The sequence below is a fragment of the Pristiophorus japonicus genome, chromosome 14 (genome assembly GCF_044704955.1).
Source record: "Pristiophorus japonicus isolate sPriJap1 chromosome 14, sPriJap1.hap1, whole genome shotgun sequence".
In the NCBI taxonomy this organism is placed as follows: domain Eukaryota; kingdom Metazoa; phylum Chordata; class Chondrichthyes; family Pristiophoridae; genus Pristiophorus; species Pristiophorus japonicus.
In genome coordinates this window covers 21,102,645-21,391,002 of record NC_091990.1, presented here as the reverse complement: position 1 = coordinate 21,391,002, position 288,358 = coordinate 21,102,645, and the positions used below count along the sequence as shown (strand labels likewise).

Below are 288,358 nucleotides of genomic sequence, written 5' to 3'. Positions count from 1 at the left end.
CTGCGCAGCTCTGTAGGAATGTACTCAGCACCTGGCCCAGCGGCACTGCTTCACCACTGCTCTTTGTATCGATGGTGATCTCATTTTCTCTCAGAGGTTATTGCCAGGCCCTGTGGGAACAGCCTGCAGGTGTTGATGGGTTGACTCTGTGCATGTTTTACGACCTCAGTTACAGAAAGGAACAAAGCAGACTGCGGCTAACTGCAAATAAAGTGGCAGCGAAAAAAGAAAGCCTTTCATGACCTCAGGCCGTCCCAAAGCGCTTTACACCAATGAAATACATTCGAAGTGAGGTCACTGTTGTCATGTGGCAAACACAGCAGCCAATTTGCGCACAGCAAGCTCCCACAAACAGCAATGAGGTAATAACCAGATAATCTGTTTTAGTGATGTTGGTTAAGGGATAAATATTTGCCCGGATGCCGAGGAGACATCACCTGCTCCTCTTCGAAATAGTGCCACGGGACTTTTTACGTCCACCTGAGTTTAATGACTCATCTGAAAGACGGCATCTCTGACAGTGCAGCACTCCCACAGTACTGCACTGGAGTGTCAGCCTAGATTTTGTGCTCAAGTCTCTGGAGTGGGGCTTGAACCCACAACCTTCTGACTCAGAGGCGAGAGTGCTACCATGGCAACAGACAGGAGTAAGCAGGAGATAGAGGATAAAGTGTACTTAGTATGACAATAACTAGACTTCAAAAAAGTACTTCATTGTCTGTAAACCACTTTGGGGTGTCCTGAGGTTGTGAAAGGCGCTATATAAATGTAACCTGCCTACTCACCACAGGTACAGCAGGAGCGGCGAGAGATTGCAAAGCGATGTGATTGGGGCCCAGAAGAGGCGAGGGCCCAGGGGCAGCACGGGCCAGCCCACACTGCGATATGTGCGCGCACTAGGTCCGTGCAGCAGAGCAGGTCTCCAGTCATTTTGGTCAATCCTTGTCACTGGATAAAGGCCTAGCTCTGTCAAGCCTGTGTGGTGGCTAATGTGCAACGGCCACCACATGTTAAAAAAATCCACCTTCCATCCTTCAATATGCAGTTCGCGATCTGGAATATTACGTCCTTCATTGAAACACCTGTGAACTCATCCCTTTTTGGCGTGGAAGCAAGTCATCCTCGATACGACGGACCGCCTATGATGGTGATGATAAATGCAAGTTTTTTTCTTCTTTTTTGTAATACCTCAAGTACTAGGCCGGCCTTTGTTAATTTTACAAGAGGATTAGAAAAGTTTGTCACAATTCAGTTTGAAGCTGTCTGGAGCTGAAGCTTATCCCACCTCAGCGAAGGCAAGATCCCATCTCGACATTTAATACGATAGGTGCAGGGGCACTTTAATGGACAAATAGGCCCATAGAAACCAACCATCGCTAGCCTTGTCTCCACTTCAGACTCTCCTCAATTACTAGCATGTCCTGGGGTTAAATGACCGGTTCCAATCGCAGCCAAGCCGACTGCGCCACTCAATAAGAGTCCCCTGGAGAGCTGAAATGAAATCCTTCATGGAGTCAGATTTATGGCCCTGTAACAGGAACCAGCTTGAAAATGCCCCCCTTCAGAAAGAAACCCTATCCATAAATCCCGGGCTGCTGATTTTTCCAGGCTCACCTTTGGCCTTTCACCTCGAGGGCATCGTCCCACATAATCATCCTCGGCCTGTTATCTCTGATTAGTTGCAGTCTTTAGCTGCAAAGAGTCGCACTGAGTTAATGGGAGTTAAGGGGCGGGAGACACTTTACCACGAATAGCCTGTGAACTTTCACCATCCCCCCCTGGATTTAACTGGTTTCTACATGCTCCCATTCCCTTGACAGGTTGAGGATATACAATGAACACATCTCCTGTTTTCTGTCGGGTAAACGAACACTCCATTTATATTAACCCTGAGCCATCTTTCCTCCGACTGACACACTACATAGCTTTGGCATTTTTCTGTCTTCGTTTCAGCCCCATATAAGTTTGCAGGATGGGAGTTACATTTAGGCCAGACTGGGTAAGGACGGCAGGTTTCCATCGCTAAAGGATATCAGTGAACCAGTTACATTACATATTACATTACATCGCATGTACAGCACAGAAACAGGCCATTCGGTACAACAGTTCCATGCAGTGTTTATACTACACACGGGCCTCCTCCCACCCCTCTTCATCTCACACTATCAGCCTATCCTACCATTCCTGTCTCCCTTGCTTACTTATCTAGCTTCCCCTTAAATGCATCTATACTATTCGCCTCAACCCCTCCCTGTGGTAGCAAGTTCCACATTCTCACCACTCTCTGGGTAAAGAAGTTTCTCCTGAATTCCCTGTTGGATTTATTACCGACTACCTTATATTTATGCCCACCAGTTCTGGACTCTTCCACAAGTGGAAACACCTTCTCTACGTCTACTCTATCAAACCCTTTCATAATTTAAAATAATTTATTGTCAGGATTGTCATTTTATTCAGACCACCGGTGGGCTTGATGGACAGCTTGGGGCACCGTAGTGTGGTTATATTACTGGACTCATAATCCAGAGAGCGTGAGTTCAAACTCGATCAGAGCGAAGGCGTTTCCACTTGTATGTGGGGGGGGGGGGGAGACTAAAACTAGGGGTCATGAATAGGGGTCATCAACAATGATCCCTGTAATTTATTTGGCCCAGAGAGTGGTTTGAATGTGGAACTCGCTATCACGGGGAGTAGTTGAGGTGACTAGCATAGATGCCTTTAAGGGGAAGTTAGATATGTGCATGAGGGGGAAAGGAAGAGAAGGTTGTGTTGATGGGGTGAGTTGAAAAGGGGTGGGAGCACAAACACCAGCACAGACTAGTTGGGCTGAATGGCCTGTTTCTGTGCTGTAACGTATATGTACGACTCCCAATGGGTCAGTCTCAGAAACCCAATAGCAAACCCAATGTAAAATTGCTAGATTTGGGGTTGCGTGCAACCTGTACATCAGAAACCGGCAGTGCAAGAACCCCTATAAGCAGCGTGGTCGCTGTTGTAATGTGGGAAACATAGCGGCCAATTTGCGCACAGCTATGTCTCACAAACAGCAATGTGATAATGACCAGATATTGGTTGAGGGATAAAAATTGGCCAGAACTCCCCTACTCTTCTTCGAAATAGTGTTGTGGGATGTTTTATGTCCACCTGAGAAGGCAGACGGGGCCTCGGTTTAACGTCTCACCTCCGACAGTACTGGCGTGGTGTGTCAGTCTAGATCATATGCTTAAGTCTCTGGAGTGGGACTTAAACCCACAACTTTGTGAGGTGGAGGCAAAAGCGCCCCTCGGAAATGGATCCAAGAGTCAATTTTTCACCCAAAGGGTTGTGAGATCGTACTGGGCCAGAAAGCCATAGATATAGAATCAATTGGGATGTTTAAAATGTAGATGAAGCCTTACTGAACAAGTAACGGTTTTAAGGATATGGAGAAAGGGCAACAAATTGGGATTACAAGGTTAAGAGTTGCCATGGCAGGCAAAATGGGGAGGGCAGATGTTAATGTTTGGGAGGGGGTGGGGTGGGGGTTGAATGAATGACTCCTGTTTCTGGACCCTCTATGGAATTCCTCTCTTGCAATGAACTATTTTCCCCACAGAATAATAGAGACAGGGGAATAGACGCACAGCCAAAACAGTGAACATTGCGTCAATCAAACCTTTTAAACAAAAGAATTGGATATAGGTTGTGGTCAAGAATGGACAGAAATAATCCGACATTCCATGGACTGACCTGCTGCTGGGACCATAGGGATGTCATTGTTGGAATGCAATCAGTCAGGGCTGATTAATGTTAGATTGCTAATGTTAGATTGATAATCTTGGAGTTTCACTGGGTTGCCTCAAGGAGTAAGAACACAGAGCTCCCTCTCTTTAAAACAGGAGTCTCCAAACCTATGACCTGTGACCCCCTGGTAATCCAGACCATGCAAGCCCGAGCAGCTCAGGCCTATTTGCCCTATATTTCTTATTCACTGCTTTGTCCTGTTACGGGCCCCAGTGTTTTTTTGGAAAGGGCTCTTCCAAGTGTTGTTGTCTCATTGGTGGATTAATCCTAAATCAGAGCACCAGTATGAGATCACATAATCATAGAACCCTGATAAAGTGTAACATCCCCACTGATACCTGGAGTCCCTGGCCAAAGACCGCCCTAAGTGGAGGAAGTGCATCTGGGAGGGCGCTGAGCACCTCGAGTCTCATCGCCGGGTGCAGGCAGCGGAAGGAGCGTGCAGCAAACCAGCCCCACCCACCCTTTCCTTCAAAGACTATCTGTCCCATCTGCGACAGGGACTATGGCTCTCGTATTGGACTGTTCAACCACCTAAGGACTCATTTTAAGAGCGGAAGCAAGTCTTCCTCGATTCCGAGGGACTGCCTATGATGATGATACGTCGGGGGTTTTGCTGGACTTCTCCAGCTCCATCCTTGTAACTTCGACAGAAATCCCAGTTACACTGAAGCTGGAGAGGTCAGAGGAAATCGCTGGTGGTAGAAACTGTTATGGGCTCAAGTCTCACTCCAGGGAGTTGAGCACGAAAATCTAGGCTGACACTCCCAGTGCCAGTACTTAGGGGGCGCTGCACCGTGGGAGGTGACATCTTTCGGATGAGATGTTAAACCGAGGTCCCGTCTGCCCTCTCAGGTGGAAGTAAAAGATCCCGCGGCACTATTTCAAATAAGAGCAGGGGTGTTCTCCTCAGTGCCCTGGCCAATATTCACCCCTCACTCAACATCACCAAAAAACAGATTATCCAGTTATTATCAGATTGCTGTTTGGGGGAGCGTGCTGTGCGCAAATTGGCCGCCACATTTCCAACAGTGATTACACTTCAAAAAGTATTTCATTGGCTGTAGAGCGCTTTGGAACCTCCTGAGGTTATGAAAGGCCTTATATAAATGCATGTTTGTCTTTCTTTCATTGGTCTCAACCCACCTGCGCCAGTTCTGTCTCATCATCACATCATGACAGAGAAACAAGAAATTGCATTTATATAGCACCTTTCAGGACCTCAGGATGTCCCAAAGCGCTTTACAGCCAAATAAGTACTTTTAAACTCTAGTCACTGTTGTAATGTAGGGAAATATAGAATCCAATTTGCGCAGAGCAAGCTCCCACAAACAGCAATGAGATAAATGGCCATATAATCTGTTTGATCATTTTGGTTGAGAAATAAATATTGTCCCGGACACTTGAATAACTATCTTGTTCGTTTTCCAATGGTGCTGTGGGAATTTTTACGCCAATTTGAGAGGGCAGACATCTTGGTTTAATATCTCATCTAAAAGACAGCACTGTTGACAGAGCAGTATTCTCTCTGGAGTGTCAGCCTAGATTATGAGCTCAATTCATCCAGTGGGGCTTGAAGCAATGACCTCCTGCCCCACAGGCTCGAGTGCTATCCTGTGAGCCAATGCTGACACAAGGTTGATAAGGCCCTTTCTGTCAGCAGAACTGAAAGGCACTTACATATGAATCTGTGAGCAATGATAGACAGGAAAAGACCGTCTGGACCATCCAGCCTGTCCCACACAATTTGTGATACCTTGTGTATCATAATATAGACACACTCCCACCTCACCCGAAACCATATCATCTGGAAGTGGCGAAAATCCAGATAAAAAAACCCAGACCAATTTGGTGGGAAAAAAATCAGGAGAATTCCTCTCCCACTCCATTAGGATAGCACAACTCGTCCAGGGGATCAATCTGGCCCTATCAGAGGATCGGACCAGGCTGAGCTCTAATGTCCATCTATCCACTGGCCACTGACTTGATGTCTTGACTCACGCATCACGGGCGGGATTTTCGTTTTTTGGCAAAAACGGTAGTTTTACGGCAAAATAAATTTTTTTTGTTGCGCTACCGTTTTTAGGCCGAACTTTCGGCATTTATTTTGGTAAAGTCGGCATTGCACGAGGATTCGCGGCGCAAACCGCATGTTTCGGCAACTTTAGTCTGGGGCCGGCAGCGCTGCGAGAGAGGCCTTGGGAGGGAGGAAAAACAAACAGAAAAAAAAGGCAAAAAAACATGCACACAACATTCACAAAACCTTTATCTACTAAATCGCTGAAAAAGAATTAGAAAATAAAAATTTTAGCTTACCTTTTTTGCAGGCCTTCATACTTAGCGCTGCTGGCAGGGCTGCACCGGCAGGTTTGACCCTGTCGGTATTCTGGGCGCGGCGTACGGGTCAGAAGCGTGCCGGAAGTCCGACGCAAACGCAATCCGCATCGTTGCACGTCGGCGCACATCTCCCCAGCGGTACGTGGAAGCGCTGCTGCAACCAGGTACCCGAGGATCCCGCCAACTGGAGGGTCAAATCGCGACGATAACCCGATCGCAAAGTCGCCCAAAATCCCAGCCCCATAGAATTGCGATTCAGATATGGTGCAGTGGGGGGGATGGGTTGAAAGGTACCTTCGGAGGTGCCCACAGACCTGTACCCATGTGTCAGCACTGTCGGGGAGGGGAGAGCAACTGGAATTTAAAAAAAAATAACATAGATTTTCCTCACCTTCCTGAACAACGCCTCTCCAGCCTGCTTGGTTCATGAGGCTATCCCACCCTCCTGGAGAAACAGAAGCGAGGGAGCCAGAGAGCACGGATAAGTAGGTAAAGGGGGAAAATAGCACCATTTTATAACAGAATAAAATATGTTACTCCTTTTTCAAGCAAAGTATTCCCATGGGGATTCGGGTGTAAGTTTCATTCACTGTTACAAGTGATTAAGTTGAAATGTTGCCCTTTAATGATAGCAGAGCTATGTCATCGAAAAGCACTCCACATTCCTACTGGTTCATAATAAATTCTCCAAACAGCTGTAAAATATTGTAAATAGATAAACAAAGAAAGCCTTGCATTTATATAGCAGCCAATCTGTGCGTAGCAAGGTCCCACAATGCGATAATGGACGGATAGTTTGTTTTTAGTGATGTTGGTTGAGGGATAAATTATCATCATAGGCAGTCCCTCGAAACGAGGATGACTTGCTTCCACGCCAAAAAAGGATGAGTTCACATGTGTGTCAATGAAGGACCTAATATTCCAGGTCCCGAACTACATCCTGAAGGGTGGAAGATGCCTGTGCGTGGATTTTTTTAACGTGTGGTGGCCGTTGCACACCAGCCACCACACGGGCTCGTCAGAGCGAGGTCTTGGTCCAGTGGCAAGGGTTACCCAAGACGACTGGAGACCTGCTCTGCTGCACGGGCCTAGTGCGCACACATATCGTAGTGTGGGCTGGCCCGTGCTGCACCTGGGCCCCTGGCCCCGAACTCAAGCCTCTCCTGGGCCCCGGTCACATCCCTCCACAGTCTCTCGCCGCTCCTACTGTATCTGCCCACGCTCCAATCATCGACCTGGACCTTGATGATGTCACTCTTCGCTGCGGTCGCCCGCTTGCACCAGCTCGCGCTGCTCCCTGAAATGGCATGCCTGCACGCTGCTCCCAGACCGCCGCACCTCCGCTCCTTTTATGGCCCCGACCTGTCGCTGGTGTTCTCACGCAGGTCGGGGCCTCCACGCTGCTCATAAGAGGGATACATATTGGCCCCAGGTCAGCAGAGGAGAACTCCCCTGCTCTCCTTCGAAATAATGGCATGGGATTTTATATACGCACCTGAAAGGGCAGCCGGGGCCCTCAGTTTACCGTCTCATCCGAAAGAAGGATAACACGTTAAAATGTTTCATCGTTTTTTGTAAAGGCTGACAAAACGCAGCGCAGAGTAGAAAGATACACAATGCACACAGAAAGTAATTTCGATCAGACAAACAGTGGTGCTGAAGTGCGCGGCCTGGTTGGAGTCAGTCCAGAAGGTTACAGGTTCACTCCCCTGGTCTGCTCTCAGCCAAGGCACCAGTTAGGGTGCTACGAGTGACCTCAGTACCCAGGCCCAGACAGGGGGAAATCAGTTAGAACTCTGGCTAAAGATTGCTTTCCACTGACCCCCTCGGGTGAGGGTCGGATCGTGTCCGGCAGTTTATTATTCACTGCCAACTTTCCCCATGAGCGACCTACGAGCCATTCAAACTGAATGACCTTCTCCACGGTTTCCCCAGTGGCTATGGTGGTTGGAGGACACACCTTATCGTGGCAGAACATCCCACCTTGGATATCACCTTGGAGACCAATGCCATCCTGCAATGTGAATCTCCTGCTGCTCACTGTGGGATGCCATTGACTGCGGGGAGGTGGGGGGGGGCGGGGGGCAGGGGGGGGAATTGCAAATGTAACGCCCTATTTAAAAAAGGATGCAGACAAAAAGCAAGAAACTATAGACTAGTTAGCCTAACATCTGTGGTTGAGAAAATGTTGGAGTCCATTGTTAAAGAAGCAGTAGCACGACATTTGGATAAGCAAAATTTGGTCAGGCAGAGTCAGCATGGATTTATGAAAGGGAAGTCATGTTTGACAAATTTGCTGGAGTTCTTTGAGGATGTTACAAACAGGGTGGATAAAGGGGAACCAGTGGATGTGGTGTATTTGGACTTCCAGAAGGCATTTGACAAGGTGCCACATAAAAGGTTACTGCACAAGATAAAAGTTGATGGGGTTGGGGGTAATATATTAGCATGGATAGAGGATTAGCTAACTAACAGAGAACAGAGAGTCGGGATAAATGGTTCATTCTCTGGTTGGCAACCAGTAACTAGTGTGGTGCCGCAGGGATCAGTGCTGGGACCCCAACTATTTACAATCTATATTAACGACTTGGAGGAAGGGACTGAGTGTAATGTAGCCAAGTTTGCTGACGATACAAAAATGGGAGGAAAAGGACAATGTGTTAGGAGGACACAAAAAATCTGCAAAAGGACATAGATAGGCTAAGTGAGTGGGCAAAAATTTGGCAGATGGAGTATAATGTTGGAAAGTGTGAGATCATGTACTTTAGCAGAAAAAAATCGAAGAGAAAGTTATTATTTAAATGGAGAAAGATTGCAATGAGCCGCAGTACAGCGGGACCTGGGGGTACTTGTGCATGAAACACAAAAGGTTAGTATGCAGATACAGCAAGTGATCAGGAAGGCCAATGGTATCTTGGCCTTTATTGCAAAGAGGATGGAGTATAAAAGCAGGGAAGTCTTGCTACAGCTATATAAGGTTATTGGTGAGGCCACACCTGGAATACTGTGTGCAGTTTTGGTTTCCATTTTTACGAAAGGATATACTTGTTTTGGAGGCAGTTCAGAGAAGGTTCACTAGGTTGATTCCGGGGATGAGGGGGTTGACTTATGAGGAAAGGTTGAGTAGGTTGGGCCTCTACTCATTGGAATTCAAAAGAATGAGAAGTGATCTTATCATAACATACAAGATTATGGGGGCTTGACAAGGTGGATGCAGAGAGGATGTTTCCACTGATAGGGGAGACTAGAACTAGAGGACACAATCTTAGAATAAGGGGCCGTCCATTTAAAACAGAGATGAGGAGAAATTTCTTCTCTCAGAGGGTTGTAAATCTGTGGAATTCACTGCCTCAGAGAGCTGTGGAAGCTGAGACATTGAATAAATTTAAGACAGAAATAGACAGTTTCTTAAACGATAAGGGGATAAGGGGCTATGGAGAGCGGGCGGGGAAGTGGAGCTGAGTCCATGATCAGATCAGCCATGATCTTATTGAATGGCGGAGCAGGCTCGAGGGGCCGTATGGCCTACTCCTGTTCCTATTTCTTATGTCCTTATGTAGGGTGCTGTGGAAAAAAATAAAACGTAAGAAAGACTTGCATTTATATAGTGCCTTTCACGATCATTGGACGTCACAAAGCGCTTTAGAGCCAATTAAGTTTTTTTTGGCGTGTAGTCACTGTTGTAATGTGGGAAACGCAGCAACCAACTTGTGCACAGCAAGCTCCCACAAACAGCAATGTGATAATGACCAGATAATCTGTTTTTGTTATGTTGATTGAGGGATAAATATTGGCCAGGACACCGGGGATAACTCCCCTACTCTTCTTCGAAACAGTGCCAAGATATCTTTTACATCCATTTGAGGGAGCAGACGGGGCCTCGGTTTAATGTCTTATCCGAAAGACGGCACCTCCGACAGTGCAGCTCTCCCTCAGCACTGCACTGGAGCTTCAGCCTAGATTTTTGTGCTCAAGTCCCTGAACCAAGAAGCATTGTAATCAGACAAAAAACTGACACTGAGCAAAAGATGGAGACATTAGGACAGGTGACCAAAAGCTTGATGCAGGAGATAGATTTTAAGCAGCATCTTAAAGGAGGAGAGGGAATGGGAGTGACAAAGAGGCTTGGGGCTTAGGTGGCTGAAGGCACGACCACCAATGGTGGAGCCAGAGGCAGACAAGAGGCCAGCGTTGATGGAACGCAGAGATCTCGGAGGGTTGTAGGGCTGGAGGAGGTTACAGAGATAGGGAGTGGGCGAGGCCCTGGAGGGATTTGAACAGGAGGATAAGAGTGTTTAAACTGAGGCATTGGTGGACTGGGAGCCAATGAAGGCCAGCGAGCACAGCGGGTGATGGGTGAACAGGACTTGGTGTGAGTTAGGGTACGGGCAGCAGGATGGATGAGCTCCAGTTTATCAGTGAAACCATCGAACTCTGGAGCAGAAGATTTACCAACTGCACCAAGCAAAACTCGGGGGACATCGAGCGCGCTTTACGGTTTCTGACATGACATTGAGAGATTCACGTCACTGAAATCTGAGGTGCATTTCTGTAAAAGCCATTGAGTTTAAAACTTGAAATAAATGCTTTCTTGGCAGAGTCGGTGCTTACAAAGTGGAAGATTAATCGTTGCTGTTACCTATTAGTCCAATTTTGACGAAAACTTGGAACGTTTCAAAAGTCTGGAATGAAAATAAAGGTGAATTGGTCTGTTAATTATCAAACCCTGGAGAATAACCCCCAGTGTTATTAAAACAGGAGCAGGTGGAAACCCTTGCTGTTTGAGAAAAATGTCAAAGAATAGACAGAGTTAATGTGACACTATCCGGCAGGGAGGTTAGTTCCTGAAACATTATTATGGGAAACTGCAGCTCAGAGGAACAGTCTATGTTCAACAGAAGCAATCTGTGCCCAGCAGTGACGGCCATCCATCACTGGGTTAGTGGTTGGAAGTGCTTTAAAGATGAAATCATCAAGACTCTTTTTAATGAGGAAATCCTGTCAGTGAGACCACTTTAGCTTTGTTCCATTTTTTTGTGTTCATGAAGGTGATGGATGTCACTTTTGGAGAATGAGAACATGCTCCATTTCAGGCACCCAACAACTATCATCAAACACTCTCAGGGCCGGTACAGAATGGGTTAGATACAGAGTAAAGCTCCCTCCACACTGCCCCATCAAACACTCCCAGGGAAAGTACAGTAAGGGTTAGATACAGAGTAAAACTCCTTCTGCACTGGCCCATCAAACACTCCCAGGGAAGGTACAGCACGCGTTAAATACAGATTAAAACTCCCTCTGCACTGGCCCATCAAATACTCCCAGGGAATGTAGAGCACGGGCTAGATACAGAGTAAAACTCCATCTACATTGTCCCATCAAACAATGGCCCTGAAATTCTGATGTTCCCGGGCCCGTACGAAGTTTCTACGGACCCGGGAAGGTATTGGAAAAGCCGGTTTTCAGCGCACAATGCGCATGGTGCTGAAAACCGGCTTTTCCGATCTGTCGAGCTTGACAGATGATCCGCAGATCGGGTGTGAGGATATTTGTACGTGGAAGTTTGGGCTTCTTACCCATATCTTGCACGGCAAATGTCCTCAAAACTCTTGTGCCTGAAAAAGCAGGCGTATAGCCTACTTTTATAGGCCTAAGAGTTTAAAAACATAGAAAAAATATGATTAAAATGAAAATTTAAAAAACACATTTATGTTAAAACCCTGCCTACTCAGATAATGTTATTTTAAACCCTAACCCCAACTTTTTTTTAAAAATCGGGACTTTTTTTTTCTTTAACAAACATGTTTAACATTTTTAATTTCTATCAGTTTATTGTGTGAGGTGGTTTTGAAATGTTTTATGTAGTGTTTGTGCATTTTGGGCTTTTTCTCATTCATTGTAATAGGAGTTTCGTAACTTACGAAACTCCTATTACAATGAATGAGAAAATACTTAGCTGTGATTGGGTGTCCAGGCACACGTGACTCCTGCAGTCATCCCGACGTGCACACGCTACACGTAGCAAGCAGGGGAGGCCTGTGGACAGGAAGTCCCAACGTGCACAGAAGCTTCAGGTAAGTGCACATTTTATTTCTATTTTTTCTGGATTTACCCGTGGGAAGCCCTCCTCGGAATTTCTGCCCCAATGATTCACTGTGGCCACCCCTACCCAGGCACCAGGTATCTCTCTTTAATCCCAACTTCAGTCTCTGTTCTCTGGTCAACATCAGACATAAGAAGCTTTAGAACTGACAAAGGCCAGTACATCGAATTACATGTAGGGATTTACATAGAAATGAAAGAAAGAAGGACTTGCGTTTACAAAGTACCTTTCACAACCACAAGATGATCCAAAGTGCTTTGCAACCAATGAAGTACTTTTGGAGTGTTGTACTGTTGCAATTTGGCGAAACACGGCAGCCAATTTTTGCACAGCAAACTCCTATGTGATAATGACCGGATAATCTGTTTTAGTGATGTTGATTGGGGGATAAATATTGGCCAGGACACCGGGGATAACTCTCCTGCTCTTCTTCAAAATAGTGCCATGGGATCTTTTTACATCCATTTGAGAGGACAGAAACAACATGGAATGTTTGTCCCAATCAGTCCGTGACCAAATGAGCAGTGGTCTTAAACGCATGTGGCCCCTCTGATCCCATATCACTTTATTCCCCTTTCCTTCAACCACCTTGCCGTCCTATTATTAAATGTTGGCATGGTCTTTGCTCCAATCAGTAACTCCGGTTCTACATCCCACAGCTTCAGAGTGTTTCCTCTGCACGCTGTCCTGAACCTGATGTTTTTAATCTTATACCTACGACCCCTCACTCGAGACTTCACAATCAGCGAAAACAGTTAGGTCTATAAATTCGAGAAAACCCGAAAGCGGACGGTGCCGCCGCGGGCCGAGGTTAACTCGCGCCCGTAACAGGAGCGCAGACAGCAGCATTATTTCGGTGCTGCCTGCGGATTTAAATGAGTGCAGCGCAGAACCTAACATACTGAGGCGATATGTCAGCAGGAGGCCGAAGGTCGGGTCTGAACTATCTGTGCGGCGTTCTCAGGAAATCGCGATTTCTGAAAGTGAATTGCAATGTTACTGCTTCTGTTTCTCGTGTGTGGTAAGTTGACAGAGAGGATATGCAAGATAAATCAAAGCCTAAAAATACACTAAGCTGTCAGAATTTAAAGAATGCAACCTGCTGCTTTGCTGAATTCTATGTTTAATTCAACTGCTGACACTCTCAAATATTTAGCCGGCTAATTTGTCATGTACCATCATTAATCAGAAAAAGTCACCCTTAACTGATTAAATGACGGCAATTTGGGTGGAATCATTCCATCACTTGAGGTTCCAAATGCTTGATTAGGAAAACTCATGTTACATGTGTCATCAAAGTGAGGATTGCACCATCTCGTGCAAACAATGTCAAAATTATTTGAAACGGTGATCAGTGAGGAATGCACGCCTGTCACAGAGCCTGAGTTCGGTGGGGCTGCACGTACTCTGCACGGTTACTGAAGACTCAGAGAGCTATAGAACTCCGCCGCTTTCTCCCGTGACTACGCGCTGGCAATGGGCTGCACGTGTGGGCGTGCTTTGGAGAGGGCGCTAAAAGGAGCGGCGGCGTCCAAAAATCGCTCGTCGTTTATCAATCCGGCATTGCACGCCGATTGACGTCACGCTCCTGATCATTCAAATATTTGAGCTGAGTGCAGGCCGCGGTAGTGCTGACCACCTCCCCAATATGACAGCCACCGCGCTTCGCTCTGGAAGTGGGTGGAAGCGAGGCAGCCGCCATTTCTTCTTCAAAACCGGCCTTAACGGCCGCCGCTGAAAGTTCTAATTTCTAGGCCTGTATTTCTATCTGGAATTCCCTCCCCCAAAAGGCTGTGGATGCTGGGGGTACAATTGGAGCTTTCAAGTCTGAGAGTTCTGTTGATTTCTGTTGGCTAAGGGTATCAAGGGTTATGGAGCAAAGGTGGGAAAATGGAGTTAAGATACAGATCAGCCATGCAATATTTGAATGACCGAGCAGGCTCGAGGGGCTAAATGACCTGCTCCTGTTCCTATGTTCCTACTTACTCAGTGCCATCTCTTAATAATTTTAAACACCACACTCAAGGCACCCTGTAAAATCCATTCTAACTTATACAGTCTCACTCGTGCATTTGGGGTGTTCTTGAATCTTAATTGAAGAGTAAGGACTAAGAATGACTCATTAAATACATCATTGTGATCATTTCCTCTTTCAGACGCTGATTGACCTGTCGTGTGCTCATGGAATCATAGAACAGTACAGCACAGAAGGAGGCCATTCGGCCCATCGAGTCTGCGCCGGCTCTTTCAAAGAGCAATCCAGTTAGTCCCACTCCCCCCGCTCTTTCCCCATATCCCTGCAATTCTTTTCTCCCCCAAATATTTATCCAATTTCCTTTTGAAGGCTAGTATTGAATCTGTTTCCACACCTTATCGGGCAAAGCATTCCAAATCCTAACCACTCTTTTCATCATTCCCAGCCTTTCCTATCTTTATTTCAGATTCCCAGCTCGCCAAGTATATGTTCTAATCTCCTGATGGAAACATGCTTGGTGAAATCTTTTTTTGTTTTTCATCAATCACTTGACGCAATTCATGTCAAAGCACGTCACTGAATGGAGATAATGGCATTATATCCACATTTCCAGGGGGCGAGGTGGGGATGCCTAGGGGGCTGTTAGGTTATGACCTGTCTTAATATCTCCTTATGTGGCTCGGTGTCGATTTTTTGTTTCATGACAGTCCTGTGAAGGGTCTTGGGATGTTTTATAATGTTAAAGGCGCTAAAAAAATGCAAGTTGTTGTTCTCCCGCTCCAGGCTTCAAGCCAATTCCTCTTTCAAACAGAAAAGAGATCATAGTTTACAAAGTTGCTAAAAGCTGAGGATTTCTCTTGCAGAATAGAAGGGGTCAACATACCAGCAATTCCCATGTCTTACAAAGGCATTAGTTAGGCTGCATATTCAGCATACAACTTCTTTAACAGTTATTCCTTTGAGCCTCCAACTTGCTCATCCCAAGGAAACTGCACATGGGATCTCTCTGTGGATATAAACCAAGCACTCTATTCCTTTTTGCTTTCATCTTTATACTGCCAAGGCCTTTGGTATGTCTGCGGTCTAAACTGTGCCTAATGCCTTTTATGCCTGTGGTCCCTCATCCTTTGTGTCACACTCCCTAACAACATCAGCGAGGAAATTAAGTCACTTAATGAAAGGGTCCAAGTGTCTCTGGCCCTTGCAGACAATGAGACAGACACGGTGCAACTGACTGTCACATGTGCAGGCGTTCCAATCTTTCAGCTATTTTGAGAGGGTATAGCTGAGATCAGACAAGCACAACGTTACGAGGTTCAGTTAATTAAGTGCCATCTACAAAATACTGCAATGTTGCACTGACCACACTCGACCAGCTCCGTTGGGCGGGCCACATCGTCCACATGCTCGACACGAGACTCCCTAAGCAAGTGCTCTACTCGGAACTCCTACATGGCAAGCGAACCCCCAGTGAGCAGAGGAAACGCTTCAAGGACACCCTCAAAGCCTCCTTGATAAAATGCAACATCCCCACCGGCATCTGAGAATCCCTGGCCCAAGACTGCCCAAAGTGGAAGAAGAGCATCCGGGAGGGCGCTGAGCACCTCGAGTCTCGTCGCCAACAGCGGAAGGAGCGTGCAGCAAACCAGATTCCCCACCCACCCTTTCCTTCAACCACTGTCTGTCCCACCTGTTACAGAGACTGTAATTCCTGCATTGGACTGTACAGTCACCTGAGAACTCACTTTTAGAGTGGAAGCAAGTCTTCCTCAATTTCGAGGGACTGCCTATGATGATGATGACTGCAATGTGTAGAATAATCATCATTAATAAACTAAATCGATTTGCAACATCCCAAAGATGTTACTATCTGCAATCAGCTATTTAAATTCAGGTTAAAGTAACTCAACAATTGAATGTCCCTTCATGGGATTTTGATGAATACATAATTGTGATCCTAAACTGTAAGAAGAAAGACTTGCATTTCTATAGCACCACAGGATGTCCCGAAGTGCTTCACAGCCAATGATTTGCTTTGGAAGTGTAGTCACTGTTGTAATGTAGGAAATGTGGCGGCCAATTTGTATACAAGATCTCACAAACAGCAATGTGATAATGACCAGATAATCTGTTTTATTGCTGTTGGTTGAGGGATATTGGTTGATGGATAAATATTGACCAGGACACTAGGGGGAACTCCCCTGCTCTTCAAAATAATATGTCCACCTGAGAGGGCAGATGGGGCCTCAGTTTAACGTCTTATCCGAAAGACGGAACCTCCAACAGAGAGCAGACGAAACAGAGTTAACATTTCAGGCCTTTCGTCAGAATTGGAAAATGTTAGAGGGATGAAAGTTCATCGACCTGAACTGTTAACTCTGTTCCTCTCTCCAGATGCTGTCTGACCCGCTGAGTGTTTCCAGCGATTTCTGATTTTATTTCATATTTCCAGCATCCGCAGTGTTTTGCTTTAGTTTCAGTGATAAGCCGAGTTAGCAACATTTTGTCTTCGAGCTTCACACCAAATCAGCAAGTTGGTCAGGTCTCTGAGCTAAAAGGTCACATGAAAAGGTCACATGTGTTGTGTAAATATGCTGCAGTAATAATCCCCCTTTCAATGATTATGATAGCCAACAATAGTTAGGTGCTTATTAATGGCTGGAGAGAAGTGAACAGGGCTACAGGGCTGATAAACCCCAGGGCTTGTAATGGTGTTAATGGCTGTACAAAGTTCCCAGCATTACTGTTATTATCTGCATTTTTTGAGAGGAGGTTATTGATGATGTCATTTGTAGTTTTTAACTGCGCAATTTACTCATGTCTTAACAGAGGACAGAGAGGTAGAGAGGCGGAGAGGTTTAAGGAGCAAATTCCAGAGCTCAGGGCCGAGGCAGCTGAAGGCACAGCCTCCAATGGTGGGGCGATGCAAATCGCAGATGTACAAGAGGGCAGAATTGGAGGAGCGTAGAGATCTCGGAGGGGAGTGGGGCTGGAGGAGGCTACAGAGATAGCACAGAGCAGAAATGCAACTTGGGACCTTCTGGGAGTGGGTCTCATTGGAAAGCACTTTTCAAATAGCCGGTGCAGGCACGACGGGCCGAATAGCCTCCTCCTGTGCTGCAAGATTCCCTGATTCAATGACTTTGCATAACATCACCTGCTGCATTGACTGACTGGGGCCCTGGATCTTGCAGTTTTTAGCTCTGCATGCTTTCGTTGGGATATCATGGCGGACAGCGACGTACAGCAAGTGTACGCATCAGATGTTGGGACTGGATGCTGCTGTCGATTTGACAGGCTGCGATAGATTTTTATTCTTCCTGCATGTGACGATTGAAAGTACGGTTTGGAGTGCACTACTTGATAAGCTGGTGGAAACAGATCCAATAGTTGCTTTCAAAAGGGAATTGGATAAATGTTTGAAGGAGAAAAAAAATCGCATGGAAGTGGGGCAAGAGCAGGGGAGTGGGACTAACTGGATCGCTCTTTGAAAGAGCCGGCGCAGACTTGATGGGCCAAATGGCCTCCTTTGGTGCTGTACTATTCTATGATGCTCTTGGGCCTGCACATTATAATATTTATTAACTAGTGATCCAAAACTCAGCTGCCCGTGTCCTTACTCGCACTAAGTCATGGTACATCAGTCATTGAAGGTTGGCATGCAGGTACAGCAGGCGGTTAAGAAAGCAAATGGCATGTTGGCCTTCATAGCGAGGGGATTTGAGTACAGGGGCAGGGAGGTGTTGCTACAGTTGTATAGGGCCTTGGTGAGGCCACACCTGGAGTATTGTGTACAGTTTTGGCCTCCTAACTTGAGGAAGGACGTTCTTGCTATTGAGGGAGTGCAGCGAAGATTCACCAGACTGATTCCCGGGATGGTGGGACTGACCTATCAAGAAAGACTGGATCAACTGGGCTTGTATTCACTGGAGTTCAGAAGAGTGAGAGAGGACCTCATAGAAATGTTTAAAATTCTGACGGGTTTGGACAGGTTGGATGCAGGAAGAATGTTCCCAATGTTGGGGAAGTCCAGAACCAGGGGTCACAGTCTAAGGATAAGGGGTAAGCCATTTAGGACCGAGATGAGGAGAAACTTCTTCACCCAGAGAGTGGTGAACCTGTGGAATTCTCTAACACAGAAAGTAGTTGAGGCCAATTCACTAAATATATTCAAAAGGGAGTTAGATGAAGTCCTTACTACTCGAGGGATCAAGGGGTATGGCGAGAAAACAGGAAGGGGGTACTGAAGTTTCATGTTCAGCCATGAACTCATTGAATGGCGGTGCAGGCTAGAAGGGCTGAATGGCCTGCTCCTGCACCTATTTTCTATGTTTCTATGTTTCTAAGTCCCACTCACCCATCACCCCGGTGCTCGCTGACCTTCATTGGCTCCAGCTCCACAAACCCCCGAGATGCCTGCGCTCCTCTAATTCTGCCCTCTTGAACATCCCTGATTATAATCGCTCAACCATTGGTGGCCGTGCCTTCTGTTGCCTAGGCCTCAAGCTCTGGAACTCCCTCCCTAAACCTCTCCATCCCTCTACCTCTGTTTCCTCCTTCAAGATGCTCTGTAAAACCTACGTCTTTGACCAAGCTTTTGGTCACCTGCCCTGATTTCTCCTTATGTGGCTCGGTGTCAATTTTTAAAATCTCATAACACTCCTATGAAGCGCCTTGGAACGTTTCACTACGTTAAAGGCGCTTTATAAATACAAGTTGTTGTTGTCACTTACCTCTCAGATTAATTGCCCTCAACTGAAGTTACTGAGTCCTGGCCTGGACTGTTACAAGTAGCTGTAAAGTTGAGAAACACCTGGCGAAAACCAGTTGGCATGGTGACAAAATGTCGTAATGCCTTGGCAAATCCACACTACATAATGTGTGCACTTACAGTGCCTCCCGCAGCAACAGAGTCCCAGCTATTTGGTTTCAAGTTGATGCAGGAAGTCCTCGATGGTCAAATATCTCCAGTTGCAGGCTTAAAATTCCACTTGTCATTTATTTCTTCAAATTAATGTATCACAGAATACACGATACAGAAAAAACCTTTGCTTCTGGACCGTGCCCCCCAGTCCTAACTGTTATGTATTTAACCCCTTGCAACCTGTATTACACTACCACCAGAGGGCCTACCTGTTGGAGTCCCAAGGAATCCCAGCATCCCTTGGGAGCACGGTATATAAGCAGGCCACCCACGAGGTACCTGCACTCTGGAGTCTCAATCTTCCAACGGAACATGGAGAGCCTGCTAAAGTCGGTTCCTCGCACCGTGGTTTTCCAGGACGACATACTGGTTACAGGTCCGTACACCATCGAACACTTGCAGAACCTGGAAGAGGTTCTTAGTCGGTTGGATCACGTGGGGCTCAGGTTAAAAGGCTCGAAGTGTGTTTTCCTGGTGCAGGAGGTCGGGTTCTTGGGAAGAAGAAAAGCAGCAGATGGCATCAGACCCACCGACGCCAAGATGGAGGCTATCAAGAACTCGCCGAGACCACAGAATGTGACGGAGCTGCGGTCGTTCCTGGGACTCCTTAACTATTTCGGTAATTTCCTACCTGGGTTAAGCACCCTGCTAGAACCCCTACATGCGCTACTGCACAAGGGAGACGACTGAGTATGGGGGAATTCACAAGAGGCTGCCTTTAAGAAAGCCAGAAATCTGTTGTGTTCAAACAAACTGCTTGTCCCGTATAATGCTTGTAAAAGATTAGTGCTAGCTTGCAATGCGTCGTCATACGGGGTCGGGTGTGTGTTACAACAGGCTAACGAATCGAGGATTTTGCGTCCAGGAGTTTGTCCAAGGCCGAAAGGGCCTACAGCATGATTGAAAAAGAGGCTCTGGCGTGCGTTTACGGGGTAAAGAAAATGCACCAGTACTTATTTGGCCTCAAGTTTGAGCTTGAAACTGACCACAAGCCACTCATATCGCTGTTCTGAGAGCAAAGGGATTAACATCAATGCCTCTGCCCGCATCCAAAGATGGGTGCTCACTCTGTCTGCATACAACTATGTCATTCGCCACAGATCGGGCACAGAGAACTGCGCAGATGCTCTCAGTCGCCTGCCGTTGCCCACCACTGGGGTGGAAATGGCACAGCCAGCAGACTTGTTCATGGTAATGGAAGCATTCGAGAACAAGAAGACCCCCGTCACGGTCCGCCAGATCAGCACCTGGGCCAGCCAGGATCCTTTACTGTCCTTGGTAAAATACTGTGTCCTCCATGGGAGCTGGTCCAGTGTCCCAGCAGAGATGCAGGTGGCGATTAAGCCGTTCCACAAGCGCATAGACGAAATGTCCCTGCAGGCGGACTGTCTGTTGTGGGGCAATCGCGTGGTCTTGCCCAAGAAAGGCAGAAATACGTTCATATGTGAACTGCACAGCACCCACCCAGGCATCGTAATGATGAAAACCATAGCCAGATCCCATGTGTGGTGGCCTGGCATCGACTCAGATTTGGATTCATGCATGCACCACTTGCTCTCAGCTGAGCAATGCACCCAGAGAGACATCGCTAAGTTTGTGGTCGTGGCTCTCCAAACCGTGGTCGAGGATCCACGTGGACTATGTGGGCCCATTTCTAGGCAAAATGTCCTTGGTTGTCATGGACGCTTACTCAAAATGGATTGAATGTGCAATAATGTCTGTAAGCAGGTCGACGGCCACTATCGAAAACCTACGAGTCATGTTTGCCACGCACGGTCTGCCTGATGTCCTGGTCAGCAAAAATGGGCCGTGTTTCACCAGTGCTGAATTCAAGGAATTCATGACCCGCAATGGGATCAAGAACATCACATCTGCCCTGTTCAAGCCCGCATCCAACGGCCAGGCAAAACGGGCAGTTCAGACCATCAAGCAAAGCTTGAAACGCGTGTCGGAAGGCTCCCTGCAGATCCGGTTGTCCCGAGTGCTGCTCAGCTACTGCACCAGACCCCAGCCGAGCTGTTCATGAAAAGGGCACTCAAAACAAGGTTCTCCCTTGTCCACCCTGATCTCTATGATCACGTGGAGGGCAGGCGGCATCAACAAACTGTGTACCATGACCGCGTAAATTTGTCACACGATATTGAGATCAATGATTCTGTGTTTGTACTCAATTATGGAAATGGTCCCAAATGGCTCGCTGGCATGGTCACAGCCAAAGAGGGGAATAAGGTGTTTCAGGTCAAATTGGTAAATGGACTAATGTGCAGAAAACATTTGGACCAAATCAAATTGCGGTTCATCAACAGCTACGAACAAACCGAAGAAAACACCACCAACTTTGACCCTCCAACACACACACAAGTGGCAACTGACATCATGGTTGACCACGAAGCCGAGCTCACCATCTCCAGCAGCCCGGCAAGGCCAGCTGCCCAACAGCCCAGTGAAGAACTAACCAACTCACCCACACCTGCATTTGTACCGAGACGATCGACAAGGAAGCGAAAAGATACCCCAGATCGTCTCACCTTGCAAATAAGTGTACGATTGACTTCACGGGGGAGTGATGTTATGTATTTAACCCCTTGCAACCTGTATTACACTACCACCAGAGGGCCTACTTGTTGGAGTCCCAAGGGATCCCAGCATCCCTTGGGAGCACGGTATATAAGCAGGTCACCCACGAGGTACCGGCACTCTGGAGTCTCATTAAAGGAGCTAAGGTCACACTTGCTCATTGTACGCAGTGCTCAGTTTCATCCTTTATTATGAGCTTATCACTAACGAGGGTTGAATTAACGGAATAAGTGAAGATTTTTTCTTTACTTTTTAGCAGCATAAGATGAGAAAGCTACATGAAGGTACTAGGGAGCGAAATTGCCCTTTTTTATAGCCCCATTAGCGCCTCCTGTACATTATGAAATTTGAAGCCCGGATTTCCCCGGCGAGGAATCACAGACTTGCCATGGTTGGTTAAAATGCTGGTCAGATGCCCTGCACCGTGTTCATTAAAGGCAGTGATCTGACCAGCAACCCCCCCCCACCCCCCTCCCCTTCTCTAATTAATTGCCGGGCCCTGGAACATTGTGGGCCACCCTGACCCGTGTGAGAACATCACCGCAGGTCGGGGCTATAAATGGAGCTGGAGCGCCGGGCCCTGGAACATTGAGGACGGAGGTGCGGCGAATGAGGGTATGGGGTCCCCAGCAGAGGCGAGGGCCCACGGCAACACGGGCCAGCCCACACTGCGATATGTGTGCGCAATAGGTCCGTGCAGCAGAGCTGGTCTCCAGCCGCCTTGGATAATCCTTGCCACTGGACCAAGGGCCTAGCTCTGTCGAGCCCGTGTGGTGGCTGATGGGCAACCGCCACCACACATTAAAAAAATCCACGATCAGGCATGTTCCACCCTCTCAACTGGAGTCCAGGACTGGAACACCGGGTCCTTCGTTGAAGCATCTGCGAACTCTCGTGGAAGCAAGTCATCCTCGTTCGAGGGACCGCCTATGTGATGACATTATTATCTGATCGGCCAACAGTGTTAATCCTTCAATTATCCTGATTGTTAAAGCTGCCATTACTTGACTTTCATATTTAACAATATTCAATAAATACTTTTGCGCCTAATATTTACATCAGCCTCTATTCAATCTCCATAATTTTGCTGGTCCCAGATCGCAAGGTGCCTTTCTGCCGGAGGAAGATCGGAATTTCCTTCGTGCTGTGCAGCTTGTCCAATATTTGCTCTGCATTTCGTGGCTGAATTTCTTTTTGTCCTTCGCTGTCTGGTCACTTAAGTGAAAGCAGAGTGTGGAAGGTCTGAGAATGCATGAAGGGGGCCCTGGACAGAACATGCTATTTAGCTGAGAAGGTCTCCCGACTTCTTTAAGACTGATATTTGGCTCCCCCTATTGGTTGAGCAGATAATTTCAGTGCCTGACGTGGTACTGAGCCCAATTGTCCCGGAAAGCCCCAGGCTCCGTCGCTGGTCTGTGCTGAACAAGCTGATCTCAGGGGGGCCTTTGCTATCAGCATCTCTGAGGAAAAAGGCAATATTAGTCAGGGCTCCTGCTCCCGTTCGCCACCTAGTGAACCCTGCTGGAATTGCGTGCGGTTGTCAACGTCGGGTGAGGAGCGGGCTGGCTTTCAATCGTGATGCCCTCGATAGTCGAACAGCCCACCTACGCACACTAGGGGATGGATAATGGCCACTTGGGTAAGGTACGGCACGGCAACCAGCGCCCAAGGAACCGAACCACGGCAAGGGAGCTGAGACCTGCAGGAGAGCAGGGGAAATGGGGCTGAGTTTGGGTCGAAACTCAATGGAGCATAAAATCAGGTGGCATGTAAGTCAGGTGCTCTATAATTCTAAAGGGGGTGCATGGACAGACCTGGGGGTATATGTGCATAAATCATTGAAGGTGGCAAGGCAAGTTGAGAAAGCGGTTAAAAAGCATACAGGATCCTGGGCTTCATAAATAGAGGCATAGTACAAAAGCAAGGAAGTTATGATGAAAGAAAGAAAGAAAGACTTGGATTTATATAACGCCTTTCACGACCACTGGATGTCTCAAAGTGCTTTGCAGCCAATGAAGTACTTTTGGAGTGTAGTCACTGTTGTAATGTGGGAAACGCAGCAGCCAATTTGTGCACAAGCTAGCTCCCACAAACAGCAATGTGATAATGACCATGAACCTTTATAAAACACTGGTTCGGCCTCAACTGGAGTATTGTGTCCAATTCTGGGCCCCGCACTTTAGGAAGGATATGAAGGCCTTAGAGAGAGTGCAGAAAAGATTTACGAGAATGGTTCCAAGGATTTGGGAATTCAGTTACGTGGATAGACTGGAGAAGCTGGGGTTGTTCTCATGAGAGCAGAGAAGGTTGAGATTTGATAGAGGTGTTCAGAATCATAAGGAGTCTAGACAGTGCAGATAGAGAAAAACTGTTCCCATTGGCAGTGGGGGCGAGAACTAGAGGACACAGATTTAAGGTGATTGGCAGATGAACCAAAGGCGTGTGAGGAAAATCTTTTTCTATGCAGGGAGTGGTTAGGATCTGGAATGCACTGCCTGAAAGGGTGGGGGAGGCAGACTCAATCATGGCTTTCAAAAGGGAGTTGAATAAGTACCTGAAGGAAAATAATTTGCAGGGCTACGGGGAAAGGGCGGGGGAGTGGGACTAGCTGAAGTGTCCTTGCAGAAAGCTGGCATGGGCTCGATGGGCCGAATGAGCACCTTCTGTGCTGTAACCATTCTATCATTCTAGGATTCCATGTAACCATTCTCTGATTCTAGTCTCACCAGGCCAGTTTAGCTAAAATCAGGCCATATATCATTTTAAATGATTGCTGTCTAATCCATTAGACAGTGTGTTTGTTTTCTGAAGCTGGCCATGGGTTGCAGCCTGGGCTGCTTGGCTTCCCTCCCGCTCCTCACCTAACACTGTCTGGAATGTATTGTGAAGCTGGGGCCTCTGTGAACTCCGACTACTGGCTCCTACGATGCCCTGTACAATCAATCCAAGGAGCTTGGATGGAGTTAGCGGTGTCGGGTCTCAGGGCCTCTGTGACCTTCGCACCTATGGGCACTGAGAGAGATCCAAGATCAGACACATTGCAGCAGTTGAGACAGAAACCAGGCAGTGCTACACTGTAAATGCCAAATGGTTGGCTCTTGGCCAATGAATTGTCCTGAATGGATAATGGCTCATTTCCCAGAGTCTCCTTCCTCTCCGCCCCGTCTCTGCTGCTCAACAGCGAGGGCTGCCAAAACAAACATTCAGTTCACCTGAGACATTCTACTCAGAACTGTGGTTGGGGGGAGTCTGAGTCTGTGTAATCCACTACAACAACTTGCATTTATATAGCTCCTTTCACGACCGCAGGACGTCCCAAAGAGCTTTACAGACAATTAAGTATATTTTTGACATGGAGTCACTGTTGCAAAGTACACGGTAGCCAATTTACGCACAGCAAGCACCCACAATCAGATAATGACCAGATAATTTGTTTTAGTGATGTTGATTGAGGGATAAATATTGGCCAGGTTGCCAGCGAGAACTCCCCAGCTTTTCTTCAAAATAGCGCCGTGGGATCTTTTACGTCCACCCGAGAGCAGACGGGGCCTCGGTTTAATGTCTCATCCAAAAGACGGCGCCTTTAACATAGTAAAACATCCCAAGGCGCTTCATAGGAGCGTTATCAAACAAAACTTGATACCGAGCCACATAAGGAGATATTCGGACATGTGGCCAAAAGCTTAGTCAAAGAGGTAGGTTTTAAGGAGCGACTTAAGGGAGGAGAGAGAGGTAGAGAGGCGGAGAGGTTTAGAGAGGGAATCACAGAGCTCAGGGCCCAGGCAGCTGAAGGCACGGTCGCCAATGGTGGAGCAATGGAAATCAGGGATGTGCAAGAGGCCAGAGAATTGGAGGAGCGCAGAGATCTCGGAGGGTATTGGGGCTGGAAGAGGTTTCAGCGGTAGTGAGAGGCGAGGCACTGAAGGGATTTGAAAACAAGGATGAGAATTTTAAAATCGAGGCGTAGCTGGGCCGGGAGCAAATGCAGGTCAGTGAATACAGTGGTGATGGGTGAACGGGACTTGGTGCGAAAATTTACCCCTGTTCTTTATTATCACTTGCCTAGGCATCAACGGTGATAACGTTTCATTGGCTGTGAATGCTTTGGGACATCCTGTTGCCATGAAAGGCCCTGTATAAATCCTTCAGTTGGAGCGTGTGTAGATTATGTTGGGATGTGGAATGGCCAGTTGGTTTATTTTAATTGGAATGATCCCATAGTAATTGGTTTAATTGGTACTTTGGCCATTCTGTGGTTCTGCATCATGGCCATGTTTAATCTTCATTATTATACCAAAAGGGTTGATAATGAAAGTGTCAGCTGGGAGGTGCAAAAAGCAGAGTGACCAATTCTACCAACAGAGAAGCTACAGTGCAGAAATAGGCCATTCGGCCCAACTTGTCCATGCCAGTGTTTATACGCCACACGCGCCTCCTCCCATTCGAATGACCTCTTCCCGCCCTGCCCCATTAATCCCGTTTTCCTCGTGTATGCATCACGCCTCCCTTTCAATGCACCATTGCTCTGTGCTTCAACCATCCCATGTGGCAGCGAGTTCCACATTCTCACCTCTCTCTGCATAAAGAAATTCCAACTACGTTGTTCATTTGATCTGTAAGTGACTATCGCATATTTAGGCCTCGTGTTCTATTTAACAGAGGAACTAAACAAATTGACTCTTCCCTTTTGTTCTCCTTCCCTCCATCAATGCTTTATTCTTTTTCATTTCTTTTCCTTCATTCTCAGATCTTAACATAATTCCCAAAACTGACGGGGGAAGGTATGTGGGGATGATTTCCAGCCCCCCCCCCCCCCCCATCCACCCCCGTTCCCAAGTCTTTTTATGTTTGGAGCAGTGTGGAGACAGTGCCTGTCCTGACTAAATTATTACTTTCATCTTCATTTAAAGCTGAGAATTTAAACCAGAACATTGGAAAAGCTGCTACCTGCTGAATCCCAAAATCAGCACAGAGTCCAGAAAAGGGGAATTTGCGATGCATGGAATGAACTGGCTTTGCCCAAGAGCTCCCTCTTAAGGTGAGAAAAAAAAAATCTGAGAAAAAAAAATCTGCATTTATATAGCAACCTCTGGACATCCCTTAGCACTTCACCATCAATGAAGGGCTTTTTGAAGTGTAGTCACTGTTGTAATGCAGGAAACACAGCAGCCAATTTGTGCACAGCAAGCTCCCACAGCAATGTGACAATGACCAGATAATCTCTTTTTCATAGAATCCTAGAAATTTACAGCACAGAAGGAGGACATTCAGCCCATCATCTCCATGCCGGCCGACAAAGAGCTATCCAGCCTAATCCCACTTTCCAGCTCTTGGTCCGTAGCCTTGTAGTTTCCAACATTTCAAGTGTATATCCAAGTACTTTTTAAATGCTATGAGGGTTTCTGACTCTACCACCCTTTCAGGCAGTGAGTTCCAGACCCCACCACTCTCTAGATTTTAGTGATGGTTAAGGGATAAATATTGGTCAGGACACCAGGGAGAACCATCGGGACCTTTTACATCCACCTGAAGGGCAGACAGGGTCTCATTTTAATGTTCCATCTAAAAGACAGCACCTGTGACAGTGCAGCACTCCCTCAGCACTGCACTGGGAGAGTCGGCCTGGATCAGTATTCAAGCTTGAACTTACAACCTTCTGAGGCAAGACTGCTACCCACGGGCCTTGAGCTCAGTGAAAGTTAGGCACCACACAGGGAAGGAGGAGAAACATACACGGATCTCAGGGACTGCGTTGACACCAGTGTCTTGTGTATAAGGTGTGGCGAATGTTTGTGGCGGAGGAGCGGCGAGAGATCGTGGTGGAGGTGCGGTGAATGTTTGTGGCGGAGGAGCGGCAAGAGATCGTGGCGGAGGTGCGGCGAACAAGGGTACGAAGCCCAGAAGAGACGAGGGCCCGGGGCAGCACGAGCCAGCTCACACTGCGATATGTGTGCGCACTAGGTCCGTGCAGCAGAGCAGGTCTCCAGTCGTCCTGGTTAATCCTTGCCACTAGACCAAGACCTAGCTCTGTCATAAGAACATAAGAACATAAGAATTTAGAACAGAAGTAGGTCATCTAGCCCCTCGAGCCTGCTCTGCCACTCAACAAGATCATGGCTGATCTGGCTGTGGACTCAGCTCCACTTACCCGCCCGCTCCCCATAACCCTTAATTACCTTATTGGTTAAAAATCTATCTATCTGTGATTTGAATACATTCAATGAGCTAGCCTCAACTGCTTCCCTGGGCAGAGAATTCCACAGATTCACAACTCTCTGGGAGAAGAAATTCCTTCTCAACTCGGTTTTAAATTGGCTCCCCCGTATTTTAAGGCTGTGCCCCCTAGTTCTAGTCTCCCCGACCAGTGGAAACAACCTCTCTGCCTCTATCTTGTCTATCCCTTTCATTATTTTAAATGTTTCTATAAGATCACCCCTCATCCTTCTGAACTCCAACGAATAAAGACCCAGTCTACTCAATCTACCATCATAAGGTAACCCCCTCATCTCCGGAATCAGCCTAGTGAATCGTCTCTGTACCCCCTCCAAAGCTAGTATATCCTTCCTTAAGAAAGGTGACCAAAACTGCACGCAGTACTCCAGGTGCGGCCTCACCAATACCCTGTACAGTTGCAGCAGGACCTCCCTGCTTTTGTACTCCATCCCTCTCGCAATAAAGGCCAACATTCCATTTGCCTTCCTGATTACCTGCTGCACCTGCAAACTAACTTTTTGGGATTCATGCACAAGGACCCCCAGGTCCCTCTGCACCGCAGCATGTTGTAATTTCTCCCCATTCAAATAATATTCCCTTTTTTTTTCCAAGGTGGAAACCTCACATTTTCCGACATTGTATTCCATCTGCCAAACCTTAGCCGATTCGCTTAACCTATCTAAATCTCTTTGCAGCCTCTCTGTGTCCTCTACACAAACCGCTTTCCCACTAATCTTTGTGTCATCTGCAAATTTTGTTACACTACACTCTGTCCCCTCTTCCAGGTCATCTATGTATATTGTAAACAGTTGTGGTCCCAGCACCGATCCCTGTGGCACACCACTAACCACCAATTTCCAACCCGAAAAGGACCCATTTATCCCGACTCTCTGCTTTCTGTTAGCCAGCCAATTCTCTATCCATGCTAATACATTTCCTCTGACTCTGCGTACCTTTATCTTCTGCAGTAACCTTTTGTGTGGCACCTTATCGAATGGCTTTTGGAAATCTAAATACACCACATCCATCGGTACACCTCTATCCACCATGCTCGTTATATCCTCAAAGAATTCCAGTAAATTAGTTAAACATGATTTCCCCTTCATGAATCCATGTTGCGTATGTTTGATTGCACTATTCCTATCTAGATGTCCCGCTATTTCTTCCTTAATGATAGCTTCAAGCATTTTCCCCACTACAGATGTTAAACTAACCGGCCTATAGTTATCTGCCTTTTGTCTGTCCCCTTTTTTAAACAGAGGCGTTACATTAGCTGCTTTCCAATCCAATGGTATCTCCCCAGAGTCCAGAGAATTTTGGTAGATTATAACGAATGCATCTGCTATAAATTCCGCCATCTCTTTTAATACCCTGGGATGCATTTCATCAGGACCAGGGGACATTATCTACCTTGAGATCCATTAGCCTGTCCAGCACTACCCCCCTGGTGATAGTGATTGTCTCAAGGTCCTCCCTTCCCACATTCCCGTGACCAGCAATTTTTGGCATGGTTTTTATGTCTTCCACTGTGAAGACCGAAGCAAAATAATTGTTTAAGGTCTCAGCCATTTCCACATTTCCCATTATTAAATCCCCCTTCTCATCTTCTAAGGGACCAACATTTACTTTAATCACTCTTTTCCGTTTTATATATCGGTAAAAGCTTTTACTATCTGTTTTTATGTTTTGGCAAGTTTACTTTCGTAATCTATCTTTCCTTTCTTTATTGCTTTCTTAGTCATTCTTTGCTGTCGTTTAAAATTTTCCCAATCTTCTAGTTTCCCACTAACCTTGGCCACCTTAGACGCATTGGTTTTTAATTTGATACTCTCCTTTATTTCCTTGGTTATCCACGGCTGGTTATTCCTTCTCTTACTGCCCTTCTTTTTCACTGGAATATATTTTTGTTGAGCACTATGAAAGAGCTCCTTAAAAGTTTTCCACTGTTCCTCAATTGTGCCACTGTTTAGTCTGTGTTCCCAGTCTACTTTAGCCAACTCTGCTCTCATCCCACTGTAGTCCCCTTTGTTTAAGCATAGTACGCTCGTTTGAGACACTACTTCCTCACCCTCAATCTGTATTACAAATGTCAAGCCCGTGTGGTGGCTGGTGTGCAACGGCCACCACACGTTAAAAAAATCCATGCACAGGCATCTTCCACCTCTTCAATTGGAGTTCAGGACTGGAATATCAGGTCCTTCATTGAAACATCTAAGAACCCATGTGGAAGCAAGTCATCCTCATTCGAGGGACCGCCTATGATGATGTTTGAGGACACACATCCTGACCTGTGGGAGTAGTTCACTTGACCTCTGTCTCATTTGGGGATATTTTGTGATGGGTATGTGATGAGATCTGAGATACCAGGGGCTAGACTTTCCATTATTATCGCTATCGCCCAAAAATGGATGATATTTACGGCGTTAGTGGTTGTTTTATTTTTCAGGATCACCGGAATATCGGCCATTTTAAAAACCGCTAGTTTCGCCTTTTTAATTTAGGCGATAGCCTTAGTGATGTGAAATGGGTGATAGCGATGTATTAAGTCATTCAAGGCCGGCGTCCAAAGCAACGGCCGTTCTGCGCATGCGCATTTTTAAAAATCAGTCAATTAACTTTTCCCATGATTCGGCAGGTCAGGGGTCATCAGGGAGGGAGAGAGAGAAAGAAGGTTATGTTGAGGCAATGGAGATGGAATACTTAAACTGAATTGACAGTATTATTATTTAAATGCTTTGATCGAAAATTGGGGCCAAATGACTGGAAACAGACAGACCACAAACACTTGGCATTTCTACCACTTTAGTTTAGAAGGAGAATTATTAAATTATATCGCTGCTTGTGTGCTGGAATAGATAGGCGTTTCTGCCGCAACCGAGACTCCAGGATGGTATGTTGCCTCCCTGGTGCAAGTGTCAAGGATGTCTCGGAGCGGGTACAGGACATTCTGAAAAGGGAGGGTGAACAGCCAGTTGTCGTGGTGCGTATAGGTACCAATGATATAGGTAAAAAACGGGATGAGGTCCTACGAGATGAATTTAGGGAGCTAGAATCTAAATTAAAAAGTGGGACCTCAAAAGTAGTAATCTCAGGATTGCTACCAGTGCCACGTGCTAGTCAGAGTAGGAATTGCAGGATAGCTCAGATGAATACGTGGCTTGAAGAGTGGTGCAGAAGGGAGGGATTCAAATTCCTGGGGCATTGGAACCGGTTCTGGGGGAGGTGGGACCTGTACAAACCGAACGGTCTGCACCTGGGCAGGACCGGAACCAATGTCCTCAGGGGAGTGTTAACTAGTGCTGTTGGGGAGGAGTTAAACTAATATGGCAGGGGGATGGGAACCTATGCAGAGAGGCAGAGGGAAATAAAAGGAAGACAGAGGCAAAAGATAGAAAGGAGAATAATAAAAGTGGAGGGCAGAGAAACCCCAAGGCAAAAAACAAAAAGGGCCACAATACAGCAAAATTCTAAAGGGACAAAGTGTGTTAAAAAGACAAGCCTGAAGGCTCTGTGCCTCAATGCGAGGAGTATTCGGAATAAGGTGGATGAATTAACTGCGCAGATAGCAGTTAATGGATATGATGTAATTGGCATCACAGAGACATGGCTCCAGGGTGACCAAGGCTGGGAACTCAACATCCAGGGGTATTCAACATTCAGGAAGGAAAAGGAGGCGGGGTGGCGTTGCTGGTTAAAAAGGAAATTAATGCAATAGTAAAGAAGGACATTAGCTTGGATGATGTGGAATCAGTATGGGTGGAGCTACGGAATACCAAAGGGCAGAAAATGCTGGTGGGAGTTGTGTACAGACCACCAAACAGTAGTAGTGAGGTTGGGGACAGCATCAAACAAGAAATAAGGGATGTGCGCAACAAAGGTACAGCAGTTATCATGGGCGACTTTAATTTACATATAGATTGGGCTAACCAAACTGGTAACAATGCAGTGGAGGAGGATTTCCTGGAGTGTATTAGGGATGGTTTTCTTGACCACTATGTCGAGGAATCAACTAGAGAGCTGGCCATCCTAGACTGGGTGATGTGTAATGAGAAGGGACTAATTAACAATCTTGTTGTGCGAGGCCCCTTAGGGAAGAGTGACCATAATATGGTAGAATTCTTTATTAAGGTGGAGAGTGACACAGTTAATTAAGAAACTAGGGTCCTGAACTTAAGGAAAGCTAACTTCGATGGCAGGAGGCGTGAATTGGCTAGAATAGACTGGCAAATGATACTTAAAGGGTTGACGATGGATAGGCAATGGCAAACATTTATAGATCACATGGATGAACTTCAGCAATTGCACATCCTTGTCTGGAGTCAAAATAAAACAGGGAAGGTGGCTCAACCGTGGCTAACAAGGGAAATTAAGGATAGTGTTAGATCCAAGGAAGAGGCATATAAATTGGCCAGAAAAAGCAGCAAACCTGAGGACTGGGAGAAATTTAGAATTCAGCAGAGGAGGACAAAGGGTTTAATTAGGAGGGGGAAAATAAAGTAAGAGAGGAAGCTTGCAGTCATAAAAACTGACTGCAAAAGCTTCTATAGATATGTGAAGAGAAAAAGATTAGTGAAGACAAACATAGGTCCCTTGCAGTCGGACTCAGGTGAATTTATAATGGGAAACAAAGAAATGGCAGACCAATTGAACAAATACTTTGGTTCTGTCTTCACGAAGGAAGACACAAAAAACCTTCCGGATGTACTCGGGGACCGAGGGTCTAGTGAGAAGGAGGAACTGAAGGATATCCTTATTAGGTGGAAAATTGTGTTGGGGAAATTGATAGGATCGAAGGCCGATAAATCTCCGGGGCCTGATTGTCTGCATCCCAGAGTACTTAAGGAAGTGGCCATAGAAATAGTGGATGCATTGGTGATCATTTTCCAACAGTCTATCAACTCGGGATCAGTTCCTATGGACTGGAGGGTAGCTAATGTAACACGACTTTTTAAAAAAGGAGGGAGAGAGAAAACGGGTAATTATAGACCGGTTAGCCTGACATCAGTAGTGGGGAAAATGTTGGAATCAATTATTAAGGATGAAATAGCAGCGCATTTGGAAAGCAGTGACAGGATCGGTCCAAGTCAGCATGGATTTATGAAAGGGAAATCATGCTTGACAAATCTTCTCGAATTTTTTGAGGATGTAACTAGTAGAGTGGACAAGGGAGAACCAGTGGATGTGGTGTATTTGGACTTTCAAAAGGCCTTTGACAAGGTCCCAAACAAGAGATTGGTGTACAAAATCAAAGCACATGGTATTGGGGGTAATGTACTGGCGTGGATAGAGAATTGGTTGGCAGACAGGAAGTAGAGAGTCGGGATAAACGGGTCCTTTTCGGAATGGGAGGCAGTGACTAGTGGAGTGCTGCAGGGCTCAGTGCTGGGACTCCAGCTCTTTACAATATACATTAATGATTTGGATGAAGGAATTGAGTGTAATATCTCCAAGTTTGCAGATGACACTAAACTGGGTGGTGGTGTGAGCTGTGAGGAGGATGCTAAGAGGCTGCAGGGTGACTTGGACAGGTTAGGTGAGTGGGCAAATACATGGCAGATGCAGTATAATGTGGATAAATGTGAGGTTATCCACTTTGGTGGCAAAAACACGAAGGCAGAATATTATCTGAATGGCGGCAGATTAGGAAAAGCTGAGGTGCAACGAGACCTGGGACATGGTTCATCAGTCATTGAAAATTGGCATGCAGGTACAGCAGGTGGTGAAGAAGGCAAATGACATGTTGGCCTTCATAACTAGGGGATTTGTGTATAGGAGCAGGGAGGTCTTACTGCAATTGTACAGGGCCTTGGTGAGGCCTTACCTGGAATATTGTGTTCAGTTTTGATCTCCTAATCTGAGGAAGGATGTTCTTGAGGGAGTGCAGCAAAGATTCACCAGACTGATTCCAGAGATGGCTGGACTGACATATGAGGAGAGACTGGATCAACTGGGCCTTTATTCACTGGAGTTTAGAAGGGTGAGAGGGGATCTCATAGAAACATATAAGATTCTGACGGGACTGGACAGGTTAGATGCGGGAAGAATGTTCCCGATGTTGGGTAAGTCCAGAACCAGGGGACACAGTCTTAGGATAAGGAGTAGGCTATTTAGGACTGAGGCGAGGAGAAACTTCTTCACTCAGAAAGTTGTTAACCTGTGGAATTCTCTGCTGCAGAGAGTTGTTGAGGCCAGTTCATTGGATATATTCAATAGGGAGTTAGATATGGCCCTTACGGCTAAAGGGATCAAGGGGTATGGAGAGAAAGCAGGAAAGGGGTACTGAGGTGAATGATCAGCCATGATCTTATTGAATGGTGGTGCAGGTTCGAAGGGCCGAATGGCCTACTCCTACACTTATTTTCTATGTTTCTATGTTTCTATGTGAGCAACTCTTTAACTTGGGCACCATCTACTTTTTGGTTAGGTTGGTGGATGAGGGCACGACTGAGCACTGAGGGGGCTGCTCAGCTTTGCCCAGACTGTGAATCTCTCCGGCTGCTGTCAGTCACACAGTGACCCAGCCTGGACGGGGGTAGAGCTGCCCTGGCTCACTGACTGCCCTGGGACACTTGGGACATTAGCTCCGGCCACACTGAGGTCTCTGAGCACAGTCCATGGACACGGTGCCCCCTCCCCTCATGTTCCTGTCATTACCGAGCTCACCAGTGGTCCTGGTTTCCCCCCCCCCCTTTGGGGACCTCCATCGATTGTAATAACCCGGCTCCCTCCTCTCAGGTGGTAAATGGCACGGCCCGTGGATGGGGCCTTTCCTGGGATTGTAAGCGAGGGGGTTGGTGTCCTAACCACGATCTTATTAAATTTATTTTCCGAACGTAGATGTTATAACCATGCAGCAATTGCATACAAACCGTATTAGCATATATCATTAACAATGAATAGCATGTGCGATGACTAATTGTGGATTACAATATCTATGTTTCCCTAATAGTACCTCGGCAATTAGCTTATGCTATGCTCTTGTCACATTTGCAGAAGAAGATATCTAAGAATTGGGCAGAGCAAAGGTGGACCCGAGGAGGGCTTGTGGATCTTTTTCAGTCAACCGACCTGGAGGAGCGAGCCTCAGCCCTTGTAGGGGCACATAATCATCCTGCCACCCGTGGTGGTGCAGATCCCATTGTTGCACCATGTGAGTCATGTGTAAACCAGTGGTAATTTAAAGTAATTTAATGGTATTTGATTACAATATATGAATGATGTAATGTTATGCATGCAGCTTCTGTACTCTTCTGTACGCTCATGTTAATTACATGTAATGTCTCTCGTTCACATTTATTGCAGTAGTGTTGTTCCTCCACGCTGCTCTTGGACTGTCGCACCTCCGCTCCTTTTATGGCCACGACCTGCGGCTGGTGGTTTACAGTTCCTGGCGTATAGAGTTTGCAGCCAGAACTGCAATTATTAATACATGAGGTTTATAAATACTGTCAAGACAGAAATACACAAAACACTAGTGAGGGTTGAGGTATTATTTGCGATGCCTGTGATCCATAAACGCAAACATTCAAAATAAGCTGAAAATGTTCAACACACAAAAAACAATGTGTGAGGTGTGAAATCCAGAACAAGAAGCATTCAGAAATAAATCGCTGCATAAATGCGATTAAAAATTAAACCAAGCAACAACGACAACAACAATTTATGAAGTGCCTTTAATGTAGGTCGGTTTTAAGGAGCGTCTTAAAGGAGGAGAGCGAGGTGGAGGGGTTTAGGCAGGGAATTCCAGATCTTGGGGCCTCGGCAACAGAAGGCACGGCCACCAATGATTGAGTGATTATAATCAGGGATGCTCAAGAAGGCAGAATTAGAGGAGCGCAGAAATCTCAGGGAGGTTGTGGGGCTGCAGGAGATTGCAGAGATAGGGAGGGGCGAGGCCATGGAGGGATTTGAAAAGAAGGATGAGAATTTTTAAATGGAGGCGTGGAGCAGCGTGGGGCCATGCCACTTCAGCGAGCAGCGCGAGCTGGTGCAGGAGGGCGACGACTTGGAGAGGGGCGAGTGGATTGGACAGCACCACAATCCAGATCGGTGATTGGAGCGTGGGCAGGTACAGCAGGAGCGGCGAGGTCGGGGCGAAGGAGCGGCGAGAGATTGTAGAGCAACGTGATCGGGGCTCAGGAGAGGCGTGCGTTCGGGGCCCAGAAGAATCGAGGGCCCAGGGGCAGCACGGGCCAGCCCACACTGCGATTATGTGTGTGCACTAGGTTCGTGCAGCAGAGCTGGTCTCCAGTCATCTTGGTTAATCCTTGCCACAGGACCAAGACCTCGCTGTGTCGAGCCCGTGTGGTGGCTGGTGTGCCACAGCCACCACACGTTAAAAAAATCCACGCACAGGCATCTTCCACCCTTCAATATATAGTTCAGGACCTGGAATGTCAGGTTCTTCATTGAAACACCTGTGAACTTTTTTGGTGTGGAAACAAGTCATCCTCATTATGAGGGACTGCCTAAGAAGAAGACATATGCCTGCACAGTGCAAGCATTCTCATGTCTTCCCTTCTCTTCTATTAACCTCAATTATGTTTTCCAGCTCCCCAGGCTCCCCAGGTGTAATGGGAGGCCCCTGGAGCATCACCCCAATCGCTGAAGGTCGTGCTAACCACGGGGGAAGAAGAAGATACAATCGAGGAGGGTGAGCCTCAAGAGTGGTCTGCAGTACCTCAACGGAGGTAGCGGGGCCAAGCGGCTTGTCGCATGGCACTCCGAGTGGGCCAGTGCCCACGCCGACCCTGCGGAGGTTGGGTCAGCGAGGTAGACACACGCAGCGACGGGCAGATGTGAACGTGACATGGTGTCTCTGTCGAGGGCGAACATTGACATTGGTTGCGAGCTCCTCCAATCGCTTGTTGACCGGCAACATTGCCACACTATCTGCGTGAATCTCGGAGGACATGAGGCAGATGGCGAACGGCTGACTCCGTCAATGCCATGCGGCAGGCGATAGTTTCGGGATACTGCACCTCAAGGTGCCGTACTACCATTAACTTCGACAGATGCGAGTCAGGAGGAAGTAGTTGCTTCTGACTCGGGAGACATTTCTTCGGAAACATCTTCTCCTCGGCCCCCTGAATTGAATCTGCCAACGTCACTCCCCCCACCCCCAACACCGCCCCTCCCCACCTCACAGCAGCAGCCCTTGAGGTGCTCTACTGCAAGACAACTTGGCCCCATTAATAGGGGCATAAGTGTGAAAGGAGGGGTTATGATGAGGGGGGGGATAAATGTAGAGGAGGGAAGCGTGGCTGCAGGTAGAGAGGGAGGACCCTAAACTATTTTCATTAAAATTGTTGCCTGTTCTTATTGTTATTAAAAATTTGTTGAATGTTGGGGCTGGTGGGAGGGTGTTTTTGTCATGTTTTCGTTATTTAAAATTCATTGTTGGGTGAAAAATTTGTTGATCGTTGGGGATGGGAGGGAGAGATGGGTGTTATGGTTTGTTTATACATTTTTTTACATCAATTGTTAAATTATTAAATTTTTTTATTGAACTTTACAATTGTTGTGCAGAGTCTAATAACGTAAGGTTATACATCAATACAGTGGTTGCAAACAAAGGCCAGGCCAGGCCAAGCAAGGATGAAACATAACGCGACTGTAACTGATACCTGATACGTCCTTACTACACAGTATAAATGCACACGAGGCCCATGCTTGAGAGAAGGTCAGTCTGTGACCTGTCCTTTATTCCTTAGCACTCAAGTGATGAAGGTGGGTGGAGCTTCCCCTTTTATATCTGAAGGTCCAGGTTAGGAGTGTCTCCCACCTAGTGGTCAGTGTTCTCACAGTGTACAACTTAGGTCAGTTTATACATGGGCTACAATGCTGGTTGAATACATGACATCACCTCCCCCCCAAAGTCTTATTGGGATCACAGGTTGAGTCTCTCTGGTGGTTTACGCTCCCTTGTAGAGCGCCTGAGTTGGGGCTCCGGTTGTTGGGCGCTGGCCTGAGTGTCTGCTGTTTGCAGTGCCTCAGGCCTGTCTGGACTGCCCACAGTGACTGGTCTCTCCCTTTGGTTCCGGTGTTCGGTCACCTGTGGTGGAGTGAACTCTATATCGTGTTCTTCCTCTGCTTCTTCTATGGGGTTGCTGAAACTCCTTTTTGTTTGATCCACATGTTTGCGGCAGATTTGTCCATTGGTAAGTTTAACTACCAGAATCCTATTTCCCTCTTTGGCAACCACAGTGCCTGCGAGCCATTTGGGCCCTGCAGCATAGTTGAGGACAAAATCAGGATCATTTACATCAATACATCGCGCCCTCGCATTCCTGTCATGATAGTGATATTGTGACTGGCGCCTGCTCTCGACAATTTCTTTCATGGTGGGGTGTATAAGGGATAATCGGGTTTTGAGCGTCCTTTTCATTCGTGCTCTGCGGGTGGAACCCCTGTGAGCGAGTGTGGTCGGGATCTATATGCCAACAGGAGGCGTGATAAGCTGGTTTGTAGGGAACCCCCTTGGAATCTGAGCATCCCCTGTTTGATTATCTGCACTGCTCGTTCTGCCTGGCCGTTTGAGGCCGGCTTGAACGGTGCCGTTCTAACATGGTTAATTCCATTGCCTGCCATGAAGTCCTGGAATTCAGTGCTTGTGAAGCACGGGCCATTGTCGCTGACCAAGATGTCCGGTAGACCGTGGGTGGCGAACATTGCCCGTAGACTTTCTACCGTGGTAGAGGATGTGCTTGAATTTAAAATGTCACACTCGATCCATTTGGAGTAGGCGTCTACTACAACCAAAAACATTTTCCCCATGAAAGGACCTGCGTAGTCCACATGGATGCGTGACCAAGGCTTGGTGGGCCATGGCCAGGGGCCAAAGGGGGCTTCCCTGGGCGCATGGCCCAGCTGGGCACACGTGTTGCACCTGCGAACACAAAGTTCCAGATCTGCGTCTATCCCTGGCCACCAAACGTGTGACCTGGCAATTGCCTTCATCGTGACAATGCCCGGGTGCCCATTGTGGAGTTCTCTGATGAACACCTCTCTGCCCATCTGGGGCATGACTACGCGGTTTCCCCACAGTAGGCAATCGGCCTGAATCGAGAGTTCATCCTTGCGCCTGTGAAATGGTTTAAATTTCTCAGGGCATGCCCTGTACGTGGCTACCCAGTCCCCATTCAGGACACATTTCTTGACCAGAGACAATAGCGGGTCTCTATTTGTCCAGACTTTAATCTGACGGGCTGTCACGGGTGAGCCTTCGCTTCCGAAAGCTTCAACAGCCATGACCATCTCAGCACCATGCTCGGTAGCCCCCTCAGTGGTGGCTAGTGGGAGCCTGCTGAGTGCATCGGCGCAGTTTTCGGTGCCCGGTCTGTGCCAAATTGTGTAGTCATAGGCAGCTAACGTGAGTGCCCACCTCTGTATGTGGGCCGATGCGTTTGCATTTATGGCCTTGTTGTCAGCCAAAAGGGACGTTAGGGGTTTGTGATCTGTCTCCAGCTCAAATTTCCTGCCAAACAGGTACTGGTGCATTTTCTTTACCGCATATACACATGCGAGCGCCTCCTTTTCTACCATCCCGTAGCCCCTTTCTGCCTGGGACATACTCCTGGAGGCATAAGCTACCGGCTGTAACTGACCCTTGGCATTGACATGCTGCAACACACACCCGACACCATAGGACGACGCATCGCACGTTAACACAAGTTTCTTACATGGGTCATATAGCGTTAACAGATTGTTGGAACATAACAAATTGCTTGCTCTATTAAAAGCCCTTTCCTGGCTGTCCCCCCAGACCCATTCGCGACCTTTGCGTAAGCGCACGTGTAGCGGCTCTAGCAGCGTGCTCAATTTGGGAAGAAAGTTACCAAAATAGTTCAGGAGCCCCAGGAACGAACGCAGCTCCATCGTGTTACGGGGTCTGGGTGCTCTCTGGATCGCTTCCGTCTTGGATGCAGTAGGGCTGATCCCGTCTGCTGCTACCCTCATCCCCAGGAATTCTACCTCTGGAGCTAGGAAGACGCACTTCGCCTTTTTCAGTCGCAGACCTACCCGGTCCAGTCTGCGTATCACCTCCTCCAGGTTGTGGAGGTGTTCTTCAGTATCGTAACCCATAATGAGGATGTCGTCCTGAAAAACCACCGTCCCTGGAATCGACTTGAGGAGGCTTTCCATATTTCATTGGAAGATCGCGGCGGCCGAGCGAATCCCGAACGGACATCTGTTGTACTCAAACAACCCCTTGTGTGTTGTGATGGTGGTCAGCTTCTTCGACTCACTCGCCAGCTCCTGGGTCATGTAAGCTGAGGTCAGGTCCAATTTTGAAAAAAGTTTGCCACCGGATAGCGTCGCAAAGAGGTCCTCCACTCTCGGTAGCGGGTACTGGTCTTGGAGTGACACCCGATTGATGGCCTTGTAATCGCCACATATCCTGACCGACCCATCCGCCTTGAGCACCGGCACAATCGGGCTCGCCCAGTCACTGAATTCGACTGGCGAGATGATGCCTTCCCTCAACAGGCGGTCCAATTCGCCTTCTATCTTTTCCTGCATCACGTACGGCACCGCTCTGGCCTTGTGGTGTACTGGCCTGGCATCCGGGTTTATGTGAATCACTACCTTGGCCCCCATGAAAGTGCCAATGCCGGGTTGAAATAATGAGTCAAATTTGTCCAGGACCTGTGAGCATGATACTCGCTCCACAGAGGAAATTGCATTGACATCACCCCATTTCCAGTTCATGACAGCAAGCCAACTCCTCCCCAGTAGTGCAGGACCGTCCCCTGGGACAATCCAGAGTGGCAGTCTGTTCTCTGAATCTTTGTGGGACACGACTACCGTGGTGCTGCCTAGCACCGGAATGATCTGCTTTGTGTAAGTCCGTAGCTGTGCGTCAATCGCCGATAATTTTGGCCTCCTGGCCTTGGATGCCCACAACTTTTCGAACTGTTTGATACCCATCAGGGACTGGCTGGCACCCGTGTCTAACTCCATTGATACTGGGATGCCATTGAGGAGCACTTTCATCATTATCGGTGGCGTCCTGGTGTATGAACTGTATACGTGCTCCACATGAACTCGCTGAACTTCAGCTTCCAGCGATTTCCCCCAGTGTCCATTTCTGCAATTTCTGCAGGCATTTTGCTCATCTCTGCAAACTCCGGCTGAATGTATGCCTCCACGCCCGCAGCATGAGTTGCGGTTTGAAACAAAAGGTCCCTTGCCAGTCGATCGTCCCTGACTGCCCCTGTTATTGTCCTTGAGTGCACCATTAACAGGTGTTGATGGCCCCATTACTGGCCGCATTGTCCCTTGCAATGGCGTGAATTGCTGTTCAGCTTGCCATTGTCTCTGTCGAACTCCCCCTCTGGGTTCGACTACATGTTGGGGCATGCCTGACAGCCCTTGTCTGCCTGGAGAACTGTGTGCTGCTTTAACTATGTTGAATCTCTGTCCCAACCATTCCTTAACACAGTACCTCTCGTCTGTTCTGCTAGTGGCCATGCTCACGTGGTTTAAATCCCAGTTTCTTGTCGCCATTGATACGTCCTTACTACACAGTATAAATGCACATGAGGCCCATGCTTGAGAGAAGGTCAGTCTGTGACCTGTCCTTTATTCCTTAGCACTCAAGTGATGAAGGTGGGTGGAGCTTCCCCTTTTATACCTGAAGGTCCAGGTTAGGAGTGTCTCCCACCTAGGGGTCAGTGTTCTCACGGTGTACAACTTAGGTCAGTTTATACATGGGTTACGATGCTGGTTGAATACATGACAACCAACATAACTTCATGCAAAGCGTTCATTTATGAGCTGCTGATGCAACAATCTTGCAGCTGTATAACTACCACGGGGCTTTTCCAGTGATATGGGGTGGGGGGCGGGGGGAGGATGGAGGCATGGGTTCATCACCAGGCTGGTTGTCCTCCCCGAGGTCCTCGTCCTCCTCATCCTCCTCGTCCTCCTCTTCCGCCTCCCCTCTCTCCTGAGGTGGACCGACAGTCCCACCTGGCAATTGTTGTCCTCTCCTAATAGCTAGGTTATGCAACATGCAGCACACCACAATGAACTCAGCGACCTGCTCAGGCTGGTATTGTAGGTTGCCTCCTGAGTGGTCCAGGCCTCTGAAGTGCTGCTTCAGGACTCCAATTGTCTTTTCGACGATATTGTGTGTGGCTATATGGCTTTCGTTGTAATGCTTCTCGGCTTGTGTCTGTGGCTTATGCAGGGGGGTCATGAGCCAGCTGGCAAGGCCATATCCTTTATCCCCCAGCATCAACCGTGACCTTGTGGCTGACTCTTAAACAGGTCAGAGACAATGCTCTCACGCAAGATGTGCACATCATGGATGCTCCCTGGAAAATTTGCATTTACTGCCATGATTATTTGCTTCTGGTCGACAACGAGCTGCACATTCAGGGAGTGGAATCCCTTTTGGTTCCGAAACACCTCTGCATCCTGTAGAGGTGCTCGCAGGGCCATGTGCGTGCAGTCTATTGCTCCCTGCAACTTGGCGAAGTTTGCTATTCTCGAGAACCCCAAAGCCCTCTCACTCTGTGCCTCCCTGGTCATAGGGAAGTTTATGAAGTCCATCCTGTATGCGTAAACGGCTTCAGTCACCAGTTGAATGCAGCAATGTGTGGCGTGCTGAGAGATGCAGCAAATGTCGCCAGCTGAAGTCTGAAAGGAGCCTGATGCATAGAAGGAAGGCGCTGCAGTAATCTTAACCTCAACGGGCAGTGAGGTCCTGATGGTGCTGTTAGGCTGCAGATCTCCCTTAATTAGCTGGCATATATCACTGATGACCTCCCTTTGGAAGTGCAGCCTTCTAACACACGTGTTATCAGACAAGTCAAGGTATGATCGCTTATTCCTGTAAATGCGTTGGGTGTAAGGTCTCCTCCTCCTCAGCAGTCTGCCACCTCTTTGATTGAGAATGTTCTTTAATGAACCTTCTCCCATCTCTATTCTGCAGCTTGTGAGTAGTCATCAATACTGGTTGAGAAATTCCAGGCCCCATCACTATAAATGCCCTAATCTGAGTTCAATATTCTTAAATTGTCCTCAACAAATACAATATAAACTCAAAATTGACCACAATGTGATTAGATGATTGGCAAGATTCTAAAACGCCCTTAAAATCACTCACCAATTACTTCAATGCTCCCATCCACTTCAAGCTCCCTTTTATTAAACTTCCTCCCATTTACAAAATGGCGTCCAGGCCGCTGGGTTAAGGTCAGGTGAGTGTAGCTTTTCTTGAGCGTCTTTTTGGGCGGGCGATCATTTGCGCGCCATATGGGCGAAATGCCGAAAGTAGCGCTCGGCAATAATCTGGTTGATATTTGGGTGCTAGTTTCCATTATAAACAGTGTTCTGAGCCTTGCACGAGTGATGACATCAGATTTTATAAAATAAAACAGGCCGGGCGATTCAGCTCATTCCTGTAAGCCGAAAGTTACACCGGCGATAAATGGGCGCTAATCGGACGCTAGTTTCCATTTATCATCAAATATGTATGATAAACTGAATCTCGGCGTTTATATGGGCACTAAATGGGCGAATATTGGATATCCACCCCATCCACGGGGGAGGCAGCGTGGAGATGCTGCCAGACCAACACTCGCACGTCGCCAGCTCATAATGGACCGGTTCCTAAATGGTGAATACTGGATACGCTATGTGCCCCCATAAAGGCACATCTCCGGTGATCGTTGGAATGATACACAAGACACCAATGGCAAAGGATCAAACAGACATTTTACTGCTACAAAGTAACAAAAACTCCCGCCACCAATAGAAAACCATAGACAACGTTACGTTGCAGGGCACTGAACAACAACGAAGTGCATTAAATCAAAGAAACTATTTACAAGCGTAATTAACAAAAATCAGTGCTTCTGCACAACCTTGTCCTGCACATTATTCTGACTTATTTAACGGTACGATTTTTTGGCTGGGGCGCAAAAACTTCCTTGTGTAATGCCTGATTTTGCGCCCCCGATCATGGAACCTCATCTTTTGCCAAATTTTGCAGACGGGGGCACAAATTTTTTCCAGGCGGTAAGACTACCCCGCCGCCATTACCGCCCCAAAAATCCAGCCCATAGGTTTTAAGCAGCGTCTTAAAGGTGGAAAGTGAGGTAGCGAGGCGCAGAGATTTAGGCAGGGAATTCCAGAGCTTTTAGGACGTAGGCAGCTTTGGTACTACAGTTGCCATGGTGAAATCACCTTCAGAAGGTTGTGGGTTCAAGTCCCACTCCAGGAACTTGAGCACAAAAAAACTAGGCTGACACGCCAGTGCAGTACTGAGGGAGTGCAGTACTGAGGGAGGTACTGTCTTTCGGATGAGACATTAAACCGAGGCCCTGTCTGCTCTCTCAAGTGGACCTAAAAGATCCCATGGCACTATTTCGAAGAAGAGCAGAGGAGTTATCCCCCGTGTCCTGGTCAATACTTATCCCTCAATCAACATAACTAAAACAGATTATCTGATCATTATCACGTTGCTGTTGGTGGGTGCTTGCTGTGCGCAAATTGGCTGCCGCATTTCCCACATTACAACAGTGATTACACTCCAAAAGTACTTGATTAGCTGTAAAGCGCTTTGAGACATCCAGTGGTTGTGAAAGGCACTATTTAAATCCAAGGCCTAGAACCTTCACTTTTGTGGTTATTGCCCAAAAGTGGGTGATATTTCCGGCGTGGGCGGTAAAAGAGGGTTTTCAGATCGCCGGCTTCTCGCCCATTCTCAAACCACCGAGTCTCCACTTTTGAAAATGGGCCTTACCGCGAGCGATATAAAATGGGCGGTAGAGTTAAATTTTTCTGACCTTCTGCCGTAAAGTGTGGCCATCCTTAGCAACGGCATGGCAACGCTCGATTCCTGCGATTCTGGAGGTCAAGGGTCACCATGACATGCACAGAAGAGGAGACGGAGAGAGAGGGAACTCAGCGGAACTGAAAGAGTGGCTGGGTGTGATGTGGCTGCTTTGGGAGGAAGGAGGGAGACTTTAGAGTTTCACAGCAAGTAGGCAAACAAAAAGTAGGTGTTACCAGCCACATATTTGACCGAATTTGCCCTATAATGGAGAGAGAGGAGGAGGCATCACAGCACGCTGTGGAGACTGACGCTGGAGAGAGCAGTGAGGTGGGAGAGGAGCACATTGGAGGGTGCAAAAGAGTCAGGAGGTTCTCGGACGAGTCAAATGTCTCCCTCCTGCAGGAGGTCGAGTTATGCTGGGGTGATTTGACCCAGGGAGGGCGTGGGAAGCCCACCCAAAGGCCTACCAGAGGGTGTGGGCTGAGAAAGCAGAGGTGGTCTCGTCGGCGACGAACGAGGTTGTGAGGGCAACCAATGCCGCAAACGATGGAACGACCTTGTGGGATCAGCAAGAGTAAGTATTACATTGATTTACATATACTTATGTATTTATATAATTTGACTTGTAACTGTCATGAGTGACTATTAGCAGATGTGAGGTCTTTCACTTTTACCGGGAATGTTCTACTCAAAGCCTGCGGTCATGGTGTACGTCTTTAGGTAAAGAATGATAATAATCATAATAATCATGATTACATCTGTCGGTTATGTGTTGTATCAGTGTCTGTGACAGTACCTAGCAATGATATCACGCAATGATCTCATGCCATTTCGTCCTGTCACCTTTTACAGAAGAAGCTATCGACGATGAGGTCCATGCAGAGGCGAATGGGTGGGGGGCCACCAGTCCCCAGCGACATCACTGAGATGGACAGCCACGGACTCATCTGCAGACCCTGAAGTGATGTCACGTGAGTAAAGCTTACACCATTGCGTCATGTAAAGTCTATAGATGCCACACCCACTCATATTCGAACAATCATATATGATAGATGATTTCTAAAAGTGTCATAGAAATAATGCTGTCCTAATGAAAATCATTGCAATGCACAATGTGTTGATGGTCATGAAATGTGATGTCTGTGATGATTTTGATAGCAGTGGTGCTTTTGTCGTGCATATGCTGTGTGTCACCCTGGCACCCCCTTCTCCTCCAATAACCTCATTTGTGTTTTGCAGCTCAGTCAGCAGCACAGCCTGAGGCAAGACCACAGAGGCCAGAAGGTGGGGGTGCAGGGCAGGAGTCGGCAGATGATCCTATTACATCTGATGCTGAGAAGCTCTGATTCTTGCCTGTCAATCCGTTGGATCTGTTCTCCACGGATGAGAGCGCGGATTTCGGAGAACCTGCATCACCACGCTCCAGAAGCCATTCCACCCCAAGGCCATCAGTGGTCCTCCGGTCATTCCCGCCTCCGCTCTGGAGGTACCGGCCCCAAACACCTCGCCACAGGACACCCCATTTGTCCCCAGGAGGGGCGTCGACCCTGCGGAGGCCTTGTGGACGCGGCAGGTCTGTTCCACGAGCACGACATGACAACGGAGAGATGGTACAGTTGTCCAGGAGGGCTGTAGACATTGGTGACCAGCTCATGGAAGCATTGGGGGGGCATATCCCGACAGCTGGCCACCATGACCTAGTACATTTCGCGCATGGCGGAGGCCCTGGATGCGATAGCCAGGAACACTGCTGCCACAGGCCTCCCAGAGGTCCCCGAACGCAGCCCTCCACCCCTAGGTTCCGCACCACCACTGCGATCAATAGATGAGAGCAAGGACCAAGATCCTGCTTCTGCATCAGAGAATGTTGCCCCCTCGGCACCCCCTGCTCCCACATCTGCCTTCATCCCCCCCAATGAGGCACCGCCTGAGGAGCTCCTCGGCCAGCTGCCATGGAGTGAGGAGGGGAAGGGGTAGAGGTGGGGAGAAGAAAAATAGGGGGGAAGGAAAATGAGGTGCATGTGTGCAGGTGATGGTTGTGTTATATCTCCATCTGGGTGTATGCAATGTGTTGCAATGTATGGGGGCTGGGGACCATGCTCCTGCTTTGCCTTTGTATTCTGTGTTGCTGGACATGTTGAACATGTGATTTATGTCAATGGTGGAAAAAGTGGGATGTGGGTGGGGGTTGGGTGTTATTGCCTGTGACACTTATAATTTCAGACCAATGTTGATATTAAATTTTTGTTATTGAACATGACCTTGTAGCGCATTGTCTCAGATAGCTGCACCGTTACACACTGGTGATTCCTTACCATGAAAGGGTTAAATACAACTTAACATCAATCAAAGTAAACTTTAACTGGCACCAAGATGATGGGCACCATTGATATCTGAGCTGCACACACACAGCAGTGTGTCAACGTTGTCATTCACATCAACGCTCTTTCAGGCAAACCTTTCAGATATCAGCTCCTCACGTAAGAGTGGGATTTAACAAATGCCAGCCACACCGTTGGCGTCTGTCCCGGTTAGTTCCACTTTTTGTGGGCGGTTTTTTGAGCAGGCGATATTCTGGGTGATATATGGTGGTGAAATTAACGGTGGGCGATCTCCATGGCCGCTAGTTTGGGTAAATATGCTCTTTAGGATAAAAAACAGTGGACGGGTGTTAATATTGAATCTTGGCGTTAATTCCGTGCGGAAAGTAACACTGGGCGAAATTATGGGCATTGAAATCGTCCATTCTACTGATTCCGCCCCAAAAAAGTGGGCAGGCGGTAATATTTTTTCCCGGCATTAAGCACATGGGGAAAGTAACACTCGCCGATAAGTCTCCTAAAAATGCCCATCAGTTTCCATTTTGTGCCAAAATAGGCGATACATGGGCGTTATACGTCTTTTCAGCGGTTAAATGGTTGTTAAGTGGGCATTAAGCATGCAAATAAAGTGGAGGCTCTAGCCCCAAGTCTTTCTTTCAAATTGGGGCAAAAGTGTCGCTCGCTGCCACCTACTGGTGATTATTGGAAATGGTTCTATTTTTAAGCAAAGATGAAATGAACTGTAATTCTGCAGAATGGCTCTGTTTACATAGTCAAAAATTGGTTTTCTTTCACCAGATTACATCCATAACCAATCAATAGGGCAAACCACTGCTACAGTCCATCGCCTTTGTGACTGTCACTTATCTTCTAGATTTGTGCCAAAAAATGGTTAGTTAATACATTTTGGAATATGACTTGTTCTGGAATGTTCCAATCTCCGTGGGCGGGGGAGCGTGAATCGTTCTGGTTGCTGTACGTAGCGAGATTGTATTATGTTCAGGAACAGTTTCTCTGGTCACTGTTGCCAGAGAAATTGTAAACACAATTAAAAGGAAATACCAACCAGAGGCAGTCGAGGCGAGTACATATAAGATGTCGCTGTCGATCGTGCCCAGTGCTATTCACCCCCTCAATGTGAAACAATTAAAGATCCCTGCATGGCCATACCCTTCCCTAGCTCTGTAACCTCCTCCAATCCTATGACCCTCCGAGATCTCTGCGCTCCTCCAGTTCTAGTGCATCCACGATTTCCTTCACTCGAGCATTGGTGGCCCTGCCTTCAGCAGCCTAGACCCTAAGCTCTGGAACTCCCTCCCTCTCCTCCATTAAGTCGCTTTATGAAACCTAGCTCTTTGACCAAGCTTTTGGTCACCTGTCCTAATATCTCCTTTGTGGCTTGGTGCCAAATTTTGTCTGATACAGACCTGTGAAGCACCTTGGGATGTTTTACTACATTAAATGCGTTGTTACTGTCATTGTGTCTCACAAGGAACATCTGAGAATTGATTTAATGACTGGTTTCCAGCATCTTCTGTCACTTAAATAATGCAAATGACTAGTTTTTCCAATTTTGTTGGCAAATTCATTATATTGATGAATAACCAATGATTAAACCAATATTGGATTCCCAACTGTAGAAATGTTAAAGCAAGTTGACAGAAAATTTGTGGATAAGCCAATTTGTATGTGAAAGAAGAAAGAAAAGGAAAAACTAATATTTATATAGCGCCTTTCATGACCACCGGACGTCTCAAAGCACTTTATAGCCAATGAAGTACTTTTGAAACGTAGTCACTGTTGTAATGTAGGAAACGCGGCAGCCAATTTTCGCACAGCAAGCTCCCACAAACAGCAATGTGATAATACCAGATAAACTGCTTTTGTTATGTTGATTGAGGGATAAATATTGGCCAGGATGCCCCTGTTAATACTGATCAGCAAAGGTCAGGGGTCAATCCCCAGCTGTGCTCAGTAGGTTGACCTCAGCCAGATTGGCAGTGGGGACACATCAGCTGGCCCCCATTATTCCAGGGTTAGGGGATGAGACAATCTGTTTGGGTTTGCCTCTGATTGCTGTGCAGGGATTCCTGCAGGTCGGGTGCACATCTGGACGTTGGGTGAGAATGCGATGGGGCTCAATTGTGACGGCCCTCTCTGGTCGAATAGCTGGTCTGCAGTCACTATCAAGACTTTTACACGAGGAACGGCCATCTGTATGAGGTACAAGGAGGCATCCATTAGATCGTGCGCAAGCAAGGGTCACAGGGGCAGAATTTCCACAGGGGTCCTCCGATCACCCGGCCCAACTTTACCAGAATGGTACCAAGGGGTGAGGAACTTCAGCTACGTGGAGAGACTAGAGAAGCTGCGGTTGTTCTCCTTAGAGCAGAGAAGGTTAAGGGAGACGTGTTCAAATTTACGAGTGGTTATGATAGCGTAGCTAGGGAGAAACTGTTTCCACTGGCAGGAGGGTTGGAAACCAGAGGACCCAGATTTAAGGCAGTGAGTTGTTATGATCTGGAATGCACTGCCCGAAAGAGTGGTGTAAGCAAATTCAATAACAATTTTCAAAAGAGAATTGGATAAATACTTGAAGGGGAAAAATGGCAGGGCTATGGGGAAGGAGCAGGGGACTGGGACTAATTGGATAGCTCTTTCAACAAGATGGCACAGGCTCAATGGGCCAATTGGCCTCCTATTGTGCTGTATCATTCTATGATTCTATGAGGAAAATGTTACAGGAAGTAAGTGTGATACCGACAGGAAGTGTGTGTTATATATAAGACTGCAAATATCAGCCGTAGCTCAGTGGATTACACACTCGTCCCGCACCAGTAGATTGTGCGGCTGAAATTCAGGCTCGCAAGAAAGCTGCCACACCTACCTTTTTTTTGATGTTTTCACTGTCGGGTGCGATGAGGTGGGCTTTCGATCGATTTTCTCCTCTTTGCTGTTTTTTCCGGATCAGACCAGAAGCCGGTCTTAATGGGGGGGGGGGGTGGTGGGGGGGTGGGAAGTGCGGTGATAAGTGCTGGTGAGGGGCTGAAGTGTGGGCGGGATAGAATCTCCGCCGCGGTCACTCAGCGGTGGTGACGTCAGTGTGCGTGTGCGACGCCTCCCCTCATTTAAAGGGGAGAGAAGCATTGTTTTTAGGTTCGGCCACTGGGCCACCAGGGAGGGTTTTGGCCGGGCCAGCGGCCTGGCACCCAAGAGGGGCCATAATAGTCCGGCTGATCGGGAAGTCAGTCGGCAAAAAAAAACATGGCGACCGCAGCAGTGCACCCTCCCCTTGAAGGGCCGCGCTGCCGTGACTCACACACCGAAAACAAGGTGCACCCACAGAAAAAGCTGTCGGGGAGGCCGCGCGGCGGATCATGGATTTTTTCAGGTAAATTTGGCGCGGAGTGGGACGGAGGTGCGGGAGATCGGCGGTGTGTGCTTTGATGACACGCTTGGGGCGGTCGGCAGCAGCGGGCCGGAAGTGGGGACCGCCCGAAAAATCCCCGGGCTGAATTTGGATCGTGGCGGTCAATGGACTGCAACGCAGCGGCCACTCGATTCCGCCGCATGGCCGCTGCAAAACGGCGGTAACGGGCCTTATCCGGACCCTGCATTTCGGCCCCTGTGTGTTCAAGTCACACTCCAAAGCACAAAATCTAACTGACACTGCAGTGCAGTACTGAGGTCTTATGGATGAGATGTTAAACCAAGGCTCCATCTGCCATCTCAGGTGAACAGAAAATAATCCATGGCACTATTTTGAAGAAGAGCAGCTGATTTCTTCCCTGTGTCCTTGTGCCAATATTTATCCGTCAAACAAGATCACTAAAAAAACAGATTATCTGGTCATTATCACATTGCTGATTGTGGGAGCTTGCTGTGCACAAATTGGCTGCTGTGTTTCCTATATTACAACAGGGCTATCAAAAGTACTTCATTGGCTGTAAAGTGCTTTGGGACATCCTGAGGTCGTGAAAGGGGCTATATAAGTGCAAGTCTTTCTTTGTTTTATTATATTATTATAAATACAGTATCTTAACAAAACACTGATTATAAAAAGGAAAAAGTTGCTGTGGATGCCTAGTCTGTTTACCTGTCACTTTTGAAAGGCAGAAAAATCACATGCAATCAGACCTAGATAAACAGGCTAAAACTACTTGGTCAAATTTATTTGCAGAAGAAATAATATACAGAAGCGGAAAGATAACAAAGATGCAATAACCAGACTTCAACAACAACTTACATTTCTAAAGCTCTCATTACATACCGAGAGATATCTCTTTGAGTGTTTTACAGGATATGGAGTAGACATCTGGTAGGAAGGGTAAAAAGGATAGTCAAAGAGAAGAGTCTTAAGGAAGTTTTTTGAAAGCAGGGAGGAAGGTGACAAGGCAGAGATACAACAACAACTTGCATTTATATAGCGCCTGTAACATAGAAAAACATTCCAGGCGTTTCACAGAAACATAACCAGGCAAAAATCAACACCAATCCAAGAAGGAACTATTTGGGAGTGGTGACTAAAAGATGCGGAGGTGCGGGAGTTCCAGAAGACTGGGGGGGGGGGGGAGGGGGGGATAGGTATTTAAGGAGCAATTACAATGATAGTGCAGAGGGGGCCAGAGGAAATCCTTGTTCTTTTCAGTGACTCCTGAGTAATAATCTCTGATGGAACATATATGCGCGGGATGGCTGACAACGCTCCGCTTAGCCCCTCACATGGTGCAGATGAGCAAAGGCAGGGAACCTATGACCCTGAGTCTGTCCCGAGATGGTATGTGGACTTTCCCTTTGATGTGCAAGTGATTTCTTCTCAATGGGTTGGTGTCTTTCAACACTTGGGTAAACCAGGCATCAACCAAAATCGCCTGAACATGTAATAGTCAATTAATAGCTGTATCCTAAATCGCACCAAGTCCCGTTCACCCATCTCCCCTGTGCTCGCTGACTTCCATTGGCTCTCAGTCCAGCAACTCTTCGATATTAAAATTCTCATCATTGTGTTCAAATGCCTCCATGGCCTCGCCCCTCCTTAACTCTGCAACCTGCTCCAGCCCCACAACCAATGTCCCCGTTAAGCTGCGTTCGTCTGGAAGATCTACACTGGCTTTTGCATGGCTGAAATGACAAATTCGAGAAAATTTGAATGGGCCACACAGCCACTTAAAGGGGCTGCACACCCCCCAAAATATTACAGGGAAGATTGCCGACAACCTTCCGAGATCTTTGCGCTCCTCCAAATCTGGCCCCTTGTGCATCATTCCCAATTTCCATCACTACACCATAGGCGACCGTGCCTTCAGCTGCCTGGGCTCTAAGCTCTGAAATTCCCTCCATGAACATGTCCGCCTCTTTACTTCGCTCTCCTCCTTTAAGACATTCCTTACAACCTACCTCTGTTACCAAGCTTTTGGTCACCTGTTCTAATATCTCCTAACGTGGGCTTGGTGTCAAATGTTGTTTGATTGCGCTCCTGTGAAACGCCTTGGGATATTTTACTACGTTTAAGGTGCTGCGTAAATACAATTTGTTGTTGTGGTTTGTTAACAATCCCAGCCTGAATCAGTGCCTTCAGGAGAAAACTGGCTGGATAAGAAAGATGATGTGAAGAGCAGCAAAGTTTTGGCCTGCCTTGATAAACGCTATGGTGGCTGAGCATCTCTGTTCCTGGTGTATTCCTGGATACACGTTTGGAAAAATGCGGTGGTGTTGTGCTGTGATTTAAAGAGAATGATATAGCATTTTGGAAAGAAGTATCCCACAGTGATGGAGTATGAATTGACAAGGATGAGAGCTGCTACAATGGCAGGTATGTAACTGTTAGAGCTGGAGAGAATAACCAGGATTAGGAAAGTCCAAGAAATCAGGACCAACGCCATGCTGAAGGCTATATATTTAGCCTCGTTGTAGTTTTTGGGCAGATTTTTACCCAGGTAGGCAAACACAAAGCAAAGCAAGCTGTGAGAAATAAGTCCAATGAGAGATAGGAAATCGAAAAGAAGATTTTCAAAGCCACACATCAGAATAACTTCAGTTTTGGAAATATTATAGTTCCTTTCGAAAACTGGAACCTCAGAGAATATCCATATGCTGCATATAAAGAGCTCAAAAACAGTGTTTATGAACACAAAAACATACTGCCCGTTGTATTTAACCCAATAATCATAAGCCTTAGGCAACTTGGTGGCCATTTTGAATATGACCACGAGCTGAAAGGACCTCACCAGCACACATGCCAGGCAGGTTGTGTAGCTGACCATGAATATTAGCTTCCTGGCGATACAGATCCCGTTGTTTGGCTCCCCAATGTAGAAGTACACGCTGCCACAGCTAAAGGCTAATGCCAACAAAAGGACAAAGCACAGCTTCCCTCCCGCAGCCTTGACCACGGGAGTGTTGAGATAAATGACAAAGATGGCGCTGATTAGCACCTTCAGTAGGAGTCCAATTCCCGCTATCAAGGCCAACACTATCGAGACGCTCTCATCCCACTTCAGATACACTGCAGATCTGTCATGGCAAACAGTGCTCTTTGATGGTGACCACTGGCTTAGGTTGCAAGGTGCGCACACTGCAAGAGAAAACAAAAATACCTGTGGGAATAAGGGGTTGGCTTGATCGCTTCCATTGCCTCGACTACAATAACGCACACTTATATAGGACCTTTAACATAGCGAAACATACTCAAGTTGCTTTACATCGAGCAGGGATTGAGCAAAGAGTTAGGGGAGGTGATCATAAGTTAGGTTAAAGAGGGATTTTTCTTTGAGGAGTATTTAGAAGATGGAGAGCGAAGAAACTAGGTGGAGGATTCAGGAAGAGAATTCCAGAGAGCAAGACCATGTAGACTCTGCCACCAAAGTGGAACAGAACGAATGAAGGGGACCCAGGAGAACAAGAGGGCCATGAGCTGCGATGGAGGGCTGGATCAGGTCACCGGGAAAAAGTGAGAAAGGTCATGGAGCATTGGAGATGAGGAGTCAGTCCGGTCTGGTGTAGATAGGGAAAGAGGCAGAGTTGTGGATGAGTTGGAATCTGTACTGAGGGGAGATCGGGAAGCCTGCAAGAAGTGAGTTGGAGAAACAGAGCCTGGAGGTGACAAAGGTGGGTTGGACAATATTCAGAAATGTGTTTCCACTGAACTTCCATTATTAGGGAATCTCCCTGATGGTTTCAGTAGGTGGATACTTTGCAAGTGTGGAATAGAGGCTAGATGTACCTGAGGAAAATTGGAGAAGTATTTGAAAAGGATACAAAAGAGGGCAGGGAAATGAGATTGCAGTGGATAGCTCCAGTTGCCGAGCTAGTATCAGCACAGGCATGATGGATTGAATGGCCTCCTTCTGTGATGTAATTTCTATGATTCAGTAATCTTTTGAATTGGTGCCAGACACTTCACAAGGAATTTGCTGACAAATTATGTAAACTAGTCAATGATGAGTGTGTAAAAGGGTCTCCCATTCTTCCATCCTTCTGTCAAGGAAAATCCATTGCTTCTACTCACTGCATTCCCCAGAGGGACTGGCCGAGATTGGGAATTTATCCTTGAGGCAAATTGGGAGGATTAATGTGTGTCATTGACACGGAGCACCACAAAATGATTCTCATATCGCTTCCCCCCTCCCCATGACCCCTTTATGACAGAAGCCACATTGGCAGAGACTGCTTTATACAAACCACTTTCATTCTGGAACGTTCCTTCAACGCAGTCCTTGCATATAAAGCAACATGGTTGGAAACCAACAGTAATTTTTATCTGACCGGGTACACATTCGCTGGAACAGTTTGAAGTAGGAATCTGTTTGGAACAAGAACATAATAATTATAAACTTTAAAAAGAAAATGGTCGTTTTTTTGTTTGAGAATATTTAATCTTGAAGGAGATATCAACTGTCCCAAAGAGTCAGTTGTTAGGGACAACACCAAATGGGACAAGAAGGTCCATGTTCCCAATTCCTGCTCTATGTTGAGTTAGGTGATCCCAACTAAGGCAGCTGTTGTGTTGCAACAATATGTCTCAGTATCTGTGGGCTTGGGAGGGGGAAAATAATCAACTAAGGCTTCTTCCTCCTGAAGGCTCATTGCTGAAAAGTGCATGGGTGAGGACAGAATGAGGTTTGGCTCTAATCTCTTCACGAGCAAATGGTCTCATTGTCTAGGCTGGCACGGAAAGAATGGCTACTTGAGAAGATCCTTGAGGGTCAGAGATGCCTCTGAAATCATTCCTCAGCAAAAGTCCGCGTCTTCAGGAGAAGGGAAAGGAAATGGGAGAGGAAATATATTTTTTTAAAAGACAGGTCACAATATTGAATGAGAATTCGGGCAAGTTACCTTGCCTTCTTGTAAATTCCATTTGATCAAGGATTTGTCAATTTGAAGCTGTCCTGGGTTAGGCTTGTATGACCCAATCACTTTGAAGGAAACAGTTTCATTCTGCCAATCCCAATGAATGATGTCATATCCTGTTGGAGGGTTTCCATTCTCATCAAAATAAATTGGCCTGTCATTAAGAGAAAAATTGACTCTTTTCAAAGTCTGAAGAAGCTGAAAGAAAAGACAAAGATGGGATCATGAAAGGCATTCACATCACTGAAACTCACCTAAGTACACAGTTAGCTTAAGAACACCCTAAAGGTCATGTAGGTCATAGGCTGCTAAATAGACCAGGAGGGTGCCATGCTGAATCCATGGTCTGTGCTGGGTTAGCTGTTCTTGATAGGGTGTTCCAATTGACCTCAGCACCCCTGGGCTAGGGAGGGAGGGAAGTGGAGGAGGAGGAGGAGGGAAAGAATTCAGCATTCCCATTCCCAATTGCTAGCCAGTGGGCCCTATTGGAAAGTGCATGAATTTGGACATCAGGAGAGGGCTAGATATCAACCATGGCTCAGTGGGTAGCATAGAGCCTAAAGGCTCTGGGTTCAAGTCCCGCTAAGCACAAAATCTAGGCCGACACTCCAGTGCAGTACTGAGGGAGCACTGTAATGTTGGGTGTATCATCTTTTGGATGAGATGTTAAACTGAGGTCCTATCTGATGGAGGGTCTCAGACCCGAAACGTTAGCCGTTTCTCGCTCAACAGATGCTGCCTGGACCGCTGAGTGTTTACAGCATTTTCTGTTTTTGTTTCGGATTCCAGCATCCACAGTGTTTTGCTGTTGTCCTATCTGCCCTCTCAGGTCCCCGGCACTATTTTTCCCAGTGTCCTGGCTAATATTTATCCCTCAACTAACATCGCTAAACAGATGATCTAATCATTGCTCTTTGTGGGATCTTGCTATATGCTAATTGCTGTGATGCCTACATTACTACAGTTTAAAAATGTATTTAATTGGCTGTAAAGCATTTTGATACGACCTGAGGTCATGAAAGGCGTTATAAATCTTTCTTTTTAGTTGAGCTTGAGTCTTCCCTCCATGGAGGGGCTGCCCACTGACACTGATTGATGTGATATATTCTTTATCACAACATCACAAACACACACATACACAAGATGGCTCTACAGGAACTTGTCAGGTGACCTTGTCACATCATTTTATTATAACATCAATAGTTGCATTACCACAGGTAGTCCACAAGGTGGAGCGGTAGTCCACTAGGGGGAGCTCTATATTACAATTGTCTGGGCCAGATACTCCTAAACTGGGGTGGTGGGGGAAGGGGGCATCACCCCCTCAGCGGTGCGCGGAGGTTAGCAGGGAGGAGGATACTGGATACAGCTGCTGGGAAATTCCTTGGGACAGCTCCTACTTCGGCGGAAGCCCGGCGGAAGTCCCACTTACATGTGGAAACGAGACATCTGCTGCACTTGCTGCGAAGTAATGTCCGCCAAGCAAGAGCAGATCTGAGGAATCTCCTGGCCAGTGAGCTCTAATGACACGATTGGACATCACTGTGAAACCCCAAAGTGTAAGGGAGCAGAACAGGTGAAGGGCCAAAAGTGTTGAAGTACTCTGGGTTACCAACATAGGAACATTCAGCCCCTCGAGCCCGTTCTGCCAGTCAATCAGATCAGGGTTGATCTGTATCTCAGCTTCACTTACCACCTTGGCTCCATATCCCTTGATGTCCTTACCCAATAAAAATATATAAATCTCAGTTTTGTAATTTTCAGTGACCCTGCTCCCCCCCTTCCCCCCACCCCGCCTCAACAGGGGAGAGAGTTCCAGATTTCCAGTAATCTTCATGTGAAGAAGTGATTCCTCACCCCTGAATGACCTAGCTCTAATTTTAAGGTTATGGCCCCTTGTTCTGTCCTCTACCAGAGGAATTAGTGTTGAATGACATCTACACGAACATTAATTATGGAAAATTACTGATTATTGGAAAGGAGGGTTGGGCACCCATGGAAGCTGAATCTCCGATGGGGTGTGTGAGGGGTGTGTGTGTGGGGTGGGGGGTTCTGGTCTAACACACAAAGAATGACTACTTGGGTAAGGTACCAGGGAGCAGGTGTTGGAACTGTAGCCCAGCAAAGATGTTTCGGGGACAAGCCCTTCAGGAGACAAGAAGCAAATTGTTAGGGGGTTGAAATTGAAAAGTAGGACTCATCGTGTTCCACATAGAATCAGCATTAATTCGCCGTTGCCAGTGTTTAATTGGAATGGAAGTATTGAAATCAATGGAAATATAAATGGGGAGAGATGTAAAACGGGCTGCCCACCCGTTGTACAGTGTCGTATAAAGTCAAGATCTGCCCCAATGCTTTAGACGAGTATTGTCCAGGTCAAAGGTCACATTTGGTACGTTCCTAACCTGCCACGGATAGACGCCTTCCTTCTTGCACTCTCCGGATCCACATTGAAGTAACTGATGTAGAGCGTGGGCTACAGCGTACACAGCAGAGTACACGTTAAACTCGACACGCCATTCCGAATGTTGCAATAGTGACCGAACACTATCAGAAGTGCATGGGACGTACTCGTTGCAAGTAGCCATGCAGCTACCATCCGGGCTGTCTCTCCTTTGCGCCTGAAGATCAGAGTATTTTACCATTTGATGGACATCCGTGGTGATATCCCTTAATACAAATTCCTCGTACCCTGGCATTTTGCCCTGCTTGGCTGCAATCCCTAAGACCGTGCCAATTCTTTCAATGTTGGGGATTTCTGAAAGCATTCTCTTGACTGACGCGGCTTCACTTAAAATCCACACTTTCCCAGTGATGTTCATGGCCACCACCACCCGGAAGAAATGTTCTGCGTTCTGGGCATCAGCAAACACAACAACAACATTGACCCTTTTGTCGATGATGTTGTCAATGATGTCGACGATGTTCTGCATTGACCCGGATACTTGTGCTGGGATTGTGCCCCGAGAGGCCACGCAGATGCCCACCTCAGTGGCGCTTGAGATCACTTTGACCTTGCCGTTCTCCCCGTAGTCATTTTCGCTCCCGACGACTGTGATCCAATTCCACCAAAACTTCTGGATCAATAGAACGATTGCTTCAATCTGGCTTTCATCATTTGGGATGGTTCGCATAAAGGTTGGGAATTGTGTCTTGTCGCTCAACTCCTCACTGGAGGCTGCAAAGCTGATCTGCAATGGAAGGACACAGACACTCTACATCTAATTCACCATCTAGTACTTTTAACACAATTAACTTTACCACCCATATCCTGACGTGACCCACGTCCCGTTCACCCATCAACCCTGTACTCACTCACGTACATTGTCTCCCAGTCCGGCAACACCACGATTTAACAATTCTCATCCTTGTTTTCGAATCCTTCCATGGCCTCGACATATTTCTGTAACCTCCTCCTTTTCTACAATCCTCCGAGACCTCCGTGCTCCTCCAATTCTGGCCTCTAGCGCATTCCCGATTTCCTTCGTTCCACCATTGGCGGCCGTGGCTTCAGCTGCCTAGGCGCTAAACTCTGGAATTCCCTCCCTAAATCTCTGCACCTCTCTCTCCTCCTCCCTTACCACGCTCCATAAAATCTACCTCTTTAACCAAGCTGTCCTAATAACTCCTCACGTTGCTTGGTGTCAAATTTTGTTTAAAGCACTCCTGTGGAGCGTCTTGGGATGTTTTACTATGTTAAACACGCTGTATAAATGCAATTTTTTGTGGAATGGAGAGCGAAAAAAGACCAAGAAAATAATTGGTGAAATATTACCTGCGGAACATCAAACAGACTGAGAATGTTCGCTGTGATGATAGCAGCGTCTGATGTAATTGGGCCGATCACAGCTGTAACTACAGGCTGGTATCTGTGCTCACACTGAGCTTTTTCAACAGCCTTCTCTGGAGGCCTTGACACAAATGTAAATGCTCCTTGGATGTCAATGAAGGGTTCACAGTCATCAAATATCTCATACCCCAGGGTGACATTCGGCAGAAGGGAGCTCAAGTTGTTTATCTCCTCGACTGCGAACCTCATGGTTTGAAAATATATATATCCGTTATCTGAAAACCTAGTGAGATATTTAAAAGAAAAGTCTTTACTTCCAAATATTGTCCTGAATGTTTTAAGCTGGAGAAGAAAATAAAAAAGTCAAATCCTTTAAACATCACCCGACGCCTAGTGAGAGGTCCATTGTAAAGGTGAATGTAGGAATGAGGGATACCTAACCTGACATCAGTCTTTTAGTACAATCAGCACTAGGAGGCCATTCGGCCCATCATGTCTGTGATGGAAATCCAGCCTAATCCCACTTTCCAGCTCTTGGTCCGTAGCCTTGTAGGTTACAGCACGTCAAGAGCATATCCAAGTTCTTTTTAAATGTGATGAGAGTTTCTGCCTCTACCACCTTTTCAGTCAGTGTGTTCCAAATCCCCATCACCAGCCTAACTAGTGTTTTATACAGTTCAAGCATAACCTCCCTGCTCTTATATTCTATGCCTCGGCTAATAAAGGAAAGTACCCTGAATGCTTTCTTAACCACCATGTCTACCTGGCCTGCTACCTTCAGGGATCTGTGGACATGTACTCCAAGGTCTCTCTGTTCCTCTATACTTCTCAGTATCTGACCATTTATTGCGTATTCCCTTGCCTTGTTAACCCTCCCCAAATGCCTTACCTCACACTTCTCCGGAGTGAATAAAGGAACGGATATAGGAAGTCCATTGATATCTTCCTGCAGTTTACAGCTTTCTTCCTCACTATCAACCACACGGCCAATTTTTGTATCATCTGCCAACTTCTTAATCATGTCCCCTACATTGAAGTCTAAATCATTGATATATACCACAAAAAGCAAGGGGCCTAGTACTGAGCCCTGTGGAACCTCACTGACAACAGCCTTCCAGTCGCAAAAACACCCATCGACCATTACACTTTGCTTCCTGCCAGTGGGCCAATTTTGGATCCGATTTGCCATTTTTCTTTGGATCTCATGGGCTTTTACTTTTCTCACCAGTCTGCCATGTGGGACCTTATCAAAAGCCTCGCTAAAACCCATGTAAACTTCATCAAACGCACTACCCTCTTCCACTCTCCTTGTTACCTCTTCAAAAAATTAACTCAAGTTAGTCAGACACGACCTTCCCTTAACAAATCCATGCTGACTGTCCTTGATTAATCCGCGCCTTTATATTAATACTGTCCCTCAGAATGTTTTCCAATAATTTGCCCACCACCAAGGTTAAGCTGACTGGCTTGTAATTACTTGGTCTATTCCTTTCTCCCTTATAAAACAAGGGTACAACGTTTGCAGTTCTCTGGCACCAGAGAGTGCTGGGGATTTTTTTTAAATTGAGGAAGTGAAGGATCAAGGCAATAGTAAGAGACGCCAGCAAGGCTGAATGGAGTAAAAGAAATGAGGTACACCAAGAGAGTAGAGAATAGATGGAGCTGAATTTGGACTCTATTGTACGAGATTGTACGAGGAGTGGAAGATTGAGGGAGGTAGGAAGTCCATCGTTTTGAATTCCTAGGGAAAGTTGGAGTTGGAGTTTGTGAAATGAATCTGGGTTTCAACACATTGAGGATGCAGCGAGGAGGAAGAATGGAGGGAATGGAACTAGAGATGAAAGTTCAAAGGTGCAATGACCACAGCAGGGGATAAAATAGAAAGACTTAAATGAAAGATTGTAATGGGAGAGACAGACACACATGCACATGGGAAAAATGGTGACATAGAAAGAAAGAATTTTCATTTATATAGCACCTTTCACATCCTCATAATATCCCAAAGCACTTTACAGCCAATGAAGTGCTTTTGAAGTGTAGTCACTGTTGTAACGTGGCAGTCAATTTGCACACAGCAAGCTCCCACAAACAGCAATGTGACAATGACCAGATAATTTGTTTTAAATGATGTTTCATTGAGAGATAAATATTGACCAGGACACCAGGCAGAACTTCCAAAACAAATAGTGCCCTGGGATCTTTTATATCCACCTGAAAGGTCAGATGGGGCCTAGGTTTAATCTCAACTGAAGGACAGCCCCTCTAACAGTGCAGCACTGAATATCAACCAGACTTTATACTTAAGTCTATGGAATGGGATTTGAGCCCATTACCCTTCATGGGTTTGAGACAAGAGTGCTACCACTGAGCTGTAGCTGAGTCTGACAAAGATAGGAGGCTAGGGGTGACAACCTTTTTCTTCTATCCTGTCAAGGTGTCTGAGAGAGCTCAGTGAAGAGACCTCCTCAATGTGTGAAAATGAAGCACAATTGCATGGAGATCATTCCTTTAGTGCTGGGGTCAATGCAAGAAATGCGAAGTTCTTGCCCCGACTGGGGTAACTACCTCCACATTTTTCTGCTGGATAACCTTCAAGCTTGTATTTTTTTTGTGTGTCGGCTAACTCTAAATATCTTATTGCTCCTTACCTTTTACACGTAGGGACCTCGAGCTTTGAGCGATTGGGCTGCGATTCAACATGAATCTGGAAAAACCCTCCAATGATGTAATCCCCAGGCAGCTTAAGTTGCATCCGGCAACTTTCTGCATCCTGTCCATTAGCGAAGACATAGCCTTGTGCAGTAAAGCACATCGCAAGTATCACAAGATGGAACATCATTACTGTTAAAAAACATACTGTCAGTGTGAGCCGTCTGGATACTCTGAATAATGACACCAGGAGTTTTGTACCTCTCCCAACATCGGCTTAGTATGAAAATACAAGCACACAAGAGTGTTTGCCTAAATTTGCATGGATTTAATGTGAATTTGTTTGTGTATCATAATGCACAGCTTTGAATGAAAATTATATGGCTATTAACATTGTATGTCCGCATATGTTTGATGTGATTTTTAATAAAGAGATCATTAATTACCATTTCTTGGCATCATGTCTGAATCAATTACAACACAGCTATCTTTCTTTGTGTCTCCAGTCACTGGAAGATTTTCTCTTTAACCCTGAGTTTTACCAGAGCTTCCCAGTGCCACACTTGATCGAATTCCGCCTGTCGAGGACAGCTACTCTCACCTCTCCTCTGGTATTAGCTCTGCTGTCCGTGTCTAGATCAAGGCTGTGACGAGGTCTGGAACCGAGTGGTTTTGGTGGCACTGAAACAGAGCAGATTATTGGCGAGTAGGTGTTGCTTGATGGCATTATTGATAACTCCTGGTCAAGTCCTTAACCTTTTCTGAGTTCAATGCACCCTTAATGTCACGTGGAGTAAATTGGCTGGACACCAACATTTTTCACCACAATTGGTGTTAGTGGCTATAGGCTAGAGTGGGAGCAAATCAGCTTGTGCTGATTGATATTAAGCAATACTTGTGTTAGCTATGGCTCAGTGGGTAGTGCATTCACCTCTGAGTCAGAAGGTTGTGGGTTCAGGTCCCACTCCAGGGACATGAGCACATAAATCTAGGCTGATACTCCAGTGCAGTACTGAAGAGGTGCTGTCTTTTGGATGAGAGTTTAAACCAAGGTCCTGTCTGCTCTTTCAGGTGGATGTAAAAGATCCGAAGAAGAGCAGGGGAGTTATCTCCGGTGTCCTGGGCCAATATTTATCCCTTAATAACATCACTAAAACAGATTATCTGGTCATTATCACATTGCTCGTTGTGGAAGCTTGCTGTGTGCAAATTGGCTGCTGTGTTTCCCACATTACAACAGTGACTACATTCCAAAAGTATTTCATTGGCTGTAAAGCGCTTTGAGACGTCAGGTGGTCGTGAAAGGCGCTATATAAATCCAAGTCATTCTTCACCTACTGGAAAATGCTGGTGAACATATCGAGTAAGGATAGCATCAGGCTATGATCAATTCAGAGGCTGACTCGCAGACCTGAAACGTTAACACTGCTTCTCTCTCCACAGATGCTGCCTGACCAGCTGAATATTTCCAGAATATTTTCCATTTTTATTTCAGATTTCCAGCATCCGCAGTGTTTCATATTTGATATTTGATATACGTTAAGCAAGGTTCCCTCTTAGCCACCAATCCACCATGTTTTAGTGATTGAACCTTTCCTCAGAATTCTTGTCCGGTATACTTGGGAATCATTGCAGTTGCATAGAAACATAGAAAATAGGTGCAGGATAAGGCCATTCGGCCCTTCGAGCCTGCACCGCCATTCAATAAGATCATAGCTGATCATTCACCTCAGTGCCCCTTTCATGCTTTCTCTCCATACCCCTTGATCCCCTTAACTGTAAGGGCCATATCTAGCTCCCTCTTGAATATATCCAATGAACTGGCATCAACAACTCTCTGCGGCAGGGAATTCCACAGGTCAACAACTCTCTGAGTGAAGAAGTTTCTCCTCATCTCAGTCCTAAATGACCTACCCCTTATCCTAAGACTATGTCTCCTGGTTCTGGACTTCCCCAACATCGAGAACATTCTTCCTGCATTTAACCTGTCCAGTCCCGTCAGAATCTTATATGCTTCTATGAGATCCTCTCTCATCCTTCTAAACGCCAGTGAATAAAGGCCCGGTTGATCCAGTCTCTCCTCATATGACAGTCCACCCATCCCTGGAATCAGTCTGGTGAACTTTCGCTGCACTCCCTCAATAGCACGAACGTCCTTCCTCAGATTAGGAGACCAACACTGAACACAATATTCCAGGTGAGGCCTCACTAAGGCCCTGTACAACTGCAGTAAGACCTCCCTGCTCCTATATTCAAATCCCCTAGCTATGAAGGCCAACATGTCATTTGCCTTCTTCACCGCCTGCTGTACCTGCGTGCCCACTTTCAGTGAATGATGAACCATGACACCCAGGTCTCGTTGCACCTCCCCTTTTTCTAGTTTGCTGCCATTCAGATAATATTCTGCCTTCATGTTTTTACCCCCAAAGTGGATAACCTCACATTTATCCACATTATACTGCAACTGCCATGTATTTGCCCACTCACCTAACCTGTCCAAGTCACCCTGCAGCCTCTTAGTGTCCTCCTACAGCTCACACTGCCACCCAGTTTAGTGTCATCTGCAAACTTGGAGATATTACACTCTATTCCTTCATCCAAATCGTTAATGTATATCGTAAAGAGCTGGGGTCCCAGCACTGAGCCCTGCGGCACCTCACTAGTAACTGCCTGCCATTCTGAAAAGGACCCGTTTATCCCGACTCTCTGCTTCCTGTCTGCCAACCAGTTCTCTATCCATGTTAGTACATTACCCCCAATACCATGCACTTTGATTTTGTACACCAATCTCTTGTGCGGGACCTTGTCAAAAGCCTTTTGAAAGTCCAAATACACCACATCCACTGGTTCTCCCTTGTCCACTCTGCTGGTTACATCCTCAAAAAATTCCAGAAGATTCGTCAAGCATGATTTCCCTTTCATAAATCCATGCTGACTCGGTCCGATCCTGTCACTGCTTTCCAAATGGGCTGCTATTTCATCCTTAATGATTGATTCCAACATTTTCCCTACTACTGATGTCAACCTAACCGATCTATAATTACCCGCTTTCTCTCTCCCTCCTTTTTTAAAAAGTGGCGTTACATTAGCTACCCTCCAGTCCATAGGAACTGATCCAGAGTTGATAGATTGTTGGAAAATGATCACCAATGCATCCACTATTTCTAGGGCCACTTACTTAAGTACTCTGGGATGCACACTATCAGGACCCGGGGATTTATCGGCCTTTAATCCCATCAATTTCCCTAACATAATTTCCCGCCTAATAAGGATATCTTTCAGTTCTTCATTCTCACTAGACCCACTGTCCCCTAGTACATTTGGAAGGTTATTTGTATCTTCCTTTGTGAAGACAGAACCGAAGTATTGGTTCAATTGGCCTGCCATTTCTTTGTTCCCCATTATAAATTCACCTGAATCCGACTGCAAGGGACCTACGTTTGTCTTTACTAATCTTTTTCTCTTCACATATTTATAGAAGCTTTTGCAGTCAGTTTTTATATTCCCTGCAAGCTTCCTCTCGTACCTTTCCTCTCGTGCCTTTGAAACCTCTCCATCACGTACTCTTCCACGCAGCAACCATGACAACCAGGGAATAATTAAATCAGAACAAAAGCTGGCTTTAATTTCTCAGACCCTGATGAGTGACTTGTCAAAAAATAAGCAACTCATGCTTTCTATGTATGCATACACCTATAACTGAATACTTTCAACCCTGTACTCTTTAATTCTACTTTCCTCCAATATTAATTTACAAATAGCACAATTTTAATTATATTGATACAAAATGTATACTCTTCAAACAGTTAGCGGAACAATTGTTAAATATATATATTATTTAACAAGTTGCACATATTAATTTTTTAATACAAATTATACACAATTAGTGATAATGCTACAACATAGAATCGTACTATTAATGAAGTATTTTAATAGACAATTTAAGAAAGATTTAATGCAACAAATTTACAACAAATTACTGTAAAAAGTTGGAAATGCATTTTAGCAAATTTACAACCTACATCGGATGATTCACACAACCTAACCGGAGGGGCAGGGAGAATTTGCAGTGGGATATTTGAAGCATTTAGGGAAGAAGGTGGAGTGTCAGTGCAGTGTCACGAGTATTCAGCACATTGCTGGAGGGGTGGGGAATTCATCAGAACAAAAGGCTGGAATCAGATTTGAATTTGAGTTTGTATAACGCTTCCCACCTGACCTGGGTTTACCTATGCAAAGCTGCACACCTGCAGACCGTTCCGTTTGGTTGATTAATTATTTCCTTTCCCAAGGAACCAGTAAAGGAGGGTGGTTTGTGGCCAGGGATGGTGAGTGTCTGTCACTCAGTGCAAGCTTACAACAGGGAGCGATAATTCCACACTATTAACACTATGTTTGTGAAATACATTAAGTATCTGTACAGAGTGACATTGAATGGGCAGACCTGACTCACGTTGCCATTTCCTGCACGATCAAGCCTTCAGTTTTTTTTTATTTCAAAATATACTTTATTCATATAAAAATTTGTACAGTACATTCAAAAGCAGTTCAGTACATTTAGCTGCGGTCAGCAATCCCATACACTACATTTGGGTGCTGACGGCAGTTCCGTTCGATACATCTCCTTGCTTTTCAGTTCAAGTACAATTCGGTACACTACGGGATGCATTGTAGTACATTCAACAAATTACATTACATGTGTCACTATACAGTACCTAGACCCTAAGCTCTAGAATTCCCTCCCTAATCATCTTTGCCTCTCTACATCACTCTCTTCCTTTAAGACACTCCGTTAGACCTACCTCTTTGACCAACCTTTTGGTCACCTGTCCCAATATCTCCTAATGTGGCTTGGGGTCAAAGGTTGATTGCTAATTGCTCGCGTAGAGCCTTGGGATGTTTTTACTATGTTAAAGGCGTTATGTAAATGCAAGTAGTTGGTGTTGTAGGGTCAAGAGAGCTCTTCATGTAGAGCTGTACTCATAGGCACCCAAATGCCAGCTAGATTTTAATGTTAGCAGAGAGTACAACCAAACCATAGCAGCTGGAAGCAAGTAGCCCAAGTTTTGGGTGAGTGAGTTGACCATCTGATATTAGTCAATGCATTCCTTTCAAAATCCCTCCATTCCTTGTCCATAAAAGTCAACGTAACAATAGAAAATCCACATAACACCAGCGACATACTATGTTGCTCAATAACAGTGTTACACAACTCGTCATAAACAAGGTTTTAAAAAAAAATAAAGTGAGGATTTGTCCAGCCATTTGAAAGAAAACAGCCATAGATTTTCCTTAATTGACGAATTAAATTTGTTACATTGTGTTTTGTTTCTAGTCTTCTCTCTGAAGGAGCTGCCTCCTATAAAGGAGCAGTTCCACGGACATCCTTCAGGCCATTCTTTGTGTGAGAGTCTAGGCATTGAGCCTCATTGACCACGAAGAGCATCATTGCTGAAACCCTCCCCCCAAATCATGTTCTGAAATTAATGGACTGAATAAAGGGAAAATGTGAACTTGCTGGAACAGGAGCATGTTTCATTACTATCCTCGCTGCATTATTTTCACCATCCTGACTGTGACCCCTTTGCATCTTTTCTTCTCGTTGTGAAATGGATTCCTAGCAACAACAACCACAGGTGGGACTCATTAGTCAAAGTACCTGACTGCAGCTCAGTATTTTAGAGGAAATATTCCACCTGCAGCCTTTATTTTTGTAATTAGAATTGTGCCAAAGATCAGCCCAACACTAAAGGTGGGTGTCGAAAACTAGGCATCAGCCATGGCTCAGTGGGTAGCACTCTCGCCTGAGTCAGAAGCTTGTTGGTTCCATAGTTCCACCCCAGAGACTTGAGCACAAAATCAAGGCTGACACTGCCAGCGCAGTGTGGAGGGAGTGCTGCACTGTCAGAGGTGCTGTTAAACCGAGGCCCTCTCAGGTGGATATAAAAGATCCCATGGCACTGTGAATCAGTCCCTGAATCGCAGACTGAGTGCGAACTGGGAGTGTAAACTGGCTGGCCTCACCTGCAGCTGGGATCTCCATCCCAAAATTAGAAGCTTTTCTTTCTTACTAAGTTTCGAAATGGAGGACAGCCACAGATGTCTATGGGAAAGAGTGTCCAGAAACCAATGAACTTACAACTATTTTGTACAGCTGGTTTTGAAATGTTAATACATGCCTATCGAGAGACAGCAATGTGGTTTTGAGTCTTGATCTGGCGAGAAGGTCAGTCTGGGAGTCGTGGGGCAGTGTGGGGGGTAATTTCAGGCTTTCAACCATTGCAGTGGTTCAAGGAGAAAGCTCATCATCATCTTCTCCCGGCAACTAAGGATGGGCAAGAAATGCCAGCCTCGCAAACATAAGAACATAAGAAATAGGAACAGGAGTAGGCCATACGGCCCCTCGAGCCTGCTCCATTCAATAAGATCATGGCTGATCTGATTCCCGACCTGATGTGATCATGGTTCACATCCTGAGTACAATTACCAACTACAACATGAGGCGTTCAGATAGTTTTAACAATTGAGCTAGTAAACATCTCACTAACTTGCTAGCTGATTTAAAAAAACAGAAACGGTTATAAACAGAACACATACAGCAAGCAATGGGCTGCATTAATTACTATAATGTTTATCAGATACACAGTCCGTTAAATTACACAACTGGTCTTGGATGTACAGAGATACTTTTAGAAGTTTCCGACATTGGTAAACTTCTGACCTTAAAATCAGCAATGAAATTATGCGATTAATTTGATCAATTAGAGCCTGGAGATTCTGGTTGGGTCGCTGTGCAGCCAGAGGCGTGGTGGATGGGACCTGGTGCCCACCCCATCCCAAATCTTGGGGACGGGGTCATTTGCGTAACAGTGGCAGGCACCCGTGCCATTAACAATGGTTGTCCGCTCCACAGGGAGGTCTGGATTTTCACATCAGCACCTCCAGCTGAAGAAAATAATTCTTTATTGGATTGTGTCCATTTCTGGGCACCACACTTTAGGAAGGATGTCAAGGCCCTGGAGAGGGTGCAGGGGAGAATGACCAGAATGGTACCAGGGATGAGGGAATTTTAGGTGTGCGTAGAGACTAGAGAAGCAGGGATTGTTCTCCTTTGAACTAAGAAGGAGAGATTTAATAGCGTGTTCAAAATCATGAGGGATTTTGATAGAGTAGATGGGGAGAAACTGTTTCCACTGACAGGGGGGTCGGGAACCAGAGGACACAGACTTAAAATAATTGGCAAAAGAACCAGAGGGGAAGATGAGGAGAATTTTTTTCATGCAGCCAGTTGTTGTGATCTGGAATCACGGCCTGAAAAGGTGGTGGAAGCAGATTCAATAGTAACTTTCAAAAGGAGATTTGAATAAATACTTGAAAAGGGAAAAGTTTGCAGGACTACGGGAAAGGGCAGGGGGAGTGGAACTAATTAGATAGCACTTTCAAAGAGCCAGCACAGGCATGATAGGCCGAATGGCCTCCTTCTGTGCTGTAAGATTCTATGATTTATTGCCTGTATTGTTTCTTGCCCAACATCAATCTGTCTGATCGCACAGACGCACTTTACGTTGGCTGTACGTTTGGTGGAACGAGTAGGCCCTCAGGTGGAGACCATCACATTCAAGTCCCACCCCTCGCTGTGATGTCACAATGGGCAAGGGGTCAGGCTGAAGAAGTGCCCCACCCCCACCGAAGTTCTTGAACCTGGTCTTAAAGGGACGGATACCCAGCTGTCCAGATTCCAACCCCTGCCTAGAATTCATAAACTTTGCATCAAAAATGGGCCCAAAATTTCTTGGCTAGGAATCCATTGTATGAAATGGGAGGCATATCGACGATTTGGGTACGGAGCCCCAATTTTCATCCCCACATAATTTTCCTACTGCGTTCTCTAATTTGTAAAATTCACCTCTATAATAGGTAACCTGTACCCAACAGTGCAGCACAATGAGTATCTCCGTGACAGTCACTGTGATTAAGTCATGATCCTCCCAACATAGAATTACATAGAAATTACAGCACAGAAACAGGTCATTCGGCCCAACCGGTCTGTGTTGGTGTTTATTCTCCACAGAAGCCTCCTTCCACCCTCCATTTAATCCTAGTTTTCATTGCTGTAAAACCCAGCATTATCCCAAGTACTAATAACATACAATTTCTGTGTCTAACCTTAACTTGTATTATTATTGCCCCATTGAAAAAATTATTGCATTTAAAAGTGAGTAAAAGTGTGGAACTCTCAAATAATACTTTCAAATCAAAGATTAATAGATTTTTGCTAGCCAAGGGCATTAAAGGATGTGGAGCCAAGGCATGTAAATGGAGTTAGGATACAGATCAGCTTTGAGGAGCTGAATGGTAGCCAATTTGTGCACAGCAATCTCCCACTTGCTCTCCTGCTTTTCTTTGAAGTAGTGCTGCAGGATCTTTTACGTCCACTTGAGAGGGAAGTCGGGGCCTCGATTTAATGCCTCTTTCGAAAGACGGCACCTTCAACAGTGCAACACTCCCTTGCACTTTGAGTGTCAGCCTAGATTATGTGCTCAAGTCTCTGAAGTGGGACTTGAGCCCACAAGCCTTCTCACTCAGAGGCGAGTGTGCTACCCACAGAGCCACGGCAGAAAGGAGCGACAAGGGGAGAAAATTGAGTGGAAGAAAGAATTCTTGACAAGCTCATCAACTGCCATGACCAATCAGATGGCTCCAAATAACCAATATACATTATTAGTGGTGAAGTTCATTTACATAAGTAGATTTGTCACATCGTTCATTAATCGGAAATGGCTCATTTGCATAAACGAGCTCCACAGATGCCTCCATCTGGCATGGCTCAGTCGTGCCAATCGTAGAAGGCGGCTCAGTAGGTGACGAGGAAGCTGCAGTAATATTCTGTAAGGGACCAAGCATACAACTTTTGTTACTCAGATCTATACGTGATGGATTTTGTACATTTCTAGATCTCGATCAATGTCCAACAGTGATGACCATCCTTAGCCTCTGTCTAATGGATCAGCTCTCCAGTTAATACTTAATATTAATGATATTTATCCCTCAACCAACATCACTAAAAAACAGATGATCGGGTCAGTGTCACATTGCTGTTTGTGGGAGCTTGCTTGTGTGCAAATTGGCAATCATGTTTCCTACATTACAACAGTGACCACAGTGATCCAAAAGAGGCTGTAAAGTACTTTGAGATGTCCGGGGATCGTGAAAGGCGCTAAATAAATCCAAGTCTTTCTTTGATTGGATGTAAAGAGCTTTGGAACATCCTGAGGTTGTGAAAGGTGCTATGTGAACACACGTTCTTTATTTCTTTCAATAGAAATCTAGCCGCATGCCAGGAACTTTGGCTGGTGTTTCCTCTCCCTATCCCAGGATGCTGGGGCCAATCACATCACCAGCCTGTAAACCCCCAGGCTGACACAGCACAGACTGATCATCAAACCCAGGTCCTGCTGGGTCTCCATGGCTCAGTGGTACAACGAGGAGTCCACTAATCGATTGAGCCATCATTGACTTAGATGTGGGGAGGCTGGGACCAGGGGGTCATAGTCTCAGGATAAAGGGTCAGCCATTTAAAACTGGGGTGAGGAGAAATTCCTTCACTCAGAGGTTTGTGCATCTTTGGAATTCTCTACCCCAGAGGGTTGTGGATGTTTAGCCATTGAGTATATTCAAGACTGATATCAATAGATTTTTGGACACGAAGGGAATCAAGGGATAGGGCAGGAAAGTGGAGTTGCTTTGGAAATTCAGCCATGATCTTATTGGATGGCGGAGCAGGCTCAAGGGGCCATATGTGCTACACTTGTTCTTATTTCTTATGTTCGTATGCTCGTAAGAGCATTCTCACTTTGAATGATGCCTCTCATGTCGCCTCATTTACCTTTTTTGGGGCTCTTTGCCCCGACCGTCGTTTCTCTTTAAAAGAAAATCAACAAGTAGCATCATCACATGTGGCAACAAATGAGATATTTGTTTCTGGTAATGTTGATGAATAAGAGAGTTTCCTCTCCTTCTGTTCTGGTGCTTACCTCGGCAATACAGTATTACACAGACCATCACCACCAACACGGGCAGCAAAACCAAAAATTACCATTTATAAGTGTTGTCAGCACGTTTTACTGGAGTTACCGGAGTATCTGAAGCCGCTGCAAAACACACACACATGCAATGCATGAGCAGTGATACGTACAGCACATGAACAACATATGCTTGCTAGCTTCAATTTGTTCTACATATTGTCCAATAGCATGATGGAGACTATTTCACTTAAGTTATGAGCACAGAATGAAAGGACACTGATTTAAAAAGCAGAGATTAGGTGAAATATTTCTCTCCCACAGAGTAAAAGATGTGAGCCAGTCTCCCAGTAAAAACCAACTGAGGCTGAGTCCATGAACATCAAGTAGGAGCTAAGTACCTATCTGGCTGGGATAGGGCTGGCACAGACATAGACTGAGACGAACAAACTAAAAAAAATGATCAGGAAAGGGAAGATAGACTATGAAAGTAAACTAGCATGAAATATAAAATCAGATAGCAAGAGTTTCTACAGGTATAGAAAAGGAAAAAGAATGGCTAAAGTAAATGTTGGTCCCTTAGAGGATGAAACCTGGGAAAATGGAGATGGCAGAAACTCTGCACAAATATTTTGTATCAGTCTTTATGGTAGAGGATACTAAAAATATCCCAACAGTGGATAGTCAAGGGGCTATAGCTGGGGAGGAACTTAACACAATCACAATCACTAAGGAGGTGGTACTAAGTAGGATAATGGGACTAAAGGCAGATAAATCCCCTGGACCTGATGGCTTGCATCCTAGTGTCTTAAGAGAAGTAGCGGCAGGGATTGTGGATGCATTGGTTGTAATTTACCAAAATTCCCTGGATTCTGGGGAGGTCCCAGCAGATTGGAAAACTGCAAATGTAACGCCCCTATTTAGAAAAGGAGGCAGACAAAAAGTAGGAAACTATAGACCAGTTAGCCTAAAATCTGTGGTTGGGAAAATGTTGGAGTCCATTATTAAAGAAGCAGTAGCAGGACATTTGGAAAAGCATAATTCAGTCAGGCAGAGTCAGCATGGATTTATGAAGGGGAAGTCATGTTTGACAAATTTGCTGGAATTCTTTGAGGATGTAACGAACAGGGTGGATAAAGGGGAACCAGTGGATGTGGTGTATTTGGACTTCCAGAAGGCATTTGACAAGGTGCCACATAAAAGGTTACTGCACAAGATAAAAGTTCACGGGATTGCGGGTAATATATTAGCATGGATAGAGGATTGGCTAACTAACAGAAAACAGAGAGTCGGGATAAATGGTTCATTCTCTGGTTGGCAATCAGTAATTAGTGGGGTGCCGTAGGGATCAGTGCTGGGACCCCAACTATTTACAATTTATATTAACGACTTGGATGAAGGGACCGAGTGTAATGTAGCCAAATTTGCCGATGATACAAAGATGGGAGGAAAAGCAATGTGTGAGGAGGACACAAAAAACCTGCAAAAGGACAAAGACAGGCTAAGTGAGTGGGCAAAAATTTGGCAGATGAAGTATAATGTTGGAAAGTGTGAGGTTATGCACTTTGGCAGAAAAAAATCGAAGAGCAAGTTATTATTTAAATGGAGAAAACTTGCATAGTGTCGCAGTACAGTGGGACCTGGGGGTTCTGGTGCATGATACACAAAAGGTTAGTATGCAGGTACAGCAAGTGATCAAGAAGGCCAATGGAATCTTGGCCTTTATTGCAAAGGGGATGGAGTATAAAAGCAGGGAAATCTTGCTACAGTTATACAGGGCATTGGTGAGGCCACACCTGGAATACTGCGTACAGTTTTGGTTTCCATATTTAAGAAAGGATATACTTGTTTTGGAGGCAGTTCACAGAAGGTTCACTCGGTTGATTCTGGGGATGAGGGGGTTGACTTATGAGGAAAGGTTGAGTAGGTTGGGCCTCTACTCATTGAAATTCAAAAGAATGAGAGGTGATCGTATCGAAATGTATAAGATTATGAGGGGTTTGACAAGGTGGATGCAGAGAGGATGTTTTCACTGATAGGAGAGACTAGAACTAGAGGGCATAATCTTAGAATAAGGCGCCGCCCATTTAAAACTGAGATGAGGAGAAATTTCTTCTATCAGAGGGTTGTAAATCTGTGAAATTCACTGCCTCAGAGAGCTGTGGAAGCTGGGACATTGAATAAATTTAAGACAGAGATAGACAGTTTCTTAACCGATAAGGGAATAAGGGGTTATGGGGAGCGGGCAGGGAAGTGGATCTGAGTCCATGATCGGATCAGCCATGATCGTATTAAATGGCGGAGCAGGCTTGATAGGCCGTATGGCCTAATCCTTTTCCTATTTCTTATATTCTTTTATAATAATATTTGCAACACCTGCATTTTCACCTCCTGCCTTCCCACTGTCCAGGGCCCCAAACACTCCTTCCAGGTGAAGCAGCGATTTACTTGTACTTCTTTCAGGTTAGTATACTGTATCCGCTGCTCACGATGCAGTCATCTTTACATTGGGGAGACCAAACGCAGATTGGGTGATTGTTTTGCTGAATACCTCCATTCCCTCCGCAAGCATGACCCTGAGCTCCCGGTCGCTTGCCGTGTTAATTCTCCGCCCACTCCCACTCTGACCTCCCTGCCCTCGGCCTACGACAGTTCTAATGAAGCTTAATGGAAGCTCGAGGAACAGCACCTCATCTTCCGATGAGGCACTTTACAGCCTTCTGGACTCAACATCGAATTCAACAATTTCAGACCATAATCACTGCTCCCATTTCTTTGGACAGCAGATGTCAGTAATGATTCTGTTGTTGCCATTTACAGCTCCTCTTGACCCATCTTTTGTTTCTTTACTTATCCCATTACCATCCCCTTTTGCCTTGCACCCTATCACAGACCTTCAATCTTGTTCTGCCCTCCCCTCCCTCCTTTCCCTGCCTCTGTACTCACTTAAACCCTGTTACATCTCCAACTTCTGTTAGTTCTGATGAAAGGTCACCGACCTGAAACGTCAACTCTGTTTCTCTCTCCACAGCTGCTGCCTGACCTGCAGAGTGTTTCCAGCACTTCCTGTTTTTATTTCAGATTTCCAGTATCCGCAGTATTTTGCTTTTGCTGAACAATTTTGACATTTGTTCTCAGGATGTAGAAGATGCAATGATGACAAGGCTACATTTCTCGCCCAGCCCTAGCTGCCGCAGCTTTGTAGCGAGTTTTTAATTCACAATTGAGGGGTCCAGAACAAGTGGACGCAGATACAAGATAGGAGGAGGAGGAGAAAGTTTTGCACACAGAGGGTTGTGGGGCTTTGGAATGTACTGCTGGGGTTATTGATTGAAACAGAGTCCATGGGGGGTGAATTTCCATGGAGCTTGAAGTTTAACACAGAGATTTAAATTTGGCTGGTGCCACCCCCTTTTGGATCCCGCTACTATCGTATTTAAATGTCATAGACCCAACCGGACATAATGCTCGAGTGATTTTATCAGCTGGGTGTTGTGTGGTCAGTTTCCATTCTTTAAGAGTAGTACAGGTTGAACCTCCCTTATCCAGAACTCCCTTATCCAGAACCACCCCTCAACCAGAACCATTTCCAGCCACTGGGTGGCACAAGCACAGAACTCCGACATGAACAACTTGAAGTCCTTCCTCGTTGCTGACTCCCGCAATCGCTGGCCTGACCCCGCGATCCACCTCCCCGCCCATGATCTCTCTGCTGCACTCCCAGCCCCAAGCCAGCCAGCCCCGATATTCCCTTGCTCAGTATCTGTACCATCCAATTTAACGTGACCACCCCTCGCCTGGAAAAATCCCTTATCCAGAATAGGCCAGGTCCCGAGAGTCCCAGATAAGGGAAGTTCAACCTGTATTTCAATTTAGTTTGTTTCTCGATGTTACCCATCACTTTTTAATGTTGAATTTTCCCATTTTCCCCACGAAAGATTTTCTCTATTTTCCTTGACTGAGCCTGTTTAATAATTTTGAACTTTGTCTTAAACCTGGTTTCATGAATGCTTTGGCATGCCTGATAGGTCATCCCAGTACACAGGAAGTTTAATTGTACATAGTTCAGAGCAGCCCATTCAAGAGACAAGGCGGGAGAGTTTCAGTAGCGAGCTTTTATTTCACAACTGGGTCTGTGGAAATTCACCCCCCCCCTGTACACTGGGATGACCTATCAGGCATGCCAAAGCATTCATGAAACTAGGTTTAAGACAAAGTTCAAAATTATTAAACAGGCTCAGTCAAGGAAAATAGAGAAAATCTTTCGTGGGGAAAATGGGGGAACTTCAACATTAAAAAGTGATGGTCTCTGTTTCAATCACTAACCCCAAAAGCCTCACAACCCTCTGTGTACAAAACTTTCTCCTTTTTACATTTAATCTTGTATCCTCTGGGTGTCTGTCTGATGTGGACTCAATGATGTGGGTTATGAATTTGTTGCCATAGGAATGGGCACTATCCAAACTGTCCTCATGACCTCATCAAGGTGAAGGATATTGGTCCTGGGGAATGGGAGAGTTTCCATTTCAGGTAACCAGTGTCAACATTAAGTACTCCCAAGTCAAGTATAGGATAGTTACATGCAGGGTAAAGTTCTTTTGTACTCATCCCCAACAATGTCCTTAAGCCCACCACAGAACTTGTTTCCATTCTGTTCACCCCATCACCTCTCTGCATTTGAATGCCAATTAGTACTGAATCACATTAATTTTGTAGTATGGGTCAATGGAAGTTAATTTGCCCCTGTTCACACTCATTTCAGGTCCCACATAAAGGAATCAGAAGGCATCAATGAACTGGGATTAACACTAGAACTAGGAATATAACCAACAAGTAAGGCCTTATGCCTGAAGCTCTCCCGCCTTGTCTCTTGAATGGGCTGCTCTGCACTATGTACAATTAGACTTCCTGTGCACTGGGATGACCTATCAGGCATGCCAAAGTATTCATGAAACCAGGTTCAAGACAAAGTTCAAAATTATTAAGCAGGCTCAGTCAAGAAAAATAGAGAAAATGTATCGTGGGGAAAATGAGGAAACTTCAACATTAAAAAGTGATGGCTAACATCGAGAAAGGAACCAAATTGAAATAAAATTGAAAAACCAATAAAGAGGAATGGAAGATTGCACGGGCTTGGGGAGAAAGAGGGAAAACAAAAATTTCAATTGAAAATAATGCAAAAAAGTAAGGTTAGTGATAAAGAGCTACTTGAAAATCTGAGGGTGGAGAGAAAGCTATAGGTTTGGAAAGGAGAGACAAAAGTCTAACGAGGAAGTCCATAATGGCTAAAATGATTTCTTTGGGATACCAGTATTAAAACCATAACTTCAGTTGGGTGCCCTCACTTTCCAGAAGACAGTCATGTTGTTTTTGGGCACAATGGTTTAGACTAACAGAGTTGCATCTAATTCACATGCTATATTAGCACAGAACACTGTCTGAGCCTGGTGAAATGCACCTGAGCCTATTCACTCTTCTGATCAATGTGCAGTCAGAGTATCCCGAGGAACCTGTGCTCACAGCTGAACCCAGGGTATGGCCCTTCTCCTTCTTCCATCAAGAGCAATCAGCCTGATGGAGGAAGAGGAAGGCTTATGTTGTGTGTACTTGCAAGTTTATAGATGAAGAGGATTCGATAGTTACCAGTCTCATTTACAACCATGGAGTGACCACTGCTTTCAAAGTTCCTTGCGAAGCGTCGCACCGGAATGTGCCACTGTCACTGAAGTAGAGAAAGGCAATCGTGTGACTGACAAATATCCTTCTTTCTTTGCCATTATCGGTAGGTGTTAAGTTTGAAGTCACGGGCTGACAACTGCTTGCCTCTGATTTGCACCAATGCACCTTAACCTCTTGTGTTTGATTAGCACAGAATTCAACTGTACAGTTCAGTGTTAGACTGTCTCCCACAGTACGAATCAACTTAGCTCGGGGGTATCTTACAACCAGCGGGCAGGCATGATTTCCATTTCCTGAAATAGAGAACCGGTAGGTCAGTCAACATACCATATCTACATTCCCCCATCACTATCTCCCACACATTTTCTTAATGCTTGTATAACAGTCCTCCAGTACCAGACCCAAATGGCTACTCTTCAAGTGTATGTCCAGACAATTAACCCTAGAGTTCCTGACATGAATTTACATCCAAATGGTTGAAAAAGATCTCCCCGCAGTCATGTCAGGTACCTGTGCCATACTTCCAGATATAATTGATGGCATCAAGGTACACAGGCTACTAGTCACCCGGACATGCCTTCTTTCAGTTCCTATGGATTGGAGGGTAGCTAATGTAACCCCAATTTTTTAAAAAGGAGGGAGAGTGAAAACAGGGAATTATAGACCGGTTAGCCTGACATCGGTAATGGGGAAAATGTTGGAATCATTTATTAAAGATGTAATAGCAGCGCATTTGTAAAGCAGTGACAGGATCGGTCCAAGTCAGCGTGGATTTATGAAAAGGAAATTATGCTTGACAAATCTTCTAGAATTTTTTGAGGATGTAACTAGTAGAGTGGATAAGGGAGAACCAGTGGATGTGGTGTATTTGGACTTTCAAAAGGCTTTTGACAAGGTCCCACACAAGAGATTTGTGTGCAAAATGAAGGCACATGGTATTGGGGGTAATGTATTGATGTGGATAGAAAACTGGTTGGCAGACAGGAAGCAAAGAGTAGGAATAAACGGGTCCTTTTCAGAATGGCAGGCAGTGACTAGTGGGATACCACAAAGTTTAGTGCTAGGACCCCAGCTATTTGCAATATACATTAATGATTTAGACAAAGGAATTGAATGTAATATCTACAAGTTTTCAGATGACACTAAGCTGGGTGGCAGTTTGAGCTATGAGGAGGATGCTAAGAGGCTGCAGGGTGACTTGGATAGGTTAGATGAGTGGGCAAATGCATGACAGATGCAGTATAATGTCGATAAATGTGAGGTTATCCACTTTGGTGGCAAAAACAAGAAGGCAGAATATTACCTAAATGGTGACAGATCAGGAAAAGGGGAAGTGCAATGAGACCTCGGTGTCATGGTACATCAGTCATTGAAAGTTGGCATGCAGGTACAGCAGGCAGTGAAGAAGGCAAATGACATGTTGGCCTTCATAGAGTGAGGATTTGAGTATAGGAGCAGGGAGGTCTTACTGCAGTTGTACAGGGCCTTGGTGAGGCCACACCTTGAATATTGTGTACAGTTTTGGTCTCCTAATCTGAGGAAGGACATTCTTGCTATTGAGGGAGTGCAGCAAAGGTTCACCAGGCTGATTCCCAGGATGGCAGGACTGACATATGAAGAAAGACTGGATCGACTAGGCTTATATTCACTGGAATTTAGAAGAATGAGAGGGAATCTCATGGAAACATATAAAATTCTGACGGGATTGGACAGGTTAGATGCAGGAAGAATGTTCCCGATGCTGGGGAAGTCCAGAACCAGGGGTCACAGTCTAAGGATAAGGGGTAAGCCATTTAGGACCGAGATGAGGAGAAACTGCTTCACTCAGAGAATTGTGAACCTGTGGAATTCTCTACCACAGAAAGTTATTGAGGCCAGTTCGTTAGATATATTCAAAAGGGAGTTAGATGTGGCTCTTATTGCTAAAGGAATCAAGGGGTATAGAGAGAAAGCAGGAATGGGGTACTGAAGTTGCAAACATGAGTGGCCATAATCATATTGAATGGTGGTGCAGGCTCGAAGGGCCGAATGGCCTACTCTTGCACCTATTTTCTATGTTTCTATGTTTCACGCATTGCTTCTGGAAGCAAGATTGTGAATGGGGTACTTCCAAGACATCATCCTGAATTATGGTTAGTAAGTCTTTAAATTAAGACAACAACAACTTGCATTTATATAGCGCCTTTAACGTAAAACGTCCCAAGTTGCTTCATAGGGGTGTTATCTAATCGATGAACACAATAAGGAGCAAGAATAATTTCAGTTGCAAGCAAATTTTCCCTGTTTGTCAGGCATGGCTCAGTGCACAGCACATTCCCCTCGCAGTCAGCAGGTTGTTGGTTCAAGTTCCAATCCAGAGACTTCAGAACAAAAATCTAGTGTAATGCTGAGGGAGTGCTGTACTGTCGGAGGTGCTGTCTTTCGGATGAGGCATTAAATGTAGGCCATGTCTGGCCTCTAGATTGTATGTAAAAATATCTCATGACACTATTCAAAGAAGAGCAAGAGAGTTCTCCCTGGTGCCCTGGGCCAATAATCATCCCTCAATCAAAATCACTAAAACAAAATATCTTGCCATTATCATATTGCTGTTTTGGGACCTGCCTGTGCACGAATTGCTACAGTGACTATACGTCAAAAGTTCGTCATTGGCTGTGAAGTGCTTTGGGACATCCGTAAGTTGTGAAAGGTGCTATTTAAATGCAAGTCTTTCTTTTTGGTCATCCAAAACTCAGCAGCCCGTGTCCTAATCCGCACCAAGTCACACTCACCCATCGCCCTGTGCATTCTGACCTACACTGGCTCCCGGTTAAACAACGCCTCAAATTCAAAATTCTCATCCTTGTTTACAAATCACTCCATGGCCTCGCCCCTCCCTATCTCTGTAATCTTTTTCAGCCTCACAACCCCACAAGATGTCTGCACTCCTCAAATTCTGCCCTCTTGAACATCCCTCATTATAACTGCTCAGCTATCGGTGGCCGTGCCTTCAGCTGTTTGGGCCCTAAAGCTCTGAAATTCCCTGCCTAAACCTCTCCGCCTCTCTACCTGTCTCTCCTCCTTTAAGATGCTCCTTAAAACCTACCTTTTTAACCAAGCTTTTGGTCATCTGTCTTAATTTCTTCTTTTGTGGCTCAGTGTCAAATGTATCTGTTTTGTCTTGTAACGCTACTATGAAGCGCCTTGGGACGTTTTACTACGTTAAAGGCGCTATATAAATACAAGTTATTATTATTATTATTAGTTCTTACTAAATAAAATGACTTGACTGCTATAATCAACTGTAATCCCCAAATACATGCCATGCTTCTGAATCTTAGCTCATATACATCTTTAGATGGCTTTTGGATTCATACTTATGCAAACTGTGCAATGTCATTTATCTTCTGAATCTCCACAAGATAATCTCACAGCATTTGGGCTTCCGTTGGTCGTACTCCTGCCACCGAGTCAGAAGGTTGTAGGTTAAAATCTCCCTGCAAGATCTAGACAAATGAAAAACATTTGCAGGGCTCTGGGAAAGGGCGGGGATGTGGGACTAGCTGAAGTGCTCTTGCGGAGAGCCGGCACAGGCTCGACGGTCCGAAGGGCCTCCTTCTGTGCTGTAGCCATGCTATGGGCCCGAACTTGATGAAACCCAAGGCCCCCCCAAGTGCCACCCAAAGGATGGCCGCCGAGAGACCGGGTGGTACTTTGCCAGGAAGATTCCTCTAAAAGAGGTGGCAGTATCACCCGGCGGCAAATTAATGGCTTACGCCGTCACTCTGGGCGGCAGCGGGCGGGAGCTCTCAATCTCGGCAGCAAAGGCTCTTGCCGTCCAAGTGCCGCCGAGGATGGAGTCAGGCCCAGGGAGGGTGGAAGACCTGAAAAGTAAAAACCATCAAAAAAAAAAATCACCGGAACACCTTCAGGGGACCCCATCCAGGTAAGTCGCTGAAAAAAAAATGTAAAAGATGTTCACTAACCTTTTTTTGCAGGCCTTCGTACTTACCGTCGGGGTTAGACCTGCCGGATTTACTAAACCCAGTAAAAATCTGGCCTTCCACCAGCGGCTGACCTTCAGGAACCCGGCATGGTTAGGTTGGGGTTACGGCAGCTGTACGAGACCCGCACTTTGAGAGCGGGCTGCCCTGGAGCAGCACGGAACCCAGTATAAAAGCAGGTAACTATACAGCAAGAGTGCAGTGTAAACCCAGCTCCCCTTTTCTCATGCATTGGACTGGAATATGAAGCCAAGATCCAATGCAAACAACAACAGCAAAATCAAAATAGTTCTTACTTTAGTGCAGAGGCGTAAACACAAATACAAGGTTTGGATGTGTCACTGCCATTCTGGGATTTGGACCAGAGGGAGAATGGGAACATAGCACCTCATCATCACAATGTTTGCACTGTAAGCTTTTTTGTGATTGCTGGTACATGACTGGCTCCTGTCCATTGTGTCTTTGTACATTTTAGAAATTTTCTTTTCAAAGCCGCCATTTAAGGCTAGAGTATTGTAGGAACAATGCACTCATTTGGATTTACCTCTCGACTTGACTATTCCAATGCATTCCTGGCTGGCCTCCCACGTTCTACCCTACGTAAACTAGAGGTGATCCAAAACTTGGCTACCTGTGTCCTAACTCGCACCAAGTCCCGGTCACCCATCACCCTTGTGCTCGCCGACATACATTGGCTCCCGATTAAGCAACACGTCATTTGTGTTCCGAACACAGATGAGACTGCACACAGGGAGATTAAAGTAACAGTGACCTTAAGACACTCCAGAGTGAGGAACAGGTCTTTGCGGCTGGCTTATATACAGTGCTCCCAAGGGATGCGCTCCCTGGTGACGGAACATGGGAGTGCATGCTTTACAGATACACAACATCACTCTCCCGCAAAGTAAAGTGAAAACTATTTATAAGGTGAGGTGGTCGGGAGCCTTTCTTTCCCTGGTGCATCGCCTCGGTACAAATGTCTGTTCTGGTGTGTTGGCTGTGCCCTCACTGAGCTGGTGTGTTGTTGGCCCTGCAGGGCTGCTGGGTGTGATGGGTTCGATTTCCTGGTCCGGGATGGTGTCATTGATCCTTTGGGTGTGTGGGCTCTCAAAAGGTGGTGTCTGCTGTGGGTTGTTCAGGGCAGTCTGTGAACCACAGCCTCGTTTGGTTCAGGTGCTTTCTGCAAATTTGTCCATTGTCTAGTTTGACTACAAACACCCTACTCTCTTCTTTAGCTATCACCGTGCCCGCGATCCACTTGGGACCATGTCCATAGTTTAGCATATACACAGGGTCATTCAGATTAATTTCCCGTGACACAGTGGCGCGATCATCGTTTACATTTTGTTGCTGCCGCCTGCTCTCTACCTGATCATGCAGGTTGGGGTGAACCAGCAAGAGTCTGGTTTTAAGTGTCCTTTTCAGGAGTAGCTCAGCCGGGGGCACCCCTATGAGCGAGTGGGGTCTCGTGCGGTAGCTGAGCAGTACTCGGGACAGGCGGGTTTGGAGTGAGCCTTCTGTGACTCATTTGAGGCTCTGTTTGATTGTTTGTACGGCCCGCTCTGCCTGCCCATTAGAGGCTGGTTTAAACGGGGCCGCGGTGACATGTTTGATCCCATTGCGGGTCATGAATTCTTTAAATTTGGCACTGGTGAAACATGGCCCATTGTCACTGACCAGTATGTCAGGCAGGCTGTGGGTGGCAAACATGGCCCTCAGGCTTTCAATGGTGACGGTGGCGGTGCTTCCCGACATTATTTCACATTCAAACCATTTTGAAAAAGCATCCACCACCACCAGGAACATTTTACCGAGAAACGGGCCCGCATAGTCGACATGGATCCTCGACCATGGTCTGGAGCGCCAGGACCACAAACTTAGTGATGCCTCTCTGGGCGCGTTGCTCAAGTGGTGCATTACCGTACACAGGACTCTAAGTCAGAGTCGATAGCGGGCCACCACACGTGGTATCTGGCTATCGCTTTCATCATTACTATACCCAGGTGTGTGCTGTGGAGATCCGAGATGAACGTCTCCCTGCCCTTTTTGGGTAGCACTACGCGGTTACCCCACAACAGGCAGTCTGCCTGAATGGACAACTCGTCCTTTCGCCTCTGGAACGGCTTGATTAGCTCTTTCATTTCAACGGGGATGCTGGCCCAGCTCCCATGCAGTACACAGTTTTTTACTAGGGACAGCAGAGGATCTTGGCTGGTCCAAGTCCTAATCTGGCGGGCCGTGACAGGTGATTTATCATTTTCAAACACTTCCATGACCAGCAACAAGTCTGCGGGCTGCGCCACCATCAACAAGTTTGCAGGCTGCGCCATTTTCACCCCCGTGGTGGGCAATGGTACCCGACTGAGAGCATCCGCACAGTTCTCAGTGCCTGGCCTGTGGCGGATCGTATAGTTATACGCTGATAGCGTGAGTACCCACCTTTGTATGCAGGCTGAGGCATTGGTATTTATTCCCTTGTTTTCAGCGAACAGGGATATGAGGGGCTTGTGATCGGTTTCCAGCTCAAATTTGAGGCCAAACAGGTACTGATGCATTTTCTTTACCCCGAACACACACGCTAATGAACATAAGAACATAAGAACATAAGAATTAGGAACAGGAGTAGGCCATTTGCCCCTCGAGCCTGCTCCGCCATTTAATAAGATCATGGCTGATCTGGCCGTGGACTCAGCTCCACTTACCCGCCCGCTCCCCATAACCCTTAATTCCCTTAATGGTTAAAAATCTATCTATCTATGACTTGAATGCATTCAATGAGCTAGCCTCAACTGCTTCCTTGGCAGAGAATTCCACAGATTCACAACCCTCTGGGAGAAGAAATTCCTTTTCAACTCGGTTTTAAATTGGCTCCCCCGTATTTTGAGGCTGTGCCCCCTAGTTCTAGTCTCCCCGACCAGTGGAAACAACCTCTCTGCCTCTATCTTGTCGATCCCTTTCATTATTTTAAATGTTTCTATAAGATTACCCCTCATCCTTCTGAACTCCAACGAGTAAAGACCCAGTCTACTCAATCTATCATCATAAGGTAACCCCCTCATCTCGGAATCAGCCTAGTGAATCATCTCTGTACCCCTTCCAAAGCCAGTGTATCCTTCCTTAAGTAAGGTGACCAAAACTGCACGCAGTACTCCAGGTGCGGCCTTACCAATACCCTATACAGTTGCAGAAGGACCTCCCTGCTTTTGTACTCCATCCCTCTCGCAATGAAGGCCAACATTCCATTCGCCTTCCTGATTACCTGCTGCACCTGCAAACTAACTTTTTGGGATTCATGCACAAGGACCCCCAGGTCCCTCTGCACCTCAGCATGTTGTAATTTCTCCCCATTCAAATAATATTCCCTTTTACTGTTTTTTTTCCCAAGGTGGATGACCTCACACTTTCCGACATTGTATTCCATCTGCCAAACCTTCGCCCATTCGCTTAACCTATCCAAATCTCTTTGCAGCCTCTCTGTGTCCTCTACACAACCCGCTTTCCCACTAATCTTTGTGTCATCTGCAAATTTTGTTGCACTACACTCTGTCCCCTCTTCCAGGTCATCTATGTATATTGTAAACAGTTGTGGTCCCAGCACCGATCCCTGTGGCACACCACTAACCACTGATTTCCAACCCAAAAAGGACCCATTTATCCCGACTCTCTGCTTTCTGTTAGCCAGCCAATTCTCTGTCCATGCTAATACATTTCCTCTGACTCCGCGTACCTCTATCTTCTGCAGTAACCTTTTGTGTGGCACCTTATCGAATGCCTTTTGGAAATCTAAATACACCATATCCATCGGTACACCTCTATCCACCATGCTCGTTATATCCTCAAAGAATTCCAGTAAATTAGTTAAACATGATTTCCCCTTCATGAATCCATGCTGCGTCTGCTTGATTGCACTATTCCTATCTAGATGTCCCGCTATTTCTTCCTTGATAATAGTTTCAAGCATTTTCCCCACTACAGATGTTAAACTAACCGGCCTATAGTTACCTGCCTTTTGTCTGCCCCCTTTTTTTAAACAGAGGCGTTACATTAACTGCTTTCCAATCCGCTGGTACCTCCCCAGAGTCCAGAGAATTTTGGTAGATTATAACGAATGCATCTGCTATAACTTCCGCCATCTCTTTTAATACCCTGGGATGCATTTCATCAGGACCAGGGGACTTGTCTACCTTGAGTCCCATTAGCCTGTCCAGCACTACCCCCCTAGTGATCGTGATTGTCTCAAGGTCCTCCCTTCCCACATTCCTGTGACCAGCAATTTTGGCATGGTTTTTGTGTCTTCCACTGCGAAGACCGAAGCAAAATAATTGTTTAAGGTCTCAGCCATAATGCCTCTTTGTCAATCATGCTGTAGGCCCTCTCGGCCTTAAACAAGCTCTTGGAGGCATAGGCGATGGGTTGCAACTTCCCCGCAACGTTAACTTGTTGTAATACACACCCGACTCCGTACGATGATGCATCACATGCTAGCACAAGTCTTTTACATGGGTTGTACAATACAAGCAGCTTGTTGGAGCATAAAATGTTTCTGGCTTTCTCAAAAGCAATTATTTGGTTTTTTCCCCATACCCAGTTCTTACCTTTATGCAATAATACATGTAGGGACTCTAAGAGGGTGCTTAATACCGGTAGGAGGTTACCAAAATAGTTGAGGAGTTCCAGGAACGACTGCAGCTCCGTGACGTTCTGTGGCCTGGGCACGTTTCTGATAGCCTCTGTCTTGGCATCTGTGGGCCGAATGCTGTCCGCTGAGATTTTTCTCCCCAAAAACTCCACTTCTGCTGCCATTTCGACCTCTTCAGCCGCAGCCTTGCGCGATCCAGTTGCTGGAGGACCTCCTCCAGGTTTTGTAGGTGCTCGACGGTGTCCCGACCCGTGACCAATATGTCGTCCTGAAAAACCACCATTCGTGGTACCGACTTGAGTAGGCTCTCCAAGTTTCTCTGGAAGATTGCTGCAGCCAACCGAATTCCAAACGGGCATCTGTTGTAGATTAATAGTCCCTTGTGCGTGTTGATGCAGGTGAGGCCCTTCGAAGACTCCTCCAGCTCCTGTGCCATATAGGCTGAAGTCAGGTTGAGCTTGGTGAACGTCTTGCCTCCTGCCAGCGTCGCAAATAGGTCATTTGCCTTAGGTAGCAGGTATTGGTGCTGTAGCGAGAAACGATTAATAGTTACTTTATAATCACCGCAAATCCTGCCATCACTTTTGAGTACTGGAACAATCGGGCTGGCCTACTCGCTGAATTCCACTGGGAAGATGATGCCCTCGCGTTGCAGCCTGTTCAGCTCGATTTCCACTCTCTCCCTCATTATGTGAGGTACCGCTCGCGCCTTGTGGTGGATGGGTCGTGCCAAATGGATCCGCACCTTCGCCCCGGAAAAGTTTCCAATGCCTGGCTCAAAAAGGGAAGGTAATCTGTTCAGAACCTGGGTACATGAGGCCTCATCGACATGTGATAGCGCTCGGATGTCATCCCAGTTCCAGCGGATTTTGCCCAGCCAGCTCCTTCCAAGCAGTGTGGGGCCATCGCCCAGGACAATCCAGTGAGCCAGTTCATGCATCGTGTCCTCATAGGTGACCTTGACCATGGCGCTGCCCAGGACAGTGATGAGCTCTTTGGTGTATGTTCTCAGTTTCGTGTGGATGGGGCTCAGGGCTGGTCTGAGTGCCTTGTTGCTCAAACATCTTTTACTCATGATGGATTAGCTAGCGCCAGTTCCATGGCTACGGGTAAGCCATTCAATTTTACATTTAGCATTATAGGTGGACATTTCGTCGAAAATGTTTGCACCCCGTGTACTTCAGCACCTGCCTCCTCTCTCTGAGGCTCGAAATTGCTTTGATCCACCATGGACCGATCTTCCTCTGCCACGTGGTGGTTAGCAGGTTTTGCAGAGCTTGCAGCTCATCTGCAAGCTCATTGGAGGTGCCCCATTGTTCCACAGCTCTTGCAAACATACCCTTTGAAGTGGCATGAATAGGCTGAATGGAAGCCTCCACAACGCCAACAAGGTGTAAATTGCCTTGCATTCATCCTTTGTTGCGGACTCTGAGTCATCTGGGTCACCTGAGGCCTGATGGCAGTTGCAGACTCGTGGTTTCTGCCCTGTACATTTCTGCTCGCAAACACAGTTCCAGTTAATTTATGAACATTGCTAGCACTTGTGTGCTGAGAGATTTGTTTGGTGTTATCACCGGTGGACATAAACGCCTGTGCTATCGCAATGGCCATACTGAGGGTCGGTGTCTCTACAGTCAAATGTTTTCGTAGGATGGTCTCGTGGCCAATGCCCAGTACAAAAAAGTCTCTGAGCATTTGCTCCAGGTAGCCGTCAAACTCACATTGTCCTGCAAGTCGCCTTAGCTCGGCGACGTAGCTCGCCACTTCCTGACCTTCAGATCGCTGGCACGTGTAGAACCGATACCTCGCCATCAGCATGCTCTCCCTCGGGTTAAGATGCAGTGTACACAGCTCCTCATACGACTTATCTGTGGGTTTCACCGGAGCCAGAAGATTCTTCATGAGGCTGTAGGTCGGTGCCCCGCAGACCGTGAGGAGGACCGCTCTCCTTTTTGCAGCGCTTCCTTCTCCGTCCAGCTCGTTGGCTACAAAGTACTGGTCTAACCGTTCGACATAGGCATCCCAGTCCTCATCCTCCGAGAACCTCTCCAGGATGCCCACAGTTTGCTGCATCTTTGCATTGGATTCGTATACTCATCGCCAGTTATTGTGTTCCTAACGCAGATGAGACTGCACACAGGGAGGTTAAAGTAACAGTGACCTCAGTCTTTATTAAAACGCTCCAGAGTGAGGAACAGGCCTTAGGGGGCCGGCTTATTTACAGTGCTCCCAAGGGATGCTGGGATCCCTTGGGACTTCAGGGGATGCGCTCCCTGGTGGCGGAACATGGGAGTGCATGCTTTACAGATACACAACAGCGTCGATTTCAAAATTCTCATCCTCGTTTTCAAATCCCTCCATGGCCTCACCCCTCTCTATCTCTGTAATCTCCTCCAGCCCCACAACCCTCCAAGATGTCTTCGCTCCTCTAATTCTGCCCTCCTGAGCATCCCTGATTATCATGGCTCAATCATCGATGACCGTGCCTTCTGTTGCCTCGGCCCCAAGCTCTGGATTTCCCTCCCTAAACCTCTCCACCTCTCTACTCCTTCAAGACGCTCCTTAGAACATTCTTCTTTGACCCAGCTTTTGGTCACCTGCCCTAATTTCTCCCTATGCTGCTTGGTGTCAATTTTTTTAATACCATAATACTCCTTTGAAGCACCTTGGGATGTTTCACTTCGTTAAAGGCACCATATAAATACAAGTTGTTGTTGTATCCACTATACAAATTCACATTGAGTTCAATTTCTCCCCTCCTCTACAAAAAGAACTTTAATTACTTGATACAATCCATTACTACCTTTAAGTGCTAGTACTACTGGCCATAAAACCAAACATACCTCTTCTGCCACCAAAAATATTAAGCTGAAAATCAGCACGATGAAATACCATGCGATTATTACTGAGGAAGCACCTTACACTCGGAACACTAAATGGGCTTTTCTCTTTACAGATGACGATGAGTTTAATACAGCTTTGATTGGCCCAGCCAGCAATACAGTAATTTGTTTAATTGGGGATGTGCATTTATGAGTTTTTAAAAATAGCTCAACGCCAGTTCATAACAGATTACAAACAGTCAGCAGGGACTTAACAAAATGTTTAAAATAATCAGTTCAAAGCACATCACTGTGTGCAGTCTGGTCTCATTGTGGATGCATCGCCCCCTCACACAGCTTGAGGCACACGTATATATTTTGAGCCTCTGTTTGATACATGTGAAATGCTGAACATCCTGTTTTCCGTCAGTCTATCACACTGAAGGTCCACACGAAATGTCATTAGAAATGGCAGCCCAAATTCAGCGAGTTGGAAACGTGACTTGATTGTAGCTCTTGAACTGTCCCATTCTCATTTATAAGTCCCTTCACGTCCCAACCCCACTCTATCTCTGCAACTTCCTGCAGCCCTACATCCCCGTCGAACACGGCATTCCTCTGACTCTGACCTTTTGTGCAGTCCCTCCTTCCCTTCACTCACTGTTGGTGGCCATGTCATCAGCTCCGAGGCCCTGTCTGCTCTCTCAGGTGGACGTAAAAGATCCCATGGCATTATTTCGAAGAAGAGCAGGGGTGTTATCCCCGGTGTCCTAGGCAATATTTATCCCTCAATCAACAAAACAAAAAAAGCAGATTATCTGGTCATTATCACATTGCTGTTTGTGTGAGCTTGCTATGTGCAAATTGGCTGCCGCGTTTCCCACATTACAACAGTGACTACACTCCAAAAGTACTTCATTGGCTGTAAAGCGCTTTGAGATGTCTGCTGGTTTGAAAGGCGCTATATAAATTCAAGTCTTTCTTTCTTTCCTAATCCTTCCTTTACTAACTCAGTCTGCATTTTCTGCATGCCTATCTGAGAAACATTTTGGAACATGTTTTTATGTTAAACCTCCTAAATCTATGCAAGACTATATTACATAGAATTTACAGCATAGAAAAATGCCATTCAGCCTCCAGACGAGCAACCTCCTACTCTAATTCCCCTTCCTAACCTATCATCTTATCCCTGTATTCCCTACCTCGTATATGCATCCATCCTCCCCTTAAAGGCATCAACGCTCCCTGCTTCAACCATCCCATGTGGCAGTGAATTCCACATACTCACCTCTCTCTATGCAAAGAAGTTCCTCCTTAATCGTTTTTTTGATCCGTTAGTAATCAGTGGATAATGAAGGGGCTATATGGGAGGAGGAACTTAACACAATCACAATCACTAAGGAGCTGGCACTCAGCAAGATAATGGGACTAAAGGCAGATAAATCCCCAGGACCTGATGGCTTGCATCCTAGGGTCTTAAGAGAAGTATCGGCAAGGATAGTGGATGCATTAGTTGTAATTTTACCAAAATTCTATGGACTCTGGGGAGGTCCCAGCAGATTGGAAAACTGCAAATGTAGCATCTCTATTTAAAAAAGGAGGCAGACAAAAAACAGGAAACTATAGACCAGTTAGCCTAACATCTGTCGTTGGGAAAATGTTGGAGTCCATTATTAAAGAAGCAGTAGCAGGACATTTGGAAAAGTAAAATTCAGTCAGGCAGAGTCAGCATGGATTTACGAAGGGGAAATCACGTTTGACAAATTTGCTGGAGTTCTTTGAGGATGTAATGAACAGGGTGGATAAAGGGGAACCAGTAGATGTGGTGTATTTGGACTTCCAGAAGGCATTTGACAAGGTGCCACATAAAAGATTACTACACAAGATAAAGGTTCACGGAGTTGGGGGTAATATATTAGCATGGATACAGGATTGGCTAACTAACAGAGAACAGAGAGTCGGGATAAATGGTTCATTCTCTGGTTGGCAACCAGTAACTAGTGGGGTGCCACAGGGATCAGTGCTGGGACCCCAACTATTTACAATCTATATAAACGACTTGGAAGAAGGGACTAAGTGCAACGTAGCAAAGTTTGCTGATGATACAAAGATGGGAGGAAAAACAACATGTGAGGAGGACACAAAAAATCTGTAAAAGAACATAGATAGGCTAAGTGAGTGGGCAAAAATTTGGCAGATGGAGTATAATGTTGGAAAGTGTGAGGTCATGCACGTTGGCAGAAAAAATCAAAAAACAAGTTATTATTTAAATGGAAAAAAATTGCAAAGTGCCGCAGTACAGTGGGACATGATGATACTTGTGCATGAAACACAAAAGGATAGTATGCAGGTACAGCAAGTAATCAGGAAGGCCAACGGTATCTTGGCCTTTATTGCAAAGGGGATGGAGTATAAAAGCAGGGAAGTCTTGCTACAGCTATACAAGGTATTGGTGAAGCCACACCTGGAATACTGCGTGCAGTTTTGTTTTCCATATTTACAAAAGGATATACTTGCTTTGGAGGCAGTTCAGAGAAGGTTCACTAGGTTGATTCCAGGGATGAGGGGGTTGACTTATGAGGAAAGGTTGAGTAGGTTGGGCCTCTACTCATTGGAATTCAGAAGAATGAGAGATGATCTTATCGAAACGTATAAGATTATGAGGGGGCTTGACAAGGTGGATGCAGAGAGGATGTTTCCGCTGATGGTGGAGACTAGAACTAGAGGGAATGATCTTAGAATAAGGGGCCGCCCATTTAAAACAGCGATGAGGAGAAATTTCTTCTCTCAGAGGGTTGTAAATCTGTGGAATTTGCTGCCAGGAAAACCTGTGGAAGCTGAGACATTGAATAAATTTAAGACAGAAATAAATAGTTTCTTGAGCCATAAGGGGATAAGGGGTTATGGGGAGCGGGCAGGGAAGTGGAGCTGAGTCCATGATCAGATCAGCCATGATCTTATTGAATGGTGGAGCAGGCTCGAGGGGCCAAATGGCCTACTTCGGCTCCTATTTATGTTCTTCTGTTCCCTTTTTAATTAAAAAAATGTTATTATTTCTTGGCAGTTTGGGGTAATCTAATGTTGGCAGTTGTACTGTATTAAATTACCTGTCTGGCTCTAACAGAACATTTTGGTGAAGCAAGGCTCCCAATTTTAACAGCTGCACAATACTGCGGATGCTGGAAATCTGAAATAAAAACAGAAAATGCTGGAAACACTCAGTAGGTCAGGCAGCATATGTGGAGCGAGAAACAGAGTTAATGTTTCAGGTCAGACCTGAAATGTTCATTCTGTTTCTCTCTCCATTGAGTATTTCCAGCATTTTCTGTTTTTATTCCAATTTTAACAATCCGTCTTTGGGATGAGACGCTAATCCGAGACCCCACCTGCCCTCTCAGGTGGACGTAAAAGATCCCACGGCACTATTTCGAAGAAGAGCAGGGGAGTTATCCCCAGTGTTGTTTCAAATTGCTGTTGTAGGTGCTGAAGGACTTTTTACTGACTTCAAGGCTTTGGCACACACCAATTGCTCTCAGACATGGCTGCACTAGTAGGCATTCCCCTTGGAATATAGCATGACTTGGAGAATGAACATTGGCCATGCAGAGCAGGACAATCTGCTGGAAGAGGAAGGAGGAGGAGAGGGCGATGGGCTCTCAGCAGGAGGCCATATCAGCAGGTGCAGAGGTCGAGCCCAGCGAGGGCCAGCGTTCGAGCCCAGTGAGGGACGGTGTTTGACCCCAGCAAAGGGCGGCATTTGAGCCCAGCGAAGGGCAGTGTTTGATCCCAGCAAATGGCGACGTTTGATCCCAGCAAGGGGCAGCGTTCGAGCCCAGCGAAGGGCAGCATTTGAGCCCAGTGAAGGGCAGCATTCGAGCCCAGCCAGGGGCGGCACAGCATTTAATATCGGCGGGTTTGTGGCCAAGAAGCAGTGCAGCATTTAACAACAGCGGGGCCGAGGCCCAGGGGAGGCACAACAGAGCTTGGTCTCCAGTCATCTTGGTCAATGGACCAAGGCCTAGCTTTATCAAGCCCATGTGGTGACTGGTGTGTAATGGTCATTACACGTTAAAAAAAATCAATGCACAAGCATCTTCCATCCTTTAAGATGCAGTTCATTGTAACTCCCGCGATCTCATCTTTTTTTTCGTGTGAAGAGCGTCATCCTCATTGCGAAGGACTGCCTAAACTACTATATCTGCTCAGTGTGTTTAGTGAGCAACTCTCCTACCTGAACCTCAGCAAGGAACAATTTCTGAGCTCAATTTGCGCACAGCAAGCTCCCATAAACAGCAATGTGATAATGACCAGATAATTTGTTTTAGTGATGTTGATTGATTGAGGGATAAATGTTGGCCAAGGCATCGGGGAGAACCCCCCCTGCTTTTCTTCGAATGGTATTGTGGGATCTTTTACGTTCAGCTGAAAGGGAAGGTAGGCCTTGGGTTAACATCTCATCCAAAAACAGGTACCTCCGACAATGCAGCGCTCCCTCAGTACTGCACTGGATGTGTCGGCCTAGGTTATAGATTACATGGGATTGAACCCGTGACCTCTGACTCAGTGGCAAGAGTGAAAACACATGTTACCTGTATTAAAACAGAGAATGCTGGAAATCTCAGCGGGTCAGGCAGCATCTGTGGAGAAAAAAACAAAGTTAATGTTTCGGGTCGACGACCCTTTGTCAGAACTGTCGAATGTTCGAAAAGAGCGCATGTTTAAGCACTGAAAGGGGGAGGGGAAGAAAGAACAAAAGGGAAGGTCTGTGATAGGGTGGAAGGCAGGGGAGATTAGAGAGACAAAAGAGATGATGGGCCGAATTGAAATGGTAATGGCAGAAGTTAGAAAAAAGTTATTCTGGATAGGGTATGAATGGCAGAGTAATGACCAGCTGGCAGAGACAAAGAGAAAAAAAAGAGAAAAAAAAAGAAAAAAAATATAAGATGGGGAGGGGGGAGGGGGGTGGCGTGTGGGGGGAAGGGAGCCAAAGATGACCAGAGGTTACGCTCTGAAATTGTTGAACTCGATGTTGAGTCCAGAAGGCTGTAAAGTGCCTAAGCGAAAGATGAGGTGCTGTTCCTCGAGCTTGTATAGCAATACAATACATTTTGTACCTATAAAGCTTTACTGAAAAAAATAAACCAGAATTTTGCCTTGTGTGCATGATGTATACATTCACACATGAACAAAGTGACTCTTATATTTCTCACCTGTGCCTAGTTGCAGCTGAGACAAGCTGTTTGTTCCACTGCATTCCACCAATTCTGGCCTCTTGCACATCCCCCAATTTTAATCGCTCCACCATTGGTAGCTGTGTCTTCAACTGCCTCGAATTCCCTCCCTAAACCTTTCCGTCTCTCTTCTCCTTTAAGATGCTCCTTAAAACTAGCTCCTTGTCCAAGCTTGTCCTAATATCTCCTTCTATGGCTCGGTGTCAAACTTTATTTGTTAATTGCTCCTGTGAAGCACCTTGGGACTATTTTACAATGTTAAAGGTGCTATATAAATGCAAGTTGTTGTTGTTGTATTCCACACACCTAGCATTGCTGCAAAGCACAAATTGCATCCCTCCTACACTGGTAGAGCGAGTGCAACATACACTCACTGCGGTTGCTAAACTAAAAGGAAGTATGCTCACTATCGAGTCACAAAGCACAAGAAGGAAAGACTCCAGCACGGAGCCCATGGTGTGTACCCTGCATAGGCAGAATAGACACTATGGGTCAAATCTTTCCTGTTATGAATATCAGTCACAAGCCACTAACAAACCTCAAAAGACGTACAACAGGGTGGTTTTCGTTGCAAGTTCAGTACAAAAGGTAATGGAAAGATAGACTGGTTACCCCAGCGGTACCAGTTGGACAACTATTACTGCAGACCTCAGCTAGGCACCTCACTGCCCACGCCTGTGTGACAAGTTCCATTTTATAAATGGGTCGGATCCAAAACTTAGAAAGCCAGTAACTAGCCACAGAAACATATCCACAATCGTGGAAAGAAATGGCAATTAGGCCGGTAAAGTATAGTTAACGGTCAAAGGGCTGGATCTTCAGCTTTTTGCGTTTTAGCCTGTTTCCAGGCGCAATTCCCGCCGGGTTAACGTTAGCGCCAGAGCGAGCAACTTTCGGCAAATGAAAGTTCACGAGGAGCGTTAGTGTTAACTCTGGCGTGCACCACACAATTTGTGCACCGGAGCCAAAAGCTCCGGCGCTGAAAAAAATCAGTCGTTCTGCGCATGCGCAAATTTTTCTTTTTCTTCCTGCGCTTCTGGTCTGCTGTCCGATCGCAAACGCTAATGCAGGGCATGGCCGCGCACATGCGCAGTACACCCGGGACTGAATCAGCCATTTTACCGTTGAATTTTCATGATGGAGGACAACGAATCAAGACAGCGTGCCAGGCGATTCAGCCTCGAGGCTAACAAAGCTCTAGTGGGGGCTGTGGAGAGAAGATGGCAGGAGTTGTATCGTAGGAGTGGATCCAGACCACTGTCATCGATTTTTAAGTGGATTTGGAGGGAAATCACTCAGGAGGTCTCTGCCTCAAACACTGTGAACAGGAGTGGCACACAGTGCCAAAAGAAGTTCAATGATCTTTCAAGGGTCGTCAGAGTGAGTACAATTTTAGTTCATGCACTCCTTCATTACCTCAATTATAAATCTGACACACTATTTTTTCTCATGCTTTTGATGTCTCAGCACTCTGTGGGTTCCTCCTAAAATGCGTGACACATAGGTAGGCTTAGTTTGCAATCCTATTTGCCATGAATGATCTTTACACATTATTAAGATTGCTTTCTGAGATCTCACAAGACGGCTCTGCACTTCAATGTCCTCCTGATGAACCGCGTGCAACTTCCAAGGCCATTATACAGACAGTATGGTATAAGTGCTTTGGTGGCTATCTATGCCACAAGAGCAGATGGACCCTCTTGTAACCATTCCCATTTTCATCTTTTGTGGCAAAGAAGTAACACAATCGCCGCGAGCAGGTGTGGACAGGCAGCGGCCCGCCTCAGATCCTGCCAATCACCGACATCAAGGAGAGAGTGGCTGGCCTCATCGGTGTCTCAGGTCAGGCAACTGCCACTGGGGGTGCTGACCCCTGCTCAGAAACTGAGGGTAAGTCCTGCACACTCCCTGGGCTGGGTTGGGGCAATGTCATGCTGTGTCTGTGGACTAGGGTTGGGGTAATGTCATGCAGTGTCTGTGGACTAGGGTTAGGGCAATGTCGTGCTGTGACTGTGGACTAGAGTTGGGGTAATGTCATGCAGTGTCTGTGGACTAGGGTTGGGGTAATGTCATGCAGTGTCTGTGGACTAGGGTTAGGGCAATGTCGTGCTGTGTCTGTGGACTAGAGTTGGGGTAATGTCATGCAGTGTCTGTGGACTAGGGTTGGGGTAATGACATGCAGTGTCTGTGGACTAGGGTTAGGGCAATGTCGTGCTGTGTCTCTGGACTAGAGTTGGGGCAATGTCATGCAGTGTCTGTGGACTAGAGTTGGGGTAATGTCGTGCTGTGTCTGTGGACTAGGGATGGGGTAATGTCATGCCGTGTCTGTGGACTAGAGTTGGGGCAATGTCATGCAGTGTCTGTGGACTAGAGTTGGGGTAATGTCATTATGTGTCTGTGGACTAGGGTTGGGGTAATGTCATGCTGTGTCTGTGGACTAGAGTTGGGGTAATGTCATTATGTGTCTGTGGACTAGGGTTGGGGCAATTTCGTGCCGTGTCTGTGGACTAGGGATGGGGTAATGTCATGCCGTGTCTGTGGACTAAATATAATGGAGTAGGGTGGTCCTTCAAATGAGCCTGTGCTATGCGACCTTCCTCATGTTACCCTGCCCCCTCCCCTGCTGCTAACCACTCGTCTGTTGCTTTCTACTTCCAGATGACAAGCCACAGGTACAGCATCCCTCAAGGGAACACTCCACATCAGGCCATCGTGTGGTGGAGGAGGAAGAAGAGGAGGAGGATACCGATCAGCCGACTCCGGCCCAGCTGCAATCCACCCCTGTTCTACCATCGGCACTCGCCTAGTCTGAGGACGACATGACTTTCTTGGGGTTTGACACCTCCGAGGCTCCTGGGACCAGTGGCTTGCAGCAACGCAGTTCTGGGGTCGAATCCCATATGCCATCTCTCCGCGGCATTAGTCAGCAAAGTCGGTCTGCTGACAGACAGGCAGATTTGAAACTGGACATGGTGGGAATGTCCAGGGAGAGCACCCGGGTTAGCCGTCAGCTCCTTGATGACTTGAGTAGGAATCCCGCGAGCATCAACAGTCTGAAAGCGGTCATTATGGAGGTAGGGTTGCAGATTGTCGGTGCGAGCCATGATACCTGCGAGGCCATCAATGCCCACACGAGGCTGGTGGCCTCCAGCAGTGACACTGGAGTCGCGGAGCGTGTGGCGCGAACCCTTGCGGAAGTGCAGCAGTACATAAACCCTCCCGCCATACCCTCTGCGTTCCCCACTGTCACACCAAAACCAAAACCACCTGTAACTGGTGATGCCGATGAAGAGGCTAACCAATCAGAAGCCGGGCCTTCCACACCACAAGCTGGTCCAGTGTGTCCCCAGGTATCGTCTCCATTGTCTCTCCCCCCAACACAGCAACGCTCTGGCAACCTTGCTGCACGCCATCTTGGTGCCACTTTGGTTAGGAGCAGCAGGCAAGGGAGGGTGATAAGGGGAATGGGGGCAAAAGCCGGTGGTAAAAAATAGTGGGGTAGGAGTTCCGGCATTATGTTGCTGATGCTGGATGCATCCTACGTTTTATGTTGCATTATTACTATGTTCTGGATTATGTTGCTGATAATGTTGTTGTTGAATGATCACACTGCTGGATACAGCTAATTATTTTATATTATTTTATTAAAGTTTCACAATTAAATTTACAAAGTTGACAAAGTTTACAATGTTTAATAAATTATTTTGTTCACCTTAACCATTCCTGTGTAGTGTCTCATTTGCAGAATAAAAGGGGGAGTAGCCAACATGGTGGAACAGAGTGGCCAGGCAATGGTCAAAAGTGCCGTTCATTCTTCAATTATGAGCTGCCGACGTTTGCAACGGCGAAAGCTCCACGATGCCTCCCCTGTGGTTGTGGTGGGGGTGGTGGTAGTGCCATGGGTTCCTCGCCAGGCTCCTCCTCCCTCCCCCCCTCTCTCCTGAGGTGGTCCTGCAATCCCCATTGGCAATTCCTGTCCCTTCATGATGGCTAAGTTGTGTAGCATGCAGCACACCACAATGAACTCAGAGACCTGCTGGGGCAGTAATGTAGGCAGCCTCCAGATTGGTCCAGGCATCGGACTTGAGCATTCCAATTGTCTGTTCGACGATGTTGCGTGTGGCTGCATGGCTCTCATTATAGCGATGCTCAGCTTCTGTCTGAGGGTTCCGGAGTGGGGTCATGAGCCAGGTGGCGAGGCCGTAACCTTTGTCCCCCAGCATCCGGCTCTGGCCTTGTGGTTGATGCTGGAACATGCCACGGATGATTAAAGAGGTAAGGGACAACATAAAACTAAAAAAAAACATACAAAAATGCAAAAAAAATACAGATCCTGGCGAATGAGACAGATACAAAGAACATCAATGGGTGACAAAACAAATAGCAAGAGCTACAACGAGTACTATTGGCATTGCATGCGCAATACCGATAGCTGTTCTTTAGCGGTGTGAAAGAAGGAAAGACTTGCATTTATATAGTGTCTTCATGACCACCGGATGTCTCAAAGCGCTTTACAACCAATGAAATACTTTTGAAGTGTAGTCACTGTTGTAATGTGGGAAGCGCAGATCTTTATGCAAATACTCTCAAGCTCATGGACAGATGGTTCACGCATCAACTTGACTGCTGGTGATTTTTTAAACGTTTTATTTTTTGAATTGCAAAGCGATAGCTACAATGAACTCGCAAAGTAAAAATGAAATGCTGCCTTTGATCTTCTTAGTATTAAAGGTTGCTTTGAGGGGTCAGGAGGTGAGCCACTTATCACAGAGTGCCCTGCCTCTGCCCTTTTGATGACAAAGCTGATATGGCTGGTCCAGTTCAGCTTCTGGTAAAGGATGACCTTCCACCCCCAAGATGTTGATGTTGGGAGACTCAGTGATGGTGGAGTTATTGAAGATCAAGGCGAGATGGCTCTGCTGTCTCTCATTTGAGATTATCATTATGGAGCACTTGTGTATCAGTTGTACCTCACTGGGTCGCACTCTCACCTCTGGAGTCAGAAGGTTGTGGGTTCAAGTCCCATTCCAGAGACTTGATCACAAAGTCTAGGCTGACATTCCAGTGCAGTACTGAGGGAGTGCTGTACTGTTGGAGGTGCCGTCTTTCAGATGAAACATTAAACCCTCTCAGGTGGATGTAAAATATCCTATATAATAACAATATCTGCACTTCAAAAATTACTTCATTGGCTGAAAAGTGCTTTGAGACATCCTGAGGTCATGAAAGATGCTGTATAAATGCGGGATCTTTCTTTCATTCTTTATGTGGTGCATGTAACATGAGAAAGTTGAAAGAAAATAGCATTTGTTCTATCAAGTCCGAGGGAAACACTTCTGCTGCTCCTGGCCCACAAGTGCTATAAAGACACTTACCTGCTGGATCTGACCCTTCTCAGCTCCTACCTGCCTGAGGCTTGGGAAACCCATCCGACCTCAGTTAAAAATAAAAAGGTTGCTAAAATGGGGGCACGCAGCCTCCTTAAAACATTTTACCGACCCGCCTCCTGAGAGAGAATTGGTCACCTGCCACCGTGGCAGGTTCGAGGTGGCTTGGGGTTGGGTTTGAAATATTCAAATTTTAACTTCTTATCTGTCACAAACCGACCCGTTTATTACCCTCTACGTGACATACTACTGGAGGAAGTGCATCCGGAAGGGTGCTGAGTTCCTCGAGTCTCGTCGCCAAGAGCTTGCAGAAAGCAAGCGCAGGCAGCGGATGGAGCGTGTGGCAAACCAGACTCCCCGCCCACCCTTTCCTTCAACCACTGTCTGTCCCAACTGTGACAGAGACTGTGGTTCTGGTATTGGACTGTACAGCCACCGAAGAACTCATGCTAAGAGTGGAAGCAAGTCCTCCTCGCTTCCGAGGGACTGCCTATGATGATGATGATTGCATACTGGTTCCTAAGTTTCAGGAAGTTGTAATCACTGATAATGGGTATTACATAAGAACATAAGAAATAGGAGCAGGAGTAGGCCATTTGGCCTCTCGAGCCTGCTCCGCCATTCAATCAGATCATGACTCATCTGATCCTGGCCTCAACTCCACTTCCCCACCCACTCCCCATAAACCTCGACTCCCTTATTGTTCAAAAATCTATTTCCACCTTAAATAACTGTTAGTTCAACAGATAGTCCTGCAATAGCAAAACATCTGGAAAATATAAGGCTGGATTTTTGGTTCTGCTCATTTCGGGGCGGTAATGGCGGTGGATTGGTAAAGTTTGCGCCTGCGAACAGTTTGGGTATCAGTTAGCAACTTTCATCAGCTGGGTCCTGAGTGTGGGGTGGAGTGCTAAGGGAGGCGTTCCGCACCTGTTTTAGAGCGCTAGGCCGGCTGAGCAACTGAAAATCCATTGCTCAAGAACCGGCCTCGGAGCGTCCTAAGAGAGGTTTCTGTGGGGGGAACAAAATTGCACCTAAAAACACAACAAACATTTCCAATACCTCAAACACCACAATAAGGTACATCACAAAAATAAAACTACACGAAACAATCAAACTTCCCTCATTCCCCAATTCCACCACTCACTGCCGCAGGGACAGCTGTGACTGCCTGGTTTTCCAGGCAGTCCCACCACGGCGCACTAGGGGGCGCTATATGGTGAGTGCACAACAAATTTCACCGCGCAGTCGAAACCGACGGTGTTGCACGCCGGCTCGACACTCCCAGGCAGTGCTGCTCCGTGACTCCGCAAAACCGGCAACTAATTTCCTGGCGGGGTGCTGGGAGCTGGCCGACCTTCATTACCGCCTTGCCGTGAACAGTGGCAGCAACAGAGCGAAAATCCAGGCCATAATCTTTTTTAATTTTCTGTAGAATTGGGGGGGTAGGGGGTGCGCGGGGTGAATGGTACAGACTTAAAATTATTCGTTTTACTTGATGGAATAACAATTAAAATTGTAAAACAACAAAATAAGTTATACAGATCTTATTAACCCAATGGAAAAATAGCTCATTAGTAAGAAAATCAGCTTGTCGACTGAAGAAATTGATATGGCATGGGTTACAATCAGATTCTACTCACAGAGCTCTATTTTAACTTTTGATACAATATTGTAATGTGGAAATGTGAAAACTCACATAGTCAAGATAAGGAAGGAAGTAAAAAGCAAGATGCTTACACCTTCACCCATCTCAATCTATAGATATATTGTAAAGTTACCTAATAGTCACTACCCCATAATTAAAGATGGGAAACTATATACATGTGAACAAGATGTGATCAGGTCTGTGCAGCTGACCATATTTTGATAAGGAATTTAAAGCTCAGAATGATATAAAGTGTGGCAGACTAATGTGATTTGAGTTCATAGGGTTTGACCAACCTTAATACTGAGCGCAGAACTCTAACACGTTAGAGGCCTCAACCATCAGGAGTTATTATAAGTACTATCTTTTAACTGTGTGGTTAAGTACTATTGTATGCACTGTATGCTTAATAAAACTATGAACGCTTGACCTCAAGGTTTGAAGGACTTTACTGATTTTGAGGCATAGATAGAAAATGTTATCATAAATAAAAATCATCCTTTAACAGTGGTATAGTTCCATATTGCTACTATCTCACTTAGTTGGTTAGCCTCATGCTATCTTACTATGGTAACAACATCACAACAAAGTCCGATCCTATCCTCACCTGGTATCTGCACATGCACACTCTCTAGCAGGGGGTCATTGGTCTGGAAACGAGCCAAAGGTGGACAGAGGAAACGCTACAAGGACACCTTCAAAGCCTCCCTGATAAAGTGCGACAACCCCACTGACACCTGGGAGTCCCTGGCCAAAGACCACCCTAAGTGGAGAAAGTCCGGGAGGGCACTGAACGCTTCGAGTTTCAACGCCGAGAGCGTGCAGAAATCAAGTGCAGGCAGCGGAGAGAGCGTGCGGCAAACCAGTCCCACCCACCCCTTCCCTCGACGACCACCTGTCCCACCTGTGACAGAGTCTGTGGCTCTTGTATTGGACTGTTCAGCCACCAAAGAACTCACCAGGAGTGCAAGCAAGTCTTCCTCGATTCTGAGGGACTGCCTATGATGATGATGATGAGGAGAAGAAGCCCTAGCTACTTTTTGCCCCTTCCCTAGCCTGTTCTTGGCCCCCCTCGGCCTAAAGTGGAGTATTGGGCACCGCACTTTAGGAAAGATGTGAAGGCCTTAGAGAGGGTACAGAAAAGATTTACAAGAATTCTTCCAGGGATGAGGAATTTCAGTTATGTGGATAGACTGGAGAAGCTGGGATTGTTCACCTTAGAGCAGAGAAGGTTGAGAGGAGATTATAATAGAGTTGTTCAAAATCATGAACACAGAATAGATAGAGAGAAACTGTTCCCATTGGTGGAAGGGTCGAGAACCAGAGGCCACAGATTTAAGGTGAATGGCTGAAGAACCAAAGGCGACATTCGGAAAAACAGCAAGTGGTTGGGATCTGGAATGCACTGCCTGAGAGGTTGGTGGAGGAAGATTCAATCGTGGCTTTCAAAGGGGAATTGGATAAGTACCTGAAGGAAAAAAAAATCAAAGGGCTACAGGAAAAGGGCGGGGGAGTGGGACTAGCTGAAGTGCTCTTGCAGAGAGCCGGCATGGGCTCGATGGGCTGAATGGCCTCCTTCTGTGCTGTAACCATTCTATGATTCTATGTTATTGTAAGGCCAATTGCAGTACCCCAGTTGAACTGGCAACCAAACTAAGTTCTTCTAGAAAGAAAGAACTTGCATATCTCATATACCAAAGGTGCCCAAAGTAACTCACAGTTAATAAATTCCTTTTAAAGTGCAGTTATGCAATCATAGAATCTTACAGCACAGAAGTAGGCCATTCGGTACATCATATCCGTGCTGGCTCTATGAAGAGCTATCCAATTTGCATCACAGCTGAGCCTGTCCTCACCAACATCTATATCCATGAACTTTCATTGCGTAGTAATTAAGAGTAGGTACCCTGGCTCATAAGAACGTAAGAACCGAAGAAAATATGAACTAGGAGCAGGAGTAGGCCATACAGCCTACTGATCTGCCGATCAATAAAATCATGGCTGATCTTCTACCTCAACTCCACTTACCCGCCCAATCTCCATATCCCTTGATTCCTTTAGTTACAAAAAATCTATCGATCTCTATCTTGAATACACTCAATGACTGAGCATCCACAGCCCTCTGGGGTAGAGAATTCCAAAAAATTAACAACACTCTGAGTGAAGAAATTTCTCCTCATCCCAGTACTAAATGCTCACCCCATTATTCTGACTATGACCCATAGTTCTAAAGATGGGAAACAACCTCTTAGCATCTACCCTGTCAAGTCCTCTAAATTTTATGCGTTTCAATAAGATCACCTCTCATTCTTCTAAAGTCCAGAGAATATAGGCCCATTCTACTCAATCTCTGCTCAGAGGACAGCCCTCTCATCCTAGGAATCAATCTAGTGAACCTTCATTGCATTGCCTCCAAGACAAATATATCCTTCCTTAGGTCAGGAGTCCAAAACTGTGCACAATACACTGGGTGTGGTCTCACCAAAGCCCTGTATAATTGCAGCAAGGCTTCCTTACTCTTATACTTCAACCCGTTTGCAATAAAGGCTTGCAATACTATTTGCTTTCCTAATTGGTTACTGTGTCTGCATGTTAACTTTCTGTGATTCGTGTGAAAGAACATCCAAATCCCTCTGACTAACAACATTTGCTAGTCTCTTATCTTTCAAAAATATTCTGCTTTTCTATTCTTCCTACCAAAGTGGATAATTTCACATTTCCCCTCATTCTATTACATCTGCCAACTTCTTGTCCAAACGCTTAACCGGTCTATATCCCTTTGCAGCGTCTTTGTGTTCTCCTCATAGTTTACTTTCCCACCTAGCTCAACTTTATTCCCCTCCAGCACTGAATTCAATTGTAACGCTCCCTATTTACACACCAGCCAGATCAGCTAACTAAGCAGAGGCCAGAGATTAAAATTACCATGGCAAGACATGCATTTACCAATTGAGCCACTAGGGGAGCTATATCTGTTACATGTAAAAGTAATTGGATAACTGGTGCATGAGACAGAAAGGTAGAGAAATCCATGGGCGATATTGAACATAAAACAATACTGGTAAATGTAGCACATGAATGGGCATTGTACCCATTGGCGCCCCCATCTATTCTGGTGTGCCAACTTCACTTTTTAACACAGTATCATCGTGTTAGTTCTACCCTGTTCTGTAGATAGTGTCTCAATCCTATTGCTTGCAAAACTGTCGTTGGTGTAGTGGACTATAATCTAACAAGGTACACTCAGTAATGCGAGTGGGCCTGACAGCTAATGTAGTGGTTATGTTACTGGACTAATAATACCAGAGGCCTGGACTAATAATCCCACCATGGCTGTTTGAGAATTTGAATTCATTTTTTTAAAATCTGGAAATTAAAAGCTGATCTCAGTAAAAGTGCCCATGGAGCAGCTATAAAAACCCAACCCGTTCACTAATGTCCTTTAGGGAAGGAAACTTGCCGTTCTTACCCGGTCTGACCTATATGTGACTCCAGTCCCATATCAATGTGACTCTCTCTTAACTACCCTCTGAAGTGGCCTAGTGAGCCTCTCAGTTGTATCAAACAGCAGCTCAAGAAACCCCACCTCCACTTTCTCAGGGCAACTGGGGATGAGCAATAAATTCCGGCCTTGCCAGCGACGCCCACATCCTGAGAATTATTATTTTTTTAATCCAATGATAATTGTATTCTATTTTCAATGAAACATGGGAATTGGAGCATGAGGGATTCACAGAGTGAGTGGGGAGGGGCAGTAAGTGAATATGCTGCTGAGATTTGGGGTTAAGATACATTGTTTGACACAAGAGAGACGGATTTCTTCTGCATCGAGCCCATATTATACCTGACCTGGAAGTGCATGATGCTAATGTTGGATCAATCAAGATATTCATTCCCCAGCACTGTCAGCATTCATCATGATGAGAACACAAAAAAAAGCCTGAAGAAATATTCTGGGAAAATTGTTTGAAAAATGGTGGAACAGCCTACCAGCATTCTGGCTGCCATGTGAAGAATGGCAATTTGGAGCTGAGTACAAATGGGTCTGTGGAATTATGTAGGGGAGGACGAAAACCCCCTCATTTTACCCAGAAGGAAAAGGGCTGTGGGATCGGTCTGTGCTGTGAATTGAAACCAAGACTGTTTGACTTGGCAGAGCAGTGATTGGACGGGGGAAGACACCGGAGGGCCAATGGTAGGACAGCGTCAGCCCGAAGCATGGGGCTTTCAAGCCAATGGGAGAGCACCTGCTCGAAAACTGTGGGACTGACTCACAGCCATTATCGGGCTATTGTCTTCCCCATGTTTACACTATGGAGGAAAATTATGCAGACCTTAGAAAACTAGGGAACCCAAAACAAACCAAGGGCCTACACAATGGCTACAGGAGGCCAACCCAATCAACACCCACTCAAACCTTGAGTAGGTTAGAAAAACTGAATTGGAGGAGAATTATGCTGACCTTCAGAAACCAGGGAACCCAAAACAACCCAAGAGCCTATACAATGGCTACAGGAGGCCAATGCAATCAACACCCACTCAAACCTTGAGTAGGTTAACATCAGTGGAAAAAAACCCGCAATAATCTAAAACTGCTGCATTTTTCAAAATCACAAAGCCCACCAATGGGAAGGATCGATTTCAGCAGGAGAGGCGGACTGGATAATCTGGCTATAAAAAGGGGTTTCTGACGTAGTGTGGGTGGTTCCCTGCCCTCGTCATCCAACAACCACAACCAGCAAGACTCTCGACACTGAAGGAAAACCAGTGTCCGAAGACACCGAAGATAGAAGAAACAAACCACTAGACTACAGAAGACACAGTAGTGAGTATAACCTCTGGTCCCCAGAACTCCCAACTCAGTTAGGCCAGGAAAGGTGGGAGGTTGGGCATTGTACTGCTAAACTTGTGTAAAGATTTTCGTTGTGTCCGTTTAGTGGGATTTAGGGGTGTATTTAGTGGGATTTTGTTTTGTTGGTGTATTGCTGTTTGTTGAGATACACCTTGTAAAATAAATTGGAAGCCTAAAGTTCCTCTTGGAATCACCTTGTCTCAGTTCTATTGTATTACATCTCCTGATCGTGAGTCTTATGTCAGAACAGTGTAAGGGAAGCTAGGAGCGCCTCGAAAACGCTCAACTGTGTGTCACAGGCTAGGGAAGAAGGGGTTAGGAGTGTTTGACACTCACAAGGGCCTCACAGGCTAGGCAAAAGCTGTGGGGACGCACGAGTCTCAAAACCCCCTTCATAAGCTGTGGACACAGTCTCTCCAGGGGTGCTCTTGCAGCACTCAGGCTACCTCACAGGCCAGGCATAAGCTGTGAGGACAGAAGCCCAGAGAGAGACACCCAAGGCACAACAACACTCCCTGAGAAAACCCCTTACAGAACATGATGACCATGGCAGGACATAAGCAAACAGGAGATGTTAATATAACAGATGAGGTGATAAGAAAGGAAACTAAAATGGAGGAGAGAATTTCCTCATACATTTTTGGCAAGGTGAACCTCACCAAACCTTGGGTGCAAGCCCTCACTCGGGCAGAGCGCCCAGTGGATGCTGCTGCCCAGTAGACAGCAGGGAAGGACCACAACCACAGGGTGGAAAAGGCCATCTGGCTTATCTGCCTCACCCGCCAAGTCCGAAAGCTCGACCAGCGGGTGAAGGACTTGGAACAGAGTCTTCAGAAATCAGAGGAGCTCTCTGCTATCCGGGCTGCGGTTGGGGACAACCTGCTGGCCGAATTAGCTGAGGAGCAGCAAAGGAACCGGCAGTTGGAGGAGACCTTCCGAAATAGCCGGGACTATCTTCAGTGTCAGGTCACTGAGGCCAAGGGTAGTGAGGGGTCCCTCCGGGAACAGAACTCTCGGTACACCCAGAAAATTTGGGAACTAGAAAATAAATTAAAAGATGTACAGGCAGCCTATAAAGTGGCCAGTAGCAGTGAGTTTGCAGATCACGGTCCCTGCCAGGAGAGGATTAAAACTCTCACCCACGCTCTATCCCAGGCAAAGGGGATGGTCGCCCTGATCGGACCCGGAGGGTCCACAGGGGACAAAGGAGAGTATTGGGGGGTAGAGGAGAATCCAAAGGCAAGAGACGCCCGACCACCTCCTGAGGCACCGGTGGTTTGTCCGGTGAGGTACCAGGAGGAGCGGGGCACGCAGGTAGTAGCATACCCAGGGCTGGGGGCAGGACCAATGTGTCCCGCTCGGCAGCAGGGATGTGAAGCTCCAGCCGAGGGTCAGTTAAAGGTTGGATCAGGCGACCAGGCACTGTCTGCTGCACCGGGTATGGTGGGACAGCCAGAGGTAGAGGGACCAGCGCAGAAAGATCCTGAACAAGGGCGGATGTGCCCGGTCAGGCAGCGCAAGTACGGTCCTCCACAGGCAGGTGGCCAAGGTCGGGGAGCGCTGGAGAGCGACTTTATTATTCCCCATGGAGTTCAATCACTCAGGGCCATGGTGGCCCATTTGGCCAAACTCACTCGCAGTGGGGACCCATCTACCCACTTCATGGAGGTGATGCAGGCAGGGGAAATTAATGGGTGCGACGAGGAAGAGACAGCCAAGCTGCTGCTCTTCTCTCTGGACAGCAAATTGTACCAGGCCCTACCGGCAGAATGCCGGAGGGGACAGCGCACATTTACTGAGGTCCAGAGGGCCGTCCTTGAGGCTATGGGCTTCAATGACGGCAGTCCTTTCGAACGGGTTGAAAGGACAAGGCAGCTCGCAGGGGAAACCCCACAGGCGTTTGCGGACAGGCTGTGGGTGGTATACCACGCAGCCGGTGGGAAGCTCCTCGACCGGGCAAATCTTTCCGCGGTACAGACTGGCCGCTGGCTGAGGATGCTGGTGGCAAACTGCTTGCCCCGGCTCAAGGCCAGGGCAGAACTGTGGTTCGATTCCCGGGACCCCAACCTCACCGAGCAAGCACTGGTCAGGCAACTGGCACTGGTCCAACGGAATGGAGGAGGGGAGGAGGAGAAAACCTCCAAAGGGCGGGTAAATGAAGTAAAACCCAACTCGATTCCCAAAAGGGAATGGCACCAGGAGGGTGGCCGCTCGTCTGATAAGGAGGGAGTGTGCTACGGGTGTGGGAAAGCTGGGCATTTTAAAAGGGATTGCAGGAGCCCAGTAAAGAGATATGGGAGGAGAAGTTCTTTAGGAGCCGCCCAGAGTGGGGGAAGTGGAGCGAGCTCCTCACCATCCCTTGACGAGATAGTAGCTGCAGTGAGGACAGCACTGGAGGGGACTGGGAAGGTAGCCACGGCAACAGGCAGGGAAGCACCAGCAACCCTGCCAGTACAGAGGCCGTGACTAGCCCAGACCCAGCCTGCATACCTGTGCCCACTAGAATACGACCCCTGGGGATGACCCTGGGTCAAGATGGAGGTTGAGGGTGTCTTGGATACTTACCTTTTGGACACTGGTGCTTCCAGCACGATAGTCCATTCGGAGGACCCCGCAACCTCACCTCTATCAAACGGGGTGCCGTATCAACTAGTTGGGTTCACAGGTAATGAGAAGGCTGGGTTTTTCTCAGTCCCGCTCGCAGTTCGTTTAGGAGCACTCCAAACACAATGGAAGTGCGTCCTGATGAACTGGGAGCAGGTGGGAAAAGGGATCTTGGGGGCTGATTTCATCATCGCTCGCCAGATCCTAGTAGACTTGAGGAATCACTGTCTATGGGGCACAGTGGGCACGGGAGCAGAGGGAGAAGTCATTGTTATTGATAAGAAACAGGGAAAAGGGACACTGTGTACAATGAAGCCAAAAGGGGGTTATGACCTGGAGGTTCTGGTCAGTAACACCCCGGCTGAGTACCGGGCCTATGTGCAAGCAAATCTTGCAGCATTTGCCACCCATAAACACGATTGTGGGAGAGTCACAGGAGGTTAGAATAGATGGGGATCCCATGTCCTGCCCGCAAAAGCAGTATGGCTTTCCCCGAGAGGCAGAAGCAGACTTGGAGACAGCTTTAAGCTCGCTTGTCGAGCAGGGTGTTTTGAGACCCATAGCCACCCATGTCAACTCCCCGCTTTGGCCGGTTAGGAAACCGGACAATTCTTGGAGGGCTACAGTGGATTATAGGGTGCTCAATAAAAACATCCCAGCTTGTGCTCCCACAGTAGCGGCGGTTGCGGATCTGATAGGGGAAATCCCTGCATCCGCAACCACGTTCACAGTGTTGGACATATCCAACGGGTTCTGGTCTATCCCTGTACGGAGGGAAGACCAGTACAAGTTTGCCTTCACCTTCCGGGAACAGCAGTATACATGGAGCTGCCTCCCACAGGGCTTTCATAACAGTCCCAGCATCTTTCACCAATGCATGGCGAACTGCTTAAAAGGCTTCAGCCAGCCACACCAGCTGGTCCAGTATGTGGACGACCTGTTGTTGTTCACAGACAGCAGTGAGGAACACGGTCCACTGCTGGCCGAACTGCTGGTCTTACTGAAGGAAGGGGGTTTTAAAGTTAACCCCAAGAAAGCCCAGATAGGTCTAGGAGAGGTAAAATTCCTGGGCCTGACGATAAGGGCAGGAGCAAGGGCCATTGATGAGGCTAGAAGAAAGGCAGTGCAGGAACTCCCTGTCCCTAGGGATGTGTCGGGGGTAAGGTCTTTCCTGGGAATCACTGGCTACTGTAGGGACTTCATCGAGGACTATGCAGCCACTGCCGCCCCTCTGCTCAGGCTCCTCCATAAGGGGGTCGAGTGGGAATGGGACAAGGGCTGTGAGGCAGCATTTGTCCGTCTTAAGAGAGACCTGCAGGTAGCACCAGCCCCAGGGACAATTGATGGGGGGGAGGAATTCTTCCTGGAGGTGGCAGCCAGTGGCGACAGCTTAAGTGCAGTGTTGCTCCAGGGGCGAAACGGTCAGCTGAGACCAGTGGTGTACTCCTCCAGGGTCCTCACGGAGGTAGAAAAGGGATACTCCAATTGTGAGAGGCACTTGCTTGCCACCCACTGGGCAGTAAAGAGAGCTCAGATCTTTACCGGAATATCCCCCATTACACTCCTCACCCATCATACCCCGACGCAGATGCTGTTGGACGGGAGGATTAAGGACGGGACAGTGAGCAGTGCTAGAATCACTCGCTGGACCCTCCTCCCCTCCCAAATGACTTTAAAGGTCAAGGGCCTCTGTGAGCCCAGGCTCTCAGCAAATTTAATCTATCCAGGGCAGCCGCATCGATGCTCTGTGGAGGGGGTATGGGACATTAACTTTGGATTTCGGGCAGGGATACACCCCACAGGCCGCGAGATCTATGTTGATGGCTCCAGTTCAGTGTCCGCGGGTACAAGACTCACGGGCTGCGGAGTTTGGGATCCCAAGGTAGGGATTGCCTTGGCTCTTAAACTCCCATGCACCCTGAGCGCCCAGCAGGCGGAACTCTCGGCGGTGATGTATGTGGTCACACACCCCGATGAATTCCCTACCCCATACACGATTTGCTCGGACAGCATGTTCACTTGCAATTCGTGTGCAGAGTATCTGGCGATTTGGTCACGCCGGGGGTACACCTCTGCGGATGGGAAGCCCCTTGTGACCAAACCCCTGCTAGAAAAGATCGTGGCTGCAGTGGGAGAAACCGGGGATGTATAAATCCATAAGGTAAAGGCCCACTCCAAAACTGAGCCACGGGGGGAAGGTAACCAGCAGGCAGACCTGCTGGCAAGGGAAGGTGCTCGTACAGGTCGCCCATGGGACCCATACGAGGCAAGCAGGATAGCAGCAGCAAGAAGCAAGCCAGGGACACAAGGGAGCGTAGGGGCGACTGCGGCTCCGGACCTTAAAGTAGTCCGGATGCAGGATCCGATCCTGAAGGCTGCCTTGGCTGCTATCAAAAAGGGGGAAAAGGCAGAGGGCCCATACAGTGCTGCAGATATTGCTGTGCGGGAAGGCATGTTGTTTAAAGGGGACAAATGGGTAGTGCCACCACAACACCGGAGGGAATTCCTTCAGCTGGCCCATGAGGGTCTAGGTGCGGGACACCCTGGGCCGGAATCTACCTGGCAACGGGTAGAAAAGGCAGGGTGGTGGCCAGGCCTCTGGGAAAACGTCCGCGACTTCTGTGCAGGCTGTCTGGTTTGCGCTGCAAACAACCCAGACCCTCAGAAAAGGAAGGTGTCTATGGGATATGTCAGGCGGGTAGAGGGACCATGGCAGTCGATCCAGATCGACTACATCGGACCCCTACCGGCCACCCAGGGAGGTTATAAATACTGCCTCGTCCTGGTGAATGTGTTTTCCAAGTGGGTGGAAGCCTTCCCTTGCCGAACAGCTACCGCGGTGGGGACTGCAAAAATCCTGGTGAGGGAGGTGTTCTCTCGGTGGAGTCTACCTCAAATCGTGGAGTCCGACCGGGGAAGCCACTTCACCGGCCAGGTGATGCAGCCACCCTAAAGGTGCTGGGGATAAGAGCCAAATGGCATGTCGCCTACAACCCTCAGTCCTCAGGCCCCGTAGAACACCTGAACCGGACCCTAAAGGAAAGGCTGCGCAAGGAGACGGGAGACTCACCGAACAAGTGGGTGGAGGTCTTACCGTTGGTCCTCATGGGAATCCGGGCCAATCAGTCAAAGAGCACAGGGTACTCACCCCATGAGCTGATGACGGGCCGGATCATGAGAACCCCAGTGCATGTGTTGGTGCCGGTTCTCACCGAAGGACAGCTTCGAGAGGTGAACCGGGACCACTTCGTCAGGAATCTGTTTGAACAGCTTCAACAGATTCACTGGCAGGCGGCCAACAACATGGGTAAACAGCACCGTGCCAATCGGCTGCTGCTGGAACCCCGCAGTCACCATGATTGGGAGGTGGGCGACCAGGTGATGGTGAGAAGCTTCGCCTGGGTCGGGGTATTTGAACCACTGTATATGGGACCATACAGCATAGTCGACAAGGCTAGCCCTATGGTCTGTGCGGTTCAATTGCCTCGCTGGGTGAACTGGTATCACATTAATCAGTGTAAATTGTTTGACCCCAAAAGAGGTAAAAAACAGAGGGGACGAGCAAGGGAAGGGAATTAGGCACTGGGGGACGAACAGGCCCCGGTGGATTTGGAGGCTCTGGAGGAGGCAGCGGGCCCCGAAGCTCTAAAGCCGGGGCTGGTTCACTGCTCCAGTAAGGCTATCCCACCACTGGGTAGAGGTTCCCAGCCCACTAACAGAAGTAGGGAGAAAGGCTCTACCATTAGCAAGGTCCAAGGGGAAGCTGAACCTCCCATGGTGGATCAGCTGGGGCTAGCCCAAGAGGTGGAGGAGATAGCATTGCAGCCCATAACGTGGGACTCTGCACCGACAGTAAGGAGGAGTGACAGAGTGCCACAACCCAGGGCGCCGTGGTCCCCTGTTTACTTAGCTCCCCGCCCCAGACCGAGAAGGCGAAAGACAACAGGGAGGGTGCTCTGTTGCGCTCGCAACGGTCTCCCACCGATTATCCGGGGCTCGGGAGGGCCTTGGAGGGCAGCACCAGACCCATTAAGGGGGACTATACGAGCCCCTCAGCGGAGGGCATCCTGGTCCCCAGGGTATGGTCAGCCGAGTGGTCGACGACGCCTGTACAGTGACAGGATGTAGACTGGCCAACCGGGGACGGGTGGCGGTGTATATATTTTCCCTTCCTGTTTTGTTACTTTGTGTTGTGTGCATATATGTTTAGGTAAGGCAGTGACGGTTGGGTACAGCATTTTATGTTTGGAACATGTTAAGTGGGCCGAGCCTGGAGAGGTCTCTCAAGGCAAGGCCATGTTCTTCTTGCCTTTCAGATGTCAACACCTCCCTACTGGATGTTAGTGATGCTGGTATCGCTAAGGATCTGCACCGGGCACCGAGGGGACACTGAGGACTCCCTGGTTTTCGGATGCTCCGGGGGCAGAGCGCACTGCACAGACAGGAGAGCCGTTGCTAAACACTCAAAGCGTGTAAACAAAGCTTGACCGCGACACTTAGGTGGCTTTGTTATTCCCAGGGATGACTGTGTTTTCATACATGGCCCCTGGGGAGTTTGCAGGGCAGGTTTCTTTGTTTTACGGTTAAGACTGAAATGAGACTCAATGCACAATTGCTGCTGTAACCTTAAGTACATATATGTATATTGCTGTCGTATATTGTAACCGGTTGGATTCTGTGTTTAGTACCGCGTTAAAAGGAATTACGATATATATCGACGGGATCAGTTTAGAGTTAAACTGGGGAAAGTTGGGCAATTTGGGAGACCTAGGGTTTTCTCACCACCCTGAACTTTGACACACTCGAGTGGTGTCTGACTGTGTCAGATGGGAGATTATGTAGGGGAGGATGAAAACCCCCTCATTTTACCCAGAAGGAAAAGGGCTGTGGGATCGGTCTGTGCTGTGAATTGAAACCAAGACTGTTTGACTTGGCAGAGCAGTGATTGGACGGGGGAAGACACCGGAGGGCCAATGGTGGGACAGCGTCAGCCCGAAGCATGGGGCTTTCAAGCCAATGGGAGAGCACCTGCTCGAAAACTGTGGGACTGACTCACAGCCATTATCGGGCTATTGTCTTCCCCATGTTTACACTATGGAAGAAAATTATGCAGACCTTAGAAAACTAGGGAACCCAAAACAAACCAAGGGCCTACACAATGGCTACAGGAGGCCAACCCAATCAACACCCACTCAAACCTTGAGTAGGTTAGAAAAACTGAATTGGAGGAAAATTATGCAGACCTTCAGAAACCAGGGAACCCAAAACAATCCAAGAGCCTATACAATGGCTACAGGAGGCCAATGCAATCAACACCCACTCAAACCTTGAGTAGGTTAACATCAGTGGAAAAAAACCCGCAATAATCTAAAACTGCTGCATTTTTCAAAATCACAAAGCCCACCAATGGGAAGAGTCGATTTCAGCAGGAGAGGCGGATTGGATAATCTGGCTATAAAAAGGGGTTTCTGACGTAGTGTGGGTGGTTCCCTGCCCTCGTCATCCAACAACCACAACCAGCAAGACTCTCGACACTGAAGGAAAACCAGTGTCCGAAGACACCGAAGATAGAAGAAACAAACCACTAGACTGCAGAAGACACAGTAGTGAGTATAACCTCTGGTCCCCAGAACTCCCAACTCAGTTAGGCCAGGAAAGGTGGGAGGTTGCTAAACTTGTGTAAAGATTTTCGTTGTGTCCGTTTAGTGGGATTTAGGGGGATTGTTTTGTTGGTGTATTGCTGTTTGTTGAGATACATCTTGTCAAATAAATTGGAAGCCTAAAGTTCCTCTTGGAATCACTTTGTCTCAGTTCTATTGTATTACATCTCCTGATTGTGAGTCTTATGTCAGAACAGTGTAAGAGAAGCTAGGAGCGCCTCGAAAACGCTCAACTGTGTGTCACAGGCTAGGGGTTAGGAGTGTTTGACACTCACAGGTGCCTCACAGGCTAGGCATAAGCTGTGGGGACGCACGAGTCTCAAAACCCCCTTCATAAGCTGTGGACACAGTCTCTCCAGGGGGTGCTCTTGCAGCACTCAGGGTACCTCACAGGCCAGGCATAAGCTGTGAGGGCAGAAGCCCAGAGAGAGACACCCAAGGCACAACAACACTCCCTGAGAAAACCCCTTACAATGGTAACCCCAAATGAGTCAGCAACTTCAGGAGAGGAGGAAAATTGAAGGTGGGAATTCTTTAAAAAAAATGTTTAATGGATTAAAAAACAAGTAGGAACAAAAATAAGGAACTGTAAATAAACAAAGGGAAACAAGGTCTTTTCACCTTCTGACTCACAGCCACATGAAGGTGGGAATCACTGGATGAGTGAGCTCAGCCTAGTGTGGTTTAGTCTGCCGGACAGTAACAAGTGTCCAAATATATCTGTTATCATTTACTTTCAACCCCACGATTCAGAAATTGTAGCAAACTATGATTCCCGTCAAGCAGCTGAGAATCTCGGTTGACTGGTTCCTCCTCCTGCTACTGATACAAGAACAAGGTAAGAAGTATCTGGAACTTTTGAAACTACTTCATGGTGGAAGTATTGAGTCTAACTCAGCACAATGACACTTATAGCTCTGGTAATCCTCTGTACTTAAAAAAAATCATTCTTGCGACATGGACATTGCTGGCAAGGCCAGCATTTATTGCCCATACCCGAGTTGTTGTTGAGAAGTTGGTGGTGGGCCTTCTTGAACCGCTGCAGTCCTCGTCATGTAGGTGCTCCCACAGTGCTGTTAGGCAGGGAGTTTTAGGATTTTGACTCAGCGACAATGAAAGAATGGTGAAAGAATATGCCCAGGTCGGGATGCTGTGTGTGGAGGGGAACGTGGAGGTGGTGGTGTTCCCATGCGCCTGCTGCCCTTGTCCTTCTCTCGTCGGTTTTGGAGGTGCTGTGAAGAAGCCTTGGCTAGTTGCTGCAAAGCACCCTGTTGATCAGGGGTTCTCACCCTTTTTGCTTCGGAGGCCCCCCCCACCATGTTATAAAAATTCCACAGACCCCCTGTAACACTGCACAAGTACTTCTTCGGTATGAAAATTAGTTATACAATTAAACTTATATGCTAATGATTATTTTTGTTTTATTTACTTAATGTGACTGAGGAAGGAGTTGATGGGTAAAAAGAGGAGGCTCTCATTTGGTGACTGTTGTTACTGCTGGTTATTTATTATTCACTGGCTGCTGCTCCTTACTGAATCCATTGCAGCGCCAAATGCACATGCGCCTAGCCTCAGGGCTACGGCCTGCGGCCTCAGTACGCTTCATCAGCTCCCCGTGGAGACATCAGGAGCTCGGGGAGGGGGTGGTGGGAGGGGAGCTCGGAGGGGGGAGGAGCTCGGAGCTTTGAGGGAAGGCCAGGAGCTCAAGGTGGGATGGTGGGGGGGGGGGGGGGTGGGGGAAGAAGGTCAGGAACTCAGGGGGGAGGTCAGGATCCCAAAGGGCGGGCGGTGGTTAGAGTACGGCGGGAAAGGTGGGGATGGGGAAGAATGTGATCCAGCTCTAAAGGGGGGCGGGGGAGGAGATGAGATCGAGATCATGATTCAGACAGGAAGACAGATCACGTTCTCCCCCCTCTGTCAGACGTGAATCACATTCTTTCAACTGGATGAATTAAATGGATTCCTTCTCACAAACTGAGCAGGTGAACGGCCTCTCCCCAATGTGAACTTGCTAGGTTGGATGATTGAGTGAATCCCTTCCCACACACGGAGCAGGTGAATGGCCTCGCCCAGTGTGAACTCACTGGTGTGTCAGAAGGCTGATGCACACATGGAACACACACACATGGAACACAGACGCACGGACCCTACAAACATGGACACCACACACAAATGCAGCCCACACATGTACCATGCAGGTAACCCCCACACACATACCCCACACACCTGCACACCTCACACACACAGCCCCTTCATTCTGAATTAAAGAATTTTCTATTGATTAAACGTGAAGGAGGGCTCAGACTTTGTAGTGAAAGCAGAATCTGATTGGTTAATGAGGTTCCATCTGGATTTCTATTGGTTTCATTTAAGAAGCAATGAGAAATATGATGGGTTTAACACAGGTTAGCGCTATTTTGGCGTTTCCCACACTACAGCAGTGACTGCACTTCAAAAGTACTTCATTGGCTGTGAAGCACTTTAGAATGTGCTGATGATGTGAAAGGTGCTAAAGAAATGCAAGTCTTTATTTTTTTTTAAGAATGATGGAGGGTGAGAAACACAGGCCAGATTCTTCACAGCCCTCTGTGGGTTTGGAGCTAGGTCCGCTGTCAAAATGGCCCTTATTGACAGCACGTCGGGATCCCGCCTTTGTGAGAGTTTCTGACCTATCAGATCTGCATTTGGATCGCAGACCGGACAGCAAGCGGCGGGACAGGTTATTTACATAATTAAAAGGTACTTAAATGCTAGTTAAGAGGCTTAAAAGCAGGCACTTACAATTTTACCAACGTTTTGACAGATTTGCCGTGCTTCGGAGAACACGCCAGATAAGTGTGTCGGGTTCTCAGTGACTCTCTATGGCTTTGGCTAGTTGTCAACTGCAGAAGTGGTATAAAAGCTACCATTTCACAGCTGTTTACTTTCCAATGTCGGAAGCTGAAGCCTTCAGGTTCTGGAAGAGGCTTTTGAGTTGTATGCACTTTGGAAGTGTTTGCAGTGAAATCTCTATTCACTGTCACCTCCTTGGAGCAACCTCTCTCACCAATGACAGATCGCTTCTGTCATCTCAACCTCACCTGCCATGTATTCCAGCAGCATCAGTGCCCTTGAAAAAAATCTCACCTTGGTCCTTAGAATCCCACCACGATCAGCCCCAACACCAACAACACTCAAAACACCAGCATCACTACCAACAACACGAACCTTCTCTGCAATCACCTGATACTGCATAGGCTACAGGGCATCAGCATCCAATCACATTGCTGCCCAGGAGGACAGTGTTGGCCTCACCATGGCCACATTTATTTCACTTGACGCTGTGCACCCTGACTGCCACATGATGCGCCAGGTTGGCACCACCCACACCAGCTCCATAAAGCACCCCTGCAATGCCCAAGCCATTCCTTTCACACTCATCGACATTGTGGGGGGTACCCTTATGTCTGACCATTCGCTACAACTCACTAAGCCACTCCCAAAGGTGCATACAAATCTGTCCAAGAACGCAAAGTGCTGAAAATAAAGATTTCAATGTTTGACAACACATCAACATTAACTATACATGAACATTGGCTGAAGGGCCCAAGTGCCTACCCTTGTGTGTTGTTAGTTGGTATGATTGGGCAAGGATGAGGGTGAGTGCGAGGGGTGGCTAGTGAAATGGGGAACTGATAATGTAGATAGAGAGTGAGGGACAGGTGGAGATGCAAGGTAAGTTGGCGTGAGTAAGGATGTACAGGGGTAGAGTAGGGAAGGCAGAGTGATTGGGATGTGATGAGTGGCACAGCAGGGTGAGGTTGAGTGTGGCTTTGCAGTAACGTTTCGTGATCCACTGAGATCATTGAAAGGTTTGCGCCACTGCAGCCTGGTCCTCCTGACGACATCCCTGCTTGTGCCCTCTGTGCAATGTGCAGCCAGGCTGCGTTGGTGTCCTCAGGAGGTCCCTTCTGCCCACTGGAAGGGAAGAGAACCTTCCTAATGGCTGTAACTCCCTCCATAAGCATCTGGAGAAAGTCATGGGAGAGCCTGGGTACAGCAATGCACCTTTGTGCACGGCAGTCGTAAATCTGTGGAATTCTCTGCCCCAGAGAGCTGTGGAGGCTGGGTCATTGAATATATTTAAGGTGGAGATACACAGATTTTTGAAAGATAAGGGAGTGAAGGGGAGCAGGCAGGGAAGTGGAGCTGAGTCCATGATCGGATCAGCCATGATCTTATAGAATGGCAGAGCAGGCTCGAGGGGCCAAATGACCTACTCCTGCTCCTATTTCCTATGTTCCTATGTCTGCAGCACCTCAATGCTGCAAAACACTGACAGAAGAACTGTCAAAAGTAAAGCGGTCATGGTCCCTTTAAGGAAACCAGCTGATGACGCGTCATCAAATGACTTCATCAGACCGCCTTCCTTTTAATTGGCCGGGAAGCCCGCAGGATGGGCTTAACAAACCCAATCATGGGAAGATTCAGGATAGAGAGCAGGCTCGAGTTGGGAGCGGGCTTACCACACGCCACCAACTCTGGCCGTATCGATCCTGCCGCGTGTGGTGAAATCGCGACCACAAAGTGAAGGAAGAAAGAGATAATCGGAGAAGATGAGACAGGTTCCAATTGGTCTTACGTCCTCCTTTCTCTTTAATTTTCTCTTCAAAAGCAAAAGCCTTTTCTGTTTCATGTTAGTTCACTTTAACCGTGGCTCTTTAAAATATTAATATTGAATTCTTTGATCCATTTCTTTATCCTAATCATGTTCCTGCTTCCTCTTTCAAGCACTGTGTTTACACAACACTTCCACTCTTTCATTTCAATCTTATTCTGTTCCCATTTCTTTTATTAATCATTCCAAATCATTTCTATCACCACAAAAAATCCTTCCTTTGTTCAAAAATCACGCTGCTTTCTTTCTCCTCAGTAACTCTGTAGTAGACTGCTCTCTACCTTCATTTTGTCATAACCCTTCAAGCTGTTCTCGGTATCAAACTTCAAATAATGGAACCTCACACATTCGCTAAAAACATGGAACACAGACTCCAACAGACCGCAGAAATTGCAGGCGGCCTGAGAGCCCGTGAACCGACTTAAAAACTTATTGCACGGGACTGCTCCGTGCAACACCCTCCAGGCCAAGTCCCCAATAAATAGTGGGAGAGCTCCCGCGTAGAGTGCACTCCATCGGGGACCCCCGCCTCCTCTGGACGGCAATATGGTGCACCATGGCGTGTCCAGACGGCAGACGAGGATGGCAAGATGGAGAGTGTGCAGGAGCAGCCCGTACAGGAAACACTTCCGCGCAGAACTGAAAGGCACGGAGGGGATTTCCTCAAGTTGTGAGGCGCCGGCTCCCGAGGGAGATACTATTTTTATACAAACCTGTGATCATACTCACAGGTGCATACATTACACCCCTCCCCCCTCCCCACCCCTGGTCAACATCCTGCACTCCCAAAGAACCACTCGAGATAAATGACACGCCGGATCCTAACTGCGGTTTTGGAGTGACATGCTTTGATGATGAACTGAAGGTCCTGGACTCTTGTTGGGGCTGAGTGAGGTGCTGCTATTCAGCACCACACTCAAGGAGCCATTCTTAGTGTTTTTTGTCTATGTAATTGTCAGCAGGGTAGTCCACACGAGGGACATTAGAGCCAGTTTCAATCTTGTCCTCCAGTCTCCATTGTTCTTTTGCACATTTGAAGAACTGTCATCTTCACTTGTCTTATTCTGTCAAAATATCCTTCTTCAGTACTGAGACAGAAAGGCCCAAGGTTTGCTTCTGATCTGTGCTGCGTGGGCTGAGCTCAGCCAGATAGAGCCACGCAACATGCTGCTGTGCAGAGGGACCTGGGGTCCTTGTGCATGAAACTCTTTTAGAGTCTACTTGCAAAACATAAAACATTTATCCGTGCCACCCGACCTGGATGACACACCAAACATTTACAAGGCCTTTTTTTTTTTGGGCACTAAAATCAAATTTTTTTCCTTTTTCCAGTGCCCCCTATAAAAGGGGAGGGGGACACTAAAAGCACCGGCAATTAAAACAAATTAAACTTTAAAACGTAAAATCAAATTAAAATTTGGTTGCCGGGCGTGATGATGCACTCCAGTCCCTCCGGTGCCCACCTCTCGCGGAAGGCCGCGAGCGTACCGGTGGACACCGCGTGCTCCATTCCTTGTGCATGAATCCCAAAAAGTTAGTTTGCAGGTGCAGCAGGTAATCAGGAAGGCGAATGGAATGTTGGCCTTCATTGCGAGAGGGATGGAGTACAAAAGCAGGGAGGTCCTGCTGCAACTGTACAGGGTATTGGTGAGGCCACACCTGGAGTAATGTGTGCAGTTTTGGTCACCTTACTTAAGGAAGGATATACTAGCTTTGGAGGGGGTACAGAGACGATTCACTAGGCTGATTCCGGAGATGAGGGGGTTGCCTTATGATGATAGATTGAGTAGACTGGGTCTTTACTCGTTGGAGTTCAGAAGGATGAGGGGTGATCTTATAGAAACATTTAAAATAATGAAAGGGATAGACAAGATAGAGGCAGAGAGGTTGTTTCCACTGGTCGGGGAGACAAGAACTAGGGGGCACAGCCTCAAAATACGGGGGAGCCAATTTAAAACCGAGCTGAAAAGGAATTTCTTCTCCCAGAGGGTTGTGAATCTGTAGAATTCTCTGCCCAAGGAAGCAGTTGAGGCTAGCTCATTGAATGTATTCAAATCACAGATAGATAGATTTTTAATCAATAAGGGAATTAAGGGTTATGGGGAGCGGGCAGGTAAGTGGAGCTGAGTCCACGGCCAGATCAGCCATGATGTTTTTGAATGGCGGAGCAGGCTCGAGGGGCTAGATGGCCTACTCCTGTTCCTAATTCTTATGTTCTTATGTTCTTAATTAGCATCAGGAAACCTGGCCTGGGAGGTTTATATTGTTATATAGTGAACCCTGATGGTAATCTCATGTGGACAAATGTGTGAGGGCAGGATTAGGCTCAAATGTGGTAAACCTGCTATTGACTGGGCAGCGTCTGTGCTTATACATAAAGAATGGTATCTCAGTTCCTGGAACCCCTCACAAGCTTCCTCTCTAACTCCCTACTTCCTCTTTTAACTGACCACAATATGCTGCCTCTGTTGAACTGCTTCCATGTTTCTGCCTTTGGCTCCCTCATGCCCACTAAATCCCATAGTCTCCACTCCTCGCCATTTCCCTGGTAGAACGTTTTCAAGTCCAATCTCCAAAGGCTTAAGTGGACCTGCTGTTTGAATATTTAATCATCGATTGCCAGATCTGTCATATCTGACTGGACCAGCACAAGTAATACTGCATCTCTGCTCTGCAGCCAAATATTCTAATACACCCAAATTATCCCACAAGGTGACTAACTGCCTCCTCCAACCCCCTTTCTCAGTCCTCCTCCATCCTCACTTCCAATGCCATGTGTGAGAAGTGCACAATTGAGGCTATCAGCAGCTTAGTCTTTTCATGCAACCCTTTGTTTCCCAATCCCACCACCCCGAATCTGTCCAACCCCAACCCTACATCTCTATAGCTTCTCCTCACAGACTCATTTCCTCCATGAGATCAATCTCCTGCTCACCTCTGGCAACATCCCGCCTGACCCACCCCCTGCTCACCCCCCCGCGCCCCCAATATCCGCGCCTGTCCAACCTCCTGCTCACCACCCCCCCCCCCAATACCCACACCTGGCCTACCTCCTGCTTATCCCCCAATGCCCACACCTGTCCAACCTCCTGCTCACACCCCCCCCCCAAATATCCGCGCCTGTCCAACCTCCTGCTCACCATCCCCTCCCCCAATGCCCACACCTGTCCAACCTCTCCGCCGCCACCCCCCAGCCATGCCCCACCTGATCCAACTCCTGATCACTAATTATCTTCCCTTGATCCAATGCTTCTTGATTGTAATTATTGTCAAGCACAAGGAGGTGTGTTATTCTTTCTTGACCTTAAACTCTCTGCTACCTTATACACAGTCAACCATCTCCACTGCCTATCCTCTGTACCCCTTCTCTAAGACAGTTAATTACACTCTTTACACTTGAGGCCCGCCCGCCAATGTTGTAGCGATTAAAGATGGAGATTTAGGATACGGGCAGTAGATAACTAACCTTAGCTGTCACCTTTCAGCAGCTGTTCTCCTTTCATCCCATAGTCAGAGACTCTGACAATAGCAATCTTCAATTATCTTGACCATTTTTGGTTGGCTAATCTTTTAAGTTAATTATGTGTTACATCTAAATTTTAATACTAAGATAAAAATGTACAACTATAAAATGGAATAACTATAACTGAAGTGCTTTCTTTTTCAGAAAATACCAATAATGCTTTTCTGCTGACTGTAATATTGAAATTATACAAATATAATAAATAGTCCTGTTTGTTCTCTCTTTCAGAAAATACAGGTGCCACCTGTTCACTGGTTATAAGATACCCCAGGGCTGTGTTAAACGTCAGTGTAGGAGACAGTCCAACACTAAACTGTACAGTTGAGTTCTGTGATAATGCTCCACTGGTGATCCACTGGTGTAAGTTTCATTCAAATAATTGTCAGCGGCTGACTGGATCAACTCATCGTCAGCTTGGAACATATTCTAATAATACCTCAGGAAATAAGTTACTTGTGGTTTACACATTTTCTCATGTCACCTTGACTGACAGCGGCACATATCAGTGTCAAGCGATACAAAGAAATGTGAATACACTGGGAAACTCCATATTTGTGAATGTATTCGGTAAGGACTGCTTTCTAAATAGATTTTTCCACTTTATTTTGTGAACTTTGTGCTGCTCAGGGTCAGGGAGGTTAGCACTGGACAATAAACTCCTATCCCATTTTGGGCAACCAATATCTGCATCAATGCTTCCAGGTCAGCGCCAGCATAAAGCTCCCTCGACAATACCCTGTTAATACTGTCACACCAGGCAGAGGCAAGTCAGTTCACGATGCACATGACAGCAGCGGCTCAGTATTGGACCGGGGGTGGGGGTGGGGGGGGGGTGCCAATGTGAGACCAGACGGTCAGTGTGGGACCGGGGGGTCAGTGTGAGACTGTGAGGTCGGTGTTAGACCAGACGATCAGTGTAGAACCAGACGGTCAGTGTGGGACCAGGGAGTCAGTGTGGGACCAGATGGTCAGTGTGGGATTTGGGGGTCAGTGTGGGACCAGACGGTCAGTGTGGGATCAGGGGGTCAGTGTGAGACCGGGGGGTCAGTGTTGGACCGGGGGGTCAGTGTGGAAGCAGACGGTCAGTGTGGGACCAGACGGTCAGTGTGGGATCGGGGGGTCAGTATGAGACCAAACGGTCAGTGTGGAAGCAGACGGTCAGTGTGGGACCAGGGGGTCAGTGTGAGACCGGGGGGTTAGTGTGGGACCAGACGGTCAGTGTGGGATCAGGGGGTCAGTGTGAGACCGGGGGGTCAGTGTTGGACCGGGGGGTCAGTGTGAGACCGGGAGGGTCAGTGTGAGACCAGACGGTCAGTGTGAGACCAGACAGTCAGTGTGGAAGCAGACGGTCAGTGTGGGACCAGACGGTCAGTGTGGGATCGGGGGGGTCAGTGTGGGACCAGACGGTCAGTGTGGGAGCAGACGGTCAGTGTGGGACCAGATGGTCAGTGTGGGATCGGGGGGTCAGTATGAGACCAAACGGTCAATGTGGAAGCAGACGGTCAGTGTGGGACCAGGGGGTCAGTGTGAGACCGGGGGGGTCAGTGTGAGACCAGACGGTCAGTGTGGGAGCAGATGGTCAGTGTGGGACCGGGGGGTCAGTCTGGGTCCGGGGGGTCAGTGTGGGACCAGACGGTCAGTGTGGGATCGGGGGGTCAGTGTGAGACCAAACGGTCAGTGTGGAAGCAGACGGTTAGTGTGGGACCAGGGGGTCAGTGTGAGACCTGGGGTCTACCTGCAAAACATAAAACATTTATCCGTGCCACCCGACCTGGATGACACACCAAACATTTACAAGGCCTTTTTCTTTTTGGGCACTAAAATCTAATTTTTTTCCTTTTTCCAGTGCCCCCTATAAAAGGGGAGGGGGACACTAAAAGCACCGGCAATTAAAACAAATTAAACTTTAAAACGTAAAATCAAATTAAAATTTGGTTGCCGAGCGTGATGATGCACTCCAGTCCCTCCGGTGCCCACCTCTCGCGGAAGGCCGCGAGCGTACCGGTGGACACCGCGTGCTCCATTCCTTGTGCATGAAACTCTTTTTGGAGTTCACCTGCAAAACATAAAACATTAAACGGTGCCACCCGACCTGGGTGACACTCCAGACATTTACAAGGCCCTTTTTTTCCCCCCCTTTTTTTTTGTTTTTTTTTGTGTTTTTCTTTTTTTTTTGTTTTTTTTTGGGCACTAAAATCACAATTTTTCCCCAGTGCCCCCTATAAAAGGGAAGGGGACACTAAAAGCACCGGCAATTAAAACAAATTAACTTTAAAACGTAAAATCAAATTAAAATTTGGTTGCCGGGCGTGATGATGCACTCCAGTCCCTCCGGTGCCCACCTCTCGCGGAAGGCCGCGAGCGTACCGGTGGACACCGCGTGCTCCATTCCTTGTGCATGAATCCCAAAAAGTTAGTTTGCAGGTGCAGCAGGTAATCAGGAAGGCGAATGGAATGTTGGCCTTCATTGCGAGAGGGATGGAGTACAAAAGCAGGGAGGTCCTGCTGCAACTGTACAGGGTATTGGTGAGGCCACACCTGGAGTAATGTGTGCAGTTTTGGTCACCTTACTTAAGGAAGGATATACTAGCTTTGGAGGGGGTACAGAGACAATTCACTAGGCTGATTCCGGAGATGAGGGGGTTGCCTTATGATGATAGATTGAGTAGACTGGGTCTTTACTCGTTGGAGTTCAGAAGGATGAGGGGTGATCTTATAGAAACATTTAAAATAATGAAAGGGATAGACAAGATAGAGGCAGAGAGGTTGTTTCCACTGGTCGGGGAGACAAGAACTAGGGGGCACAGCCTCAAAATACGGGGGAGCCAATTTAAAACCGAGCTGAAAAGGAATTTCTTCTCCCAGAGGGTTGTGAATCTGTAGAATTCTCTGCCCAAGGAAGCAGTTGAGGCTAGCTCATTGAATGTATTCAAATCACAGATAGATAGATTTTTAATCAATAAGGGAATTAAGGGTTACGGGGAGAGGGCGGGTAAGTGGAGCTGAGTCCACGGCCAGATCAGCCATGATGTTTTTGAATGGCGGAGCAGGCTCGAGGGGCTAGATGGCCTACTCCTGTTCCTAATTCTTATGTTCTTATGTTCTTAATTAGCATCAGGAAACCTGGCCTGGGAGGTTTATATTGTTATATAGTGAACCCTGATGGTAATCTCATGTGGACAAATGTGTGAGGGCAGGATTAGGCTCAAATGTGGTAAACCTGCTATTGACTGGGCAGCGTCTGTGCTTATACATAAAGAATGGTATCTCAGTTCCTGGAACCCCTCACAAGCTTCCTCTCTAACTCCCTACTTCCTCTTTTAACTGACCACAATATGCTGCCTCTGTTGAACTGCTTCCATGTTTCTGCCTTTGGCTCCCTCATGCCCACTAAATCCCATAGTCTCCACTCCTCGCCATTTCCCTGGTAGAACGTTTTCAAGTCCAATCTCCAAAGGCTTAAGTGGACCTGCTGTTTGAATATTTAATCATCGATTGCCAGATCTGTCATATCTGACTGGACCAGCACAAGTAATACTGCATCTCTGCTCTGCAGCCAAATATTCTAATACACCCAAATTATCCCACAAGGTGACTAACTGCCTCCTCCAACCCCCTTTCTCAGTCCTCCTCCATCCTCACTTCCAATGCCATGTGTGAGAAGTGCACAATTGAGGCTATCAGCAGCTTAGTCTTTTCATGCAACCCTTTGTTTCCCAATCCCACCACCCCGAATCTGTCCAACCCCAACCCTACATCTCTATAGCTTCTCCTCACAGACTCATTTCCTCCATGAGATCAATCTCCTGCTCACCTCTGGCAACATCCCGCCTGACCCACCCCCTGCTCACCCCCCCGCGCCCCCAATATCCGCGCCTGTCCAACCTCCTGCTCACCACCCCCCCCCCCAATACCCACACCTGGCCTACCTCCTGCTTATCCCCCAATGCCCACACCTGTCCAACCTCCTGCTCACACCCCCCCCCCCAAATATCCGCGCCTGTCCAACCTCCTGCTCACCATCCCCTCCCCCAATGCCCACACCTGTCCAACCTCTCCGCCGCCACCCCCCAGCCATGCCCCACCTGATCCAACTCCTGATCACTAATTATCTTCCCTTGATCCAATGCTTCTTGATTGTAATTATTGTCAAGCACAAGGAGGTGTGTTATTCTTTCTTGACCTTAAACTCTCTGCTACCTTATACACAGTCAACCATCTCCACTGCCTATCCTCTGTACCCCTTCTCTAAGACAGTTAATTACACTCTTTACACTTGAGGCCCGCCCGCCAATGTTGTAGCGATTAAAGATGGAGATTTAGGATACGGGCAGTAGATAACTAACCTTAGCTGTCACCTTTCAGCAGCTGTTCTCCTTTCATCCCATAGTCAGAGACTCTGACAATAGCAATCTTCAATTATCTTGACCATTTTTGGTTGGCTAATCTTTTAAGTTAATTATGTGTTACATCTAAATTTTAATACTAAGATAAAAATGTACAACTATAAAATGGAATAACTATAACTGAAGTGCTTTCTTTTTCAGAAAATACCAATAATGTTTTTCTGCTGACTGTAATATTGAAATTATACAAATATAATAAATAGTCCTGTTTGTTCTCTCTTTCAGAAAATACAGGTGCCACCTGTTCACTGGTTATAAGATACCCCAGGGCTGTGTTAAACGTCAGTGTAGGAGACAGTCCAACACTAAACTGTACAGTTGAGTTCTGTGATAATGCTCCACTGGTGATCCACTGGTGTAAGTTTCATTCAAATAATTGTCAGCGGCTGACTGGATCAACTCATCGTCAGCTTGGAACATATTCTAATAATACCTCAGGAAATAAGTTACTTGTGGTTTACACATTTTCTCATGTCACCTTGACTGACAGCGGCACATATCAGTGTCAAGCGATACAAAGAAATGTGAATACACTGGGAAACTCCATATTTGTGAATGTATTCGGTAAGGACTGCTTTCTAAATAGATTTTTCCACTTTATTTTGTGAACTTTGTGCTGCTCAGGGTCAGGGAGGTTAGCACTGGACAATAAACTCCTATCCCATTTTGGGCAACCAATATCTGCATCAATGCTTCCAGGTCAGCGCCAGCATAAAGCTCCCTCGACAATACCCTGTTAATACTGTCACACCAGGCAGAGGCAAGTCAGTTCACGATGCACATGACAGCAGCGGCTCAGTATTGGACCGGGGGTGGGGGTGGGGGGGGGGTGCCAATGTGAGACCAGACGGTCAGTGTGGGACCGGGGGGTCAGTGTGAGACTGTGGGGTCGGTGTTAGACCAGACGATCAGTGTAGAACCAGACGGTCAGTGTGGGACCAGGGAGTCAGTGTGGGACCAGATGGTCAGTGTGGGATTTGGGGGTCAGTGTGGGACCAGACGGTCAGTGTGGGATCAGGGGGTCAGTGTGAGACCGGGGGGTCAGTGTTGGACCGGGGGGTCAGTGTGGAAGCAGACGGTCAGTGTGGGACCAGACGGTCAGTGTGGGATCGGGGGGTCAGTATGAGACCAAACGGTCAGTGTGGAAGCAGACGGTCAGTGTGGGACCAGGGGGTCAGTGTGAGACCGGGGGGTCAGTGTGGGACCAGACGGTCAGTGTGGGATCAGGGGGTCAGTGTGAGACCGGGGGGTCAGTGTTGGACCGGGGGGTCAGTGTGAGACTGGGAGGGTCAGTGTGGGACCAGACGGTCAGTGTGAGACCAGACAGTCAGTGTGGAAGCAGACGGTCAGTGTGGGACCAGACGGTCAGTGTGGGATCGGGGGGGTCAGTGTGGGACCAGACGGTCAGTGTGGGAGCAGACGGTCAGTGTGGGACCAGACGGTCAGTGTGGGATCGGGGGGTCAGTATGAGACCAAACGGTCAATGTGGAAGCAGACGGTCAGTGTGGGACCAGGGGGTCAGTGTGAGACCGGGGGGGTCAGTGTGAGACCAGACGGTCAGTGTGGGAGCAGATGGTCAGTGTGGGACCGGGGGGTCAGTCTGGGTCCGGGGGGTCAGTGTGGGACCAGACGGTCAGTGTGGGATCAGGGGGTCAGTGTGAGACCAAACGGTCAGTGTGGAAGCAGACGGTTAGTGTGGGACCAGGGGGTCAGTGTGAGACCTGGGGGGTCAGTGTGGGACCAGATGGTCAGTGTGGGAGCAGATGGTCAGTGTGGGACTAGGGGGTCAGTGTGGGACTGGGGGGGGGGGGGTCAGTGTGGGAACAGGGGGTCAGTGTGGGACCGGGGGGTTAGTGTGAGACCAGACAGTCAGTGTGGGATCGGGGAGTCAGTGTGAGACCAAACGGTCAGTGTGGAAGCAGACGGTCAGTATGGGACCAGGGGGTCAGTGTGGGAGCGGGGGGGGGGGTCAGTGGGGGACCAGATGGTCAGTGTGGGACTGAGGGGTCAGTGTGAGACCAGACGGTCAGTGTGGGATGAGGGGGTTCAGTGTGGGACCGGGGGGTTAGTGTGAGACCGGAGGGTCAGTGTGGGACCAAACGGTCAATATGGGACCAGACGGTCAGTGTGAAGACCGGGGGGGTCATTGTAAGACTGGGTTGTCAGTGTGGGACCAGACGGTCAGTGTGGGATGAGGGAGTTCAGTGTGGGTCCGGGGGTTAGTGTGAGACCGGGGGGTCAGTGTGGGACCAAACGGTCAGTATGGGACCAGACGGTCAGTGTAAGACCGGGTGGGTCAGTGTGAGACCAGACGTACAGGGTGGGACCAGACGGTCAGTGTGGGACCAGGTGGTCAGAGTGAGACCAGACGGTCAGTGTGAGAGCAGACGGTCAGTGTGGGACCAGGTGGGGTCAGTGTGGGATCGGGAGGTCAGTGTGAGACCGGGGGGTCAGTGTGGGACCGAGGGTCAGTGAGGGACCGTGGGGTCAGTGTGGGATCGGGAGGTCAGTGTGAGACTGGGGGGGTCAGTGTGGGACCGGGGGAGGGGTCAGTGTAGGACCGGGGGGTCAGTGTGACACCAGACGGTCAGTGTGAGACCGGGGGGTCAGTGTGGGACCGGGGGGGTCAGCGTGGGACTGGGGGTCAGTGTGAGACCAGACAGTCAGTGTCAGACCAGGGGGCCAGTGTGGGACCAGACGGTCAGTGTGAGACCGGGGGTGCCAGTGTGGGACCGGGGGGGGGCAGCGTGGGACTGGGGGTCAGTGTGAGACCAGACAGTCAGTGTCAGACCAGGGGGGTCAGTGTGGGACCAGACGGTCAGTGTGGGGCCGGGGGGTCTGTGTGAGACCGGGGGGGGTCAGTGTGAGACCGGGGGTCAGTGAGAGACCGGTGGGGGGGGGGATCAGTGTGGGATCCGATGGTCAGTGTGGGACCAGATGGTCAGTGTGGGACCAGAAGGTCAGTGTGGGACTGGAGGGTCAGTGTGAGACCAGACGGTCAGTGTGGGACTACCCTGTCAGTGTGGGAGCAGGGGTCATTGTGAGATCGGGGGGTCAGTGTAAGACCAGACGTTCAGGGTGGGACCAGATGGTCAGTGTGGGACCGGGTGGTCAGTGTGAGACCAGGGGGGTCAGTGTGGGACCAGACGGTCAGTGTGGGACCAGGTGGTCAGTGTGAGACCGGGGGGTCAGTGTGGGACCAGACGGTCAGTGTGGGATCGGGGGTTCAGTGTGACACCAGATGGTCAGTGTGAGACCGGGTTGGTCAGTGTAAGACCGGGGGTCAGTGAGAGACTGGGGGGGGGATCAGTGTGGGATCTGATGGTCAGTGTGGGACCAGAAGGTCAGTGTAGGACTGGAGGGGTCAGTGTGAGACCGGGGGGTCAGTGTGGGACCAGACGGTCAGTGTGGGGCCGGGGGTCTGTGTGAGACCGGGGGGGGTCAGTGTGAGACCGGGGGTCAGTGTGAGACCAGACAGTCAGTGTCAGACCAGGGGGCCAGTGTGGGACCAGATGGTCAGTGTGAGACCGGGGGTGCCAGTGTGGGACCGGGGGGGGGCAGCGTGGGACTGGGGGGTCAGTGTGAGACCGGGAGGGTTAGTGTGGGACCAGACGGTCAGTGTGAGACCAGACAGTCAGTGTGGAAGCAGACGGTCAGTGTGGGACCGGGGAGACATTGTGAGACCAGGGGGGTCAGTGTGAGATCAGACGGTCAGTGTGGGACCAGACAGTCAGCGTGGTACCGGGGGGTCAGTGTGAGACTAGAGGGACAGTGTGGCATCGGGGGGGTCAGTGTGAGACCAGAGGGACAGTGTGGGATCGGGGGGTCAGTGTGAGACCAGAGCGACAGTGTGAGACCGGTGTGTTAGTGTGGGACCGGATGGTCAGTCTGGGAACGGACATTCAGTCTGGGACCGGGGATCAGTGTAAGACCAGACGGTCAGTGTGAGAGGGGTGGGGGTGGGGGTCAGTGTGAGAATGGGGATTCGGTGTGGGACCGGCTGGAGGGTTCAGTGTGGAACCAGGGGTTCAGTCTGGGACAAGATGGACAGTGCAGGACAAGACGGTCAGTGTGGGACCAGGCAGTCAGTGTGAGACTGGGGGGGTCAGTGTGAGACCGGGGGTCTCAGTGTGGGACATGGGGTGTCAGTGTGGGACCGGGGGTGTCAGTGTGAGACTGGGGGTCAGTGTGAGACCAGACGGTCAGTGTGAGATCGCCGAGGTCAGTGTGGGACCGGGGGGTCAGTGTGAGACCAGACGGTCAGTGTGAGACCAGATGGTCAGTGTGGGATCAGATGGTCAGTGTGGGACCGGGGTGTCAGTGTGGGACCGGGGTGTCAGTGTGGGACCAGGGGGTCAGTCTGAGACTGAGGGGTCAGTGTGATACTGGGGGGTCAGTGTGGTACCATACGGTCAGTGTGGGACTGGGGTGGTCAGTGTGAGACCGGGGGTCAGTGTGCGACCAGATGGTCAGTGTGGGACCGGGTATGTCAGTGTGGGACCGGGGGGGTCAGTGTGGGACCGGGGATGTCAGTGTGAGACCGGATGGTCAGTGTGGGACCGGGATGTCAGTGTGGGACATGGGGGGGTCAGTGTGGGACTGGGGGGTCAGTGTGATACTGGGGGGTCAGTGTCGGACCAAACGGTCAGTGAGGGACCAGACGATCAGTGTGGGACAGGGGGATCAGTGTGAGACCAGACGGTCAGTGTGGGACAGGGGAGTCAGTGTGAGACCAGACGGTCAGTGTGGGACCAGACAGTCAGCGTGGTATCGGGGGGTCAGTGTGAGACCAGAGGGACAGTGTGGGATCGGGGGTCAGTGTGAGACCGGGCGGTGGGTGGGGTCAGTGTGAGACCGAGGGGTCAATGTGAGTCCAGACAGTCAGTGTGGGACCGGGGCGGGGGTCAGTGTGGGACCGGGGGTGGGTCAGTGTGGGACCAGAGACAGTCAGTGTGGGACCGAGGGGTCAGTGTGGGACCCGGGGGTGGGGGGGGGTCAGTGTGGGACCAGATGGTTAGTGTGGGACAAGACAGTCAGTTGGGACCAGACGGTCAGTGTGAGACAGAGGGGTCAATGTGAGACTGGGGGGCGTCAGTGTGGGGGCAGACGGCCAGTGTGGGACCAGACGGTCAGTGTGGGGCCAGGGGGGTCAGTGTGGGACTGGGGGGGGTCAGTGTGGGACCAGGGGGTCAGTGTGGGACAAGACAGACAGTGTAGGACAAGACGGTCAGTGTGGGACCAGGCAGTCAGTGTGAGACCGGGGGGGGGTCAGTGTGGGACCGGGTAGTCAGTGTAAGACTGGGGGATTAGTGTGAGACTGGGGGGTCAGTGTGAGACTGGGGGGTCAGTGTGGGACCGGGGGTTCTGTGTGGGACCGGGGGGTCAGTGTGGGACCAGATAGTCAGTGTGAGACAGGGGGGTCAGTGTGAGACCCGGTAGTCAGTGTGAGACTGGGGGATTAGTGTGAAACTGGGGGGTCAGTGTGAGACCAGATGGTCAGTGTGGGACCAGACGGTCAGTGTGGGACCGGGGGTCATTGTGAGACAGGGGGTCAGTGTGAGACCAGATGTTCAGGGTAGGATCGGATGGTCAGTGTGGGACCGGGTGGTCAGTGAGAGATCAGACAGTCAGTGTGAGAGCAGACGGTCAGTGTGGGACTCGGGTGGGACCAGACGGTCAGTGGGACCGAGGATCAGTGAGGGACCGGGAGGTCAGTGTGAGACCGGTTGGGTCAGTGTGGGACCGGGGGAGGGGTCAGTGTGGGACCGGGGGTCAGTGTGACACCAGACGGTCAGTATGAGACCAGTGGGGTCAGTGTGGGACCAGACAGTCATTGTGAGACTGGGGGGTCAGTTTGGGACAAGGGGGGTCAGTGTGGGACCAGACGATCAGTATAAGCCCAGGGGTTCAGTGTGAGACCAGACGATCAGTATAAGCCCAGGGGTTCAGTGTGAGACCGGATGGTCAGTGTGGGACCAGATGGTCAGTGTGGGACCGGAGGGGTTTGTATGATACTGGGAGGTCAATGTGGGACCAAACGGTCAATGTGAGAATGGGGTGGTCAGTGTGAGACTGAATGGTCAGTGTGAGACCAGACAGTCAGTGTGAGACCAGAGGGACAGTGTGGGACCGGGGTTGTCAGTGTGGGACCAGGGCGTCAGTGTGAGACCGGGGGTTCAGTTGTGACCAGATGGTCAGTGTGGGACTAGGCAGTCAGTGTGAGACTGGGGGGGTCAGTGTGATACTGGGGGGTCAGTGTCAGACCAAACAGTCAGTGTGGGACCAGACGGTCAGTGTGGGACCGGGGAGACATTGTGAGACCAGGGGGGTCAGTGTGAGATCAGACGGTCAGTGTGGGACCAGACAGTCAGCGTGGTACCGGGGGGTCAGTGTGAGACTAGAGGGACAGTGTGGCATCGGGGGGTCAGTGTGAGACCAGAGGGACAGTGTGGGATCGGGGGGTCAGTGTGAGACCAGAGGGACAATGTGGGATCGGGGGGTCAGTGTGAGACCAGAGCGACAGTGTGGGATCGGGGGGTCAGTGTGAGACCAGAGGGACAGTGTGGGATCGGGGGGTCAGTGTGGGACCGAGGGGTCAATGTGAGTCCAGACAGTCAGTGTGGGACCGGGGGGGGGGGGGGCCAGTGTGAGACCGAGGGGTCAATGTGAGTCCAGACAGTCAGTGTGGGACCGGGGGGGGAGGGGACAGTGTGAGACTGAGGGGTCAGTGTAAGTCCAGACAGTCAGTGTGGTACCGGGAGGGTCAGTGTGGGACCGGGGGTGAGGCTCAGTGTGAGACAAGGGAGTCAGTGTGGTACCGGGGGGGTCAGTGTGAGACCGAGGGTCAGTGAGGGACCGGGGGGTCAGTGTGAGACTGGGGGAGGGGTCAGTATGAGACTGGGGGGGTAAGTGTAGGACCAGAGGTCAGTGTGGGACCAGATGGTCAGTGTGGGACCGGGGTGTCAGTGTGGGACCAGTGGGTCAGTGTGGGACCAGATGGTCAGTGTGGGACCGGGGGGTCAGTGTGGGACCAGGGGGTCAGTGTGGAACCAGATGGTCAGTGTGGGACCGGGGGGTCAGTGTGGGACCGGGAGGTCAGTGTGAGACCGGGGGAGTCAGTTTGGGACCAGACGGTCATTGTGGGACCGAGGGTCAGTGAGGGACCGGGGGGTCAGTGTGAGACTGGGGGAGGGGTCAGTATGAGACCGGGGGGGGTAAGTGTAGGACCAGAGGTCAGTGTGGGACCAGATGGTCAGTGTGGGACCGGGGGGTCAGTGTGGGACCAGGGGGTCAGTGTGGGACCACTTGGTCAGTGTGGGACTGGGGGGTCAGTGTGGGACCAGGGGGTCAGTGTGGGACCAGATGGTCAGTGTGGGACCGGGGGGTCAGTGTGGGACCAGGGGGTCAGTGTGGGTCCGGGAGGTCAGTGTGATACTGGGGGGTCAGTGTGGGACCAAACGGTCAGTGTGGGACTGGGGTGGTCAGTGTGGGACCGGGGGGGGGTCAGTGTGAAACTGAGGGGTCAGTGTGAGACCAGACAGTCAGTGTGGGACAGTGGGGGCCAGTGTAAGGCTAGGGGGGTCAGTGTGAGACCGGGGGGGGGTCAGTGTGAGACCGGACAGTCAGTGTGGGACCAGATGATCAGTGTGGGACCATGGGGTCAGTGTGGGACCATGTGGTCAGTGTGGGACCGGGGGGTCAGTGTGATACTGGGGGGTCAGTGTCAGACCAAATGGTCAGTGTGGGACCAGACGGTCATTGTGAGACCAGGGGGGTCAGTGTGAGACCAGACGGTCAGTTTGGGACCAGACAGTCAGTGTGAGACCGGGATGTCAGTGTGGGACCGCGGGGGTCAGTGTGAGACCGGGGGGGTCAGTGTGAGACCGAGGGGTCAATGTGAGTCCAGACAGTCAGTGTGGGACCGGGGGGGGGGTCAGTGTGGGACCAGGGGGTGGTCAGTGTGAGACTGAGAGGTCAATGTGTGTCCAGACAGTCAGTGTGGGACCGGGGGGTCAATGTGGGACTGGGGGGGTCAGTGTGGGACCGGGGGGTTCAGTGTGGGACCAGGGGGTCAATGTGGGACTGGGGGGGGTCAGTGTGGGACCGGGGGGTCAATATGAGTCCAGACAGTCAGTGTGGGACCGGGGGGGGGTCAGTGTGGGACCAGGGGGGTCAATGTGGGACCGGGGGCAGGGGTCAGTGTGGGACCGGGGGCGGGGGGGGGGGGTCAGTATGGGACCTGGTGATCAGTGTGGGACCAGATGGTCAGTTGAGACCACACGGTCAGTGTAAGCCTGGGGGGTCAGTGTGAGACCGGACGGTCAGTGTGGGACCGGGGTGTTAGTGTGGGACTGGTCGGTCAGTCTGGGAACGGACATTCAGTCTGGGACCGGGGGTCAGTGTGAGACCAGACAGTCAGTGTGAGACAGGGGGGTCAGTATGAGACCGGGGATTCGGTGTGGGACCGGGGGTGGGGTCAGTGTGGGACCAGGGGTTCAGTGTGTGACAAGAGGGTCAGTGTGGGACCAGGCAGTCAGTGTGAGACCAGGGGCATCAGTGTGGGACCGGGGGGGTCAGTGTGTGACCAGGGGGTCAGTGTGGGACTGTGGGTCAGTGTGAGACAGGGTGGTCAGTGTGACACCAGATGGTCAGTGTGAGACCGGGGGTTCAGTGTGGGACCGGGAGGTCAGTGTGAGACCAGATGGTCAGGTTGGGACCAGGGGTTCAGTGTGGGACAAGATGGTCAGTGTGAGACCGGGGTGTCAGTGTGGGACCGGGGGGTCAGTGTGTGACCGGGGGGTTCAGTGTGAGACCGGGGTGTCAGTGTGGGACCGGGGGGTCAGTGTGAGACCGGGGTGTCAGTGTGGGACCGGGGGGTCAGTGTGTGACCGGGGGGTTCAGTGTGGGACCGGGGGGTCAGTGTGGGACCGGGGGGTTCAGTGTGGGACCGGGGGGTTCAGTGTGGGACCGGGGGTTTCAGTGTGGGACCAGAGACAGTCAGTGTGAGACCGGGGTGTCATTGTGGGACTGGGGGGGTCAGTGTGCGACCAGACAGTCAGTTTGAGACTGGAGGGGTCAGTGTGAGACTGGGGATCAGTGTGAGACCAGACGGTCAGTGTGAGACCTGGGTGTCAGTGTGAGACCGGGGGGTTCAGTGTGAGACCGGGGGGTTCAGTGTGGGATCGGGGGTCAATGTGGGACCAAGGGGTCAGTGTAGGAGTGGGGGGAGGGGTCAGTGTGGGTCTGGGGGGGTCAGTGTGAGACCAGACGGTCAGTGTGAGACCTGGGGGTCAGTGTGAGACCGGTGGGTCGGCATGATACCAGACGGTCAGTGTGGCACCAGACGGTCAGTGTGGCACCAGACGGTCAGTGTGGGACTGGGGGGTCAGTGTGGCACCAGACGGTCAGTGTGGGACTGGGGGGTCAGTGTGGCACCAGACGGTCAGTGTGGGACCGGGGGGTCAGTGTGGCACCAGACGGTCAGTGTGGGACTGGGGGGTCAGTGTGGCACCAGACGGTCAGTGTGGGACTGGGGGGGTCAGTGTGGCACCAGACGGTCAGTGTAATACTGGGGGGTCAGTGTGGCACCAGACGGTCAGTGTAGTACTGGGGGTTCAGTGTGAGACCGGGGGTCGGTGTTGGATCAGACGGTCAGTGTGGGACCGGGGGGTTGGTGTGGGACCGGGGGGTCAGGATGAGACCAGATGGTCAGTGTAGTACTGGGGGGTCAGTGTAAGACCGGGGGTCGGTGTTGGACTAGACGGTCAGTGTGGGACCGGGGGGTCAGTGTGGGACCAGACGGTCAGTGTGGGACCGGGGGGTCAGTGTGGGACCAGACGGTCAGTGTGGGATCGGGGGCGTCAGTGTGAGGCCAGGGGGGTCAGTGTGAGACCAGACGGTCAGTGTAGTACTGGGGGGTCAGTGTGAGACCGGGGGTCGGTGTTGGACTAGACGGTCAGTGTGGGACCGGGGGGTCAGTGTGGGACCAGACGGTCAGTGTGGGACCGGGGGGTCAGTGTGGGACCAGACGGTCAGTGTGGGATCGGGGGCGTCAGTGTGAGGCCAGGGGGGTCAGTGTGAGACCAGACGGTCAGTGTGGGACCAGACGGTCAGTGTGGGACCGGGAGGTCAGTGTGGGAACTTGGAGTCAGAGTGAGACTGGGGGTGTCAGTGTGGGACGGGGGGGTGGGGGGGGGGGGTTGGTTGTGGGACCGGGGGTTCATTGTAGGACCGGGGATCAGTGAGAGACAGGGGGGTCAGTGTGAGACGGGGGCTCAGTGTGAGTCGGGGGGGTCAGTGTGAGACATGGGGGTCAGTGTGAGAGCGGGGGGGTCAGCGTGGCACCGGGGGGTCTGTGTGGGACTAGGAGGTCAGTGTGGGAATGGGGGGTCAGTGTGGGACCAGAAGGTCAGTGTGGGACCAGGGGTTCAGTGTGGGACAAGATGGTCAGTGTGAGACCGGGGTGTCAGTGTGGGACCGGGGGGTCAGTGTGTGACCGGGGGGTTCAGTGTGAGACCGGGGTGTCAGTGTGGGACCGGGGGGTCAGTGTGAGACCGGGGTGTCAGTGTGGGACCGGGGGGTCAGTGTGTGACCGGGGGGTTCAGTGTGGGACCGGGGGGTCAGTGTGGGACCGGGGGGTTCAGTGTGGGACCGGGGGGTTCAGTGTGGGACCGGGGGGTTCAGTGTGGGACCGGGGGTTTCAGTGTGGGACCGGGGTTTTCAGTGTGGGACCAGAGACAGTCAGTGTGAGACCGGGGTGTCATTGTGGGACTGGGGGGGTCAGTGTGCGACCAGACAGTCAGTTTGAGACTGGAGGGGTCAGTGTGAGACTGGGGATCAGTGTGAGACCAGACGGTCAGTGTGAGACCTGGGTGTCAGTGTGAGACCGGGGGTGTCAGTGTGAGACCGGTGGGTTCAGTGTGGGATCGGGTGTCAATGTGGGACCAAGGGGTCAGTGTGGGAGTGGGGGGAGGGGTCAGTGTGGGTCTGGGGGGGTCAGTGTGAGACCAGAGACAGTCAGTGTGAGACCGGGGTGTCATTGTGGGACTGGGGGGGTCAGTGTGAGACCAGACGGTCAGTGTGGGACTGGGGGGTCAGTGTGGCACCAGACGGTCAGTGTGGGACCGGGGGGTCAGTGTGGCACCAGACGGTCAGTGTGGGACCGGGGGGTCAGTGTGGCACCAGACGGTCAGTGTAATACTGGGGGGTCAGTGTGGCACCAGACGGTCAGTGTAGTACTGGGGGGTCAGTGTGGCACCAGACGGTCAGTGTAGTACTGGGGGTTCAGTGTGAGACCGGGGGTCGGTGTTGGACCAGACGGTCAGTGTGGGACCGGGGGGTTGGTGTGGGACCGGGGGGTCAGGATGAGACCAGATGGTCAGTGTAGTACTGGGGGGTCAGTGTGAGACCGGGGGTCGGTGTTGGACTAGACGGTCAGTGTGGGACCGGGGGGTCAGTGTGGGACCAGACGGTCAGTGTGGGATCGGGGGCGTCAGTGTGAGGCCAGGGGGGTCAGTGTGAGACCAGACGGTCAGTGTGGGACCAGACGGTCAGTGTGGGACCGGGAGGTCAGTGTGGGAACTTGGAGTCAGAGTGAGACTGGGGGTGTCAGTGTGGGACGGGGGGGTGGGGGGGGGGGTTGGTTGTGGGACCGGGGGTTCATTGTAGGACCGGGGATCAGTGAGAGACAGGGGGGTCAGTGTGAGACGGGGGCTCAGTGTGAGTCGGGGGGGTCAGTGTGAGACATGAGGGTCAGTGTGAGAGCGGGGGGGTCAGCGTGGCACCGGGGGGTCTGTGTGGGACTAGGAGGTCAGTGTGGGAATGGGGGGTCAGTGTGGGACCAGAAGGTCAGTGTGGGGCCAGGGGGTCAGTGTGGGACCAGACGGTCAGTGTGAGACCTGGGGATCAGTGTGGGACTGGGGGGGGTCACTGAGGGACCGGACGAGTAGTGTGGGACTGGGGATCACTGAGGGACCAGGGGGTCAGTTTGGGACAGCTGGGTCAGTGTGAGACCAGACGGTCAGTATAAGCCCGGGGGGTCAGTGCGAGACCAGGGGGTCAGTGTGAGACCGGGGATTCGGTGTGGGACCGGGGGGAGGGGTCAGTGTGGGACCAGGGGTCAGTGTGAGACCAAATGGTCAGCGTGAGACCAGGGGTCAATGTGAGATCAGACAGTCAGTGTGAGACCAGACGGACAGTGTGAGTCCAGAGGCTCAATGTGGGACCGGGGGGTCTGTGTGGGAGCAGACAGTCAGTGTGGGGCTGGGGGTTCAGTTTGAGATCAGGGGGTTAGAGTGGGACCAGATGGTCAGTGTAGGACCGGGGGTCAGTGTGGGACCGGGGGGTCAGTGTGGGACCGGGGGGTCAGTGTGGGACCGGGGGGGTCAGTGTGGGACTGGGGCATCAGTGTGAGGCCAGGGGGGTCAGTGTGGGACTGGGCGGTCAGTGTATGCCCGGGGGGTCAGTGTGGGACTGGGGCATCAGTGTGAGGCCAGGGGGGTCAGTGTGGGACTGGGCGGTCAGTGTATGCCCGGGGGGTCCGTGTGAGACCGGGGGTTGGTGTGGGACCAGACGGTCAGTGTGGGACTGGAAGGTCAGTGTGGGACCTTGGGGTCAGAGTGAGATTGGGGGGGTTGGTGTGGGACCGGGGAGGGGTCAGTGTTGGACCAGGGGGTCTGTGTGGGACCGGGTGGTCAGTGTGCCACCAGACGGCCAGTGTGGGACCGGGGTTCAGTGTAGGATGAGATGGTCAGTGTGGACCGGGGGGGGTCAGTGTGAGACCGGGAAGTCAGTGTGGGACTGGGGTTCAGTGTGAGACCGGGGTGTCAGTGTGAGACCGGGAGGTCAGTGTGAGACCGGGAGGTCAGTGTGGGACCGGGGGTCAGTGTGGGACTGGGGAGGTCAGTGTGGGACTGGGCGGTCAGTGTGAGACCGGACGGTCAGTGTGGGACCAGATGATCAGTGTGGGACCGGTGATGTCAGTGTGGGACCAGGGGATCAGTCTGGGACCGTGGTGTCAATGTGAGACCAGACGGTCAGTGTAAGCCCGGGGGGTCAGTGCGAGACCGGACGGTCAGTGTGGGACCGGGGGTTAGTGTGGGACCGGACGGTTAGTGTGGGACCGGGGTTCAGTGTGAGACCAAATGGTCAGCGTGAGACCAGGGGGTCAATGTGAGATCAAACAGTCAGTGTGAGACCAGACGGACAGTGTGAGTCCAGAGGCTCAATGTGGGACCGGGGGGTCAGTGTGGGAGCAGACAGTCAGTGTGGGACTGGTGGTTCAGTTTGAGATCAGGGGGTTAGAGTGGGACCAGATGGTCAGTGTAGGACCGGGGGTCAGTGTGGGACCGGGGCATCAGTGTGAGACCGGGGGTTGGTGTGGGACCAGACGGTCAGTGTATGCCCGGGGGTCAGTGTGAGACCGGGGGTTGGTGTGGGACCAGACGGTCAGTGTGGGACTGGAAGGTCAGTGTGGGACCTTGGGGTCAGAGTGAGATTGGGGGAGTTCGTGTGGGACCGGGGGGGGGGGTCAGTGTTGGACCGGGGGGTCAGTGTGGCACCAGACGGTCAGTGTGGGACTGGGCGGGTCAGTGTGGCACCGGACGGTCAGTGTGGCACCGGGGGGTCAGTGTGGGACCGGGGGGGGTCAGTGTTGGACCGGGGGGGGTCAGTGTTGGACCGGGGGGTCAGTGTGGGATGAGATGGTCAGTGTGGGATCGGGGGCGTCAGTGTGAGGCCAGGGGGGTCAGTGTGAGACCAGATGGTCAGTTTGGAACAGACGGTCAGTGAGGGACCGGGGGTCGGTGTTGGACCAGACGGTCAGTGTGGGACCGGGGGGTCGGTGTGGGACCGGGGGGTCAGTGTGGGACCAGACGGTCAGTGTGGGATCGGGGGCGTCAGTGTGAGGCCAGGGGGGGTCAGTGTGAGACCAGACGATCAGTGTGGGACCAGACGGTCAGTGTGGGATCGGGAGGTCAGTGTGGGACCTTGGAGTCAGAGTGAGACTGGGGGTGTCAGTGTGGGACGGGGGTTGGGGGGGTGGGGTTGGTTGTGGGACCGGGGGTTCAGTGTAGGACCGGGGATCAGTGAGAGACAGGGGGGTCAGTGTGAGACGGGGGCTCAGTGTGAGTCGGGGGGGTCAGTGTGAGACATGGGGGTCAGTGTGAGACCGGGGGGTCAGCGTGGCACCGGGGGGTCTGTGTGGGACTAGGAGGTCAGTGTGGGAATGGGGGGTCAGTGTGGGACCAGAAGGTCAGTGTGGGACCAGGGGGTCAGTGTGGGACCAGACGGTCAGTGAGAGACCTGGGGATCAGTGTGGGACTGGGGGGGGGTCACTGAGGGACCGGACGAGTAGTGTGGGACTGGGGGTCACTGAGGGACCGGGGGGTCAGTTTGGGACAGCTGGGTCAGTGTGAGACCAGACGGTCAGTGTAAGCCCGGGGGGTCAGTGCGAGACCAGGGGATCAGTGTGGGACTGGGGGGTCAGTGTGGGACCGGACGGTTAGTGTGGGACCGGGGGTCAGTGTGAGACCAAATGGTCAGCGTGAGACCAGGGGGTCAATGTGAGATCAGACAGTCAGTGTGAGACCAGACGGACAGTGTGAGTCCAGAGGCTCAATGTGGGACCGGGGGGTCAGTGTGGGAGCAGACAGTCAGTGTGGGACTGGGGGTTCAGTTTGAGATCAGGGGGTTAGAGTGGGACCAGATGGTCAGTGTAGGACCGGGGGTCAGTGTGGGACCGGGGGGGGTCAGTGTGGGACTGGGGTTCAGTGTGGGACCGGGGGGTCAGTGTGGGACCGGGGGGGGGGTCAGTGTGGGACTGCGCATCAGTGTGAGGCCAGGGGGGTCAGTGTGGGACTGGGCGGTCAGTGTATGCCTGGGGGGTCAGTGTGGGAGTGGGGCATCAGTGTGAGGCCAGGGGGGTCAGTGTGGGACTGGGCGGTCAGTGTATGCCCGGGGGGTCGGTGTGAGACCGGGGGTTGGTGTGGGACCAGACGGTCAGTGTGGGACTGGAAGGTCAGTGTGGGACCTTGAGGTCAGAGTGAGATTGGGGGGGTTGGTGTGGGACCGGGGGGGGTCAGTGTGGGACCGGGGGGTCAGTGTGGGACCTGGGGGGTCAGTGTGAGATTGGGGGGGTTGGTGTGGGACCGGGGGTGTCAGTGTTGGACCGGGGGGTCTGTGTGGGACCGGGTGGTCAGTGTGCCACCTGACGGTCAGTGTGGGACCGGGGGGTCAGTGTGGCACCAGACGGTCAGTGTGGGATCGGGGGCATCAGTGTGAGGCCAGGGGGGTCAGTGTGAGACCAGACGGTCAGTGTGGGACCAGACGGTCAGTGTGGGACCAGACGGTCAGTGTGGGACCGGGAGGTCAGTGTGGGACCTTGGAGTCAGAGTGAGACTGGGGGTGTCAGTGTGGGACGGGGGGGGGGCGGGGGGGGGGATTGGTTGTGGGACCGGGGGTTCAGTGTAGGACCGGGGATCAGTGAGAGACAGGGGGGTCAGTGTGAGACGGGGGCTCAGTGTGAGTCGGGGGGGTCAGTGTGAGACATGGGGGTCAGTGTGAGACCGGGGGGTCAGCGTGGCACCGGGGAGTCTGTGTGGGACTAGGAGGTCAGTATGGGAATGGGGGGTCAGTGCGGGACCAGAAGGTCAGTGTGGGACCAGGGGGTCAGTGTGGGACCAGACGGTCAGTGTGAGACCTGGGGATCAGTGTAGGACTGGGGGGGGTCACTGAGGGACCGGACGAGTAGTGTGGGACTGGGGGTCACTGAGGGACCGGGGGGTCAGTTTGGGACAGCTGGGTCAGTGTGAGACCAGACGGTCAGTGTAAGCCCGGGGGGTCAGTGCGAGACCAGGGGATCAGTGTGGGACTGGGGGGTCAGTGTGGGACCGGACGGTTAGTGTGGGACCGGGGGTCAGTGTGAGACCAAATGTTCAGCGTGAGACCAGGGGGTCAATGTGAGATCAGACAGTCAGTGTGAGACCAGACGGACAGTGTGAGTCCAGAGGCTCAATGTGGGACCGGGGGGTCAGTGTGGGAGCAGACAGTCAGTGTGGGACTGGGGGTTCAGTTTGAGATCAGGGGGTTAGAGTGGAACCAGATGGTCAGTGTAGGACTGGGGGTCAGTGTGGGACCGGGGGGGGGGGTCAGTGTGGGACTGGGGGGTCAGTGTGGGACCGAGGGGTTAGTGTGGGACCGGGGGGGGGGGGTCAGTGTGGGACTGGGGCATCAGTGTGAGGCCAGGGGGGTCAGTGTGGGACTGGGCAGTCAGTGTATGCCCGGGGGGGTCAGTGTGGGACTGGGGCATCAGTGTGAGGCCAGGGGGGTCAGTGTGGGACTGGGCGGTCAGTGTATGCCCGGGGGGTCAGTGTGAGACCGGGGGTTGGTGTGGGACCAGACGGTCAGTGTGGGACTGGAAGGTCAGTGTGGGACCTTGAGGTCAGAGTGAGATTGGGGGGGTTGGTGTGGGACCGGGGGGGGTCAGTGTTGGACCGGGGGGTCTATGTGGGACCGTGGGGGTCAGTGTGGGACCGGGGGGTCAATGTGGGACCGGGGGGTCAGTGTGAGATTGGGGGGGTTGGTGTGGGACCGGGGGGGGGGTCACTGTGGGACCGGGAGGTCAGTGTGGCACCAGACGGTCAGTGTGGGACCGGGGGGTCAGTGTGAGATTGGGTGGGTTGGTGTGGGACCGGGGGGGGTCAGTGTTGGACCGGGGGGTCTATGTGGGACCGGGTGGTCAGTGTGCCACCAGATGGTCAGTGTGGGACCGTGGGGTCAGTGTGGCACCAGATGGTCAGTGTGGGACCGGGAGGTCAGTGTGGCACCAGACGGTCAGTGTGGGACCAGGGGGTCAGTGTGGCACCAGACGGTCAGTGTGGGACTGGTGGGTCAGTGTGGCACCAGATGGTCAGTGTGGGACCGGGGGGTCAGTGTGGCACCAGACGGTCAGTGTGGGACCGGGGGGTCAGTGCGAGACCAGGGGATCAGTGTGGGACTGGGGGGTCAGTGTGGGACCGGACGGTTAGTGTGGGACCGGGGGTCAGTGTGAGACCAAATGGTCAGCGTGAGACCAGGGGGTCAATGTGAGATCAGACAGTCAGTGTGAGACCAGACGGACAGTGTGAGTCCAGAGGCTCAATGTGGGACCGGGGGGTCAGTGTGGGAGCAGACAGTCAGTGTGGGACTGGGGGTTCAGTTTGAGATCAGGGGGTTAGAGTGGGACCAGATGGTCAGTGTAGGACCGGGGGTCAGTGTGGGACCGGGGGGGGTCAGTGTGGGACTGGGGTTCAGTGTGGGACCGGGGGGTCAGTGTGGGACCGGGGGGGGGGTCAGTGTGGGACTGCGGCATCAGTGTGAGGCCAGGGGGGTCAGTGTGGGACTGGGCGGTCAGTGTATGCCTGGGGGGTCAGTGTGGGAGTGGGGCATCAGTGTGAGGCCAGGGGGGTCAGTGTGGGACTGGGCGGTCAGTGTATGCCCGGGGGGTCGGTGTGAGACCGGGGGTTGGTGTGGGACCAGACGGTCAGTGTGGGACTGGAAGGTCAGTGTGGGACCTTGAGGTCAGAGTGAGATTGGGGGGGTTGGTGTGGGACCGGGGGGGGTCAGTGTGGGACCGGGGGGTCAGTGTGGGACCTGGGGGGTCAGTGTGAGATTGGGGGGGTTGGTGTGGGACCGGGGGTGTCAGTGTTGGACCGGGGGGTCTGTGTGGGACCGGGGGGTCAGTATGGGACCGGGGGGTCAGTGTGAGATTGGGGGGGGTTGGTGTGGGACCGGGGGTCTCAGTGTTGGACCGGGGGGTCTGTGTGGGACCGGGTGGTCAGTGTGCCACCAGACGGTCAGTGTGGGACCGGGGGGTCAGTGTGGCACCAGACGGTCAGTGTGGGATCGGGGGCATCAGTGTGAGGCCAGGGGGGTCAGTGTGAGACCAGACGGTCAGTGTGGGACCAGACGGTCAGTGTGGGACCAGACGGTCAGTGTGGGACCGGGAGGTCAGTGTGGGACCTTGGAGTCAGAGTGAGACTGGGGGTGTCAGTGTGGGACGGGGGGGGCGGGGGGGGGGATTGGTTGTGGGACCGGGGGTTCAGTGTAGGACCGGGGATCAGTGAGAGACAGGGGGGTCAGTGTGAGACGGGGGCTCAGTGTGAGTCGGGGGGGTCAGTGTGAGACATGGGGGTCAGTGTGAGACCGGGGGGTCAGCGTGGCACCGGGGGGTCTGTGTGGGACTAGGAGGTCAGTATGGGAATGGGGGGTCAGTGCGGGACCAGAAGGTCAGTGTGGGACCAGGGGGTCAGTGTGGGACCAGACGGTCAGTGTGAGACCTGGGGATCAGTGTAGGACTGGGGGGGGTCACTGAGGGACCGGACAAGTAGTGTGGGACTGGGGGTCACTGAGGGACCGGGGGGTCAGTTTGGGACATCTGGGTCAGTGTGAGACCAGACGGTCAGTGTAAGCCCGGGGGGTCAGTGCGAGACCAGGGGATCAGTGTGGGACTGGGGGGTCAGTGTGGGACCGGACGGTTAGTGTGGGACCGGGGGTCAGTGTGAGACCAAATGGTCAGCGTGAGACCAGGGGGTCAATGTGAGATCAGACAGTCAGTATGAGACCAGACGGACAGTGTGAGTCCAGAGGCTCAATGTGGGACCGGGGGGTCAGTGTGGGAGCAGACAGTCAGTGTGGGACTGGGGGTTCAGTTTGAGATCAGGGGGTTAGAGTGGAACCAGATGGTCAGTGTAGGACTGGGGGTCAGTGTGGGACCGGGGGGGGGTCAGTGTGGGACTGGGGGGTCAGTGTGGGACCGGGGGGTTAGTGTGGGACCGGGGGGGGGGGGGTCAGTGTGGGACTGGGGGGTCAGTGTGGGACCGGGGGGTTAGTGTGGGACCGGGGGGGGGGGGGTCAGTGTGGGACTGGGGCATCAGTGTGAGGCCAGGGGGGTCAGTGTGGGACTGGGCAGTCAGTGTATGCCCGGGGGGGTCAGTGTGGGACTGGGGCATCAGTGTGAGGCCAGGGGGGTCAGTGTGGGACTGGGCGGTCAGTGTATGCCCGGGGGGTCAGTGTGAGACCGGGGGTTGGTGTGGGACCAGACGGTCAGTGTGGGACTGGAAGGTCAGTGTGGGACCTTGAGGTCAGAGTGAGATTGGGGGGGTTGGTGTGGGACCGGGGGGGGTCAGTGTTGGACCGGGGGGTCTATGTGGGACCGTGGGGGTCAGTGTGGGACCGGGGGGTCAATGTGGGACCGGGGGGTCAGTGTGAGATTGGGGGGGTTGGTGTGGGACCGGGGGGGGGGTCACTGTGGGACCGGGAGGTCAGTGTGGCACCAGACGGTCAGTGTGGGACCGGGGGGTCAGTGTGAGATTGGGTGGGTTGGTGTGGGACCGGGGGGGGTCAGTGTTGGACCGGGGGGTCTATGTGGGACCGGGTGGTCAGTGTGCCACCAGATGGTCAGTGTGGGACCGTGGGGTCAGTGTGGCACCAGATGGTCAGTGTGGGACCGGGAGGTCAGTGTGGCACCAGACGGTCAGTGTGGGACCAGGGGGTCAGTGTGGCACCAGACGGTCAGTGTGGGACTGGTGGGTCAGTGTGGCACCAGATGGTCAGTGTGGGACCGGGGGGTCAGTGTGGCACCAGACGGTCAGTGTGGGACCGGGGGGTCAGTGTGGCACCAGACGGTCAGTGTGGGACTGGGGGGTCAGTGTGGCACCAGACGGTCAGTGTGAGACCGGGGGGTCAGCGTGGCACCGGGGGGTCTGTGTGGGACTAGGAGGTCAGTGTGGGAATGGGGGGTCAGTGTGGGGCCAGAAGGTCAGTGTGGGACCAGGGGGTCAGTGTGGGACCAGACGGTCAGTGTGAGACCTGGGGATCAGTGTAGGACTGGGGGGGGTCACTGAGGGACCGGACGAGTAGTGTGGGACTGGGGGTCACTGAGGGACCGGGGGGTCAGTTTGGGACAGCTGGGTCAGTGTGAGACCAGACGGTCAGTGTAGGCCTGGGGGGTCAGTGCGAGACCAGGGGATCAGTGTGGGACTGGGGGGTCAGTGTGGGACCGGACGGTTAGTGTGGGACCGGGGGTCAGTGTGAGACCAAATGGTCAGCGTGAGACCAGGGGGTCAATGTGAGATCAGACAGTCAGTGTGAGACCAGACGGACAGTGTCCAGAGGCTCAATGTGGGACCGGGGGGTCAGTGTGGGAGCAGACAGTCAGTGTGGGACTGGGGGTTCAGTTTGAGATCAGGGGGTTAGAGTGGGACCAGATGGTCAGTGTAGGACCGGGGGTCAGTGTGGGACCGGGGGGGGGTCAGTGTGGGACTGGGGGGTCAGTGTGGGACCGGGGGATCAGTGTGGGACCGGGGGGGGGGGTCAGTGTGGGACTGGGGCATCAGTGTGAGGCCAGGGGGGTCAGTGTGGGACTGGGCGGTCAATGTATGCCCGGGGGGTCAGTGTGGGACTGGGGCATCAGTGTGAGGCCAGGGGGGTCAGTGTGGGACTGGGCGGTCAGTGTATGCCCGGGGGATCAGTGTGGGACTGGGGTATCAGTGTGAGGCCAGGGGGGTCAGTGTGGGACTGGGCGGTCAGTGTATGCCCGGGGGGTCAGTGTGAGACCGGGGGTTGGTGTGGGACCAGACGGTCAGTGTGGGACTGGAAGGTCAGTGTGGGACCTTGAGGTCAGAGTGAGATTGGGGGGGTTGGTGTGGGATCGGGGGGGGGGGTCAGTGTTGGACCGGGGGGTCTATGTGGGACCGGGGGTGTCAGTGTGGGACGGGGGGGTCAATGTGGGACCGGGGGGTCAGTGTGAGATTGGGGGGGTTGGTGTGGGACCGGGGGGGGTCAGTGTTGGACCGGGGGGTCTGTGTGGGACCCGGGGGGTCAGTGTGGGACCGGGGGGTCAGTGTGAGATTGGGGGGGTTGGTGTGGGACCGGGGGGGGGTCAGTGTTGGACCGGGGGGTCTATGTGGGACCGGGTGGTCAGTGTGCCACCAGATGGTCAGTGTGGGACCGGGGGGTCAGTGTGGCACCAGATGGTCAGTGTGGGACCGGGGGGTCAGTGTGGCACCAGATGGTCAGTGTGGGACCGGGGGGTCAGTGTGGCACCAGACGGTCAGTGTGGGACTGGGGGGTCAGTGTGGCACCAGACGGTCAGTGTGGGACCGGGGGGTCAGTGTGGCACCAGATGGTCAGTGTGGGACCGGGGGGTCAGTGTGGCACCAGACGGTCAGTGTGGGACTGGGGGGTCAGTGTGGGACTGGGGGGTCAGTGTGGCACCAGACGGTCAGTGTAGTACTGGGGGGTCAGTGTGAGACCGGGGGTCGGTGTTGGACCAGACGGTCAGTGTGGGACCAGACGGTCAGTGTGGGACCAGACGGTCAGTGTGGGACCTTGGAGTCAGAGTGAGACTGGGGGTGTCAGTGTGGGACGGGGGGATGGGTGTTTGGTTGTGGGACCGGGGGTTCAGTGTAGGACCGGGGATCAGTGAGAGACAGGGGGGTCAGTGTGAGACGGGGGCTCAGTGTGAGTCGGGGGGGGTCAGTGTGAGACAGTGGGGTCAGTGTGAGACCGGGGGGTCAGCGTGGGACGGGGGGGTCTGTATGGGACTAGGAGGTCAGTGTGAGACCTGGGGATCAGTGTGGGACTGGGGGGGGGTCACTGAGGGACCGCACAAGTAGTGTGGGACTGGGGGTCACTGATGGACCGGGGGGTCAGTTTTGGACAGCTGGGTCAGTGTGAGACCAGACGGTCAGCATGAGACCATGTGGTCAATGTGAGATCAGACGGTCAGTGTGAGACCAGACGGACAGTGTGAGACCAGACTGTCAGCATGAGACCGTGTGGTCAATGTGAGACCAGACGGACAGTGAGAGTCCATGGGCTCAGTGTGGGACCGGGGGGTCACTGTGGGAGCAAACGGTCAGTGTGAGACCAGGGCGTCAATGTGAGACCGGGAGGTCAGTGTGGGACCAGGAGGTCAATGTGGGACCGGGGGGTCATTGTGGGACTGGGGGGGTCAGTGTGGGACCGGGGGGTCAGTGTGGGACTGGGGGGGTCAGTGTGGGACCAGGGGGTCAGTGTGGGACTGGGGAGGGTCAGTGTGGGACCGGGGGGTCAGTGTGAGACCAGATGTTCAGGGTGGGATCGGACGGTTAGTGTGGGACTGGGGGGTCAGTGTGGGGCCAGGGGGGTCAGTGTGGGACTGGGGTTCAGTGTGAGACCAGACAGTCAGTGTGGGGCCAGGGTGGTCAATGTGGGACCGGGGGGTCAGTGTGGGACCAGACGGTCAGTGTAGAACCAGATGGTCAGTGTAGAACCAGATGGTCAGTGTGGGACCGAGGGTCAGTGAGGGAATGGGGGGTTAGTGTGAGACCAGATGATCAGTGTAAGCCCGGGGGTTCAGTGTGGGACCGGGGGTCAGTGTGAGTCTGAGGGGTCATTGTGAGACAAGACAGTCAGTGTGGGACAGGGGGGCCAGTGTAAGACTAGAGGGGTCAGTGTGAGACCGGAGGATCAGTGTGGGACCGGGGGTTCAGTTGTGACCAAATGGTCAGTGTGAGACTGGGGGGTTCAGTTGTGACCAGATGGTCAGTGTGGGACCGGGGGTTCAGTTGTGACCAGATGGTCAGTGTGGGACCGGGGGTTCAGTTGTGACCAAATGGTCAGTGTGGGACTGGGGGTTCAGTTGTGACCAGACTGTCAGTGTGGGACCAGGCAGTCAGTGTGAGACCGGTGGGGTCAGTGTGGGACCGGGGGGTCAGTGCGGGACCAGACGGTCAGTGTGGGACCGGGGAGTCAGTGTGGGGCCAGACGGTCAGTGTGGGACCGGGGGGGTCAGTGTGGGACCGGGGGGTCAGTGTGAGACCAGACGGTTAGTGTGGGACCGGGGGGGGTCAGTGTGGGACCGAGGGTCAGTGAGGGAACGGGGGGTCAGTGTGAGACCGGACGGTCAGTGTGGGACCAGATGGTCAGTGTGGGACCGGGGGTCAGTGTGAGACTGAGGGGTCATTGTGAGACCAGACAGTCAGCGTGGGACAGGGGGGCCAGTGTAAGACTAGAGGGGTCAGTGTGAGACCGGGGGATCAGTATGGGACCGGGGGTTCAGTTGTGACCAGACGGTCAGTGTGGGACTGGGGGGGTCAGTTTGCGACCAGATGGTCAGTGTTGGACCGGGTGTTCAGTTGTGACCATACGGTCAGTGTGGGACTGGAGGGGTCAGTGTGCGACCAGATGGTCAGTGTTGGACTGGGTGTTCAGTTGTGACCAGACGGTCAGTTTGGGACTTTGGGGGTTTCAGTTGTGACCAGACGGTCAGTGTGGGGCCAGGCAATCAGTGTGAGACCGGTGGGGTCAGTGTGGGACCGGGGGGGTCAGTGTGGGACCAGACGGTCAGTGTGGGACTGGGTGGTCAGTGTGCGACCAGATGGTCAGTATGGGACGGGGGATGCCAGTGTGGGACCAGGGAGTCAGTGTGGGACCGTGGGGTCAATGTGAGTCCAGACAGTCAGTGTGGGACCGGTGTGGGGGGGCGGGGGGGGGGGCGGGGGGGGCGGGGGCGTCAGTATGGGACCTGGTGATCAGTGTGGGACCAGATGGTCAGAGTGAGACCAGACGGTCAGTGTAAGCCTGGGGGGTCAGTGTGAGACCGGACAGTCAGTGTGGGACCAGACGGTCAGTGTGAGGCCGGGGTGTTCGTGTGGGACCGGACGATCAGTCTGGGAATGGACATTCAGTCTGGGACCGGGGGTCAGTGTGAGACCAGACGGTCAGTGTGAGACCAGACGGTCAGTGTGAGACCAGATGGACAGTGTGGGACCGGGGTGTTAGTGTGGGACTGGACGGTCAGTCTGGGAACAGACATTCAGTCTGGGACCGGGGGTCAGTGTGAGACCAGACGGTCAGTGTGAGACAGGGGGGGACAGTGCGAGACCGGGGATTCGGTAAGGGACCGGGGGGAGGGGTCAGTGTGGGACCAGGGGTTCAGTGTGGGACAAGACGGTCAGTGTGGGACCAGGCAGTCAGTGTGACACCAGGAGGTCAATGTGAGACCGGGAGGTCAGTGTGGGACCAGACGGTCAGTGTGGGACCATGGGGTCAGGATGGGACCGGGGGGTCAGTGTGGGAGCAGACAGTCAGTGAGGGATTGGGGGTTCAGTTTGAGATCGGGGCGTTAGAGTGGGACCAGACGGTCAGTGTATGTCCAGGGAGTCAGTGTGGGACCGGTGATGTCAGTGTGGGACCAGGGGGTCAGTCTGGGACCGTGGTGTCAATGTGAGACCAGACGGTCAGTGTAAGCCCGGGGGGTCAGTGCGAGACCGGAGGGTCTATGTGGGACCGGGTGGTCAGTGTGCCACCAGATGGTCACTGTGGGACCGGGGGGTCAGTGTGGCACCAGATGGTCAGTGTGGGACCGGGAGGTCAGTGTGGCACCAGACGGTCAGTATGGGACCGGGGGGGTCAGTGTGGCACCAGATGGTCAGTGTGGGACCGGGGGGTCAGTGTGGCACCAGACGGTCAGTGTGGGACCGGGGGGTCAGTGTGGCACCAGACGGTCAGTGTGGGACCGGGGGGTCAGTGTGGCACCAGACGGTCAGTGTGGGACCGGGGGGTCAGTGTAGCACCAGATGGTCAGTGTGGGACCGGGGGGTCAGTGTGGCACCAGACGGTCAGTGTGGGACTGGGGGGTCAGTGTGGCACCAGACGGTCAGTGTGAGACCGGGGTTCAGCGTGGCACCGGGGGGTCTGTGTGGGACTAGGAGGTCAGTGTGGGAATGGGGGTCAGTGTGGGACCAGAAGGGCAGTGTGGGACCAGGGGGTCAGTGTGGGACCAGACGGTCAGTGTGAGACCTGGGGATCAGTGTAGGACTGGGGGGGATCACTGAGGGACCGGACGAGTAGTGTGGGACTGGGGGTCACTGAGGGACCGGGGGGTCAGTTTGGGACAGCTGGGTCAGTGTGAGACCAGACGGTCAGTGTAAGCCCGGGGGGTCAGTGCGAGACCAGGGGATCAGTGTGGGACTGGGGGGCCAGTGTGGGACCAGACGGTTAGTGTGGGACCGGGGGTCAGTGTGAGACCAAATGGTCAGCGTGAGACCAGGGGATCAATGTGAGATCAGACAGTCAGTGTGAGACCAGACGGACAGTGTGAGTCCAGAGGCTCAATGTGGGACCGGGGGGTCAGTGTGGGAGCAGACAGTCAGTGTGGGACTGGGGGTTCAGTTTGAGATCAGGGGGTTAGAGTGGGACCAGATGGTCAGTGTAGGACCGGGGGTCAGTGTGGGACCGGGGGGGGGTTAGTGTGGGACTGGGGGGTCAGTGTGGGACCGGGGGGTAAGTGTGGGACCGGGGGGGGGGGGGTCAGTGTGGGACTGGGGCATCAGTGTGAGGCCAGGGGGGTCAGTGTGGGACTGGGCGGTCAGTGTATGCCCGGGGGGGTCAGTGTGGGACTGGGGCATCAGTGTGAGGCCAGGGGGGTCAGTGTGGGACTGGGCGGTCAGTGTATGCCCGGGGGGTCAGTGTGGGACTGGGGCATCAGTGTGAGGCCAGGGGGGTCAGTGTGGGACTGGGCGGTCAGTGTATGCCCGGGGGGTCAGTGTGAGACCGGGGGTTGGTGTGGGACCAGACGGTCAGTGTGGGACTGAAAGGTCAGTGTGGGACCTTGAGGTCAGAGTGAGATTGGGGGGGTTGGTGTGGGACCGGGGGGGGGGGTCAGTGTTGGACCGGGGGGTCTATGTGGGACCGGGGGGGTCAGTGTGGGACCGGGGGGTCAATGTGGGACCGGGGGGTCAGTGTGAGATTGGGGGGGTTGGTGTGGGACCGGGGGGGGTGGGGGTCAGTGTTGGACCGGGGGGTCTGTGTGGGACCCGGGGGGTCAGTGTGGGACTGGAAGGTCAGTGTGGGACCTTGAGGTCAGAGTGAGATTGGGGGGGTTGGTGTGGGACCGGGGGGGGGTCAGTGTTGGACCGGGGGGTCTATGTGGGACCGGGGGGGTCAGTGTGGGACCGGGGGGTCAATGTGGGACCGGGGGGTCAGTGTGAGATTGGGGGGGTTGGTGTGGGACCGGGGGGGGTCAGTGTTGGACCGGGGGGTCTATGTGGGACCGGGTGGTCAGTGTGCCACCAGATGGTCAGTGTGGGACCGGGGGTCAGTGTGGCACCAGATGGTCAGTGTGGGACCGGGAGATCAGTGTGGCACCAGACGGTCAGTGTGGGACCGGGGGGTCAGTGTGGCACCAGACGGTCAGTGTGGGACTGGGGGGTCAGTGTGGCACCAGATGGTCAGTGTGGGACCGGGGGGTTAGTGTGGCACCAGACGGTCAGTGTGGGACCGGGGGGTCAGTGTGGCACCAGACGGTCAGTGTGGGACTGGGGGGTCAGTGTGGCACCAGACGGTCAGTGTGGGACTGGGGGGTCAGTGTGGCACCAGATGGTCAGTGTGGGACTGGGGGGTCAGTGTGGCACCAGACGGTCAGTGTGGGACTGGGGGGTCAGTGTGGCACCAGACGGTCAGTGTGGGACTGGGGGGTCAGTGTGGCACCAGACGGTCAGTGTAGTACTGGGGGATCAGTGTGAGACCGGGGGTCAGTGTTGGACCAGACGGCCATTGTGGCACCAGACGGTCAGTGTGGGACTGGGGGGTCAGTGTGGCACCAGACGGTCAGTGTGGGACTGGGGGGTCAGTGTGGTACCAGATGGTCAGTGTGGGACCGGGGGGTCAGTGTGGCACCAGACGGTCAGTGTGGGACTGGGGGGTCAGTGTGGCACCAGATGGTCAGTGTGGGACCGGGGGGTCAGTGTGGCACCAGACGGTCAGTGTGGGACTGGGGGGTCAGTGTGGGACTGGGGGGTCAGTGTGGCACCAGACGGTCAGTGTAGTACTGGGGGGTCAGTGTGAGACCGGGGGTCGGTGTTGGACCAGACGGTCAGTGTGGGACCAGACGGTCAGTGTGGGACCGGGACGTCAGTGTGGGACCTTGGAGTCAGAGTGAGACTGGGGGTGTCAGTGTGGGACGGGGGGATGGGTGTTTGGTTGTGGGACCGGGGGTTCAGTGTAGGACCGGGGATCAGTGAGAGACAGGGGGGTCAGTGTGAGACGGGGGCTCAGTGTGAGTCGGGGGGGGTCAGTGTGAGACAGTGGGGTCAGTGTGAGACCGGGGGGTCAGCGTGGGACGGGGGGGTCTGTATGGGACTAGGAGGTCAGTGTGAGACCTGGGGATCAGTGTGGGACTGGGGGGGGGGGGTCACTGAGGGACCGCACAAGTAGTGTGGGACTGGGGGTCACTGATGGACCGGGGGGTCAGTTTTGGACAGCTGGGTCAGTGTGAGACCAGACGGTCAGCATGAGACCATGTGGTCAATGTGAGATCAGACGGTCAGTGTGAGACCAGACGGACAGTGTGAGACCAGACTGTCAGCATGAGACCGTGTGGTTAATGTGAGACCAGACAGACAGTGAGAGTCCATGCGCTCAGTGTGGGATCGGGGGGTCACTGTGGGAGCAAACGGTCAGTGTGAGACCAGGGCGTCAATGTGAGACCGGGAGGTCAGTGTGGGACCAGGAGGTCAATGTGGGACCAGGGGGGGTCATTGTGGGACTGGGGGGGTCAGTGTGGGACTGGGGGGTCAGTGTGGGACCAGGGGGTCAGTGTGGGACTGGGGAGGGTCAGTGTGGGACCGGGGGGTCAGTGTGAGACCAGATGTTCAGGGTGGGATCGGACGGTCAGTGTGGGACTGGGGGGTCAGTGTGGGGCCAGGGGGGTCAGTGTGGGACTGGGGTTCAGTGTGAGACCAGACGGTCAGTGTGGGGCCAGGGGGGTCAGTGTGGGACCGGGGGGTCAGTGTGGGACCAGACGGTCAGTGTAGAACCAGATGGTCAGTGTAGAACCAGATGGTCAGTGTGGGACCGAGGGTCAGTGAGGGAATGGGGGGTCAGTGTGAGACCAGATGATCAGTGTAAGCCCGGGGGTTCAGTGTGAGACCGGACGTTCAGTGTGGGACCAGATGGTCAGTGTGGGACCGGGGGTCAGTGTGGGACTGTGGGGTCATTGTCAGACCAGATAGTCAGTGTGGGACAGGGGGGCCAGTGTAAGACTAGAGGGGTCAGTGTGAGACCGGAGGATCAGTTGTGACCAAATGGTCAGTGTGGGACTGGGGGGTTCAGTTGTGACCAGATGGTCAGTGTGGGACCGGGGGTTCAGTTGTGACCAGATGGTCAGTGTGGGACCGGGGGTTCAGTTGTGACCAAATGGTCAGTGTGGGACTGGGGGTTCAGTTGTGACCAGACTGTCAGTGTGGGACCAGGCAGTCAGTGTGAGACCGGTGGGGTCAGTGTGGGACCGGGGGGTCAGTGTGGGACCAGACGGTCAGTGTGGGACCGGGGAGTCAGTGTGGGACCAGACGGTCAGTGTGGGACCGGGGGGTCAGTGTGGGACCGGGGGGGGTCAGTGTGGGACCGTGGGGTCAGTGTGAGACCAGACGGTTAGTGTGGGACCGGGGGGGTCAGTGTGGGACCGAGGGTCAGTGAGGGAACGGGGGGTCAGTGTGAGACTGGTGGGGTCAGTGTGGAACCGGGGGAGGGGTCAGTATGAGACCGCGGGGTCAGTGTAGGACCAGACGGTCATTGTGAGACCGGGGGGGTCAGTTTGGGACAAGGGGGTCAGTGTGAGACCAGACGATCAGTGTAAGCCCGGGGGTTCAGTGTGAGACCGGACGGTCAGTGTGGGACCAGATGGTCAGTGTGGGACCGGGGGTCAGTGTGAGACTGAGGGGTCATTGTGGGACCAGATGGTCAGTGTGGGACAGAGGGCCAGTGTAAGACTAGAGGGGTCAGTGTGAGACCGGGGGATCAGTATGGGACCGGGGGTTCAGTTGTGACCAGACGGTCAGTGTGGGACTGGGGGGGTCAGTGTGCGACCAGATGGTCAGTGTTGGACCGGGTGTTCAGTTGTGACCAGACGGTCAGTGTGGGACTGGGGGTTTCAGTTGTGACCAGACTGTCAGTGTGGGACCAGGCAATCAGTGTGAGACCGGTGGGGTCAGTGTGGGACCGGGGGGGTCAGTGTGGGACCAGACGGTCAGTGTGGGACTGGGTGGTCAGTGTGCGACCAGATTGTCAGTATGGGACGGGGGATGCCAGTGTGGGACCAGGGAGTCAGTGTGGGACCGTGGGGTCAATGTGAGTCCAGACAGTCAGTGTGGGACCGGTGTGGGGGGGGCGGGGGGGGGGCGGGGGCGTCAGTATGGGACCTGGTGATCAGTGTGGGACCAGATGGTCAGAGTGAGACCAGACGGTCAGTGTAAGCCTGGGGGGTCAGTGTGAGACCGGACAGTCAGTGTGGGACCAGACGGTCAGTGTGAGGCCGGGGTGTTCGTGTGGGACCGGACGATCAGTCTGGGAATGGACATTCAGTCTGGGACCGGGGGTCAGTGTGAGACCAGACGGTCAGTGTGAGACCAGACGGTCAGTGTGAGACCAGATGGACAGTGTGGGACCGGGGTGTTAGTGTGGGACTGGACGGTCAGTCTGGGAACAGACATTCAGTCTGGGACCGGGGGTCAGTGTGAGACTAGACGGTCAGTGTGAGACAGGGGGGGACAGTGTGAGACCGGGGATTCGGTGTGGGACCGGGGGGAGGGGTCAGTGTGGGATCAGGGGTTCAGTGTGGGACAAGACGGTCAGTGTGGGACCAGGCAGTCAGTGTGACACCAGGAGGTCAATGTGAGACCGGGAGGTCAGTGTGAGACCGGGAGGTCAGTGTGGGACCAGACGGTCAGTGTGGGACCGTGGGGTCAGGATGGGACCGGGGGGTCAGTGTGGGAGCAGACAGTCAGTGAGGGACTGGGGGTTCAGTTTGAGATCGGGGCATTAGAGTGGGACCAGACGGTCAGTGTAGGACCAGGGGGTCAGTGTGGGACCGTGGGGTCAGGGTGGGACCGGGCGGTCAGTGTGGGACAAGACGGTCAGTGTGGGACCGGGAGGTCAGTGTGGGACCGGCGAGTCAGTGTGGGACCGGGGGGTCAGTGTGGGACCAGATGGTCAGTGTAGGACTAGGGGGTCAGTGTGGGACCGGCGAGTCAGTGTGGGACCGGGGGGTCAGTGTGGGACCAGATGGTCAGTGTAGGACTAGGGGGTCAGTGTGGGACCGGCGAGTCAGTGTGGGACCGGGGTTCAGTGTGGGACCAGATGGTCAGTGTAGGACTAGGGGGTCAGTGTGGGACCGGCGAGTCAGTGTGGGACCGTGGGGACAGGGTGGGACCAGGGGGTCAGTGTGAGACCGGGGGGGTCAGTGTGGGACCAGACAGTCAGTGTGGTACAGGGGGGTCTGTGTGGGACCGTGGGGTCAGTGTGGGACCGGGGGGGGGAGGGTCAGTGTGGGACCAGTGGATCAGTGTGGGACTGGGGGGTCAGTGTGGGACCAGACGCTTAATGTGGGACCGGGGGGTCAGTGTGAGACTGGGGGGTCAGTGTGGGACTGGGGCATCAGTGTGAGGCCATGGGGGTCAGTGTGGGACTGGGGGGTCAGTGTGAGGCCATGGGGGTCAGTGTGGGACCAGACGCTTAGTGTGGGACCGGGGGGTCAGTGTGGGACCAGACGGTCAGTGTGGGACTGGGGCATCAGTGTGGGACCGGGGGGTTCAGTGTGGGACCGGGGGGTCAGTGTGGGACCAGACGGTCAGTGTGGGACTGGGGCATCAGTGTGGGACCAGACGGTCAGTGTGGGACCTTGGGGTCAGAGTGAGATTGAGGGGGTCAGTGTGGGACCGGGGGGTCAGTGTGTGACCAGGGGGGTCAGTGTGGGACTAGGGGGTCAGTGTAGGACCAGGGCGTCAGGGTGGGACTGGGGGGTAAGGGTGGGACTAGGGGGTCAGTGTGGGACCTGGGGTGGGGTGGGGGGGGGGGGGGATCAGCGTGGGAGCAGACAGACAGTGTGGGACCGGGGGCGGGGTCAGTGTCGGATCTGACGGTCAGTGTGGGAGCAGTTGGTCAGTGTGAGACCGGGGGTTCATTTTGAGACCAGGGGATGTGTGGGACCAGACGGTCAGTGTGGGACCGGGGGGTCAGGGTGAGACCAGATGGTCAGTGTGGGACCAGACAGTCAGTGTGGGACTGGAGGGTCAGTGTGGGTCCGGACGGTTAGTGTGGGACCGTGGGTCACTAAGGGACCGGGGGGTCAGTTTGGGACAGCTGGGTCAGTATGGGACCAGACGGTCAGTGTGAGACCAGACCGTCAGTGTGAGACCGGGGGGTCAGTGTGAGACCGGGGGGTCAGTTTGAGACCGGGGATCAGTGTGGGCCCAGATGGGTCAGTGTGGGACCGGGGGGTCAGTGTGGGACCAGACGGTCAGTGTGAGACCAGACCGTCAGTGTGAGACCGGGGGGGGGGGAGTCAGTGTGAGACCGGGGGGTCAGTTTGAGACCGGGGATCAGTGTGGGCCCAGATGGGTCAGTGTGGGACCGGGGGGTCAGTTTGAGACCAGACCGTCAGTGTGGGACCGGGGGGGTCAATGTGGGACCAGACCGTCAGTGTGAGACCGGGGGGTCAGTGTGAGACCAGACCGTCAGTGTGAGACCGGGGGGTCAGTGTGAGACCGGGGGTCAGTGTGAGACCAGACCGTCAGTGTGAGACCGGGGGGTCAGTGTGAGACCAGACCGTCAGTGTGAGACCGGGGGGTCAGTGTGAGACCGGAGGGTCAGTGTGAGACCGGGTGGGGGTCAGTGTGAGACCGGGGGGTCAGTTTGAGACCAGGGGATCAATGTGGGCCCAGATGGGTCAGTGTGGGACCGGGGGGTCAGTTTGAGACCAGGGGATCAGTGTGGGCCCAGATGGTCAGTGTGAGACCAGGGGATCAGTGTGGGACCAGATGGTCAGTGTGGGACTGGGGGTCAGTGTGAGACCAGGGGGTCAGTGTGGGACCGGGGGGTCAGCGTGGGACCAGACGGTCAGTGTGGGACTGGGGGGTCAGTGTGAGACCAGACGGTCAGTGTGGGGCCAGACAGTCGGTGTGGGACTGGGGGGTAAGTTTGGGACTGGGGTTCAGTGTGGGACCAGACATTCAGTGTGGATCCGGGGGTCAGTGTGGGACCAGACGGTCAGTGTGAGACCGGGGCGTCAGTGTGGGGCCAGACAGTCAGTGTGAGACTGGGGGGTCAGTTTGGGACTGGGGTTCAGTGTGGGACCAGACGGTCAGTGTGGATCTGGGGGTCAGTGTGGGACCAGACGGTCAGTGTGGATCTGGGGGTCAGTGTGGGACCAGACGGTCAGTGTGGGACCAGACGGTCAGTGTGGGACCGGGGGGGTCAGTGTGGGACCAGATGGTCTGTGTGGATCCGAGGGTCAGTGTGGGTCCAGACGGTCAGTGTGAGACCAGACGGTCAGTATGGGACCAGACGGTAAGTGAGAGACTAGACGGTCAGTGTGGGACTGGGGGCTCATTGTGAGATCAAGGGATCACTCCATTATGTGCATGAAACATCTGCATTTAATGTTAACTTATTTGAATTTAGTTATTGTAACAAATGTTTATATTTACGGGACTTTAACGAAAGTGTTACATCATAACGAGATATATTTTTATTTCATTCTGGGGATGTGGGCATTGTGGCAAGGCCAGTATTTATTGCCCATCCCTCGAGGCCCTGTTAAAACGCCAGAGGCGGTTAAACCCCATTGGTCTGGGACTGGGTCACATTTAGGCCAGGTTTGGTAAGTACAACAGGCTTCCTTCCCTAAAGAACTTTAGTGAACCAGTTGGGTTTTTAACAACAGTCTTCATTAATGCTCATTTTTCAGCTATTCCTTTTTATTTGTTGATTTTTTAAAACCTTAGTACAAATTGTAAAACTGCCATGGTGGGTCCATGATCAGATCAGCCATGATCTTATTAAATGGCGGAGCAGGCTCGAGGGGCCGTATGGCCTACTCCTGCTCCTATTTCTTATGTTCTTTTGATTTGAATTTAAATTCTCTGGATTATTAGTCCAAGCCTCTGGATTACTAACCACTGTGCTACTGTAACCCTGGTGGAGCAAATATTGAAATTATACACATATAATATGTCGACCTGTTTGTTCTCTCTTTCAGAAAATACAGCTAGCACCTGTTCCCTCTCTGTGCTGTACCCTGGGGCTGTGTTAAACTACAGTGTAGGAGGCCGTCTAACACTGACCTGTACAGTTCAGTTCTGTGCTAAAGGGGTTCAGTTGCCGGAGGTCCACTGGTGTAAGGTGCATGGAAAGAGCTGTCAGCCAGTGATCGGAAGGACTCATTATCCGAACATGACACATTCTCCTCAGGACACGCAAAAGCAAATGCTGGTGATTCATGCCGTTTCTCATGTTGAACTGAGTACCAGTGGCGTCTACCAGTGTCGGGCAACACAAGGAGCTGTAAGCGCAGTGGGTCAGTCCGCGAGTGTAAACGTGGACAGTAAGCATTGATTTTTGATTAACGTTACAGAGCTCACTCATACCACGTGTATATGGTTGTCTACCGAATGTTTCCTCGAGTCTTGCACTGTTGATAAACTTGGCATGTACTTTGGGTTGATTTGTTATCTACAGCTGCGAGGGCCATTTTCTACCCCCAGGTAGAAGGATCCTGAACCAAGCTTATTGGAATAAAAGGACTATGCTTGGAGCGTTGATCAAAGATTGTCCAATTTTGTTTGTAGTTAGTTGAGTTATCGAACATGTCAACACCTGTCACAGGTCCCAGATCCGTTCAGTTTTGAAAATCAACGAAGTTAAGTTACACTTGTATAGAACCTTGGTTAGACCACACTTAGAGTACTGTGCACAGTTCTGGTACCATATTACAAAAAGGATATAGAGGCACTGGAGAAGGTGCAAAAAAGATTTACAAAGGAAAATACCAGAATTGAGAAGTTATAACCAATGTTCCCCTTAAACTGCTCGGCCGCGCAGCGCTCTGGGGCTTCCGCACAGCTGCCTCAATGGGGAAAACCGCATATGTATTTTATATGTGCAGCGCAGCCCCTTAAAGGGGCCATGCATCCAAAAAACATTCAAAGGAAGATTGGTCATAACTATCAGGAAAGACTGAACAGGCTGGGGCTTTTTTCTCTGGAAAAGAGAATGCTGAGGGGTGACCTGATAGAGATCTTTAAAATTATGAAGGAGTTTAATATGGTAGACGTAGAGAAGATGTTTCCACTAGTGGGGGGTCCAAAACTAGAGGCCATAAATATAAGATAGTCACTAATAAATCCAATAGGGAATTCAGGAGAAACTTCTTTACCCAGAGTGTGGTGAGGATGTGGAATTCGCTACCACATGGCAAAGTTGAGGCAAATAGCGTAGATACATTTAAGCGGAAACTAGATAAATACATGAGGGGGAAAAGAAGAGAAGGATATGTTGAAAGGATGAGGAAGTAGAGTGGGAGGAGGCTCGTGTGGAACATAAAGACCGCATAGACCATTGGGCCAAAGGGCCTGTTTCTGTGTAATTCTATGCTATGTAATCTTTTCCATTTAAAATGGCTTCAGTTGACTGAGTTCTAGAACAGATGCCTTTGTGTCTTTATGAACGGCAGGGGGTTTGGAGCTAAATTGTTTCATTCTTGGAATGTGGGCAACATTGGAATGGCCACATTTATTGCACATCCCTAGTTTTCCTGAGGTGCTGATGGACTTTCTTGAATCACAGACGTCCTTGTGGTGATGATGTTCCCTCAAATAATGTTAGGCAGGGAGTTCCAGGATTCTGACCCAGTGACGATGAAAGAATGGCGTTAATATGGCTGGTTTGGAGTCCAATAATCTTTGAAACATAGAAACATAGAAACATAGAAACATAGAAAATAGGTGCAGGAGCAGGCCATTCAGCCCTTCTAGCCTGCACCGCCATTCAACATGAAACTTCAGTACCCCCTTTGAACTATCGTTATTCACTGTCAGCTTGGTTTAGTTGGCTCTGAGTCAGTAGGTTGTAGTTCAAGCCCAGCTCGAGGACATTGGCGTACTATTGCTTTGTTGGAGGTACCATTTTTCAGATGTAACTTTAAACCAAGGCCCCATCTCGCCTGTTCTGGTGGATGTAACAGATCTGTGGCACTACGCGATTAACAGCACTGCGCTCTCCCAGCGTTCTGGCCTCCATTCCACCCTCAGCCATCACCACCAAAATAGATGAACAGATCAACAGTAGGGAACAGTAGCATAGTGGTTATGTTACTGGACTGGTAACCCAGAGGCATGGACGTCAATTTAAATCCCACCACAGCAGCTGTGGAATTTAAATTCAGTTAATTAAATAAATCTGGAATAAAAAGCTTGTATCAGTAATGGTGACCATGAAACTATCGGATTGTTGTAAAAACCTATCTGGTTCACTCATGCTCTTTTGGGAAGGAAATTTGCTGTCCTTACCTGGTCTGACCTACATGTGACACCAGACCCACAGTAATGTGGTTGACAATTGTAATGTCTGTAAGCTTGTAATGTTTGTAGCTCCACACTGTGGATGTGGACGTATTGTGTACTGCAAGTGCAGGGTTAATAATAAACAGAACCAGGAAGATTTCCAGAGACTTCCAATAGAGCTGCCTGCCATGTTAGGAGCTGTGTGTGCTGTGTTTTGTGAATATATCATATTTGGCGATTGAGATGGGATTTTTCGGATGATTTAAAGCTTAAATTTTGTTGGTGAAGAATTCAGCCAGCTGACAGAGAGACTTTGGAAGTTTCTGTCTTTGGAAAAAAGCTACAAAATCTGAGGTAAAATACAGCACATGGTGTGAAGAGCAAGAAATTAAAATGGCAGGTGTAATCGGACATTTGGGGGTATATAGACATGACCGGGAACGTTTTAAAGCGTATGTGGATCGGCTAGAAATGTATTTCATTGCAAATAACATAATCGAAGTTCCAGACAATGCAGTCCAGAACCTGGCTATGTTGGAATGTAAGAGAGTGATCTTCTTACCGGAGGCAAGTCCGGCACTGTATAAACCGCTGGTAAATCTGCTTGTGCCTGACAAGCCAAAGGACACAACGCTTAAAGAGATTTTAATGAAGCTGGAGCAGCACTATAACCCCAAACCGTTAGCAATTGCTGAAAGCTATCGTTTCAGGATTCGGAATCAAAAGACTGATGTTGGTATCAGTGATTACATCGTTGCATTAAAAAAGCCATCGATGCACTGTAATTTTGGAAACTTTCAAAACCAAGCATTATGGGATCATTTTGTTTGTGGGGTGAAAAATGATGTGATCAGAAGGAAGTTATTGATGACGGATGACTTGACTTTTGAGATTGCTTGTCAGACAATGAGGTCAATGGGCATGGCCGAACAATATTCCCAAGAATTAAGTAATAATTACGGTCGCCAGTCAACTGAGGTAAATCAACTGCAGGTTCAAAGTAAAAGGCGGTGGGGGCCCAAAGTCTCAGAAACTGGAAATTCTAACAGATCGTCGAAGTCGTGCTATAGGTGCCTGGGACAACACATTGCTCAAAGTTGTCCATACGTGAAGGCAGAGTGTTTCTTCTGCAGAAAGACTGGACATCTTGCGAAGGCATGCCAACTGAAGGGTTTTTAAGGCTATGAGTCCAGCGTTCAAAGCTATGAGTAGAAATCCCAAGAGACTACATAACATGGAAGAACAACAACAGGACGAGGAGATGTTAGAGTTACACGTCATCAGGAGCACGAGGTTAACGGACAGCGATTCGGAAAGCATCAAAATCCACACTGATGTTGCGGGATTCAAAATAACAATGGAAATTGACACGGGTGTAGTACCGGAGTCACTATACCACGACAAATTGCGTGATTTTCAACTGGAGAAATCCAAGATAGAACTGCGAGGCTACTCGGGAGAGAAAATTCCTGTGGTAGGTCGTATCACCGTACCGGTGAAATATAAAGATCAATTTCAGAACTTGCCTCTAATAGTAGTGAAAGGAGACAAGTCTACCTTACTAGGAAGAAATTGGTTGAGCTCACTGAAGCCGGATTGGAGTAAGATTTTCTGTGTGGAAGCGAGATTTTCATCAACGGATGAGGTTATCAAGAAGTATCCGAAGGTGTTCTGCGAAACGGGCAGTCTGATCCAAGGCTTCAAAGCGAGTGTCAGGGTACAGAAGGACGTTAGATCAGTTTACTACAAGCCACGTTCCGTACCATATGCACTCAAGGAGAAAGCTGAGCAAGAACTCAAAAGACTAGAGACTGAGAACATTATTTGTAAGATAGATCGATGTAATTGGGCTACACCCATTGTTGTTGTACCTAAGTCCGATGGTAAGGTAAAATTGTTTGGTGATTATAAAGTAACCATAAACCAGGTTCTAGAGGGTAATGTTCCCAATACATTGCCGAATATAGAAGATTTGTTCACAACACTGACAGGTGGTCAGATCTTCTCAAAACTGGATCTTACGAATGCCTACTTGCAGCTTGTACTAGATGAAGAGTCCAAGTCATGTTTGACTAGGCCAATATCAATTTAATAGGCTACCATTTGGCGTGTCTTCTGCCCCTGCCATATTCCAAGGGGTGATGAACCATATTTTGCAAGGTATTGAAGGGGTAGTATGTTACTTGGATGACATATTAATTTCAGCACTAAATAGGCAAATTCATAATAACATATTGAATGAAGTCCTCAAACGGCTAGAGAAGCACAGAGTACGAGTGTCTGCTCGCAAGTGTGAGTTATTTCAAAACTCAGTGGAGTACTTAGGGTACAGAGTGCACAAACATGGTTTACATCCAACCATGGAAAAATTGGATGCAATTAGAAATGCACCCACTCCCAGGAATGTCACTGAACTTCGTGCATTCTTGGGTCTTTTGAACTATTATGGGAAGTTCCTAGCAAATTTGGTTACAGTATTACATTCACTGAATGAACTTTTGAAAAAACAGGTCCATTGGAAGTGGTCAGAAGAATGCGATACAGCATTCAAGGAGTGTAAAAGCAAATTGGTAGAGAGCACCATGTTAGTTCACTATGATATATCTAAGGAGATTAAGCTAGCATGTGATGCCTCTCCGTATGGAGTTGGGGCAGTAGTCTCTCGTGTATTAAGTAGTGGGGAGGAGAGACCAATTGCTTTTGCTTCACGCACTCTCAGTGCCAGTGAGAGTAATTATGCGCAAATTGAACGAGAAGCTTTGGCATTAATTTTTGGGGTCAAGAAGTTTCACAAATATTTGTATGGTCGTAAGTTTACCATCGTTACGGACCATAAGCCCCTAACAGCAATCCTCCATCCAAAATCCCCAGTTCCAACATTAGCTGCAGCCCGAATGCAGAGATGGGCTTTGATTTTGTCAGCATATACATATGATATTGAATACAGACGATCCGCTGATCACAGTAATGTTGATGCAATGTCTAGATTGCCTTCCCCATCACAAGTTACACCCGATAGGGAAGAAGTGTTTTATTTTTCATACAACTCTTTTGTTGCAAAACAAAATAAACATTAACTCAAGTGCCCCCTTATTAAAGGAAGGGGACACTCCAAACACTTTTCAAGTGCTCTTTTTTTGTGGTTTTCTTTTGTGGTTTTTTTTGTGTGTTTTTTTGGGCACCGAGAGGCAAATTATACAAGTGCCCCCTGACATTCGGGGGGCACTAAAACCGGCAATAAAAGCAAATTAAACTTTAAAACATGTCAAATCAAATTAAAATTTGGTTGCCGGGGGTGATGATGCCGACCTCTTGCGGAAGGCCGCGAGCGTACCGGTGGACACCGCGTGCTCCATCTCCAAGGACACCCTGGCTCAGATGTAGGCGCGGAAGAGAGGCAGGCAGTCGGGCTGAACGACCCCCTCGACCGCCCACTGCCTGGACCGGCTGATGGCACCCTTGGCCGTGCCCAGAAGCAGTCCTACGAGGAGGCCTTCGGACCTACCCGCTCCTCTCCGCACAGGGTGCCCAAAGATCAGGAGTGTGGGACTGAAGTGCAACCAGAATTTGAGGAGCAGCCCCTTTAAATAATGGAACAGGGGCTGCAACCTTGCACATTCTATAAAGACATGGAACACGGACTCTTCCAGACCGCAGAAATTGCAGCCTGTGAACCGACTTAAAAATTCATTGCACGGGACTGCTCCGTGCACCACCCTCCAGGCCAAGTCCCTGATAAATAGTGGGAGGACTCCCGCGTAGAATGCACTCCATCGGGGACCCCCGCCTCCTCTGGATGGTAAGATGGTACGCCATGGCGTGTCTGGATGGCAGACGAGGATGGCAAGGTTGAGAGTGTGCAGGAGCAGCCTGTACAGGAAACCCCTCCGCGCAGAACTGAAAGGCACGGAGGGGATTTCCCCGAGGCGGTTCAAGTTGTGAGGCGCCGACTCCCGGGGGAGGTTTTGGGGCTTGGCGCCGATGAGGAATTCCGTCCGGACGGGGGTCAGTTCGGACAGGATCTCCCCACGTGCTTGAGCCTCCTCGACACACCTAACGGAGTCAGGGCCCAGCGCTGTTTTTAGCGACTCGATGGCATCAACCGCACGGCGGACGTCGGCCCAGTTTAGGCGCCGTGCCAGCATGCCTGGCACCATCCAGCCCGCTCCTCCGCCATCGAGCAGGTCCCTGACCCTGGTCACCTCGCCAGTCACAGCCCTCTCGTCCGCCTGCCACGTAAAACCGCAGTCGTGGAGGTACAGATTCCTGAGCAGCGGCTCCTGTAGGACAGCCGCCACTCCAGACGGTGGAGAGCTGCGCTTGGTGGAGACTCTGTTCCAGACCCTGATGAGTTCCTGGTAAAAGACAGGCAGCCCCTGCATGGCGGTCCTGACGCCCCCCAGGCTCATAAACAGGAGCTGCGTGTCGTAGTTGAGGCCGTGCTGCTGGCGGAAGAAATACGTCGCCAGCGCACGTCACCTAGGAGGGGGCTCGACGTAAAGGTATCTCTGCAGGGTCTGAAGACGGAAAGTCGCTGGCTGGGTGCCAACGCACACCAACGCCTGACCGCCCTCCCTAAGCGGGAGACTCAAGACCGCGGCAGAGAACCAGTGCTTCCTGTTGTTCCAGAAGAAGTCCATCGCTTCTTCTGTATCTTGGCGACAAACGCAGGGGGAGGGGTCAAAGTGACCAGCCGGTACCACAGCATAGTGGCCACCAGCTGGTTTATGACTAGTGCTCGACCCCTGTAGGACAGCACTCGGAGCAGTCCTGTCCAGCGTTCTCGGCGAGCGGCGACCTTGACCTCCAGCTCCTGCCAGTTCGCCGGCCAGGCTTCCTCGTCGGGGCTAAGGTAGACTCCCAGATAGAGGAGATGGGTCGTGCTCCAGGCAAAAGGCCTGAGCTCCTCCGGCAGGGAGTCCACCTGCCACTGACCCACCAGGAGTCCGGAACATTTCTCCCAGTTGATCCTGGCAGAGGATGCGGCCAAGTAAATCTCCTGGCACTCTCGCATCCTCCACTGGTCAACGGGATCCTCTACCGTGAGGAGCACGTCATCGGCGTAAGCTGAGAGGACGACCTCCACGTCCGGCCCTTGCAGAGCCAGTCCCGTCAACCTCGTCTGCAGGAGGTGCAGGAAAGGCTCCACGCAGATGGCATATAACTGGCCGGATATGGGGCATCCCTGGTGCACCCCTCTCCCAAAGCGAAGGGGCGCCATCAAAGACCCGTTAACCTTAATCAGACACTCTGCGGCAGCGTACAAAAGTCAGATCCGGGCAATGGAATGCGTCCCGAACCCAAAAGCGCGCAGAGTTCCGAACAGATATTCGTGATCCACCTTGTCGAACGCCTTCTCTTGGTCTAGAGATTGGAAGCCGACTGACAGACCAGCCTCCTGGGAACAATGGATGAGGTCCCGGACCAGATGGATGTTATCGTGGATTGTCCGGCCCGGGACCGTGTAGGACTGGTCGGGGTGGACCATGTGGTCCAGCATGGCACCAAGGCGAGCAGACATCACCCTGGTGAAGATCTTATAGTCCGTGCTGAGGAGGGAGACCGGGCGCCAGTTCTTAAGTAGGCGGAGATCGCCCTTCTTAGGCAGCAGGACGATGACTGCCCTGCGCCAAGAGAGGGGCATCTCCCCGGTGGCCAAACTTTCCCCCATGACCCACGCGTAGTCGCCCCCCAAGACGTCCCAGAACGCCCTGTGGAACTCCACGATCAGCCCGTCCAGCCCCGGGGCTTTTCCCCTCGAGCGCCAGTCAGCTCCGCCAGGCTTAGCGGAGCTTCCAGATTTTCGGTGCCCTCCGGGCCAACCTTCGGCAGGTCCTCCCACAAAACTCTACACGCTTCCTCACTGGACAGATCCGGAGAGAACAGAGCCCCGTAATATTCTTGGGCCCTGTTGCTGACGCCCTCCGGATCCGAGACGAGAGACCCGTCGTCGGCCAGCAGCATCAAGAGCTGCTTACAGACCCCCTGGCTTTTTTCCAGCGAGTCGAAGGGGGAGCCGTGGTCCAGGTCCCGCAGGAACCGGATCAGCGCCCTCATGAACGCGCCTCGGGACCCGACGAGCTGCAGGTCCTTCAGCGCGGCCTTCTTCACTTCGTACACCGTCCGCAGGGCCGGGTCCTCGACGACTTGATCGAGACGGGACTCCAGGTCGAGCACCTCCTTTTCTAGGCACCCCACCCTGGCCGCCCGCCTCTTGGTCGACCCCCTTGCATACTCTTGACAGAAGACGCGGACGTGAGCCTTGCCCACGTCCCACCATAGCCTCAAGGAGGGGAAGCCCCCCTGCTTCCTTCTCCAGTCGGACCAGAATCGACGGAACGAGTCCTGGAACCGCTCGTCCTCCAGCAGCTGGTTGTTAAAGTGCCAGTACGCGGACCCCGTCCTCGCGCGGAGCGAAGCGAGCTCCGCCCACACCAGGTGGTGGTCCGAACACGGCACCGGCCGCATGGAGGCCGCCGGGACGCAGGAAACGTACGCCCGAGACACGTAAAGGCAGTCGATTCTGGACCATCCTCTTCCAGGCCTCACCCAAGTAAAGGCGCTGGAGTCGGGATGGAGATTTTGCCAGACGTCCACCAAGTCGAAGGACCCGACCAGGTCCCTCAACTTCTCGATCGGCGTCATGCTCTGCGGGGCACCGGAGTGGTCCCTCGCCTCGAGGGTGCAGTTAAAATCCCCCCCGAGGACAATGTAGTCGCCGACGTCGACGGAGCCAAGAAGAGTGGACACTTCTTCGAAGAAACGCATTTGCTATGGGCTGGGCTGAGGGGCGTACACATTCACGAGATGGAGCGGCACGTCTCCCAGGTGAACCGTGACGTGCAGCAAGCGGCCTGGCACGGTCTCCTCGACCCCCAAGATCTCCGGCTGAAAATATGGGGTCAGCAAGATAGCCACCCCACAAGATGTGGCAGTGAGGTGGCTCAAGCGGACACTATTGATGAACTGCCAGTCACAGCTGAAGAGATTGGTAGAGCAACCAAACGTGACCCAGTGATGTCAAAGGTGTATGAGAATATTGCAAATGGATGGCCAAAGCAGGTAACAGATAAAGATACACATCCATTCTTCATTCGTAGGAATGAATTATCAGTCGATAAACATTGTATCATGTGCTGTGCAAGAGTGGTTATACCAAATAAATTCAGGTCCAAATTATTAGGAGACCTCATGACCAGCACCTGGGAATGTGCTTGACCAAGAGTTTTGCATGCAGTTATTTATGGCGGCCAGGTCTTGATAAAGATATAGAGTACATCGTGAGTCAGTGTATGACATGTCAATCGGTAAGCAAGCAACCACCACCAGTACAGTTACAGCCATGGAAATGGCCTCCCAGGGTGTGGCAAAGGCTACATATTGATTTTGCTGAGTTAGAAGGACAATAATAGTTCATTGTGATTGATAGCCATTCAAATTGGATTGAGGTGTTTCAACAAGTAAAACATTGGACATTTTACAAAAATTATTTTCTTCATTTGGCCTCCCTGAAGAGATTGTTTCGGATAATGGACCACAATTTCATTCAGAAGAATTTGCACAATTCATGAGCAAAAATGGTGTGAAACATACCAAGGTTCCACCATACCATCCTGCTTCGAATGGTGCAGCAGAGCGCACTGTACAAATTGTAAAACGTGCCCTCATAAAACAAATGTTAGATCCAAATCCAAGGAAACGACAGTTGTCATTGGATCACAAATTGGCTAATTTTTTGATTACATATCGAAATACTCCTCATACAACTATTGGTAGAACACCAGCAGAGTTATTTCTCAAATGACAGCCAAGAACCAGATTCTCGTTGTTAAAGCCAAATTTGGCACAGTCCATAGAAGAGACACAATTAAGACAGAAAGAGAATTATGATAGAGGTAGAGTAAAAGAGAGAAGTGTGAAATTAAACCAGAAGGTGAGAGTGAAGAACTATCACCATAAATGGGTAAAGTGGTTACCAGGAAGAGTGGTGAAGATATGTGGTCCTCGCACATATTTGGTAAAGATGTTTGATAATGGACAGGTTAGGTTTGTTCATATTGATCATATTTTACCGACAGACATGCAAGGAGTTGAAGGTGGGAATGATTCAATTATTTCTGACTCATCATGAACTCATTGAATGGCGGTGCAGGCTCGAAGGGCCGAATGGCCTACTCCTGCACCTATTTTCTATGTTTCTATGTTTCTATCAGATAGTTTTGATACACCAGTAGCAAATCCTAAATCCAATGTATGGAAACAAATCCAGGAGAGAATCAGAATGAAAGTCTGAGTCCGAGTCAGGAAAACAAAGAGCCTGAAGTTAGAGTGAGTTCAAATGAAAATCAAGGAAATTCCATGGAGGAAAACGTTCCTCAGGATGAGCCTTGAATGAGTGTGAAATCGACACCATGTTTGGAAGGTTCTGTTCGAGAGCGAAGGTATCCTCTTCAATACAGAAAACAAGTGGTTAAGTTAAATTTGTAAATATGAAAAAAATAAGTTTATATCCTGTGTTATGTATAAACATGAAAGTTATGTATGATGGTTGTTGTGATGGCTTCTTCATTAAGGAGGGAGAAGTGTAATGTCTGTAAGCTTGTAATATTTGTAGCTCCACACTGTGGATGTGGACGTATTGTGTACTGCTAGTGCAGGGTTAATAATAAACAGAACCAGGCACATTTCTGGAGACTTCCAGGAGAGCTGCCTGCCATGTTAGGAGCTGTGTGTGCTATGTTCTGTGAATATATCACAACAATTTAACAGCCCTTTGAAGCCACTCAGTTGTTCCAAACCGCTACAGCCCAGTCAACCCTACAAAGTCTTCCTCACTAACATCTGGGGATCGGTGTGCCTTCATTGTCGCTGGGTCAAAATCCTGGAACTCCCTCCCTGATTGCACTGTGGGAGCACCTTCACCACATGCACCTCAGCGGTTCAAGAAGGCGGCCCACCACCACCTTCTCAAGGGCTGGGCAATAGATGCTGGCCTTGCCAGCGATGCCCACATCCCAGGAACAAAGAATTAAAAAAAAAATCTCATTTGGCATTGGTGTGACCTTGATATGTGCATATTAGTTGCTGTGTTTACCTACATCATCATCATCGTCATAGGCAGTCCCTCAGAATCGAGGAAGACTTGCTTCCACTCTTAGCATGAGTTCTTCGGTGGCTGTACTGTCCAATACGAGAACCACAGTCTCTGTCACAGGTGGGACAGATAAAATGACTGTACTTGAAAACATCAATTTGTTGGACGTGAAGTGCTTTGGGCTTCCCGGAAAGGAATGTATAAATGCTAGTGCTTTCTTTCTGACAATGTCATTATGTGTGTATGTTTTTCAGAAGTTCCATTGGCACATTCAGTGTGGAGATGGTATGGCATCTGCAGATGGATCGGATTTGCTTTGCTGGCCATGATACCTATATCATTGAGCATCCTACAGTGTGGCAAAGGTAATGACCATCACATAAGGCTGGCGAATGGCCTCCTTCTGTGCCGTAAATTTCTTTGATTCTAAATTTCTAGAAGCTTTCATTTTAATTCTTCCATTACTTAATAGTAAAACTAATTTGTAATAGAGTCATATGCCCCTCGGTACTGCGCCCGCCCGAATCAAGCAGCCCGGGGATCGCCAAAAACTGGTCCTTGAGCCTCAGCTGTGTATTGAGGGTGAGCTGGGGGCGACATTTATGCCTCAAAAGGTCGTGTGCCCCACAAGAAAGAACAATCTCAGCCTGACTTCCTCACCGGCAGCAGCCCTCGAGAAGGCGGTTAGAGTGGGCAACGGGTAACAAACTTTGTAGTGGTATCTTCAATAGGCATTAGGCCCCCTCATTAACATATCAGTGGGCCTAACATCAGTTTTAGGTGTCCACCCCTGATGCCTAATATAATGGGCTCGACAAATTTAGCAATGGGCCCAATGCCTGTGCAGTTTCGGCGCAGATCATCCCAATGCTAAACTGGTATGCGTTGTCCCTGTTTTATGCCTGAGAAACAGGTGCAACATATACCAATTTCTACCCCATAGAATCTACAGCAAGGTGGAAGGCATTCAGCCCATCCTGCCTATGCTCTTTAATGGAGCTATCTACTTTCATCCTCCTTCCTGGCTTCTTCATTCCATCCATTTATATTTATCTAATTTCCTTGTAGTCTGTTGTAGTAAAGCATTCCAAGTTCTAACAACCCACTGTGTGAAAAAATTCTTATAACTTTCTCCCAATCATTCTTCTAATGTTAACCCTGAGTCTGTGTTCCCTTCATTGATTACAGTCTCTGAGGTCCCATCTGATCTCTCAAGATCCCATACAACTATTCAAAGAGCGTGAGTATTCTCCTGGTGTCCTGGCTAATCCCGCAACCAATATCACAAAAACAGTTTATAGAAACTTACAGCACAGAAGGAGGCCATTCGGCCCATCGTGTCCGTGCCCGCCGACAAAGAGCTATCCAGCCTAATCCCACTTTCCAGTTCTTGGTCCATAGCCTTGTACGTTACGGCAATTCAAGTGCACATCCAAGTATGTTGTAAATGCTATGAGGGTTTCTGCCTCTACCACCCTTTCAGGCAGTGAGTTCCAGACTCCCACCACCCTCTGGGTGAAAAAAATTCTCCTCAAAGCCTCTAAACCTTCTACGAATTACTTTAAATCTATGCCCCCTATTATTGACCCCTCTGCTAAGGGAAATAGGTCCTTCCTATCCACTCTATCTAGGCCCCTCATAATTTTATACACCTCAGTTAGGTCTCCCTTCAGCCTCCTCTGTTCCAAAGAAAACAACCCCAGCCTATCCAATCTTTCCTCATAGCTAAAATTTTCCAGTCCAGGCAACATCCTTGGAAATCTCCTCCGTACCCTCTCTAGTGCAATCACATCTTTCCTATAATGTGGTGACCAGAACAGCACGCAGTACTCTAGCTGTGGCCTAACTAGTGTTTTATACAGTTCAAGCATAACCGCCCTGCTCTTGTATTTTATGCCTCGGCTAATAAAGGCAAGTATCACGAATGCCTTCTTTTTCTACCACCTCTTCTACCTGTCCTGCTACCTTCAGAGGTCTGTGGACATGCACTCCAAGGTCCCTCTGCTCCTCTACACTTCTCAGTGTCCTACAAGTAAATGCTGCTCGTGTAGTTAGGAACATTAAGACCAGGAGTAGGCCGTTCCCCCCCTCGAGCCTGGTTTTCCATTCAGTTAGCTCATGGTTGAGCGGCGAGTGTTTGTGGCGAGATGCGGTGAATGTTTATGGCGGAGAAGCGGTGAGAGATCGTGGCGGAGATGCAACAGTTGAGGATACGGAGCCCAGAAGAGGCGAGGGCCCAGGGGCAGCACGAGCCAGCCCACACTGCGATATGTGTCCGTGCAGCAGAGCAGGTCTCCAGTCGTCCTGGTTAACCCTTGCCACTGGATAAAGGCCTAGCTCTGTCAAGCCCGTGTGGTGGCTGGTGTGCAACAGTCACCACACGTTAAAAAATTCACGCACAGACATCTTCCACCCCCTCAATTGGAGTTCAAGACTGGAACATCGGGTCCTTCATCGAAACACCTGTGAACTCGTTCAAGGAACCGCCTACGATGATGCATGATCATTTATTGTGTATTCCCTTGCCTTGTTAGCCCTCCCCAAATGCATTACCTCACACTTCTCCGGATTGAATTCCATTTGCCACTGTTCTGCCCACCTGACCAATCTATTGATATCTTCCTGCAGTTTATCTGGTCATTTAACCTCTTGGGGTTGCTAGTTCAGTGTCAATGTTACACTCCCATGCCCATAGCGATTTCTGGTTTGCATTGAATTAGTTGATTTCAATCAGTTTGACCTCATTGCCAGTGAATTTGGGAGTAAGGTGTAGAGCAGAAATCAACTACTGGTCCCATTCTTGATTGCCATCCATTGACTCTTGCTACAGTGATGCCTCCACAGTCAAATAGACAGTTGACATACTCATACCTAAAGAATGGTCACGAGGCAAAGGGACACAGAGAGCAGCTGGTACCCAAGTAAAACCAACTGCACCCCAGCAAGTGTTATGGAAATGAAGGGTGAAAAAGGGTGAAAAAGAAGGGGAAACAGTTGGGATTGTTCCTACAGTGTTTTCACGGGGGTCGAATGACATGACAGGCATCTACTAGAGCCATTGTTGGTGTTCACTCAGAATGGGAGTTTGATTACCTTGAAACGGGAAACACCTAACTATTCCCACGTCACATGTTAGCTGGAGTATTGTGTCCAATTCTTTAGGATGTCACGGCCTCGGAGAGGGTGCAGAGGATTTACGAGAATGGTACCGGGGGTGAGGGACTTCAGTTTCGTGGAGAGACTGGAGAAGCTGCGGTTATTGTCCTTAGAGCAGAAAAGGTTAAGAGGAGATTTAATAGAGATGTTTAAAATTGTGAATGGGTTTGATAAGAGCAAATAAGGATTAACTGTTTCCAGTGGTAGAATGGTCGGTAACCAGAGGACACTGATTTATTGCAATTGGCAAAAGAACCAGGAGGCGAGATGAAGATTTTTTTTATGTAGAGCATTGTTATGGTCTGGAACGCTCTGCCTGAAAGGGAGGCGGAAGCAGATTCAATGATAACTTTCAAAAGGGAATTGGATAAATACTTGAGGGGGAACAATTTTCAGGGCAGTGGGGAAAGAGCATGGAAGTTGGACGAATTGGATAGCTCTTCCAAATAGCCGGCACAGGCACGGTGGGTCAAATGGCCTTCTTCAGTTCTGTATCAATCTATGATTCCTTGGCCAGGAATTCCTAAGTGGGGGGGGGAGGGCACTGAGCACCTTGAGTCTCGTCACCGAGAGCATACAAAAAACAAGCACAGGCAGCAAACCAGACTCCCCACCCACCCTTTCCTCCAACCACTGTCTGTCCCACCTGTGACAGACACTGTAATTCCCATGTTGGACTGAGAACTCACTTTTAGAGTGGAAGCAAGTATTCCTCGGTTTCAAGAGACTGCTTATGATGATGATTCTATGTTTCAGCCTGAGTTGCTCCTATTTTTTTGGAGCAACTAGTTTAGAATAGAGCACCTTAGAAATTGCAATTCTCAGCATTTAACTTGCTCCAGTTCTAGTGAGTTAGAATAGTTTCATTGTAGAACAGATTTTTTTTTCCAAAAGGGGGAGTGTCCAGCCACTTACGCCTGTTTTGCAAGTTTAGGCAGTGAAAACTTACTCCAAACTAACTTAGAATGGAGTAAGTGTAGATTTTTGTATGCTCAGAAAAACCTTGCCTACACTTAGAAATCAAGCGTAGAGAACGAGAGATGGGGGGGGGGGGCGGTGGGGGAACGGAGGGAAGGGGGTTGACAAACATTAAAACTTCACTTTTACAAATAAAGAGCAATCATTAATAATAACTAATAAATAAATAAATCAACCAATAAAATCAAAAAAAATTTAAAAATTAAAAATAAAAAAAATAATTTAAAAAATCAATAAATAAAAAATTAAGTTTCTACTCACCGACTGCAGCACCAGGAGCCCTCCAACAGCGTGCTGGGATGCCCCCCCACCCCAGTTTCTCTCTCTCTCTCAGCGACTGGGAGGGAAGAGGGGGAGGGAGGGAGAGGAGGGAGAGGAGAGGTGAGAGGAGGAGGGGTGAAAGAGGAGAGGGGGGAGAGGGAGGCTGAAAGGACCGCACCGAAGAATTCGGGCGGGGCGGTCGGGCCCCGCCGAGGACATAGAAGCCGGGCCGGGCCACCGAAGGCTTCGGAAGGGGCCGCCCCCAGCAAGATGCCGGGCGGGCAGGCCCCGCCGCCGCCGACGTGGGGGGAGGGGGGGGGGGGAGGTGAGAGGAGGAGGGGGGAGCAGGTGCTAAACGGGAGGGAGCTAAACGGGAGGGAGGGAGGGAGACCAGAGTCCGATCTTCGCCCTGGCAGCCCATTCGGCCAGGGCTAGGGGCGGAGTGCTTCGGGCCCGTCCCACACAGCCTCGGGGGCCTGGAGCTATTGCACATGCGCGCACACTCTAGCGCGCATGTGCAGAGGTCCTGGCACTGTTTTCAGTGCCGGAACCTGGTTCCGCCCTCCACTCGTTCTGCTGCGCTGTGCCAAAGGCCTAGATCGACCGGACGGAAGGGAGAATACAAGATAAATAACAGGCGCCGTTTCTGTTCTAAAAAGTCGGCGCACCACACGGAGATGCACCGTTCTAACCCTGGGGGCAAACTTGGGCCCTATGTTTCTATGATGTGTTACCCAAGCAGCAAGCAGAGGTGTGGATAGGTACTGATTATTGTCTCCTTTCTTATGATTCCCTCCCCAACTGCAAGGCTAATGGAATTAACTTTGTGTCTGTGGAATGAACGAATGAACGAATGAATGAAACAAAACTACATGCACCTGAGAGAGCAGATGGGGCCTCGGTTTAACATCTCATTCGAAAGATGTCACCTCCAACACTGCAGCACTCCCTCAGTGCTGCACTGGACCGTGAGCCTAGATTTTTGTGCTCAAGTCTCTGGAGAGGGGCTTGAACCCTCACTGGGTTGATTCCTGAGATGAAGGGGTTGTCTTATGAGGAAAGGTTGAGCAAGTTGGGCCTATACTCACTGGAGTTTAGAACAATGAGAGGTTATCTTATTGAAACGTACAAGATTTTGAGGGGGCTTGACAGGGTAGATGCAGAGGATGTTTCCCCTCGTGGGGGAATCTAGTACTAAGGGGTGTAGCTTCAGAATAAGAGATCACCCATTTAAGGCGGAAATGAGGAGGAATTTCTTCTCTCAGAGTGTCGTGAATATTTGGAATTCTCTACCTCAGAGAGCTATGGAGGCTGAGTCACTGAATATATTCAAGGTGGAGATGGACAGATTTTTGAACTGCAGTGAAGTCAAGGGATTATGGGGAACAGGCAGGAAAGTGGAGCTGAGGCCAAGATCAAATCAGCCATGATCTTATTGAATGATGGAGCAGGCTCGAGGGGCCAAATGGCTTATTCCTGCTCCTATTTATTATGTTCTTAACTCACAACCTTCTGACTCAGGTGAGAGTGCTATCAACTGAGCTATGGCTAATACTGTTGTATTCCTGTTGCTATCCTTGACATGACAGATAAAAATTGCTTTCTTGTTTGTTTGCAGGATAATGGTATCCAAACATTACCACTGATCCCTGCTCTTCTCCGAATTATACACATTAGCCACCAGCCACTTTGGAAGGAACAATATCTGGATACTCAGTGCATACGAGGCATGTTCTACAAGCATGACCACCCCAAGCCAGCGTTTGTTATCAGAGGCAGAGGGGAGTTCTCGTGATTCCTCTGGAGACAGCTCAGGACTCAATATGCTATACCAGTAACTAGAATGATTTTTTGGCCCAGTAACAGGGATACAGCTTATGACAATTATGCAGAATCTTCAACCTGTGGCAATTATCCAGAATCCTTTCTCGATGTAGTACCAAAGCTTTTGCAGCTTATATTTTTCTTCTTTATGTTTCGTTAAAGAATTTCAGCAATAAATGTTCCGAGAAATTGATACCATCTCTTTCAGGAGTGAATACCTCGTCTTTAAACATAAGAACATAAGCAATAGGAGCAGGAGTAGGCCATTTGGCCCCTCGAGCTTGCTCCGCCATTCAATAAGATCATGGATTCAGCTCCACTTCCCTGCCCGCTCCCCATAACCCTTTATTCCCTATCACTCAAAAATCTATCTATCTCCACCTTAAATATATTCAAAGACCCAGCCTCCAGCTCTCTGGGGCAGAGAATTCCATAGATTTACAACCCTCTGAGAGAAGAAATTCCTCCTCATCTCAGTTTTAAATGGGCGGCCACTTATCCTGAGACTATGTCCCCTAGTTTTAGTTTCCCCTATGAGTGGAAACATCCTCTCTGCATCCACCTTGTCAAGCCCCCTCATTATCTTATACGTTTCCTCTCATTCTCCTCTCATTCTTCTGAACTCCAATGTGTATAGGCCCAACCTACTCAACTTATCCTCATAAGTCAACCACCTCATCTCCGGAATCAATCTAGTGAACCTACTCTGGAACAGTCTCCATTGCAAGTATATCCCTCTTTAAATACGGAGACCAAAACTGTACGCAGTACTCTAGGTGTGGCCTCATCAATACCCTGTACAGTTGTAGCAGGACTTCTCTGCTTTTATACTCTATCCCCCTTACAATAAAGGCCAACATTCTATTTGCCTTCCTGATTACTTGCTGAACCTGCATACTCATTTTTTGTGTTTCATGCATGCTGGGGTAAAAAGAAGACTTCTCGTCCTCAAGGTGGACTACCTGATATAAGGAATCGACACCTGCCCGTCTGTATAACGACCGCGGAATCACTCAGACAAAACCTCGGTTAACCGGTTTTTTTTCAAGCATGCTAGGGAAGGATTCCGATGAACACTTCTCCGATCAGAGGTTTTATAATTACAATTATACAGTTTTTCGTGCGATCCTCCTACAAAACCATCGATTGGCCTACTGCTATCAGCGAAGTTACATTGATTTGTCGACCCTCATCAAACTGGCTCCGAGTGGCTCTCCCCCACCTGTCCAACTCCCATCACACGTCACCCTTCTGGAATGTGTTATTTAGTGGTGTCAACTTTGCCTCAGTTCCTCATGATGTGTTAACTTTGTTTTCCAGGGTGATGCCTCCTCATCCCTCTCCCAAGAACTCTAGTCAAAACTACCAGTCAATATCATGCTGTTCCCATGCTGCTATAATCTATATTCCCAAACATTTTACTGTCCTTGTTCTGTACTGAATACAGTTTCCATGAGTCCGTACCAAGGTTAATCCATTAACCATCAAGCTTTGCTTCCCCTTCTTAAAACTCACTCAAGCAAGTGTATAAGCGTATTTTACATACATCAGCGAGTTTTACATACAATCTGGACCATGTGTCAGATCAATTCACTACCTTCAGTATCCTGTTTAGTGACCATCTGTCTGTCTGTCTTCCACTTTAGTGACCGTATTTTATCCCCTTACAAGGACTCCCAGAAGCACAGCTGGATCTGGATGAATCTCCAGTTAAACCGTCCATACATTAGACGGTGCCAGTGTTAGAGGATGGTTTTTATTCATGATCAGATGTTCTATCCATTCCTCAAAGTCAAAAAGGTTCTCGAGATGTTGAGGTCAAGCATTCATTGTTTTATTAAGCGTGCAGTACATGCAATAATACTTGGGCATACAGTTAAAGCATAGTACTTGCCTGATGGATGGGGGATTCAAACGCCTGCAGTTCTGAGCTCAGTATTCAGGTTGATCAAACCCTTCGAATCCCAAATTACCGTTACCATTTGCCACTTCTATATCTTTCTCTTACCCCTATGGTGTGACCCTCTGTCTATCTCTTTAATGTTAATTAACGATGATTGATGGCAATTGTCATCAATTCGGAGATAGCAGGTGCCCCCCCTTCTTAAAGGGGCACAACCCCTAATAAATTAAATTTAAAAACGATTCGGAGGTGGGCGGGGGGGTGATGTCGCATTCGGTTCCACTGATGCCCACAGGTCGCGGAAGACCTCAGGCGTAGCGGTGGACACCACGTGCTCCATCTCCAGGGACACCCAGGCACGAACGTAGCTGCAGGAAGAGAGGCAGGCAGTCGGCCCGAAAGACCTCCTCAATCATCGCTGCCTGGACCTGTTGATGGCCACTTTGGCTAGGCCCAGGAGCAGTTCTAGCACCGGATATAACCTTAAAGTTGGAACTAATCTGGTTAATCCAGAAGGACATAAAAGGTTAAATGAGGAAATCCAAACTATTAAAGGAACAAAATTGATGGTACATTTTTCAGGGCGGTCGGAGCTATTCCAAACATAGGAAATTAAAGGGCAGGTTAAAGACCAGCTGGTCCATCAGGCCTGCCTCACACCACGATGGCCACAGCATCTAGACTAAACACTTCTTCTCTCCCTCCACTACCACAAAAATACAGAGAAAACCCAGGGTCAATAAAGAAAAAAATGCTCTGGAAAATTCTTCTCTGACCCCTCCTCAGGCGATGGAAACAAGTCCAGCAGATCACTTGGACCAAGTGTTATCTATAAAGCCTCTTCCCTGCTATATGATGCCATCTCTGCCTCAATCAGGAACCGGTCCAGCTCCCTCTTGAGGCATTACATTAAATATTATATATTCTGTTCCATTTTGAGCACGTTTGTACTTCACAATTAATAGATCTTTAATATCTTTTAAAAAAAAAGAAAAAACATAAAGTGGTGTTTGGGTTTTCAAAGGACCATATACCCCAAAGGTTACCTCAACATACGCGCTCTCACATCCTTCACCCTAGTTCACAGAAACACTGTGCCCCACTCAACACCCCACCTTTTCACAGAGATGCTCTCTTATCCTGCAACCCCCCCCCCTGCCACCCCCTCCCCCTGCCTCCCCCCACCCCCTCCGCCTTCTCCACCACCCCCTCCCTTCCCCTCCCTCCCCCAGCCCCCCCCGCAGTTCAAGTGAGTACTTTACTCAACCCTGCCCCATTTGATCTGGCACTTTTCCTCCTCTCCGCCCCCATGAGTTAACACTGGATCCTGTTCCAGAGACTTGAACGCAAAATCTAGGCTGACACTTCCAGTGCAGTTCAGAGGGAGTGCCGTACTGTCGGAGGTGCCGTCTTTCAGATGAGACATGAGACATCTGCCCTCTCAGGTGACTGTAAAAGATCCCATGAGCACTATTTCAAAGAAGGGTAGGGGAGTTCTCCCTGGTGTCCTGGCCAATATTTATCCCTCAAACAACATCTAATAATATATGATCTGGTCATTATCACATTGCTGTGGAAGCATAACACTACATTTCAAAAGTAACTTATTGGAAAGTAACTCCGTAGCGCATTGGGATGTCCTGAGATTGTGAAAGGCGCTATATAAATGCAATTCTTTCTTTCTTTAATGTTCCCTTCCCACCCTGATGCTGAGACTCCCCTTCATTCCCCCACCTGAATATGCCACTCCTAGCTTCTCTCCAACCCCTCTTTAAAAAAAAACCCTGCTCACAGCTTCCTCCCTCTTTCCTCTTCATGACCATCCACTTCACTAACCCCGCCCATTCCATCTCCCTCCCCACCCCTTTCCCTCTGCCCTTGGTACCGCTGTTAATGGAATCGATTCCGGCCCCGTGTACAATGAGAACTGATGCTCTGACGAGAATTCCCATCTACATCATGGAGCAGCTGATAAACTTCCATTTGTGGCAGGCCAATCAAGGGACATTTGTATTTGAATTAAATGGTTCCCCCACCTCCCCCCCACACCCCTCCCTCCCCTTTGGATACAGAAAACAAATCCAATCTGGGACATTGTATCAAAACTGACTGGTTAACTGTCGGAGTGATCCTGGTTTTTAACCCATTATATACAATGACAGACAGAAAGAAACCAATTATAGGCAAAAATGTCTCATTTGCCTCACAAAATATTTGATGCCAACATCATGGCCAGTCAGGCGGCCAGATGATAGGCAACAATGGAAAACCCCTCCCTGGACAGTCATTACAACAATATTACAACATAAGAGGCCATTCAGCCCATTGTCCCTGTGTCGGTGCTAGATCTTCAACTGGAGCTGTTTATTCTAAACCCATTTTCCTACAACTATGCTACACCAACGACAACTTTACAGCAACTACAAATCCCCCCCCACCTCCCCCGCCCCCCCAATGTCCTTTTAGGGAAGGAAACCTTCCGGCCTTACCCAGTCTGGCCTCTATGTAACTCCAGTCCCACACCAAAGTAGTCGACTATTAACTGCCCTCTGAAGTGGCCTCGCAAGCCACTGTGTTGTATCAAACAGCTCAGGGGAACTAAGGATGGGTAATAAATGCCAGCCTTGCCAGAAACACCCACACCATGAGAATGATTAAAACAAAAAGTTCTCTCTCTAACCACTAGATGGCTAATATTTTAGAAAATCACTTTACAGTCTTACGATAATTAAATTTTCTATACTTACCATGAAACAACATGGCTTTTCTTAGTGAAATGGAATGCTGTCAAATGACCACATGGGTGATCATTAACAAAAGAATAGTGTGTGACAACAATAACAGCTTGCATTTATATAGTGCCTTTAATGTAGTAAAATGTCCCCAGGTGCTTCACAGGTGTGTTACCAAACAAAAGTTGATACCGAGCCGCTTAAGGAGATATTAGAGCAGGTGACTAAAAGCTTGGTCAAAGCGTCTTAAAGGAGGAGGGAGAGGCGGAGAGGTTTACGGAGGGAATTCCAGAGCTTAGGCCTTGGGCATCAGAAGACACGGCCGCCCATGGTGGAGCGATTAAAATTGGGGATGCGCAAGAGGCCAGCATTGGTGGAACGCAGAGATCTCGGAGAGTTGGAGGATTGGAGGGGTGTCACAGAGATAGGGAGGGGCGAGGCCATGGAATGATTTTAAAAAAGGATGAGAATTTTTTTTAATCGAAACGTTGCCGAACTGAGAACAGTAAAAAAAAACACAATAGCCAGTTTAAAATGTTAAAATTATTTTATAAAAGCAAAACATATCATTTATGTGATTTTAAATCTTTTAGTTGGACTTTTTTTTTTAAAGAACACAATACAGTAACGTACTGTAAAATTATTCCAACAGACCTTTAGCTTTAACCATTCAAATTCACTTTGTAACATAACACACAAAGCAGCTTTCATCAAACCGTTGAGTCAGACCATAATGGGTTAACAGTCACGAGTAACCAGGCTCCTTCACTGATTCATTCACTACTAAAGACACCATTTTGCTGGCATTAGGTTGCGAGATGCAGGAAGTTGCCAGCTAGTCTCACTGAATCTGTAAAGAGCAGATTCAGATCTATATAAAGTGTAGTGACTGTACTGAATGGAGGAGTTCAGTGCCATTATAGGGCTAGAAAGTTGTTATCGCTCACTTTGAGGCGGTGATGCAACCGGGGGGGCTATCTTTAGCACCAGGCGATGTCTACCACCTCAAAGTGGTATATTCAGTTGTATCGCCCCCAAGAGGAGAGTGGAGTGCTAACAGAAGCGTTCCACACTCCTCTTCGAGCGCAGGAGGCCGACTCAATTTTTTGGCACTGGGATGCCGGCATCCTAGCACCAGAAGATGAAAAAAAAATAAACTTCACCCACACTTCAACAAATAAATAGAAGTTTAAACACTGACATTTCATCACTTACCTTGCACTCCGAATGATATCGCCCCGAGATTGTGGCTGGACCGACTGCTTTCCACTGCCGGTCTCAGCGCCGGGCGCTATGGCAGGCAAGAGAGTAAATTTTGCAAATGCGGTGCTACGGGGCCGTTGCACACTCGGTGACATCATTGATTGGGCGGCGCTAGCGAGTGCAGCGTAAACTGTCAGTGCCGCCGCTAAACCTTCACTGATGTTCGCAGCAGGTGCTGACAGCGCAGCGCTCGGGCTTTCGGTGTTCAGCGGCCCCTTAGCGCCCCTCTCCGGTGCTAATGGTGGTGCTAAACAACCGAATTTCTCCCCCAAAAGCATATTTCTCACCCATCAATTCTGGGTGGAAGACCAAGATGAGATGTTAGAGGAAAAAATCTCAGGTTCTTCCAACACGTTGTTGGATCATTGTGTTCACTGTTACATTTCTGTGAGACTTCCTCTGCCTTGGTTCCGCGTAAGGTTGCAAAAATCATTTGACCTGAAAAATGCTACTCGAGAAGTGAACTGCAAATGATCTGCAGAAAACTGTTCTGAGCGCAGTGAATGCTTGTTTGCAACATCAAATGCAAGTCATGCTAAGGCTGCGGAAAAGAATAACACTGACATTTCAAAAGAGCATCTGAGTTCGAAGTGTCTCATCATCTGCCACTTTTAACAATGCCCATGAGGGTGACCCTCAGTTAATGTGTGTTTTCACACTAACTTCATGTGGATCTTGGGCACAGACATTTAAATCAGGCCTCAACCTTCAACAAGTGTGAATGAACTGGCTGAGACACAGGCCAAAGCTGGACACTTGACTCAAAAGATGCAATTTTACATTGAATTCAAAATAAAATACACAGGAAAAAAAAAACAAATGCACATCAGTCATAGCTAAGGTTGTGAAGGGATTAAAACTCTGATCTGCATTGTTGTGTTAGAGAGGTTGAGATGTCACTTGGAATGAATGCATGTTGTGAGTCAGAATGCTCAGGTTCCTGTGCACATCGTGAAGAGATAAAGGCCAAAGTTGCCGTGGACAAAATGGTGAAGGTGGCAAATGTCACATATACATGTCACACATTGACAATCCTTATTAACACTGTTACCAAATAGTCTACTGGTTATGGGTGTTAGCTTGCAAAGCTGTCTATCACTGGACTCCTCCCACTTTGGTTGGTATCAGTTTGAGTGTACAGAAAGGATGGACATGGTCTATCCAACCCTGGTAGAAGTCCATATTTAGTTGGACAGTTTTAGCGGTAGTGGTGGAAGAGCCTTGTGACATGATGCAGTCCTTCTGCCCAGCTAAAGAAGATTACCTACCAGCAATATATCACATCAGGTTATCTCCCAGTCCCACTCTAATCCAATCCGATCATGAGGAACCATGGCAAATATTCTGACTAGTAGATCAATAGAAAGGAGTTTGCAAGCACACAGCTGAACTATTTTACCCTAAATGTTAGATTCACAGATAAAACACAGTCATAGAGAACACTTTTTTTTTTTAAATACGCTTGCATTAAGATATTCCCAACAACACAACTTCCATGATGCTTTTGAATCCAATTCCAATGGCTTATCTCCAAATCCAGTTCAGATCCAAAGCTCAAATGATCAAACTGCAATGCTGGGTGGACAATAGTGACTCCGGCTCCAAGCCTGACGAGAACAGAGAATCAACTAAAATACAGAAATACCCGCAATATTGAACAGGCCGGGGGTCTTTTCTCTAGAACAGAGAAGATTGAGAGTCGATCTGATAGAGGTCTTTAAAATTATGAAGAGGTAGATACAGAGAGGATGTTTCCACTTGTTGGGGAGTATTAAGCTAGAGGCCATAAATATAGGATAGTCACTAATAAATCCAATAGGGAATTCAGGAGAAACTTCTTTACTCAGAGAGTGGTTAGAATGTGGAACTCGCTACCACAGGGAGTGGTTGAGACGAATAGCAGAGATACAGTGAAGGGGAAGCTAGATAAGCACATGAGGGAGAAAGGAATAGAAGGATTATGTTGATAGGATGAAGTACGGTGGGTGGAAGCTCGTGTGTGTGTGTGTACACTCTGTACCTCAGACACGCAACCAGTGACCCTGAGGTGAGCAGTGACGTGTGAAATCGGCCCTGCATATTTACCCTCACCCCTGCTCTGTTTGAAAGACAACTAACCTCCAGTTTAGCAGTGAGATCGCTGCTGGGAGATGGTATTAGTATTTAACACGAGTGTGAATTCCACAATCTCTCTTTCTCTTTTCACCCCCTCTCCACCCTCCCCAAAACCATCTCCAAGTCACTGGCCCTTAGAATCATACAGCACAGGATGAGGCCATTCTGCCCATCGTTCCTGTGCCGGCTCTTTGAAAGAGCTGTCCAATTAGTCCCACTCCCCTGCCCTTTCCCCTGCAAATTTTTATCCTGTTCAATTATATATTCAATTCCATTTTGCAAGTTACGATTGAATGTGCTTCCATCACTCTTTCAGGCAGCGCATTGTAGGTCATCATAACTTGCTTTGTAAAAAAATGTCCTCATCTTCCCTCTGGTTCTTTTGCCAATTATTTTAAATCTGTGTCCTCTGGTTACTGACCCTCCTGCCACTGGAAACCGTTTCTCTCTCTCCACCCTCTGAAAACCCCTTGTAATTTTGAACACTTCTATTAAATCTCTCCTGAGCCTTCCCTGCTCCAGTGTCTCCACATAACTGAAGACCCTCACTCCTGGCATCATTCTCGTAAATCTCCTCGGCACCTTCTCCAAAGCCTTGACATATTTCCTAAAGGGAGGTGCCCAGAATTGGTCAAAATACTCTAGCTCAGCCGACCCAGTGTTTTATACACGTTTAGCACAACTCCCTCATTTCTGTACTCTTATTGCAGGATGTGCAGTGCAAAGGTCAAGGGTGCTATACTATTTTTTTTAAATCTTAGCCTGATATCTATTTGAAGTGCAGCCTGGGTATGTAGTTTTTCCAGGAGGGGTGTGGAAAGCTGCCAAAGTACCTACAATATTAAAACTGACCGACGAGAGTCATATTTACAGGGAGGCAGGGAGGTAGTGAGAGGTTCGGGGGCGGGGGCGGGGGGGGGGGTTTAACGAGTGTGGGGGAGGGAGGGAGGGGGGAACCCGCACATGCCGGGTATGCGGAGGCCCTACGGAATTTAAGGGCAGGACAGCGTCACATTTTTTTTACTCCGTTTCCCGCCCGGCAGCCGGACGGATTGAGAGTTTAGCCGGCTGCCAAGCGGCAAAGCCAGCGGCAGAAGGTCACCAGCAACCGGGAAAGATCTGGGGTTGATGGGGGGGGGGGGTGTTGGGGGAGGTTGGCCGATCGCGTTGGCGGTTTGCTTGAGGAGCCGGTGGGGTGGGGATGCACCCTAGCTCCTCCCGGCCCACGAACAGCCAATTACCCCGCTGGATCCGGCTGCTCCCTTTAGCCGCCGGGTTGCCCCAACCCCGGAAAACCCGCGCAGGAGACCCCGATTTCAAATCGCAGCCGCAACATCAGGAAAGTAGCCCCATTTAAATCCGATAAAGACGGATCCACGTCTCCAGAGCGGATGACTTGGACAACCCCCGGTACGTATCGCAGTTAAAATGGACACCGGTGAGCGAGCACGGAAGTTTGGGGATCAGGCTTCGCGAATTTGACAATTTAATCTCCCTCCTCCCCACGACCCTCTCCCGCTCGTTATGGCAGGATGTGGTGGGAGGGGAGGGGGGGGCTGTGGTAGGGTTAAAGTCCCCCCCCCCCCACAAAAGGTTCAATTATTGCACACCTCCTCGTTGGTCTTTCATGAAAAAAACACTTTCTTCGGCTGATACTGAAATGAGGAGCAGCTTTTAAGAGTAAGGACGTTGGGGTTCCTTTAGCTGCTTTTCCTGAACAAGTTAAAATCGTTCATCAAACGTTCTGCTTCCTCCCCCGCTCAAGTTCGAGGTATCCCTCTCTCCACTAGTCAATCTTCATCCGATGGTTTTGGTTGCCATTCACAGATGCTCGACCATTCTGTTGACCATTGCAGTGGTGCATTGTCTCTGTTTGTTTGGTCACTTGGAGCTCCCTCGAAGTGCAGCTCGCTTTCTTCGGCAACACCAGGATGAGAACAACGGGGATGATATGAAAACTGAAGTACCAAGTCCTGAGGGGTCAAAATACAGAAACTGAATTTATAGAATCATTGGGCTGGATTTTCAGCGTTGATGTTTTTGGGGCGATAATGGCGACGGAGCAGAAAAGTTAGTGTCCGGGAATAGTTTGCGCCTCAGTCGGTAAGTTTGGGCAGTAGAGCCCTGCGTCAGGGGGCGCAGCGCTAAGGGACGCATTGTACACCTCTCTTGGGCGTTAGGATGGGAAACTCCCGAGCTAAAGAGCCGGGCCGGGAGCACTCCGAGAGACAGGGGGGGGGGGGGAATACCACAAAAACAATCCCAAAACATTGCCCACGCCACCACAACACAAATCGCAAAAAAAAATTAAAAGAAAAAACAAATCACACTTACCTCAGAAGTCCATTACTCACCTCTCTGCTGTCGGGATGGTTGGACCGCCCTGATTTCCCAGGCGGTCAGTGCGAGGCGCGCTTCGAGGCGTACGGGTCGGGCAAGGATCAAAGCTCGCGCCGGTGTCGCGACCAGGGGCGTTGCACACCGGGCCCAGCTCCTCTGGGCGGTGCTGCTCAGCGCCACCACTAAACCGGACCCGAGGATCACTGCGGGGCACTGGAGGCTGACCGCCCGGCCAGAACATCTCACCGCCGCCATTGCCGCCGCATCACGGCAAAAAACGGAGTGGAGACCCGAAAATCCAGCGCCTAGAATCTTACAGTACAGGAGGAGGCCATTCAGCCCACCGTGTTTGTGCCGGCTCTTTGAAAGAGCAATCCAATTAGTCCCACTGCCCCAGCTCTGTCCCCATAGCCCTGCAATATTTTCTCCTCTTCACGTATTTATCCAACTCCCTTTTGAAAACTCCTATTGAATTTGCTTCCACCGCCCTTTCAGGCAGTGCGTTCCAGGTCACAAGAACTTGCTGTGTTAAAAACAAAATCTCTCCATCTCACCTCTGACTCTTTTGCCACTTACCAGTTATGTGGAGAAGCTGGGGTTGTTCTCCTTGGAGCAGAGAAGGTTGAGAGGAGATTTGAGAGAGGTGATCAAAATCATGAGGGGCCTGGATAGAGTAGATAGAGAGAAACTGTTCCCATTGGCAGAAGGGTCGAGAACCAGAGGACACAGATTTAAAGTGTTTTGGCAGAAGAGCCAAAGGCAACAGGAGGAAAAACTTTTTTACACAGCGAGTGGTTAGGATCTGGAATGCACTGCCTGAAAGGGTGGTGGAGGCAGATTCAATTATGGTTTTCAAAAGGGAGTTGGATAAGTACCTGAAAGGGCGGGCGAGTGGGACTAGCTGAGGTGCTCTTGCAGAGAGCTGGTACAGACTCGACGGGCCGAATGTCCTTCATCCGTGCTGAACCATTCTATGATTCTACTTTAAAATTACAGCTAAAGAATCAAAGAAGGGGTATTCATTGACATCGGCTGGCTGGTCGACAGACAGATTGAGGCAGGTTGCTTGTCCTCGGGGTCATTTTTTAAATAGCCCAGTTGCAATTTTAAGATGCCCAGTGACCATTTGAAAAATGAAATCCAGAATGAAGTGTCTATAGGTTAACCAGGTAAAGCAATGACTTTCTATCACATCGTATGGGGGAAATCCTTTCTAATGGGCATCCATGTAGGGAAGATGAAGGGTGGAAGGACCTTTTATGGATAGCTGGGTTACATACCAGTGATCACAGATAGATGCACTCATTGCTAACTATTTTACCAGCTATAAATAACAGGGCCTTTAATTACCAGTATGACATTCTTCTGTGCCTGATATCAATGTGAGGAGCATAAATGGCAAATCACTTGGATCTACACCACTAGTTTGCATCTCCTTACCTGTAAAACTTGAGTGAAGGTCCCACAAACGGGAGAACGAATGGTGCCACGGTGTAACTCACCACCACCTGTGTGGTCGCCCACGTCACCACGTCGTAGAACACCTTGCGAGTTGGCGAAACTAGGAAATAGTGCCTCAAATTGTTTCGAACCTGCATTAAACCAAACACATGCACAAAAACAATTAAACTTGTTTCAGTGGTGAGTAAATGGAGCTAAGGTACAGATCTGCCGTGATCTAATTGAATGGCGGAACAGGATCGAGGGGTGAATGGCCTACTCTTGTTTCTATGTTCTGAGATCTCTGTACACCTCCAATTCTGGCCTCTTGCGTATCCCCGAAGTTCATCGCTCCACCATTGCCAGCCGTGCCATCAGTTGCCTCGGTCTCAAGCTCTGGAATTCCCTCCCCAAATCTCTCCATCTCTCTACCTCTAACTCCTCCTTTAAGATGTTTCTTAGAACCTTACTTCTTTGACCAAAGTTTTGGTCACCTGTCCTAATATCTCCTCACGTGGCTGAGTGTCAGATTCTGCGAGATAATCGCTCTTGTAAAGCGCCTTGGGACATTTTACTGGTGGAGCAGTCACACCACCAGGAATTTCAGGCTCTACATCTCTTTATGTCGAACGGAACACCAGATATAAACTCTGCAGGATTACTTACTGCTCTCGCTGCTAGTGTCATGAGCATGCCTGCGATGAAGGTGAAGTAATAGCCAGGGTAAACTCCGTGCCATACTGCGGATAGAAGGAACGTCAGCAACGTAGGACAGAATGGACATCGCTCATAGCAGACTCTAATGGGAGGCAACAGCAACATTTAGTAACATTTCGGGAGCGAAACTCCCCTGCTGTGCACCTGCCGTTCGCGCCTCCAGGGGGCACTAACGGGGCACGATGAAATCATCGGCGTGCGCGGCGACACCTTTTTGCCCCGCGGCAGAAATCGAACAGCGTCACGCGACGCTGCCGCGGGCGATGTCAGCGCCAGCATCGCGGGTCGCGAGCCGGGCTGCACTCTGCTCGTGGGGTGAAACTTAAAGGGGAGGAGCGCGGCGCCATTTTTTACATTTTTGCCGACTTATCGGTCAGGCTTTTCTCTGCCGATTTCGCGGGGTCCATGCCGCGATCGCGCAGCCCCCACACTCCGTTTCGGTGCCGGGCTGCAGCCACCGCACCCCACATCCCAAGTGACTGAGTGGAGGCCCATCAATACCCGTGCAGAGCTTGCAGCGTTTAACGGAAGGGCCCGTGGAATGCGTCAGTGCTCTCAAATGGAGCGGGATTGTGCTCCGCTTCCTGTCAGGGGCTATAAGCCCAATTTCGCTTCCAGGACGGGACGTCTGCACCGGGTGACGAATGTCCGGCCTCGGAAAGGTTACCGCCCCCAATCGTGCTTGTGCCGGCACTTTGAAAGAGCTAATACAACTAACCCCACTTCCTTGCTCTTTTCCCATTGCACTGTAAAAAAAAAAAAAATTCCCTTCAAGTATTTATCCAATTCCCTTTTGAATGTTATTATTGAATCGCCTTCCAGACAGTGCATTCCAGACCACAAGAACTCGCTGTGTTTAAAAAAAAAATCCATATACCCCTCACCCACCTAGGACAATATAGAACATGGACTAAGGCAGACTGTGAGCCAGCGCTATGCTGTAGTGCAGAAATACCTACTCTTTGAGCCAGAGAGCAGTCTGTATGTTCCAATTGTCAATAAACATCTTCATGCTCGTTGCAAACTGAAAAATAAAAGCAGCAACAAATTACAGTCCATCTTTTTTGTGTATGTGTGCGTGTAGATGTGTGTGTGTAGGTGTGTATGTATGTGTGTAGATGTGTGTGTGTGTGTGTGTGTGTGTGCGCGTGTGCGTGTGTGTAGGTGTGTGTGTGTGTGCATGTGCGTGTGTAGATATGTGTAGATGTGTGCGCATGTAGGGGTGTCTGTATGTGTGTGTCTGTATGTGTGTTTCTGTGCGTGGTGCGTGTGTAAATATTCAATTCTTACCTCGACCTTGATGATGTTGAGATTGGAGAACAGGTCCCATCGAGGTTTGCCACAACTGTCGTACCCAGCGAATCCAAACCCTGCGGCATTATTGACAGCATCGGCTGTGTACAAAACAAACACAAATACTGCCGCCAATCCTGTGCCCACAGGCCAGGGCCTGGAGTCAGGATACACATCCTGCTAATTATAATGACATCAAAACCATTCGTCAAATTGGGTGTGAGATGTGGCTCAGTGGGCAGCACTCTCGCCTTCTGAGTTAGAAGGCTGTGGGTTCAAGCCCCACTCCAGAGACTTGAACATAAAACTAGGCTCACACACTAGTGCAGTACTGAGGAAGTGCTGTACTGTCAGCTGCCGCCTTATTAAAACTGAGGCCCTGTCTGCCCTCTCAGGTGGACGTAAAGGAAATCACAGCACTATTTTGAAGAAGAGCATTGGAGTTCACCCCAGTGTCATGGTGAATATTTATCGCTCACTATCACATTGCTGTTTGTGGGAGCTTGCTGCATGCATTTGGCTGACACATTCCCTTCCTTATGGCTTTGCTGAGGCATATTGCCAATCCATGATGAACTGTGAGGCATTGAGTCAAGGATGCCCAACACAGCTCACTTCAGCCTCTGGAGAGAACAAACCTTCTGGCCATTCACCTGGGAGGGGAGCGGGGAAGTTTGATTTCAGATCCCGGAGGTGAAAGGAGCACCCATGCACATAACATGAGAACATTAGAACATAAGAAATAGGAGCAGGAGTCGGCCATTCGGCCCCTCGAGCCTGCTCCACCATTCAATAAGATCATGGTTGATTTTCTCCCTCAACTCCACTGTCTTGCACTCTCCCCATATCCCTTGATTCCTTTAATGTTCAAAAATCTATTGATCTCTGTCTTGAATATACTCAAAGACTGAGCCTCAACATCCCACTGGGGGAGGGAATTCCAAAGATTCACCACCCTCCGTGTGAAGAAGTTTCTCCTCATCTCACAATCCTAAATGGCCGACCCCGTATTCTGAGACTGTGACCCCTGGTTCTAGACTCCTCAGCCGGGGGAAAACATCCTCCCTGCATCTACCCTGTCAAGCCCTGTAAGAATTCTGTATGTTTCAATGAGATTACCTCTCATTCTTCTGGCATAACAGCTGTGCTGTGAGATTGCACGTGCTTGCAAGTTCAGGCGCGTGTTTGAAGGGCCCCACAGGCGCTCTGATCACGTGTCGGGAGGATGGCGCGGGGTCGCGGGGCCAGGGAGGGGAATCGGCTTGGCTGGCAGGGAGCGTTCAGCGCAAAGTGAGTGAAAGCTGTGGGCCTCTGCAAGGAGGTGGGCCCAGCAATTGAGAATGATTCACAAAGACTGAATCAGTGTCGGCTTTATAAAGAGGAGCAGGCTTAAAATTACCTCGGGTCACGGACTCCCGACAAGGTCTCTACCAACCCTGGGGACCCCAGTTTGAGCACCACTAAATGAGATCACTTTTTGACCTTGTACAATCGAGGGAATGCAAGCCTCGTCAATGTAAACTGTCCTCATATTTGATCCCTTTTAGCCCCGGTATCATTTTGGTGCATCTGCATTTCATGATCCAATTGAAGGCAAATATCCCCTTCCTGAGGTGCAGTGCGCAGAACTGAACGCATTGCTCGAAATGGAGCCTCTGTACACAGCTGTAGTACAGCTTCCAGCCCTTTGGATTCCAGCTTCCTTGAGATGAAGGCTAATATTCCATTAACCTTTCAAATTATTTTTTGTACCGGTCCACTAGCTGTTAGTGATTTCTGTACCGCTAATCTGCTGCATGTATTCGGTCTAATACTGTGCTTACCAATAGTCCAGGCAAAATAATACTTGGGTCTGCAGGCCAGGAGGGAAACGTAGAGGTAGAGCAGGCGCACAGGGATCGATCCGGTGGTAGTAAAGGTGTCGTCTGTGTTGTAGGAGATGGGAAATTCTTCCAACAGCGACAGATGCATTATCACACACACGGTACAGATCAGCATCTTACATCCCACAGCGCCCTGCAGAAAGAATCGATTTAACCCCAGTCAATGAACAGGTTCCATAGCAATAGATGATTCACCCTCCGTGGCGCAAAATCTCCGGTACACGAGTGCATTGATCCTTCCCAAGCCCCACCCCCCTTTCCCCAAATGCACATTCCTGACCAGGTCCTTATGCTCATAAACTTGATTTGTTTCAAGAACAACACAATCTGACAAAAGAACCAGAGAGGGAAGAGAGATGAGGAGAATTTATTATTTTTAAATGGGGTGAGTTGTGATCTGGAACGCTCTGCCTGAAAGGGTGGTGGAAGCAGATTCAATAATAACTTTCAAAAGGTCATGGGATAAATACTTGAGAAGGAAATATTTGCAGGGCAATGGAGAAAGGGCAGGGGGAGTGGGAGCTGCGATTGCTACCAAGGCTGATGACACCAATTGGTTGTGGATACTGGGGGTTCATTGAAGTTTTAAAGACTGAGACTTTTTGTTAGGTAAGGGTAATGAGGGATATGAATCAAAGGTGGTGAAATGGGGTTATGGTACAGTTCAGCCATGATTTGCTGGACTGGCAGTACAGGCTTAAGGGGCTGAATAACCTACTCTTATCCTTGGATCCTATTTATTCAACAAGGTGGATGCAGAGAGGATATTTCCACTCATAGGGGAAACTAAAACTAGGGGACATAGTCTTAGAATAAGGGGCCGCCCATTTAAAAATGAGATGAGGAGGAATTCCTTCTCGCAGAGGGTTATAAATGTATGGAATTCTCTACCCCAGAGAGCTGTGGAGGCTGGGTCATTGAATATATTTAAGGCGGAGATAGACAGATTTTTGAACAATTAGGGAGTCGAGGGTTATGGGGAGCGGGCGAGGAAGTGAAGCTGAGTCCATGATCAGATCAACCATGATCTTATTGAATGGCGGAGCAGGCTCAAAGGGCCAAATGGCATACTTCTCCTATTTCTTATGTTATGTTCTTATATAATGATCGCTGCAGTACAGAACTAAAAAAAAAACGAACTTGAATTAAAAAGCACCTTTCATAACCTCAGAATGTCTTAAAGCACTTTACAGTTAATGAAGTACTTTTTTTGAACTGTAGTCACCGTTGTAATGTAGGAAATGCAGCAGCAAATTGCGCACAGCAAGCTGCCACAAACATCAATGAGATATTGACCAGATAATCTGTTTTAGTGATGTTGATTGAGGGATAAATATTGGCCAGGACACCGGGACGGGGAGAACTCGCCTGCTCTTCTTCGAAATAATGGCGTGGGATCTTTTACATCCACCTGAGAGGCAGATAGGGGCCTGGTTTAATGTGTCATCCAACAGACGGTATCTCTGGCAGTGCAGCACTCCCTCAGTACTTCACTGGGAGTGTCAGCCTAGAAGTTGACCCATGATTTTCTGACTGAAAAGCGAGTGTTCTACCCACTGAGGAAGAAAGAAAGATTTGCATCTATATAGCGCCTTTCGTGACCACCAGATGTCTCAAAGTGCTTTACAGCCAATTAAGTACTTTCGGAGTGCAGTTACTGTTGTAATGTGGGAAACGCGGCAGCCAATTTGTACACAGCAAGCTCCCACAAATAGCAATGTGATAATGACCAGATAATCTGGGTTTTTTTGTTATGTTGATCGAGGGATAAATATTGGCCAGGACACCAGGGATAACTCCCCTGCTCTTCTTCAAAATAGAAACATAGAAACATAGAAAATAGGTGCAGGAGTAGGCCATTTGGCCCTTCGAGCCTGCACCGCCATTCAATGAGTTCATGGCTGAACATGCAACCTCAGTACCCCATTCCTGCTTTCTCGCCATACCCCTTGATCCCCCTAGTAGTAAGGACTTCATCTAACTCCTTTTTGAATATATTTAGTGAATTGGCATCAACAACTTTCTGTGGTAGAGAATTCCACAGGTTCACCACTCTCTGGGTGAAGACGTTTCTCCTCATCTCGGTCCTAAATGGCTTACCCCTTATCCTTAGACTGTGACCCCTGGTTCTGGACTTCCCCAACATTGTGAACATTCTTCCTGCATCTAACCTGTCGAAACCCATCAGAATTTTAAACGTTTCTATGAGATCCCCTCTCATTCTTCTGAACTCCAGTGAATACAAGCCCAGTTGATCCAGTCTTTCTTGATATGTCAGTCCAGCCATCCTGGGAATCAGTCTGATGAACCTTTGCTGCACTCCCTCAATAGCAAGAATGTCCATCCCCAAGTTAGGAGACCAAAACTGTACACAATACTCCAGGTGTGGCCTCACCAAGGTCCTGTACAACTGTAGCAACACCTCCCTGCCCCTGTACTCAAATCCCCTTGCTATGAAGGCCAACATGCCATTTGCTTTCTTAACCGCCTGCTGTACCTGCATGCCAACCTTCAATGACTGATGTACCATGACACCCAGGTCTCGTTGCATCACCCCTTTTCCTAATCTGTCACCATGCAGATAATAGTCTGTCTCTCTGTTTTTACCACCAAAGTGGATAACCTCACATTTATCCACATTATACTTCATCTGCCATGCATTTGCCCACTCACCTAACCAAGTCACTCTGCTGCCTCATAGCATCCTCCTCGCAGCTCACACTGCCACCCAACTTAGTGTCATCCGTAAATTTGGAGATACTACATTTAATCCCCTCGTCCAAATCATTAATGTACAATGCAAACAGCTGGGGCCCCAGCACAGAACCTAGCGGTACCCCACTAGTCACTGCCTGCCATTCTGAAAAGTACCCATTTACTCCTACTCTTTGCTTCCTGTCAGACACCAGTTCTCAATCCATGTCAGCACACTACCCCCAATCCCAGGTGCTTTAACTTTGCACATTAATCCCTTGTGTGGGATCTTGTCGAAAGCCTTCTGAAAGTCAAAATATACCACATCAGCTGGTCTCCCTTGTCCACTCTACTGGAAACATCCTCAAAAAATTCCAGAAGATTTGTCAAGCATGATTTCCCTTTCACAAATCCATGCTGACTTGGACCTATCATGTCACCTCTTTCCAAATGCGCTGCTATGACATCCTTAATAATTGATTCCATCATTTTACCCACTACTGATGTCAGGCTGACCGGTCTATAATTCCCTGTTTTCTCTCTCCCTCCTTTTTTAAAAAGTGGGGTTACATTGGCTACCCTCCACTCGATAGGAACAGATCCAGAGTCAATGGAATGTTGGAAAATGACTGTCAATGCATCCGCTATTTCCAAGGCCACCTCCTTAAGTACTCTGGGATGCAGTCCATCAGGCCCTGGGGATTTATCGGCCTTCAATCCCATCAATTTCCCCAACACAATTTCCCAACTGGGGAAATTCAGTCTGGTGAACCTTCGCTGCACTCCTTCAATAGCATGAACGTCCTTCCTCAGACTAGGAGGCCAAAACTGAACACAATATTCCAGGTGAGGCCTCACTAAGGCCCTGTACAACTGCAATAAGATCTCCCTGCTTCTACTATATTCAAATCCCCTAGCTATGAAGGCCAACATACCATTTGTCTTCTTCATCGCCTGCTGCATCTGCGTGCCCACTTTCAGTGACTGATGAACCATGACACCCAGGTCTCGTTGCACCTCCCCTTTTCCTAGTCTGCCGCCATTCAGATAATATTCTGCCTTCGTGTTCTTGCCCCCAAAATGGATAACCTCACATTTATCAACATTATATTGCATCTGCCATGCATTTGCCCACTCATCTAACCTGTCCAAGTCACCCTGCAGCCTCTTAGCATCCTCCTCACAGCTCACACCACCACCCAGTTTAGTGTCATCTGCAAACTTGGCGATATTACACTCTATTGCTTCATCCAAATCGTTAATGTATATTGTAAAGAGCTGGGGTCCCAGCACTGAGCCCTGCGGCACTCCACTAGTCACTACCTGCCATTCTGAAAAGGACCAGTTTATCCCGACCCTCTGCTTCCTGTCTGTCAACCAGTTCTCTATCCACGTCAGTACATTACTCCCAATACCATGTGCTTTGACTTTGCACAACAATCTCTTGTGCGGGACCTTGTCAAAAGCTTTTGAAAGTCCAAATACACCACATCCACTGGTTCTCCCTTGTCCACTCTGCTAGTTACATCCTCAAAAAATTCCAGAAGATTCGTCAAGCATGATTTCCCTTTCATAAATCCATGCTGACTTGATCCGATCCTGTCACTGCTTTCCAAATGCACTGCTATTTCGTCCTTCATGATCGATTCCAACATTTTCCCCACTGATGTCAAGCTAACCGGTCTATAATTACCCATTTTCTCTCTCCCTCTTTTTTAAAAAGTGGTGTTACATTAGCTACCCTCCAGTCCATAGGAACTGATCCAGAGTCGATAGACTGTTGGAAAATGATCACCAATGCATCCACTATTTCTAGGGACACTTCCTTGAGCACTCTGGGATGCAGACTGTCAGGCCCCAGGGATTTATCGGCCTTCAATCCCATCAATTTCCCTAACACAATTTCCTGCCTAATAAGGATATCCTTCAGTTCCTCCTTCTCACTAGACCCACTGTCCCCTAGTACCTTCGGAAGGTTATTTGTATCTTCCTTTGTGAAGACAGAAGCGAAGTATTGGTTCAATAGTGTCATGGGATCTTCCATGCCCACTTGCGAGAGCAGTTGGAACCTCTGTTCCGTCTCATCCGAAAGACGGCACCTCTGACAGTGCAGCACTCCCTCAGGACTGCACTGGAGTGTCAGACTAGATTTTTTATGCTCAAGTCCCTGGAGTGGGCCTTGAACCCACAACCTTCTGACGCAGAGGCGAGTGTGCTATCCACTGAGCCACGGCTGATAGCTAAAGTGAATCACTGTTAAAAGTAAACAGTTCCAGTAAAGAGGACTTAACTTCAGAGACACCCAGTTACAGAAGTGAGATTATTTGTTAAATTTTAATACTAAACTCTGCAAGGTGTCTCCTATCACTTGGCAACAAACCATCACCACACATGCAAGAGGGTGCAGTGAGCAAAGACACCACAATGTGGAGCTCTTTACAAAGACAAGAGCTTCGGCATCAGTCTCACACTGAATAATGTATTCCGCCTCAACCAACAGCAGGAACTACTTTCAAAAGGTCAGTATTCATGTGCAAATGTAATGCAGTTCAGACATATCGCGCAGCAGTTGTGGAAAGCTGATACAGCGCCACTATTCTGACAGAACTACTGTAGGAAAATCAAACATTTTGCCAGCTGGGTTTGGAAGAAGGACATTCTAACCGTTTTGAGATCATCTTTTGCCCAATTTCATCTGTACCGTCTCCCCTTGGCTGTTACTAAGAGGAATCCAGAGTCAAGGCAATGTGCTCTTGCTATTGATCAGTGTGTAACAAATACTTCCCAGTGCCTGTCCTGAACTTGCCCGTCACAGACGGTCCTGATAATTTAGCAGATCCTGATTCGGGTTTATTTTCTTTATCCCATTGAGTATTTGCTTACAAGCCAACATCACTAACAACAACAACAACAACCTGTATTTATATAGCGCCTTTAATGCAGTAAAACGTACCAAAGCGCTTCACAGGAGTATTATAAGACAAAAAAATTGACACAGAGCCACATAAGGAGAAATTAGAGCAAGTGACCAAAAGCTGGGTCAAAGAGATAGATCTTAAAGAGCATCTCCAAGGAGGAAAGAGAGGTAGCGAGGCAGAGAGGTTTAGGCAGGGAGTTCCAGAGCTTGGGGCCTAGGCAACAGAAGACACGGCCACCGATTTTTGAGTGATTGTAATCAAGGATTCTCAAGAGGGCAGAATTAGAGGAGGGGGGCTTGTAGGACTGGAGGAGATTACCGAGATAGAGAGGGGCGAGGCCATGGATAGATTTGAAAACAAGGATGAAAATTTTGAAATGGAGAAATCAGAGGATCCGGTCATTATCTCATTACTGTTTGAGAGATCAAGCTGTGCACAAATTGACTGCCGCGTTTCCCACGTTACAACAGTGACGGTCACGTTGAAAGTACGTCATTGGCTGTAAAGCACTTTGTGGTGATGTCATGAAAGGTGTTACAGAAACACCTGTTTGTTCTTTCTTTCTCTCTGAAGATGAGAAGGATTTGCTGATAGGGTTAGATGAGGAGGAGGAGGCTGGTGTGGAGCATAAACACCGGCATAGATCAGTTGGGCCGAATGGCCTGTTTCTGTGTTGCAGACTCAACGCAAGTATTTTTATACTTCTCGTCTATTCCTTACTTTGGGCAGACCTTTACTCTCGCCTTCTGTTTCTTTCACCTTTAGGCTTACATAATTTCATATTGCCTTCCCCCGTCCTGCCGTCTTATTAGTTTAAAGCTCCATCCACAGCACAATTTACCCTTTCCGCTCGGACACGGGTCCCAGTCCGATTCAGAGGGAGCCCGCCCCAGCGGAAAAGCTCCTCCTGTCCCAGGACTGGTGCCAGTATCCCAGGAAATGGAACTCTCTCCTTCCCACACCAGTCTTCCACCTTCCTGATCTGCTTATCTCCACGCCAATTAGCACGCGGCTCGGGTAGTAATCCTGAGATTACCACCCGCGAACTTACATATTTACTGTATCAGGGAACCACATGCATCATTCTGAGGGAGGACAATGTAACCTTTAAACCTCACATTATCTTGTGGGCAAACAATGAGATTGAAGGTCGGTCGATCCCTCCTCCCTCTTCTAGATCTTACTTTGAGCCCAGATTAACCATTTTGTACTTTGGCCTCTTCCTCTAAAATTATATATATTTTACAAATCTGTCACTCCTCCATTGATAGCAAGGACTGTGTTACCACAAGTGATCTCAGCCATCAGGATGCGTTGGGGAGAGATTTTGAAGTTACGCCCAAACATTCGCCCCAAAAAATAACTAATTAAAAAAGGCTACAGCAGCTGTTCCGTTGGGACGGGCTCCACTTAGACCGCGCTGGGACTAGGGTCCTGGCGAATCAAATAACTAGGGCTGTAGAGAGGGCTTTAAACTAATTAGTGGGGGGAGGATTTAAAAAGTGAAAGAATAAGGAGAAGGCAATAGAGCAAGGTAGCATTGGGGGGAATTGAAAACCAGAGCGTGCCAGGAAGGGACAGAATGTATAAATATAAAGGTGAATCAGAAAATGGAGATAAAACAGGAAAAAATGGTAAAAAAAAACAAATTTAAAAGCTCTTTATCTAAATGCACGTAGCATTTGTAACAAAATAGGTGAATTAATGACACAAATAGATACAAATGGGTATGATCTGAGAGGCATTACAGAGACATGGTTGCAAAGTGACCAAGGCTGGGAATTAAATATTCAGGGGTATTTGACAATTCGGGAGGACAGACAGAAAGGAAAAGGAGGTGGGGTAGCACTGTGAATAAAAGATGAGATCAGTGCATTAGTGAGAAACGATACTGGCTCAGAACATCAAGATGTTGAATCAGTTTGGGTGGAGATAAGGAATAATAAGGGGGGAAAGTCACTGGTAGGCGTAGTCTATAGACCCCCTAACAGTGGCTACACTGTTGGACGGAGTATAAATCAAGAAATAATGGAGGCTTGTAAAAAAGGAACAGCAATAATCATGGGCGATTTTAACCTTCATATTGGTTGGACAAAGCAAATTGGCCAGGGTAGCCTTGAGGAAGAGTTCATAGAGTGTATCCGGGATAATTACCTTGAACAGTATGTTGCGGAACCAACCAGGGAGCAGGCTATCTTAGATCTGGCACTGTGTAATGAGACAGGATTAATAAATGATCTCCTAGTAAAGGAACCTCTAGGAATGAGTGACCATAACATGGTTGAATTTCAAATTCAGTTGGACGGTGAGCAAGTTGGATCTCAAGCCAGTGTCCAAAGCTTAAATAAAGGAAACTACAAAGGTATGAAGGCAGAGTTGGCTAAAGTGGACTGGGAAAATAGATTAAAATATGGGACAGTTGATGAGCAGATATTTAAGGAGATATTTCATAACGCAAAACAAAGATATATCCCAATGAGAAGGAAAGATTGTAAGAGAAGGGATAACCATCTGTGGCTAACTAGGGAAATAAGGGATGGTATCAAATTGAAAACAAGGGCGTACAATGTGGCCAAGACTAGTGGGAGGCCAGAGGATTGTGAAACTTTTAAAAGCCAGCAAAGAACGACTAAAAAAAGGATAAAGAGAGGGAAGATAGATTATGAAAGTAAATTAGCACAGAATATAAAAACAGATAGTAAGAGTTTCTACAGGTACATAAAAAAGGAAAAAAGAGTGGCTAAAGTAAATGTTGGTCCCCTAGAGGATGAGATTGGGGAATTAATAATGGAGAACAGGGAAATGGCAGAGATGTTGAACAAATATTTTGTATCGGTCTTCACAGGAGAAGACACTAAAAACATCCCAATAGTGGATAATCAAGGGGCTTTAGGGAGGGAGGAAATTAACACAATCACTATAACTAAAGAAGTAGTACTCGGTAAAATAATGGGACTAAAGGCCGACAAGTCCCCAGGACCTGATGGCTTACATCCTAGGGTCTTAAAAGAAGTGGCTGCAGAGATAGTGGATGCATTGTTTGTAATCTACCAAAATTCCCTGGATTCTGGGGCGGTCCCAGCCGATTGGAAAACCTCAAATGTAATTCCCCTATTTAAAAAAGGAGGCAGACAAAAAGCAGGAAACTATAGACCAGTTAGCCTAACATCTGTCATTGGGAAAATGCTGGAGTCCATTATTAAGGAAGCAGTAGCAGGACATTTGGAAAAGCATAATTCAATCAAGCAGTCAGCATGGCTTTATGAAAAGGAAATCATGTTTGACAAATTTGCTGGAGTTCTTAGGATGTAATGAGTAGGCTGGATAAGGGGGAACCAGTGGATGTGGTGTATTTGGATTTCCAGAAGGCATTCGATAAGGTGCCACATAGAAGGTTACTGCACAAGATAAAAGTTCACGGGGTTGGGGGCAATATATTAGCATGGATAGAGGATTGGCTGATTAGCAGAAAATCGAGAGGTTGGGATAAATGGGTCATTCCTGGGTTGGCAAACAGTAGCCAGTGGGGTGCTGCAGGGATTGGTGCTGAGCCTCAACTACTTACAATCTATATTAATGACTTGGATGAAGGGACCTGTTGTGTATCTGTAAAACACGCACTCCCATGTTCCACCACCAGGGAGCGCATCCCCTGAAGTCCCAAGGGATCCCAGCATCTCTTGGGAGCACTGTATTTAAGCCGGCCCCTAAGGCCTGTTCCTCACTCTGGAGTGTCTTAATAAAGACTGAGGTCACTGTTACTTTAACCTCCCCGTGTGCAGTCTCATCTGTGTTAGGAACACAACAACTGGCGACAAGTATACGAATCCAACGCAAAGATGCAGCAAACTGTGGGTATCCTGGAGAAGTTCTCGGAGGGTGAGGACTGGGAAGCCTATGTCGAATGGCTAAACCAGTACTTTGCAGCCAACGAGCTGGACGGAGAAGGAAGTGCTGCAAAAACGAGAGCGGTCTTCCTCATGGTCTGCGGGGCACCGACCTACAGCCTCATGAAGAATCTTCTGGCTACGGTGAAACCCACAGATAAGTCGTATGAGGAGCTGTGTACACTGGTTCGGGAGCATCTTAACCCGAGGGAGAGTGTGTTGATGGTGAGGTATCAGTTCTACATGTGCCAGCGATCTGAAGGTCAGGAAGTGGCGATCTACGTCGCCGAGCTAAGGCAACTTGCAGGACAATGAGAGTTTGATGGCTACCTGGAACAGATGCTCAGAGACTTTTTTGTACTGGGCATTGGCCACGGGACCATCCTACGAAAACTTTTGACTGTAGAGACACCGACCCTCAGTAAGGCCATTGCGATAGCACAGGCTTTTATGTCCACCAATGATAACACCAAACAAATCTCTCAGCACACAAGTGCTAGCAATGTTCATAAATTAATTGGAACTGTGTTTGCGAGCAGAAATGTACAGGGCAGAAACCACTAGTCTGCAACTGCCAGCAGCCCTCAGGTGACCCAGATGACTCAGAGTCTGCAACAAAGCATGAATTTAAGGCAATTCACATCTTATTGACGTTGTGGAGGCTTCCATTCAGCCTATTCACGTCGCTTCAAAGGGCATGTTTGCAAGAGCTGTGGAACAATGGGGCACCTCCAACGAGCAACCGCCTCGTGGCAGAGGAAGATTGGTCCATGGTGGATCAAAGCAATTTCGAGCCTGAGAGAGAGGAGGCAGAAGCTGAAGTACATGGGGTGCACACATTTTCGACAAAATGTCCACCTATAATGCTAAATGTAAAATTGAATGGCTTACCCGTAGCCATGGAACTGGACACTGGTGCTGGCCAATCCATCATCAGTACAAAGATGTTTGAGAGACTGTGGTGCAACAAGGCACTCAGATCAGCTCTGAGCCCCATCCACACGAAACTGAGAACGTACACCAAAGAGCTCATCACTGTCCTGGGCAGCGCCATGGTCAAGGTCACCTACGAGGGCACGGTGCATGAACTTCCCCTCTGGATTGTCCCGGGCCATGGCCCCACACTGCTTGGAAGGAGCTGGCTGGGCAAAATCCACTGGAACTGGGATGACATCCGAGCGCTATCACATGTCGATGAGGCCTCATGTGCCCAGGTTCTTAACAATTTCCTTCCCTTTTTGAGCCAGGCATTGGAAACTTTTCCGGGGTGAAGGTGTGGATCCACTTGGTCCCAGAGGCACGACCCATTCACCACAAGGTGCGAGCGGTACCTCACATGTTGAGGGAGAGAGTGGATATCGAGCTGGACAGGCTGCAACACGAAGGCATCATCTCCCCAGTGGCATTCAGAGAGTGGGCCAGCCCGATTGTTCCAGTACTCAAAAGTGATGGTACGGTCAGGATTTGCAGCGATTATAAAGTAACTTATTAATCGTTTCTCACTACAGGACCAATACTCGCTACCTAAGGCAGACGACCTATTTGCGACGCTGGCAGGAGGCAAGACGTTCACCAAGCTCGACCTGACTTCGGCCGACATGACGCAGGAGCTGGAGAAGTCTTCGAAGAGCCTCACCTGCATCAACACGCACAAGGGACTGTTCATCTACAGCAGATGCCCATTTGGAATTCGGTCAGCTGCAGCGATCTTTCAGAGAAAGATGGAGAGCCTACTCAAGTCGGTACAACACACGGTAGTTTTTCAGGACGATATATTGGTCACGGGTCGGGACACCGTCGAGCACCTACAAAACCTGGAGGAGGTCCTCCAGCAACTGGATCGCGTAGGGTTGCGACTGAAGAGGTCAAAATGCATCTTCATGGCAACAGAAGTGGAGTTTTTGGGGAAAAAGCTCGTAGCGGACCGCATTCGGCCCACAGACACCAACACAGAGGCTATCAGGAACGCACCCAGGCCACAGAACATCACGGTGCTGCGGTCGTTCCTGGGACTCCTCAACTATTTTGGTAACTTCCTACCGCACCCTCTTAGAGCCCCTACATGTGTTATTGCGTAAAGGTGAGAACTGGGTATGGGGAAAAAAAACAAGTAATTGCTTTTGAGAAAGCCAGAAACATTTTATGCTCCAACAAGCTGCTTGTATTGTATAACCCGTGTAAAAGACCTGTGCAAGCATGTGATGCGTCGTCGTACAGAGTCGGGTGTGTATTGCAACAAGCCAAAATTGTGGGGAAGTTGCAAGCTCCTCCAGGAGCTTGTCTAAGGCCGAGAGAGCCTACAGTATGATTGAGAAAGAGGCATTAGCGTGTGCGTTCGGGGAAAAGAAAATGCATCAGTACCTGTTTGGCCTCAAATTTGAGCTGGAAACCGATCACAAGCCCCTCATATCCCTGTTCGCTGAAAACAAGGGGATAAATACTAATGCCTCAGCCCGCATACAAAGGTGGACACTTGCGCTATCAGCGTATAACTATACCATCCGCCACAGGCCAGGCACTGAGAACTGTGCGGATGCTCTCAGTTGGCTACCATTGCCCACCACGGGGGTGGAAATGGCGCAGCCCGCAGACTTGTTGATGGTCATGGAAGCATTTGAAAATGATAAATCACCTGTCACGGCCCACCAGATCAGGACTTGGACCAGCCAAGATCCTCTGCTGTCCCAAGTAAAAAACTGTGTACTGCATGGGAGCTGGCCAACATCCCCGTTGAAATGCAAGAGCTAATCAAGCCGTTCCAGCGGCGAAAGGACGAGCTGTCCGTTCAGGCAGACTGCCTGTTGTGGGGTAACTGCGTAGTGCTACCCAAAAAGGGCAGGGAAACGTTCATCTCGGATCTCCACAGCACACATCTGGGTATAGTAATGATGAAAGCGATAACCAGATCCCACGTGTGGTGGCCCGGTATCGACTCTGACTTAGAGTCCTGTGTACGGCAATGCAGCGTGTGTGCTCAGTTGAGCAACGCGCCCAGAGAGGCACCACTAAGTTTGTGGTCCTGGCCCTCCAGACCATGGTCGAGGATCCATGTCGACTATGCGGGCCCGTTTCTCGGTAAAATGTTCCTGGTGGTGGTGGATGCTTTTTCAAAATGGATTGAATGTGAAATAATGTTCCATTGAAAGCCTGAGGGCCATGTTTGCCACCCACGGCTTGCCTGACATACTGGTCAGTGACAACGGGCCATGTTTCACCAGTGCCGAATTTAAAGAATTCATGACCCGCAATGGGATCAAACATGTCACCTCGGCCCCGTTTAAACCATCCTCCAATGGGCAGGCAGAGCGGGCAGTACAAACAAACAGAGCCTTAAAAGAGTCACAGAAGGCTCACTCCAAACCCGCCTGTCCCGAGTACTGCTCAGCTAGCACACGAGACCCCACTCGCTCACAGAGGTGCCCCCGGATGATCTACTCATGTAAAGGACACTTAAAATCAGACTCTCGCAGGTTCACCCCAACCTGCATGATCAGGTACAGCGCAGGCGGCAGGAACAAAATGTAAACGATGGTCGCGCCACTGTGTCACGGGTAATTGATCTGAATGACCCTGTGTATGTGTATGGTGGATCGCGGGCACGGTGATAGCTAAAGAAGGGAGTAGGGTGTTTGTAGTCAAACTAGACAATAGACAAATTTGCAGAAAGTACCTGGACCATACGAGGCTGCGGTTCACAGACTGCCCTGAACAACCCACAGCAGAAACCACCTTTTTCGGGCCCACAACACACACCCAAAGGATCAACGACACCACCCCGGACCAGGAAATTGAACCCATCATGCCCAACAGCCCAGCAAGGCCAGGCTCACCCAGCAGCCCTGCAGGGCCAACAACACATCAGCCCAGCGAGAGCCAAAACACCAGAACAGAAATTTGTACCGAGGCGGTCCACCAGGGAAAGAAAGGCTCCCGACCACCTCACCTTGTAAATAGTTTTCACTTTGACTTTGCCGGGGGGAGTGATGTTGTGTATCTGTAAAGCATGCACTCCCATGTTCAGTCACCAGGGAGCGCATCCCCTGAAGTCCCAAGGGATCCCAGCATCCCTTGGGAGCACTGTATATAAGCCGGCCCCTAAGGCCTGTTCCGCACTCTGGAGTGTCTTAATAAAGACTGAGGTCACTGTTACTTTAACCTCCCAGTGTGCAGCCTCATCTGTGTTCGGAACACAACAGGACCGAGTGTAATGTAGCCAAGTTTGCTGATGATACAAAGATGGGTGGGAAAGCAAATTGTGAGCAGGACACAAAAAATCTGCAAAGGGATATTGACAGGCTGAGTGAGTGGGCAAAAATGTGGCAGATGGAGATGGGAAAATGTGAGGTTATCCACTTTGGCAGAAAAAATAGAAAAGCAAATTATAATTTAAATGGAGAAAAAATGCTGCAGTACAGCAGGACCTGGGGGTTCTTGTGCATGAGACACAAAAAGTGAGGATGCAGGTACAGCAAGTAATCAGGAAAGCAAATGGAATGTTGGCCTTTATTGCAAGGGGGATAGAGTGTAAAAGCAGAGATGAGCTGCTACAACTGTACATGGTATTGGTGAGGCCACACCTGGAGTACTGCGTACAGTTTTGGTCTCGGTATTTAAGGAAGGATATACTTGCACTGGAGGCTGTTCAGAGAATGTTCACTATTGGAGTTCAGAAGAATGAACGGTGATCTTATTGAAACATATAAGATAATGAGGGGGCTTGACAAGGTGGATGCAGAGAGGATATTTCCACTCATAGGGGAAACTAAAATTAGGGGACATAGTCTCAGAATAAGGGGCTGCCCATTTAAAAATGAGATGAGGAGGAATTTCTTCTCTCAGAGGGTTGTAAATCTATGGAATTCTCTTCCCGAGAGGTGGAGGCTGGGTCATTGAATATATTTAAGTCGGAGAGAGACAGGTTTTTGAGCGATAAGTGAGTAAAGGGTTATGGGGAGCGGGCGAGGAAGTGGAACTGAGTCCATGATCAGATCAGCCATGATCTTATTGAATGGCGGAGCAGGCTCGAGGGGCCAAATGGCCGACTCCTGCTCCTGTTTCTTATGTTCTTGTGAATTTATGCTTCAGTTGTATAAAGCTGTGTTTTGACCCCATCTGGAGCACTGTGTTCAGTTCTGGGCACCGCATCTCAGGAAGGATGTATTGACCTTGGAGAGGGTGCAGTGTAGATTCACCAGAATAATACCGGGGATAAAGGTTTAAAGAACGGGTTGCAAAGACTAGGGGGCCAAAATTCGGTAACACCCCGTTTGGGGACGGTAACCGAGGCGAGGCGGGACTTCCTGCACCAGGCATGGAAGTCCCGCCCCAGCAGCGAAATTGCCGCTACCGCCCCCGAGAGGAAGCGGAGCGCAATGACGCACTCTCCACTTCCTCTCAAGGGGCGGGACTGGGGCGCTATCCGCGGGGATTTGCCAGCGCTACGAGGAGCGCCGAGGAGGTCTAGCGGGAGGGGAGGGCACATTGCGAATTCTGCAATGGGGCGAAGGGGCCACCATTTCACCACCGGGGAGTGAGTTGCCATGGCAGCAGCCCGGCGCAGAAGCGGAGGTGCCGTCTTTGGGACATGACGTCAAACTGATGTCTGCTCTCTCAGGTGGACGTAAAACATCCATGGCACTATTTCGAAGAAGAGCAGGGAGTAATCCCCAGTGTCCTGGCCAATATTTATCCCTCACCAATATCACTAAAGCAGATTATCTGATCATTATCACATTGCTGTTTGTGAGTTTGTTGTGCACAAATTGGCTGCTACCTCATCATCATCATAGGCAGTCCCTCGAAACGAGGATGACTTCCATCCACGCCGAAAACGGATGAGTTCACAGGTGTTTCAATGATATTCCGTATCCCGAACTACAGCCTGAAGGGTGGAAGATGCCTGAACATGGATTTTTTTAACGGGTGGTGGCCATTGCACACCAGCCACCACACGGGCTTGACAGAGCGAGGTCTTGGTCCAGCGGCAAGGGTTAACCAAGACGACTGGAGACCAGCTCTGCTGCACGGACCCAGTGCGCACACATATCGCAGTGTGGGCTGGCCCATGCTGCCCCTGGGCCCTCGCCTCTTCTGGGCCCCGAACTCTCACCTCTCCTGGGCCCCGATCACATCGCTCTACAAACTCCACTCCTGCTGTACCTGCCCGCACTGCAGTCAGCCGTCGCCCTCCTGCAGCAGCACACACTGCTCCCTGCAGTGGTATGCCACCGCACACTGCTCTACATTACAACACTGACTACCCTTCAAAAATACTTCATTGGCTGTAAAGTGCTTTGAGATGTCCTGAGGTGATAGAAGGCGCAATATAAATGCAAGTTCTTTCTTTACAGCGTTATACAGGAAAGTCTCGTTTATCCCGATCGCTTGGGGATTTGGCAATTCCGGGTAAACAAATTTTCCAATAGGGCGAGTTTACATTTTAAAATTAATATTTGTATATATATGTAACAACTCATTGGAAATCAAAATTCCCACGGGTATGTTAGTGATCGCCTACTTAATAGTCGCTGCATCTGAAGTAACTAATTGCAAGAAGAGTTCTGAGTGGTTTCAATGTGAGAACGTGCGAGGCAAACGGTTCATGCGTGACAATCGTTTCTGCAGAAAAGGGATCGAGTTGTCAGCATGCAGGTACTTCCCCCGGACTGTAATCGCGGAGGAACGAATGCTGCACTGGGAGTGGCTGGAGGTGGCCTCGGAGGAGATTGTCTAGCTCCGGGGTTCCGGAGCGCGCTCTCCGGGCTGCGTTCTGTGCCTGGAACCCAGTGCCGGCATTGCCGCCGTTCCCAACATCAGCGGCGGCCGCGAGAGACAGCGCCTGCAACAGCGTGCATACACACACCAGCAAAGCAAGGGCGGGGGGGGGGGGGGTGAACTTGTGTGTTCAGTTTTTAGATTTTTACGGTAGATTTTCTGAGTCCTTGCTCATGGTGGGTGTCACATTGTGCAATTGTTAACGATTTAACAATAGAAGGATCTGGATATGATATATGTCGAAGTGTTACGTGCAGGGCCACCAGCCGGTGAGAAATAGCGACGCAATATTTTAAATTCCGTTACGGCGGGTTTTCCGTTAAATCCATATCCATTAAACGAGAGTTTCCTGTATTAAATATGAAAGCAACCTCCCACTTGGTTCAGGCAAGAGTGCTGGACACCCATTTACTGCACTGCCTGCAAAATGGCATCAGGCAGGCATTAGACGCCCAAGAGATGAACTCTGTTTCCCTGATATTTTTAATTGCCCCTCATAAATGGGACATCCAGCAGTTGTAAATCATCCCATCCACCATAACTTATCCACCACTACACTCTCACCCATTGATGTGCTTGTGTCATGTGATAACATCCCAAGTTTTCCATCGGTTAGCATTACAAAATATGGGTTATTTGTAACACTGATGTCACATGATGTCAGCACCTCAGATCACTACCCTTACCAACTAAACAACAGCAACCACTTGCATTTAGATACCGACTTTAACACAGTAAAACATTCCAAGGCATTTCACAGGAGCATTATCCAACAAAATTTGACACAACATAAGGCGATATTAGGACAGGTGACCAAAAGCTTGGTCAAAGAGGTAGGTTTGAAGGGGCAACTTAACGTCGGAGACAGAGAGAGGGAGAGAGGCGGAGAGGTTTAGGGAGGGAATTCCAGAATTTAGCATCATAGCAGCTGAAAGCTCAGCCACCAATGGTGGAATGATAAAAACCAGGGACGCTCAAGAGGGCAGAATTGGAGCAGCGCAGAGATCTCGGAGGATTGTAGGGCTGGAGGGGGTTCCAGAGATAGGGAGAGGCGAGGCCATGGAGAGATTTGAAAACAAGGATTATTGTCCCTTACAATCACATCCGATACAAATTTAGCTGCCGACACCAAGGAAACATCTATCCCATTGTGCAAGGAGTCTGTAACCTAGTCATCCAACAAGCTCGTCAATTGTGTCCTCCCAAAACATCTTTACCAAGTCCCGCCCCTTCTCCATCACTAATCGTTACCTCTTGATTTATCTCATTGTCTTTTCTTTTTACACTCTTTCCAACTGACGATGGCTGGACACAAAACATATATCGAGAATTTTTATACTTCAAACAACGGGTCAAGAACAGGGTTGCCAAATCTGACTGGACATAGTCCTGGAGATTTCGTCACATGACTCCCCCACTTCCAACTCCCCACAGCATGTCAAACAGACCCGTCGCCAATATTTCTATAACTAATAAACAAAACAGAAAATTGTTTATTTTATGCCCCTATGACGTTTTGTATCGCAGCAACATCCTGGAGATTAATCTTTAATTCCTGGAGAGTCCAAGCCAATCCTGGAGGGTTGGCAACCCTAATAAAGGAATCCAAGATGGCCGTTTCGCTTTCTACCCATTAAAGGTCAACAGTTTTCTTATATAAAACAAAGGTCAATTTAGCAGCATACCAGAGCTGAAGGTTCATTCAGTGGGTGCTTGCTGCTCTTCTTCCCATTAGCAAGGTGGTTCGTTCCGACCTCAAAATTTCTGCCTTCAATGAAGGTGATGTAATCATTGAATGAGCTCAGAGGTCCTGCAAGGATGCCCATGAAGTTGAGGCTGTAGCTGAGGTACTCAAGTAGACTTGGTATTCGCCTGAAAGCGCCAATAAAAATGTCTTACTCCAAAAATATTGCAGGGAAAGCTCCACATACATAAGATATTGCATCAGAGCACTTTAACACAAGGCACGCGTGTGTGTAGGGCACTTGATTGTGGGGGGCACTCGATGTGGGGCATTCCACTCGCGAGCGCAGGGACTTCACTTTACATTTTTCCTTTCGCAATATCTCCCTTCAGTTGTCTCCCCGCTTCTCCTGCAGTCTTGGCCCGCTGAGATACAGTTCCACAAGCATCAGGGTACCTTCCAGTGTCTCACACAATGGCTATTGTCCATGTGTGATTCCATTGAGTGACAAGGAGCACTCAAGGGGCATCACAGCCAAATGTCAACTCATGAACACTTTCCAACAGAAGTCACTCTGCTGTAATCAGGTGTGGGACTGGCTGAGTCTTAACCTTCCTATCCCAGGGCTGTAGAATCATAGAATCACACAGCACAGAAGGAGACCATTCGGCCCATCGTGCCTGTGCCGGCTCTTTGAAAGAGCTATCCAATTAGTCCCTCTCCTCTGCTCTTTCCCCACAACCCGACAATGTTTTGTCCTTCGGTTATTTATTCTGTTGTCTTTTGAAAGATACTATTCAATCTGTTCCCACCACCCTTTCAGGGAGTGCGTTCCAGGTCATGACAACTCGCTGTATAAAAAACATTCTCCTCATCTCACCTCTGGTTCTTTTGCCAATGACCTTAAATCTGTGTCCTCTGGTTACTGACCCACCGGCCAGTGGGAACAGTTTCTCCTGACTTACTCCTTCAAAACCCCTCATAATTTTGAACACCCAGATTAACTCTCCCTTTAACCTCCTGTGCTCTAAGGAGAACAATCCCAGCTTCACCAGTCTCCGGTGGCATCAAGCCCATTTGTGATGTTCATTCCACTGCTGCGACACTGCCCAGCAATTCATCTTGTGACCTTTCTAGTCAGTGTCGGCAGAGTTACACAATAGGCAGTGCATTTACCAATTGAGTCATTGCCGATTTTATTTGCAATTTCATACATAGTGCAAATGGCTTTCAAAAGTCTGTTTCAAGTAAATTACATCATCCAGTTGCAATACCAGCTAGGGTGCATGGCCTTGTTGAACCAACATAAGCAGATACCACTAGGCTGTGAGACTTCAGATGTTAACTTAGTAACATTGTAACAGTGACAATACTTCAAAAGTACATTGGCTGTGATGCACTTTGGGATGTCCTGAGTTCATGAAAGGCATTACATTCTTTCTTTAATGCAGAGGTTTTTGAATCACCTGGAAGTGCAGGTGTGTGAACATTAAAAGAGGATAGGCTCAGGCTCAGTTGTGTCGCCTGCTGCAGTCAAATAAGCCAGCTGGCACTCGCCATCTAGGCTCACACAAAAAGAATGACAACTTGAGATAAGGTATCTGGGGGCAACCAGCGAGGGGCTAACCTTCAGGAAAGGATGAGAGCGGAGCACAGCAAAGGGGAAAAATAAAAGACAAATAGAAAAAGGGGAGCGAGAGAAAGGGAAAGAGAGACAGAAACGGGAGAGGGAATGGGGGAAGAGGGAAAGGGGAAAGAGAGAGAAAGGAAAGAGAAAAGCGAGAAAGAACGGGAGAGAGAAAGGGGAAAGAGAGAGAAATGGGAGAGAGAAAGAAAGGGAAAGAGAGAGAAAAGGGAAAGAGAGAGAAAAGGGAAAGAGAGAAAGGGAGATAGAGAAATGGAGATGATAGTTTACTTCTGCTGCCCCTTGTTTTTACTTCAAATTAAGGTTTAAATATATATTTAAATTTTATTTGGGTCATTCCTGGTCAACAGATATTATTGTAATATTACTGTGGTTTCTTCAGTGTCTATGGGCCCAAGTTTCCACAAGAAAAAAAACGGGCGCCCCTCCGAGCTGGGCGCCCGTTTTTCGCGCCTAAAAAAATCCTCGGTATTCTCCACCTACTTACAGGTCCTGTGGACCTCGGCGCAGCCAGCGCGAGCTATGGGGGGGCGGAGCCAGGTCCCGGCGCTGAAAACAGTGCCGGGACCTCTGCACATGCGCGCTACAGTCGGCACGCAAGTGCAGTAGCTCCAGGCGCCGAACTGTGTGGGAGGGGCCCGAAGCACGCAGCCCCTAGCCCTGGCCCAATGGCCTCACTGGGGCTGCGTGAATGAGGCTCCTCCCACGGCCAGCTCCTGCTCCCCCCCGCCCCCGACCAGACCCGACACTCGCTCCCCCCCTCCCCCCGCCCCGACCCGAGACCCGCTCCCCCCCCCGACCAGACACCCGCTCCCCCCGACCCGACACCCGCTCCCCCCCCGCCCCGACCCGAGACCTGCTCCCCCCCCCCGACCCGAGACCTGATACCCGCTCCCCCCGCTGCCCCGACCCGAGACCCGACACCCCCTGATCCGACCCGACCAGACACCCGCTCCCCCCCCCAACTGACCCGACCCGTGCTCCTGTTCCCCGACCAGACACCCCCCCCCCGCGCTCTCTCTCTCCCTCCCCCCTTCCTCTCTCTCGCTCTCCCCCTATCCCTCTCTCTCTCTCTCCCCCTCCTTCTCTCTCTCTCTCTCTCTCCCTCTCTCTCTCCCTCTCTCTCCCTCCCTCCCTCTCTCCCTCTCTCTCCCTCTCTCCCCCTCTCCTCTCTCTCTCTCTCTCTCTCTCTCCCCTCCCTCTCTCTCCCCCCCCCCTCCCTCTTTTTCCACCCCCCCTCTTTCTCCCCCCCCTTTCTCCCCTCCCTCTTTTTCCACCCCCCTCCCCTCTTTCTCTCCCCCCCTTCCCCCCCCTTTCTCTCCCCCCCCTTCCCCCCTCTTTCTCCCCCCCTCTCTCTCTCCCCCCTCGCCCTCTCTCTCCCCCTCCCCCCCCTCTCTCTCCCCCTCCCCCCCCCTCTCTCTCCCCCTCCCCCCCCTCTCTCTCTCTCTCTTCCCCCTCCCCCCTCTCCTCCTCCTCCTCCCCCTCTCTCTCTCCCTCCCCCTCCCCCTCTCTCTCTCTCTCTCCCTCTCCCCCTCTCTCTCTCCCCCTCCCCCCCTCTCTCTCTCCCCCTCCCCCCCTCTCTCTCTCTCCCCCTCCCCCCCCTCTCTCTCTCTCCCCCTCCCTCTCTCTCTCTCCCCCTCCCCCCCTCTCTCTCTCTCCCTCTCCCCTCCCCTCCCCCCCCTCTCTCTCTCCCCCTCCCCCCCTCTCTCTCTCTTCCTCCCTCCCCCTCTCTCTCTCTCCCTCCCTCCCCCTCTCTCTCTCTCTCTCCCTCTCCCCTCCCCCCCTCTCTCTCTCTCTCTCTCTCTCCCTCCCCCCCTCTCTCTCCCTCCCCCCCTCTCTCTCTCCCCCTCCCCCCTCTCTCTCTCTCTCTCTCTCCCCCTCCCCCCCCTCTCTCTCTCTCTCTCTCTTCCTCTCCCCCTCCCCCCTCCCCCCCCTCTCTCTCTCTCTCCCCCTCCCCCCTCTCTCTCTCTCTCTCTCTCCCCCTCCCCCCCCCTCTCTCTCTCTCTCTCCCCCTCCCCCCCTCTCTCTCTCCCCCTCCCCCCCTCTCTCTCTCCCCCTCCCCCCCCTCTCTCTCTCTCTCTCTCTCTCCCCCTCCCCCCCCTCTCTCTCTCTCCCTCTCCCCTCCCCTCCCCCCCTCTCTCTCTCTCCCCCTCCCCCCTCTCTCTCTCTCCCCCCCCCTCTCTCTCTCTCCCCCTCCCCCCCCTCTCTCTCTCTCTCCCCCCCTCTCACTCTCTCTCTCCCCCTCCCCCCCTCTCACTCTCTCTCTCTCTCTCCCCCTCTTTCACTCTCTCTCTCTCCCCCTCCCACACTCTCTCTCTCTCCCCCTCCCCCCTCTCTCTCTCTCTCCCCCTCCCCCCTCTCTCTCTCTCTCTCTCCCCCTCCCCCCTCTCTCTCTCTCTCCCCCTCCCCCCTTCTCTCTCTCCCCCTCCCTCCCTCTCTTTCTCTCTCCCCCCCTCACTCTCTCCCCCTCCCCTCTCTCTCTCCCCCTCCCCCCTCTCTCTCTCTCTCTCTCTCTCTCTCTCTCTCTCTCCCCCTCCCCTCTCTCTCTCTCTCTCTCTCTCTCCCCCTCCCTCTCTCTCTCTCTCTCTCCCCCTCCCCCCCTCTCTCTCTCTCCCCCTCCCCCCCTCTCTCTCTCCCCCTCCCCCCCCTCTCTCTCTCTCCCCCTCCTTTGAAGCTCTGAAGTCTTTTCTGGTAAGTTTCACATCTTTGTTTTCAAATCCCTCCATGGTCTCGCCCCTCCCTATCTTTGTAACCTCCTCCAGCTCTACAACCCTCCGAGATGTCTGCACTCCTCCAATTCTGATCTCTTGCGCATCCCCGATTTAAATTGCCCCACCATTGGCGGTCATGCCGCACACTACCGAGGCCCCAAGCTCTGGAATTCCCTCCCTAAACCGTTCCGTCTCTCTATCTCTCTCTCCTCCTTTAAGACGTTCCTTTAAATATATCTCTTTGACCAAACCCTGTCCTAATATCACCTAATGTGGTTCGGTGTCAAATTTTGTTTGATAACGCTCCTGTGAAGCGCCTTGGGATGTTTTACTTTGTTAAAGGCGCTATATAAATGCAAGTTCTTGTTGTTTGTTACTTAACTAAAATGAATAATGTTAATAAAATTATAACTTTTATTTATATAGCACCTTTAATGTAGTAAAACGTCCCAAGGCGCTGCACAAGTGTTACAGACAAACAGATAAATTTGACACCCGCTCCACAGAATAAATTAAGGCAGATGATCAAAAGCTTGTTTAAAGAGGTAGGTTTTAATGAGTGTCTTAAAGGAGGAAAGAGGTGTAAAGGTTTAGGGAGGGAGTTCCAGAGCTTAGGGCCCAGGAAGCTGAAGGCACGTCCACCGATGGCTGAGCAGTTATAATGAGGGATGTTCAAGAGGCCAAAATTTGAGGAGCGCAGACATCTTGTGGGATTGTGAGGCTGAAAATGATTACAGAGATAGGGAGGGGCGAGGCCATGGGGTGATTTGTAAATAAGAATTTTTGAAATCGAGGCGTTGTTTAACCGGGAGCCAATGTAGGTCAGAAAGCACAGGGGTGATGGGTGAGCGTGATTTGGCCAAACCTTGAATATTGTGTACAGTTTTGGTCTCCTAATCTGAGGAAGGACATTCTTGCTATTGAGGGAGTGCAGCGAAGAATCACCAGTCTGATTCTCGGGATGGCAGGACTGACATATGAAGGAAGACTGGATCAACTCGACTTATATTCACTGGAATTTAGAAGAATGAGAGGGGATTTCATCGAAACATATAAAATTCTGACTGGATTGGACAGGTTAGATGCAGGAAGAATGTTCCTGATGTTGGGGAAGTCCAGAACCAGGGGTCACAGTCTAAAGATAAGGGGTAAGCCATTTAGGACCGAGATGAGGAGAAACTTCTTCACTCAGAGAGTTGTGAACCTGTGGAATTCTCTACCACAGAAAGTTGTTGAAGCCAGTTCGTTAGATATAGTCAAAAGGGAGTTAGATGTGGCCCTTACGGCTAAAGGGATGGAGAGAAAGTAGGAATGCAGTACTGAAGTTGCATGATCATCCTTGATCATATTGAATGGTGGTGCAGGCTTGAAGGGCCGAATGGCCTACTCCTGCACCTATTTTCTATGTTTCTATGTTTCTATGGTGCGGGTTTATACATGGGCTGCCGAGTTTTGGATGACTTCAAGTTTACGTAGTGTGTAATGTGGAAGACCGGCCAGGAGTGTGTTGGAGTAGTCAAGTCTAGAGGTAACAAAGGCATGAATGAGGGTTTCAGCAGCAGAAGAGCTGAGGCAGGGGCAGAGGCGGGCAATGTTACGGAGGTGGAAAAAGGCGATTTTAGTTATGCTGCGGATATGTGGCTGGAAACTCATTGAATAACAAATGCTACAAATATTACTAGAAGTGAATAAGTACAATTCTAATCACTGGAGTTGAATCAGATTGTACGACATCAGGAATGATACCCATTCATGCAGGATTCCATTGTCTTCTATTTTCCTGAAGAATTTTACCAGTTTGGATTAATACCTTTGACTGATAGCAGATGAAGGGATTACACACAAACACAGTAATCAGCGGATATCACACATTGCAATTTCAACCAATATCTTCCTCGATGCACATTCTGTACCTACCTCACCGCTAAACGTTTCTGGGATGGATTCAGTTCCTTTTCATCTCGGGCCAGACCTAAATGGAATGAAGACGAACAGGGTTTGAGATTGTTCAAATGTAAAAAACAAATGCATTGTTTTACTGGGAGACGATGAAAGACTGGGGAAAAGACTTTCATCAATCAATGGACCTCATCACATCTCAAAACACTTCAAGTACAACAAACTACTTTGAAGTGGAGTGATTGATGGCACACAAGTAAATACAGCAGCCAATGCACGCAAAGAAAGAGCCCGCAAATTGTTTAGAGCCATGTTTTGGTGGGGGAGGAATGTTGGCCAGGACACTCTGGCTCGGAATATTCTTCGGCGCTGTAATGTCGCTGGAAATGTGTCGGAAACACGTGGCGATGGAGAGGGATCGGATCCGAGGGAATGCCTGTGCTCCTCTTCGAATAGTTGCCAAGGGGTCGTTCACACCCATCTTAACTGGCAAACGTCAGCACAAAGTCCAGGCTGACACTACCAGTGCAATACTGAAGGAGTGCTGCAATGTCAGAGGTCCCATCATTCGGATGAGACGTTAAACCGAGTCCCTCTCAGGTGGATGGTAAAGATCCCACAGCACTATTTTAAAGAAGAGCAGGAGTTATCCTTGGTGTCCTGGGGTCAATATTTATCTTTCAACCAACATCACTAAAACAGATTATCTGGTCATTTATCACATTGTGGAAGCTTGCTGTGCAAATTGGCTGCCGCATTTCCTACATTACAACAGTAACTACACTTCAAAAGTACTTCATTGATAGTAAAGAGCTTTGGGACAGCCTGAGGTCAGAAAAGGCGCTATATAAATGCAAGTCTTTCTCTTGACTTTGATGTCATATCTGAAGGAAAGCACTTCGGACTCGATCAGTACTGCACTGGAAGGGTCAGGCTAGATTCTGCACTCAAGTCTCTGGAGTGGGGCTTGAACCCACAACCTTCCGACTCAGAGCCGAGGGAGAGTTATCAATTGAACCACGGCTGTGTGTCTACTGCGATGAGCATGTAGTGATACGCTGTGACCTGCTATTCCAAATCAGTGGTGACCGCATCCATCAAGTGTTTGGTTACCTCCAAATATAGTCCATTTTGTATTCTTGCAAATCTCTGATTTTAATCACGCCACCATTGCCGGCCGTGCCTTCAGCAGCCTAGGCCCTAAGTTCTGTAATTCCCTCCCCAAACCTCTCTGCCTCACCTCCTTTAAGACACTCCTTAAATGTCCTAATTTCTCTTAATGTGGCTTAATTTTGTTTGATAATGCTCCTGTGAAGCACCTTGGGACGTTTTTACTATAGTAAAGGTGCTATTTAAATGCAAGTTGTTGCCCAGTTCCAGGTAAGAGCAGGAACACTGCCAATGTTACACTGACAACTACGGACATAGCAGTGACGCAAGGCCAGGAAGTAATGCCTTCCCTTTCCTCCTCGCAGTGTTGAAGGAATGCCGGCTGAACCTGTTCACGCCTCCAGTGGCAAATCTCATTAAACTCGGGGGATCTTGCTTCTGGCTCGGAGCACATTCCCACCTCGGGACCGTCCTCTCCCGTATCCGCACCAGCAGCGCTTCGGCTGTCACCCCCCCCCCCCCACCCTCCAATGAGGCACCGCCTGAGGAGCTCCTCGGCCAGGCGCGTGCAGTGAGGAGGGGAAGGGGTAGAGGTGGGGAGAAGAAGGGGAGGGGGGAAGAAAAATGAGGTGTGATGGCCGTGTTATAACTCCATCTGGGTGTATGCAATGTGTTGCAATGTATGGGGGCTGGGGACCACGCTCCTGCTTTGCCTTTGTATTCTGTGTTGCTGGACATGTTGAACAAGTGATTTATGTCAATGGTGGAAAAAGTGGGGCGTGGGCGGGGATTGGGTGTTATTGGCTGTGATACTTCTGATTTCAGACCAATGTTGGTATTAAATTTTTGTTATTGAACATAACCTTATTGCACATTGTCTCAGATAGCTGGACCGTTACACACTGGTGATTGCTTACCATGAAGTACAACTTAACATCAATCAACGTGAACTTTAACTGGCACCAAGGTGATGGGCACCATTGATATCTGAGCTGCACCCACACAGCAGTGTGTCAGTGTTGTCACTCACATCAGCGCTCTTTCAGGCAAATCTTTCAGATATCAGCTCCTCACACAAGAGTGGGATTTAACAAACGCCAGCCACACCGCTGGCGTTCGTCCCGGTTAGTTCCACTTTTTGTGGGCGTTTTTTTGAGCGAGCGATATTGTGGGCGATATGCGTGCGAGGTGGTGAAATTGACGATGGGCAATCTCCATGGCCGCTAGTTTGGGTAAATATGCTCTTTAGGACAAACATCAGTGGGCGGGCATTAATATTTTTTCTCGGCATTAAGCACATGGGGAAAGTAACGCTCAGCGATAAGTTTCCGAAAAATGCCCGGCAGTTTTCATTTTGTACCAAAATGGGCGATATATGGGCGTGATACATCATTTCAGCAGTAAAATGGGTGTTAAGTGGGCGTTAAGCATGCAAAAAAAGTGCGGGTTCTAGCCCCATATCCCTTAATACCTTTAGTTGACAAAAATCTATTAATCTCAGATTTAAAATTAATAATTGACCTCACATCAACTGGGGTTTGCGGAAGAGAAATCCAAACTTCTAACACCCTTTGCGTGTAGAAGTGTTTCGTAACTTCACTCCTGAAAGGCCTGGCTCTAATTTTTAGACTATGCCCCCAAGTCCTAAACTCCCCAACCAGCGGAAACAGTTTCTCTCTCTCTACCCTATCAGTTCCCTGTTAAAACTTGTTATCACGGGCTTGGGGCATCACACTGGGTCCAATGCTTCCCTCACTCAGCGGCCATGGATACTTTCCAGCAGAGGGCAGCAGCAAACAATCAGCGGTGGGAACCCTGATTGACTCGATCCAATTAAGGCCTAAAATCATCTGAGGCCAATTATAATGGCTGCATCGTTCCCCAGCTAAGATAGACTAACTCTGCACCAATGGGAAAATTGAAACAATGACCTTCTTGTCTGTATTATTCAATGCTGTACTGCGCTGTGCATTTACATCCGGTGTCCTGGGGCCAATATTTATCGCTCAATCTACATCACTAAAACAGATTATCTGATCATTATCAGTGCTGTTTATGGGACCTTGCTGTGTGCAAATTGGCTGCCATATTTCCTTCATTACAACAGTGACTACGTTTGAAAAGTACTTCATTGGCTGTAAAGCGCCTGGGGACGTCCCAAGGTTGTGTAAGACACTACATCAATGCAAGTCTTTCTTTCTTTCGAGTTCTACATTCTCACCACTCTTTGGGTAAGTAAGTTTCTTCTGAATTCCCTATTTGCTTTCTTGGTGACTCTTATATTGATGGCCGCTAGTTTTGCTCTTCCCCACAAGTGGAAACACTCTCTCTGTGTATCTACTCTATCAAAACCTTTCATGATTTTAAAGACTTCTATTAGAGACCCAGCTTGTTCATCCTTTCCCAATAAGTGTACCTCGCATTTCTGGTATCATCCTTATAAATCTTCGCTGCAGCCTCTCCAGTGCCTCTATATCCTTTTTATAATATGGTGACGAGAATTGCACACAATATTCTAAGTGTGGTCTAACCAAGATTCGATACAAGTTTAGCACTACTTTTCAATTCTATCCCTCTAGAAATAAATCCAGTGCTTGGTTTGATTTTTACGGTCTTGTTAGCCTGTGACAATACTTTGTGATTTGTGTATTTGTACTCTGAGATCCCTTTGCTCCTATTCCCCATTTAGATTCTTATTTTCCAAGTATTATCACATTGCTGTTTGTGGGAGCTTGCTGTGCGCAAATTGGCTGCCACGTTTCCCACATTACAACAGTGACTACATGCCAAACATACTTCATTAGCTGTCAAGCGCTTTGAGATGTCCGGTGGTCATGAGAGGTGCTATATAAATGCAAGTATTTCTTTCTTTCAGTTCAACTCTTACCATCATGAAGTTCGAATGCCAACTTTGTTACTTTCTGTGTGATGACCATCAACGGCCTACAAACAAAGGAAAGACACTTTAGTAGATATCACACGACGAGCAATGAAGAATTTAACTCAAACTTCCTCTGGCAGTTGACTTTTTTTTTAAAGCAAGAAATACTGATGAAATCACAGTTGGTGAAAATCTCTGGACTTGGCCCTGGGAGCAAGACATGCACTGGATTTGACACACCCTTCAGGTCTCATTCCCAGTGTCAATAACTTGCTGAACCTCATACCTAGGTGATATCATCAGCAGACATAACTTAAAACAACATCTAAAGGTCAAACAGAAAATAAATTGAATGAAAAGAGCACTTGAAATTAAAATTCTTTAGAACCATTCGAAAGCCAATGATGTGACTGCCTTTAATATATTTGTAATGCTTAAAGTAAATGACAGCGGTTGTCCTTGACATTAGGAGGACTATGAGGAGCTTTGATCAGGTAACTATTTCTACAGATCAGTGAGTCAATAATGAGAGAAATAAAATACTTTCATTTATATAGCACCTTTCACGACCACAGGATGTCTCAAAGCGCTTTACAGGCAACGAAGTACTTTTCGAAGTGTAGTCACTGTTGTAATGTAGGAATGTGGAGGGCACAAATTTATCATCAGCTAAAGAGCAAAAGGGAGGGGTTAGAAAAATACTTCGGCCGAGCAATTCGGTGGTTTGCACCACCCGTTCGCGCCATGAAATGGCGAGAAACTGGCGGCCGGTGTTCCTCCGCCAGGTGGTGGTGAGTACCGTGGCGACTGCCATTTGCGGCAGGTCGGCAGCGCTGCCGTTCCCTGCCACCAGCGAGAGTATCTTCATGAAGTGAAGCGTGACGCCAATCGGCTGAGTTAACGCCAGCTCCTCCATTTTGGAGTTCTCCCTCCTCATTGCCGCCCACGCTAATTCACGCCAGTATTTGCTGCTGCTAAAAGGTCTTTCAGCAGTGTAAATAGCCATGAGGAGCCTGGCAGGGCTTGAGTGGTGGGGGGGTGTGGGGAGCGTGGGTTGCATTTTCTGGCAGCTTTCTGGGAGGCCGACAAGTGGTTGTGGGTCAGTAAATCAATGGGTGAACTCCAGTGCAACAATTGAAGGTGATCTCTTATAAGATCTCTTTTAGCTGCATTCATGTCATAAACAAACAGAAAGTCAATAAACGGCAGGTGGCAGCTAATATTTTTGGAGCGCGCAAGGCAATTGTTGGGGTCGCTCCTTTCTTCCCCGCTCCCCTAGCCTGCGAGGGGGAGACTGGTGGTGACCTTTGACCTCCTGAGATTACCGCTGCAACGAGCACGTTATACTGGAAAATCAGCGGCAGGCTGATGACAATGAGCAGGCAGGACCAAAGTGCCAGTACTGCCTGTGCTCTCTCAGTCGGTGGTCGTTATCCTTGGTGCCAAAGTCACCGGCAGGTTTCCAGTGTTCCCCAATTTCTAGGCCTGTGTTTTTTTTTTAAACACACTCCAGGTTGTTGGGATATAGAATTTGGCCAGAAGCAGTGTTGGGAGCAGAATCCAGAATAGCTTGTAAAAGGGAACTGGATAAATATTCGAGAAAAGAAAAAAAATTAAAAAGAGTGTGAGAAAAGGGCTGGGGAATTGGGACTAACTGGATAGCTCTTTCAGAGAGCTGGCACAGACGCGATAGGCCGAATGGCCTCCTTCAGTTCTGTAAGATTTTATCGATCTCTGCCGACCCGAATCTGATGAATCACTTGTCTTTTTGTCCGGCTTGTACCTTTCCACCCCTCCCCCACACACAAGAGAATGCACTTCATTCCATGGACCAGTTATACATAGATCACCTATATGTCCTCAGCCAGCCTTGATTTAGTGGTTATTTTACTGGACATCACGATGCAATGGCAGAGGATGGTTTACTGACAACTGGTGTATGTTTTTATTTATTATTTATTTATTCATGGGATGCGGGGGCGCTGGCAAGGACAGCATTTATTGCCCATCCTTTGAGAAGGTGGCGGTGAGCCGCCTTCTTGAGCCGTTCCAGTCCGTGTGGTGAAGGTACTCCCACAGAGCTGTTTGGTAAAGAGTTCCAGGATTTTGACCCAGTGATGATGGAGGAACGACGATATATGTCCAAGTCTGGATGGTCTGAGACTTGCAGAGCAACTTGCAGATGGTGGTGTTCCCATACGCCTGCTGCCCTTATCATTCTAAGTAGTAAAGGTCGTGGCTTTGGGAGGTGCTGTCGAAGAAACCTTGGTGAGTTGCTGCAGTGCATCTTGTAGATGGTACACACTGCAGGCACGGTGCGCCGGTGATGGAGGGAGTGAATGTTTAAGCTGGTGGATAGGGTACCGATCAAGCGGGCTGCTTTGTCCTGGATGGTGTCGAGCTTCTTGAGTGTTGTTGGAGCTGCACTCATCCAGGCAAGTGGAGAGCATTCCATCACACTCCTGGCTTTTGCCTTGTAGGTGGTGGAAAGGCTTTGGGGAGTCAGGAGGAGAGACACTCGCCACAGAATACCCAGCCTCTGACTTGCTTGTGTAGCCTCAGTATTTATGTGGCTGGTCCAGTTAAGTTTATGGTCAATGGTGAGCCCCAGAATGTTGATGGTGGGGTATTTGACAATGGTAATGACATTGAAAGTTAGGGGAAGGTGGTTGAACTCTCTCGTGTTGATGATCATTGCCTGGCACTTGTGTGGTGCGAATGTTACTTGCCACTTATCAGCCCAAGCCTGGATGTTATCCAGATCTTGCTGCATGTGGCACGGACTGCTTCATTACCTGAGGAATACTGAACACTGCAATCATCAGCGAACCTCCTCACTTCTGACCTTATGATGGAGGGAAGTAATTGATGAAGCAGCTGAAGATGTTTGGGCCCAGGACTCTGCAGCGATGTTTATATATAGTTACAATTTTTAAAAAATATTGACAAGGTCGGCATTTATTGCCCATTCCTAATTGCCCTTGAGAAGATGGTGGTGAGCATCCTTCTTGAATCGTTGCAGTCCGTGTTGTGAAGGTGCTCCCACAGTGCAGTCAGGGAAGGAGTTCCAGGATTTTGACCCAGCGACGATGTTGGAATGCCAGATGTTAGTGAGGAGGACTTTGCAGGGTCGATTGGGCTGTAGCGGTTTGGCTTCTAGGTCATTTCAGAGAGCCATTAAGAGTTAGCCACATTGCTGTGGGTCCAGAGTCACATGTGTCCATAGTCACATGCAGGTCAGACCGGGTAAGACCAGGTAAAACCAGCCGATTTCCTTCCCTAAAGGACATTAGTGAACCAGATGGGTTTTTAACGACAATTTAGTAGTTTACCATTCATCATTATTGACACTAGCTTTTTATTCCAGATTTATTTCATTAATTAACTGAATCTAAATTCCCCAGCCGCTGTGGTGGGATTTGAACTCACTTCTCCGGATTACTAGTTCAGGCCTCCGGATTACTAGTCTAGTAACATAACCAGCATGCTACCGTACCCTCTAATAATTCACAAATAAACTTGCCGATCAGATTGACAGAAAACAGTTGCTGGTATTCACACAGTGATGACAGATTCTGGAAACTAAATGAGGAGATTTTATTTGAGGACAGCGCCAATTCCTGGTGCTTCTCCAGCTTCACGTCCACACTAGATGTTTGGAACCAGCCATTATTCCATAATTTTTCGACTAGTTGCCTAATTGTCAGCTCCATGTAAAGGGGTTGGAAAAACCAGTCACCCTAATTGTCAACTCAGCTGAAAATGTTCAGGACACAGCAGCACACACCAGTGAATTAGCCTAGCTAGCCATGGACAGGACCTGGCTGATTACCAGTGGCAAGACTAGATTCCCGATGAAGCTCATTTGGTACTTGGGTGTTGAATGGGTGGGAGACATGACTAGATATTTTGATAAAAGTGGAGATGCCAGCGCATGTGGATTAGGCAAATGAAAACATTTGAAGATATTTATACACGGGAGTTTGTGTTACTTTCTTTCTTTCTTCAACCTGTCTGAAAGCTGGAAAGAAGAAAAGTAGGAAAGGAGGGAAGTAGGAAAGAAAGAAGGAAACAAAAAAGGAAAGGAGGGAAGAAAGAAGGATGAAAGAAGAAAACGAAGGAAGGAAACATAGAAGCATAGAAAATAGGAGCAGTAGTAAGCCCTTCGAGTCTGCACCGCCATTCAATATGATCATGGCTGATCCTCTATCTCAACACCATATTTTCACTTTTTCCCCATACCCCTTGATGCCTTTTGTGTCTAGAAATCTATCTACCTCCCTCTTAAATATATTCAGTGACTTGGCCTCCACAGCCCTCTGTGGTAGAGAATTCCACAGGTTCACCATCCTGAGTGAAAAAATTTCTCCTCATCTCGGTCCTAAATTTCCTACCCCATATCCTGAGACTGTGACCCCTTGTTCTAGATTTCCCAGCCAGGGTAAACATCCTCCCCGCATCCAGTCTATCCAACCCAGTCAGAATTTTATACGTTTCAATGAGATCCCCGCTCATTCTTCTAAACTCTAGGTGAATACAGGCCTAGTCAACCCAATCTCTCCTCATACGACAGTCCTGCCATCCCAGGAATCAGTCTGGTGAACCTTCGCTGCACTCCCTTCCATGGCAAATATATCCTTTCTTAGCTAAAGAGACCAAAACTGCACACAATACTCCAGGTGCGGTCTCATCAAGGCCCTGAATAACTGAGGTAAGACATCCTTGCTCCTGTACTCAAATCCTCTTGCAATGAAGGCCAACATAGCATCTGCCTTCCTAACTGCTTGGAAGGAAGAGAAGGAAGAAAAGAAAGAATAATAAAAGAAGGAAAGAAAGGAAGAAAAAAAAGAGAGAGACAAAAAGAGAGACAGAAAGAAAGAAAGAAAGAAAGAAAGAAGGAAAGTAAAACTTGCATTTATATAATGCCTTTCACCACCTAAGGTTGTCCCAAAGCACTTTACCATCAACTAAGTACTTTTGAAGTGTAATCAATATTGTAAAATAGGAAATTTGGCAGCCAATTTGCACACAGCAAGATCCCACAAACAGCGGGACGATGAATCGGCGCAGGTAAAACTTTGGGATGACCTGAGGTTGTGAGCAGGCATTATATAAATCCAAGCTTTTTCTTTCCATCTTTCTAAGGAGAGACAAATTTGCAATTTATCCCCGACTCCCTGCCCTGTCTTTGTATGTGACAATCTTCAGGCTTATGTAACTCAGCCTTCATGTCACCTAACCAGTGTTTCTTGATTTTCTCCTCATTTTCTCGCCTTGTCAACCTTTTTGTGGCATCTACTTTTTGACCTTTCATCTCGGTTGCCTCAATTTATTTATTCCAATTAGTATTCTTCGACCCTAACTGAACCATTTCACAGATGGCATTCCCAAGGTCCCAAAGTACTGCATTCTCTGGAGTATTTCAAAATTTTCTAACTTTCCATCCTGTTTTGATAGACATACACAATAAGCACTGGAAAGAAAGGCCACGTGACCCACCAAACTCATCCCTGCCACTTATCGTGTACAATCCCACTTTATCACGGCCACTTATCCTCCCCGAGAAAAAATTGGGCAAAGTTTCTTTCCATCTTCACCCAAAATTAAGTCCAACAGAAATCCAGATTAAAAATTTGTATCTTACATTACACATCCAAGGCCAACAACTGCCTCAGAACGGCAAGTCCATGGTCCCTCCAGCTCAGGAACCATTATGTTCCATACAACAACTTACATTTATACAGGTGACTTTAACATAGCAAAACATCCCAAGGCGCTTCACAGGAGCGTCATCGTACAGAATTTGACTTCGAGCCACATAAAAAGATATTAGGGCAGGTGGCCAAAAGCTTGGCCAAAGTGAACCATTTTAAGGAGCATCTTAAAAGGAAAGAGGTAGAGATGGAAAGTTTTAGGGCGGGCTTTCCAGAGCTTAGGGCCTAGACAGCTGGAGGCACAGCCACCAACGGTGGGCCAAATTCACAAAAACAACAACAACTTGTATTTATATAGCATCTTTAACGTAGTAAAACATCCCAAGGCAATTCATAGGAGAATTATAAGACAAAAAATTTGACACCGAGCCACATAAGGAGAAATTAGAGCAGGTAACCAAAAGCTTGGTCAAAGAGGTAGGTTTTAAGGAGCATCTTAAAGGAGGAGATAGCGCTGGAGAGGCGGAGAGGTTTAGGCAGGGAGTTCCAGAGCTTAGGGCCTAGACAACGGAAGGCACAGCTACCAATGGTTGAGCAATTATCAGGCATGCTCAAGGGGGCAGAATTAGAGGAGCGCAGATATCTCGGGGGGTTGTGGGGCTGGAGGAGATTAGAGACATAGGATGGGGCGAGGTCATGGAGGGATTTGTAAACAAGGATGAGAATTTTGAAATTGAGGCGTTGCTTAACCAGGAGCCAATATAGGTCAGCGAGCACATGGGTGATGGATGAGTGGGACTTGGTGCAAGTTAGGACATGGTCAGTGAGCACAGGGATGATGGGTGAGCGGGACTTGGTGCAAGTTAGGACACGGTCAGCGAGCACAGGGATGATGGGTGAGCGGGACTTTGTGCAAGTTAGGACACGGGCAACCGAGTTTTGGATGACTTCAAAGTTTACGTAGGGTAGAATGTGGGAGGCCAGCCAGGTGTTCAATGGAATAGTCAAGTCTAGAGGTAACAAAGGCATGAATGAGGGTTTCCGCAGCAGGTGAGCTGAGGCAAGGGCGGAGACAGGCAATGTTACGGAGGTGAAAATAGGCGGTCTGAGTTATGCCACGGATATGTGGTCAAAATTGGAGGAATATAGAGATCTCAGAGGGTTGTGGGGCTGGAGGAGGTCACAGAGATAGGGAGTGGTGAGTTCCACATGACAGCTAATCGTTTCTTTAATCATTCTTAAATAATTCCAGGGATAGTGAGCTCCCTCTGCTCTACCAGGAAGACCATTCAATGTGTTGCTAACCTTTTGTTTAAAGAGCTTGCTGGCACCAGCCATTACTAGTCTGAGCCCGTGTCCCCTTGCCCTCCTCTCACTGTGAAGTAATTCTCCGAATCTCGATCTTCCGTATCAATTACTAGCTTATATACCTCAACTAGGTCACCTTTCAATCATCACTTTCTCAGGGAGAACATGATCTGTTCAAGCTTTCCAATTTCTGTAGTGCGCTCGCGGTGGGAGTGGGGGCAGGGTAGAAAGAAGAGCAGCAATTGTCTGTCACCAAAATGAACGAGATCACGACTAAGCCTCAAGGAGGGAATCCAAGGGGTTAATTTTAACCTAACCCCACCCCCAGTCAGGAAACTGAGGGGATCGGGTAGAACGCCAGTTTTACACCCCGCCGATTTTTACTCTCTGTTGACTCCAATGAAGAGTAAAATCTGGCGGGGTGTTAATATCAGCATTGCACCCGATTCCATCGGTGTCCCGATGGACGAGTTAGGTTAAAGTTACCCACTTGGGAGTCTGCTCATATCATGATGTGTGTCATGGTACATCAGTCATTGAAGGTTAGCATGCAGGTACAGCAGGCGGTTAAGAAAGCAAATGGCATGTTGGCCTTCATAGCGAGGGGATTTGAATACAGGGGCAGGGAGGTGTTGCTACAGTTGTACAGGGCCTTGGTGAGGCCACACCTGGAGTATTGTGTACAGTTTTGGTCTCCTAACTTGAGGAAGGACATTCTTGCTATTGAGGGAGTGCAGCGAAGGTTCACCAGACTGATTCCCGGGATGGCGGGACTGACCTATCAAGAAAGATTGGATCAACTGGGCTTGTATTCACTGGAGTTCAGAAGAATGAGAGGGGACCTCATAGAAACGTTTAAAATTCTGACGGGTTTAGACAGGTTAGATGCAGAAAGAATGTTCCCAATGTTGGGGAAGTCCAGAACCAGGGGTCACAGTCTGAGGATAAGGGGTAAGCCATTTAGGATCGAGATGAGGAGAAACTTCTTCACCCAGAGAGTGGTGAACCTGTGGAATTCTCTACCACAGAAAGTAGTTGAGGCCAATTCACTAAATATATTCAAAAGGGAGTTAGATAAAGTCCTTACTACTCGGGGGATCAAGGGTTATGGCGAGAAAGCAGGAAGGGGGTACTGAAGTTTCATGTTCAGCCATGAACTCATTGAATGGCGGTGCAGGCTAGAAGGGCTGAATGGCCTGCTCCTGCACCTATTTTCTATGTTTCTATGTTTCTATGATCTTCTAACTCTTCAAAAAAACTTGGTCATCAACACAGCTTTAGCTGGTGGACAAAACAGTCCGCTTGATTGGCACCCCAACCACATCTACAGGATGCACTGCATCAAGGCTTTTCCCAAACCCACCTAGAAGGACAAGGGCAGCAGGCGCTTGGGAACACCACCACCTCCATGTTCCCCTCTTTCATGTATTCAACTGTCATTGTAACCCATGTATAAACTGACCTAAGTTGTACACCGTGAGAAATCTGACCACTAGGTGGTGAACTTGTGGGAGACACTCCTAACCTGGACTTTCAGGTATAAAAGGGGAAGCTCCACCCACCTTCTTCACTTCAGTGCTAGCTAATAAAGGTTACTGGTCACAGAGTGGCCTTCTCTCAAGTATGGGCATTTATACTGTATAGTAAGGACATATTATTGGCGACGAGAAACTGGGATTTAAACCACGCGAGCATGGCCACTAGCAGCACAGACGAGAGGTACTGTGTTGGTGATGATTGGGACGATTTTATTGAGAGACTACAGCAAAGTTTCGTCACTAAGGAATGGCTGGGACAGGATTCGGCCGACAAACGCAGGGCTCATCTCCTGACGGTTTGTGGGTCCAGGACGTACTACCTGATGAAGGACCTTCTAGCGCCAGAGAAGCCGGCGGACAAGACTTTTGAAGAGCTCAGCAAGTTGATCAGGGAACACTTTAAACCGGCAAGCAGCATGCACATGGCGAGACACCGGTTTTACACACACCGGCGGCGAGAAGGGCAAAGCATTCCAGACTTCGTGGCAGATCTCCGGCGACTGGCGAGCCTATGTAAGTTCCCAGATGCAGAGCGGAGATGCTACGAGACTTTTTTTTATTGAGGGCATCGGGCACGCTGGGGTTTTCAGGAAACTGATTGAGACCCAAGACTTGACCCTGGAAATGGCGACTTTGATGGCCCAGGCATTTATCTCAGGGGAGGAAGAGACCAGAATAATGTTTGACAAAAATCTTGGTTTAAATGAAGCAAATGGACAAAGAGTCAACATTGTTAACGCGGCACACAATTCTCCAGGCAGACAGGGGCAATCGGACATGCCCGAGCATGTAGTCGAACCCAAAGGGGGAATTCAACAGAGACAATGGCTAGCTCAACGGCGATTCATGCCATTGCAAGGGACAATGCGGCCAGTAATGGGGCCATCAACACCTGTCAATGGTGCGCTTAAAGACAGTTACAGAGACAGTCAGAGACAATCGACTGGTAATGGACCTTTTGTTTCCAACAACGGCTCATGTTGGAGGTGTGGAGGCAAACACACAGCCAGAGCTTGCAGGTATCAGCAATACACCTGCAGAAACTGCAACATCAGCGGTCACGGCGCATATGTGTAGGAAGCCTGCAGCCAGGTTGATGTACGAGGAGGACAGGCCCGATGTAAGCCCTACAAGGCCAAATGGAGGAAATCGCTTGAAGTTGAAGTTCAGCGAGTTCATGTGGAGCACATATACAGTTCATACACCAGGACGCCACCAATAATGATGAAAGTGCTCCTCAATGGCATCCCAGTATCAATGGAGCTAGACACGGGGGCCAGCCAGTCCCTGATGAGTATCAAACAGTTCGTCAAGTTGAGGGCGTCCAAGGCCAGGAGGCCAAAATGATTGCCGATTGACGCACAGCTACGGACATATACAAAGGAGATCATTCCGGTGCTAGGCAGCGCCACGGTAGTCGTGACCCACAAAGATTCGGAGAACAGGTTGCCACTCTGGATTGTCCCGTGGGATGGTCCCGCACTGCTGGGGAGGAGTTGGCTTGCTGTCATGAACTGGAAATGGGGCGATGTCGATGCAATTTCTTCTGTGGAGCGAATATCATGCTCACAGGTCCTGGACAAATTTGACTCACTATTTCAACCCAGCATTGGCACTTTCATGGGGACCAAGGTAGTGATTCACATAAACCCGGACGCCAGGCCAGTACACCACAAAGCCAGAGCGGTGCCGTATGTGATGCGGGAAAAGATAGAAGGTGAATTGGACTGCCTGCTGAGGGAAGGCATCATCTCGCCAGTGAATTCAGTGACTGGGCGAGCCCGATTGTGCTGATGCTCAAGGCGGATGGGTCGGTCAGGATATGTGGTGATTACAAGGCCACCATCAATCGGGTGTCACTCCAAGACCAGTACCCGCTACCAAGAGCGGAGGACCTTTTTGCGACGCTATCCGGTGGCAAACTTTTTTCAAAATTGGACCTGACCTCAGCTTACATGACCCAGGAGCTGGCGAGTGAGTCGAAGAAGCTGACCACCATCACGACACACAAGGGGTTGTTTGAGTACAACAAATGTCCGTTCGGGATTCGCTCGGCCGCAGCGATCTTTCAACGAAATATGGAAAGCCTCCTCATGTCGATTCCAAGGATGGTGGTTTTTCAAGACGACATCCTCATCATGGGTTGCGATACTGAAGAACATCTCCGCAACCTGGAGGAGGTGCTACGCAGACTGGACCGGGTAGGTCTGCGACTGAAAAAGGCGAAGTGCGTCTTCCTAGCTCCAGAGGTAGAATTCCTGGGGATGAGGGTAGCAGCAGATGGGATCAGCCCTACTGCGTCCAAAACGGAAGCGATCCAGAGAGCACCCAGACCCCGTAACACGATGGAGCTGCGTTCGTTCCTGGGGCTCCTGAACTATTTTGGGAACTTTCTTCCCAAAGTGAGCACGCTGTTAGAGCCGCTACACGTGCTCCTACGCAAAGGTTGCGAATGGGTCTGGGGGGACAGCCAGGAAAGGGCTTTTGATGGAGCATAACAAATTGCGTGCTCCAACAATCTGTTAATGCTATATGACATGTAAGAAACTTGTTTTAACGTGCGATGCGTCGTCCTATGGGGTCAGGTGTGTGTTGCAGCATGTTAATGTCAAGGGTCAGTTACAGCCGGTAGCTTATGTCTCCAGAAGTCTGTCCAAGGCAGAAAGGGGCTACGGGATGGTAGAAAAGGAAGCGCTTGCATCTGTATATGCAGTAAAAAAAAATGCACCAGTACCTGTTTGGCAGGAAATTTGAGCTGGAGACAGATCACAAACTCCTAACGTTTCTTTTGGCCGACAACAAGGCCATAAATGCAAATGCATCGGCCCGCATACAGAGGTGGGCATTCACGTTAGCCGCCTATGACTATACAATTCGGCACAGACCAGGCACAGAAAACTGCGCCGATGCACTCAGCAGGCTCCACTAGCCACCATCGAGGGGGCAACCGAACATGCTGCTGAGATGGTCATGGCTGTTGAAGCTTTCGAAAGCGAAGGCTCACCCGTGACAGCCCGACAGATCAAAGTCTAGACAAATAGAGACCCGCTACTGTCTTTAGTCAAGAAATGTGTCCCGAATGGGGACTGGGCAGCCACGTACGGGGCATGTCCTGAGGAATTTAAACCATTTCACAGGCGCAAGAATGAACTCTCGATTCAGGCCGATTGCCTACTGTGGGGAAACTGAGTAGTCATACCCCAGATGGGCAGAGAGGTGCTCATCAGAGAACTCCACAATGAGCACCCGGGCATTGTCATGTTGAAGGTAATTGCCAGGTCACACATTTGGTGGCCAGGGATAGATGCAGACCTGGAACTTTGTGTTCGCAGGTGCAACATGTGTGCCCAGCTGGGCAATGCGCCCAGGGAAGCCCCCCTTAGCCCCTGGTCCTGGCCCGCCAAGCCATGGTCACGCATCCATGTGGACTACGCAGGTCCTCTCGTGGGAAAAATTTTTTTGGTTGTAGTAGACGCCTATTCCAAATGGATCGAGTGTGACATTCTTAATTCAAGCACATCCTCCGCCACGGTAGAAAGTCTATGGGCAATGTTCACCGCCCACGATCTACCGGACGTCTTGGTCAGCGACAATGGCTCGTGCTTTACAAGCATTGAATTCCAGGACTTCATGGCAGGAAATGGTATCAACCATGTCAGAACGGCATCGTTCAAGCCAGCCTCAAACGGCCAGGCGGAACGAGCAGTGCAGATAATCAAACAGGGGATGCTCAGAATCCAAGGGGGTTCCCTGCAAAGCCGCTTATCACGCCTCCTGATGGCCAATAGAACCCAACCACACTCGCTCACAGGGGTTCCACCCGCAGAGCTGCTAATGAAAAGGACGCTCAAAACCCGGCTATCCCTTATACACCCACCATGAAAGAAATTGTTGAGAGCAGGCGCCGGTCACAATGTGACTACCATGCTCAGGGAATGCGAGGGCACGATGTATTGATGTCAATGACCCTGCCTTTGTCCTCAACTATGCTGCAGGGCCCAAATGGCTCGCAGGCACTGTGATTGCCAAAGAGGGGAATAGGATTCTGGTAGTTAAACTTACCAATGGACAAAATCTGCTGCAAACACGTGGATCAAACAAAAAGGAGGTTCAGCAACCCCATAGAAGCAGAGGAAGAACATGATGTAGAGTTCACTCCACCACTGGTGACCGAACACCGGAACCAAGTGGAGGAGAGCCCAGTCACTGTGGGCAGCCTGGACAGGCCTGAGGCACCACAAACAGCAGGCACTCAGGCCAGCTCCCTACAACCAGAGCCCCAACTCAGGCGCTCTACAAGGGAGCGTAAACCACCAGAGAGACTTAACCTGTGATCCCAATAAGACTTTGGGGGGGAGGTGATGTCATGTATTCAACTGTCATTGTAACCCATGTATAAACTGACTTAAGTTGTACACCGTGAGAACACTGACCACTAGGTGGTGAACTTGTGGGAACACTCCTAACCTGGACTTTCGGGTATAAAAGGGAAAGCTCCACCCACCTTCATCACTTCAGTGCTGGCTAATAAAGGTTACTGGTCACAGAGTGACCTTCTCTCACGTATGGGCCTCGTGTGCATTTATACTGTATAGTAAGGACATATTACCCTCCAAGTCACACACCAACCTGACTTGGACATATATTGGCCGTTTCTTCATCGCTGGGTCAAAATCCTGGCACTGCCTTTCTTATAGCACTGTGGGAGTACCTTCACCGCACAGACTGCAGCAATTTAAGAAGGTGGCTCACCACAATCTTCTCAAGAGGCAACTATGGATTGGCAATAAATGTCAGCCTTGCCAGCGACACCCTTATCCCCAGATTTTTTTTAAAATTCATATATCTACATACTGTATGAGGAAAAGCTTCAATGTCAAATTTTCCTTGAGCCGTGTTAACTCTTTAACGACATTGGTAAGAACATGGTTTCCCATCTGCTCCTCCCCCCCTACCTCCATCCCACCTCTCCCTAGTCTATCTAGCCTGCATGCTACACTGTAGCCCACGATCAGTATTCCCTTTTCTAGCCGTCAGTTGCTGAGACTCTGGCTATAAACTGGAATCTTGTGAATTTGTGCAAGAGCTGATCCAGCCCATGGCCGAAACCAAGTGTGCATCTCACACCCAGTGCCAGTGGCCATTAGCAATGGCGACCATTGGAGCCTTGCCCCCACTTCAGGAGAGTGCTCTACAATATAAACAATCTATAAATGACCACCAGTGACTCTGTGAGAAACAAACAGCCACTTTCTCCTGAAAGGCACCAACTCTTGCTGTGGTGCAGTGCCGTAGGCGCCATAAGGCTGTTCTTTATGCTGAGGTTACTGAGCATAGTTGCTTTTATAGAGGCCACAGGTCAAATTGGCTGCACATGTTATGGCACAAACATCACACAGTGCCAACCTGCGATCAATAACCATTTCAAATCATTAGCACGAAGGTGGCCTTCTCCACTACTTACCCTGAGAAGTCAGCAGACCGCTCTTCGCTATCAAAGAAATAGACTCGGATGATCTGACAGATGGTTAGGTAGGCCATTGCTATCAGGAAGCTGTACCTGAAACAACACATTAAACAGTGGGTCAGATGAGAACAAAGTGTATATGCAGCAGGTAGACGCCATGTCCTGCTATGAATAGAGGTGTGCTATTCTCGTGTATCACCCAGTCCCCCATGTTCTCCTCTCCTGAAGGAACAACTCTTCCTGGGGTATGGTAGCACAGGTGCCAACCACTCTCCATTACCTTTCCCCAAGTGGCCATTCTTCATGGGTGAGACTAGGCAGAGTTGGTTAGGCTACTTGACCTTGGAGAGCACTGCAAGAGGCGAGGGCCCAGGGGCAGCACGGGCCAGCCCACACTGTGATATGTGTGCGCACTAGGTCAATGCAGCAGAGCTGGTCTCCAGTCGTCTTGGTTAACCCTTGCCACTGGACCGTGTGGTGGCTGGTGTGTAATGGCCACCACACATTAAAAAAATCCACGCACAGGCATCTTCCACCCTTCAATACGCAGTTCTGACCTGGAATATCAGGTCTTTCATTGAAACACCTGCAAACTCATCGCTTTTTGATGTGGAAGCAAGTCATCCTCAATGCGAGGGACTGCCCAAGAAGAAGAAATGGCAACAGCAGATTTATTCCCAGCATCTGCTGTCTGAAGAAACAGGAGCAGTAGTTATGGTCTGAAATTGTTGCACTCGATGTTGAGTCCCTTTAACGACCGCTGGTTAAGCCACCATAGACCCTGGAAAATGGAATGGATAGCGCGCGGCCCACACTCAAGCCAGTTGATAGCAAATTGTGAGCGGGGTCTTAACACAGGATTTCGGACCCTGATTTACATATCCAAGCTGTTTCAGGTCGGAAGTTGCCGGGTTTCCAATTTGGCAACCGACATAATTCCTGGGGCGATCGGGCACGAGAGATCGCGATCCTGAATTCGTCCTCTATGCGCTCTTTTGTGGCCCAAAAAAATGGGCGAGACCAGGTCCAATTTTTCATCCCGTGCTGTGCGTTTATACTAACCAAGAGCTCCCAGGGAATTCACAAACACCATCCTCCCAGAACCTGCATTAGAACAGCTGTACTAAAAGTCTGGACAGTGTACTAGGCTGTTGACTATGTACCTCTGGAGCCTCGGCTCGAATCCACCCCAGACTGACAGGGTGAAAGGTTCATTGTTATTCACTCTCGGGATGTGGACGTCGCTGGCAAGGCATTTATTGCCCATCCCTAGTTGCCCTTCAGCAGTTTGAGTGGTATGCTAGGCTATTTAAGGGGACAGTTAAGAGTCAACCACTTTGATGGACGACTCACAGATAGGCCAGACCGGGTAAGTACCAGTTTTCCTTCCTGAAAAGCTTTTTTGCACTTACAGATTTTTAAAGGTGAATTCAAATTCTCAAATTAGCAGGATCTAAACTCACATTCTCTGGATTATTAGTCCAGGCATCTGGGTTACTAGTCCGATAACATGAACACGACAGTACCGTATCCCTCAAATCTCCCTCTGCTGTTGGCTGTGAGGCTCCAGAGGGAAATGGGTACGAGCAGCACCAACCCAGTTACACTTGTTACAAAACTATCCATCAGTCAGCACAGAGGAGCATTAAAATACTAATCTCACTCAGGAAAAAACAAGTATGGTCACCAAGATAAAATGGAAAATATGAAATTCAACTAGAAAATGCTGATTGATCAGTATCTCAAACAGGAGCATGTGGTGTGACAGAGTCTCACCCAAATCCTGACCGACCTGCTGAGCAGTTCTGCAATTTTCGATTTTCAATTCGCCAGCAGAACTGGTATGCAAACTAGAAATGTTACACTGCCGTCTTCATTCGGGAGTGAGCAGGTGACATGCAATCACCCAAAATATGAACAGAAAATGCTGGGACTACTCAGCAGGTCAGGCAGCATTGATGGAGAGAGAAACAGAATTAACGTTTCAGGTCGATGACCTTTCAAAACTGATAGTCGTCCCCTCTTATTTCTGGTATCATCTTTTTAAATTGTTTTTGCACCTTCTCTGGTGCCTCTATATCCTTTTTGTAATACAGAAACCAGAATTGTGCACAGTAGTTGTGTGGTCTAACCAAGGTTCGATACAAGTTTAACATGACTTTTCAATTCCAACTCTCCGGAAGTGAACCTTTCTCTGTAGGTGTATGGTCATGATATCACTAAAGGACCGACAGTAGGTAAATATTTAATATTAGTTGCTGTAGCAGCACTGTAGTTAATGCAAATCTACAGTCTTATTTGCTAAACATGAGCTCCACTGCTCTGGGAACAGAGTGTTACAACTTGGGCTTTTATCCAACATTCCTTTCAACCAAAACCAATATTGTTCATCCTTGGAGTGGGTAGGTAGTGCATGCTCCAGAATGAACAATTGCCCTTTGGCTTATTTTGCGCTGGAACACATACAAAGGGACAGATTTTCGAGAGGTTTGCGACCGGGTTATCACCGTGATTTGACCCTCCGCGGCGAAAACCCAGTTGCCAAGCCCGGGCGAGATCCTCGGCTATCTATTTGCAGCGGCGCTTCCAGGTACCGTCAGGGAGCGGCGGGCAACGTGCAACAACTCGGATTGTGTTTGCGTTGGACTTTCGACACTCTCCCGGCCCGTACGCCGTGCCCAGAATACCGACAGGTCAAACCTCTCGGTGCAGCCCTGTCAGCAGTGGTAAGTATGAAAAGCTACAAAAAAGGCAAGTTAAAGTTTTTATTTTTAACTTTTTTTTCAGCGATTCGATAGATAAGGGTCATGTAGATGTTTTTGGAATGATTTTTGGAAGTCTTCCCCACCCCCTCCAGGCCTCTCTCGCAGCGCAAGTGACCCTGGACTAAAGTTGCCGAAACTCGCATTTTTACGCTGCAAATCCTCGTGCAACGCCGTTCTTACCGATGCGCCCCAGCACAGACATAAAGGCCGAAAGTTCGGGCTAAAAATGGCAGCGCAGCGCAAACAGTGAGTTTCACATATTGCTACCGTTTGCGCCGCAAAACCTCGAAAGCCGAAAATCCGGCCCTCAGAATGCCTGCCGTGCATTAAAAACTGTGTGTGTTTGATTTTAATTTTCTTTGAATACTTTTGTTGTAAAAATGATGGAGATAGGACGGAAAAAAGGCTGGGCGGGAGGTTGGAGGTGCGAGGTCATGTGATGAAACCACCAGGAATAAGTCCAACCTGAGTTGGCAGCCCAAGCAGAAACAAGGATGGTGAGATTAACCGAGGCCACAGATGTCATGACTTGGGCGGCATCGGAACATCAGGCCTTCCCACTGGAATGCGGCAGCCTTCCGGAGTGGGAAAGTTGGAGGCGTGGTTTGGACCCAACTCCACATTGTCTTTACAGGCCAAGGATTCAAAAACAAGGCAGGGCTATCAATCCATTGAGGATGACAGCTGTCAATCACCACTTGAACCCAGGGCAGGTTATAAATGAATACGGCCCAGATCACCGTGACTTCAGATAAGCATCTCTCCCCCCCCGCCTCCCACAGGCAGCGGCTTGATACTCCAGGGAGCAGTGCGAGCAGGTTGGTGACTGTGATGAAGTGGAACTGGGCGACTACATTAGACATCACAGGAAAGCAGGGATGTGATTGGTTGATGAGTTCTCCTTTCTTGCTTTTCTTGCTTAATTAACTGTTTACTAATTAGTAGTAGTGTGTATTTTACTCAGGGTTAAAATGCTGTGGCATTGGTGGGACTAAAAATAAACTTAATTAATTAATTAGATGGCAGGACGGGTGATGTGTCAGTGCTGCAACATGTGGGAGCTGGTGGACCCCAATGAGGTCCATGGTGGCCACGTCTGTGGTAAGTGTCTGCAGCTCAAGGAACTTCGGCTCCGCATTGATGAGCTGGAGTCCGAGCTGCAGACACTGCGACACATCAGTGAGAGTTACCTGGACACTGTGTTCCAGGAGGTAGTCACACCCCTTAGGTTAATTAACTCAGATTTGGCTAGCCATCAAGGACAGAAGGGTGTGACTACGCGTGAGGAAGGTATGGGGGCTCAGGATGTAGTGATGGAGGAGCCTCGGCCCTTGCTCTTGTCCAACAGGTTCGAGGCTCTTGCTCCCTGTGTGGATGAGAGGAGGGACTGCAGGGAGGATGAGAAAAGTGACCACAGCATCATGGTGCAGGGGGCCATTCAAGTGGGGGGAGTAAAAAGAAACATTGTAGTAGTAGGGGAACAGTATCATTACAGGGATAGATACAATTCTCTGCAGCTGTGAGCGTGAGTCCCGAAGGCTGTGTTGCCTGCCTGGTGCCAGGGTTAAGGACATCTCCTCAGGGCTGCAGGGGGTAGATCCAGTTGTCGTGGTCCATGTGGGTACCACCGATATAGATAGGACAAACAAAAAGGTTCTGCTGAGGGATTATGAACAGTTACAGGCCAAATTAAAAAGCAGAACCACAAAGGTAATAATCTCTGGATTACTACCCGAGTCATGAGCAAATTTACATGGGATCAGAGAACTAAACTCGTGGCTCAAAGACTGGTGTGAGAGAAATGGGATTTGGTTCCTGGGGCACTGGCACCAGTACTGGGCTAAAAGCTCAAAGGACAAGGTGAAGGCAATCGAGCAGGGTAGCATTGGGGGAAACGAAAACCAGAGCATGACAGGAAGGACAGAATCTATAAACATAGAGTGTATCAGAAACTGGGGCCATAGCAGGAGAAAATGGTAAGAAAACACATTTAAAAGCTCTTTATCTGAATGCACGCAGCATCGTAACAAATTAGATGAGCTGTCGGCACAAATAGTTACAAACGGGTATGATTTGTTAGCCACAGCAGAGACGTGGTTACAAGGTGGCCAAGACTGGGAACTAAACATTCCAGGGTACGTGACAATTCGGAAGGACAGACAGAAAGGAAAAGGAGGTGGGATAGCATTGTTAATAACGGATGGAATCACTACAATAGTGAGAAACAATATTTGTTTAAATGATCAGGATGTTGAAACAGTTTGGGTGGAGATAAGGAACAATAAGGGGGAAAATGTCACTGGTGGGCATAGTCTATAGGCCCTCTAACAGTAGCAACTCTGTTGGTCGGAGTATAAACCAGGAAATAGTGGGGGATTGTAAAAAGGAAAAAGCAATGATCATGGGTGATTTTAACCTCCATATTGATTGAACAAATCAAATTGGTCTGGGTAGCCTTGAGGAAGAGTTCATAGAGTGCATAAAAGACGGGTTCCTTGAGCAGTATGTAACGGAATCAACCAGGGGGCAGGCTATCTTAGATCTGGTCCTGTGTAATGAGACAAGATTAATAAACAATCTCCTAGTAAAGGATCTCCATGGAATGAGTGACCATAGCATGATTGAATTTCAAATTCAGATGGAGGGCGATAAAGTTGGATCTCAAATCAGCATACTAAGCTTAAATAAAGGAGACTATGAAGGTATGAGGGCAGAGTTGACTAAAGTATACTGGGAAAATAGATTAAAGTATAGGACAGTTGATGAACAGTGATGTACATTTAAGGAGATATTTCATAACGCTCAATAAAAATATATTCCAGTGAGGAGGAAAGGGTGTAAAAGAAAAGATAGCCATCCATGGCTAACTAAAGAAATAAAGGATGGTATTCAATTAAAAACAAGGGCACACTGTTATGTATGTGGACTTGTATTTACTCTGTACAGCTACCAAAGGGCTCGTCCGCTGGAATCCCAAGGGATCCCATAATCCCTTGGGAGCACAGGTTTTTAAGGAGGCTTCGCAGGTTGGAGAGGCACTCTGGAGACCTGCAATAAAAGACTAATGTCACACTTTACTTTGAGCTCAGTGTTCAGTCTGACTCTTTCTCCATACACAACAACTGGCGACGAGATACAGATAGCGAACCCAAAGATGCAGAGAACAGTGGGCATCCTGGAGAAATTTTCGGAGGGAGATGATTGGGAAACTTTTGTGGAGCGACTCGACCAATACTTCGTGGCCAACGAGCTAGATGGGGAAGAGAGCGATGCCAAACGAAGGGCGATCCTCCTCACCTAATGTGGGGCACCAATGTATGGCGTCATGAAGAATTTGCTCACTCCAGCGAAACCCACGGAGAAATCATACGATGATTTGTGCACACTGGTCCGAGAGCATTTGAACCCGAAGGAAAGCGTTCTGATGGCGAGGTACCAGTTCTATCCCGACAAAAGGTCTGAAGGCCAGGAAGTGGTGAGTTATGTCACCGAGCTAAGACACCTTGCAGGACATTGCGAATTTGAAGGACATTTGGAGCACATGCTCAGAGACTTTTTCGTACTTGGCATTGGCTACGAAACCATACTTCGCAAACTTTTGACTGTAGAGACCCCAACCTTGAGTAAGGCCATAGCGATAGCCCAGGCGTTCATTGCCACCAGTGACAATACGAAGCAAATCTCTCAGCACACAAGTGCTGCTACAAGTACTGTGAACAAAGTGATGTTGTTTTCGAATCGTAACGTACAGGGCAGATCACACATACCTGCAGCTGCACGTCCGAAGATACTCAGAGTCCACCATCAAGGGTGATGAATGCAAGGCCATTAACACCTTGCTGGCACTGCGGGGGTGTACTGGAATTCTTTGAGGATATAACGAGCATGGTGGATTGAGGTGTACCGATGGATGTGGTGTATTTAGATTTCCAAAAGGCATTCGATAAGGTGCCACACAAAAGGTTACTGCAGAAGATAAAGGTACGCGGAGTCAGAGGAAATGTATTAGCATGGATAGAGAATTGGCTGGCCAACAGAAAGCAGAGAGTCGGGATAAATAGGTCCTTTTCGGGTTGGAAATCGATGGTTAGTGGTGTGCCACAGGGATCAGTGCTGGGACCACAACTGTTTATAATATACATAGATGACCTGGAAGAGGGGACAGAGTGTAGTGTAACAAAATTTGCAGATGACACAAAGATTAGTGGGAAAGCAGGTTGTGTAGAAGACACACAGAGGCTGCAAAGAGATTTCGATAGGTTAAGCAAATGGGCTAAGGTTTGGCAGATAGAATACATTGTCGGAAAATGTAAGGTCATCCACCTTGGAAAAAAAAAGTGAAAGGGAATATTATTTGAATGGGGAGAAATTACAACATGCTGCGGTGCAGAGGGACCTGGGGGTCCTTGTGCATGAATCCCAAAAAGTTAGCTTGTAGGTGCAGCTGGTAATCAGGAAGGCGAATGGGAATGTTGGTCTTCATTGCGAGAGGGATGGAGTACAAAAGCAGGGAGGTCCTGCTGCAACTGTACAGGGTATTGGTGAGGCCGCACCTGGAGTACTGCATGCAGTTTAGGTCACCTTACTTAAGGAAGGATATACTAGCTTTGGAGGGGGTACAGAGACGATTCACTAGGCTGATTCCGGAGAAGAGGGGGTTACCTTATGATGATAGATTGAGTAGACGGGGTCTTTACTCGTTGGAGTTCCAAAGGATGAGGGGTGATCTTATAGAAACATTTAAAATAATGAAAGGGATAGACAAGATAGAGGCAGAGAGGTTGGTTCCAAATGTTCTCAGGTTGAAGTGGGTGTTTGATTGGAGTGAATCAGTGAATAGGCAGAGAAAAACGATTTCCTCTGCCGAGTTAGTCAATAATCACTGGCAAAAAAATCTAGAGGGGCGATGAGGAAACATTTATTCATTCAGAGAGTTGTCGGGATCTGGAACGCTCTGCCCGAAAAGGTGGTGGAAGCTGATACCATAAATAATTTTAAAATGGAGTTAGACAGGTACTTGGCGATGCATGGACAAAAAGTTGGGGGATGGGGTGGGAGGGGGGTGACTAAGCACGACAGCTCTTTCAAAGAGCCAGCATAGGCATGTCGGGCCGAATGGCCTCCATCGGTGCTGTAAGTTTCTGTGATTCTTTGTGTAAATGGGCCCTACATAAGAACATAAGAAATAGGAACAGGAGTAGGCCATACGGCCCCTCGAGCCTGCTCCACCATTCAATAAGATCATGGCTGATCCGATCATGGACTCAGCACCACTTCCCTGCCTGCTCCCCATAACCCCTTGTTCCCTTATCATTTAAGAAACTGTCTATCTCTGTCTTAAATTTATTTAATGACCCAGCTTCCACAGCTCTCTGAGGCAGCGAATTACACAGATTTACAACCCCCGAGAGAAGAAATTTCTCCTCATCTCTGTTTTAAATGGGCGGCTCCTTATTCTAAGATTATGCCCTCTAGTTCTAGTCTCCCCTATCAGTGGAAACATCCTCTCTGCATCCACCTTGTCAAGCCCCCTCATAATCTTATACATTTCAACAAGATCACCTTTCATTCTTCTGAATTCCAGTGAATAGAGGCCCAACCTACTCAACCTTTCCTCATAAGTCAACCCCCTCATCTCCGGAATCAACCTAGTGAACATTCTCTGAACTGTCTCCAAAGCAAGTATATCCTTTCGTAAATATGGAAACCAAAACTGCACGCAGTATTCCAGGTGTGACCTCACCAATACCCTGTATAGCTGTAGCTAGAATTCCCTGCTTTTATACTCCATCCCCTTTGCAATAAAGGCCAAGATACCATTGGCCTTCCTGATCACTCGCTGTACCTGCATACTAACCTTTTGTGTTTCATGCACCAGGACCCCCAGGTCCCACTGTACTGCAGCACTATGCAATCTTTCTCCATTTAAATAATAACTTGCTCTTTGATTTTTTTTCTGCCAAAGTGCATCACCTCACACTTTCCAACATTATGGTCCATCTGCCAAATTTTTGCCCACTCACTTAGCCTGTCTATGTCCTTTTGTAGGTTTTCTGTGTCACCCTCACACATTGCTTTTCCTCCCATCTTTGTATCAGCAGCAAACTTGGCAACATTACACTCGGTCCTTCATCTAAGTCATTAATATAGATTGTAAATAGTTGGGGTCCCAGCACTGACCCCTGCGGCACCCCACTAGTTACTGGTTGCCAACCAGAGAATGAACAATTTATCCTGACTCTCTGTTTTTTGCTAGTTAGCCAATCCTTTATCCATGTTAATATATTACCCCCAAACCCGTGAACTTTTATCTTGTGCAGTAACCTTTTATGTGGCACCTTGTCAAATGCTTTCTGGAAGTCCAAATACACCACATCCACTGGTTCCCCTTTATCCACCCTGTTCGTTACATCCTCAAAGTATTCCAGCAAATTTGTCAAACATGATTTCCCCTTCATAAATCCATGCTGACTCTGCCTGACCAAATTTTGCTTTTCTAAATGTCCTGCTACTGCTTCTTTAATAATGGACTCCAACATTTTCCCATCACTCGGAAATACTGAGAAAGCGACATGTTTGCTGCTTCAAGCACCTAATTGACACACTTGAGCCGCCATTCATGCCACACACGGTAACTGTAGAAATTCACAGCAGGTTTTGGAGAGGAGAGGGTACGGAGGAGATTTACTAGAATGGTACCCGGATGAAGCACTTGAGTTACGTGGAGAGGCTAGAGAAGCTGAGGTTGTTCTCCTTAGAACAGAGAAAGTGAAGGGGATTTTTAATAGGCATGTTCAAAATTATGAAGGATTTTCATAGAATAACCAAGGAGAACCCGGTTGCCTCTGGTGGAAGGGTTGGTAACCAGAGGACACAGAGTTAAGATAATTGGCAAAATAACCAGAGCAGAGACGCGGAGAGAAACAGTTTATGTAGTGAGTTATCGTGGTCTGGAAAGCACTGCCTGAAATGGTGATGGAAGCAGATTCAGTTATAACTGTCAAAGGGTATTTGGATAAATACTTGAAAAGGAAAAAAATTGCAGGTCTGTGGGGAAAGAACAGGGGGAGTGAGACTAATAACATAACTCTTTCAATGAGCCAGCACAGGCACGATGAGCCGAATGTCCACCTGTGCTGTAAGAATGGGCGTGTAAATGGCAAATTAATTTCAATATAGATAAGTGTGAGATGGAGCATTTTGGTCGGAGGAATAAGGGGCTAGATTTCCCTCTTTTGTGTTTAGTACCCAAAAATGGGTGTTATTTCCGGCGTGGGCGGTAAAAATGGGTTTTCAGATCGCCGGCTTCTCGCCCATTCTCAAAGCAACTAGTCTCCATTTTAAAAAATGGGCATTACCACGAGTGCTATGAAATGAGTGGTAGCGCTAAATCTCACTGACCTTCTGCTGTAAAGTGTCGCCGTCCTTAGCAACGGCATGGCAACGCTCGATTCCCGCGATTCAGGAGGTCAAGGGTCATCATGCGCAGAAGAGGAGACAGAGAGAGAGGGAGCTGAGAGGGACTGAAGGCATGTGTGGCTGTGGTCTGTACTTGTTTGGCTGTTGTGGGAGGCACGACGGAGATTCACCAGCAGCAAAAAGACTACTGAGCACCAGGAACATAGTTGGCACCGAGTTTTTGTCCAACAAATAATATATGACATGGAAGGGATGGTCGAGGCCCTGGAGCTAGTAGCCAGGAACACTGGTGGCAGAGGGCTCCCAGTGGTCCCGGTGCGCGACACTGCACCCCAAGGTGCCGCACCCGAGAGCCAGCAACAACATCTTGCTTCTGGCTCGGAGCACGTTCCCACCTTGGGACCGTCCTCTCCAATAACTGTCGAAGCAGCATTTCGGCCGTCATTCGCCCCCCCCCCCCCCCCCCCGCCGCCAAATGAAGCATCACCTGAGGATCTCCTTGGCCAGGCGGCTTGGATTTAGGAGGGGAAGAGGAAGGGGTAGAGGTGGGGAGGAGAAGCGGGGCAGCGGGGGGTGGGGGGTTGGGGAAGAGGTTGGTTTTTACAGAAATACTGATGATTTCAGACTAATGTTCGGTTTAAATGTTTTTTATTTAACAAAACCTTTTTGCACATTGGCTCAGATAGCTGCACCGTTACACGCTGGTGATTCCTTATCAATGACACTTAACTTCATCAACTTATACTTTAACTGTCACCAAGGTGATGCCCACCATTGATGTATCACCTGCACACCCAGCAGTGTGTCAGCCTTGTAAATAACACCAACATTCTTTCAGGCAAAGCGATCATTGATGAGCTCCTTATGTAAGGCTCTTGCAGCTATCATGCTACCACAGGCCCCACCACATGCGGTCTACAGGGGAGCAGAGGCGGGGACACGGTCTCAGCATCAGCTTGATTGTCTGGGCCAATGTCAGTGCCCGCCTCCTCGTCCTCCTCTTCCTCTCTCTGGTGAGGTGGACTGTCAGACTCATCAGGCAATTCTTGCCCCTCCTGATAGCCAAGTTGTGCAGCATAGAGCACACCACCACAAATTGAGCTACCTGCTCAGGGTGGTATTGGAGTTCGCCTCCCGAGTGGTCCAGGCATCTAAAGTGCTGCTTAAGCACTCCAATGGTTTTCTCTACGATATTGCGAGTGGTTCTGTGGCTCTCATTGTATCATCTCTCGGCTTCGGTGTGGGTGTCACGCAGGGGGATCATCAGCCAGGTGGCGAGGCCATATCCTTTGTCACCAAGCATCCAGCATTGACCTTGTGGCTGATTGTTAAACAAGTCAGATACAGTGCTCTCACGCAGAATGTGAGCATCATGGATGCTGCCCGGGAATTGAGCATTCACTGCCAGTATAATTTGCTGGTGGTCGACAACGAATTGGACATTCTGGGAGTGGAATCCCTTGCAGTTCCTGAAAACCTCTGCATCCTGAAAAGGTGCCCGCATCGCAATGCGCATACAGTCTATTGCACCCTGCACCTTGGGGAAGTTTGCAATTCTGGAGAAGCCTAAAGCCCTCTCACTCTGTGCCTCCCTGGTCATAGGGAAGCTGATCAAGTCCCTCCTGCGTGCGTACAGGGCTTCAGTGACCTGTCTAATGCAGCGATGTGTGGCATGCTGAGAAAGTCTGCAAATGTCGTCAGCTGTGGCCTGAAAAGAACTCGAGGCATAGAACGACAGTGCCGCAGTGACTTTGACCTCGACAGACAGTGCAGTACTGATGGTGCTGGCAGGCTGCAGATCTCCCCTTATCAGCTGGCATAACTCAGTGATAAGCTCTTTGTGGAAGCGCAGTCTCCGAAGGCAGGTGGTGTCGGGCAAGTCGAGGTAAGATTGCTTCTCCCTGTACTTGCGGGGGTGTAACGTCTGGTCCTCCTCATCAGTCTTGCACGTCTTACATTGGGCATATAATGCTGTGGCGCGTAGCTTCGCCGATGTCGAGTCTGTTGCATGTAATTGGTCATCAAGCGAGGGTGAGAATGGACAGGCCCCATTGCAGTAGCTCTCTGTTTTACACCAATTGGTCACAAACAATGAATGTCCCAACGAAGACACATATTCAATTCCAATCAGTCAAGATGTTTGTACAGATGTTCACATCAACTCCAGCGACCTCCAGAGTACATCCGAACTCCCATGAGGTTGAAGCACAGCAACCTTTTAAAGGCGTCCATAACGCTGTGATTAGTTCCGGTTAATTACACTTTTTCTGGGTGTTTTTTTGCGCGAGCGATATTGTGGCCGATGTGTGCGAGGTGGTGAAAGTGACGCTAGGCGATCTCATGGCCGCTAGTTTCGGTAAATATGCTCTTTACGACAAAAAAAACGGGTGGCCGATATTATGGCCGTTGATTTTGCCCATTTTGATGACTCCGCCCAAAGAAAGTGAGCGGGTGGTATTATTTTTTCCTGGCGTTAAGCACATGGGGCAAGTAACGCTCGGCAATAAGTTTCCAAAAAATGCCCGTCAGTTTCCATTTTGTGGCTAAATGGGCGATATATGTCATTTCAGCGGTAAAATGGGCATTAAGTGTGCGTTAAGCATGCAAAAAAAGGGGAGGTTCTAGCCCAAGGAGGCCATGTGCTCCTTGAAAAATAAGAGTCTATATGAGGTAGAGGAGCAAAGAATAGAGGGCTACAGATACACAAACCACCAGAAATAGCAACACAGGTTAACAAGGTCATACAAAATGCAAAGCATAGGTTAATTTCTAGAGGAAAAGAATTGAAAAGCTGAGAAGTTATATGGAACTTATATAAAACCTTGGTTAGACAACACTTGAGTACTGTCCTCAGTTCTGATCTCCAATTTTCAAAAAGCATATAGAGGCACTGGAGAAGATGCAAAAATGATTATATCAGAACTGAGAGGTTATAACCAAGGGTCTCTCTAAAATAATTTGGGTTTGTGGCCCCTTTATTGGGCGCCGCGGCTTATTCAAATTTCCATGCATGGACAGTTTTTCCATTGTAAGGCCGTCAAGCAGCCTACGCGTCCCTTCAGACACTGCACGGCCAAAAAATGCCTTTGATCACTTTTGTTTATTAGTTATAAAAATATCGGACATGAGGAAAAAAGGCTGTTTGACTGACAGTCAAGAAAGAGAAAGATAAAGAGAGAAAGAGAGAACGAAAGAGCGAACGAAAGAAAGAAAGAAAGATAGATAGAGTTATGTATGTACTTTTGGGATCACTAGCCACTAGATGGCGTCACTGTTGGAGCCCGTTGGGCTGCACGCATGTGTGTGCAGCCCAAGTATAAAGCAGAGCCAAGGACATACCTCTTGGAGTTAAACAGTACTCAGTCAAACAGTTATTGCATGCACAACATTTGGCGACAAGACAACAAGAACCTTTGCATGCAAAAATGAGCACAATTGGATTGTTGGAGCGATTTATGGAAGGAGAAGATTGGGCAGACTTTGTGAGCCATTTGAGCCAGTTCTTCGTGGCCAACAAAATGGAAGAGGTCGGCGACGCAGATCGGTGCTGGGCGGTGTTCGTCACGGTTTGCAGTCCAAAAATTTATGGTCTGATAAAGAATACACTCCAGCCTACAAGTCCAACAGTGCCACAATTAAAGTGTCATATGACAGTGCGGTTCACGAGTTACCGCTATGTATTTTCCCAGGCAATGGCCCAACGCTGTTCGGCAGGAACTGGCTTGAAAAAATCAGATGCGATTGGAACGACATCAAGGCGTTGTCGTCGGAGGAAGATACATGTGCCCAAGTACTGAGCAAGTTCCCCTCGCTGTTCGAACCAGGCATCGGCAACTTCATGGGAGCCAAGGTGCAGATCTACATGGACTCAGGTGCAGGACCCGTCCATCATAAAGCTCGGGCAGTTCTGTATATGATGAGGGAGAAGGTAGAAATCGAACTGGACAGACTCCAGCGAGAAGGGATCATATCACCGGTTGAATTTAAGGAATGGGTCAGCCCCATTGTTCCTGTGCTGAAAAGTGATGGCACAGTCAGAATCTGTAGAGACTACAAGGCTATGATCAACAGGGTTTTGAAACAGGATCAGTACCCATTACCAAAGGCTGATGACTTGTTTGCAACAATAGCTGGGGGGGAAGTCATTCACCAAACTGGACTTGACGTCGGCCTACATGACACAGGAGCTGGTCGAGATGTCGAAGAGACTTACTTGCATTAACCCGCATAAAGGACTGTTTATTTATCACAGGTGTCCTTTTGAAATTTGCTCGGCTGCTGCAATATTTCAGAGGAACATGGAGAGTGCACTGAAGTCCGTTCCCAGAGCCGTCGTGTTCCAAGATGACATCCTGATCACAGGTCGTGACTCCGAGGAACATCTGAAAAACCTGGAAGAGGTTCTATATCTTCTGGACAAAATGGGACTCAGACTGAAATGCTCGAAGTGCGTCTTCATGGCACCAGAGGTCGAATTCCTGGGGAGGAAAATTGCTGCTGACGGCATTAGGCCCAAGGCCATCAAGAATGCACCCAAGCCGCGGAATGTGACAGAGCTGTGTTCGTTCCTGGGTCTACTCAACTACTTCTGTAACTTACTACCTAAATTGAGCACCTTTTTAGAACTACTGCACATGCTGCTAAGAAAAGACGACAACTGGGTGTGGGGTGTGTCTCAAGACAGAGCTTTTGAGAAAGCTACTAATCTGCTTTGCTCTGGTACACTATGACCCATGTAAATATTTAGTATTGGCTTGTGATGCTTCATCATATGGAATTGGTTGCCTACTCCAACAAGCTAATGAGTCGGGTAAACTTCAACCATTCGCGTATGCTTCAAAAGTTTGTCTAAAGTGGAAAGAGCCTACAGCATGGTAGAGAAAGAAACACTAGCTTGTGTGTATGGGATTAAAAAGATGCATCAGTACCTGTTTGGTCTTCGGTTTGAACTGGAGACAGATCACAAGCCATTCATTTCATTGTTCTCTGAAAACAAAGGTATCAATACCAATGCTTCATCCCGCATCCAGAGGTGGGCACTGACATTATCTGCTTATGATTATGTCATTCGCCATAGACCTGGCACTGAGAATTGTGCCGATGCTTTGAGCCATTTGCTGTTACCCACACCGGAGGTGGAAACGCCACAACCGGCGGACCTATTGTTCGTTAGGAATGCTTTTGAGAGTGAAGGAATCCCTGTCATGGCTCAACAAGTTAAGACCTGGACCAGCCAGGACCCGATTTTATCAGTGGTGAAGAGTTACATCGTCAAAGGTGATTGGTCTGCCGTACCCAAGCAAATGTGCGAGGAGACCAAACCTTACATTCGTCACAAAGACGAACTGTCTATTCAGTCGGATTGTATACTGTGGGACAATCGTGTTGTTATGCCCAAGAAAGGAAGAGAGAAATTTGGACGTGAGCTACATCGCACACATCCCGGCATTGTAATGATGAAAGCCATTGCCAGGTCTCATGTATGGTGGCCAGGAATTGACTCTGAGCTGGAATCATGTGTGCATCAGTGCAACACTTGCATGCAGCTCAGCAAAGCACCAGTGGAATCGCCACTGAGTCTGTGGTCGTGGCCGTCCAAACCATGGTCCAGGATCCATATATACTTTGCAGGTCCCTTCCTGGGGAAGATGTTTTTAGTTGTGGTGGATGCATATTCGAAATGGATAGAGTGTGTAATCATGTCATCCAGCACATCCACAGCTACCATTGAGAATCTCAGTGCCATGTTCGTGACACATGGTCTGCCTGACACCGTTGTTAGCGACAACGGATCGTGCTTCACCAGTCAGGCGTTTCAAGAGTTCATGAAACTCAATGGTATCAAACATGTAAGGTCAGCACCGTTCAAACCTGCATCCAATGGGCAAGCAGAACGTGCTGTCCAAATCAAAAAGCAGAGTATGAAGTGAGTAACCCAAGGGTCACTGCAGACCCACCTGTCATGCATACTGCTTAGTTACAGGATAAGATCACACACGCTTACCGGGGTCTCGCCTGCTGAATTAATGATGAAGAGAAGTCTTAAGACCAAACTATCTCTTGTACATCCTGACTTGAATAATCATGTTAAATATAGAAGACAAAGTCAACAAGGGTATCACAATCGCGCAGCTGTGTCACGCGATATTTCTGTGAATGATCCTGTATATGTTTTGAATTATGGTCAGGGTCCCAAGTGGATCGCTGGTACTGTCATGGCCAAGGAGGGCAACAGAGTATTTATTGTCAAGCTCAAAAATGGGCAAACATCCAGGAAACATATGAATCAGACTAAACAGTGGCACACAGGCGAATCGGAACAGTCGGAGGAAGAGACGATCGACAACCAACCAACCTACCCCCAGTCATCAAAGGACTCAGTGGTCATCAGTGAATCGGGACTTTCAATCACTGACATGTTCAATGAAAATGGATTTTCAATCCCTGACATGGCCAGTGTCACTCCCACCAGGTCAGCCACCCAGCCACCAGTCACAACAGACTCTGAACACTCACTCAAGGCTGGAGTTGAACTGAGACGGTCAACCCGGGAGCGTAAAACACCGGACCGTCTCAATTTGTAAATCTCAGAGCGGGGCATTGTCATGTATGTACTTTTGGGATCACTAGACTAGATGGCGTCACTGTTGGAGGTCATTGGGCTGCACCCACGTGTGTGCAGCCCAAGTATAAAAGGCCAGCCATTTTGTATATTAGTCACTTTGGGCCTTAATAAAGCAGAGCCAAGGTCATACCTCTTGGAGTTAAACAGTACTCAGTCTAACAGTTATTGCAAGCAAGCAAGCAAGCAAGCAAGACTTGGATTTATCTAGCGCCTTTCATGACCACGGGACGTCACAAAGCACATTACAACCAACGAAGTACTTTTGGAGTGTAGCCACTATTGTAATGTAGGAAACAAAGTGTAAAGAAACAAGTAGAAAAGCCTGAAGGAAAGGCATGCTCATTGATCTTTGCATGGACCAAGCAGCAGCAGTCTTGTAATTTTAACACTGGCTATCTGCAAGTAAATAACTGAACATTTAGATTAGCGTTTATAGAGGGGAGGTTATGTATTGAAAAACTAAAGACTTCAAACAAGGTAACCTTTGTTAATTTCCAGGAGTCTATTTTTACATGAACACGTTTGTTTTCTTAGTAGTTAAGTGCCCTTCACCACTCGTTTACTGTTTCCAAGTGCCTTTCTGAACAAGGCATGGAACACTGGACCTTATGCAAATAGCTTTGGTTGCAAACATGCATTGCTTCGAAGCCCTTAGATTACGATAGTGAAGAATAATAGAGGTGAGTGTTTCAGATCACATCCCGTGTAGAGATAGTCTGTAAGCTTGTGCTCATCCAAAAATCCTTACATTCACCAAGTCCCGTTCACCCATCACCCCTGCTCCTGCTGACCCACTGCTCCCGGTCCAGCAATAACCGGATTTTAAAATTCTCATCCTGGTTTTCAAATCACTCCATGACCTTGCTCCTCCCCACCTCCTCCAGCCCTACAACCCTCCAAAGTCACTGCACTCCTCCAATTCTTGCCTGCTGAGTATTCCTGATTTCCATCGCTCCACCATTGGCGGCCGTGCATTCAGCTGCCTGGGCCTTAAGCTCTGGAATTCTCTCCCTAAATCTCGCAGCTTCTCCACTTCCCTCTCCTTCTTTAAGACACTCCATAAAACCTATCATTTTGACCAAATCTTTGGTCACCTATCCTAATAGCTCCTTACGTGGCTCGGTGTCAAATGTTGTTTGATAATGCTCCTGTGAAGTGCCTTGAGACATTTTACTACATTAAAGGCATACATAACTGCTATATAAAGTTATTTTTGTTGGCTCACTAACCTCTGACCAAATCTAAGGCAAATCCAACTCCAATTCATAAGTCAAATCCAAAGTCATTAAAAATCACCGCTACATCCTACTCAAGAGAACATTGTGTTAACTTCTGAAGTTAACGCCTGAAAGGTAGTTCTCTAGGGTGGTGCCATCACTGGCCTCTACTATTCCTTCATTGCCTAAATGTACCGCTATGGAATCATGTAAGAGTCCATTTCAGGGCATCTCCAACTCCATAAACACTAGTAAGGACACAGCTAGAGTACTGCGTGCAGTTCTGGTCACCTCATTACAGGAAAGATGTGATTGCACTAGAGAGGGTACAGAGGAGATTGAGGAGGATGTTGCCTGGACTGGAAAATGTTAGCTATGAGGAAAGATGGAATAGGCTGGGTTTGTTTTCCTTGGAACAGAGGAGGCTGAGGGTGACCTTATTGAGGTGCATAAAATTATGAGGGGCCCAGATAGAGTGGATAGGAAAGACCTATTTCCCTTGGCAGAAAGGTCAACAACCAGGGGACATCGATTTAAAGTAATTGGTAAGATGTTTAGAGGAGATATATGGGGAAATTTCTTTGCCCATAGGGCGGTGGGGGTCTGGAACTCATTGCCTGAAAAGGTGGTAGAGGCAGAAACCCTCACCACATTTAAGGGGTGCTTGAATGTGCATGTGAAGTGCTGTAACCTGCAGGGTTACGGACCAAGAGCTGGAAAGTGGGATTCGGCTGGATAGCTGTTTATCAGCCGGCACGGACATGATGGGCCGAAATGGCCTCCTTCTGTGCCGTAAATTTCTATGATTCTATGATTCCACATGCGAAACACAGTACTACTACTTTTGTATGATGGGAAAAGCTTATTATGGGATGTCCAGATTGGCTCCCCATTCGATGGCCTGCTGAGATGCCGAGTGGGGGAATGAGGTGCCTCCTGCAACAGATCTCAGTGGGCGGGTTGATGTGACGTGTTCCATGGTCTGGGACTCGTGTCGCACTTCGGGTCGTCCCTCACCTTCCACTTGTGGAGCAGGTGGTCGCACCGTCCGTGCCCTGAGCGGATTGGGTCGAGCGCTGCCCAGTGCCCTCGAGGGAGATCGAAGCCAGGGACCAATGCTGTTGGGCCAGTGATCGTTACGGTTGCTGCATCCCACAATTCCGTCCATCGAGACAGTGGGGTGATACCAGCTGCATGAACATTGGCTGCTGTTTCCCAGAATGGCCGCCGCGATTTTAAGCACCTTCGTGATGGGTTTTTCACGTCTTTGTGAATGGGAAGGTCGATGTTCCTCATGGCTTTTCCATCTCACAGAGCGCGGTGGCGTCGCGGTGACAGGCAGGCAGGCAATGTGGGACAGCACCGGGAGTCACTGGACTTGAGTGCCCCGACGCTGTCCTCATGGTGCCGTTTAGCTGCTCGCCCACGATCTTTGCATGGCAGCTGCAGTTCTCTGAGGCAGAGCAGTATTCTGCAGCAGAGTAGACAATGGCCACTGTTGCGATGTAAAGTGTCTGGCTGCTCTCCCCCATGACCTTCCAGCTCTCTCTGCAAGAAAACGCTCTGCACATCACCTTTTTGGTGGCATCTACCCAGAATTCCTCAAGAACCAGGGCCCAAATGGATGGATGTGGCTTACCCACACCCTCCCGGGATGTCTGTGCTCCTCTAGAAACGTAGAAACATAGAAAATAGGTGCAGGAGTAGGCCATTCGGCCCTTTGAGCCTGCACCGCCATTCAATGAGTTCAGGGCTGAACATGCAACTTCAGTACCCTATTCCTGCTTTCTCGCCATACCCCTTGATCCCCCTAGTAATAAGGACTACATCTAACTCCTTTTTGAATATATTTAGTGAATTGGCCTCAACAACTTTCTGTGGTAGAGAATTCCACAGGTTCACCACTCTCTGGGTGAAGAAGTTTCTCCTCATCTCGGTCCTAAATGGCTTACCCCTTATCCTTAGACTGTGACCCCTGGTTCTGGACTTCCCCAACATTGGGAACATTCTTCCTGCATCTAACCTGTCTAAACCCGTCAGAATTTTAAACGTTTCTATGAGATCCCCTCTCATTCTTCTGAACTTCAGTGAATACAAGCCCAGTTGATCCAGTCTTGAGCATCCCTGATTTATAATTGCTCAACCATTGGTGGCCGTGCCTTCTGTTGCCTATGCCCAAAGATCTGGAATTCCCTGCCTATACCTCTCTGCCTCTCTTTCCTCCTTCAAGACAATTCTTAAAACATACCTCTTTGACTAAGCTTTTGGTCACCTGTGCTAATTTCTCCTTATGCGGCTCAGTGTCAAATTCTTATCTCATAATACTCCTGTGCAGCGCCTTGTGAGGTTTCACTATGTTAAAGGCGCTATATAAATACAAGTTTTTGTTGTTGTTACCAAACCAGCCTCCAACATCCTTGACACTTGGATAATCGCAGATGTCTGCTGCAATTCCAAAGTCATTGCCATCCTTAATCCAGGAAAATCAGCCAACGATCCCAAAACCTACCGCCCGTCCACCCCAATCGCCCTTCTGTCTACCGTCTACATCGTGGTCAAATGGCTCATCCTTAACTGCATAAAAGCGGCTTTATAAGCTGCCCTGCAAATGAGCAGGCGGGTTTCAGATTGGGAAGAAGCTGCTCTGACCGTGCTCTCATTACCAACATTGAGGCAGGCTTCCAGAAGCAGCTGAAGACCGGAGCTGCTTTCATAGACTTGTCATCGGCACACAACACTGTCTGGCACGAAGGTCTGCTACTGAAGCTTTCACTAACCATCCAGTGCCACAAGACTCTCAGACTCTTCAACACCCTGATGAGCAAACCGTGAGATCAGCGTGACAAGACCAGCTGAACGCGGACGTTCAACAATGACCTGCTACAGGGGTCAGTGCTCGCACCGGCCTTTGTCAACATCTATATGGCAGACATGCCCTGCACCAAATCCCAGAAGTTCGCCGATGCCGATGACATAGCACCACTGTGGCAGGCATCAACGCCAGAGGAAGCAAGTCGGGTGCTCACAAGCGACCTGGACTTCCTGACATGTCGAGTATTTCTCCTATGCTAACGAGCATGGGCTAAAGGAATAGAACTTTTCCCAAGTTGGATTCCAGTTATAACACTGGGCGAAATCATCACCATCAATCACCAACTACAATGACCATTATCAACATCGCTACCAATACAACCCCAACCATTGCCATCAGCACCAACCTTCGTCAAGATCACAACCACGACAATCACCAATAGCCTCACCAATCACAACCATCATCACTAACCACAACAAGCTGCATTTATATGGCACCTTTAATGTAAAAAGATGCTCTACAGATAAGAAAAAAGGTACCAAACAGTAGATTGAGAGTTATGAGAGGCGATAACTTTTAAAGAAAGAAAACAAAGACTTGGATTTATATAGCGCCTTTCATGACTACCAGCTGTCTCAAAACACTATACAGCCAATGAAGTATTTTTGAAGTGTAGTCACTGTTGTAATGTAGGAAACGCAGCAGCCAATTTGCGCACAAGCAAGGTGCCACAAAACAGCAATGAGATAAATAACCAGATAATCTGTTTTAAGTGATGTTGGTTGAGGGATAAATATTAGCCAGGACACCAGCGAGAACTCCCCTACCCATCTTCGAAATAGTGCCGCGGGAACTTTTACGTCCACCTGAGAGAGCAGACGGGGCCTCGGTTTAACGTCTCATCCGAAAGACGGCACCTCCGACAGTGCAGCACTGGAGTGTCAGCCTAGATTTTATGTTCAAGTGTCTGGAGTGGGACTTGAACCCACAACCTTCTGACTCAGAGATGAGAGAGTGCTACCCACTGAGCTACAGTTGATAGGCATATCATTGGCCTCTGCACCTTGGGGGTTAAGGAAGAGGGGTGGAGAGGGTGAATTATCGGGAATGATCCCCATTGCTGATCATTATGCAGCGATGCCTGGAAATGTTTGTGTGTGGACAGAAACGGGCTCAGCTCTGACAATCCCATGCACCGCCCCCGCCAACCCCGGTTGAATGGCCTACTGACACTCACGGTCAAAGTTCAGACATGAGCAATGGCCAATTAAGGCGCCAAAGATAAGCGACTGGCAGCAGTGGATCGAAACCCCACTGAACGTCGGGGCCTTCAGGAGACAGGCACATTGGCAACAAAAATAAAAACAAATCAAAATGCTTTAGTAGTTGCGGCATTAACACCAATTTTAATTCAACACCAAAAAACGAAATTCAATGGCCAATGCACACCACGATCGAATACTAGCACATGCTTTACTCACTTGTGAACGCTCTTGACGTGTACAGACACCATGACACAATACAGTAGGAGTACCTCTCCTAGAAAATGAACAGCATATCTGAAATGAAAAAATCACAGTCAGTACAAGCCATTGCATCACACTGAGGAATGCAGTCAAACAAGGTGAATTACATAGAATGTACTGCACAGAAACAGGCCATTATGCCCAAATGATCAATGCCGATGTTTATGCACTATACTAGCCTCCTCCCACCCCTATTCACTTAATCCTAACAGCCAAAAATAATCAGAAATTGCATCCGTATAGCACCTTATCAGGACATCCAAAAGTGCTTCACAGACAATCGCTTACTTTTGAAGCACAGTCATTGTTTTATTCAGATAAAGGTGATAGTCAATTGCACGCATATAACTGGCATGTAATGAGAAAAACTAGTTAATCTGTTCCTGGCGGTGTTGGTTACATGCATAGAATTCACAGCACAGAAGCAGGCCAATTGGCCTGACTGGTTTATGCCGGTATTTATGGTCCACACGAGCCTCCTCCCACCCTTCTTCATCTCACCCCATCAACATATCCTTCTATTCCTTTCTCCCTCATGTGCTTATCTAGCTTCCCCTTAAATACATCTATGCTAGTCATCTCAATTACACCATGTGGTAGCGAGTTCCATATTCTAACCACTCGCTGGATAAAGAAGTTTCTCCTGAATTCCCCATTGGATTTATTAGTGACTATCTTGGCTTTATGGCCCTTAGTTCTGGTCTCTCCCACAAGTGGAATCAATCTTCTCTGCATTTACCCTATCAAACCCTTTCCTAATTTTAAAGACCTCTGTCAGGTCACCCCTTAGCCTTCTGTTTTCTAGAGAAAAGAGCCACAGCCTCTTCAGTCTTTCCTGATGGCTGTAACCTCTAAGTTCTGGTATCATCCTTGTAAATCTCTTTTTTTAACCTTAGTCAGTGGTTCTATATTCTTTTTAATAATATGGAGACCAGAATTTCCAAGTTACTTCTGTGAGAGGTATACAAGAGATATCACAGGATAGCATATTTCTTAGATACTGAGGAGGTAGAAACTGGTCCTCGTTGTGCCTGTTTTTCAGGTGAAAAACAGGGACAAAAATAGGACCAATTGCGATGGTCTTTACAGATTCCACCATGTTGGTTAAGGTAGGTTTGCAAACATCCTGGGTGGCCACCTAAAACACTATTCAAAGAAGAGCAGGGGAGTTCTCCCAGGTGTTTTGGCCAATATTTATTCCTTAACCAACATCTCAAAAACAGATTATCTGGTCATTTTCACATTGCAGTTTGTGGGACCTTGCTGTTGCATTTCCCTACATTACAATAGTGATTACACTGCTAAAAGTACTTCATTGGGTGTAAAGCATTTCGGGACGTCTTGAGATGCTGAAAGGCACTATATAAATGCAAGTTATTTTTCTTTCTTTTATCTGTATCTTAACTGCATCTACCTGCCTTTGACCCATATCCCTTGATACCCTTACAAATCTGTCGATCTCAGTCTTGAAAGCTTAAGTTGAGGGTTGCAATATCCGTAACTGGACAGAGGTGAGGACTGAGGGTGGGGTCATGGGTGTGGCTTAGGAACTTTTCACATGTAATTGGTAGATAGAGTGTACCCTAATTTCAAGACACACTTCCTCTCTCTCAGTTTTGTTGAGTTGCTGCAGACTTGGATGCAGTCTTCAGATTATATTGTTATTAATTTTTCTCCCTTTGTTGTATTAGTTTAAAATTCTCATCCTTGTCTTCAAATTCCTCCACAGCCTCGCCCTTCCCTATCTCTATAACCTCCTCCCACCCAACAACCCACCGAGATCGCTGCACTCCTCCAGTTATGGCTTCTTGTGCATCCCTGATTTTAATCACTCCACCATTGGTGGCCGTGCCTTCAGCTGCCTCAGCCCTAGTACAACCTTCCAATAGCGAGGAAGAAGGAACTTTTTAAAATCCTCATCCTTGTTTTCAAATCCCGCTATGGCCTCGCCCTTCCCCACCTCTGTAACCTCCACCAGCCTTATAACCCTCTGAGAGCTCTGCACTCCTCCAATTCTAGCCTCTTGCGCATCCTGATTTTAATCACTCCACCATTGCCGGCTGTGCCTTAAGCTGCTGAGGCCCTAAGTTCTGGAATTCCCTCCTTAAATCTCTGCCTTTCTCTTTCCTCCTTTAAGACACTCCTTAAAACCTAACTCTTTGACCAAGTCATCTGCCTTAATATCTCCTTATGTGGCTCAGTGTCAAATTTTGTTTGATAACATGCCCATTCCTGCAAAGCGCCATGGGACATTTTACTACGTTAAAAGGTGCTATATAAATGCAAATTGTTGTTATTGTAGAGAAGAGCCCAGCCTGTTCAGTCTTTCCTGATACGTTTATCTTCTCAGTCATGGTATCATCCTTGTGATTCTTTTTTGCACCTTCTTCGGTGTCTCTGTATCCTTTCTGTAGTATGGAGACCAGAACTGTGCACAGTACTCTAAGTGTGGCCCAATCAAGGTTCTTTACTAGATTGGCATAACTTCTTTGCTTTTCAGTTTTATACCTTTAAAACTTGCATTTATATAGCGCCTTTCATGACCGCAGGGCATCCCAAAGAACTTTACAGCCAATAAATTACTTTTTGTAAGTGTTGTAATGTAGGAAACAGCAGCAAGGTGGTTCCACAAACAGCAACGTGATAATGACCAGATAATCTGTTTTTCTTTTAGTGATGTTGGTTGAGGTAAAAATATTGGCTAGGACACCGGAGCTCCCTTGTTTTTCTTCGAAATAGTGCCATGGGATATTTTACATCCACCTGAGAGAGCAGACACAGTCTCAGTTTAATGTCTCATTCGAAAGACGGCACCTCCGGCACGGGCTCGACGGGCCAAATGGCCTCCTTCTGTGTTGTAACCATTGTATAATGGTATGTGAAACTGCCTCATCTATTAACCAGTGTGAGTCCACTGTAACCCACTCCTCACAGGACACACTGAACACAAACACTTTCTGTTCTGTTCATAGCAGTCATGTTCATCTCCCCTAAATTGCAATTAAACGAATATTACACTTATTGAGGGTGTTTTGCACATTTTTGGCCGGTTGTCAAAACACCCAACATACTGTAATGCCTCATTGAGTCACATGGACATGGCATCATATTGAGACTGATACACTTTATCCAAAAAAATAATGTTTCACTCAACTTTTTTGGGGGGGGTCAGGATAGTACAGTAGCCCTTTAAGTACAGTCAACCAGTTGGAGGACTGTACCAACTGCTTTCCAAGAGGGAGAAACATCTGGATGCAATTTTAATATCTTGTCAGAATAACTCTAAAAACACACAGGGAGGAGCTGTTGCAGAACCGGGCATCTTCCCTTTCCCAGACTTTCAAAAGTTCCTGGGATTAATTTAGTGGCACCGCTGGATGTCTGGAGATTACACAGCACATCCCTCAGCCCCTCCTCCGCCGACTGAAGAGGGTGCCAGACAGCATTATTCGGGGGGGGGGGGGGGGGGGGGGAGATTGTGTAAAGCGTTCAAAAGAAAATGAAAAATAAACACACAATTTTTTTTAATGTCCCTATGATTTTGCTCCTTACATTTTCTCTCAGCAGTGTACAGGAGATTAGTCTTTAATTACTGGAGACTCCAGGGCAATCCTGGAGGGTTGGGAATGCGGTGGGGGCGAGGGGAGATGCTCAAGCCATTATGATGGCGCCATGCACTAATGCTCTGTGCCAGAGAATGGAAGTTGTGGGTTTGTTCCTGCAGTTCCCCAGGGAGGCCTTGGCTGGAGCACCAAGAACTTACATTTACATAGCGCCTTTCACAACCTCGGGGAGTCCTGCGTTTATGTATGCACGCGTGTGTATGTGTGTGTGTGTGTGTGTGTGTGTGTATATGCGTGTGTTTACACGTGCACGGGTGGGGATAAACATTGTGTGTGACATCAATTGGAGGCTCGGGGATAGATAGGGTGGGTTGGGACTGGAAGGATAAAGATCAGGAATGAAAGAATATATTTTAAGCAGTGCAAAAAAGAAACTGCTTCTGCAGCTGTTTCCAGTGAGCAGGATGACAGATGTCAGAAACCACAGACAGACCCACACAATGATGTCAGCTAAAAATATGTAGCCAAGTAACCAAGCAAGCAAGCACTGAGCAACCATGACAAAGCTCGAAGCCTGTAATTCGTTTAAACCAGCACTGAAACACATTCTTTTTCACCACACGTGTACACACACACACGTACACACACAAGCACATGTGTACACATTTACACACATACACACACGTTTGTGCATACACACACACATACATACACACATATATACAAACACGCGCGCTTCACACACAGGTAGATACACACATGTACATACACATACACACGTACATACACATATACATACAAACACGCGCGCTTCACACACAGGTAGATACACACATATACATACACACACACACACACACACACACGAGTGAAACTTTGCAGTCCAAATTTTGCATTGCGTCTTTATTTTGTTCTGACTGGTTTAAGGTGGTTGTATCTCTTATTTCCGTGGATCTATGTGTATCAGAGAAACAAGAACGGCGAAGAAAAGATAAAAGGGGTCACAGTCTCAGGATACAGGGTAGGAAATTTAGGACCGAGATGAGGAGAAATGTTTTCACTCAGAGGCTGGTGAACCCGTGAAATTCTCTACCACAGAAGGCTGTGGAGGCCAAGTCACTGAATATATTTAAGAGGGAGATAGATAGATTTCTAGAAACAAAAAACATCAAGGGGTATGGGGAAAAAGCGGGAATATGGTGTTGAGATAGAGGATCAGCCATGATCATATTGAATGGTGGTGCAGACTTGAAGGGCTGAATGGCCTACTACTGCTCCTATTTTCAATGTTTCTAAAAGGAGGGAATTCCTGGAAGGACATTATACAAAGGCAAGATTTCACGATCAAAATGATCGTACTTTGGCTTTATTTTTTTCTTTGACTTAGTATTCATGTTAAATTTTCTCTTCTATTAGTTCTCCTTCAATTTAACATTCATTCCACCACTTTCTTTAGTTATTTTTAAATTGAAATCATTAATTTTAAGGCAACTGCACAACATCTGGACTTAGGGTAAGAGACAATCGGCACAACCTCAGGGGCTCTTCTTCAAAATAGTAGCCATGGGACCTTTTACGTCCATCTGAGAGAGCAGACAGGGCCTCGGTTTAACATCTCATCCAAAAGACCGCACCTCTGACACTGCACTGGGAGCGTCAGTCTGGATTTTGTGCTCAAGTCTCTGGAGTAGGGCTTGAACGCACAATCTACTGACTCAGAGGCAAGAGTTCTACCCACTGAGCCACAGCTAACTAGGGGGCAGAGATGTTGTCCTGGGCACAAACCCGCTAGATACTGGATTGAGAAAGTGACCAAATTCATTTCAACCGAGGACACGATGAGCCAGCAGAGCCCACGAGGACCAGGAAATTCCTGGGAGCTGCTCCTGGTGGTAGATCGGGAGCAACGTCGAGGAAATTCCCAGCCGAGGTGTCTTTTGAAATAAAAAGGAATTTGGGCAAACGCTGGGAAAACTGCACTTATTGCCCATCTCTAGTTGCCATGACAACCGAGAAAGAGTCCAAAATTAAGGAAATTATGCTAATCCCTGGTTCGGTCTCAGTTGGAGTATTGCGTTCAATTCTGGGCACCACATTTTAGGAAGGTGTGTCAAGTCTTTTGTAAACATATAAACAGTAAAGGGTGGAGCCGATTAGGAACCAAAAGGAGATATTCTTCTTTGGCAAAAGGCATGGCTGAGGTACTAAATGAGTATTTGTCTTCAACAGAGAGGATGCTGCCAATGTCACAGTAAAGCAGGATGTTGGATAGTATAAAAATTGATAAAGAGGAGGTACTTAAAAGGCTGGCACCATTCAAAGTAGAAAAGTAACTCGGTCCTGATAGGGATGCATTTTAGGTTGCTGAGGGAAGCAAGGGTAGAAATGGCAGAGGCTCTGGCCACATCTTCCAATCCTCCTTAGATATGGGATGGGTGCCAGAGGACTGGAGGATTTCAAATGCTACAACCCTGTACAAAACATGGGAAACCCCGCAACTACAGGCCAATCGGCCTTTTTTTCTTCTTATTCGTTCATGGGATGTGGGCGTCACTGGCAAGGCCAACATTTATTGCCCATCCCTGATGCCGGTGGTGGGGAAACTTATATAGGCAATAAACTGGAAGAAAATTAATTGCCACTTGGTAAAATATGGGTTAATAAATGAAAGCCAGCACGGATTTGTTAAAAGCAAATCGTGTTTAACTAACTTGATTGAGTGCTTTGATGAAGTAAAGGAGATGGTTGATGAGAGTAGTAGGTTGATGTGTATCTGGACTTTCAAAAGCCTTTTGATAAAGTACCATATAATAGACTTGTGAGCAAAATCCTGGCTGGAGAATCTAGAACTAGGGGGCATACTCTCAGGATAAGGGGTCGGCCATGTAATACTGAGACGAGGAGGATTGAGGGTTGAGAATGTTTGGAATTCTCTACCTCAAAACGCTGTGGTTGCTGAATCATTGAGTATATTCAAGACTGAGATCGATAGATTTTTGGGCTCTAGGGGAATCAAAGGATATGGAGATCGGGCAGGAAAGTGGAGGTGACGTCGAAGATCAGTCATGATCTTATCGAATGGCAGAGCAGGTTCGAGGGGCCGTATGGCCTACTCCTGCTCCAAATTCTTCTTATGGCCATGGGATTAAAGATGCAGTGGCTACGTGGATACGAAATTGGCTAAGGGACAGAAAGCCGAGGGCGGGTAGAGTAAATAAGGAGAAACTGTTTTTACTGGGAGAAGGATGTAGGTGGGACCAGAACTCACAACCTCGAGTCGAGGACCATAACCAGTACAGTGCCATCAGCCTGGGATCGGAGTTTGAATCCTGCCCAAAGGTGAAGTGGCCAATGAGCTAGCTCACGAGTGGTAAACGGTTGTTTTCAAACTGGACGGAATTGTGCGGTGGTGTTCCCAGGGGTCTGTGTTGGACCACTGTTCTTTCTGATATATATTAATCACCTGTACTTGGGTTTACAGGGCAACAGTAGTAAACAGTGAGGAGAATAGTATCAGACATCAGGATGATATAAACGGACAGGTGAAATGGGCAGGCACATAGGAGATGGAATTTAATGCAGAGAAGTGTGAAATCGTTCATTGAATCGAACAATGAAGAGAGGCAATATAAACAAAATGGTAAAATTTTAAAGGTGGTGCAGGAACAGAAAACCTGGGTGTGTACATAGATGTGGCAGAACAAGTTGAGAAGGCTGTTAAAAAAGTATATAAGATCCTTGGCTTTATTAACGGAGGAATAGAGCACAAAAGCAAGGAAGTTACGCTAAACCCTTATAAAAACACTGGTTGGGCCCCAGCTGGGAGTATTGTGGCCAGTTCTGGGCACTGCACTTTAGGAAGAATTTCAAGGCCTTGGAGAGGGTGCAGAAGAGACTTACTGGAATGGTACCAGGGATGAGGGACTTCAGTTACTTGGAGAGACTGGAGAAACTTGGGTTGTTCTCCCTAGAACAGAGAAGGATAAAGGGAGATTTTATAGGAGGTGTTCAAAATGAGGAAGGGTTGGGTAGAGTAAATAAAAAGAAATTGTTTCCACTGGGAGAAGGGTGCAGATGGGAATGGAACCCACAACCTCTAGTCGAGGACCATAACCAATACAGTGCCATCAGTCTGGGATCTGAGTTTGAACCCCACACAAAGATGAAATGGCCAATGAGCTAGCTCACTGTGCTACCCTATCAAATGTATGCACAAAAAAAAGAAAATGCCACTGGCCTTTTAAGAAAAGGGGTGAATAATGGTTTTGCATGTCCAGTAGCTAAGAGAGGGTTTGAAGTCAGGGCTTCAGATTAGTTGGGGTGCAGTTGTGGCTTTGTGTGTGTTGAAAATTCCTGTTGCTATTCATATGTCATGCAGTGTAACAGGAGCAGGCCATCCACCCCTCGAGCCAGAGCAGAGTGGCCAAAACGGATGTGAGAGTGGAGAGGGTGTCATCACCAATTATACAAGGGTCTATCTCGCTGCATCTCATGAGGTAATGCAGCCTAATATCGAGAGAAATAGCAGTAAGCGTTTTGCCAATTGTAGGCTCTGGCAACGTACAACGCACAAAAGCTGCCAAGTGTGAGATGTGAACCCTTGTGCCACCTGCATTATTCTGTAGGCTGGAAGAAATTTCAAACATCTCTTTGGCATCAAGTGCATGGAATTCTTGAAATACTCCACAGTGTCCTCACACCCAGATTGGAGAAACAGAGAAATCTAAATATTTTTCAGTAGTCAGGCTGGGAGAATGTTTGTAGTTAATGGATTAATTCAAAGACTGTTTCCTGTCCAAGACATCCGACTCATTTCTCTTCACTTGTTGAGAATTGTGTTGCAACATGAACCCCAACAGATCACTCAAGAGGAACAATGAAATGAAGTACGTAGAGTTCACTCAATTAATACATTATTATATACATTTTTTGCTCATTTTTATGCCTATTCTCTCATGAAGTCTCTTGGGTGCTAGTCACGCCCCAGTACCTTCTTGCCCTCACTTCGTGCACACGCACAAACACATGTACATACACACATACTCAAACACACGTACATGCATACATGCTTAAACATGCATGCATGCGCACACACACACACACACAAACATGCTCAAACTCACACACAAACACACGTGTATTCACACGTACATATACACAAGTACATACACATGTATACACACACATACACAAAGTACATGTACACACACACAAGCACTTCCGCAGGGACCACATCCTAGCTGATTTTTTCATGTATTCTTTGCCTATCGTCCAGGAGATGGAAATACTGGCCGGGGTCTGGTAACAACTGTCATGTATGTAACCTTCGTGTAACAACACTGCAATACTGTATATACTTGAGAAATGCACACCTTGACCACAGGGGGTGAACTTGTGGGAGACACTCCTCACCTGGTTATCCAGGTATATAAAAAGGGAGGTCCCACACAGGATCAGCACTTCTTGATCCTGTGAATAAAGGTGCAGGTCGCAGAGTGACCACGTCCATAGAATGTGCTTCGTATGGATTTGTGGTATTGTGTAAGAACTTTACAGTGGCGACGAGAAACGGGAATCAACGACCCATGAGAATGGCCACCGGTAGCACAGAGGAACGGTACTGTGTTGGTGAGGACTGGGACGATTTCATTGAGAAGCTTCAGCAGAGCTTTGTCACGAAGGACTGGCTGGGAGATGCAGCGGCCGACAAGCGAAGGGCTCATCTACTGACCAGCTGTGGATCTAAGACTTACGCGCTCATGAAAGACCTGCTAGCACCCGAGAAGCCGGCGGACAAAACCTTTGAAGAGCTCAGCAAGCTAATCAGTGAGCACCTCAAACCGGCGAGCAGCATACACATGGCCCGACACAGATTTTATACCCACCGACGTCAGGAAGGACAGAGCATACCGGACTTTGTTGCGGACCTCCAGCGCTTGGCCAGCCTTTGTAAGGTCATGCCGGGATTTTCAGAAAGTTAATCGAGACCAGGGACTTGACCTTGGAAGCGGCGGCATTGCTGGCTCAGACTTTTATGGCAGGGGGAGGAGGAAACCAAGATAATATACGCGCGCAATTCTGACTCCAACGTGGATCAGGGGGTCAATATCATAAACGCGACTCAGAGCCCAGCAGGCAAGCAAGGGAAGTTCGACACACCCCAGGCAGCAATAGACCCCAGAACAGGTTTTCAACACAGACAATGGCAGGCTGAACGGACATTTACGCCATCCCAGTGGACAATGCGTTCTGGGATGGGGCCACTGACACCCACTAACAGGGTGCTCAAGAGCAGTCAAAGGGACAATCAGCGAGGAATGCCTGGTGACAGCTCTTTTGTTCACAACAATGGGAATCTCAGTTCATGCTGGAGGTGTGGGGGCAGACATGCTGCCAGGACTTGCAGGTTTCAACAGTTCACCTGCAGAAATTGTAACCTCACTGGCCATTTAGCCAGAATGTGCAGGAAGCCTGCGATCAGGCTAATTTATGAGGCGAATGGACCAGAAGAGGGGTCTGCGAGGCAGGATGACGCGTGGGGCAAATCAATGGACGCTGAAGTTCAGCGGGTTTATGTAGCAAACATTCACAGCTCATATCCCAAAACGCCACCTATGATGATGAAGGTCCTATTAAACGGCATCCTGGTACGCATGGAGCTGGACACGGGGGCCAGCCAGTCACTCATAAGCGTTCAACAATTCGAAAAGCTATGGCCACTCAAAGCCAGCAGACCCAAACTAGAACGCATTGAGACTCAATTACAGACGTACACCAAAGAAATCATTCCAGTGCTAGGCAGTGCAATGTTGGCTGTCACACACAATGGATCAGTGAACCGGCTGCCGCTCTGGATTGTCCCGGGCAATGGTCCCGCACTGTTGGGGAGGAGCTGGTTAGCTGAGATGATATGGAAATGGGGGGATGTGCACACAGTGTCATCTGTGGAGTGAAGTTCATGCTCACAGGTCCTACAGCAATTTGAGTCGCTATTCCAACCTGGCATCGGGACGTTCAAAGGTACCAAAGTAGTGATTCGCATCACCCCGGACGTCAGACCAGTGCACCACAAAGCCAGAGCTGTGCCGTACGTGATGCGGGAGAAAATTGAAAGCGAATTGGACCGTTTGTTGAGAGAGGGCATCAACTCGCCGTTGAATTCAGCGACTGGACGAGCCCCACCATTCCCGTACTAAAAGCGGATGGCTCTGTCAGGATCTGTGGCGACTACAAGGCCACTATCAACCGGGTGTCCCTACAAGACCAATACTCGCTTCCGAGAGCAGAGGATCTTTTTGCCATGCTGGCAGGCGGCAAGCTGTTCACCAAGCTGGAACTCACTTCAGCCTACATGACCCAAGAACTGGCCGACGAATCCAAACTACTGACCACAATCACCACGCACAAGGGACTGTTTGTTTACAACAGGTGCCATTTGGCATTCGATCAGCGGCCGCGATCTTTCAAAGAAACATGGAACCCCTGCTCAAATCCATTCCTGGAACGATCGTATTCCAGGACGATATCCTCATCACGGGTCGGGACACTGAGGAACACCTCCACAACCTGGAGGAGGTGCTACGCCGACTGGACCGGGTAGGCCTGCGGCTCAAGAAACCCAAGTGTGTGTTTTTGGCTCCCGAAGTCGAGTTTCTGGGCAGGAGGGTTGCTACAGACGGGATTCGGCCTACCGAATCCAAAACAGAGGCGATTCGACAAGCGCCCAGGCCCTGCAACACATCGGAGTTGTGTTCATTTCTGGGATTTTTTAACTATTTCGGGAACTTTCTGCTGAACTTAAGCACATTGTTGGAGCCGCTGCACGTGCTCCTGTGTAAGGGTAATGATTGGTTTTGGGGGGACTGTCAAGAACGGGCTTTCAATCGGGTGCGTAACCTACTCTGTTCAAATAAGTTGTTGACCCTGTACAACCCCTGTAATAAATTGGTTCTGACACGTGATGCATCGTCCTATGGAGTTGGGTTCATGTTGCAGCAGTGCAATGCTGAGGGGCAACTCCAACCTGTGGCTTATGCCTCCAAGTCGCGCTCTCAAGCAGAACGTGGATATGGGATGGTTGAGAAGGAAGCACTCGCATGTGTCTACGGGGTGAAAAAGATGCACCAGTACCTTTTTGGCAGGAGGTTCGAATTAGAAACGGACCACAATCTGTTAACATCCCTGTTGTCAGACAGCAAGGCTGTAAATGCCAATGAGTCAGCTCGCATACAGCGATGGGCTCTCACACTGGCTGCATATGACTACACCATCCGGCACCGGCCCAGCACTGAAAATTGCGCTGACATGCTCAGCAGGCTTCCACTGGCCACCACTGAGGAGGCAGTGGAGCAAAGCGCTGAGATGGTCATGGCCGTTGATGCCTTTGACAGCGCAGGCTCCCACATCACAGCCCACCAGATTAAAATCTGGACCAACAGAGATACCCTCCTAACTTTGATTAATAAATGTGTCCTGACTGTGGATTGGGCACCCGCACACGGAGCATGCCCTGAGGAGGTCAGACCATTTCATAGGCAGTTGGATGAGCTCTCCATCCAAGCCGACTGCCTACTATGGGGCAGCCAGGTAGTCATGCCGCAGAGGGGCAGGGAAGCTTTCATCAGGGAACTCCACAGCGAGCACCCAGGCATCGTGCTGATGAAGGCCATTGCCCGGTCACACATTTGGTGGCTGGGAATTGATTCAGACCTGGAGCACTGTGTTCACAGGTGCACGACATGTGCTCAGCTGGGAAATGTCCTCAGGGAGGCCCCGCTCAGCCAGTGGCCCTGGCCCACCAGGCCATGGTCACGTATTCACGTAGACTACGCGGGCCTGTTCATGGGGAAAATGTTTCTCATCGTGGTTGATGTGTACTCGAAATGGATCGAGTGCATCATTTTGAATTCGTGCACGACATCCACCACTGTGGAGAGTCTACGTGCGGTCTTTGCGACCCACGGTTTGCCGGACATCCTTGTTAGCGATAATGGCCCATGTTTCACTAGCTACGAATTCCGGGAGTTCATGTTGGGTAATGGCATCAACCATGTCAGGACAGTACCGTTCAAGCCGGCCTCCAATGGCCAGGCGGAACGTGCGGTCCAAATCATAAAACAAGGCATGCTCAGGATTCAAGGTACCTCCCATCAATGCCACCTATCACGCCTCCTGCTGGCCTATAGGTCCCGACTGCACTCGCTCACGGGGGTCCCGCCCATGGAGCTACTTATGAAACGTACACTCAAAACTCGGCTGTCCCTCATTCATCCTGTCTTGTCCAACATTGTTGAGGGCAAGCGCCAGTCCCAAAATGAGTACCATGACCGTAATTCAAGGGGGAGATGTATAGAAATTGGTGACCCTGTATTTGTTCTCAATCACTCTTTGGGGCCCAAATGGCGTGAAGGTACTGTAATAGACAAAGCGGGGAATAGGGTCATCGTGGTTAAACTTAACAATGGGCAGATATGCCGCAAGCATCTGGACCAAGTAAAAAAAAGGTTCAGCATGGACACTGAGGAACCTGAGGAGGATCATGAGATGGTATTCACACCACCGCCAGTGAACGAGCAACAAGAACATTCAGCAGCATGCACAGTCCCTGCAGTCAACCCGGACAGGCCGGAATCACCACAGAGGACAGACACGCAGGCCAAGGCTCAACAGCCAGAGCCCCAACTGCGGTGCTCCACGAGGAAGCGCAGACCACCCGAAAGACCTAACCTGCGATCCCAATAAGGCGTTGGGGGGGGGGGGGGGGGGGGGGGGGGAAGAGGTGATGAGATGTATGTAACCTTCATGTAACAACACTGCAATACTGTATATACTTGAGAAATGCACACCTTGACCACAGGGGGTGAACTTGTGGGAGACTCTCCTCACCTGGTCATCCAGGTATATAAAAAGGGAGGTCCCACACAGGATCAGCACTTCTTGGTGAATAAAGGTGCAGGTCACAGAGTGACCTCGTCCACAGAATGTGCCTCGTGTGGATTTGTGGTATTGTGCAAGGACTTTACAACAACACTTGCTTACCTGTCTCTCTGTTCAGAGTACGGGGCATAACCTGAGCAGCATTGAGAGCTGGAGGAGTATGTGAGGGATGGGGGAATAGGAAATAGTTTACCTAAAAAAGGAGGGAATTGGATTCACTAAGATATGTAACAAACAACTAAATAACATCAGGTAAATAATTTGACAGGGTTGCAGAATCATAGAATAATACAGCAGGAGGTGGCCATTTAGCCATTGTGCCTGTGCCAGCTCATTGAAAGAGCTGTCCAATTTGTCCCACTCCCCCTGTTCTTTCCCCATAGCCCTGCAACGTTTCCTTTCCAATTCCCTTTTGAATGTTATTATTGAATCTGCTTCCACCAGTGTAGTGCATTTCTCAAGCAGTGCATTCAAGATCATAACAACTCGCTTCGTAAAGAAAATTCTCCTCATGTCCCCTCCAGTTCTTTTGCAAATCTTCAATCTGTGTCCTCTGGTTACCCACCCTCCTGCCAGTGGAAGCAGTTTCTCCTTATTTATTCCTTTCAAAACCCATGTCCTGGCCAATATTTATCCCTCAATCAATGTAACAAAGAGAGATTATCTGGTCATTATCACATTGCTGTTTGTGGGAGCTTGCTGTGCGCAAATTGGCTGCCGCGTTTCCCACATTACAACAGTGACTACACTCCAAAAGTATTTCATCGGCTGTAAAGCACTTTGAGACATCTGGTAGTTGTGAAAGGTGCTATATAAATGCAAGTCTTTCTTTCTTTCTTCGTAATTTTGAACACCTCTATCAAATCTCCCCTTAACCCCTGCTCTAAGGAGAACAGTCCCAGCTTCTCTCGTCTCTCCATATAACTGAAGTTCCTCATCCGGTACCAATCTGGTAAATCTCTGCAGCCACTTCGCCAAGGTCTGTTGTGAAATTCTACACTTGCCGTGTGTGCCATGAATGGCAGCTCAAGTGTGCCAATTAGCTCCTTGAAGCAGCGAAAATGTTGATTTCTCAGCGGTTGCAAGTGAAGACAGGTCTCTTGCCCTAGCCATGGAAGCCCCCATTATCAGCTTTTGGTTTTAGTCAATGCGCTGTGGAAACGGTCGAGTTTGGTTTGCGAGTGCGACTTTGCAGAACTACTTACCGGCCAAAGCAGAAGAACGCAAAGTGAAGGCCCAAGAGGGTGACTACCATATGCCTGATGACGTGGCTGGTCTTGCTCGGGTGAAGGTAATACCGAAATAAAAAAGCTGCGAATAACCCAAAGAATTGACACATGGCAAAATTTACCTGTGAAAAAAAAAATTACAAAAAAAACACTCTCAGTAACTTTGGAATGTTGGTCAAAGAGGTAGATTTAAAGGAGCATCTTAAAGGAGGAGAGAAAGGTGAAGAGGCTTAAGGAGGAAATTCCACAGCTTGGGGCCTAGGCAGCAGAAGGCACGGCCGACAAAGGTGGAGCGATGAAAATCAGGGATGTGCAAGAGGCCAGAATTGGAGGTGCGCCGAGATCCCGGAGGATTGTGGGGGCTGGAGGAGGTTACAGAGATAGGGAGGGAGCGAGGCCATGGAGGGATTTGAAAACAAGGAGGAGAATTTTTAAATCGAGCCATTGCTGGACAGGGAGCCAATGTAGGTCAGTGAGCACAGTGGGTGGTGGTGCATATCTACACGACAGCAGCGACACTCTTTTGAGACCATCTGACACCATCCAGGCCAGGGATCAGATTTGGGATCTTTGCTCATTTTTCCAGCTTTTGGTCACCTATCAAATTAACTCTTCATATGGCACGGTGTCAAATTTCTGTCTGATAACACTCCTGTGAAGCGCGTTTTTAGCACGTTAAAGGCGCTATATGAATGCAAGTTGGTATTGTCGTCTTAATGATGTAGTGCAATCATTTTTTAAGTAAATACAATTCCCATTTTATGGAAGGGAGTGGAGAAAAGGTTACTCATTCAGTTTCTGATCTGCTTCTCACTTTTATATAATGTCAACATCGCTCAGTAATCTCTCTCAGTTGACTGCATTGCAACACAAGTCTGTTGTCACAATGTTGTGATTCATTTTCTCCATGTGCTCACTCAACAGGAAGCCTCATATGATCTGATCAAAGATAGGCACATGTAAAGATATGTTATGTCCAACAGTATTTCCCTCTCTCAAGAGATTTAATGTATTTTTAAATCAAAGGAGAAAAGCTGTATCAATGTAGGAATATGTTTATATATGTAGTGCATTATTACCTCTTCCAGAACCCGCCCGCCCCCCCCCCCCCGCAAGCACAGAATGGTTGCTCCATTTGTCTTCCCTCCCCTCCCCCTTTGCTATATTGGACCATTCCATGTGTTCTAGACAACAACAACTTGCATTTATATAATTCCTTTAACATTGTAAAATCATCCCAAGACACTTGACAGGAGCATTATCAAACAAAATTTGACACCGAGCCACATAAGGAGATATTAGGACAGATGACAAGAGGTAGGTTTTAAGGAGGAGAGAGAGGTGGAGCGGTTTAGTGAAGGAATTCCAGAGCTTAGGGCTAGGCAGCTACAGGCAAGGCCACCAATGGTTGAGCGATTAAACAGAAAAGTATACAACTATATAATTAGAGAGGTTCCTGAATAGTAACCTGCTCACTCCTATTTTGTAAAATGACTTCATTTTATAATATACACATAAATAATAGTCACTTTCAAAAGGGAATTGGATCTTTACTTATAAAGGGAACAATTGCAGGGCTATGGGGAAAGAGCAGGGGAAGTGGGATTAATTGGACAGCTCTTTCAAAGAGCTGGCACAGTCACCATGGGCCGATGGCCTCCTTCTGTGCTATATAATTCTAATATGAACTAAAAGTGACTGTTAAGGCCCAAGTGACATTGTGAAACCTCTCGCATCCAAACCCCTCATCATGCAATTGATGAAGTACATACACAAGTTGTACTATTTCCCTAGATCTGAAGAATGAATGAATGAATTTGAATCTCAAATACCCTAACATAGTCATGTTGAACACGAGCAGCATGCTAAATGCCAGTTTTTGACACAACAACATCCCAAAATAAAATAAAAACGGCAAAAAAGCTATTTGTTTCTATTCCTCCCATAAGAACATAAGAAATAGGAGCAGGAGAAGGCCATGTGATCCCTCGAGCCTGCTCTGCCATTCAAATCATGGCTGATCTGATCTCAACTCCACTTCCCCGCCCGCTTCCCATAACCCTTGACTCCCTTATCATTCAGAAATCTGTCTATCTCCACCTTAAATATATTCAATGACTCAGCCTCCGCAGCTCTCTGGGGTAGAGAATTCCAAAGAGTCACAACCCTTTGAGAGAAGAAATTCCTCCCAATTTCCATTTTAAATGGGTGACCCCTTATTCTGTGACTATGCCCTCTAGTTCTAGATTCGCCCACGAGGGGAAACATCCTCTCTGCATCTACTTTGTCAAGCCCCCTCGGAATCGTATACGTTTCAATAAGATCACCTCTCATTCTTCTAAACTCCAATGAGTACAGGCCCAACCTGCTTAATCAATCTCGTGAACCTTCTCTGAACTGCCTCCCTCCTTAAATAAGGAGACCAAAACTGTACACAGTACTCCAGGTGTGGCCTCACCAACACCCTGTACAGTTATTGCAGGACTTCCCCACTTTAATACTTCATCCCCCTTGCAATAAAGGCCAACATTCCATTTGCCTTCCCAATTACTTGCTGTATCTGCATACTAACTTTTTGTGTTTCATGCACAAGGATCCCCAGGTCCCTCTGTACCGCCGCATTTTGTAATCTCTCCCCATTTAAATAATCATTTGCTTTTTTATTTTTTCTGCCAAAGTGGATAACCTCACATTTTTCCACATTATACTCCATCTGCCACCTCTTTACCTTCCTTCCTTAACTCCTTAGAGCAGAGAAGGTTAAGGGGAGACCTACTAAAGGTATTCAAAACTATGAGGTGTTTTGATAGAGCAAGTAAAGAGAAACTGTTTCCTCTGGCAAGTGGGTTGGGAGCCAGAGGTCATAGATTTGAAATAATTGGCAAAAGAACTCATGGGGAAATGGGTATAAATTATTTCACACAGAGGGTTGTTATGATCCGGAACCCATTGCCTAAAAGGGTGGTGGAATTAGATTCCATGGGAACTTTCAAAAGGCAACTGGACATGTACTTGAAGAGGACTCATTTGCCTGATGGTGGTGAGAAATATGGGGTATCGGACTAACTTTGATAGCTCTTTCCAAGAGCTGGCACAGACATGATGGGCCAAATGGCCTCCTTCTGTGCTGTAAGATTCTCTGATTCTACCTCCTTCCCTAGGGCACAAGTATCTGCGGCGAGAAAGTGAACCGTCTAGACTGACCACTGGGTGCCACTTGGGAGTGACACCGTGTCCAACTCCCCCTTACCATCAAGCGCAGTAGCGATCTATAAACTCAGCAGAGCATAGGGTTGCCAACCCTCCAGGATTGCCCTGGAGTCGTCAGGAATTAAAGATTCATCTCCAGGACACTGCTGCGAGCAATCCGGGAGAAAAATCATAAATTATATGTGTTTTCATTTTTTTGCGCACTTTCATTTATAAATTGTACAAATATTGGAGATGGGGAAATTGTTCCATTTGATTGACAGTCAAGAATCCATCCAATCGAGTGACAAAAGTCTGTCCACTTTTCACTTGACGTGGCACCGTGAGGATGAACATGTCAGGTGACCGATGGCGGGAGTGTGAGGACGGGGCAGTTGGAGGCACGAGATCATGTGACAAAACCTCCAGGAATATGTCCAACCAGAGTTGGAAACCCAAGCAGAGCAGGGGCTAGACCAACCTCCCACCACTCCATGCCGAGAGCGATTGACATTTAATTTTAGCTCCCCTCCACCAAAAGGCTCTGACTCTGCTAGGGTTAATTTTCAGTGATGTCAGTACCTTCAGTACCTCGTTCTAGTGACCAGCCCTTCATGGGCCAGTCCAGGCTGTGAGAGTTGGCATGCTATCAATTGTCGAGGCACAGTGTCCCAGTTAAGCTAGCTTCTATCCTCACCCAAACACTCTCACAACAGGTTCGGATGTGTCATCGAGACTATTTGCCCTTCCCTAGCACAGGAACACAGAAACCAGCTACTGTTTGTGTGTCAGCTGTGGGTAGCATCCTCGCCTCCCAGTCAGAAGGTTTTGAGTTCAAGCCCCATTCCAGAGGCTTGAGCACATAATCTGACACTCCCAGTGCAGTACTGAGGGGATGCTGCACTGTTCGAGGTGCCACTTCTCGATCAGATCTGCCCTCTCAGGTAGACTTAAATATCCCTTGGCATTATTTCAAAAAAGAGTAGGGAGTTCGCTCTGGTGTCCTGGTCAATATTTACCCCTCAACCAACATCACGAAAACAGATTATCTGGTCATTATTGCTGCGGGCGCGCAAATTGGCTGCCGCGTTTCCTACATTACAACGGTGACTATATTTCAAAAAGTACTTCATTGGCTGTAAAGCTCCTCGAGATGTCCTGAGGTCATGAAAGGTGCTATATTAATGCTTCATTATAGCACCCCAGCTGCTGACCCATTGCTATATTATTATACATATTGTGCCGAGCACATATCAAGCCAGTAACACCTCTCTGGGTTCAGGCATCAATGCACCACTTGCATATTGCTGTTGTAATTTATGATGCCAGCCCATCGATATGGTACAGTTAAAGGATATACTCCAGACTCCACACTATTCTACAAAGAGCCCACTCCAGTGCACATGCGTATCCTATGCAGAGATTTAATGAGCCTTAAACCAGTTGCTTGGGTTTTCCAGTGCTGACGCACATCATCATGAACTGAAGTGACCCAACAGAAGCTGCCTGGTGCCACACCTAATCAGGTCACCAAAATAATGCAAGTCTGTTGATAAAATGAAAGAAAAGCAATTGAAAGTACCAGCGGGAACAGTTAAAATTGACCTGTGTTCTCGGTCACACAAATTCATCGGGGTAAAGACTGTATAGACCAACCCTTTCTTTGGAAAATACATTCCTCTAATAGTTATAATACCCTCCGTCCAATTTCAAAAAGCCTATTCTACAAAAAAAAGGAAAAGTAATTCGGTGTCGTTTTTATTAACATTAGAACTGACTCATTTAATTTTTTCAAGCAAAAAGTACTTGAATTAACAAGGGTAGACTGCCCCTCTTTGTCAGTTAGTCAAACGAGTTAAATTTGTTTAGAAATTTGTGCAGAAAAGTAAAATTCTATTTAGCATTCTCACCATGTAATAAACAACATTCAAACAGTCCTTCAATCACACTGCTAGACAGTACAATAACAGTGAGTACTGCCTACAGTTCTGGTCACCACATTACAGGAAAGATGTGATTGCACTAGAGAGGGTACAGGGGAGATTTACGAGCATGCTGCCAGGACTGGAATATTTTAGCTATGAGGAGAGATAGGCTGGGGTTCTTTTCGTTGGAACAGAGGAGGCTGAGTGGAGATTTGATTGAGGTGTATAAAATTATGAGGGGCCTGGATAGAGTGGATAGGAGGGACCTATTTCCCTTAGCAGAAGAGTCAATAACCAGGGGGCATAGATTTAAAGTAGCTGGTAGAAGGATTAGAGGGGAGCGGAGGAAAAATAATTTTCACCCAGAGGGTGGTGGGTGTCTGGAATTCACCCTGAAAGGGTGGTAGAGGCAGAAACCCTCATCACATTTAAAATGTACTTGGATGTGCACTTAAAGAGCCGTGACCTACAGGGCCATGGACCTAGTGCTGGAAGGTGGGATAGGCTTGGTAGCTCTTTTTCGACTGGTACAGACACGATGGGCCGAATGGCCTCCTTCTGTGTCGTAATTTTTCTATGATTCTATGAAAGAAAGTACTTGCATTTGTATAGCACCTTTCACGCCCTCAGTGCATGCCAAAGCCTATCATGACCAATGAATTACTTATAAAGTGCAGTCACTGTTTTCCTGTCAGTAAGAACAGCAGCCAGTCTATGCACAGCAAGATCTCACAAACAGCAAATGGCCAGTTAATCTGATTTTTGGTGAGGTTGGTTGAAGGATAAATTTTGCCCAGGACTAAGACAACTCCTTGATCTTGGAATAGTGCCACAGAATCTTTGTTCAGGAAAAGAAGGACTTCAGTTTAACATCTCTTCTGAAAAATGCACTTCTTACAATACACGACTCCATTCCCTCAGAAGTTATGTGCTCAAGTGTTTGGAATGGGACTTGAACCTCCTGACTCGAAAAGGAAAAGTTAAAAGAAAAGTAAGACTTTGAAATAGCACATTTCACAACCTCAGGGCACCCTAAAGCACTTTACAGCCAATTAAGTACTTTTTAATGTGTAGGCACTGGTGTAATGTAAAAAATGTGACAGTCAATTTGCAGACAGCAGCTCCCACAAACAGCTATGAGATAATGATGGGATAAACTGTTTTTTACTTGTGAGTGAGGGATAAATATTGGGCAGGACATCAGGAAGAACTCCCCTGCTCTTCGAAATAGTGCTGTAGGATCTTTGAGAGGGCAGAAAGGGCTCGAGTTTAACATCTTATCTGAAAGATGGCACCTTCGACAGTGCAGCACTCCCTCGGTACTGCACAGAAGTGTCAGCCTAGATTTCGTGCTCAAGTCTGTGGAGTTGGGGCTTGAACCCACAACAGACTCTCAAGGGCAGAGTGTTACCCACTCAACCAAGGCCGACACCGAGTTCTACCAATGAGCTGAGATAACAGCCACCATTTACCAGGGCGAGGCAAAACATCTCTAAGATAAAACACAAACGTTTCATTCAGGCATAGATGTTTTAAACCAGCGTAATTTCCCCTTTATTCTGATCATCTGAAAATATGTCAACTTGGTACCTGTTCAATGGGTAAGCGGAGAAACTCGCTGAGAGGCAGAAGCAGCTCCGATCCACAGCTCCCCGATCCCATTCTTGCACGAGTTGGTAACAGGCGAGCGGCAAGCTCCCTCCTGGATGCGCCTGAAACTCACACAATTCTCACCTGAAACTGACAAAACTCCTGGCGCGCACAAACTTGCCGCTCCGCCCTAGTTTGGTCGCAGCCCCGGGAGCTAATATCATCCGCACAAACTTGTTGAGTGATTGCGGATGAGTGGCGAACGTCATTGTTTCCAAAGCATGGGGTGCGTAAGTGGGGGTGACCTAAGTTAAGAGAGCCCTTAACGATATCCTAATCACAAAAAAAAAAGGATCCCGAGAAGGGTGTTTTCGCTCAGATCCATACTTTGGAGGCTGGACTTTTGAAAAGTCCAGAACTGGTCATGCAGCACACCCTATCGGCTGTCTCTGCAAATCTGTGCAAATCCTCTTGTGGCAATTTTTCACTGCTGGATTTACGGTCTGCAGCGGCAGGGGCTGATTGCAAGTTGGGTGATTTCTCCACTCTGTGTAAATGAAGGAACATTCCTTTCACTGAACTCCCATTGCAAACCAACGATATTCAATGATGAATTAGTGTCCAATTGTACATACAGAGCAATACTTGCCCAAATTGACACAGTAGGATTTGTCTTTTGCAGAAGATAGACAACAATTTGCATTTATATAGCAACTTTAACGTAGTAAAACGTCCCAAGGCGCTTCACAGGAGTGTCAGCAAACAACATTTGACACAGAGCCACCTAAGGAGATATTAGGACAGGTGACTAAAAGTTTGGGAATGGTGGCATAGTGGTTATATTACTGGACTAGTAATCCAAAGATGTGCGATCAAATCCTACCATAGCAGCTGGGGAATTTAAATTCAGTTAATTAAATAAGAGTATGGAATAAAAAGCTGGAACTATGGAATTGTAGTAAATAACCCATCTGGCTTACTAATGTCCTTTTTGGAAAGGAATTCTGCTGTCCTTACCTGATCTGGCTTATATGTGACTCCAGACCCACAGCAAGGTGGTAGACTCGTAACTGCCCTCTGAAATGGCCTAACAAGCCACTAAGTTGCACTATGAAAAACAATAATAAGAATAAAACTGGACAGATTGACCTCGGCTTCGGACATGACAAGGGTACACTCAGCCCAGTCGACCCTGCAAAATCCTCCTCACTAACATCTGGGGATCGTCGCTGGGTCAAAATCTTGAAATTCCCTCCTTAACTGCACTGTGGGAATACCTTCACCACACGGACTGCAGGGGTTCAAGAAGGTGGCTCAAGGGCAATTGGGGATGGGCAATAAATGCTGGCTTTGCCAGAGACGCCTACGTCCCATGAATGAATAAAAAAAATGAAAGCTTGCTCAAAGAGGTAGGTTTTAAGGAGTGTCTTAAAAGAGAGCGAGGTAGAGCGGCTTAGGGAGGGAATTCCAGATTTTCTATGTTTCTATGTTCCCGCTAAGCTGTGTGGCCGTGAGCAGCTGTCTGGAGGTCCCATGCAGGCCGTATTTTGAATGGGAGATTTTGCCTATGTGTAAAATTTTGACTAGGCCGCACAACCTGTTAAAGTGACCACGCACCCCCCAAAAAATGAGGGGGAACACTGATAGCGACATCAGTAAATACCATTTATCATTCCAACAAAACTGAGCATCAGGTTAGCCTGTGGGTTTCCAACGTTTTGGATCACTGCAAAACCCCACTGTGAAGAAATACTCTCTTTAAATACCATCTACCAACTTTAGGCAGTCTAGAGGATCTCCCATGGAGTTGTGTATGGGGATACTTTGTTTTATGAGGAACATTTTATCATGAAATATATATTATTCACAGTACATAATTACAAGCAGATTCTCAAGTCAATTAGAGGTCAGGAAAAAATGAGCAAAAGCTAACTGGTTTTCTTTTCATTTATTCTTTTTGATGTCTGTCCAACCATCACATGTTTCAGCACTGGACAATACGCTTTATCTCCACTCACCACTTCCACCACCGGCAGGACTTAACTGCACAGGGAATCACAGTCTGAAACTGGGGCAGGGAGGACGAGGAAACCACCCAGGGCTCACATTCCTGATTGCCATCCATTGACTCCTGATGGGAAGTACATTTGTGGGGTTGAAGGAAAGAATCATAGTTGGCTGTGATGTTCCTCCCATAGTTGAATACCTCGCCAACACTCACAGGCTTAAGGTCGCGCTTGAAAATTGGCCAGTCTGGTACTGTATGAGAGAAAGAAAGAATTGCATTTATATAGCACCTTTCACAACCACCGGACATCCCAAAGCGCTTTACAGCAACAAAGTGTAGTCACTGTTGTAATGTAGGAAATGCAGCAGCCAATTTGCACACATCAAGCCCCCACAAAGAGCAATATGATAATGGCCAGATAATCTGTTTTAGTGATGTTGATTGAGGTGAGGGATAAATATTGGCCAGGACACTGGGAAAAACTTCTCTACTCTTCTTCAAAATAGTGCAAAGGGATCCTTTGTACCCACGTGAAAGAGCGGACATCGGTTTAACATCTCATCCGAAAGACGGCATCGCCTACAGTGCAGTGCTGGAGTGTCAGCTGAGATTTCTGTACTCAAGTCTCTGGAGTGGGATTTGAACCCACAACTTTGTGACTCAAAGGCAAGGGTGCTACCCTGCTACCCACTGAGCCACTGGCTGACACATTCAGCACCTGTGGGACTGTACCCCAGGAAGGAGTTGATGCCGACAGGCCAGGAGCAGAAAACAGTCTTATCCTTCGAGCTATGTTTATATTGCCAGTTAGCGAGCCCAGTGCCTGAATGGGGACAGCATAGAACATCCATGTCTCCAGTAAATTCACATTCCTTAGGTTCCCCTTGCTATTTAGCATGATTGAGATTCTAATTAAAACCATCTCCGCAGGGTCACTGCACATTCTGGTGGTCTGGTGTGAATCAAGGCTCCCCCGTCGCCCCCTTGCAATGAATGGGGCCAAGAGTGGAACCATCTGGGTGTGTGGTTCTTATTATTCCAGCGTCTGTTGTGAGTGGCTTTTCATACCAGTTGGTAAGAAGTGCCGTCTGCGAGTCCTGTTCTGTAACGTCGCAGCAGGAATGAATGAAGGTAATTAAGGACATTACTGCCTTTGGCACTCGATAGACTTCCCGATATGCTCCCTCACCTCTTCTGAAGCCATTGATTTGAGCACGTAATCCAAGCCGGCCTTTCAGGCCAGTGCTCAGGGAGTTCTGCATGCCGAAGGTGCTCTCTTTTGGATTAGATGTTAGACCAGGGCTATTTCTTACCCACTGAGGAGGATGCAAAAGATCCCAAGGAATTTCATGAAGAAGAGCAGGGAGTTCTCCCGGTGTCCTGGACAATGTTCCTCACTGGTCTCCATATTACAACGAGGATATAGAGGCACTGGCGAAGGTGCAAAATAGATTTACAAGAAAGATATCAGAACGGAGAGGTTATAACTATCAGGAAAGAGTGAAAAGAGTGGGGCTCCTTTTTCAAGATAAGTAAACTGAAGGGTGACCTGAAAGAGGTCTTTAAGATGACGAAGGAATTCGATAGGGTAGTCGTAGAGAAGATGTTTCCACTTGTGGGAGAGGCCGGAACTAGAACTCATAAATATAAGATAGTCACTAATGAATTCCATGGGGAATTCAGGAGAAACTTCTTTACACAGAGAGTGGTGAGAACATGCAAATGGAATGGATGCCTTTAAGGGGAAGCTAGATAAACACATGAGGGAAAAGGAATAAAAGGTTATGCTGATAGGGTGAGATGAAGTAGGGTGGGAGGAGGCTTGTGTGGACCAGTTGAGCCGAATGGTCTGCTTCTGTGCTGTAAATATTATGGGCCCGAAATTCAGTACGGCTGGAAAGCTGGTGTTCCCCCACCTTTTTGGGGCTATTGGTGCTGAAAATTTTTCGTGGCTGGGCCACCCCATATTCAGCTCCAAATGTGAAAAAATGGGTTCCAACGCTAATGAACCCTTCCAAAGTGGATTTTTAAGCGGTGTGGCTGTCTTAATTTGAGCGTTATCACCACTGAGAAATTCAGCATGCAGGTAAGGGTTTCTAATGAGCTAGTTGCTCGCTGGCCTTTGTAAAGGCCACAGTTTGCAGCAAGGCCCTGAGGGGGGGGGGGAGGAGTTTGGAAGGAGGTTGGAAGGAGGTTGGAAGTAGTTTGGAAGGATAGCTGGTGTAAGAGATGCAAGGAGAGCCAACAGGTTCACTGATATGGAGCTGGAGACACTGGTCGGACAGTGTGGCGGACAGAAGAAGAGGCTATGGATGCTGGGTCAATTAACATTTTCAAGACTAAGCTCGCTAGATATTTTAAATTCTTCCCTCCCAGGGACTTAGCAATGTTATATGCAAGGGTCTCAGAAGCATCCCTTGTGTCCAGCATTGCTTGAGTGCAAATGGAGGGAAGTACGTCATGTGACATATTACCACCCTCCTTTGCATGGGATCATAATATGCCTTCCCATTTGTGGGCAAGAGTATTATGTGCCTGGAATTTCTGAGAGGAACACAAACTTGTTATAATCAGAAATAAATCAGTTGTATCCGTATCGCATCTTACAGAACGCTTCACAGACAATCGATTACTTTAGTATAGTCACCATAACACAATACAGTAGGATCACCTCTCCCAGAAAGTGAACAGCATATCTGAAATGGAAAATCACAATCAGTATATCACACTGAGGAATGCAGTCAAACAAGGTGAATTACATAGAATGTACAGCACAGAAACAGGCCATTCTTCCTAACCCTAGTCACCTAATCCTATCAACCTAAAATAATCAGAAATTGCATCCATATAGCACCTTATCAGGACATCCCAAAGCACTTCACAGCCAATTGATTACTTTTGAAACAAAGTCATTGTTTTATTCAGGCAAAGGTGATAGTCAATTGCATGCAAGTGGCATATAAGGAGAAAGATTATCGGCAAAAGGCAAATTCCACGGCCAGAAACATTTCATTCACAGCTCCAGCTAGGCAGAATTGCAAACTCATGCTTCCATTTCAATGGATTTGCAGTCCATAGAGATACATGGCTTTCTCAGTGGTCTGATCTTTCCGATCCTGTACTCAAATTTCACCCCAAAACACCCCAGCAGCAAAGAACAAGAATGAACTGCACGCTACAGCATAAAATGCAATCATTAGCAATATGTGAGTAGCGTGAGTGCTTTAATAGAAAATGTATATCTAATTGTTTGGCTCATCATTTGTGAGGGATCTTCTGCAGTCATATTTCATCGCAAATACTGCTATTTATGTAGCAGAGTGGCTTTAACAAAGTCAATATGCTAGCATTCTGAACTGTCACAATAACCCTGTACTGCAACATCTTGTGATATAACTGTATTGTTTACAGCTCACTCATTCATACAGAGAACTTTGTAACTTTCCCTCCTCACTATAGTACGTCACACATGACCCTCAAGAGCAGTCTCTCACATAGTAGACATCTGGGAAACACTCCTTCAAAAGGCAAACGGACCCGGTCGCAGCAAAACTCCTGCGGTGTCGCATTTGTGCACCGACTGGAAAACCTCGCAGGAGCACTGCCGGGAAAAATCCTACCCTTTTTTTATGTACTTAACCCCTTGTAACATGCATCACACCTGACCACCAGAGGGCCTACCTGCTGGAGTCCCAAGGGATCCCAGCATTCCTCGGGAGCACAGTATATAAGTAGGCCACACACAAGGTACCCGCACTCTGGAACCTTAATAAAGGAGCTAAGATCACACTTGTTCATTACACACAGTACTCAGTCTGACCATTTATTATGAGTGTAACAATTGGCGACGAGGTAATGAACAACCGCGCGAAAATGCAAAGAACAGTCGGCATCCTGGAGAAGTTCTCAGAGGGGGATGTTTGGGAGGCCTTCGTGGAGGGGCTCGACCAATACTTCGTGGCCAACGAGCTGGAAGGGGACGAGAACGCGACCAAATGAAGAGCGACCCTCCTAACTGTCTGTGGGGCAACAACCTATGGCCTCATGAAGAATCTCCTGGCCCCGGCAAAACAAACAGAGAAATCCTATGAAGAACTGTGTACGCTGGTCCGGGAGTACCTAAATCCTAAAGAAAGCGTTTTGATGGCGAGATATCAGTTCTACACGTGACAACGATCGGAGGGCCAGGAAGTGGCGAGCTACGTCACCGAACTAAGGCGTCTTGTGAGTTTGAGGGATCCCTAGAACAAATGCTCAGAGACTTTTTTGTACTAGGCATCGGACATGAGACAATCCTTCGCAAACTGTTGACTGTAGAAACTCCGAATCTGAGTAAAGCCATAACGATAGCCCAGGCATTTATGTCCACCAGCGACAACACCAAGCAGATTTCGCAGAACAAAGAAGTTTTGGCCAGTACTGTGCATAAAGTAACGTCGGTTTTGAGCAGAAATGTACAGGACAGAACGTACACGCCGGCTGCTGTGGCCTGACCTCAATTGACCCAGAGTCCGCCATCATCTGTTAATGCGAGGCAGTTAACACCCTGTTGGCGCTGCGGGGGTGATCATCAGCCCCATCAATGCCGCTTTAAGCACTATGCGTGCAATGGCTGCAGAACAATGGGACACCTCCAACGAATGTGCAGGCGAGCTGCAAACCCTGCAAACCACCACGTTGCAGAGGAAGATCGATCCACAGTGGATCAGATGGAATTGGAAACTCGTACTGAGGAGGCAGAGGTGTACGGGGTACACACGTTCACGACGAAATGCCCACCAATAATGTTGAAAGTTCAACTGAACGGTATTCCAGTGTCTATGGAGCTGGACACGGGGGCAAGTCAGTCCATAATGAGTAAAATGGCCTTCGACAGACTGTGGGGAAAGAAGGCACGCAGGCCCAAACTCAGCCCCGTTCACACCAAACTAAGGACTTACACCAAGGATCTAATCCCTGTAATTGGCAGTATTGAAGTCAAAGTCTCCTATGATGGAGCAGTACACGAACTCCCGCTGTGGATTGTGCCAGAGGATGGCCCTACTTTGTTTGGCAGAAGTTGGCTAGGGAAAATCTGCTGGAATTGGGACGACATCCGAGCGCTTTCGTCCGTTGACGACACCACATGTACCCAGGTTCTAAGCAAATTCCCTTCGTTATTTGAGCCAGGCATTGGAAGCTTCTCGGGGGCGAAAGTGCAGATCCATTTGGTTCCCAGTATGCGACCCATCCACCACAAGGCTCGGGCGGTACCGTACATGATGCGTGAAAAAGTGGAAATCGAGCTGGACAGGCTGCAACGCGAAGGCATCATCGCGCCGGTGGAATTCAACGACTGGGCCAGTCCGATTGTTCCGGTACTCAAGGAGGACGGTACGGTTAGAATTTGCAGGGATTATAAAGTAACGATTAACCGTTTTTCGCAGCAGGACCAGTACCCGCTATCCAAGTCAGACGACCTATTCGTGACCCTGGCTGGAGGGAAGACGTTCACCAAGCTGGACCTGACCTCAGCCTACATGACACAGGAGCTGGAGGAATCTTCAAAAGGCCTCACCTGTATCAACACGCACAAAGGTCTGTTCATCTACAACCGGTGCCCGTTCGGGATTCGGTCGGCTGCAGCGATCTTTCAGCGGAATATGGAGAACCTGTTAAAGTCGGTTCCTTGCACAGTGCACTTCCAGAACGACACATTGGTTACAGGTCGGGACAACATAGAGCACTTGAAGAACCTGGAGGAGGTTCTCAGTTGGTTGGATCGTGTGGGGCTCAGGTTGAAATGCTCGAAGTGTATTTTCCTGGCACAGGACATCGAATTCTTAGGAAGGAGAATCGCGGCAGACGGCATCAGACCCACCGACGCAAAGACCGAGTCCATCGAGATCGTGCCACGACCACAAAACATGACGGAGCTGCGGTCGTTCCTGGGACTCCTTAACTACTTCGGTAACTTCCTACCTGGGTTAAGCACCCTGCTAGAGCCCCTACTGCGCAAGAGAGACGATTGGGTATGGGGGAATTCACAAGAGGCTGCCTTTAAGAAAGCCAGAAACTTATTGTGTTCTAACAAACTGCTTGTCCTCTATAATCCATGTAAACAGGGTCGGGAATTTTGCAACCAGTTGCGTATGCATCCAGGAGTTTGTCCAAGGCCGAAAGGGCCTACAGCATGGTTGAAAAAGAGGCTCTGGCATGCATTTATGGGGTAAACAAAATGCATCAGTACTTATTTGGCCTCAAGTTTGAGCTTGAAACTGACCACAAGCCACTCATATCGCTATTCTCGGAGAGCAAAGGGATTAATACCAATGCCTCTGCCCGCATCCAAAGATGGGCGCTCACGCTGTCGGCATACAACTATGTAATCCGCCACAGACCAGGCACAGAGAACTGCGCAGATGCTCTCAGTCGGCTACCATTACCCACCACCGGGGTGGAAATGGCACAGCCAGCGGACTTGCTCATGGTCATGGAGGCATTTGAGAACAAGAAATCCCCCGTTACGGCTCGCCAGATCAGCACCTGGACCAGCCAGGATCCTTTACTATCCCTGGTAAAAAACTGTGTCCTCCATGGGAGCTGGTCCAGTGCCCCAGTGAAGATGCATGAAGCGATTAAGCCGTTCCAAAGACGCAAAGATGAGTTGTCCCTGCAGGTGGACTGTCTTTTGTGGGGCAATCGCATAGTCTTGCCCAAGAAAGGCAGAGAAACATTCATTTGCGAACTGCACAACACCCACCCAGGCATTGTAATGATGAAAGCCATAGCCAGATCCCACGTGTGGTGGCCTGGCATCGACTCAGATTTAGAGTCATGTGTGCGCCAGTGCAACACTTGCTCTCAGTTGAGCAATGCACCCAGAGAGGCACCGCTAAATTTGTGGTCGTGGCCCTCCAAACCGTGGTCGAGGATCCACGTGGACTATGTGGGCCCATTCCTCGGCAAAATGTTTTTGGTTGTCGTGAACGCTTACTCAAAGTGGATTGAATGTGCAATAATGTCTGTAAGCACGTCCAGGGCCACCATTGAAAGTTTACGAGCTATTTTTGCCACGCACGGCCTGCCTGATGTCCTGGTCAGCGACAATGGGTCGTGCTTCACT

At 48.8% G+C, this 288,358-nt stretch overlaps 2 protein-coding genes across 4 annotated transcripts; both read right to left on the bottom strand.

Moving 5' to 3' along the window:
- Nucleotides 1-52,667: 52,667 nt before the first annotated feature.
- On the bottom strand, nucleotides 52,668-65,367 carry LOC139280309 (taste receptor type 1 member 1-like). The gene is made up of 8 exons (XM_070899977.1): nucleotides 65,337-65,367; nucleotides 61,810-61,954; nucleotides 59,147-59,444; nucleotides 57,777-58,562; nucleotides 56,984-57,091; nucleotides 55,357-55,569; nucleotides 54,703-54,823; nucleotides 52,668-53,596 (listed from the first exon to the last, which is right to left on the bottom strand). Exons 1-8 carry the CDS (start codon nucleotides 65,365-65,367, stop codon nucleotides 52,668-52,670), a joined length of 2,631 nt encoding a protein of 876 aa, XP_070756078.1.
- A 120,375-nt stretch (nucleotides 65,368-185,742) lies between these two features.
- LOC139279304 (lysophospholipid acyltransferase 2-like) lies at nucleotides 185,743-279,575 on the bottom strand. 3 transcript variants are annotated; one of them, XM_070898430.1, is made up of 13 exons: nucleotides 279,246-279,480; nucleotides 272,518-272,663; nucleotides 257,769-257,846; nucleotides 235,447-235,542; nucleotides 221,489-221,544; nucleotides 217,510-217,564; nucleotides 211,238-211,424; nucleotides 193,220-193,412; nucleotides 191,394-191,497; nucleotides 191,063-191,127; nucleotides 190,053-190,185; nucleotides 189,387-189,538; nucleotides 185,744-187,579 (listed from the first exon to the last, which is right to left on the bottom strand). In XM_070898430.1, the coding sequence occupies exons 1-13, from the start codon at nucleotides 279,315-279,317 to the stop codon at nucleotides 187,393-187,395; spliced, it is 1,524 nt and encodes a 507-aa protein (XP_070754531.1). In that variant the 5' UTR covers nucleotides 279,318-279,480; the 3' UTR covers nucleotides 185,744-187,392. The 3 variants fall into 3 exon arrangements, with proteins under 3 accessions (XP_070754533.1, XP_070754531.1, XP_070754532.1); XM_070898431.1 differs by having other exon boundaries at nucleotides 279,390-279,440; XM_070898432.1 differs by lacking the exon at nucleotides 272,518-272,663 and having other exon boundaries at nucleotides 185,743-187,579; nucleotides 279,390-279,575.
- Between the last annotated feature and the right edge of the window lie 8,783 nt (nucleotides 279,576-288,358).

What these genes read in the sequence shown, in the direction of transcription:
- LOC139279304 (XM_070898430.1), bottom strand. Translation starts at nt 279,317, where the DNA reads ATGGGATCGGGGAGCTGTGGATCGGAGCTGCTTCTGCCTCTCAGCGAG. An exon ending in TGAATGAACCTTCAGCTCTG is followed by an intron (nt 193,413 to 211,237) that starts GTATGCTGCTAA and finishes TTCTTTCTGCAG; the next exon opens with GGCGCTGTGGGATGTAAGAT. An exon ending in ACTGCTCTCTGGCTCAAAGA is followed by an intron (nt 190,186 to 191,062) that starts GTAGGTATTTCT and finishes GCCTCCCATTAG; the next exon opens with AGTCTGCTATGAGCGATGTC.
- LOC139280309 (XM_070899977.1), bottom strand. Translation starts at nt 65,367, where the DNA reads ATGGAGAGGTTTCAAAGGCACGAGAGGAAAG. An exon ending in GAGGTCCCTACGTGTAAAAG is followed by an intron (nt 59,445 to 61,809) that starts GTAAGGAGCAAT and finishes ATATCTCACTAG; the next exon opens with GTTTTCAGATAACGGATATA. An exon ending in GTCTGTTTGATGTTCCGCAG is followed by an intron (nt 58,563 to 59,146) that starts GTAATATTTCAC and finishes CTTCCATTGCAG; the next exon opens with ATCAGCTTTGCAGCCTCCAG.